The 273,766-nt window shown below is 57.0% G+C and overlaps 10 protein-coding genes and 1 long non-coding RNA gene across 15 annotated transcripts in view; 5 read left to right on the top strand and 6 right to left on the bottom strand.

Moving 5' to 3' along the window:
- RNF19B (ring finger protein 19B) overlaps positions 1-3,171 on the bottom strand; it is a 12,507-nt gene extending 9,336 nt beyond the window's left edge. The window contains exon 1 of the mRNA XM_082494137.1: positions 2,515-3,171. Coding sequence (XP_082350263.1) covers positions 2,515-3,104 — 590 coding nt within the window. The 5' untranslated portion in view covers positions 3,105-3,171. The remainder of the gene's footprint in view (positions 1-2,514) is intronic.
- A 16,219-nt stretch (positions 3,172-19,390) lies between these two features.
- AK2 (adenylate kinase 2) lies at positions 19,391-26,842 on the bottom strand. 2 transcript variants are annotated; one of them, XM_082494040.1, is made up of 7 exons: positions 26,711-26,842; positions 26,074-26,199; positions 24,079-24,189; positions 23,876-23,970; positions 23,110-23,182; positions 22,320-22,515; positions 19,391-20,217 (listed from the first exon to the last, which is right to left on the bottom strand). In XM_082494040.1, the coding sequence occupies exons 1-7, from the start codon at positions 26,822-26,824 to the stop codon at positions 20,210-20,212; spliced, it is 723 nt and encodes a 240-aa protein (XP_082350166.1). In that variant the 5' UTR covers positions 26,825-26,842; the 3' UTR covers positions 19,391-20,209. The 2 variants fall into 2 exon arrangements, with proteins under 2 accessions (XP_082350166.1, XP_082350165.1); XM_082494039.1 differs by lacking the exon at positions 19,391-20,217 and having other exon boundaries at positions 22,129-22,515.
- A 387-nt stretch (positions 26,843-27,229) lies between these two features.
- On the top strand, positions 27,230-29,340 carry LOC309680616. The gene is made up of 3 exons (XR_014269963.1): positions 27,230-27,309; positions 28,590-28,705; positions 29,318-29,340. It is a non-coding gene; the product is annotated as an uncharacterized lncRNA (long non-coding RNA).
- Positions 29,341-29,936: 596 nt separating this feature from the next.
- AZIN2 (antizyme inhibitor 2) lies at positions 29,937-33,994 on the top strand (the record flags this gene model as incomplete). The annotated part of the gene is made up of 9 exons (XM_082494274.1): positions 29,937-30,035; positions 30,133-30,306; positions 31,090-31,262; positions 31,377-31,508; positions 31,862-32,027; positions 32,148-32,310; positions 32,399-32,511; positions 32,999-33,213; positions 33,562-33,994. The coding sequence occupies 9 exons, from the start codon at positions 29,937-29,939 to the stop codon at positions 33,701-33,703; spliced, it is 1,377 nt and encodes a 458-aa protein (XP_082350400.1). The 3' UTR covers positions 33,704-33,994.
- Positions 33,995-34,612: 618 nt separating this feature from the next.
- On the top strand, positions 34,613-36,002 carry NDUFS5 (NADH:ubiquinone oxidoreductase subunit S5). The gene is made up of 2 exons (XM_082494214.1): positions 34,613-34,957; positions 35,708-36,002. Exons 1-2 carry the CDS (start codon positions 34,742-34,744, stop codon positions 35,810-35,812), a joined length of 321 nt encoding a protein of 106 aa, XP_082350340.1. The 5' UTR covers positions 34,613-34,741; the 3' UTR covers positions 35,813-36,002.
- A 13,813-nt stretch (positions 36,003-49,815) lies between these two features.
- MACF1 (microtubule actin crosslinking factor 1) lies at positions 49,816-196,692 on the top strand. Its single transcript, XM_082494162.1, has 98 exons — positions 49,816-49,952; positions 80,715-80,776; positions 81,949-82,038; positions 84,719-84,796; positions 86,577-86,669; positions 92,847-93,013; positions 94,750-94,862; positions 94,955-95,061; positions 95,450-95,569; positions 95,675-95,770; positions 96,028-96,155; positions 96,265-96,358; positions 97,151-97,305; positions 97,449-97,725; positions 98,166-98,294; positions 98,574-98,651; positions 98,801-98,962; positions 99,583-99,687; positions 100,291-100,386; positions 100,748-100,873; positions 103,084-103,236; positions 103,706-103,860; positions 104,272-104,398; positions 105,475-105,658; positions 106,280-106,449; positions 106,730-106,908; positions 107,109-107,247; positions 108,118-108,311; positions 108,489-108,651; positions 108,960-109,043; positions 109,147-109,254; positions 109,916-110,014; positions 110,195-110,347; positions 110,446-110,534; positions 110,986-111,121; positions 114,253-119,547; positions 120,906-121,055; positions 121,478-121,693; positions 121,798-121,947; positions 122,797-123,030; positions 124,471-124,620; positions 124,710-124,943; positions 125,303-125,530; positions 125,977-126,498; positions 126,855-127,031; positions 127,522-127,645; positions 128,153-128,361; positions 128,736-129,053; positions 129,848-130,014; positions 131,156-131,312; positions 132,163-132,280; positions 133,745-133,807; positions 134,613-134,854; positions 135,316-135,445; positions 136,265-136,464; positions 137,178-137,673; positions 138,275-139,746; positions 160,214-160,375; positions 160,522-160,692; positions 161,644-161,810; positions 162,983-163,142; positions 163,605-163,931; positions 164,763-164,847; positions 165,812-166,053; positions 166,186-166,392; positions 167,960-168,079; positions 169,347-169,454; positions 169,804-170,022; positions 170,640-170,843; positions 171,650-171,658; positions 172,767-172,998; positions 173,742-173,968; positions 174,956-175,078; positions 175,188-175,289; positions 175,739-175,840; positions 175,947-176,120; positions 176,228-176,383; positions 176,542-176,739; positions 177,108-177,236; positions 177,555-177,728; positions 178,565-178,720; positions 178,859-179,065; positions 179,202-179,321; positions 179,548-179,717; positions 179,922-180,081; positions 180,828-181,022; positions 181,865-181,993; positions 182,074-182,217; positions 182,349-182,537; positions 182,791-182,908; positions 183,446-183,609; positions 184,798-184,960; positions 185,118-185,272; positions 185,532-185,606; positions 188,556-188,673; positions 191,262-191,473; positions 194,152-194,275; positions 195,070-196,692. Exons 1-98 carry the CDS (start codon positions 49,859-49,861, stop codon positions 195,324-195,326), a joined length of 22,209 nt encoding a protein of 7,402 aa, XP_082350288.1. The 5' UTR covers positions 49,816-49,858; the 3' UTR covers positions 195,327-196,692.
- A 1,667-nt stretch (positions 196,693-198,359) lies between these two features.
- Positions 198,360-211,751, top strand: BMP8A (bone morphogenetic protein 8a; the record flags this gene model as incomplete). Its single annotated transcript, XM_082494213.1, has 7 exons — positions 198,360-198,789; positions 206,222-206,414; positions 207,237-207,385; positions 208,662-208,856; positions 209,576-209,655; positions 210,052-210,162; positions 211,555-211,751. 7 exons carry the CDS (start codon positions 198,360-198,362, stop codon positions 211,702-211,704), a joined length of 1,308 nt encoding a protein of 435 aa, XP_082350339.1. The 3' UTR covers positions 211,705-211,751.
- Positions 211,752-214,043: 2,292 nt separating this feature from the next.
- Positions 214,044-218,717, bottom strand: PPIE (peptidylprolyl isomerase E). 2 transcript variants are annotated; one of them, XM_082494116.1, is made up of 10 exons: positions 218,664-218,717; positions 218,479-218,577; positions 218,296-218,339; positions 216,740-216,766; positions 216,463-216,544; positions 215,758-215,858; positions 215,505-215,628; positions 215,236-215,421; positions 214,500-214,642; positions 214,044-214,407 (listed from the first exon to the last, which is right to left on the bottom strand). In XM_082494116.1, exons 1-10 carry the CDS (start codon positions 218,692-218,694, stop codon positions 214,339-214,341), a joined length of 906 nt encoding a protein of 301 aa, XP_082350242.1. In that variant the 5' UTR covers positions 218,695-218,717; the 3' UTR covers positions 214,044-214,338. The 2 variants fall into 2 exon arrangements, with proteins under 2 accessions (XP_082350242.1, XP_082350243.1); XM_082494117.1 differs by lacking the exon at positions 218,479-218,577 and having other exon boundaries at positions 218,664-218,709.
- A 1,989-nt stretch (positions 218,718-220,706) lies between these two features.
- PABPC4 (poly(A) binding protein cytoplasmic 4) lies at positions 220,707-235,250 on the bottom strand. 3 transcript variants are annotated; one of them, XM_082494309.1, is made up of 16 exons: positions 235,219-235,250; positions 234,279-234,501; positions 228,065-228,258; positions 227,661-227,776; positions 227,052-227,191; positions 226,690-226,784; positions 225,945-226,082; positions 225,271-225,366; positions 224,499-224,771; positions 224,145-224,232; positions 223,881-224,000; positions 223,193-223,320; positions 222,456-222,549; positions 222,191-222,321; positions 222,043-222,102; positions 220,707-221,053 (listed from the first exon to the last, which is right to left on the bottom strand). In XM_082494309.1, the coding sequence occupies exons 2-16, from the start codon at positions 234,469-234,471 to the stop codon at positions 220,952-220,954; spliced, it is 1,968 nt and encodes a 655-aa protein (XP_082350435.1). In that variant the 5' UTR covers positions 234,472-234,501; positions 235,219-235,250; the 3' UTR covers positions 220,707-220,951. The 3 variants fall into 3 exon arrangements, with proteins under 3 accessions (XP_082350435.1, XP_082350436.1, XP_082350437.1); XM_082494310.1 differs by lacking the exon at positions 235,219-235,250 and having other exon boundaries at positions 222,002-222,102; positions 234,279-235,200; XM_082494311.1 differs by lacking the exons at positions 223,881-224,000; positions 235,219-235,250 and having other exon boundaries at positions 234,279-235,200.
- Positions 235,251-242,201: 6,951 nt separating this feature from the next.
- Positions 242,202-249,319, bottom strand: HEYL (hes related family bHLH transcription factor with YRPW motif like; the record flags this gene model as incomplete). Its single annotated transcript, XM_082494337.1, has 5 exons — positions 249,182-249,319; positions 245,422-245,488; positions 244,875-244,958; positions 244,318-244,399; positions 242,202-242,869 (listed from the first exon to the last, which is right to left on the bottom strand). Exons 1-5 carry the CDS (start codon positions 249,259-249,261, stop codon positions 242,202-242,204), a joined length of 981 nt encoding a protein of 326 aa, XP_082350463.1. The 5' UTR covers positions 249,262-249,319.
- A 15,153-nt stretch (positions 249,320-264,472) lies between these two features.
- Positions 264,473-273,766, bottom strand: part of NT5C1A (5'-nucleotidase, cytosolic IA) — a 9,526-nt gene continuing 232 nt past the window's right edge. Inside the window, exons 2-6 of the mRNA XM_082494273.1 lie at positions 267,517-267,684; positions 266,544-266,673; positions 266,104-266,226; positions 265,512-265,696; positions 264,473-265,220 (exon numbers count right to left, since the gene is read on the bottom strand). Of these exons, the coding sequence (XP_082350399.1) occupies positions 264,855-265,220; positions 265,512-265,696; positions 266,104-266,226; positions 266,544-266,673; positions 267,517-267,684 (972 nt within the window). The 3' untranslated portion in view covers positions 264,473-264,854. The remainder of the gene's footprint in view (positions 265,221-265,511; positions 265,697-266,103; positions 266,227-266,543; positions 266,674-267,516; positions 267,685-273,766) is intronic.

The following is a 273,766-nucleotide window of genomic DNA, read 5'->3' as shown; positions in this document are numbered from 1 at the left end:
CCTCCTCCTGCCGCCCCGCGGGGGTCGGAGCCTCACCAGTTGCCTCCAGCCTCATTCACTGAGCTCAGCCTACACAGCTCCATTTCTTTAAAGGTTGTTATTCTCCTGAGCTTCTAGGAGAGATGCAGTGTGACAAACACTAGACAGCGATGCCACCTGATTGTAGCGGGGGGGAAGGCTGCAAACATAGAAAATTATTTGTATTGCGATTGATGGCGCATCAATTGACCGGTGTTTCCATGGAAACACACACCGGTGTTGTGTTGGTCCTCCTCCTACTCCTCCCCGGCAGCACAGCCAAGCTCTTTCATTTACGAAAGACTGCGGTACGCGTGGAAGGCACAGGATGCTGCGTGCCACACGCCCAGCGTTTTGTCCGCCATCACCCAGCAGCCCCTCGCTGCCGTCACTTCGGCGGTGGGTGACACCCAGTGCCGAGCATCGCCGTGCCCCCAGCCCTACGCTCCCACTCCGGCTCAGCACACCGGCACTACTACGGTGGGAAAGCCCACTGTAAATAATTCATACCCTGACTTTACATAAGCACAGCGACGCGAGCTCACTGGCAGGAATGAATAGGGTGATTAATTCCTCTCCCTGACAGAGGGCTCGTTCCAACAGCCTTTGTTCGGGCGCTACAGACACACCAGCAGTGCTGGTCTGCGAGAGCTGCCTGGTCTCCTACAGCCCCAGGGTCGCTTCTGGCTTCTGCTGGCAGCCCAGAGGAGGGTGCCCGTCACCCGTCTCCCGTCTCCCGTCTCCCCGTGCTAGCAGGTTAAGCAGGGAGGAGGCTGTTGCTCGCACAAAGAGCTGCGTGTGACACCAGTCTGCCCAAACCCTCCCAAAGCACGGTCCGGATCAGACTCAGGCTGGGTTACTGTCCCAGAGACAACACCCTCCAGGCCGTGCTGGGGCCGGCTCCTTCCATCCAGACAGCCTGGGTGACGTAGGTCGCGTTTACACCTCATCCTGAACGCAGATAAATATCACAGCAGCCCAAGAGCTGAGATTCGGTAAGCAGGAACCGGATTTTCTCTAGCCGGTTAACAGCAGGGGCATTCCCTCTGGTGTCTCTCTCCGGGCAGCGTAACCTGCTCCAACCTCCTGATCACATCCCCAAGATCTAGCGCTCATTTTGCTTCAGAAAATTCTGCTTCAGAAAGGAGCAGAACTGTTGTTCGCTATTAACTTTGCCCTCTGAAGGAAGAAACAAGCCCTTACACAGAGACGCTTCGAGGCTGTGAAACGGGTAACCTGAGCCAGGTTGAGCGATTTGCATAGGACGGCTATTGCAACGCTCTGATTAAATCTTCACAACCCTCCCACCACGCTTTCCATTCTGACTAGGTCAAACTTTCCTCTCATGTTCTTGCTACCCAGAACTGCAATCCAAGCTGAGCTGTAGCTAAACTTCGCAGCGCTTCTCTAAGTTTCCCGAACAAAGCCCTTTTCCAGGCAGCTCTGGCTTACGCTCAAACAGAAACCTAACAGAGTTCGTTTGAAGGAAAAGAGAAGAGAAAATGAAAGCAACAGCAGATAACTATAAAGTCATCGAGCTTGGCTGGGCTGACTTCTGGACAGACAGATGTTTCCTCGCTTAGCCAATGAATAATGAGTCAACATCACTCCTCTGTGCCACGAATTCACATCCCCACTGGGAAAAAGTGACCGTTGACAGTTCCTTCTTCCCCACCGTGGAAGCTGCAGGGTGTCCCCATGCACCGTCCCCACGGCTCGCAGCAATACACGCGGCTGGGGAAACTCCACGCTTCCCATTTGTGCAGAAAAGAAAAAAAAAAAAAAGCCTTCTTTTAAATTAGGGAAACGATGGCTCAGCTAAAACCCCCTTCAAGTCCTATTCACTCGTACCCAATTTGTCAGTATTTCCACAATCCCCAAGGTCAAATCCCAGTGCCCTAGTGAGGCAGCAGGGATAGATGGAGTGTCATTTTGGTACCCAAGGTGCGTCAACTGCCCTGATGAGCCTGCTGACAAGCAAGCAAAGAACCCGGGCAATGAGGGCTCTTCACGGGACTCAGTAGGACCCGGAATGAGTATCTGCAGCAGCACCCCACTGGGGGTGAGCCACCCTTCCCTGCGCTGTCCTGGGACCCAGGTGGGGACGGGCAGCACCCCAGCAGGACAGTGGGTGCAATGCGACCCCCAGGACCTGGCAGGGGGACAAGCAGCATCCCACTGGGACAGCGGGTCCAGGACCATCCCAGCTGGGATGCCATCACCAGGACCTGCTGGGGACAGGCAGCACCCCACCAGGGTGGGGGTCTCCCTTCCCTGAGCCACGCCAGGACAGATAGATGGGGAAGAACCCTATGGGGACAGCAGGTCCCCCCTCCCCAGCCTGTCCCAGCACAGAGGGAGCAGCACACCATGGGGGCAATAGGTCCCCCCTCCCCGGGCTGTCCCAGGAGAGAGGGGGCAGCACCCGATCGGGACAGCGGGTCCCCCTTCCCCAGCCTGTCCCAGGACGGAGGGGCAGCACCCCCGGGGACTCACCCGCAGTCGGGGGCCGGGCACCAGCGGCAGTCGGGGTCGGCGGCGAGGCAGCGGCGCAGCATGAACTCCTCGTACTTGGCGACGAGGTGCGGGGAGTCGCGGAGGAGGCGGCGGATGTCGGCGGGGTTGAGGCGTTCGCTGCACTCGGGGCAGCAGATGTTGACGCGGGACTCGGTGATCTCGATGCGGAGGTACTGCCGCAGACATGCCCCGCACGACCGGTGCGGGCACGACAGCAGCCGCGGGGCGTTCTCCGCCGGCTGCCGCACCAGGCACAGCGGGCACTCCAGCTCCTCTTCGCCGCCACCCTCCGGGACCACCGGAGCTTCCTCGGAGGGGGGCGGCGGAGGCGGCGGCGGCGGCGGAGGCGGAGGCGGTGGCGGGGCCGGCGGGGCGGCGGGAGGCGGCGGTGGGGCGGCGGGAGGCGGTTCGGCCTTAGCGCGGCGGCGGCCGCCGGCAGCGGAGGCGGCGGCGGCGGAGAAGACGCTCTGGAAGGAGAGGCGGCGGCGGCGACCGGGCTTCGGGCACTTGGCGGCGGCCGAGTGGATGGAGGAGGAGCGCGGCGACTCGGAGTCCCGCTCGGAGCCCATGGCTACCGCCACCGGTGGTTGCCTAATCGACGGTGTCCGCCCGCGGCGGGGATCGTTGCAAAGACGAGGAGGGCACCGGAGCACCGCGTCCCGCCGGGCTGCAACGACAGCGGCCCCGCCGCCCGGTGAGTGCGGCCCCGCCCCGCCCCGCCCCGCCGACTGCGCAGGCGCCGCGCCCCGCCCCGCCCCGTCAGCGGGCGCGGCCGCCGGCGCCGCCATTTTTGTTGAGGGCAGCGCCGCCGGGCAGGACTGAAGCCTTTGGTGAGGTGCTGGTTGTTCCCGTCCCTATCCCCGTCTCCGTCCCCGGGTTCCCCCTCGGCATCCCGCCCTTGGCACTGCCAGGGGTTGGCCGGAGCATGGCTGGCTGCCTCGGGCTGGGCCATGGCGGTCTGCTGGCCTCACCCAGCCCTGAGGCTTCTCCCAGGCCTGGCGCTAACCGTGGGTTGGAAAGGGGCCTTGTGCTAATGGTGGGATGGGAAGGGGCCCAGCGCTCTCCTGGGGGGTGGGTGGAGGGCTGTGCTCCAAAGGAAGTTTATTTTTTAACATGTCTCTCGTTGGAGAGTGGGGTCTGTAACTGCAGGAGGCTCTTCTGAATTTATACATCCCGCTGGGGCGTCTTGGCCCCGGCTGCGTGGCCCTCCTCCATTGTAATATTTGTGAAGAGTCGTGTGGAGATTTACTCACCCAGGAATGTTTCCCCCGGCACAGGGTTTAGCCTCTTTCATAGGGAGTCACTGAAACTACAACCCACACTCTTACTGCAGTCATGCAGAAATTTAAGAGCCTCCGTTTCCTTCCAGGGTTCCCCCATGCCCACAGGGGTCTGCCAGCCTCGTCTGCCGTTCAAAGGCAGATAAGCTGAAGGGAAGGGCGCAGCCTCTTATTATGCAGGGGAGGCGAAGCAGAAAGAGCTGCTGTGTCTATGAAGTGCATGTTAAATCGGCACAGAAGGGGCTGCTTTCCCTGTAGACTGTCAGCTTCTGACTGGACAGACTGTAGTTATTCATGTGACAAGACAAGTGTGGCTTCATCACTGTCTTCCAGCTATCGCCATTCCTGAAATCATTTCTCTCAGCAAAGCCTATTTGCATAGTTATTACCAGGCTCCTTCCCGGCTGTGAAGGGCCCCGTTCAGCGCCTCTGGGGTGGAGAACAAGGTTTAGCAAACCAAACCCAGGCTGACAGCCGAAAGCACCTGGGTTTCGGTGCTCGCACTGCCTGACTTGCTGTAGGCAAAGACCCCGTGCCTGTCTGTACAGCAGAGATAATGATGACGCTTCCCCGTTTGATGGACGGGTGAATGAAGGCACAGAGGGAGTAAATCACCTGCATAAGAGCACACAAATGAAGTCGCCTCCTCTTCTAATACCCTTCAGCTCTCCTGTTACCTTCCCTGCGCTTTTCTTCATTAATTCTGTGCCTGCCATACACACTCACTTAGTGCTTATCCCAAGGTGCCTGCCGCACCCAAGTCCTTCCCTAGAGCTTATGTTCCCTGGACATTTGTCAGCTCTCCCTCACCTCTACTGCGTGCCAGCATTCCTGCCACAGTGCACATGGCTTTAGCCCAGCTGGAAGTTATGGACCACGCTTAGGATTGGCCTCAGAGTGTTAAATTCCTGCCCGGGATCAAGAACCCTGTTATTAGGGAGCTAATTTTGCAAGAGAGCCAAACAGTTCTGCTCCAAGAGAGGCAGGGATGCTGCAGGGGTGTCTGTGGAGCATGTTGCCCCTGAGCAGCGTGATGCTGAGCTCCGATCCCTGGCAGGTCATGGGCAGGCATGAAGATACTTAGAATTTCTCTGACACTTCTGATGGTGGAGCTCCTGGAGCACATTGACAAGGATCCTCTCTTCATTTCACTAGCAGGAAAGGAAGGCCAGAGAAAGAAAGGAGAGATGTTGTACTACTGTAAAACAAGATTATATTGAAATTAGGTATTCCTGCCTGAGATGGGCCAGGTATGGGGTGTCTTTAAATGGCTGTCGCTTCCCATCTGTAGCAGAGACTGTCTTGGTTTGATGATTTCACTAGAAAAATCACACTCCTGACTGAAATAGAGAAACCTGAGCAGGGCTTGTGTGTGGGATGGATCTCCCAGACAGCGCTCTGACAGCTCAGCCCTACGTCCTTTGCAGCGCAAGAGCACAGACTGTAACTAATTGTGGGAAGGTTTCATCTCAAAAGCTAATGTGAGACAGTCCTGAATTACCAGTAGTGCAGACACAAATGGAGAGACAGAGAGCAAAACCATCTGGAGTCACTGGGAAAGGTATCAGCTCACAACGTGCTGATGGGGCAGAAATGACTCTTCATTCCCTCATATGAGGAATCATGATGCAAACAGGGCTGGGGGAGGGCAGAGTAAATCCGAGGGGCTCACGCTGACTTGAGAGCCATCTTCCCTGCTCCTGAGCTGCGCAGACCTCTTGCCTGTCTTTATATGTTTGAGGGAATTCAGTGCTTTTATGGAGCTCAGAGGTACCGACTTCTTTCTGTCCCATGACCCCACCGTGGTCCAGACATACCATCTACTTGAAAACAAGTTCTCCACGGCCGAAGTGTTTCTCCGTGGCGAGTTTCCGTAACCCTTGCCAAGAAGCAGAGGCTCCTGCTCAGCACGTTCCTGAATAGGGAGCAGTTTGAACCTGGTACTTTGTTATGATTCAAACTGGGGGAAAAAAAAAAAAACAAAACCAAACAAAACCAGCCAGGACGTGGGGCTGGGAAGGAGAGGGCACAGAAACGGGCTGCCAGGGAGGGGAGGAAAAAGGCTGACTGGAAAGTCACCGGATTGGGAGTGAGATCAGCTCAGCTCCTCCCTGAGGCTGCAGGGAAACCGTCAGCAGTCTGACCGTTAAACTGAGGGATATTTGAAAAGATAAACAAAAAAAAAAAAGGGAGGAGGGAGAATTCAAATGCTTCAGTGAACCGCTCCACAAATCCCAGCTCCGATAGGCAAATTTGCTCTTGCTTACGCTGGCAGAAAGCTGGCAGACTGCTGACTTCCGACCCTGCTGCTTAAATCAGAGCAGGATTTGGCACAGGCGACTTTTAAAGCTGGCTGAAAATGCCGTATCTCCCAGGATGGCTTCCAGCAGCAGTGCAGGGCATGCTTTGTCCAGCCACCAGTTAGAGCCAACCTGTGCTGCCCAGTGCCATTCCCAGCCTGGATGGAGCAGCCGGGGAGGCTGGGCTGGGCTGGACCCAGCTTGGGGAGCTACAGGGCTACTTTCCAGAGAAATACCCCGGCCACCCACACCCCAAAAAACCCCACAAAGCAGAGTGACAGCTCTGTCACTGGCTTCAAGGAGGAACAGCCTCTGGTGATGTAATGAAAACTCCCCTTCGTAATTCAGAGAGTGAAAGCAGAGGCTGGTTGCTGGGAAGCGATTGCGAAACTCGGCTCATACTGGGAGTATTTGCATGGAGGGACTGGGGTGTGCCGTGGCCAGGAATATTGCTGTGGTGGGACGCTGGCAGGCAGTCGCGCCAGCTTTGGTTTGCAGCCGATAAAACAGAAATTCCAGCTCCTACCACGGCCCCTTTGGCGGCCCCCCCTTTCCTGGTTACCCAGATAGCACAGGTATGGTAAATAACCGCCTGTTGCTCTCCTCCCTGGCCCACAGGACACAGGGGGGTGTTGAAACAGCTATTTCAGGACACACAAAGATTCAGTCTGCCTGAAACCTCCAGGTCATTCTGGCACTGAGGTGTGAACCACTCCCTGGAACAGACTGTTTTCTCTAGAAGTACATGGGTCTTCCTGGGGTTTCTCCCTCTTTACCCGGACAGGGATGGGCGGTTATTCATGGGTCGCAGGCTGTGTTGCAGAGCAGATGGAGTTTAGAGAAAATCCAGCTCGTGTTGCTGCTTTCTGAAATAGCCACAGACAGGATGAAATGGGGGAAGGAGGGGAACAGCTTTACACCAGGAATTCTTCCTTGTTGCCGGACAGGGGCACTCTGGAATGACTCAGCTCTGGTGTGGCTGGGCAGGTTGAGACCTTTGGCCCTGCTCAGATGGGACAGCCTGGGCTGTTAAAGGGATCCAGGTGCATCAGGATTCACCAGTGCCAAAATGCAGATGACAGTTTCAAGGGTCTCTCTCCTGAGGACCCACCACGGGGCACAGCCAAGTATGTGCTGTGACACCTTGCAGACAAACCTGAGAGGTTGCTGTAGTCACAGCATCTCGATGAAGGTGAGAGGGTCAGACAGACCCAAGTAGCACAAAGGTAGTTTTAAACCTCTCAGAGGTGCAGCGTGGGGGTCTCGTCCCAACTCCCTGCCCCAAAGAGTCACGCCAGGAGCATGTGGACTTCCCTTATTCCTCCTGTCGGGGCCCCCGCTCCCCTGTGTGCAGAGCAGGGAGGGCAGTCTTGGTTTGTCAGAGAGGTTCAACCAAGCTTAACCCTGAGAGCTTTGAGATCTGTGGTGAGGGGTGCTTTGCATTCACGAGGTAGCAGCTGTGTAGTCAAGAACTGAAGCTCGTTGGGGTCATTTTCTGCTGGGGCCCTGGGGAAACACTGGTTTGTAATGACATGCACTCTGATCAGTTTTCAGATGGAGATGTCATTAGCAGCTGTTTATGTCTCTCCAGGGAAGACACCAGTGGCTCAGGAGGGCTCTCCCCAGTGTGCAAATCTGCACACACTTTCTGGGTTGATCTAGTTAGTTCATGTTCTGTTTGCCTCTCGTGGTCCCCTGAGACGTGTGCAGGGAAGGAAGAGATGACTCTTCTTGACTCCCTTTTTCTCTGCTGGACTTAACAAGGATTGACATTCTTTTAAATGAAGAGGAAAAGGCAGGAGATGGGAGCCTTGGGATCAGAAATTTAAGGCTCTTCCAAGAGGATTGTTCTGGTTTACTTTGCGGTTACACCTCCTCTCCCCTCCATCTCCCCATCCCACTCTGCTCCCTCCTAACACCCACACGCACAGCAATCTTCCACTCCCTGCTGTGACTTTCTGCGGAAGATGCTGTCATGTGAAATCCTGGGAGAGAGTTACCACATGGAGCTCCCTGAAAGCATCGCGCATCCCTTGCAGAACAGGACTGCAGACGGAGGAAAGCTGCGCTCCCCCTCCTCAAAATCCTGAACGCGCTCATGGATGGAGGTGGGGGGAGCGGGGAATCATCTTGTAAGCTTGGGAGCCACCTACACACATGGCACGTCTTGTCAGCAGCTGATAAAAAGAGGTGGGAGGTGGGGAGATTTTGAGGGGGAAGAACTTGGAGGCTCGTGTGCCCACGTAGCTCACCATCCTGTCTCCGCCAGGGCTCAGCCAGCCAGGAAGGCCATGGACTTGGCCCGTCGCTGATCCATGTGCATTGAAAGGAGACCCTGAACAGGGACTGAGATAACTACCATCTACTTCAGCAATGACGTAAAGGTAGGGAGCGTTAAGCAGTTACTTATAATAGTAATCTGACATGCTTTTGCCCTCTACAAAAGACGCGTTTCCTTTTGTAATAAAAGCACAGGCTGTTCTGATTTCTTGATACACCTGCTGTCCTGCACACTCACTGTACAGCTTTGGGGATAGAAGTAACAATGATCCCCGCTCTCGATTCACTCTTACTGGTGACCTGCTGTCCTTAATGACAGGGGATTTATACCTGAGAAGGTTTAGCACAATGGGTGCTGCCATCAGGAAAGTGCTGGTCTGATCCCTATAGTACGAGGAAGCAGCCAGACTCCCTCCTCACCCGAGTTGTTAAACAGACAATTATGTGTTTGGCGTTGGCATAAACATAGGCAAATTAGTCACTGGAGAAAACCCCAGTGCCTGTGACAGCTGGTTGTGGCTAGAAGAAGGTGGGGGTGATGAACACCTCTGACAGCAGCAGGCAGCTGCCAGGCCTGGGCACACTGTGCCCAGGTGGTGGTGGCCAAGCGCTCAGTGGGGAGAGCCAGGTGCCACCAGCAAGAGGCACGGAGGTGGCATGACAGGGCAGGAACCTAGCACTGGCTCTGCAGGCTCTCCTCTCTCCCTGAAGGCATCTGTTTTTTGGGGTGCTCAGCGTCATGCAGGATGTGAGCAAACCTGGCCGCAGCAGGGGCAGCAAGGACCAAGGTGAAATCTTCAGGAGGACCATTTGCGGAGGACTGAGGAAGGGTTTGTTCTGCCCTCAGAGAGCAGATGCAGAGAAGCTAGAGCGCTGGCACAGGGCTTGGTTTCTGCAAGGAGAACAGAGTGAGGCACTGGCCTGGTTTCCAGGAAAGGAGAACAGTGTGTCACAGAGAAGGCATTGAAAAGACCTGAGGCTTCTGCATCAGCTTTCTGTCTCACTCCTGCAGACACGTGGGTGCTTGGGAGTTCAAAAGGCTGAACTGGAGGTTGTCCTGCAGCTGGCGCAGGACAGGAAGCTGTGGGTTTCTCCTGCAGAGCCGTTGGTGCATAGACCACAAACGGTGTCCCTGTCTCTGCTGGGGATCCCTGCACGGCTCAGCATCTTTCTCCCTACAGCACTGACCTTTGCAGGGGGAGTGTGGGAACCAGAGCTGGATGGGAAGGCTCAGTACAAGGCAGTGGCTCTAGTGCCCAGAACTTCAAAGAGACACTGGCAGCCCTTCAGCAGCATCTCAAAACCTCACAGCATCTCTGACATCCTTTCCAGCTGGTGTATCCTACAAACACAGGTAGGGCTGGGCACACCACACATTTCCTCCACCCGACCCACCCACTTCCTATTTTTTGCAGACATGACAACTAGTGAGTTAATCCTGCAGGCTATAAACTAAGCTGTATTAGCAGACACCATCTGTCCTTTTTCATTTGCTGATGCACGACCTATTTTGCTGTGTAGTGGAGCAGGCGCTGCAGTTTCGGGGCTTGCATGTTGCAGTGTCCCTGTTGCCAGGGTATAATCCGCTGCTCGCAGTGACCTGCTAATGGGAGAAGGCTCCAGTGAGCACCAGGGGGACCTGCTGTCATGGGCAGGTGGTGGCTGAAGCCTGTCCCTATGGCTCCTTGGCTTCAAAGGAGGTTTGAGCCCCAATGCCACAAAGCACCAGTTTACACCTGGGAAGAGAAAGGTCTCAGCAGAACTTCCAAGGACAAGAGCACGACTGCCCTCAGCAGGGCCTCTCCTTACCCAAAGCCCCTTCAGCACTGGGAAAGTCACTGTGAAATAACACCCTCTTAGAGCCACCACCCAACCTTCACAGCCCTGCATTGGGGCTGGGGATAGTAAAAGCAAAATAAGAAAAATGAAAGGGACTGTTTTCATCTTGGCAGGGGAAGAGAAACATCTACACCTGAACCTCTCAGGTCTCTTCAGGACCATCTGGGAAAATATTACCATGGGGCTTAAACCCCACGTCTGCTCCTGAGGACACAGATGTGGTACTTCTTTCCCCTGAGTAACACTCTGTCTTGGAAGCAAAGTTTCTGAAACACCACCTCGACACCTCCAGAAGTGCCATAACACAGAGATCATTCTCATACCAAAGTGGGGTTCAAGGGAATAGACAATGTGGTGTGCTCAGCACTCCAGCCATGCTGCTCTGGCCTAGGGTAATTCCTGTGCTTTACAGAAACCAAGTAATGGCAATCATAACAGGACAGGGAAAGACAGGAAGAGAATTCTTTCCTGATCTCTCTAAGGGAATCTGGTCATGTCTTGGAGCAGTCTGGTGACCCTTGTCTGGGTACAGAAGTACAGACATTGTTAAAGGTCATAAAACCATCAGGATATTTCCAAGCCAGTTATCATATTTAACTTAACCAACTCTTAAAGCAATTCCAAAGGTTAGCGCCTTGCTGCGTGAAGCCGCATTTCCTCCTGAATTTACCAACTTTTTATTTAACTCAGCTCTGGTGGCAGAAATTTTCCCTGAGCTTTGAAATAAAGAGCAAGGAAATTCTGTTGTCGTGTGCCGTTAGGAGTCAGGGAGGGAACTGAGCGCAGGGGGCTCGGTGCTAACACATTCATCTGTTACTCAGAACCAGGGCAGTTGCTGACCTCTGCCTGAGGTCCCAAAATCGGCCAGGGACTTTTCAGCTTCCTGCCTCACCGCACAAACGTGGAAGGGAGAGTGGAAGGACTTAATTCAAACTGACCTTGGCATTAGCCAGACAACTGCTTTCTGAATTAGCTCAGTTGCACCATTTGGCCTTTCTGAGGAACTCTCAACCTGCGGGGTAGGATGTGGCCTGAATCCACCCACTTCTGTGCTGTCATTGTGCTCTGAGTAGCCAATGCTGGCTGCTGCAAGGACGGTGCAAGTGGGCTTATGTGGAGTAATTTCCCTTTCCTGCTAGTTCTGCTCTTTTCTCTTAGAAACTGGCTCAAGTTCTGAACCCCAGGGTTTCCTACCCTGCTGCAACCGTAATCAGTGGGGACTTTGCACAGTCTTGTTTCCGACAGAGACTTGACCCCTCCGCAAATCTTGCTAAGCTTTGGACACCCGCAGCTTCCAGTAGCAATAAGCCTTGCTGCCTCCTTCCTATCTTTGCTAAGCTTTGCCCAGTGTTCCCTTGTGTATGCTGTGGACACTCACTTTGCCTCTGCATCAGATGTGACAAGAAATAATGGCTTTCCTGCAAGATGTTGACATCCCTACTGCTCTCCTGCAAAGTGTGATCTCCATTCTGCACTTTGGGGAGAGAGGACGGTAGCTGGTGTCAGGATCTCTGTGCTAGGAACAAGGTTTACTTGCAGACTGACAGCTCTGGGGTGTAAATTCCCACCGCAGGAGTGGTCCCAGTGTTTCTTATTTCTTTCTTTGTGCTTTGGGAAAAGAATTGACTCGCAAATTTTATTGATCTGAGGCCAAGGAACGAACATCCCCCTTCACAGGCCAGAGCCACAGGCTTCTCCTGTGTGCTGTGTGAGGAAGAAGAGCAGGGACTTCGCCAAGACTAGAACGTACCCAAATCTGTGACTACTGTCAGGAGGTGGGAAGAGGAAGAAACAGCCCATGCGGTCAGCCCTGGAAAGGGCAGTTCCTGCCGAGAACTGGCTGGGGAACATTCCCATTTTCATAACCAGCAACAGCTGTCAGAAGAGGAAAGAAGAGTGATTCTGGACCCTGCCAGCAGCACCTCCCGTCTGCAGGCAGGACGGGAAAGCAGCAGAGTGCTCCCAGCACGGCCCTCTGGCCCTGCAGCAAGGAAAACGTGTGTTATTTTCCAGAGGACTGAGCCAGCACTAACCAGGTGGGAAATATACGAGTGTCTCACTCTGAAAATCAGCTTGATCAGGGTTCCCTTGTCTCATATGAGATCTTTCCCCAGCCTGACCCTCGGTTGCCAAGCCCCTGCCCTCAGCCTGGGTCAATCCAGGGCTGCTCCCCCAGTGCTCTGTTCTCTCTGCGGAAGAACAAGGTGGGCAAAGGGAGAGGGGAGTTGTAGTTTGGTGCGTCCTTCATTCCTAGGCCAGCATGGAAAGGTAAATGGGGTTTGTTCTGCCAGGGTTTGCCACTCACCCACCCCTCCTCCCCCCTGCCTGATGCCATGACCACAAGCCCATTCTCTTGAACTTCTCTTCAAGCAGAGCTCACCTTTACTGCAGCCATGAAATTCCTCTTCTCCCTCACCCCTCCATCACCATGAAAAACCCTTTTCCCTCTCGGGGGCTGATCTCATCTGTGGGTTGCCTGAGCCACTGTTTAAGCAAACTAGCCCCTGTGCTTTCTGAGGAGGTTGGACTGTGCACAGCAGAAAATTGAGTAGGAGGTTTCTGGGGCGATCGGTGCACACTGAGACCTCAAATGCTTCTCTGAAATCAGGCCCTGCTGTTGCTCCATAGCATCCTTCTAACAGGGAGGCAGCAGCTATGACTGTCTCTCATCTGCCCAGCCCTGCCCTCCCTGATCCAGGCTGCCATCCCAGTTCCCCTGAGCACCAGGAAAAGTCCAGTGCCCGCCCCTGAAACAGCAGTAGCTGCCAAGTGCCTCCCAGCTGTCTCGGAGTTACAGGATCCCTCCCCAGCGTAAGCCCTGCAGTCTCTCAGGGGACAACTGTTGGCAATAACAGCCCTATTTGAACAAAACAGAGACAGCCTGACTTTACGTGGCCTCCCTTTGCCTTTCCCTGCCCCCCTACCATCATACATATTTGGGGAAAAGCCTCTCAAGGCGGCGCTGACTCCTGCGCTTCCCACTGTTACGTGCAGCTCAGCCACAGCAACATGCTGGGGTTCACGTAGCTCTGGGTCCTGCTCCAGCTATTCCCACCCACTTTCCGTGAATCTCCCGCAGGATTCACAGCTCAGCACCCAGGGGTGCTGCCCATCCCCAGACACGTAAGAACACTGCTCTCGGCATGGGATGAGCACCAAAACTGCAGCTGGAGAACCTGGCAGTGGATGTGGAGCAGAGCCCGGTCCCCAGGCTGAGGACCAGGAATGCCTCTTTCCCATCCGGCAAGCCAAGGCTTTGAGCCCTGCCAAACCCCAGTGTTTGTTCCTGCATTTGGCAAGCGAGAGATGGCAACAAAAGCATGTGCGAGGCAGAAAGAGGAGTTCCAGTGAAGGAGGGAAGTGGGTTTCTCTTGGGTCTCTGTGACCTTTTCTGGTTTGGAAATAACAGAGATGTGCAGAGACACTAGCAATGCACAGCAAGGGTGTTTCAACTACCCCAGCACCAGAAGAAACCCTGTGACCTCCTTCAGTCAGAGGAAACTGGAGCCCAGAGCCACAGCCCAGCCTTTGGCTGTCTGGGATGGAACCAGTGGAAATCCAGCTCCAGGGAGTCAGTGCCTTCGCCTGTTTGCAAAGAAAATTTATTTGCAGCCATGGAGCCTTACTATGGGCACCTTGTCTTCCAGCCCTGGTTCTCTGGGATACAGGTCCTGCTGTGTGATGGAAACAGTTTTTCTTCTACTGGCAGCGGCTGAGCCAAGTTCTCCCAGAGCCCATGGACTGGGACTTATATCAGCAATGCTCTTGGCCGTGAGGATCCCATTGACTCCATCCTCATCACTCTCCTTAGAGAAGCAAGCACAGAGAATGAGCTGTTGGGGCAGAGCCAAGAGAGAGGCTGAGACCGAAGAGAGTCAAACGGCTCCAGCAATTTCTCCATGTGCTTCCAGCCTTTCTTGCTTAACCTCAGAGAGAAAAAGCGACGCTGGCAGGAGGAAAGAAAAGGACCAGGGTTCTGTGCAGGTAGGTTGGGAATACACCCAGATCCCCCCAGAGCTGAGAGTCAAGGCTAGGTTTAGAACAAAGACAGAAATGCTGATTTGGCCAAAGGGCTAATATTTCCGTTGGAAAACCGAGAACTATTGATTACTCAAGTAACCTCAGCTATTAAACAAACAGCTACCTCAGCAGAAGGAAATTTCAGCCTGGGTTTAGGGAGAGGCTAGAGGGGACTCCAGGGTGGCCCAGGCAGTAGTGGGAACACACCAACCTGCTCTCCTTGACACAGCTGCTGTGCTGCCTGCTCTCAATGGTACCAGATAAGGAGTGAAAACAAACATGAGGTAGACGCCTGCGAGTGCCTGTGTGCATTGCTGCCAAAGGAACTGGAAAGCATTCACTGCAGTGGAGTCATGGCTAAGATAGACTGTGGAATAGGAAGGATTAAACCATCTCACAGGACCTGGCTCAGCTCCCAGGGCCCTCTCTGGACACTGGTACAAGGGCAGCTCCTCCCGATGCCCCAGGCCTCTGCAGAGGCTCTCAGGTCCACAGCCCTCGGTTCCCAGAAGGGCTTGTGTTGCAGGCTGGGTATCAACACCCAGCAGAGCACAAGTTCCCATGTATTCTATTTATATATTGTTGTATATCTAGCAGTTACAGCCCATGGTAGGGACCAAACGCACAGGTAATACAGCACAACTGTGGAACAGGATGACATGAAGGCACCAGGAGCATGTCAGAGACTCAGCTGCTTCAGCTGATGTGCAGATGTCAGGCTGTGTAATATTCACATGATCATCCCTTTTACAGTGTAGGCAAGTGTAAGGGGAACAGCAAGGAGAGCCAGCTGAGCAGCGGAGAAGGTCAAGGACTAGGAGAGTTGATTTGGCCTCTCTGCTTGTAGGAGGGCCTGGTGCCATCCCCCTACTAAATTTTGAATAACCTTGAAAAAAATCAAGTTGAAACGTGACTTAGAAGCAGTCCTAGCTGTGTTAGCTGCTGGCCATGCAGAACTGCAACCTCAGGGACTGAAGCTGCAGAAAAGCAGCATCGACTCCTCCCTGCGCCCTTCCCAAACTGCCCCCAGGAGCCTGGTTCAGGCACTGCCTGGGCCCATCCAGAGCTGGCTCTGTCCCACCACAGCTGCCCTGTGCAGCACTGAGAGCTGCTAGCAGGTCCTCTCCTCCCCTGCCACCCATGGCAGAGGCATGAAACACAGCTGGCTACACAGCCACCTGGGTGACAACACCACAGCCTGCTCCTAAAAGCCTCCAAGCATGGGGCCTCTGACACGTTGCTTCCAAAGAAGTCCCACACAGCAGCACAAGCTGTTGCTTTTTGCAGAGTTATCATAAAATAAGCAGCAGTACGGCCACCTCGGGCCACTCCCAGATGTTCCCTATAGACCCAGCATCTGTGCCTTTTGTAGGGGAGGATCATGCATCCCGCAGCAATAGCCTTCCCTAATAAAAGCATATTTATGCTCCTTATTGCAATTCTCCTCTCATGTACACTCAAGCTTTCCTGGCCGCGTTTCTCCATGGCCCCGCTGCTGCCCCCAGCCCTTTAAATGACACGTGAAACATAGGAAATGTGTGAAAGTTATTTCAACAAAATGGTTGTGACAGGAGCATTGGCCTTTCCCTGTTCTTGGTTTTCAAACAAGATTTCTTCAGCCCTACTGAGTTTCTGCTTTGTGCCTCTTCCATCTCCACCCTAGTACTGGTTTCTGACACCCACTGGGGTTACCAGCAGTGGGCTTCTGACCCCAGATGTACTTTCCTCAGTCAGAAACATGTTGAGGATCCTGATGGGCAAAAGGCAGGTTAGCACAGATTGAGAGGGTGCTAACGAACTCGCTTTCTAGTGTGCTAATGTACTGCAGGGCACTGCTGCCCAGCCTGCGTGTAGGTGTAGAGTCCATACACCCCCCTGCTGTGGAATCAGAGCTGTAAACCCAGCTTTTTCAAATGTTAAAGAATGAGCCTAGCTTTTGGATTAGGAAGAGAGATGAAAATCACCCCAGCACCATGGGCCAGCGCAGCGCATAGGTACCGCTGGGATGCTGCAGGGCACAGAGGTGACCGTCACCCCTTGTTCTCTCTGCTAGCAGATTGGATCCCGTTATGCAACCGTTACGCTAAAAGGCAATACGACATCCAGAGCAGTTTCAAGGACTTTGTTATTTTGCCTTCCAGGTTTGCAGATCCCCAGGATCCACATCCAGAGAGCTCCCAGCAATAATTGTGCACCTGGCTGCCTTCCCCAGAACTATTGCTTCCTGCACAGGCAGGGTAAGTACTGAGGTTGCTGGAGATGTGTAGTTTAGGATTCCCACCCCAAATGCACACTGCTGGGCTCAATTCCAGTGCACCAGCTCTGCTTACAGCCTCTTATTACTAAATGCCGTTCAGGGGAACCAGGTCTCCAAACTTCCGATTCATTTCATCAACGATTCGTGCTCTAATCCCAAGAGGACACTCTAGTCCCCTTCTCCAGAGAGGGACCACAGCTGCTCCCCAGTCCCTTTAACTCATCCTGGAATTTCAGGTACTCCTGGCTCTTCCCAGCACAGTGTCAGTGACACACACTGGTATCCTGGGGGGGTACGACACACACACGCATTTGCAGTTTCTGCACCAGCCAGTCAGGCTCTGACCTGGTCTCACTGTCCAAGAACCAAGCCCTGCTGTGCCAAGCTGTTAGGGCACTGTGTAACGTTGCTGCTGCCCAAGAGCCATCCCACAGCAGCAAGGAAGATGCCGAGGCAGGCTCTGATCCCGCAGTTGCCTGTGGAGCCCACCCTGACCCGTTGCTCCCAGAGCATCTCTTACCTCTCCCTGGAGCCCACTCCCGATGCAGCTCTCTTGCCTCCGCAGTCTCCCCGGCTCTCCCTTTCCCACTCCCCTTCCCTCTGCGCCACCTCCCCGGCGTGATGTCAGCACAGCCCTGCCTCCGCAGCTTCCCCATCACACCCCTCCACAGCCACGCCGCCCATCGCACCCCACTGCTGCTTCCCTTCCCAACAGTTGCCACAGCGACAGGAGGGGGAATCCCATCCTCTGGTCCTCCACCTCCCAGAGCCTTACTTGGTATCACCCACCGCAGCTCTTCCTAAAGAGCCTGGAGACCATGGGAAGGACAAGGTGACAACGGGGAGCAGAGGCCTCTGATGGCCTTGGGGGAAGCCATGGCTCAACTTACCTGGAAGGGAGAGCAGAGGCAGGCTCAGACAAAACAGGCACTCACCTTCTCCGCAGCAGTTGCCACCCGTGTCCCCAGTTCTTCCCGCCTTGCCATCCCCTCCATTCATCGCTCTCAGCCAGTTCTTTGTTCCTCAGCCCCACGTGCTCTTTCTGCTTCAGGGCTGTGCACACATGTACTGTGATTGTACCAACTCTCTACAGACAAAGGATTTGCGACTTGCCCACAGCAGGCACTCTGTAGTGACTTCTCGCTCCCAGGTCAATGTCAGGGATCAGGTATTGATCAGAAACTTAAGACCAGCTCCAAGCCAGACCATCAGGAGTCGGTGGACTTATTATTACTAACCGAAAATCCACAGTGAAAGGCTTTTCTGCAATCTCTTTTTTGCAGATGGTTTCATCAGGAAAGGAGAAGGGCAGATACTATATTTTTAGGACTGCAGCACATTTTAATGGAAAGCGATGGCCCAGGGCTTTTCATCCCTCCCCCCAATCCATGATGCTGTTTCTTTTCAGCAGAAATACTGCTGCATTAGAGAACAGGTCACTTCCTCTATCAGTGAGAATTCAGTGTCCTATTTGATGCTGGTCCTTGCGCTATAAATAGGAATTTTCCCCTTTTATAGTTGCTGAATAATTGTGTATGAAATATGAACACAGTTTTCAAAAGAGTGCCTGATAAGCAGCTTGCTGGAGTGAAATCATTGAACAGAAGGAATTTACAGCACCTGCAGAGCATCATGTGCTGTGGAAAACATTCAAGGTCAACGTCACAGAGACAGGTCACAGAACAGATCCAACTACAGAAGACGTAGGCTTGAGCTAAACAGCCTCCCCGCAGCAACCTTTCCCCACAACACCCCGATGGTCCATTTCACGCTCCACACTTAGGTAAGGATCAAACAGAAGCAGCCCAGCTCAGAGGAGCCAAGACTTCTCCATCCCATGTACTAGAAAGCCAGGAGGAACAGGCAGAACAGGTTTTTAAAACAACAGCAGGCAAGTAGTAGAGGACACAATCCCAAACAACGAGGAAGAACATAGTTTAACATCCATCATCAAAAGAAACAAGGGAAGAACACCACAAACACCAGAGAGGCACAAGCTTGCCTTCAAAAGAGAGAGAATGCTAATCGGAGGTACAGAGAGGTAATAAAAACGCCAGAGCACAGAGAGACTGAATGGCGGAGGAATGAGAGTGCCCAATTATGCTGAAGAAACCAGTCACTTCTGGAGGAAACGGGTGACCCTTTCTGGTGCCTGTCCACAGTGCCTGAACCAAAGCCCGGAACACAAGCAGGGCTGCAAGGGGGGTAACCAAGGGCATTGCAGAAAAACCAATGACCCTCTATCAGCACATCAAGAACAGCCCTCTTCTGTGAAACCTCAGAGAGCCAGGGTCGGGGTCCCTGTGGAGGCAGGATGAAGGGAGGCCAGGAAATGCTCTCGTTTCTCGCATTAGAGATTTTGCCCTGCATAGCTAGAGAGGCACCAGCGGAGGGAAAGGGAGGGATGCCAACAAGGTATGAAAGGCAGAAAGCAAATGAGCAGAAACAGAAGACACAACACGTGGCTTCCAGTTACTGCAGAACAAGAGAAGGAAATAACATCAGTTCCTCCAGACAATGGCGATGCAAAGGTGGGGAAGCTAGGAATTACATCAGTTAAAAATACCTGAAAGGAGCTCTGACCAGGAAGGGTCGGGATACACAGGGGCTCTGCTTTCAGCATCACACAGGAACAAGCAGGAGAGAGAAAAGCAGCGAAAGACACCATTGCTATGGTGATATGAAGTATTGGAACACACTCAGCAAGGAAAAGAGATAAAAGGAATTACAAGCCACATTTTAACTGCACAGAACAACATCCTTGAGATAGGATCAGGCCCGAGGATCCACCCAGCTCAATTGTTAGTCGGCTATGCCGTCATCTGCCTCCCCTCATCTTCCATGCTGTCTGCAGGTCAAAGAGGACACAGCAACAGATACAAAATGTAAAGGGGTTATTTTATTATTGATTCAGAGGTTAGACAAGGCACCATTTGATCTAAAAAGAAATGCAAAAAAACCCAATTAAGTGTTATTTTTGCAGTCAATTAAGAAAGTCTCTTTTGCATTTCTTCAGAATTGTGTGAATTCCAGCTTGGTCAAGATCACAGAAAAGCCATCCCATTGCCAAGTAAGGCAGGCTTGGACTAGAGCCGCAGCCCCTCTGTTCAGCAGCAGAGAAACCTTGAGAAGTCTCTATGCCCGGGTTTGGGAATGCAGCAGAACAAGAACAACAAAACTTCCAGGAAAAGACCATGGCATCTTTTTTTTTTTCCTTTCAATTTCAGAAAGGACGAGTCATTTGTTGGTTTTGGTCCTCGCTGACAGGAAGCAACTTTAGAAAAATCACAGCAAACCTTGCAGTGGCCTCAGAGTAGTGAGAGCCCATGAGACAAGCCCCGAAAGTCCTGGAGAAGCCTAGAACAGCATCTAGCCCTACCCTCATAACAGGTCAAGGACCTGCATCTGATCACTAGTGGAGATGTTTCACTCTGTACAATTGTTTCACCTCCCCAAACTGTGATTTCTAAGGAGAAGGCCATCTCCTCTTCACAATGATTCTGCTGAACAAGAAATCCAAACAAAACCCAACCAAATCAGCCCCCAAGCCCCTTGTCTACCACCTCCTTATTCCCCTCCCATCAATCGTACCCCCCTCCCAGCTGCCCTCCCTGCCTCCCCTGCACCCAGGGGAGGGCTGCAATGGGTGATGTAGCAGAGTGTGCAGCGTTTGGTGGTCTCTCATCTGGTTCACGGAGTCACTCAGCTGGAATAAATGGGAACAAAAAAAAAATATATTTAGGGGAAAAAAACCAAAATTAATCATGGTTTATGGCAGAAAAAGGTTGATGAGCTGGACGCAAAGTGAGCACAAAGGGGAAAAGGAACGGAAAGTGGAAGAACATGTTGTTCTTTCTGTGGTAAAGTGAAAACCTTGACCAAATCCAGGAATACCAACTGGCCTGGAAACCTTCCTGCCATTACAGCAGCATGTATGGGGCTGCAGCTCTCCTCTTTGACTCTTTTAAGATGCCAACATAAAAGCTGCTTCCACTCAGAATTTCTTTGCAGTCACCGAAATGCCAGGGCAGCTCTAGCACACTTTGCTATCCGCTTCCCTGGAGCACGGCTGTCCTATGCTAAACACTACCCCGACCTCCCAGCACGCCTACGCCACGTGCCAGGGCTGCCTTTTCACAGGAAATCCAGAGACCATCGACAAGGCAACGGCCATCTGGGGTATCTCAGGGGACTGCAGGCTGCTGATGAAAGCAGCACCGTTTACTTTCAAACCCTCTCTCCCCGCAGTCACGTGCTTTCAAGAGCAACAAGTCAACTGCTTTCAGTTTCTGGTGTTATTTCCAGTTTGCTTGAAGGGAAAGAGCTATTTCCCTGGAAAGGATGTACAAGGACAAAGTGTGATTTTTAGATAAAAGAGAAATTGTCAAGAAAAAGAGCAAGGGATTCCTGAGGATTAGGTATCTGCTACAGGACATACAACCCACAGCAGCTCAGGGGACAGGAGGGAGACAGGCCAGCTCCTCGAAAGAGGAGGGTACTCAATAACGCTAAATCAGTAAACATACATGGGAAGCCAAAAGACAAAGTTTCATCTGGGCCAATCTGCATTTACAGCAGGGTCCTCTAGGAAGAGCTGGAATCCCGCATGGGCAAAGGTTATCACCAGCTTTGCAGGGTCACCATATAGCAGCATAATGGCCCTGCGAAGCCAGGGCACTAACCACACCATGTGCTCAAATGGACAGCCTGACGGGGCTGTTTGATTTGCTCAAGAAATGAGTACATTTCCATGATCTCATAACGAAGGTCGTTGGCTCAAGGGCACATGAAGCCAGTGGTTAATAATGCTGTCTCTCAGGCCTTGAAAAATAATTTGTTTTGCAATAAGGCTTTATTTAGACTTTGGGATCAGGAGAAGCTCAACAGATCTTCATCTGCTTGGCCAAAGCCAAGGCAAGACTGAAGAGATAAAAGCCAAGCCCTCAGGAGATCCCAACTTGCCACACACAGTGACTGTCAGACTCTGACCAGAGACTTCATGTTGTTAAAAAAAAAAAAGCAAAAGCATCTCACTAATATTTGCTATATTATGGCCCACAAATGAGGAAAGGCTGAAAACATCAGGTCTCACCCACCCTCTTTCTGCCCCACAAGTCTCACCGAAATGGGAGGAAGACAGGCTGTGCTCTCAGGTAACCTGTCATCCCACAGAGAATAAAACACATAACGAGAACGAGTTCTCACCTAGCCCCGAGGAGCTGCAGCAGGCTGCATTCACACACACAGCAAAGCTGTCCCTCCCACGGCTGCTTCCCCCGCCGACACACACGCAGCCCTTCACATGCAACCCCGTGTTTCATTTCCTGCAGCCGACAGAGAACATCACCTATCCAGCACTGAAGGTCCTTCCCCCCAGTGCTCAATCCTGATCTCCAACCTTCTGCTAGTCCCCTGTGAAGCAGCCAGGAGGAGCTGAAAATACAGCCCCTTCCATGGAGCTACAGCTCTCGAATTAAACAAAAGCCTTTTGACCCAGAGGAGTGGAAAGTGGAAAACCCATTTCTGGCAGCAGGCAACTGGTGCTCGGGCTCGCTGCGACCTCTAGGGGCCAAATCTCCGGCATCCGCAGACAGACTGACATTCACATATACTGAGATAGAGACCGTTAACAGCTTGTTTAATAGAGAATTAGCACAGCCCTGCATCATCTTGTCCCCTCCTCTTCTACTCTGCTTAGCTCCTCACCCTCCCTGGCCCCAGAGAGACAGAGACAGAGAAACAGAGAGAGAGAAAAGGGAGAGCTCCATCCTGGGACAGAGCCCTAAATGAACATAACCAGGTCTTTACATGTTGCTCTCGAGAAGGCTGCCAGGATGCTAGCAAACACCACATCGGGAGACTGGGAGGCATCCACCGATGTATGGATCCCTCTCTTGCTGTAGTAGGTGACCAGGGGAGAGGTCTGCGTGTGATAGGCCTTCAGGCGGGTTTTCAAGGCTGTTTCGTTATCATCCGAACGGCGTATCAGGGGCTCTCCAGTGACCTGGGAGAAGCAAGGGGACAGTCTCCAGCTAGCTGCAGCCTGGCACGCTTCCCCCTTCTCTCTGCAGCTATGACAACCCCTGCTCCCCTCCTCCAAGACAGGCTACAATGTGGAGCTGCAGAGGCGATCCCCAGGTCCACAGGGAGAGCGGGGCAAACCCAGGGCAGCCGAAACAAGTCCCAGAGCAGTCACCGAAGAGAGAAGGATTCAGCATTGTGGTCTTTCCCACACACACCACTCTGCTTGCTAACAGAAACCCAGGGAGCCTCAAGAGCAGACACCAGCTACAGTTGCTCCACAAGAGGGAAACCAGTCACAACCCACCGCAACTTCAGCTATGGACAGAGTCCAACAAGTTCTGAGGCTGGCAGAGCCTGGGCTGGCTCTGCAGAACGGCCATGCCCTTCACTCATCTCTCCAGGCCTCGCTCCCCACAGCACCGTCGGCTCAGGCTGCCCAGGCAGTTCCCCACGCTCCCCAGAAAGCCAGAACAGAAGGTACAAGAGAAGGAAAGAAATGAGTTTTTCCAGGGATGCTGCAAAGCATCAGCTAAACCCAAAGCAGCGCAAGCTGCAGCCTTGGGAGCTCACATACATCGTCCTTCATGTGCTCTTTCGGGGGTCTGAACTCCTCGTGATAAGAGCGGCCGCTCGCTGGGTGAATCAGCCTAAGACAGAAAGGAAGTGTCAGCAAAGTAGCCTGGTGCCAGGACAAGGTCTCCTGAACCTGCCACTCATCAGCACGGAAACATCTGCAATAGCAACCCAATTAGCCTCTATCACAAAAAATCTCTTCTAGCTATTTCTGTACCAAGGGCCTCTTCAGATGTTTGAAAAAAGCAGCTGCGCTAGGAGATGGAGAAGGGATTTTTACTTTATGCTTTACTGGGAAAGTGGGCTAAGTCCTGGAGGTGTGAGGGTGACACAGTGCTACAGCAAACAGTGCGAGACATCTGTGTGCCTGCACGACAACTGACCCTGGACAGGGTGTTCAGCAGCACCCAAACAAGTATGCCATGTCCTGCAAAAGGGAGCAGTGATAGCTCCAGAGAAGTAAGAACGTAAAGACACTAACTGTCACACACCAGGCTTAAAGGCTGAGCTGGGTCACCAGGGTCGCCAGTTCATATTGGCAACCCCTATTTATAGGGCAACGAAGGGGCTGTGTCCAAGGCTGGCCCAGGCACGGGAGAGCAGGCAAGGGATCGGGGCAGGAAGGCTCAAACAGGGCAGAAATCTAACCAGCACTGCAGCTAGCCCTAAACACTGCGAGAATGACACGAGGATCCAAAATTAGGATGCTCTCCCCTAAACTAGGAAAGCCCACCCTGTGCAGCAAGTGTTTGGGAGAGAAGAATTACCGTCCTGTGATTCTCCGGATGAGCAAGGAGTCGGGGATGCTGAACTCAATGACAGAATCCAGCTTCTCTCTCCTCTTCTCCAGGAGCTCATCCAGCTGCAACAAAAAACACTCAGCTCAGAGGGGCAGAGGCACAGCCAAGGGACCCCTGTCTCCAGGGAAGGAGAAGATGTCGGGGCAGTCCCTGAGCTGGAGCTCAAATACCATTTCGGCCTGCTTCACCGTGCGTGGGAAGCCGTCCAGGAGGAAGCCGTTCTTGCAGGGAGGGGAGTCGAGGTTGTTCTCAATCAGCTCCACCACCATCTCATCACTCACCTGCAGAGAGAGGAGAGACGGGCACATGGTCAGAAAGGACATCCCAGTTTTACAGACAGCTGTCTCCAGAGCTGCTGTACCCATGTCAGTGCCCAGCCTGCATCACAGCCTTTTTACAGCCGTTCCTGGTGTCAGAGGCAGCAGCCACAGCACAGGGCACTGCTGTAACAGGGCGAAATCTGCGTGTTCAGACCTGCCCGCGTCAGGGAAGCACTCCCTGCCATGGGTGTCCAACACTAAGATGTGACTATTGAGACATTTCACGCCAGGGACACTCCAGCCTGTGCAGGGACTTAGACCAGTGCTGTAACCTCACCATTACAAAGGTTGCTGTATTTCAAGGGAGACCGTCAGCTTGAAGACAAACTCCCTAGACTTTTTTTTTTTTTAAATCCATTCACTATACAGACTATCAACATAACCTTTATTTCCTGTTACTTTGTACCTTCACCCACACATTCCCCTCAGTAGGCAGGCCTGGCCAGGAAGGGCAAAGCAGGCAAGTTCCTCATTGACTCTCATAAACCATGTGTGAAGGTAAATGCCCAATGGCTGCTGACAAGCTCTGGCCTTGCTGGATAGTTTTTCCCACATCACAATCTCGGCATACTGCTGGGATTAGCGCCTTTTCTACACTTGGAAAGTACTAACAGATGCTGCAGCCCCAACAATATCTGTTTATTCCAGAGTAGCTCTCCTCAGCCAGCACTGTTTTCTCCAGCACACGCAGCAGGGACCCAGCAGGACTGGGGACCAGACCGTCACGGCACACAAACAAGAGCCCTGGAGCAGGAAGCATACAAGCAGGAGGTAGTTTGGGTGAAACACCAAGTCACTTCTGTACTTTCCTGATTACCCCTTTCAGAGAAAGGGGTCCTGCTTCATCATGGAGCATAAAAACACACCCCCAACGCTGCCGGGCTGCCAGCTGAGTTATCGCAGAGCCAGAGTACGCTGCTGGGATATACCTGCGGAGCAGCACGGTGCCGGCTGCCACACACACACGTGGCAGATACCACCAGCCTTGCCAGATAACGTCCCTATCTTTCATAACCAGCTGGAATATTGCAGGCTCGGTGTTGCAATGCAAGGTTTGAGCGAAAGCTGGAGATAAGCCACGTTGCTCTTGTCTTGGGGGCCTGCAGATTCTCCCTGGGGTGTTTACGAGCTCATGACAGCCAACAACGATGCCCAAGATCTGCCCCACACTGCTTTGCTTGGGGGCAAGTTGCTGCAATTTGCTGTCCTTCAAGTTTCCCAGATATTTCTGTCATTTTGGCAAGATAATTAGATCCTCAGAAAATGAACGTGTCAGAGATCCTAACTCTTGTCTCTTGGGGATCCGAAGTGTCTCTTTCACACAGCATTACACAGCATCCACTGTAACTACTCCGGCAATACCCCTAAGTCTATTTTTACCTTACAATTATGAGCAAAGGGCATTTATGCAAGAGCTGGGACATAGATGAACCCTCGGAACAAACTCTTCCACCCCACAGGGGTCCAGGCATGATGTGAAGGGACATGGGAGAGCATGGCTGTAACATCCTGCAGCTCCAAGGATAAACCTTCACATCGAACAGTGTTGAGGAGCCACAACCCAGACCTGCACCCTGTGAGCATAAAAGCACCACAGTGAAAAGAAACAACCCAGGGACAGAGAGGCTGCTGGGTGAGCAAGGAGCAATCTTGAAAACGAAGGCTGTTTTTATAGGGTGTTTCTGCTGTGGGATAATAATAAGAACCCACACCCCTGCCTTCACCCTACAATCTGCCCTTCCTCCACTAATTGAGTTTTGTCAGTGAGGCTTCTAATTAAGAGGTGGATTTCGACTGTTCTCATTCCAGGTGCCACCAAGACCACCTCCCCTCCCAGCTACCCACCAGCTTCCCCGCGTCCATCGTCTCTTTGAGCCGCTTGCCCAGCTCGGACCCCGAGGCCACCATGGCCCGCAGCATGTCCCCGGTTGCCAGGTGGCAGACGCAGTAGGTCTCGGCCAGCTTCGGAGCCTGCGGGAGAGGACGGACATGGGGTGAGCTCGCCGTGAGGCTTTCGGGTGCCGAGATCCAGCCGGGGTTTGGACCCCCCACCCCGGTGGGGCCTCATCTCCCAGAGAGACGGCCTGCAACCGCCCAGCACGTGGCAGGGCCCGGCACACCGCCCTGAGAGCCGGCTGCTCCGGGATCGGGGCACCGGAGGGGGGGAACCAGAGCACCGGAGGGCGGGGGGGGGACGGGACAGGACAAAGGGCGCCCTCCGGCCGCTCGGGTCTCTAGGGGCGGCAGGTCCGCATCGCCGAGACCCCAGGGGAGGGAAGGCCCGGCACCTCCGGACCGTGGGTAGGCCGCACGCCCCAGACTCTCGGTGGGGGAAGCGAGGCCGGACACCCGCGTCCCTCCAGGCGGGAGGTCAGACGCTGGGCCCAGGGGTGAGGGGGGCCGGGCGGCCCGGTCCCGCCGGTCGTTCCCGGGAGGCGGCCCGGGGACCTCCGCGCGCCCCTTCACCCCGGTGGCCCCTCACCTGCGTGCCCTTGCCGGCGCCAGGCGGGCCCAGCAGGACGGCGCGGATCCCCCGCCGGAGCCCCGGGCCCGGGGCCTGCCCGCGGCCGCCCCCCGCCTGCGCGCTCGGAGCCATGGCCGCCGCCGCCGCCGCCAACTGAGCGCCCGCCCCACCCCGCTCCGCAGCCAATGGGCGGTGACGCCGGGGCCGCGCACCTCGTGGGCGGGGTTTCGCAGCTAGAGGGCGGGGTTTTACGGCTCGGGGCGGGGTTTCGCGTGAAGTGGGCTGGGTTTTGCATTGACTGGGCGGGGTTAATCAGGAAGTGGGCGGGGTTATGCCGATGAGCGCGCGTCCTGCCCGCACCGAGCCATAGAATCCCAGAATGGTTTGGGTTGGAAGGGACCTTAAAGACCATCGAGTTCCACCCCCCTGCCATGGGCAGGGACAAGTCTCACTAGACCAGGTTGCTCAAAGCCCTGTCCAACCTGGCCTTGAACACCTCCAGGGATGGGGCAGTGCTTGTCCTGGCGCTGTGTGGGCTGCCGGCCTCTGCGTGGGAAGGGTTCCCCACGCTGCACTGCGTGGGCTGTGCATCACGGCACTGCAGGGGACACCCAGAGGTGAGTGGGCACTGCGGTGCTCTGCACCACACTGCTGAGACCCGGTACCTCTCTGCCCTCCTCCCAATGCAGTGTTCTCTGCATGGCTCTCCCCGTTCAGGGCTGCATGCTGGGCCAGATTACTGGGAAAACAGGCCAGGATCTCAGAGGAGACAAGTGCTTCCTTGGCCCCGGTTGCCAGGAGAGTCCATGGCAAAGCCAAGACCACAGAGTTAAATATCAGAACCCAGGATAAGTCAATTCCTCTCAGCTCCTCAGTGGGGGCAGCGACCCCTCCGTGCACAGAACATTATCTCCTCAGTGACACCAGAGAGGGAATTGCAAATTAATAATAATAAGAAAAACATCCCCTGCTCGGCCTGTGGTGTTTGTGGGATGGAGCAGTGGAACCATTTCCAAGTGCACAAATGAAGGCAAAGACAGGACTGATTGACCAGACGGGGCATCTGCATGTATGGCAGAGCTGGATCTGCTGCTGGGGAACCTAGCAAAACTGGCAGCAGCACAACAAGGGCAGAATCAGTCCCTGACGTCTTCCCAACTCCCTCCCCCGGCTGGTGTCCCAGCCAAACAGGCGCTGCTCAGCCTTTAATCTGCAGGAACCCTTGTTTCCCTGGCAGCAGTATTTTGGAGGTATTTTTGGCTCTCTCCCCCCCCCCCCCCCCCCCCCGAGGGTCCCTGCGCACACGATGAACACACAGTCACGAGCGCCCTTGCACCAGGGCCAGGCTGCAGGCAGGGTCTCGGTACTCCAGCATCGTCAGGCTGGGGATGAGCTGCCGGTGCGGCGGGGACTCGGTGAGAAATGGGGGTGTTTGCTGGGGGCAGCCCCAGCCCTGGGAGGGGTTGGGCGAGGGGCGGGAGCATTCCCCAAAAGGGATGAAGGATGCTCGGAGGCAGCTCAGCCAATGGGGTGGCTGGGTTTGGTTGCCATGGCCACAGTTGTAAGGCAGAGCAGGGAGAGGGGTGCTGGGCTACAAGGGGTGCAGAGCCCCCCCAGCCTCTGCAGGAGTAGCTGGTCCAGGGGCTGGGGCAGGCAGGGAACTGTGGCAGGACGAACAGCCACCACTGGGGCCAGTTCATTCTCTTGGAAGACCCATGGGCATAATCTGTTTAAATGATTTCTAAGGTAATGGGGCGGGGGGGGACTGCGCGGGGCTGCTGGGCACAGTGAGGATGGGGGATGCCTGTAGATACTGAGTTTTGGGAATGGTGGGTGGAGGGCATCCTGCCATCATTGCCCCTCTCCCTCGCTAACCCCTTGCACTGCCTCTCCCCAGAGACCTCGGACCCCTGGCAACAGCTACACTTCGGGGTGCTGCGGGAGCTTGGCATTCCTCGGGGGCCCCCCCCTGACAGCACGCCTCGTCACCCAGGAGGGAGGCGTTGGACCTTGGTAAGGAGGGGATGCCCAGGGCTGGCAGGAATGACCCACTTAATTTCTCATCCTTTCTGTGCCCAACCAGGGTGGGCTGCGTGCTGATCAGTGATGTTGTTGGGGAGGGACGGGTAAGCCTGGAGGACTTGCTCTCTTTTCCTGAGTATGAAGCTCTAAGAGCTTCAAAGCCCAGTTTTTCTCCTCATTCCCCATCTCTGGAGCTTGTTGTTGGTGCTTGCTCAATGCATTACAACACCGCGCTGCTCTGGGGTCAGCGTGGTCTTTCTCCTAGTGCCCATCTGAAATGTTGTAAGTAGGTCTCCGCAGAGGAGGAGCTGGTGTGCAGCTCTGAGAAATGAAACCTCTGTCTCCCGCTCGCTTCAGATGAGAAGGGACCATGTTCCTGTAAGAACCCTGGAGTTAGACCTGGATTATTGGAGTGGAAATGTTTCCTGCAAGCTTGTGCTAGGTTTTTGGCTCCGTATGTTACAGTATGCGCTGGAACTGGGGGAGGAGATTGTTAAAGCTAAGTGTGCAAGCTTAAAGCTAAAACTCTGCTAAGTGTGCAAGCTGGGACACACTGTGCAGCTTAGATTGTCACCTGGTTTCTCACCCTGTGTCATGGGACAGATGTGAAACTGGAACCACAGCACGGATCCAGACCATCCCCAGGTCGGCCGGTGACAGCAAGTGACCCGTGCTGTGCTCTTTAAAGATGTCTCCCTTTTCATGGTGCTTGCATGCCTGGGAAGGTGGGTCTGTGAGACTTCAGCTATTTGAAAACCACAAGAAAACTTCACCTCGTGCAGCAGACAGCAGATCTAGCTGCATGCCAGAGCATGAAGGGACATGTTCTGGCATATATAGGCCATCTGCTTTGCAGTGAAGTTGGTTTTGTTAACTGTGTGGGTGCCTGAACTGCTGCTGAAGAAGACAGGGCTGCTGTCTGCCAAAACAAAGCTCTGAGCTGCAGAGAAATGTGTCTCCTCCCCCTGGAGAAGATGCTTTAACCCACAGTAGGGTTCTCAGCTGAGGCGCTGATTTGGAGAAGAGCTGCAGAGAGCTCTACCCAGGGCAGTACTGCCATGGGAGGGACAGGGAGCACCGTGGGCTGCTTGCTGGGTGACATACACCAGTGGAGCTTCTGGGCCCTGCCTGTAATATTCCCTTTCTTTTTCCAGCGTGTTGCATACTTGGAGGCTTTACGCTACTTGAGGAGGCTTTAAATTAGCTTTATCACACCTTGACCATGAATGGGTACTTGGATGAATCCAACTTCATGATGGTGGAGGAGGGCTTCACCACCAGAGACCTCCTGGAGAACCTCCTCGTGGAGCTGTGCCAGGCGGTAAGGGCTGGTGGCTCTGCTGCTCCCCAGCAGCCAGCGCTCCCCGGCAGAGGCTGTCATGGGGAGGCAACTGCTGCTCACTCTAGCTTTCTCCTAGAGCGACCAGCAAGCCTTCTTCGTGGCAGACCTTGGGGACATTGTGAAGAAACACCTGTGTTTCCTGAAGGCCTTGCCCCGTGTGAAACCCTACTTCCCGGTTAAGTGCAACGGCAGTGAAGGAGTGATACGGCTGCTGGCTGAGCTGGGAGCAGGCTTTGCCTGTACCAGCAAGGTAGGGTCATGGGAGGACAACTCAGGATGAGCATCCTTTGGCCATTTGTGGGACAGTGTGGGAGCTCACGCTCCTTTCCTAAGTTTCCACTCACTAGATGACATTTGCAGGGGTAGGAGTCTCCCTCTGCTGTCAAAACACTTCCGGCACTGCCCAGAAATCCCCATCCTCTGTCTGGTGACTCAAGCTTGTTCACTTTGACTGACATTCCTGTCCCTGGAACTGGTGTCCTGGCTGGCAGGCTTGGCTGGTGGCAAGGCACGTCCCTGGGGTGCCACCACCGCAGCCATCCAACTCTCGGTGGCTTTCAGGCTGAGCCTAAAGCTCCCTGGCCCCTCCTGCTTCCCGTTTTCTCATAGCCAGATTCCCAGGGAGGATCCAAAGTTAAGCCACTTAACTTGTACGTAATTAAACAGGACGTGTTACCAGGAGGAGAAAGTGCAAAGAGTCGTGACAGCTCAGACCAGCGCTGCAGCCGTCACTCTCACTGCAGCTTGCAGGAGACACGTGCACCAAACCCACACCCGCTAAACCCACTTGTTTTCTCTCCTCCTGGTCTCGTGCCGCTTGTAAACTTCTCGCTGCAACCTGCCCCTGCCAGGACAAAGTCCACTGTGATCTCTTTGAGCTCTTGCGGATTTTCCCTGGAAAAGCCCAGGCTGCAATGCTGGCGGTTTGCCCTTCACAATGCTGCAAGCTGGCCGATGCCCAGGGCTGGTTGTGGCCAGGCATGGGCACCGCCGGTCCTGGGGACCTGCCTACACGCGTGCTGTTTCTCTGCAGGCAGAGATTGCACAGGTTCAAAGCATCCGAGTCCCGGCTGATAAGATCTTCTACAGCAGCCCCTGCAAGCAGGTTGCCCACATCAAATACGCAGCCAGCCACGGCGTGCAGCTGATGACTTTTGACAATGAGGTGGAGCTAAGCAAGGTGGCCAGGAGCCACCCTCAGGCCAGGTGGGTGTCTAGCAGCATCGCTGGAATGAGAGGCTGGAGCAGGAGCTGAGGAGATGGCGGTGAGGTGACAGAGGGCCCAAAGACACCTCAACACAGTGTGGCTTTGCTCTGCAGGATGTTGTTGGGTGTTGCTGCTGACTCCAGCTCTCCTGCTCATCCGGGCATGACATTTGGAACCACACTCAAGTCCTGCCGGCACCTGCTAGAGACAGCGAAGGAGCAGGCTGTGGAGGTTGTTGGCATCAGGTACAGCACATGGTTCTTTTTCTACAGAAGTGCTAAGCCCACGTTGGAGGGGACTGTGGGGAGCTCTGGCCTGCTGGAACAATGCAGGGGTCCACAGAGTCACTTGCTGCTCTGGCTGGGAGTGAAGTGGAGGCTGGATTTGGGGAGGTTGACCCTTGTTATGACAAATTTGGGGCCAATTTGGCACTCAGAGAAGGTGTGAGGACCTCTGCGGGGCTGGTCAGGCAGTCTGGCTTGGGATGGTGTGTGGGAAGTGCAGAGCTGCCTCCAGCGAGTGACAATCCCAGTGCTGTGTCCCCTTGCTGCTCTCTGGGGATGGGCAAGCCTTGCTGAAACACGGACTGTGTCCTCAGCTTTCACCTTGGGAGCCGTGGTCTGGAGCCCCAGACCTTCGCTCAGGCTGTGGCTGTAGCACAGCTGGCCTTTGAGATGGGCACAGAGCTGGGCTACCAGATGCACCTCCTGGACATCGGAGGGGGATTCCCTGGCACTGAGGACACTAGAGCCCGGTTTGAAGAGGTATGCAACTCCCAATGCCTGCACTCAGCTGGCGGAGAGCGAGGCTGGAGGCTCTTCCTGGGTCTGGCTCCCTGCAGAGGGACTGAGGTAACTGAGGGGGAACATCTTCTTCCCATCCAGATCGCTGCCATGATAAACTCTGCCTTGGACTTGTATTTCCCAGACGGCTGCGGTGTGGAGGTCATTGCGAGACCCGGGCGATACTATGTCACCTCCGCCTTCACCTTCGCTGCCAGCATCACTGCCATGGATGAGGTTCCTGCAGAGCAACCTGGCTCTGACGGTAGGGGGGATGGTGGGATGGTGGGATGGTGGGATGGGCCCACCCATGCGCTCAAGCCCCCCTGAGCCCTCTCCCTGCTCCCCTCCAGAGGAAGAATATGGCAGTAAGAGGAGCCTCGTGTATCACCTCAGCGATGGCATCTACGGCGCCTTCAGCTGCCTCCTGTTTGACAGCCCCTGCCCCAGACCTCAGCTGCACAAGGTGAGGGTCTGGCTCGGCTTGAGGAAACCCCAGCGGGTCCCTCGCGTTGTGTCCCATTGTCTCATCCAACTCTGCTCTCCCTTGCCTCATGGCTGCCCCAGGCTCCGTGCCGGAGGAGAGCAGAGGCTGTGAGGAAGAGGCTATAGTGGTGTACCAGGAGGGCTGTAGACAGACTCCATGAGCTCCTGGGCTCAGGCTTCAGGGTTGGACTGAGGGTGGTGAGCCCCTGGCGCAGGTTGCCCCGAGAAGCTGTGGCTTCCCCATCCCTGGAGGTGTTCAAGGCCAGGTTGGACGGGGCTTGGAGCAACCTGGGCTGGGGGGAGGTGTCCCTGACCATGGCAGGGGGGTGGAATGAGATGATCTTCAAGGTCCCTTCCAGCCCAAACTGTTCTGTGGTTCTATGATTCAGGGTGGATGGAGATGAAGCAGGTCCCTGTGGCACTGCTGCATCCTCATCCCCTGTGGCTGCTCCGTCTTTCCCCCGCAGAGACCCTGCCCAGACCACCCCTCACACAGCAGCAGCCTCCGGGGACCCCCAGGACACGGGGAGGACCGCATTGCCGACGGCCTGGAGCTGCCCGAGCTGCAGGTTGGGGACTGGCTGATTTTCGAGGACATGGGTGCCTACACCATCGCAACCTCCCCCCCGCTTGGGGAGTGTCCCCAGCCACAGATCACCTATGCCATGTCCCGCATGGCCTGGTAAGAGACGGTCCTGTGTGTGCAGGGCAAGGGGGCAGGGCTGGATCCCGTGGGAGATGTTGGGGTTCCTTCCAACGGGGCTCTTTGCCCAAGGGAGAGGATCAAATCTGAGTCCCAGAACCTGGAGACTCAGGGTGAAAAACTGTCCTCAGAGGCAAAACTTGTATTTTTTTAAACATTGACAGACTTGAGCCAGTTTTTCACTGGGGAAGCCACGGGCAGCTCGGCTCTGGCTGTTGCTCTGAGGGATGTGACATCCCCTGAGCTCCCCCTTCCCCATGCCCATCCTGTGGCATTTCGGGGGGGGCTGCTCCCCCTTGCTCCCCCTCGGGTGTCTCCTGCTTGCAGGAAAGCCGTCCAGCTCTTCCAGGGAAAGCCGCCGCAAACAGAAGACGACCGCGAGAGCGTCTGCGCCCCGCTGTCCTGCGGCTGGGAGATGGCAGAGACGCTCTGCGTCACCCCGGTCTTCGCTCCGGCCAGCATCATCTGAGCAGCACCGGTACCCGGGCGGGTGAAGGTCCCGGTGCCACCAGTGTCACCCCACTCTGCTCTCCCAGGGGACCCGCGGCGAGGACTTGGGAGTGTGCGCCATAAACCCAGTTCCTCCTGCTTGTGTGGTGAAGTGTGCCCGCTAACGGGGGGTGGGTGGCGCCAAGCAGGTTTGGGTTATTTTTTTTTTTTTAAGAGTTATGGTAATAAAGGGTCGTCCATCGCGGCTCGGGGTCTCGTGGGAGGAAGCCCCCGGCGCCCCCTCCCCGCCCTGTGCCGGAGGATCGGTCTGTGATAAGCAGCTGCATAACGAGGCTTTGCTCATTAGGGAAGGTGGGGATGCTCATCCAAAGCTTGGACACTGTTCAGGCATCTGGAGGGACCACTGGGATTTTGGAGGGGATATGGAAATAGTGCAGTGGGCTCTGGGGTGTGGGTATTACTGGGGTGACTGGTCCCCAAGCTCTCGTCAGCCCTAACGAAGCGCCCTGCCCCTGGGATGTGTGCGGAGGTCCCACACAGGTACAGCGCTGCAGTGGGGGGAGACGGGGACCTGGAGGCCATGAATCTGAAGAAAGGGGACACTGTGAGAGCCTGAAAGCCGGGAACTGGGGGAACTGGGGGGCACTGGGAGCGCCCTGAGGCATCAGAGTGGGGTGCGCTTGGAGCAAGGGGACACTGGGGGGAGATTGAGGGACACTGGGGCATTGGGGTGGGGACACTGGGAGCGACCCGGACGCTGCCGCAGCGGCCGGCAGGGGGCGCTGGGGCGCGGCGGGTGGCCTCCCCTCCTCCCCGCCAGGGGGCGCTGCAGCGGGGAAGGGCGCTCGTGCCCCGCGTCTCGCTGGCTCCGCCGGAGCCGCCCAGCCGTAAAGCGCGACGCGGGTGTCGCGGCTGAGGTTGCGCTTGACGGTGGGCGGTGTCGTGAAAGGCCCGTGAAGGACGGTGGTGGTTGCAGATCCGTGAGGCGCGGCGGGAGGGGCCAGCCCCGGGGGTGTCAGTGTCGTGACAGCGTCCGTGTCGTGACAAGCGCGGAGTCATGCCGTTTTGGGAGCTGCAGCGGCAGCTGGGCATCGATGTGGACCGGTGGCTGCTGCGGCAGAGCACGGCTCAGCCCTACGGCAAGGCCGCGGCCTGTCACGCCTTCGAGCGGGAGTGGGTGGAGTGCGGGCATGGCCTGGGCCAGACCCGCGCCCGCCGCGAGTGCCAGCCCGAGTACGAGGACTTCATGGAGTGCATGCACCGTACCAAGCTGGTGAGCGCCGCCGGAGGGGGGGGGGGGGGGGAGGGGGTGCGGGGTGTGCAGGCAGCGGGGACGCCGGGCCGAGGGGTGCAGGGGGCTCTGGGCGGTCTGGACCAAGCTGGGGGGGACACACGACACACTCTGGCACCAGGGCTCGGCTAGGGACACCGGAGGTGCTAGGCCAAGCTGGAGAGAGGGTGCTGAAAGTCCAGGCCAAGCTCTTGAGGAGGTTTGGGGGCTCTGGCCCAGGCTGAGGAGGGGGACTGGGGTGGGGAGTGTAGCCAGGGGTGTTCCTGTTCATCGGGCATCTAGCTTTGATGGTGCCTGGAGCCATCAGGCACCACCTCCGGGCAGGCAGCATGCCCTCCCCAAGGAGGGCTGTGGTAGCAGCAGGGCTCTGTCCTCTGCAGTCCCTCCCTGCCTTTGTGGCCGCCCTCCTCCTCAGCTACAGGAGCTACAATCAATTCTCAGCTGTAGCAATGATGGGAGAAAATACTGCCTGGTTGGTTGTGGGCTGAAAACCCAATTATCATTACTATTAAAGTGTGTTGCAACAGTCTGAAAGCCCCAAAGTCTTTGGCAGAAGGTGCAAACCCACATGTTAGGTGTGTGAGGAACCCCGAGGGCATGGTTACTGTGGGTGCCACATTAATGTGGCTTCTTGGGGACTGCCAGGACCTGTGCTAGAGACTACATAAGCGCTCCCCTGACTGCTGCCACCCTGTTTTGTGTCTGCCCCGACTCTTGTGTGTGCTTTGCCAGGCTATGCGTCTGAGAACCATCCTCGAGCAGAGGGATAAGATGATCAAGGAAGGGAAGTACACGCCGCCTGACTACCACAAGGGCAAAGAGGAGCCGCGGCCTTGATTCATGGGGGATGTGGCCATCAGTCACCTGTAGAGTTGTTGATGTGGAGCTCCTCTGGGAAGAAAACCTGTGGCACAACTAGGTTATGTTGCAGCAGTGGGGTGGGGTCTGCATGGTGCCCTGCCTTTGCTGAAGGGGAATGACATCACATCGAGCATCACTTGGGCTAGTAAATGTCTCCTTTGGAACAGCGTTTGGCTCTGTCTTGTCGTCTTTTTTTTTTGAGCGTTGTGGTTTAACCTCAGCCAGCAACTAGGACTGTGCAGCTGCTTGCTCACTCCCCCAGTTGGGATGGGGAACAGAATCAGAAGAGTAAAAGTGAGAAAACTCGTGGGTTGAGATAAAGACAGTTTAATAAGTAAAGCAAAAGCCACACACACAAGCAAAGCAAAACAAGGAATTCATTCACCACTTCCCATTGCAGGCAGGCGTTTAGCCATCCCCAGGAAAGCCGGGCTCCAGCATGTGTGATGATGACTTGGGAAGATAAACGCCATCACTCTGAATGTTCTCCGCTTCCTCCATCTTCCCCCAGCTCTATATCTTGGGCATGATGTCACGTAGTGTGGAATATCCCTTTGGGCCGTCGGGATCAGCTGTCTTGGCTCTGTCCCCTCCCAACTCCTTGTGACACACCACCCCCCCAGGCCTGCTCACTGGTGGGTAAGGAGCAGAAAAGGCCTTGAGCGCTTAGCACACTGGTGGTTTTAGTTGTTGCTATCAACACTGTTTTCATCCTGAATCCAAAACATGGCCCCGCACCAGCTGTTAGCACGAAAGTCAACTCCATCCCAGCTGGAGCCATGACTCTGAGTAAAGCCCGGCTTGAGGGTCTCCCTCTGTAACAGTGCTGCCAGGGCAACTTTGAGACACCCTCGAACACAGCAGTGGTGGGGATGTGCTTTTGGGGGAGGTCAAATGTTGCTGGTGCTGGGGGTTGTTGTGGGTTCTCCCTTTGTGCTCGCAGCCCGTCCCACCAGCAAGCCTGCCAGGTGGCAATTGCTGCTGGAAACGAGAGGAATAACCTGAAAAAGTGAAAAAAAAACCAAATTATCCAAGTTTCTCTTGCAAAACTTCATCTTGATTCACAGCCAGCCCACAGGACTGGTGTGTGCTGGGCTGTTTGTTCCCAGTCACTTCAGCTGGTGGTAGTGGTATATGAAGGTGAAAACCTGGTTAAAATATCTCTCTGCTGCCCGGATTCAGAGCGGTAGTGGATGGATTCGGTTTCTCTCCAGCCCCTTCAGCATGTTGGAGGCAGATCTCCTCGCTGGGGGCTCTGCTTCCAGATCCTGCCTGTCAGTGGGATCCATTGAGCGCTGCGGCAGCACTGGGACCTGCTGATGGCAGCTGGCGGGTGGACCTGTCACACCAGGACGGTTTGTCCCTCCGCACTGTGCCCTGGCAGCAGTACCCGCCTGCGCAGCCGGTGTTCCTCCCTTCCCAGGGGGAGTATTTCCTGCTGTTCCTTCCAAATCCGGCAGTTTTGTAACGGTATTAAAGCAGGTGAGTACCTGGAAGTAGAGAGGGGACAACTCTGTGCTTTAATCCCTGTTTTTAATACCGGTGATTGTGGGTTTAATGCTTAATCTTTGGTGCAGGTGGAGCCTACGAGTTGCCTGATCCTCACAAATCCCCACGCTGGGATGATAAACACGGTGTAACCTCCGGCAGGCGGAGATGGCCAGTGCTGAGGGGCTGCGCGGGGCTGTCGCAGAATCTCTGACCTGTGCCCCACTGATGCCTTTGTCCGTGGGTCAGCAGTACTTCAGACATGCAGCTCTGCATTCGGCTCCCGCTGAGAAGAGCTGTCCTCTCTCGAGGGCCAAAGGTGGCCGTGGCAGACCTCTTCTTTCCCCAAACACTGGGTGAATGATTAACCGGGTGGGGGAGAACAGCTGGTTTGATGAGCAAGCTGGGTTTTGATAGTGCGCCCCTGAAATTTGGAGGCTTAAAATTAAAGTATCACCTAACGTGGACTGTGACAGGAACGAAAACCCAAACTATCCCGGCTGGGACCCGTCACCTGCCTGCAGAGAGGGAGCTGCTGCCGCCACTTTGAGCTCCGGGGTCCCGGACCCCCGTGGTGGGCACCCGGATCCCTCCTGGGGGCGGGAAGAGGCTCGCAGAGCCCCAGAAGAGCTGTGCCCTGGGATACGAGGGGCCACAGCTGGGTGCTGTGGTTTTGGGGCTCTCTGCCCTGCCCCTGTGCTGTCCCAGCGTGCCCGGGGCACTGGAAGAAACACTTCCCTGGGTTTCACCCCGGTTCCACACTGGCCGTGGCAGCGATGGTCTCAAAGGCACCATCCCAGCAGAGTTTTGGCCTTTTCAGGATTTCTGCTGCTCCTCATTGAGGTCCTCTCCCGCAGCTCCCTCTGTACCGGCCTTTCCGACTGCTGATGGGAGGTTTCTCCCTTCCCCCAGGCCCAGATGGATTGAGCACTGCGGCCCAGATGGGTTCCCTCCGCTTGGGCTGATTCATGGCTGCAGTCATCCCGGCGTGTGGGAGGGACGGAGCCACCTTTCTCCCTGGCAGGGGCAGGCGCTGGGGGGGGAAGGCATCAGAGCGTCCTGAAATCGGGGTCCAGATCCGATGAGGTCCCAGGCCGCCGGAGACGGGGAGCTGCCATCCCTGCATGTAACAGACTGATAACCCGCGGGGATTTTGTTTGGCGCTTTCAAATGTGAAAACTGGTGGTGATTAGTTTCAGCAGAGGAAAACTTACGTAATGCTGGCGACACTCAGGTGGATTTCCAGCGTTCCGGCTATAAAAGAGGGTGAGGGAGAGCTCCCCAGGCAGCGGTGGAGGGAAACACCAGAAAGATGCGAGAGCAGCGTGAAGAAATGGGCAGAAACGTGAATGGTTTCAGGTGAAAACACCCCGGGAGGCTCCTGGCACGAGGGCTGTGGGCTCCGGGGCTGCCGGAGCTGCCAACCAGCAGCTGTCAGAACTAATAAAACGACGAATGGAGAGGGAAAACCGCGGCTGGGGACAGAAATCGAACTGTGCCGCATGAACCATTGGCCACAGAGTATTTATCCGCAGCCAAGAGCCGTCCGTGGGGGGCTTTGGGTAGAAGCAGAGGGCGGAGGAGCCAGGGCTGCCTGGATGGGGGACACGGGGACCACCATCGCAGCTCGGGAAAGCGCCGAGCAGGGCTGAGCGCGGTGGGAATTCCCTGTGCCCCGAGGGCTGGTGTGCCGGGAGCCGTCTCCCCACCGAGCCGCACTACGGTTCCCCTGGTATCACCCCCAGGGGTTTCAACCAAGGATGGAAATTTGGGCAGCGGGGTCTGGGAGGTGAAATCTAGGGCAACCCCCTGTCAAGCCTGCACCCCTTCCATTGCAATCGCTCGTTACGGATGATGATTTATCAACCTCCCCTTTCCCAGAGAGGTGTTACGCACTGCAGAGGGGGCTTTGGGGAGGCAGCAGGGTCCCAGCAGTCGGCCCCGCATACGACTCTTCTGGTGGTGGTTTGACTGCGACGGTCGTTAACGCGGTGGCGACGATGCAAAGCCCTCGCAAGCAGGGGGCAAAGGCCGGCAGCACCCGGAGCCGCACGGCAGCACCGGTTCCCTCCCGGGAACTGCTAGTTTGCAAAAAAACAAAGCTGTGAAAGGGAAGAGCTGCTCTTCCAGGGGGAGGGCAGAAAAAAAATAAAAGGGGCTCAGCAAAAAACCCGGTAACTTGCTGGTGTCGAGAGTGACTCATCTCATCGAGCTGTCCAGGCGTCGGAGGAAATATTGAACTGTATCTAAACGCTGCTGCCTCCCGAGCGGCTCTTTAAATCCAGCCAAAATCTAATTGTTCTGGCGATAGATGTTAACACAGCCAAGGGCAAGCGGCAAATAGCGGGGGCTGGGAAGAGCGGATCTATTTGTTGTAGTTAAAAGCTCTGTTAGAAATTTCAGCCAATAAAGAAAATAAGCAAAGACCTGATGAAAACAATCAAATTCACCGAGAGATTAAAAGAAACCACCTCCCAGCTCTGGCGGGAGGAGACCACGGCCGAGGCTGTGGCCGAGCAGCAGCGATCAAAAAATGGGTCCGATCATCCCGACCGAGTTCCCCCGGGCAAAAAGGATTTGGAGCATCCTCAGCTGGTGAATGTAGTTCACCATGGAGCCCCGAACAAGGTTCATTTCCAGCGTGTAGTAGATCCAAATTTATATATCACTGTTTGCTTTTCTTTGTCGTTTTTTTGGCGCAGGGTGAAGCCATATCCCGTCTGGATGGGAGACTCCGGGGCTGCGATGGGGCGGGAGGTCTCTACCGGGCAGGAGCCGATGAAGGCAGCACCCGCGTTGCTCCCCAGCAGCTTTCCCAATGGCTTCCCTCCCCCCAGCTCCCCCATCCCTATTTTCCTATAAGCCTCAGCCGCCTGGAAGTAGGAGTTGGGGTCCAGGGAGTGGGTGACCCCCACCTCCTGCAGCTCCCGCAGCCCCGGATTTGCCAGGAGCCTCCAGCAGCATCTGCAGCTCCTCTCCGCCTCAGAGAGGGGGAATAAACAACTCTTGGGAGATGAATAATTTATCAAAAGTCAAGGGAAAAGGCAGGTTTCATCTGCGGGCTTGGACGAAGGTTTTAATGAGGGAGAGGGGACAAATCCTGGGGCAGAGCCGCATGTCGGCTCATTTACACCGCCGCAGCCGCAGCCTGGGAAACGTCTCCCTGTGCCCCCGCCAATGCTGAGCGGGACCCCGAGATCTCGGCACCCTCCTTGGGCATCCCCAGGGCCCTGGCAGGGGGCGGTCCCCACGGTCCTGCTGTACAGCGTGGGGATGGGGAGATGAAATGATTTAGGGAGGACCCCCCGCCAACCCCCCTTCTTCCTGAAATATCGCTTCCCCGTCCCCACGTAGGCAAAACAACGCACGATCTTAACCCAGATTCGTAGCACAAATAATCCAGCGCCGCCGGGCGCCGTCAGGGATTTCTGGAAAGGTGTTTCGGGTGTGAAATTCGCGCAGGCTGGAACAGGCACCGTCTCCCGGCCACCCTCGCTCCTCCAGGCTTCGACACAGCTCAAATCGACTGGGTTTGCTCCCAGGGCACCGGGAGGGAGGAGGCTGGAGCCTGGTCGGTGGCACCAAGCACGGGGTGACAAAAGGACACGTCACCCTAAAGCCAGCGCCGCAGCCGGCCGCACGGTTGAGCCGCCCAACCTGTCCGGGAACTTTGGGAACGGCACGAGCCGCGTCTGGCTCTTCGGGCGCATTCCTCCTCCCAGTGCGTCTGAGGCCGCTCCGGTGGGATGAGCCCTCCCCGCTCCCCGGCTCTCGTGGAATCTGGGGTCCCTCGTGATATTGGGACCCACAGCCCCTGCTCGAGCACATTTATCCATCAGTGTCCAGTATGGACCTGATCACCCTCTCAAGAGGTGCAAGACCTGCACAGGCGGAGCGAAGAGAAAGCAGTGCCGGGGCGGCAGGGCTGGTGCCGGCCCACCAGAACACCATTTTCCAGTATAGCTTTTATTCTGCCCACAGTGCCCCGGCACCAGTCCGGCCCGGCCGCAGTGTTATTGGGGCTCTTGGGTATAGAGGAGCTCACGCCCTCGTTACCAGCCGGTGTTCATGTCTGCGTGGCCTCAGCCACCGCATCTGTGGGCTCGATCCGTCCCACCCGTGCATGCACACCGGGGCAGGTTTTGGCCAGTGCTTCCTCCCGCACTGCCCTCCCCATCCCTGGATCCGACCCGGCAGGGCTGCAGGGCAACACGTGCTCTTTCACAGCCACATCCCAAATGTCCGAGAGCAGAGTGTCACCACACCCCACGCCGTGTCCTCCACTGCGTCCCACCTCCTCTCTGGAGGTACTCGAGGAAACAGCCGCTGGGAAGCAGAGGGACCTGTTGGGATGAGATCTGAGAACTGCTGCGGGAGAGATGCCCATGGGGCACCTGGCTGCACCGAGACCCTGCGGGGACTGGGGCGACGAGCTTGGCCCGGTCGCATGCGACGCCGTGGGAGCAGCCGCGCTGGCCCGGGGCCGTGGCATGGCACTGCTGCTCGCTGGGTCCCGCCGTCGGTGCGGAGCGGCTGGATCTGCCATCAACCGGAGCGGTTTATCCTGCTTCACTCCTGCCGAGCGGCTGGGGCTGTCCTGCAGCTCAGCCACCCCTTCGGGCTGCTGCTGGTGACCCTGCCCGCGCCACGGCTGCTGCTGGGACTGACTCGGCTGGGACTGGGATGCCTGGCTGCCCCGCAGGTGAGGAGGCCCTGGGCAGCACCCGGCTTTCCCAGCGCAGCCCTTCAGCCCTTTCCATGCCTGTCCCTGCTCACGTCCCCCCCTCCATCCCCGTGTCCTGCTCGTGTCACCCCCCTTGTACTCCCGCCAGGGCTGCTGGTCCCAATCGATGGGTGCTCTAATTACCCTGGGCCTGGGGGGACGCAGGGAACGGAGCAGAGGGGGTTGCCTGGGAGAAGGGGGATGCCCGGGGGGGTGGTGTGGGGGGCTGATGGGTGGTTTGGGGGGGTCCCCCTGTGCAGTGGGGGTGCAGAGTGGGGTCGGGGGGAGCCCCGGGCGGTGGCAGCACCGGGGTGCCCTGGGGAGCTCGGGCAGGTTGGGGGGGGCGCAAGGTGGGTCTGGGGGAGCCCTTTTTTGGGAGGGGGGTGGGGGGGGTGATGTGCCCGGGGCCGGCCCAGGGGTGTCCGGAGCGGAGGGTACCGGGTTGGGCCGGGGCAGGGGGGGCGCCGGGGCCGGTCCCCGGAGCTGCGCGGGGCGGGAGGCGGCCGGGACCCCCCCGCCGCTCCGTGCCGCCCCGGTGGGCCGGGCCGGGGGAGGCGCCGCGGCGGCGGGAGCGGCGGGAGCGCACGGCGGGGCCGGGAGCGGCCGTACCGGGAAGGCACGGCGGGGCGGGCGGCCGCGGGGCCGGGAGCGCACGGCGGCAGCGGCACCGGGAGCGCCGCGTCCTGCCCGCGCCGAACCGCCGGGACCGGGACCGGGGCCGGAGCGCCGCCGGGGGGTGAGCGGGGCCGGGGCAGCGCGGGGGGACCGGGGAAGGGCGGCGGATGGAGCGGGGATGGGCCGGGGATGGAGCGGGAACGGCAGGAGATGGGGATGGCGCGGGGATGGCGCGGCGATGGAACGGGGATGGAACGGGGATGGAGCGGGGATGGAACGGGGAACGGCGGCGGATGGGGATGGACCGGGAAAGGGGGGCAGCAGCCGCCGGGGCCGCGGGCACCGGAGGATGCCGGCGGGGAGGGGGGGGAGGGCGGCAGCCCCCGGCGGGTTGGGGGGGTCCAGGCCGGCCCCGTGTGCCCCCCCCAGCCGTGCCCGCACCCCGCTGCCTCCCGCACCTGCTGCGCCCCCCGCCCGCACCGCAAACCCGGGCTCCCCGCAGCCCCCGCAGCCCCCGCAGCCCCCGCAGCCCCCGGCCCTGCCTCTCCCTGGGCACCGACACCCCCCGCCCCCCCCCCCCCCCCCCCAGCCCCACACCCGTGGGTCCCCCAAACCCCCGGCGAGGGCTGAGCCCTTCGGTGCAGGCGTCGGGGCTGCGGGGGGAGAGGCGGGTTTTGGGCCGCGGTTCCTTTTTTTTTGCAGCTTTTCAATGGGGGGTGAATGACTCATGGAATCCTTTCTCCCATTCTTCCAATGATTTTTTGGGTCTCTTTGTTCCTGTTTTGCTGATTAAATGATGGTAATAAGGAAAGGCTCCGCGCGATGGAGGCGGCTCCTCTGCCGCGGCACATCGGTTGTAGGAGTCTCAGTCATTTCATGTGCATTTTTCCTGGTCGAGCTAGAGGACACAATGAGAATTATTTTAAATATGTCTCATGCAAGGTGCTTATTTGCCCAGTGTGTGTACACGGCACAGCTCGCTCCCTGCCTGCTCCAGAAAGCCCTACCATTTTCCCCTACCACGATTAATAGGATTTTTAAAGCCGTTCCCACTCTGAGAGGGGAAAAAACCGCAGGTACAAAGGCAGTGCCGATCTGATGGCTTCTGCTTGTACTGAGCACAAAGAAATCGAACCTAAAAGGTTGGACTTTGCTTTGTGGGAGCGAGCCGGTGCCGGGGATGCCAGCATGAGCTTTGCTGGTGGAGGGGTGGTCGTGCCAGTGTCCCCATCCCCGGGAGCCCTGGCTGTCAGACCAGCAAGGGGGAAACTGAGGCAGCCTTTAGGAGCTCTGGAAGGGCTGATTCACCTGCCCAAGAGGGTGCTTGGGCGCAGGTGAGAGGGCTGAGACATCCATGGTGGGACGGTCCCTTCTCCATCACCCCCAGCACCCGTGGCGGGGAGGGAGTTACGGCCGGTGGCCCGGTGTCACGCGCTGTTTGCTCCTTCTGCAGGCTGCTGCCCGCGGGGACGTCCTGCCCGCCCTCCTGCCTGCGCCGTGGGCCATGTCGTCCTCCGACGAGGAGACCCTCAGCGAGCGGTCCTGCCGGAGCGAGCGGTCATGCCGGAGTGAGCGCTCCTACCGCAGCGAGCGCTCGGGCAGCCTCTCCCCCTGTCCCCCTGGGGACACCTTGCCCTGGAATTTACCCCTCCATGAGCAGAGGAAGCGGAAGAGCCAGGACTCGGTGCTGGATCCAGCCGAGAGGGCTGTCGTCAGGGTCGCAGGTAAGGCAGCGCCCTGTTGTGCGGTGGGTTCCTCCAGGGATGGGGATATGGGGGTCCCCGGGCTCCCCCCGCGGTGGCTGAGGTGGTCTCAGGGCTGTCCCTGTCCCCCGCTGCTCCCCAGGCAGCCTGGGGAGGGATGGGATGGGGAGGGGGGGGGATGGATGTGGCCTTTGGTGGCCGAGGGCCAGGGTGGCGGTTCGGCTCTGTGATGGCTTTGTCCTGTCCGGGCAGGGCTCGCCGCGGGTTGGTTCATACCCTCAGCACACTGGGGTTAAGGGATGACTGGGCACCTCCGACGCTCGGGTTGGGTGACATTAAGATGTCTAATTAAGGACTAAATGGCTCCTTGGTGGAACAATGCCCTTGGCCAGGCTCCGGGGAGGAATTTGCCCTCCGAGGTTTGTGATTCCTGCCTGGCTGATGGAGTCGGGGCTGTGGCTTTGCCGTGGTGGTGCCCATCAGCAGCCCCACTGCTGTGGTCATTGGGGTGCTCGGGGGTCCCTGCGCTGCTGCGTCGTGGAGGGGACACTGCCCCGTGCGTCCCCTCGCCTGCACCACCACCGCGGTGCCCGACGACTGCTGTCACACCCTGGGGGAAGAGAAAGGGATGAGAAGGAGAAACAAAGATGGGGTTGGACACACTGTGGCTGATGGCTCCTTCTCCAAGCGCCAGTTGATGGGACTGGTGGGGACCTCACTCCGAGGCCACTGGGGAGGGAGGATGGAGGGAGGATGGAGGAGCTTCGCTTGAGGTGGCGACCCCGGACACTGGAGCTGGGATTGCTTCTTCACCGGGGACAAATGGCCATCGGGGGCTTTGATCTGTGGCTGTTGGGGTCTGGCCCCTTCTCCCCACACCCTGGAGGCCTTTGATCTGCTCCCGCTGGAGCAAACGGGGATTTGGGGCCATGCCAAGGGGTCCCTTGCCGAGCCCTGGCCGGGCTGTTCCCAGCCGCTGCCCCAAGGGAACCCCGGGGCTCAGCTTTCGTCTCGCTGGCGGAGACGTGCATGAGGGCCACCAGCTCCCGAGGTGCCTGTGCTGCCCCGCCAGCCCCCGCCAGCCCCCGCTGGCCCCCACCGGCCCCCGGCCGATGAGCAAAACAGCCACGGTGCTGGGCTCTGTGCCCAAAGGTCCCCGAGCGTGGTGAGGACTCAGACTGGGAGCACTGGGAGCGGGGGGACCTTGGCAGATCCCACCTGGGCAGGAGTGGCAGCGGGATGCTGGCTGCCTGCCCCGCGTGGGCACGGTGGGCTGCGCGGGGCTCTGGCCGTGCCGTCGGTGCCGCTCGGGCGGGTTGTGCCGTCCTGGCTCGCGGGCGTCTCCGGGCAGGAAGAACCAGTTGATTCAAATGATGGTTCTTGAAAACGCGCTGTCTGGGGCTGGGGGAAGCAAATGCGCAGGGTGCGGCCGGCCCTGCCCCAAAACGCCAGCACCGCCGAGGCTGCGGCGTGGTGGGGCTGCCGCGGCCCCACCGTACCCATCACCGCTCGTGGACCGGCTCTGCCCCAAAAGCCCCATCCTTGCTGGGTGCTGAGCACCCTGCAACGCCCAAAGGCTGCACAACTGTTTCCCCCGCTGCGTTTCTCCCCGCCTGCCCGGGATGCCGAGTGCTTGTCGTCACGCTAGCTGGATCCAGCCCGTGATTAAAGGCAGGGGGATGTCACAAAAATCTGGTCTCATGCAGATTCCCCATTAAAAATAACTCGCGAGGTGCAGCCAGACAGTGCTGAGCTGGGAAGAAAGAGTTCGGAGACAGTTTTGTGTCACCGGGTTTGAAAATGAGCTGAAATATTGATTTTGATCCTTGCATTATTCAGCGGGACTGTCTGCAGCGCGCCGGCCGTCCCGGTGCCTGTCCCTGCCGCGGGGCTTGGGGACCGGGCTGGGGACTGGGGATGGTGATGAGACGTGCCTCAGGGGAGCTGGCACCTCTCGGTGGGAAGGGACCGGGGCTCAGCTCTCTGTGACCCCTGAGAAGGGGCACCAGGGACCCATCGCAGCGGTGGGGATGGAGCCCGGACATCGTGTGGGGCTGGAGACCCCCATCCGGCACCCAGCTGTGGACCTTGCAGGGGTGGCACAGGAGCATTAGCACCTCAGTGGTTTTGGGGGGACACACAGATCCAGAGTGCTCCTCCTCCTCGCTGTCCATGGGGTCTGATGGTCTCTGCATCCCTTCTGGCCATCAGAGCCAAGGGAAGGAGGACGCGGCCATGCCCGGGGAGGGGACACGCCAGCGAGGACCTCGTGGGAGATGCCGGTGCTGCGGCGCAGGGGGCTGGGACACGCTGCCCACCCCCCTCAACCTCCCGGGCTCCCTCTCCCTGCACGTCCGGTGCTGGGCAGGGTCCCCAGGCAGCCTCTGGAGCCGTTCCCTGCTTTGCTGGCATCTCCCTGGAAGGCGGGGGGGGGGGGGAGGCAGAGGGGGAGCGGGATGAGGGGAGTCAGTCCGTCCCTTGGCCCTGCGTCGCTCTGTCTCGCTCCAGCGCTTGGCAGAGGGTGAGGGTGGTGGCGGGGGGGGGGGGGAGCTGCTTTTGGAAGAAAAGGCTCTTTCATCCTAAAATTATTTGTACTCGATCCCGCCAGGGGTCACGGGGTGCTGGTGGGGTGCTGGGGTGGGCGCTGGGGCAGGAGGGGATGGGGGGACATACACAAGGGTGCGAGGGGTGAGCGGGCAGGGGGGGCAGCGGGTGATGGGAGAGGCGTCGCGGGGGCTTTCCGAGGGCTGTGCTTGGTCTGCTTTGAAAAGGCTCCTGGGAGTCCTTTGTCACTCGGGAGCGTCACCCGAGGCACTGGCAGAGGCAGCCCGGGCTGAGCGGAGGGAGATGTGCCCGGGCAGCATCCGCGGGGACGTGGGAACAAACCTCCTCATTCTCCGCTGCCTCGGGAGCCGCGAAGGCGCCCGCTCGTAGGGCCGGGGCGGGTGTCGAGCAGCTCTCCCGATGCCCAAGGAGGAATTAATCAGTGCCAGCTGGCCGGCGCAGATTTCCCCTTTTCCCTGGGAAGGCGTTTTTGGGTCAGATGGATGTTGGGAGCGCAGGCAGCTCCGCAGGGCTCCGCAGAGCCGGAGGAGCCGCGTCCCGGCAGGATGCTCACCCGCCCGAGGATGGCTGCCATGCCTCTGCACCGCCGGGCACAAAGGCGGCCCCGCCACGAGGCCGCCGCGCCGGCGCGCTCGCCCGGATTTAAACCCTCCTCCCCACGGAGGCACTGCCGGGGATGCAGCCGGGCACCAGCGCTCGGTGTGACATTAATTACTTTTCCTAATTAAAGCACCACGGTGAAGGGGAGATGCCTCCGAAGCCGGGGTGAGGGGGATGATTTGTGTCACACCCCCCCATGCCGGGGGCTGCAGGAGGAGGATGATGATGATGATGATGATGGTGGCCCCCGGTGGTCCCTCACCATCCCCTGGAGGGATGTGGGGTGGAGCCCCCCCAGCACCCCAGGGTGCCACCGGGAGGTTTAGGGCCCCCCCGGGTGACAGTGGGGAGACACACGACGTCTGGGCTGAGCGGGATGGGGCTTTTCTCGTTGCCATGGTTACCCAGCTGGTGGAGCCTGGCCTTACGGTTGCCATGGGAACGGCGCAGCCAGGGTGAAAAAGCAACATCTTGCAGTGGCCAAAAAAGGCCGGGATTTGCCCCGGCAAGAGGGGGGGGGGGGGGGGCAGGGCTGCCCGGGGGGGTGGATGCGGCCGGGGGGTCACGGTGAGGGGGTACCCTGTGGGCTGAGCGGTGGGGGACACACACGAATGTTGGGGGACCTGGAGGGTCCCCAAGCCAGGGCACAGCCACCCTCGTGTCCCCAGAATGGCCATTTCTGTGGGAGGTGTTGCTCTGCCACGTCCAGAACCGCCAGGGGGGGACGGTTTGGGGGAGTTCTGGTGGCTATGGGGGTGTCAGGCAGGTTCGGCTCTGCGCCCCATCCCCATTTCCCCATGGGCACTGCCCCTGACCCTGCTGTGCCCCTTAATGGGGTCCCCCTCTGTCCCCCAAAGCCCCCCGGGTGATGCCACAGCTCTCCCTGTCCCCCGACACCCCCCTCCCAAAGCGATGCCGGGGGGGCCTGGCTCTCTCCGTGCGCCTCGAGCTGTGGCACACGGTGGCAGCGGGGACAGACCCTGACCCAGGAGCCCCCAGAGGCGGGAGCCTGAGCCCCCCCATCCCGCACTGGGAACACCGTGGGGGGTGGGGTGGGAAATCCCTGCCAAACTCAGCCGGAAATACAAGTAGGTTTTGCGAAGCGGGAGTGGGGGTCCCTCCCGCGCACCCCGTCCCCAACAGTGTCGGACCCGTCCCGGCCATCGCCCGCGCGAGGTGCTGCCTCAAAGACCCCGTGGGGCTGTTTCCGTGGGGGGGTTACAGCGGCCGGCACCCACGGGTGAAACGTGGGGCTGGGGCAATGCGGAGCTACCCTTCTTCCCAGTATCTGCCCAGCTCCAGCCAGGGTGACTGCCCGGGGGACCCCCGCAGAGCCGATGGTGGCCCCTCCCAGCTGCAGCGGGGCAGGCGTGGGGCGCGGAGCCCTGGGATTTGGCATCGGTGCTGGAAGCAGCCGCCAGCCCGGCCGGCCTCGGGCACGGGGCGGGAATGGGGGCCTCTGGTCCCGGTGGGCAGTGGGGCCGGGGGCAGCTGAGGTGCTCCCCTGCTTGCGTGCACTGGGGAGCACTGGGATGCACAGGGATGCAGTGTTCTGGGCTCACTGGGACACAGTGCTCTGGGTGTACTGGGATGCATTGGGCTGCCGTGCTCTGCTCTCAGTGGGCTGCAGCACTCCGTGTGCACTGGAATACACTGGGATGCACGGGGAAGCAGCGCTCTGGGCACACTGGGATGCTCTGGGCAGCAGCACTCTGGGTGCACTGGGATGCTCTGGGATGCAGTGCTTTGGTTGTACTGGGTGCACTGGAAGATGCTGGGATGCACAGAGCTGCAGTATTCTAGGCTCACTAGGATGCACTGGGATGCAGCATTCTGGTCTCACTGGGATGCGCTGGGCAGCAGTGCTCTGGGTGCACTGGGATGCACTGGCTGCAGCGCCCTGGGTGGACTGGGAGAGGCTGGAGGCCACTGGTTGCCACTGGGGAGCTCTGGAGGCAGCGTGGCAGCAGTGATGGCGCTGGGCGGCCGCGCCGTCACGGGTGGCCCCGCCCGGGTGATGTCACCCCTCAATGTCACCTCCCGGTGGCCCCGGTGGCCCGTGCCCCTCCCTCCCGGGGCTGCCGTGCGCCGCCGCCAGGGGTCGCGGCGGGGCCGGGGCGGGTGTAAGGGGGCGTGACCAACCTATAAGGGGCGTGGCCATTAACATGGGGCGGAGCATCCCCGAGGGGCGTGGCTTTGTGGGCGTGCCCGCCGGTGGTGGGCGGGGCCGGCGGTCGGGCGGCGGCGCGGGCGGAAGCGGTGCGGGCGCAGACCGGCCCTGGCCGCCGCGCCGGCAGCAGCACCGGGACCGCCGGCACAAAGGCCGCCATGGCCGGGTACGTGCCGGGGCTGCTCCCGGCCAACCGCAGTCAGGAGAAGGAGTTCGTTCAGGCCTACGAGGACGTGCTGGAGCGCTACAAAGGTACCGCGGCCGGCGGCGGGGCCCGGTGTGGGGCCTGGAGCGAGGCGGGACCGCCCCGCGGGGGATGAACGGGCGCCGGGGCGCTCGGGGCTCCGCTGTCCTCGCTGGGGGCGGCCCTGTGTGCCCGGCTTGGGCGGGGTGGTTGGGGTGAGCATCCCCTGGGGGGCTCGGTGTCCCCTGCGTGGGGGTGGCCGAGTGTCCCCGGTGTCCCCTGCGTGGGGGTGGCCGAGGGGTGAGTGCCTCTTGTGTCCCCTGTATGGGGTGCCCGGGGTCCGAGTGTCCCCGCATCTGAACTGCGTGGGGTGCCCACGGGATGGGTGGCCCTGGTGTCCCCTGTGGGTGGGATGGCGGTGTCCCTGCGTCCCCTGCGTGGGCTGCCTGGGGGCTTAGTGTCTCTGCGTGGGTGTCCTGGGGTCCCTGAGCCCCTGGCATGGGGTATCTGAGGGCTCAGCGTCCCTGCTCGGGGGTCCTGCGATGCTGGGGTCCCTGTGTCCCCTGCATGGGGTTTATAGGGGCTCAGTGTCCCTGTGTGGGTGCCCTGGGGTACCTGTGTCCCCTGTGTGGGGTGTTTAGGGTCCCTGGTGTCACCGCATGGGGTGCCCGACATCCCAGCACTCCACCTCACCGCTCGGAGCATCCGTCATCCCGGTGCCTTTCCCCTGGGGTGGTGTAAGGTACGTGGGGACCCGCCATCCTCCATCCCCGCTCCGACTGCCCCAGTGTCCCCATAGCCCCCGCAGTGCCGGGCTCCCTCTCCCCGAGCCGTAGCTGGGCAGGGACAAAGGACCGACGTGCTCCCCAGGCCAGCTGTGCCGGTGCCGGTACCGGCAGTGAGTGTGCAGTTTTGATGTCGGTGGCTCGTCTCTGGGACTTGCGTGCGTTTCCATTATTATTATTATTATTTTTCCCCTCCTTGCTGCAGAGATAGACTTGTCTTGGAGCCCAGATTTCAGCCCCACAGGGCTCCTCGCGCTCTGTTTTGTAAGTTTAGCAGCCAAGTCTCTTTAAAATGCGGATGGCTGAGCCGAGAGGAGCCAGGCGCTCGCGGCGCCCGTTTCCTTTTCCTTTCTGCCTGTAGAGAAAGGGGAATAATGGATTCCCCCGCTCCCCGATTCAGGGGGTGCCACTCAAACCTCCCGGAGGTGGGAGAAACGCGCAGCCTCGCTCCGCTTTCACAGGGAGCGGGGAATAAAAGCCTCTTCGGGTGCCTTGGACGAGCCCGAGTCACGTTATCCAGCGCCTTTCCAAGTACTTGACAAACTTTTTATTAATAAAAAGCCTCTTTGATGTAGTTGGGTTGAGCGTGGAGACGCGGAGGAAACGGTGTGGCGGGTGCCAGCGGCTGGCGTGCAAAGAGCTGTCGTTTGCATCGGTTTTGCTTTGTTCCAAAAAAAAAAAAAAAAAGAAAAAAAAAAAAAAAAAAAAGAAATTACAGTGCCTGTCCATGCCACCGGCCGGCGGTGCCGGGCTGGCTCAGCCCCGTGCTTCAGCTCTCGGCACCTTCGTTGAGCAGCTGGGTTCTTCCAGGAAGAAGGACTTTTTAGGCAATGCCTAATTTTTACACGGGGTTATGGCAAAAAGCTTGGAAGTACCCTGCTGGGTGGTGGTTGATCTTGTTTGTGGTGCCTGTTTGGGGTAGGGCAGATCAGTGTTTATAAAAGCTTTCCTTTGCCTTCCACCCCTTCCCAGCTCCCAGTCCCACTGGGGACGTCCCACCTGCGCTGTGAGGGCTGTGTGGGACCCCACAGTTGGGGTCGTTGGGCTCCGGCGTGTTGCCTCTTCCCAGCTTTTCCCCCATCGCAGCTCCTGTAAACGCTTTGGTTTTTCCTGTCCGGAACAAGTTTTCCACCGGTTTGTCCCCTCCCCCTCTTAATCCTGCAGAAATGGAGAGTTTTCATCGAAATGTGAGTGTTGGGGGCTGAGCTGCGTGGGGAGACCCATGGGGCCGGTGTCCGGCTCATGGTGGCCAGCCCGGACCCACGCGGGCTTGTGCCATCCGAGGGCAAGGAGGACGCTTGGCGCTGCTGATGCCAGGAGCCACGGGGAGAGCGCCAATGGCTTCCTGCGTTTATATTCGACAACTCCGCTCTATTTCTAACAGAAAGCAGCCTAAACCCCCCAATCTGAACAGCGGGGCCTCTGCCGTCGAGCAAGCCGGGGCAGGTTTGGAGGCAGGGAGGGTGGCGGCATGGGAAGGGTCGCGGAGCCGGTGCGGTGAGCTGCAAATCCTGCCTTTCCCTGGCGAGCAGGGGTTAACCAGCTGGCACATCCCCGTGATTTCTTTCTTTATAGGGAAAAAAAAAAAAACAACCAAACAAAAACCCACAACCCACCCACCTTAGGCAGAGGAGAGCTGCCTGCGTGGGGATGGGGTGCCGGGTAGGTGTGCTGCATCGCTGCGGCGCCGGTGCTTGCCGGGGCGCTCCCGCTCCCGGGCGTGCTGGGGAAGGAGGTTTAGCATCAGCGGCGTGGGCGCTGCGGGGGCACCCGTCCCTGCTGCGGGGGCACCCATCCCTGCTGCCGGCAGACCCGGTACTGGGCGCTGCGTGATGCTGCGCCCCGGTCCCGAGGGGGCTGGTGGAGCCAAGGAGGGGTGGGAGTGGGGCTCAAGCTGGGGGGGATTTGGGGGTGGTGAAGGCTCCGGTGCCACCTCGCAGTGCTTGGAGCGTGGCAGAGCTGCGTGGCTGCCTTCGGCTGCTGGCATCCTCGGGGAGCACGGCACCCTCCAGTTGTGCTGTCCTGAAAAACACCTGGCACCTGCAGTCTGAAGGTCTTCAGTGCCAAGACCTTCACCAGTCTGGCCCAGTTGGAAGCTGGTGGGCCAGTTGCCCAGGGCTGCGCTGGGGAGGCACAGTGGCTTCCAGCCCCTCTTGCCTCATTGCTGGATCACGGTGCCGCAGCACATGCCGGGACGTGCAGCGCCGCTGCCGCGGGTGAGAATGATGGCGGCAGCGCAGGGGGGTGACGACACAGCTTTTGGGGGCCCCTCTGGATGCCGCCACTGTGGCAGAGCCACCGGTCAGAGGCTTTGGGATAGAAGGGAAGCCCTGATCTGTGCTCCCACGGGCACATGGCATGCTGATTGGGGTCGGCATCCCAGGGCTGCTCTCCGTTCCCGTGGTGCATACCTCCCGTCACGTTTTGGGGGATGCTGAGCCCCACTGTTGGGAATACAGGAGTTGGCACGTGGCTCCGTGCTGCAGCAGCCCCTGGGACACCAGGCGGTGCAAGGGTGCAGGCAGCGCTGCCGGGCTCCGGGTCACGCTTTCCCTGTTCAGAGCACTGTAAACATTAACTAATCAATCTTGGTGAAATCCTTTCTCTTCGGTAATTAACCCTTTTCATGATCGGGGCTAGAAACCTGGAGCTGGAGTGCCAGAGAAGCCCTCTCCCATCGCTGGTGCCGTCTCTGCCCGCTCCGTGGTGCCCAGCACGTGGCCCGGCTTGTTTGAACTGGAACAGCATGGGGTGGCTTGTCACCTTGTACGCCTAACCTGACTCCAATTAGGGAGGGGACAACCTTCACAGGGACTGGAGGAGAGCCCTGGGCGGGCAGAAGAGGTGTGGGACCCTTGTATAAACGAACCAGGGCGCGTTGGACCCCCTTCTGTGGCACTGGAGCCATCCTGGTGGTGGGCAGCAGTCCTGGCCATGCTCTGTGAAGAAACTCCTTTGGGTTTTTTTTTTGCGCTTGTTTTGTCTTCTGCTATGAGAAATACACCTAGAGGTGGACAGACCCTTGTGCTTGAAGACCCCTTGCCGTCGGAGCCGGGTTGCGGCAGCACCGGGGCTGCTGCCGTCGGGATTTCATCCCGCAAGGATAAGCGTCGTTCCTGAGTGGGCTGCACGAGGCTTCTGCGGTCTGCGAGAGCGCTGATGGGACTGGCGGCATGGCGGTGACTCCTCGCTGCGGGGAGGAAGCCCTTCTTCCTCTTCATCGCCCAGGAAGGAGGAGGGGTGGCCGAGTGCTGCCGTCGGAGCGGAGAGTCCCTGACTCGAGCGAGCGTGGGGGAAGCTGGGCTGGAAGCCATCGGGCTTTCCACCATGGGGCCGGATAACACTGGTTTTGTTTGGGATGCACGTGGGAATCGCTGGCTTCCCTGCTGTGGGGGGACACCAGAGATCGAGGCGGGCTCAAGAAGGTGGCAGGAGCCTTGGGCTGCCCCCAGGGATGGCCGGACCCGGGTGTCCGAGGTGGAGCCTGAGCGCGCGGCAGAAGGTGCTGTTTTGCTCGTGTTTGTTTTGGCCAACAGGAAAATGAAGTTGGTGGTTTTTCAGGTGAGAGGATCCGCCCCGCCTCGCCCCGCCGGCTTTCTGCTGCCTTCGCGGTGGAGTCATCGCCATCCCAAGCGCCTGACGGTGCCTCCCGGGCAGGGCTCGCCTCGCCGAGAGGCTCGTGCCTCCCTGTCCCTCGCCACCGTCCCACCGGCATCCCCGCTCACAAAATTGGCGGAAGCGATTGCAATTGCTCATCGTCATCCTGGCGCCCCGTTAATGAACGAGGACCGCAGCTGAGCCCTGCTCGCAGGTCCTGGGGCTGTTAGATGCTTCTCCTCATTTCCATGCGCTTCTGGTCCAGAGAGAAAAACCCCCGGGGAGGTGGGGACAGTGGGTGTCCGTGCAAGGTGGCCGCATCCGCGGTACCTCCCTGGCACGGGCGCCAGGACGCAGCGTGAGTCCCACCGGTGTAGGTTGCCGTGCCGGCAGCCAGTGTCGCAAAGCTTTGATCTCGTTTCGGCGGCCGGCTTGCCTCCGAGCCCAGCGTTCGGAAAGGATTCGCGCTGTTCTCTCGCTCCCCTTCTCAGCACTGCTCGCACGCATTCCCGTCGGAGCCTTTTCCTTCCCGGCTCACGCTTCGGGGCGAGACCGGAGTCTTTGACCTCCGTCTGCTGGTTTCTGGCCAACCTCCTTTCCAGGCTCGTCTCGCTTGTGTCAGCTAAGTTTAGACTGCTCTGGACATACTGTGGCTGATGCCAGCGGCACGAAACCTCCCAGAGGGAAGTAGAAAAAGAGGTTTTATTTAAATTTGAAGTGTCTTCGCATCGTTGTTTGAATACCAGGGTGATAAGTCCCTTTGTATGCACTTAAAATGGATAAATCCAGGCTGTGGAAGCTGCAAGGGACTTTAGTTTCCAGTTTCTCCTGTCTCGCTGTGGGGAAAAGCTGTGCCGGAGCTCAGGGTGGGTGTGAAGCAGCTCCTCCGTGCCGGTGCTGCCGGCGTCCCCGGACAGGGCGAGGACAAGCAGCGGGAGCAGGAGGAGGGAAGACCCCGATAAAGTCATTTTTTGCCCCATGTCTCCTGCGTGGAGGGTCCAGCAGCCCTTCTCGGGGCCGTGGGCTCAGCGCGGCTGCTGCAGCTGAGCCGGTTCCTGCCTGGGGCGGGAGGGACGCACTGGGCAGTGCTGGGAAGCCGTGGAAGGAAGGCTTTTTTGGGGTGACCCAATCCCACCCGAGGATGAGCCGAAGGCAGCTGTGCTGGGTGGGTGCTGGGGAGCAGAGCCGGCACACAGGGTGAGATTTGCGACCGTTCAGCCTTCGGCATTGCGGTGGTTCCGGTTTGAGGGCAGGTGACTGGGGGCGGTGTCGGCCTGAATCCATCGCTTCTCTGGGAAGGAGCACAAATGAGTGCTCATTAATATTCCCAAGGGATGGTTTCCATGAGCAGCCTCTGATGTGTGCCGGTGACGGGAGCGTGGGCAGGGCTGGCTGGTGCCTGGTGCAGGCTCTGCTCACCCCGGGGGGGGACACAGGGACCGCGGGGGACAGCAGGGTTTCCTCAGGGTTGTCCCCATCCAGGTGGGACCGCACTCCCTGAGCTCGAATCCAGCCCTTCCCCGCTGCTCCCTGCGGCTCGGCCGTACCCAGGGCGTCGCTGCCGCGGGAAGCTCTGCGCCCCGGATGGATCCTGGCAACGCCGGCTGAGTTTTCCAGGGCAGATGAGGCAATCGCTGCCCGCGGGGTGAGGCGGCGCGGCGGTGGGTGTGATGGCACACCTGGGACGGGGACGGCAGCCCGCCATGAGTGGGGCCACAGTGGGAGTCACAGAATCCCAGAGGGGCAGGGGTTGGAAGGGACCTGTGGGGTTCATCCAGTCCCACCCTCTGCCAGAGCGGGGTCACCCAGAGCGGGGTCACCCAGAGCGGGGTCACCCAGAGCAGGTCGCACAGGACGGCGTCCAGGCGGGTTTGAGTATCTCCAGAGGAGACTCCACAGCCTCCCTGGGCAGCCTCTTCCAGTGCTCTGCCCCCCTCACAGTGAAGAAGTTCCTCCTCGTGTTCAGATGGAACTTCCCGCGTTCCAGTTTGTGCCCGTTGCCCCTCGTCCTGTCGCTGGGCACCACTGGAAACATCTGGCCCCATCCTCTTGCCGCCTGCCCTTGAGATATGGGTCGGCATCGCTGAGATCCCCTCTCAGCCCTCTCTCCCCCGGGCTGAACAGCCCCCGGGCTCTCAGCCTCTGCTCAGCAGAGAGATGCTCCCGTCCCCTGAGCATCTCTGTAGCCTCTGCTGGACCCTCTCCAGCAGTTCCCTGTCTGGCTTGAACTGGGGAGCCCCGAACTGAACCCAGTGCTCCATCTGTGGCCTCCCCGGGGCAGGGCAGAGGGGGAGGATGACCTCCCTCGACCTGCTGGCCATTAAAAAAATGCACTCCAGGATACCATTGGCCTTCTTGGCCACCAGGGCACATTGCTGGCTCGTGGGCAACTTGTTGTCCACCAGGACTCCCAAGTCCATCTCCACAGAGCTGCTCTCCAGCAGGTCCCAATTTCTGAGGCTGGTGGTGGCCGTCATCCACGACGTGCCTCCCTGCCTGGCATGGTGGTGCCGAGCCAGCCTTGGCGGGTCCGTGGGCAGGACCCACAAACCGGCTCCTCTCCGCACCCCAACTGGTTGCTCGCGCCTCTCCCATCCCGTTGGAGGCTGCGGGTGGGGTGGGAACCAGTGGAGCTGCTGCTGGGTGGCAGTGGGAGTGCGAAGGGTGGAGGCATAGTGCCGTGCTCCCCGGCACAGGGAGGAGAGCACCTTCCCGGCAGCTTTTCCCGGCTGTCCTGCCGGCAGCGTGGTCCCCTGCCTGGGTGGCCGCTGTCCCGCATCCCGAGCGGCCGAGCTTGCAGCATCCCTGCTGGATGCTGACTTCACACTCCCCATTCTCCTTCCAGACACCCTTTCTTGAAGCTTGCTGGAAAATCCAGATTTAACATCTCGCCCCCTTGGCCGGGGGGAGGCTGGGCCGGCCGCTGGGGTTTGGGGGTGTTCAAACAGTCTCCAGCTCGCGGCGGGGAAACCGCCCAGGAGGTCCCTTGCACGGCAGCGGTTGCACAGCACGGAGGACGCTTGTGTTAATAAGGCGGGAGGTTTTGTTTCCAAGCTCACGTTGTGGGTTTTCGAGCGTCTGGATTGATCCCACCTGGCTTGGGGGACGGGGAGGGGGATCCTCCGGCGTTGGCTTCCCAAGGCGGAGGAGATGCTGGGCGATCAGATTTGATGTATGTCTGGCCACGGACACGGTAAAACGAGTCCTCAGATGTGATCTGAGCTGCCTCTGGGTCAGATAAGCCCAGCGATTCCTAGAAGGGGGGAAGCAGGGAGGGCTGTTGGGCAAGATGGTGTGGGAGATTTGGGGGGAGAAGCGGGATGCTGATCCCGGCAGGAGGGCTGGCAGGATGGGCCGGGTGCTCTATTTTGCTCCGACGGTGCCGATGGGAGCCTGGATCCATCGGTACCGGCAGTGGTGAGACAAGTCGGTCTGCAATGTGTCTTGTGTTCGTGCCTGGTCCTTGCCACCGCAGCGCCGGGAGTGCCCCTCTGTCGCCCCCCCATTTATCAGCGATCCGGACCAGTGAGTTCAGGGTGACTGGCGCTGCCGGAGCATAATCACTTTTTCTTCTTCTTTTTTTTTTTTTGTTTTGTTGTTTCTCTGTGCGTGACATGCTGCATTTCCATTTTTCATTTCCTGTTTGACCCCGTTTCCCTCCGGTGAGCCCAGGCCTGCCGGCGCTGCGCCCGTGTGCTTGCAGCGGCCGCCCGCCCGCCCTCCTCTGCTGGCACCCGCCGTTTTTCACCCACGCCGGCGAAGCTGCGCCCGCCTCCCATGGGTGACGGGGGCTGTGTTTTGCACCTCTACACCACCTGCGTGGGTCTTCTCCTCTCCCAGCCTCTGCTCTTGCTCACCTTGAGCTCTGCTGGGACCCCGCTGTCCCCTTCCTGGAGCTCTGCCGGGACCCCTGCCCGGCTCGATGGCGCAGTCGTGGCACGGTCACGGCCGGAGCCAGCTCTGCCCCATCCTGCTCCCATCCTGCTCCCGAGCCCTTGCTGCCTCCCAGCCGGCTGCCCCGCTCCGGCGCAGCCGTGGAGCCGTGCCTCGGTCCCGGTGGGATGTTTGTGCTGACTTCTGGTTGTGTCAAATAAGGGTGTAACTTCTGTCTTGGTTTTTATTAATCGCTTTTCAGGTCTGTGGTGGCCTTTCAGAAGCGCTTTTGCCAGCAGCTTATTTTTCCCTGTGGGAAACTGTATACAAGGGCTCCCGCGGCAGTGAGATTCGCGTTGACCTTGGGTGATTTTGCTACAAGAGCCGTCCTGGTAAAACTATCCAGCGGGAGCGACTCCTTTCCGTGCGGAGCAAGGCCAGACCGTCTCCCCAGCCCCGCCGTCCCGCACTGCGCATGCTGCCAGCAGCTGCCCCGCCAGTTAATTAGCCGGAATTAGCAGCCCTTGCACCACCTCCCCGGTTCGAGCGCCGTTCGGTTGATAGGAGGGTGGCTGCGAGTGATGCTGGGGACAGCTGGTGTGGCCGTGGCCATCGCCGTGTCCCTGCTGGGGGCTGGCTGGAGCGGTGACGGTGCAGCCGTGCCGGTGAGGGTCTCCTAAAATAAACTCATCCCGCGCCCCAGGTTTGCTCCCGCTGCTGCTGGCTCTGCCAGCGTCCTGGGCACAGTGTAAACGGTGTCTGCCCCACTGCTGGTGATGGTGGGGAAGGGCAGCGTGGTACCCCACCATCCCCCCCCCCCGACTCGTGTGTGTCGGGGAGCAAAACCCCCCTGTGGGGCACTGCCCCGGGGCGAGGGCGACAGCGCCGGCCATGGCGCAGGAGATTTAATTGCAGGCGGCTCCAGACGCTGCGCGTGGAGATATTTCATCCTCGCCGGCTGTTTGGGATGCTTCTCGTTCCTGCTGCGGAGGGCAGTTGCCAGGCTGGGAGATGCTGGGATTCCTCGGCCGGTGGGGTGTGTGGTGGCCACTCCGGGAGCTGGGGGCTGCACCATCGAGTCAGCTGGAGCGATCCTCCCTGTGCCGGGAATTCCTGGCATTCCCAGTGGGGAGAGGGAGCCGGGATGCTTGTGGATGGGGTCTGGGGGAGTCAGACCCGCTTCCCCGTAACCCCCTGGGGATGGGAGGAAGGAAGCACCCTTCTCCCCATCGCCACAGGGTTTGGGGGGGGGTCCGGCAGGGGTCTGGCTGCCTTCCACACCACTTTGGTGTCAGATGGCGCGTTAGGGAGCGGGGCAGGAGGGAGGCACCGAACCCCCTGCGAGTGTGGGGTTACCCATCACCCTGGAGGTACAAAGCCGTGGTGGGTGCTGGGGGGAGAGCTGGGGTGCAGGGGGGGGCAGGGCTTGCCCAGGGCAGCCGCGTCTCCCTCCTGCCGTTGTAATTTCAGAGCAGTTGCCTGCTTCCCGTGTCCGGTGGCCATCCCGGTGGTACCTGGTCTCTCCTCTTTGCTGGGAAGGGGAGGATGGAGATAAATAAACCGGGGACGCTGGCAGCGCTGCCCACTCCCCCACGCTGGGCTCCGCTCTCCGTGATGGAGGGGACAGAGATGGTGTCCCCTGCGCCCCCTCCACGGGGCTGTTCCTGGCTGCCTTCTCGCAGCCCCTTTGTCAGCAAGAAGCAGGGTTGGCTTTTTTTTTTTTCCTTTTTTATTTTTTTCCTTTTTTTTTTTTTCTTCTTTAGAGGAAAATTCCATTGTGCTATTTTTAGTGGTGACAACTTGGCTTCTCGCAACAACTTTATTCTGCTCCCGGCTCTGCCGGCAAGCACGGGGGGATGTCTGCGGGAACGGCCCCGCGATGCCGGGGTGGCAGCTGGGCTGTGGCGTGCTGGCCGGCGAAGGCTGCGGTTCCACGGGGCCACTTGCCCGCGATTGGATCGGCCACCTCTCACCGGGATGAAGGGGTGCCTGCCTCGGCTGCTGCGGACCCGCATGTCCCTTGGGGCTGGGGCAGCTCCCTTCCACGGCAGCGGGTCCTCGGGGGGACACCTCCATCCCACCCCAGCCCGGCGGTGGGTGCAGAGGGTCCGGGTGTAATTGGAGTGTGGAGGGGCTGTGGGGGGTGTGTGTGTGTGTGTCACCTTGCCACCTGCCCCCCGGCTTCGCCCTTGGAGCTGCTGGAGGGGTTTTGGCTCCCTGGTTTCCAGGCAGACAGCTGTCGGGGGCACAAGCGGCAACTGGCCCGCAGGGTTTGCTCGGAGCGGAGCGAAGGAAAGCGATACCCCTGGTGCGAGTCCGTCCCCGGAGAGGTGTCCGTCTGTCTGCGGAGCAGCGGGGCCATGTGCTCCTCGCCTTCCGGTGTAAAACTGGTTTTATTAACATTTTTGTGGAGCACGGCCATGGGATGCTGCTTGCTTTGGGAATGGGCCGATCCGCTCCTCCGGCACGCGGTGAAGGAGAATTCCCACGCCGAAGCCCAAGCGGGCAGATCCTGTCCCGTGCGGTGGGTCTTGCTCAATCCGCTGGGATCTTTCCGCAGAGGCAGTGGGGTGACACAGGGAGAACAGGGTCTGGGACTTTGACGAGCGTGTTACAACACTGATGCTGATACTATTATAATTATTATTTATTATTTGATTTGACAGAAGTCCTGGGACATGGCCGGTGGGCACCATTCACCAGCGATGAGCCAGGTGGGCGCTCAGATCCCCTCGGATCATGCTGGGTTGGTTCCTGCTGCTAAAAATTCCTTTAAAATGAGTAAATCTCCTTTTCAGCTTTGTAAGTGCCTCGCTGCCGGTGCGGGGTGAGCTGTGGGGACAAAGGCAGGAGGGACCTGGACCCCACCTGCTCCCGAGTCTCGCCTGGCCCTTTTTTTCCCAATGCTTTATGGCACTTTTCTGGTGGCTTCTCCCAAGCTGGTGACTTGGTGTCACTGGGGTGGCTTTTCCCAGGACGGAGACCCTTCACTCTGCCCCACCGACTGCGTTTTCCCCGTCCTCTGCCTGCAAATCTTAAAGCCTGTTGGGTTTTTTTTTCCCTTCCCCTCCCAATTCCCTCGAACGTGCTCCTTGCTGGAAATATCCCCAGGGACATACAATCCCTGAAACCTCCAGCGTGGAGGAGGGGAGGAGGGGGGATAAGGGATGCCGGGAGCCCTGATGGCGTGGGGCTCTCGCTGGTAGCGCTGGGCTCATTTGCAAAAAGGGGGGTGGCCTTGGCCGGTTTTAATGCCCTTCATCAAATAAGGAAACACGAGGGCTGTGCCGCAGCCGGGCTCACGGGTGGTCAAAGGGCAACAGCGGCAAAGCCAGCGGCGCTGCCGAGCCGGTGACGGTGGTTGGGGCTCGTGGGTGCCCCGATGCCGCCCAGCTGAGGAGTGGAAGATGAATTTGGAGAAGTACAAGAAGTTCCTGGATGGACTTGGCACCCTGAAAGGTATTTCTGACCCTCCGCGGTGTGGCTGTGCAGCACAGAGCCGCTCCGGCGTTGCCTTCTGCGAGGGCTCCAGCGGAGCCCGACCATCTGCCATCGATCGCCGATCGAGGCAAATCGAGTCCGTCCCCTCCCCGGGACGCCGAGGAGCTGCCGGCTTCCCATGGAGGCGACTGGGAGGGGTGGTGCTTTCCATGGCTCCGCTTGACTTCCCTCTTTTGTCTTCTGTTTGGATTTCAAGCAGGGAGTCTGGGCACAAAGCGAGCGCTGGGGCAGCGGCTGAGCCAGCCCGAGAGTCAGGCGGGGAGGCAGGAGAAGCTGCTTTGCAAATAACCGCTGGAAAAGAAATTAAGCTCAAAATCCTGCTAAAGGGAGAGGAGCCGGCTGCTGCTCTCATGCGTTGGGGGCTGATCCGGCTCCGGTGCGGGTGTCTTTGCGTGGTGGTACCTGGGTGCGGATCGGTGGTTTCCACCCCCCCGACCCTCTTCTTTCCAAATCTCTTTCCCGATGCTCTGCCATCTCCCAGGGCTGTCCCTGGAGAGTCGGCTGCGACACCCGATCGTGCTGTGCCGGCCCCTGGCAGGTGGCCGGAGGCCGGTGGCCGTTGTCCCTGCTGCAGCAGGCAGCGAGCCCGGGCTGCGGGCGCAGGGGCAGCGGGAGAGCAGCTCGGTTTACCTGGCGCTCCGGCTACAACAGGGGGGGATGCTTCCCTCGTTTCCCCCCCGACTCCTTCCTTCATTTCCCCCCCCCCCTCCTTCATTTCCCCCCCTCTCGCCCCTTCCTGCTGTCAGAGGAGCTTTTTGCTCCGGCACTGCCAGCCAGCCTCATCCTGCGGCAGACGGCGGTTGGGATTCGCCTGCTAAGAAGGAAGGCAGAGAGGAAAGCAGAAGGCAGCCGGGATGCCATCGCCTGTCATCTAATAACACTCCTATTCACTCGCCCTTTTTTTTTACGGCGCTGCCTTGCGCGGCTGCGCTTCACCAGCTGATCCCGCCGTATAACAAAGGTGAATCAGTTCCATGTTTAATTTAGCAGGGAGCCAAGGGAGTTGTCACCCGGCGGGCTGGCAGCCTCCCCACCCTCCTCTGCCGCTGCCGGGGCTGACGCGAAGGGTTAATCCCGCAGCTCTGTGGCTGACAGCTGCCCTGAGTTATCGCGTCCGGGAGTAATATAATTCACTTTCTTATGCTGGCGTGTTGTCCATCATAAATTTTTCCTGAGCCTCGCTGCAGCTGGCACTGGGAATCAATGTAAAAGGAGCCCCCAGTCGCTGTGTGCTGTGCCGGCGGTGGTGGCCGGCTCTGTCCCACAGCCATACTTGTCCCCCCTAAATTTGCCGCCCCAGCCGGAGAATGGATGGGTGCTGGGCTTGGGTACCAGTGACCCCCCCCCCCCCCCTCTGCATTTTGAGGCTGCTGCTCAAGCGCCCGTGCTCCTGCTGGGGGTTTCGGCCCCGTCTCCAGCTGCAGCTCAGCAAATTCCCCTCCTCCCTGCGCGAACGAGGTGTCGAGGAGCTGAGATGACATTATTAATAGCGTTTACAAGGTGACTGGTTGCAGGAGCTGATCTGGCAGCCTTCCCCTCTCCAGGTGCTGCCCAGAGCCCTGCCGGCAGCGCTGGCTGCCTGCGCTGGCTCCCGCATCCCGCCGCTCACCGCGCTTTCTCTCTCCGCTCTTGCGAGCCTGTAACGGGAACGCAAAAGCACGGGCGGGCAAGTCCCCAGGAAGCCAAATCTGCAGTTTTTGGTCCGTTTTGCTGCCTCTAGCCTGAGCACTGCCGACTTGCCGGCTGTCACCAGCTGTGTTTACTGCAGCCCTTTGCGGTTTTAATTCAGAAAGCGGTGCAGGCAGCAAGCGTGGGCAGGGGAGGCAGGGAAGGGGCAGGGGATGCTCAGGAGAGGCGGGACGGTTCTCTGAGCGGGCACAGCCGCCCCTTTCACACCATTGGGATGCTTCACCATGGCATTGGAGCGCAGAAAGGGTTGCCAACCTTTGCAGGCAGTTATGGTGTAGTTCTGCTGTGCCCGCCGGCGTGGGGACGGCTGTGCCATGCGTCTCGCTGTTGTGGTTTGGCATTTGCCATGTAGCTAAGGGCGTTCTGCCGCGCTGAAAGCAGCCCCGGTCAGGCTGTGGGGCTGGACAAAGCTGGAGGAAAGGAAGGGTTTATTGCTGGAGAGGTTTCTCTTCCCCCTCCCCATCTCCCCATCTCTATTCATCTCCCCAGGGAGGTGGAGGCAGCAGATATTGGAGCTGGGAGCATTTCATATGTAAATGCCTGTGTGTCTAAGTCCAGGCCCCTGACCCCCGGCGCGGTGCCAGCATCCATCGCTGTCAGCCCTGCCGGGTCCGGGCGAAGGGCTTGGAGAGCATCCCGGTCCCCTGGGCTCGGCTGGGGCCGGGAGGTCCGGCCGGATCCCCCTCCCTCTGCGCTGGGGATGAAGGATGCTGCTCCAGGAGGGACCCTGCCCCAACAGCTGCTGACCGCTGGGTTTGGGGTCACCCGGCCTTTCCGCACAGTCTCCATCTCGGGTTTCCCAGGACAGCGGCTGTCACGGCCCCGAGGTGATGAGAGCCTCGGTGCTCGGCTCAGGAAACCCATTTGATTACAAATTTATTGCCAGGTTAATTTTACCCGTGGCACGAGGATGGCTGGTTTCACTTTCTGAGAAGTTTGTTGTTTACTTGGCAGCCGGATAAAATCCAGCATCTTCTCGGCCTTCTCCCGTGCACGCCGGCTAATCTGGCTTCATCTGACCTCGTTGCTGCCGTGTGCTTTCCCCAGGGGAACCGGGCTCAGATTTTCCCCATGGCCGGGCAACCACAAGTGGATCCGTGCTTGTTCCTACCACCTCCGTGTCACGCGTGTGCCCGGCTCCGCTGGGTTTCTGCTGTTAGAGAGGTTTTTTAGATGCCGGCCCCACTGCCAGAGGGATGCAGCATCCTGCCCTGGCGGCTGCCACTGGGCTGGTGCCAGAACGAGTGCCACAGCTTGTCCCCATGCGCCACCATCGCCGTTTGCTTTCGACCCGTCATGTGATGGCTTCCCCGAGGAGCAGCCGGGGCAACCCAAGGTGGCCGGGTGCGATAAGAGATCTGAGGCCGCCATCTGCCCTGGCCACTGCGGGCGGAGGCCCTGGTGGGTTTGGGTTCCTCCGGCGCGTGGCTCTCTTGTCCCCGTCTCACCATGCCTGGGGAGGAGGACGTGGTCGGTTGCTCCTGGGGAAGGGTGGGTGCTTCTCCGGCACAGCCACCCTGTGAGGTGTCCCCCGGGGAGCACGGCCGGCCGGGGGGAATTATGGGCTGTGCCTTAACCGCAGCTCCCCAGTGATTTACGGCTCTCCCACCACAGCCTCGCAGCGCCAGAGATGGTTTTTGCTCCAGAAAGGTCCAGCTGAACCCTCCTAAGAGCATCTGATGGGCTTGGGCCAGGCTGGTGGGATCCGGTGCTTGAACCGAGCCGGCAAAGCAACGTTAGCAACTGGATTATTTCATTTGTTTTTTAATGGGGATTAAGTTTCTCTGTGGGAGAGCGGGTCTCTAGGGAACAGAGGTTTCAAGCTCCTGCCTTCCCCTGTTTGGTTTGTTGTGTGTGGGTTTTTTTTTTTTCTTTAATCCCAAATTCCTCTCTGCTGCTCCACGCCAAGGCCGGCCCGGCCAGGAGCCGGTGACAGCCGCTGGGATGTAGCATCCCTTCAGAGCGGCGCAGCCATGAGTAAAGCCCCAGCTGAGCCCACGGCCGTGATCCCTGGGAGCGTCCGTGCTCCGGGCACACACGTGTGGAAGGACCAGGGATGCACCCGTGCACAGGGGAGGGAGCTCTGGGTGCCCTGCTCCCCCCGGCCCTGCCTTCCTCGGGGTGCCGGCACCCCCGGCTCTCCGTTCGAAGGGTGCTGGGGCCGGCTGGCGAAGCAGCCTGCCACCCCTTCGCCCGCCTCCCGCACGGCACTAATCAGGTTTCACAGTGCTTAGTTTGGGACATCTAATGAGATCAGGGCTGAGGGTTGCCTGCCCGCCTTCCGTTGGCGGGGGGAAAAGAAGAGAATCGGTCGCTTCCTTCTCTTCAGCCACCATTTCTAAGACGGGGCTTTGCACGTCCCCTTGTCCCGAGCGGGGCTGTGGGTCCCCAAGCTGTCCTCGTGTTTGCAGCGTGGGGAGGGCGGTCAGACCCTGGGCAGCCTTGTGGGACACAGTGGGGGGGGGGTTGAAGGCAGCAAAAGTGGCGACCATGGCTTCCTACCAGCAGCTTGGGCCGCACTCTTGGGCTGTGAGCTCCCTTTGCCTTTTCTCTTGCTCTTTTACATCGCTATGCGCAGGGAGCGGGACGAGGGGGTGCGGAGATGGCGGGGGGAGGCTGTCGGCCGTGCCTGGGCAGCCTGGTCGAGGAGGGGGGAGCCCGTCCCTGACACTGCCCCCCCCCCCCCCCCAGCGCGCATGGTGGGCCGTGGCGTGGAGCCTGTGCAAACATGGCGCCCAAGCGCGCCCCAAACAAAGCGCAGCCAGTTCCCTCTAGCCTAACGTTTTCCTATTTCTCCCGCTGCCAAGCAGCCTTCGGTTGGCGTTGGAATAACAAGGCTCTTTGCGGAGACACCGGGCCTTTTGTTAGCCGGTAGAAAAGGAGTTTTGATGCCGGCGATCCCTCTGACTTACCCCCCCCCCCCCCCCCGCCCCCCCCCTGGCTTTCCTGCTCCCTAAGCCGCTGCGGTGGGAAGCGCAAAGCTTGGTCTTGAGCAGCCGACGAGGATGCCACCGCCGCGGCTCCCAGCCCGCTCCCCGCCGTCCTTCCCGGGGCTCGGCTGTGCTGGGGCGCAGCTCCATACCCCATCCATCCATCCCGCTCTGGGGTCCGGCCCCTCTGAGAGGCTCTGGGACTTCGTTTGGGGGGGTTTCTCAGGATTTAGGGAGGGTATTCTGCCCCTCTGCTCCGCTCTGGGGAGACCCCACTGCAGTGCTGCCTCCAGCTTTAGAGTCCTGAGCACAAGAAGGCCATGGATCTGCCAGAGCAGGGCTGGAGGAGGCCATGGAGATGCTCTGTGCTGCTCTTGCTGGGAGGACAGACGGGGAGAGTTGGGGGGGTTCAGCCTGGAGAGGAGAAGGCTCCGGGGAGGCCTCAGAGCCCCTTCCAGTGCCTAAAGGGGCTCCAGGAGAGCTGGAGAGGGACTCTGGATCAAGGAAGGGAGTGATGGGACAAGAGGGAACAGTTTTAAACAGAAAGAGGGGAGATTGAGATGATATATTAAGAAGAAATGTTCCCCCGTGAGGGCGGTGAGCCCCCGGCGCAGGGTGCCCCGAGGAGCTGTGGCTGCCCCATCCCTGGAGGGGTTCAAGGCCGGGTTGGACGGGGCTGGGAGCAACCTGGGCTGGGGGGAGGTGGCCCTGCCCAGGGCAGGGGGGTTGGAATGAGATGATCTTCAAGGTCCCTTCCAACCCAAACCATTCTGGGATTTGGGACATTTACCAGTGCTCAGCCCCTGTACAGGCAGCAAAAGTGGACGCAGGATGCGGCCAGGGCTTGGGCTGCTCTCCGGCACAGGGCTCTGCTGCTCACCTCCGCTACGGCTTCTGACAAATCTTGTGGGGGGATTTTTTGGGTTGGTTTGTTCTTGTTTTGTTTTTCCACCACTTTCTCTCTGCTGAGGTGCCGGCGGGGCGTGCTGGGAATTACGGAGCGGGTGTTTACCCAGCCACAGCGATGGTGGCTCTGTGGAGGTGTGCGGTGTTGTCCCCATGGCCGGAGGGGCAGGGAGGGACCCAGAGATGGCATCGCCTTCCTCCTCCTCCCCCGGCCTGGGAAAGGTGCCACCTCACCGTGTCAGCACAGGCCCCTGGGAAAGCGTGCAGACGTGTGTGTCCTCTGGCACGTGGGCGTGCGAGCAAGCCGTCCTCCGCGCCCAGAGCTGGGACGGTCCTGCTCACTCCCAAAAAACAGAAGTGCTTTCTGCCAGAAGACCTTTGCTGTTCCTCCCCCTGTGCATCCCCATCCTCCTTGCCTCCGGCACCGGCTTTGCCTCCTCCCTCTCACCCGGCAGCTCCGGGATCCACATCGAGAGCTGCCCTCACTACTTGGCTGTCTGCTTCCCAACGTGCAATCTGTGCCTTGGTACCTGGCCGCTGCCTGTCCCTGTCCCCGTCTCCTGCTCCCGTCCCATGCCCTCTCCTTGCAGGATGATGCCACCGAGTCGATGCTCAGTGGGGCTCAGCGCTTTCCCGGAGCTCGGGATGCGTGGCCATGAGTTTCAATGGCATCATTTAATGAGCAAGCGTGGTACGGCTCCCTGCCAGCGTCCTCGGAGGGGTGACAAACCAGGGGAAGCTTCCGAGAAGTGGGAAGCGATGAAATAATGCCTGAACTGCTGTGTCAGCAAAAAAACCCACAGCTTCGGCAGTCATCTGGGGAGGCTGCCGGGCCGGTGGATTGATGGAGGTTTTTAACACTGGGAGAGAAGCGGTGAGATCACCCTCGCCACCTCTTCAGCGTGACGCGCTTGCTTTCGGGCTGAGAGGGAGGGTTGAAAAGCCCGGGCAGTGTTGGAGAATGAGATGTGTCTAAGACGGCATTGCGTGCACGTGGCTTGGCAAAGCCAAGGGGCTGCTGGCGTCAAGTTGTGGGACAAGGAGGGGGGGGGTCTCGGGTCGCTTTGGGGAACACGTGGAGGGGTAGGCACCCTGCCTGCACCGGGGGCAGCGGGGCTGGCAGTGCCGGTGGCTACGGCCACCCCTGGGAAAGGTGCTGAATCTGGGGTGCCAAAAAGTGACCCCCACTAAGGAACGGAGGCTGGAGCTCCGTGCTGGTGCCCTGGGGACCAGGAGCTGTGGGGGGGCGGGTGAGCCCACCTCCCTGCTGGTGCTGCGAAGGAAAATGATCTCCTTTTGGGTTATTTTGGAGGTTCTTGAGGCCCTGGGTCCTCCTGTTGGCTCCGTCCATCCCCACCTGAGTCGGTCCCCTTGGACGGCCCCAGTTGGGATGTCACATTCCCATAGAGCCCCTAAGTGGTGGTGTGCTGGGGGATTTCCACCCCTCCTGCCCGGGAGCAGGAGTTAACGCTGAGCCGTGGGGCTGGGGAATGATTAAGCCGTGAGCAGGTGGCAGTCCAGCTCGGCTGTTTGCTTTGCAGAAAGAAAACCGGCAGGAATGATGTTTGCTTCCAGCCTTCCCGCGAACTGGCTTGTCTCTGCCCTCCGCCTCCATCTGGGAGATGGTGGTCCTCACGGTCCTGTCCCATGTTCCCCCCCCCGCTGCCCCGAAGCAGCACCGGCTGTAGGGCAGCAGCTCTGCTATGGGAAGGGAAGTCTGTCTTTTTTTTTTTTTTTCTTTTTTAAGATATAATTCTTATTTTGGTGCCCAGACGTCTGCTGGAAAGGGGAACATCTCCGCTCTTATCATCAGTGCTTCCTTTTGCTGGTTCCTCAGAGCTCAGATTTTACCGCTGATGGTGGCGGGGGGGGTCCGAGGCTCCCCCGGTGCAGCCCCCTTCCCTCTCCCCTTTGTTTCGCCGTGTCCAGCTGACCTTTGGCAGCGTGGGCAGCTCCTCTGCCCAGAGATTTGCGGTTAAATATTCACTTGTGCTGCCCTCTCGGTGCAGATGCTGGTCTGGGGTGGGAGGTGTTGGTGCAGAACAGCCCCCAGACCCCAGTCTGGCCGGGGCTGCCCCGGTCGTTACGGGTAAGCCCCCGGCCCGAGTTCCCTGTGGAAGCACAGGGGGTGATGATGGGGTGCTCAGAGCCTCAGCTCTGGTGCAGACGCTTCTCCTGGGCTAAAACCCCTATTTGCACCAAAACCAGTGCTGGGGAGGTTGGTTTTTCCAGCGCCACGAGGAGCGTTGCTGCCCAGGAGGTTTCATAGTCCCAATTTTTCCAGACCTTTCGCAGCCCTGGTGTTCGGTGGTGATGCCGAGGGGCCGGCGCGGGACCCTGCCGACTCGTCCCTGTTCTCCCCCTGGCAGGACCGCGGCAGCTCTGAGGATGATGAAAGCCAGAAGGAAATGTTTTAACGCGGGGAATGCGCCCGCTCTGCCAGGAGCCGGAGGCACACGGGCAGGGCCCGGCGTCGGGGCCCGCCGGATGGCGAGGGGATCGGCGGCTCTGCCCGCACACGCACGGGCGGGTGATTCACCGGCGGGAGAGGTTTTTTTTCGTCGAAGCGGAGGAGCTCGTCCCGCGGGGATGCGCTGGGCAGCGCCGGGAGCCGCGACCTGCCTCGTTCCACCTTGTTTTTTAATAGCCCAGATCACAAGAAACGTCATCTTTGTTCTTGCTTTCCTTTCCCATGGCTCCTGGCGCCGCGGGCAGGGTGGAGCGAGCCCCCGCGCCCCGGCAGGGCCCTGCCTGTGCTTGCCGGCAGAAGGAGGTGCACCGGCACGTGCGGATGCGCTCAGCAGCCAGGGATGCGTCTTGCCAAGCTGCCTGTCTGTCTGTCCGCCGCAGCGTTTGCCATTCTTTACAAGGAGAGCGTGATGCCGCGGGTTTGGCCAAGCTCTGGGTTTTGCAGGGGGAAAAGCTGTGGTGCAGTGTGGGGCACGTGCTCGGTCCCCTGGCTCGGGGTTAGCGGGGCAGTAGCTTTGCTTGAGCGCTGTGCCCCCCACGCAGCCCCCGCAGAGGCCAGAGCCAAGCTGGGCTCCTCGTCCCACTCCGGAGCGGGATCTGTCCCCGTGGAGCTGCAGGTGATGCGTGTCTGCCATTTACCGGTGCATCCCTGATCCAACACCCCGGAGTCTCCTTCCCCTCCTCGGCATTTCTCAGCCCCTGCCGTACGTGACCAAGGTTTGACCTTAAAGCTCCCAGAAAGGAGGAAAAAACAACAGAGAGGGGAAAGCATGGCAGAGGAAGCGCGGCAGGAAGCCCAGGCCCTGTACTGCAGTCACGAGTTTGTGTGTGCTCAGCACCACTGCCGGATGGGACCTTTTCCCTGCTGCAGGGAGCGGGGCATCCTGTGCCCGGTGTGGGGTAACCCCACTGCCCGTTGGGTGCCGAGAAGCCGCTCTATAAAACCCCTGATGTGCTCACAGCGGCTTCCACATCCTGCAGTTCCTGCTGCGGATGATGCTGAGGACTTTGGTGGGCTTGGCTGGGGGCAGGGCCCCCCCCTCACCCCCCCCCTCCGGGCACCGGCAGAGCCTGGAGAGATGCTTCACCCAGGTACGGTGCTGCCAGTTGCCAGCTTTGGCCTTGGCCGCCATCCCCAGCGCCATCCGGTGCCGCCAGCTTCGGCGTTTCCACAGTGCCACCTGGCTGCCACCTCCCGGGGCTGGGACACGGGGCTCTGGCCGGAGCCTGTGGGACCTCAGTCGCCTCCGGGGAGGCCACAGCACCCAGGGGATGGAGGAGCATCCCCGTGGCATCGCCCACCCCGATGCCGGGGTGCCTCCATCCCCGAGCGGTGCCGGGGCTGCGTGGGCTGTGCCGGCTCCCGGGTGCCGCTGCCCGGCAGCTTCCCCAGTCATATAAGGAGATGCCGGAGCCGGCAGCCGTGTCGGAGGCCGTGTCGGCTGAGCATTACTCACCGGGGAGGCGCATGGCGGGGGGGGGGGGATCGGCCCCATGAAGCCAGAGGTGACTCAGCTCCGGGTGAGAGGCACAGCCGGAGTGACGGGGGGGGGGCCAGGACAGCCCGTGTCCCAAAGCCATCCCATGGGGTACCCTAAAACCCAGGGAGGGTGCTGGGAGGGGAGATGGGGGGCAGCAATAGGGGTGACACTATTGTGGATGTTGCTGGGTGACATTATTTTGGATGGGCTGGAACGTGCTGCGTGGGGTGCCCTGCAAGGTGGGGACCCTCCCCATAGGGGGGGCACGGCCTCTCTGCTTGCTCCCCAAATTCCTGCACGGGTGGGAGATGTGTGTCCTCTCCCCACCCCTTTCCTTTCGGGGCCGAGGCGATGGTCGAAGCTGAAAAAGCCGCCTTGCAAGGAACTAAAATGAGCTGTTTGTGTTTTGGGATGGTTTCCATGGCAGGGGGGGTGTGCAGCCTCATGCTGTGGGTGAGCTGGGGGGGGTGACGGCTGCATCCGGGGCTGGGTGGTCCCCTGAGTCCCAGGAGGTCACCCCAAAACCCACTGGTGGCTCCCTGCACCCCAGATTGGCCACCGCTGGCCGTTATCGGCTTCCTGCAGCGGTGAGAGGCGGATGGGGCTGGTGTGTTCCGAGTGTGCGCCGGCAAGGGGAGTGCGGAAGGGAAGGGGGGGGGGGGACGGTGTTACACTGAGTGGGATGAAGTGGGGGACCACCACTGTCCCCGGGGTGTCCTGGTGCAGGGGGAGGGATGTATTTTTATATATAAATATACATTATTTATAGATATGATTATGTATATACAATATATATATTTTTCTATATGGTTATATATATTTCTGTATGATTATATATATTTAAAGAGTTTCTTTTGCCCGTAGGCTTGTCCGGCTGGAGCGGCCGGCAGCGCTCGGTGCGTTTTACCGGCCCCTCTGTGCGCACAGCACCCGGGAAGCGCAGGAGCGGCTCACCCCCCGTGGATGCAGCCGCGGCGAAGGGATGGGGAAAACAACCTCCTGTTTCCCGGAGCCTTTTCCGCCGGCACATCCCAGCCGCCACAGGCCACTAACTGCCCCTCTCGGGGCCGCACCGCGGGGCCATTTATGGTGGCCTCGTGCCTGCCGGCAGGTCATTACTCCGGCAGCGCTTCCCCTTGCCTTAACAGAAAGCAGATTGCTTTAGATGAAAACTATGCCGGGATATTTTTCATCCGGGCAGGGCTGAAGCTCTGGAAAACATATTGCAACAGCGCCGAGCCCTGGGGTAATTCTCTTGTGTTTTCTATCGCCCGTCTCGTTAGCCTGAACGGCGTTAGGGGGTCGCGGGTGGTGCGGGTCCCCCGTGGAACGGTGCCGTGTTTGGGTCTATTGAGTTCTGCTCGATAACGGTTTTCTTGGTGGGCCCGGCCAGCTTCTGGCCGTTGGGTTTGGAGAGCTGCTCAGGGGTGGTAAATACAATTTAAATCTCCGCTTGCATCTGGGTGACACCCTGGACCTCGTGTGGTTTCACCCATCCCGTGCTGCGGAGCCGGCCGCGCCTGGGCTCCCGCCTCTCCCCGTCGGCAAAGCCTGAGGTTTCGTGGGTCCCCGGGGCTGCACCGCGCTCTCCCCACCTTAACGCTCTCCCCTTGGCTGCCGAGCGCCGGCGGCAGAACGCCCCTCTCCCGTCTGAGCCCTTCCGCCAAGGGAAAGGCTCAAAAGGAACATTTCGGTCTGTACCACTTTCTTGGAGCACGTTTCTTCCCCCAGGAGCTGGCGGGGGGGACCCGGCACGCGACGGGCTCTGAGAGCAAAACAGGCTTTGTAAAGGAGCCTCTCCGCCCGCTTGGCTTGTGGTTACGACGGCAAACGGGCCGGGGGACGTAACGGCCGTGCCGCGCAGGGCTTGCCGCTCTCGGTTTCCCCTCCGTGCCGTTTCTCTGCCTCCGCTGCCGGAAACGGTTCCGAAAAAGAAGCGAAACTGCCGCAGTTAACGCCCAGCATGGTGCTAACCGTTAATAAACGGGCTCGGGCTGCAAAGTCTCACCGTGCCGGGGGCGAGCGGGGCAACGGCTGTGCAGGAAGGGCCGGGAGGAGGCGGAACCTTTGTTTTTCGTGTTAGAGCATCTTTTGTGGGTATTTCCCCATGAGCTCTGAGGGTGTCTTGGGAATTCACACATTTATCTCTGAGCATCCAGGGAGGGCGAGGGAAAAGTGCTCGGGGTACCCGACTCCCAGAAGCCCAAATTTGGTCGCCTTGGCAAGGGTTTGAGACCAGCAGGGGCCAGCTCGAACGCTACCGAAGTGCCGCCCGCACCTCCCAGCCGCTTCCCCCTCCATCCCGCCTGCCCTCGGCGTGTCGGCATCGCCGGGCTGGGGGACACCGGGCTGTCGCCCACCGGTGGGGAGGGGGGGGGCAGAGGTTTTTTGCCACTTCCGTGCCCCCTGTGAGGAGCGGGGTGTTGCGGTGACGCCGGCGCAGCAGCTGCTCCCGCCGATCCCCGCTCGCCGCGGCTGCCGGAGCCGCAGCCGATCATCCAGCTGGGAATGGAAAATGAGGAGATGACGTCTTTCCTTGGCGTTCACGCGGCCAAACTTCGTCCTGTCCCCGTCGTCCCCCCCCCCCGCCCCCCTTGGCCAAGGAAGGGGGGGGAACAAAGTTTGGCCGCGTGAACACCGAGGAAAGATGTTTGAGCCGCCCTGACGCTTGCGTTCTCCCTTTACCCGCCCCCCCCTCCCCCGAGCTCCCAAATCTCCCTGGCCCCGTCCCGGCGACGGTGGCTGTCCCCAAGCCCTGCCAGCTCTGGGGACGCAGCCAGCTGGAGGCAGAGGTGCAGGCAGAAAGTTTCGGAAGTTTCTGCAGGCAGCGGCTCTTGGCTCTCCCCCCCCCGCCTCCCACCCCACCGTCTCCTCACCCTCCCGGCGATGCCGAGCTCCGGCAGCTTCGGGAGAAAGAAATTCAGAGCCAGGCTCGGAATAGCGGGACGGGAATAGGGGACGATGCCTCTTTCGGAGAGCTCTTATCTGCCACCCGCCGCCTTTGTCCTCAGCCACGTCCTGGGCATCGCCGGCGTGTTGTACTGGAGGAGCCGGAGCAGAGAAGGTAGGGGTGGCCCCCGGGGAGGAGGGGGAGAGAGGCATTAAGATGGCCGGCGTGCCGCCGGCAAGGGTCACGGCTTGTTTTCCCTCCCCGGGAGCCGTGGCGGCGGCGCGGGGAGGGACAGACGTGGCTGGCGGGGAGGAGGGATGAGGATGCGACGATGGGGATCCTCCCGGTGGCCCTGGTCCCCATACTGGGGGGGGGGGTGGGGTGGTGTCAGAAGTTTCGGTGCCTAAATTTGGTCTTACCACCCGTTCCCAGTGCACGTGGGGGTGGGAATGGCTGGAATGGGGGGTTGTCTCACTGGGGAGGAGGCTGTTTTTTGTCTTGGCACAAGCCCACGACACGTGGCTGGTGTTCTGCTTGCCGGGCTCCTGCCCCGGCACAGGCGGGTGTCCCTCCTGCCCCTCGCCGGGACAGCAGCCTCCCGGTGAGCCACCGATGCCGGGAACTCCTCCCGGCGCTGGCACGGGCTCGCCGGGCAGCTGGGGCTGCCCCTGCCTCAGTTTCCCAAAATAGGGCTTGCGCATGACCGCTGCCCGAGGAGGGTGAGGATTCGTTACAGGGATGTGCCATAGCTCCGGGCCCCAGACAGGGACTCAGGACCTCCTTCTCTGTCCTGACCTCTTCCTCCTGGGATTTGTTTGTTTTGATTCCTCCCTTTTTTCTTTTTTTTTTTTTTTTTTTTTTTAGCAGGGCTTGTTCTCCCCTGTGCCTCCGCACGGGGTCTTTTCCTCGTGACCGTGACTGATTCCCCCTTTTCTTTCTCTTTTTCCATGCGAAGGAGTGGGACCGTGGAGCCTGAGTGTCGTGCAGGGACTTTTCCCCAAATATTGCTTTGGGATACACTTCCTCCTTCCTCCCCAAAAACTACTGGGAGAGAGATATTGAGACCGAGTTGCACAAACGCGCTGAAATATGCCCTGTTACCCACTAAACGCAGCCTTGCGGCAATTCCTCCTGGTCACCCGCTGTCTCCCCTCCACTTAATTAATCTCAGGGGTAATTAACCCCGTACTGCGCCGACCCGCTGCTTCGCCCTACAGAAATCCATCCCTTTCGGGAAAAAATCCTGGTGCAGGTGTTGCAAGCAGCGAGTATATCCAATACCGGTTTTCCTTCATCACTGCTTCCCAGTAAAGGTCAGGTGATACCCACCCTGCGGGCGCAGCGCTCTGGAAGAGGAGGGTCATCGTGCAGCAGGTTTTGTTGCCTCGCGATGCTCACCCAGCTCTGCCGAGCATCCGCCCGGGTCTCCTTTGCATCACCGCTTCTCAGGTGTCTCCCTTATTAAATATCCGGGTGCTGGAGAGTTTTCCACCCCAGGTTTCTCTTGTGCATTCTTCCAGGCTGAATCAGGCACCGTTTCCTCTCCCTGTTTCGAAAGGTTCTGTAAATCCTGCCCGGTCGGCTGTGTTATCGTGATGGATTATGTCAGCCAGCGAGTTGGCAGCCAACACATTTGAAATACCTCGCGTTCCTGAGCCAGCCAGGTTTTTTTTTTTTTTTTGCATAACCCCCATCTTAAAAGTACCACGTTAAAAAACGTGGTACTTTTAAGTGGTTTCAACACTTTCAAAATTTGGTTTTAGGCGTTTAGACCTAACAATACCCTCCTTCAGCCCAAGGCTGGCTCTCGTCGTTTCATGCACAGAGCCGTTTTCACGCGGAGTGTGGGCTCGGGGATGTCCTCAAGATCTCTGCGAGGTCGTCCAGCGCCTTACCCCATCTGATGTCTTCTGTGTTCCTTCGCCTTTAGCAGGAATTAGTGAGCAGAAAACTTGCGAGCCGCTTCCAGGCTTTATTCCAGCAGGAGAGGCTGAAGGAGCCGTGGGGGGGGACACCAAAACCCACCGGGCTCCCTCTCGGTGGTGGCAAAGGGCTGTCCCAGGGGAGCAGCAGAGAGCCCAGTCCCAGCCCCTGTCCAGGCACCCTCCATCCCGCCGGCGCCCTGAGCTGGGACGGGGCTCTCGCAGGAGGAGGTGAACGGTGATGGAGTCTGAGAGCGAGCCAGGGCAGCGACGGTGGAGGAGAGATCCTGGGGGGCAGCGACAGCTCCTAACTGGGCGTGCTGGGAGCTGCTGGGGACAGGCAGGCTGCCAGGACGGAGGCTGCTGCGGGCAAACTGGGGTGGGGGGAAATGTCTGTGCAGCGTGTTGGGGTGGTGGTGGGAGGGTCTGCGGCAGCCGGTGCCTGCGGGAGCCCTCCCAGGGACGGCGGCAAGTGCCTGGGGACCCTGAGGTCCGGCGGGATGGGGAGTGGGAGTTCTTTTTCCCCTGCTCAGCTGATGTCTCCAATTTTGGGGTGCTGGAAACCAGCTATGGGGCAGGACGGTTTTCCTCATTCCCCCTCACCAGCTGGGTTGGCTCGGGGGGCTGACAGCGGTGGGAAAACCTCAAAACCCACTTTCCCCCAGAGGGTCACTCTCCGCTCCTGGGTCCTTGCTGCTCCTGGCCCCTCTGGGGGGTGTCGTGCCGCCCGGGGGGGGGGGAGAGCAGACAGTGCCCCCGTGCCTTTGGGATCCCCATTTCTGGGGATGGGGTGGACTGCGCTCTGGTGTGCAATGATGGGGAAAGGAGAGGAGGTGGGGGGGGAATTGAACAGCATGTGTGGTCCTGCAGAGGTTTGGGCCTGGGGTGCAGGCAGGTGGGGTGCAGGCAGGTGGGATGCAGGCAGGTGGGATGCAGGCAGCTGAACCCTGCTCCTTGCTTGCACCAGGGAGCAGGCAGGGCAGGTCTGGGAGCACTCCCGGGCTGTCCCGCAGTAGTCCCTGCGTCCCGGAGCCGGGCTCTGCCTTGAGCAGGGATGGGGACAGGGATGGTGCGGCTGCGGCTCAGCTGGGCTCGGGCTGGGTTGCTGCCTGGCTCGTCGGGGTTTTCCTCTCTGCGAATCTGACCTCTCTTGGGAAAGCGGCAACACGGAAGCGCTTCCCAGCTGGAAGCATCCGTGCTGCTCCGATAGCATCGGCGGTGCTGGAAACCGTCGCGTGGTCGTGTGGCACACGGGCACGTTCAGTTAAGGAGCGCGGTTTTCACTGGTGCTGCTGGCAGCGGGGTCTCTGTTCGCCGGCGACGTTCCCTGCGTCACTGCCACCGTCCCTTGCTCCGTGCCCTGTGTGCGGGGGCACCCGAGGCTCCGCAGCCTCCTGCCCTCGCCCGCCGCTTGGCTTGTCCTTGGGGCGCTGCAGGTTTCCTTTGGTCGCTGTAACCTTCCCTCCGGCCGTGCCCTGCCTGCTGCCCGGGCCACCGCCTCTGCTCGCTGTCCCTGGCTGGTGACAGGGTGGTTCTCGGTGGCTGGGGCCAGCGAACCCCTGCTAGACAGGGGGGAGGACGAGCATGGGGGGGGGTTGCAACAAGTTGCTTATCAGGGTGACTCTGGAAAAGATTAGCCAGGGAGAGATAAGCTTGCAATGCCTTAATATCGTTAGTAAGCAGTAACCGGGCATTATTATTAGCTCAGACGATAGCGCGGGGTGCGGAGTGGGGAGGTGAGCCCAGGAACCACCCAAAGGTGGTGAGCCGGGGCGAAAAAAAAGGAAGAAAAACTTCAAATTCCTGCAGGAGATGGGAAGAGGGAGCGCCCCGAGGAGCCGCCGACCTGTGGGCATCCCCCGGATCCGGCGCCAGCGGTGCCTCGCTGCAGACTTTCCGTGGGGGACTCGGTGACGTGCCGGTGTCCCCGCGTGCTCCCTGCGATGCTCGGGGACACGCTCCCGCCTTCCCCAGGCTCCTCGCGCCCTCCCGGCCGGGGCAGTGGGGCTCCTGCCGGCAAAAGGTCTGCGGAGGGATTATATTTAGAAGAAAAGGAAGAGAGGCGGTGATAAGGAGGCCCCCGTTATCTCCCTGCGTGCCGAGCGGGGCTGGGGACGGGTCCTGGCTCCGGCGCTTCGGACCCGGGAAATGATTTGGGAAGAAGCTGCGAGCGGGCAGGCGGGAGCGGGGAGAACAGCCCGGCATTGTCCCTCCCGTCCCTGGTGCAATTAACTGGAAAACAAGACGAGGGAAAACAAGCCAAGAGCCTGCCAGCGGGGCAGTGCCCGGCTCCGCGGGGCGAGCCGGCGCCCGCACCCCCAGCCCCGCCGGCGTTCCGCACCGCGCTCTGCACCGCCTCTCGCCCGCTCGCAGGCGGGAGCAGCTCTGCCCTTCCTCGCTGGGAGCTTTCCGAGCAGCTTTGCCGGCCATCGGGACCGCGGGACGGGAAGGATTTTGCTGGCACAGAGCTGCCGCCGCTGGTGGTACCCTCAGCCGGGAGCAGCCGGAGCGGTGCGAGGAGCGGGGGAAGCGCGGGCGAAGCAGCCGTTGGCATCGCGGCGGGCTTTGCGGCAATGCCCCGGAGGAGGAACGACCGGTGCCCGCGCCGGGGGCAGCGGGTGTAGGAAGTAGTGCGGTGGGAGGAGCTGCGGCCGGAGAAGTCACCCACCCGCACCCAAGGTCGGCCAGCGGTTGGGGCTACCAAAAGACCCCTCCCCGGGAGCCGGGAGGCAGCCGCCGCTTTGCCGGGCGACCCAGCGCTCCCCATCCCGGGCTCGGGCGATGGAGAGGCGGCATCTCTCCGGGGAGGAGAGGCGGCTCAGCGCCTGCCTGGTGTGCCGGATGTGCTGCATCGGTTAGTACAACCGCCCGCTCCTTCCCAACCTGCCGGTGGCCCCCACCGTGCCGCCGGCACTGCGCTGTGCCCAGGGGACGGCTCAAGCTTCATCCACCCCGAATTAACGCCGGGGTTGGGAAGGGACCTGGCACCGCGGCTCGTGGCGGTAGGGGGTGGTCGGGTGAAGGAAAGGTCCCTAAAAACACGTGGGGGTGACGCGGCTTCCTATTGCAGGCGGCGGCCGGCGGTGCCAGGCTCGGCACGGTGGCTCGGCCCCATCGTCCCGGGAAGCCGTGGCGAGGCCGGAGCCTGGCGGAGGGGGGAAGCGAGGGTGGCCCTGGTCCAACCGGCGGGTAGTTTTTGGCACCTGGTTACGTGCCTTGGCCGGGGAATGGAGCGGGACGTGGGGGGACGCGCGGAAGGCTTCGTGCCGCGTGTTTGACGGCTTTCGGGGGGGGGGGGAAGCTGTGGGGTAGGTGAGGATGAGGAGGGATGTTTGATAGTGCTTTCAAATCTGTACCGGTTGAGGCGTGGGGAGGTTTTCCCGATCCCAGGAGGGTTCTGGGGGCCACGGCTGCCCAGCCGGCACGGGGACCCCCCACCCTGGGCAGGGGGACGTGGGGCCATCCGGGCAGGACACGCAGCACGACTGGGGAGCCCCAGCTCAGAGATGCTTTTTTTTTTTTCCCTTTTCTTGATTTTTTGGCTTAAAACCAAAACAAAGGGTGCTTCTACCTGGTGGACCATGGCATCGAAGGGATGCCTTGGGGCAGCGGGTTTTCTCCTTTCCCACTCTGTCCCACGGATCCCCTGGGCTGGATGGGGCGGCGCTCGGGAGCTTGGGGTCGCGGTGCCGTGGATGGGCACCGAGGCACTCTCTTTCCTCCCGAGATGATGTTGTTAAAACCTGGTGAACCCATTCGGCACGGGGCCAGCTGCCGGGGTTGCCCTGAGCCCTCCTCGCTGCCCAGGCGTGGGGAGGTGGAGGCTGCCGGACCCCCCCTGTGCCCCCCGGGACCTTCCAGCGGTGTGGCCCCATCTCATACCCTCTCCTTTCGCCTTGTTTGCCTTTGTTTTCCACGTGCACTGAGAACAGGCAGGGCAAAGCCTGCCGGCAGCCCCCGCTCCCACGTTGCTGCTTGGCATCACTGCGAATCTCCCGTCCTGTCCCGTCCCCTGGGGGGGGGCGGGGGTCTGGTGGCCACCCCCGCTGCTCCCCGGGGGACTGGGACCCTCTGGGGACAGGACCCACATTGTCACCCAGTCCTGCTGGCGTTTGGAGCTCCCCGCCTCCGGCCAGGGCGCCCTCGGCTGAGCCGCGGGATGGAAATAAACCTTAAATCCTGACAATCCAATGAACCAAAAATACAGCGACAGAATAAGCTGCTAATTGCGCGCGGTGCTGGTGCCCGGCAGAGGCCGGTTATGGGACATCTGTGGGGTTTATATAAGGCATTAAACCTCCCGGGAGCGGGCAGGGGTGGGGGATGCCATCCTAAAGCCGGGGGGGGGGGGCTTGGGCAAAGCCCCCCCTCCCTCCCTGCGCTGCCTCCCCGGGGGGATGAGGAAGAGTCATGGGGGTCCCGGCCAGGGGGACACATTTTGGGGGTTCATTTGCCGCTGCCAGCTGCAGCTATACCCATCCCAACCATCCGCGCTGCTTTTATTTGAATGACACTGTTTTTCCTCCTCCAAAAAAGCAGCGTATTTTGGTCCAGCTGTGGGGATGCTCCTCCATCCCTGCCCGGGCGAGACGTCGGAGCCACGTGAACGGCCCCGTCTCGCACTATCCCGTGAATAAGCAGCCTCTGCTCCCCTGCGCGGGCGCAGGACCCGTCCGGCGGTCCTGGCACCGGCGGCGATTCCTCTGTCTCTTCCCCTCATTTCAAAGTCATTTGAGTTTCTGCATGAGAAACACTGACCGAGAGCCGCTTTTGTCTTCTTTTGACAGATGAACGGGACAGAGTCCAAAAGAAAACCTTCACTAAATGGGTCAATAAACACTTGATGAAGGTAAGAGTTGTGCGTTTTATTATAAGACCGGTTAAATGACCGTCTGTCTGTCCGTTCTGCCTCAAGACTGGCAGATAAATGCCTTTTTAAAAATTTTATTTATTTTTTTTTTTGCCTAGGAATTTTTGTGTTGGATTTGAGTGTTCATTCATGTGTGTACTCAGAGCAGAGATGGTTGCAGTGAAAATGTGCCAATGCCTTTGGAGGGCACTGTAACATCACCACGCAGCCCTTGTTATTACATTTGCCACCGGTCCTTCCATCCTCCCGCGTGGGGTCACGGGCAGCCGGGGCGAGGGGGGGATCCCGGCGTGGGGCTGCTCCCCCCCTTCGCATCCCCCTGGCCGAGGCAGAGGGGCTTTTTTTTAATTTCGAAGGATGCTCCTGCCTGGAGAGGAGCCCCAGAGGGCGCGAAGGGAGATGCTTGCAGCTGTAGGCAGCTAAGCAGGATTAACACCGCACTGCAATGTGCCTCCTGCTTTTCTTGGTTAATGCCAGGTGGTTTTTAATTAATTCTCCATTTGCCAAAAAAAAAAAAAAAGAACTCACCCCAAAAAAAAGGAAGAAGAAGAAGTCATTTGGGCATTAGGTGTCACAGCTGTATTTTCCTGCCAGCTTTGCAAACCTCTGCGTCAAGCTTTTGGCTACTTTCTAAAATCTTTCAAAGGAGGGAAAAAAGGAAAATCTTGAGGCCGCCTGCTTGAGGCTGCTGTGGGAAAACATCGGGGGGATTCCCGACGGAGTAAAATCCCGGGGCAAGGTCTGGGTGTCGGGAGGGAGGCTGCGTGCTGTCAACCCGCTCCCGCAGCCGCGCCGCCCCGCAGAAACCTCCTCTGCTCTCTCTGCCGAGTTTTGGGAGACGCTGTAAGGTCGTGGGAGCAATTAAACCGCTGCTGTCGGGACTGAGCTGCCCTTTCTGCGGAGGGCCACCCGCAGTCTTACCGGATTGCCCGGAGTACGGGTGGTTTAACAGTTTGATTTTGTGCGTAGAATTGGCGGCAGCTTCTGCCAGGTCATTTGGGAGGCTGCTTTCCTTGGCGATAATTCTGGAATAACCATTTTAAGAGGACCCGGCTGGGAGGGAGACGTCTGCTTGCAGCCGCCGCTGCCTTCCTCCCGCGCTCTTGCGAACAGCGAGGGGGAGCGAACCTCGTGCCTTTTCCTCTCCGCAGGTGCGTAAGCACATCAACGACCTCTACGAAGACTTGCGAGATGGCCACAACCTCATCTCCCTCCTGGAGGTGCTGTCGGGAGTGAAGCTGGTGAGTCCCCGGGGCTGGGCAAGCGATGCTGCCGGGTGCCCCCCGAGCCCCACTCCCTCCTCCCCCCTGCTCCCCTCCACTCCCAGCCGTCAGCTGTCCTTTCTTATGCCATAGTTTTGTTTTCAAATGTCTGTTGTTGTTCCATTATTATTATTATTATTATTTTAATTTATTTTCACTCAAACCCACGTTCCCCAGGCTGATCTCTTGGATACCACCAAACCGTAGGATTAAAGCCACTTAAAGCTTACGGTGCCCTGGGTAGAGCCCTTTCTTTTTTTTTTTTTTTCTGGTGAAGGCTTACACGCCTTCATCTTCTACATTTGGCTCCATATTTAAAATAACGGATAACAGCGTCTTTGGCTCAAAGCGTTCCAGTGACAGCGTGCCCAGCAGTTTAGCTCGGATTTGGCACTCCTGCCCCCTGCTCGCCCCCTGCCCAAGCTGCGTGTGGAGCAGTCGGTGGCGTGCAAACATCTTCCTGTGTCTGGAGCATCGCAGCGCCCCTCTCCTTCCTCTTCCTCCTCCTCCTCCTTCTCAGACTGACACGTTCTCTCAGCTCTGGGAAGATCCCGATGGCTGCAGCAGTGTAGCACAGCAGGAATTATTTTAGTTTTCCCCTAAAATAGGATCTGGGCGAAGCTCTCCTCACTCCCTCCCTTACCCTCCAGAGACGCCAAATCAGTTTTTGTGGGGGCTGAAAAATTGGATTGAGCTACTTGTGATCCAGACAGTTTCCTTCCCTTCCCTTCCATTCACTTCGGATTTCGAAGCCGGGGTGAAATTTCCGTGTTCGAGCCCGGGGTGTGCCGGAGATCCAGCCGCCTTCGTCCCCACTCTTTTGTGTCTCCTTTTACCTGGGTGTTGCATTTTGGTTTCCATTCTGTCTCCCTGTTGTGTCACCCTCCCGTCGCCGCCGTCCCTCCCCTCCTCGTTAGCAAGTAGAGCCGCCAGCTCAGAGGAGCCTTCGCCTGGTGAGAGCGCCGGCCTGGTGCCGTGCAAGCAGCGAAGAGCGTGAGGAGGAAGATGATGATGATGAAGAAGTAGGTTGAGTCTGCCCCGGCCGCAGCGCATCCTTGGCGGACACTGGAGTGCCGTCAGATAGTCCAGCACAGCCCGGCGTCGCTGGGGGCTCCGACCGTCCCCTCGCGTCGTTTTTTGCCGGGGTTTTTGGTAAAACCCACCCAGCTCGGGCAGCGTGGTCGCACCGAGCGAGGGGCAGCTGTAGGAGCGGAGAGGCACCCGATGCCGCCGTCTTCGTTACCGGGCTGTGTTCACGTTAACTGGATTATCTGCGCGCGCATTGCAGTGTCGGCCCGCAGTCAGGGCACGCCACCCACCTGGTGTGACAGCATGTGTCCCCCCCACGGGGCGGGAGGGGACAGGGACGGGTCCTGCACGCTGCTGCCGGCCGGGTCCCCTTGGGGGACCGCGGTGAGGGCTGCTCACCTCGCACTGCATGGACAGGCTCCGGGCACGGGCACCTTCTCGTGGCGCTGGTGCCACCGCGGGGACCGGGGTGCGAGCGGCGACCCCGTGCATGTGAGTGGAGGTGGGGGCGAGCACAGCCCGGCCCCAGCCCAGGGTTACCCCGAAGGGGCCGAACCCCAAAACCTTGCTCAGGTGCAAGAGAAGGGGGGTTTTCCGGCCCCCTTCCTCTGGGTGACGATTCTCTTGTGGACGGTGTCACCTCCCTCCTGGAGCAGCACAGGAGGAGCTGGGGCTGTAGCACCAACCTGGAGATGTTCCCCCCGCAGGGACGGCTCTTCCCCTTCGGGCCGGGGAAGGAAGGTGACTCGGAGGACTTGGGGTGTCCTCGCGGGTCAGAGCATCCTCGTGATGCCTCGCGGTGAGGCTGGGATCGGGATCTGGGCACGGATCCTCTGCCTTCTGCTGATTCAGAGCAGACCCGGCATCCCGTACCCTTCCCGGAGCCACGGCTCAGCCACCGGGTACCTCGGAAAATCCCCCGCCTGCAGCAGCGGCGACGAGCACAGGTCGGGGCGTCTCGTTTCCCCCCTCCCGGGGGTTCAGAGACGGTACCTGGAGCAGCAGCCCCTGCTCGCGCCCAGGAGGAGCCGAGCCAGCTCTGCAGGGGCTGATGCCGGGGTCGGGGCTTCTCTGCTGTCACTGGGGACCCGTGGCCGGTCCCTGGCCGGGTCCCCACCTCCTGCTGCGGAGCAGACCTGCTCTGCTTCCACCTGGCTGTGTCATATTCCGTACCTGCTCAGGCAAATCTCTCTTTGCTGAGCCCTTTTCCCGGCTTGGCTGGCTGACCGTGGGATGGGTGAGATCCTGCCCTGGCACCTAGAAGCTGTGCCAATCCTGCCGGCAGCCGTGCAGTGCCCGGCTCAGCGCCGCGCCGCGTCCCCTTGGGGTCTCGTGGCACTCAGAGGAGGTCACGATCTCAGGGTCTTCCCACCTCCGTGCCCCACCGTGGCATTATTCCCCTCTTTCAGCAGGATCGCGCGTAGCAATGACTTTATTTGCCTCCAGAGCGAGAAGACAGAGCGGGGGGTGGAGTGCACGGGGGGTCACGCCGGCACGCTGAGCGCGGGGGGGGCTGTCCGGCGGCTCCCGGGGCATGCCGGGGAGGGGGGGGCGGCTGTGCATGTAGGGGGGCTGCCGGCCCGACCCCGCGAGCCTCACCTCAACCTGCCGCCTTCTCTCTCTCTTGCAGCCGCGCGAGAAGGGGCGGATGCGTTTCCACCGGCTGCAGAACGTGCAGATCGCCCTGGATTTCCTGAAGCAGCGACAGGTAAGGGCTGATTTAGGCTCCCCCAGAAGCGGGGCTGGGGGATTTGTGGTTCGTTCTTCTCGGGGGGGTCTCGGGAGAGGGTGTCAAGAAGCAGCATCAGCCTGTGCCGGGATGTGCCCATCCCCGCGGCGCCGGTTGAGGACGGCTCTCAGGGGACTTTCCCCCTCCGTAGGCGTTGTGCACTCTCAGAACCACCCATGCGGCGCAAAAACAAGTATCAAAATGAGAGACCGGACTCCGGTTCTGAGAAGGGGTTTACGCGGCCACTTCTGCGCCCCGAAAGCTTCACCGGGGGGTTCCCCGGCAGATCCCGGCTGTGGGGATGTGTGGCTGCGGCACATCCGTACCTTCCCATCAGCTTTGTGGGGAGAGGGGGCAGCTGGCTCCTGCCCAGCCCCGCGTCGCCGTGGCCTCGGCGCTGGCACAGCCGGGTGCCTCGGTGCACGGTGTCACCCCTCTAGACGGCAGCAGGGACGCGTTGTCCTCCCGCACTGCAGCGTCGCCCTTTGGCTTTCGGAGGACAGGCTCCCTGTGCCGAGCTCTCTGGAGGTGCTGGATCCACAGCGCCGGTGCAGCTGGTAGGGACCAGGCATCCTCCGCACCCCCCGGAGCAGATCCCGCCCGGAGCAGTGGGATGCATCCCCAGACTTGTTGGCTCTGCAGGTGAAACCCCCGCAGCCCCCAGGGCCGGCTGTCCCGTTCCGCCTGTTGGGTCAGGTCTCCCCGCCGCGATGCTCCCCAGATACGCCGAGAGACGATGATAAATTGTACCAGTTTGTGCTGAAGCAGAGATTTTTTTCTCTCTCTGCTGGCCTGAGGGCACTGAATAAATTCGAGCGCACGCCCCGCTCCAGAGAGGGTGAGCCGCTTCCAGCCCCCCCCTCCTCCCCAGCCCCTCCATGGAGACATTTTGCCGGCGGCTTTTGGGAGCTTGTTTCTCTACTTGGGTGAAACAGCTTTTTCCTTTGAAGCGTGATGGCCCGGTGGCAGCGGTGTTGCTGGGACATCTTACCCCAGATGCTCCTGCTAGAGATTGTGGGGTGCCATTGAGCGCTGGGGGGAGCGGGGACACCCCCGTGGGGACCCCAAAGCGCGTGGCAGCTCCCGGGTGGGCGGCTGCGAGGAGGGCAGGAGCAGTGGCCGGGCGGCACCGCTCCGGTTTGCAGCTGCTGGAAGCGCGGAGGCTGGTGGTGCCGGTGCCGCAGGCATCTCCGTGGGCTTCAGGGGGACCGCACATGCGTTTAAACCACCCCGGGAGCAGAGCAGCCGGGAGGGAGCAGCTCCGGGAGCGCCTGGGGATGGAGTCTGCCGGGACGGGGGGTTTCGGTGGGCGCTGGGGAAGGTCCCTGCGGGAGGGCGGCGCTGGCGTTTCTGCCTTTGTTAGGGCCGATTGCTCAGCAGGTTGGTTGTGAACCCAGGAGGGAGTTAATAAAGCGCGGCCATCCTCTTTTAACCACGCTCTGTGCTCTGTAGCTATTAAATTATGCACTAGTGCTCGGGGCTTCGGGGATGAGGCACCGCTCCGTGCGAGCTGAAATAAAGCCTTTAAGTGCTGGGAAAGCACTTCTGGATGGAGAGCGTTAGAGATGTGAAAAATCCTTCCTCCCCCGTTTCCCCAGCCGGGGCACGGGGTGGCCTCGCTGCCTCTTCGGGAAGTGCCAGGGTCTTGCGTGTCCACTCGCCTGTGGAGTGTTTGGGGTGGCCCTGGGGACGGCGCGGCTGGGGACACGTCCCCCTGTTCTCCGTGGGTGAGGCTTTGACCCTGTTGCTTCTCTTCCAGGTGAAACTGGTGAACATTCGCAACGATGACATTACGGACGGCAACCCCAAGCTCACCCTGGGGCTCATATGGACGATCATCCTCCACTTCCAGGTAGGTCATGAGTTTCTTCTTGAAGGACCGCGGGGCGGACGGCGGGGGCGCGTGGTCTCTCCACGTGTTTCGTGGTGATGCCGGAGCGCAGGTCAGTCCGGAGGATCGGCACCCGTCGCAGTGTCATGGAGACCGGTGTCAGAGAACAGCAATGCCCTTTTCTCATCGTTTACATAATGAAGTCGTTAATGACGGGTTGTGTGCGGTGGCCTCCCGCTTGGCACCGGGGTTGTTGGTGGGAGCTGTTTGCTCAGCTGAGTCTCTGGAGGAGAAGAGCAAATTCGGAGGGGGCCGCAGGGGGGACAGGCTGAGCTCATGCCTGCGTGGGGCTGTTATCCCGAGGCGCTCCCGGCCTTTTGGGTGGTTGGTGGCATCTTTCATTGGGATGGAAGATGTCAGCTGCGTGACAGCGGTTCAGGTCAGGGATGGGAGAAGCTTTCTGACCCAGCTGGGGTGTGGGGACCGCACTTAGGACCGTCTCCAGCAATCCTGTGCTATAGATGCTCTCGTCAAACAGGGTCTTTAATAGCCTCAAATTATCCGGTTGTAGCTTTGATGCCCTCAGGGGGACGATGCGTGGCCCCTAATGCCACCGATGCGTTGGCACGCGGGGCTTGCTCAGCGCTGCTGCTGTCAGCAGCTCGTTAGCCGTGTGGCATTAGCTCTGGGGCTGTCCCCGCCGCAGGACTGAGTCCCTGGGAGCTGCTGTGTCCCGGCTCCCAGCCGTATCCCTCTGGCACCTTCCGGAGGAGACCAGCGCCGGCTTTGAGACCTCGTAAGGAAGATTGTCATTTTTGGAGGACGAGTGGGCAGCGCGCCAGGGAGAGGCTTTTTGGGGGGAGCACAGGGATAAATTGGGTGGAAGGCTGCTGCTGAGGTGCTCTGCCGGTGTTTTGGCCCCGGGAAGCGGCCGGGGTTGAGCAGGGTCTGGATGCTGATGAGTCACTGTCATCTCCGGTGGGGCCTTGGCCGGTGGCATCCTGTCCCCGCTGTCCCCGGGGTGGCCCTGCCCTGGTGCATCCTCTGCTGCCGGAGACCAGGGAGGGATGATTAAGAGGTCCTGGACCCCACTCCACGCTCAGCTGGGGAGGGGACGCTGCCACCCTGCCATGGGGGACAGGGTGGGTGACGAGGGGGCCCGAGGGGAGCTGGGCTGGTGCCGGCGAGCCTGCGCGTCCTCTCCCTGCTGCGCTAACGGGATTTTTTCTGGGGTTGTAGCTCCATTGTGAACCTCTTAATCTCCCGTGTCCCAGTGCCGCTGCCCGGGGGCAGGCGGCTGGGAGAGCCCCAGGGAGAGGTTTGGGGTGGGCTGGTGTCCCCTGCTCCCTGTTTTCTGTCTCGTCCCTGCTTTTGGCATCTCTTACCCTGCTCTGGTCCCTCCGAGCTGGCGAGGGGAGTCGGGATGCTGCACGCTCCTCAAACGCCTGCCCTCGGCGGCGGTCGGGGCAGGAGCTGGGCTGGGACGGGAGCATCCCGACGGTGCTGCCGTCGCCTGTCGGGACCCCGCGACATGAAGCGATGCTGGCTCCCCAGGGCGCCTCGGGCTGCCCCTCCGTGTCCCGCGCCGGGTGAGCCTGGCAGGAGGGTGGGCACGTGAGCCGGTCTCTTGGGGGTCTCCGCATTAAGAATTAAGGAGCAAACCTCCCGAATTGGAGAGAAACACCCCTGCGGGAGCCGGCGCAGCAGCTCCGCGTCCCCATCGGCGTGTGTGCAGAGCCGCTCTGACTCCTCCCTGCTTCCCCCCCCTCTATTTCTCTCCCACCCCTTTCCTTTATTCTACCTTTGCCAACCTTCCCCGGGTTTTGTGTTGGTTTTTTTTTTTACCACCCTTCCCCCCCCACCCCCAGCCTCTCCCGCTCCCCCTCCCTGCTCCGCTGCCTGATTCCTGCTCCCTGTTTGTGTTGGCGAGGGCCGTGCTCCAATTACCTCATATTTGGAGAGAAGGACGCCGCAGCCAATCCCCGCTCCCTCTGCTTTTAGGTCAAGTGATTTCTGAACTGCAGTGAGATGCTTTGAATTTGTCTTCTCGCAGCGCCCAGGCTGTAAGATGGCTGTCTGGAGCGGCGGCGGCGGCGGTAGGGCTGGCGGGAGGGAGCGGCGGCAAGGGGCGGTCGGCGGCACGGTGGACGGCGTGCGTTTGATCCGATGAAGCCCCGCTCGGGATTTATTCGGGAGCCGGCGACTCGCTTAGCTGCCTTACTGCCGGCACCGAGGAAGAGGAGGAGGAGATGGGGAATTCTCTGGGCTGCGTTAAAGAGCCGAAGGAAAAAGCTATGGGAAAGGCACCCCTGTCTCCCAAAAAAAGGGTCCGCTTTAAACGGAGGCGGAGGGGGAAGAGGAGAGCGATGCCGGAGGCGGCCCCGCAGGAGGAGCCCCCGGCCCCGGAGGTGGCTGAGGATGAGGAGGTACCGAAGTCGAAGGCAGCCCCGCGGCGGGAGGGAGGAGAGGAGCCGGCCGGGAGGTGGCACGGCCAGGGGGACCCCAACCCTGCGTCCCTGCACCCCGGGCTCATCGTGCAGGTGAAGGAGCGGTTTCAGGGAGAGGTGCAGAAAGCTCGCCTGGTGCTGGAGCCGCGGCAGCCGGGTGCGGCGGGAGCTTCCCTGGAGGAAGGCACCACCGTCATCGCCCGCTTGCTGGAGAACCCGGCCGAGAAGGACTGTGAGAAGGCGGTGAGCCGGCTGGTCGAGCTGCAGAGGAGCGGTGCCGGCAGCCGCCGGGCCGTGCTGCTGCCCCTGCGCGGGGGGACCGATGGCCGCACGGAGGGGCTCCTGTCCCCGGCGAGCGCCGTGTCCGGCGAGGAGCCAGCGAAGAGCCGGGAGCCGCGGGCCGGCAGCGCCTGGGGGAGAGGAGGCAGCAATGACCCCAGCTCCAGCGCCGCGTGGACCTGCTCCTCCACGGCAGAGCCGGGCACCGTTTCGGAGCTGTCTACGCCATCCCCCATGGTGGATCAGCTGGAAAACCCCAGCCTGGGGAGAACCTCAGGGTTGCCATCCTCTCGGGCCGGGGAGGGAGATGGGCATGGACTGCCGCTCTCCTGCAGCCCGTCCTCCTTCAGCGGGCGCAGCGGCGGCGCGGCACGGAGCTCCTCGGGGTACGGCAGCGATCCGGCACGCCGGCCGGCCAGGGGTGCTGGAGCCAGTGTGACCACGGTGTCTCCTTCTGAAGGTGGCTGCAGGCTCGCTGCGGAGGGCTGGGCTCCGAGAGGGAGCTCGGGGACGACCAGAGGAACGGTCAGTGTCTGTGTGTACCCTCGCCCCCTTTTTGGAGCGGGGTAGGGGGACCTGGTTCAATGGACCCCAGATCCTGGTGGCCCCTGGGGATGGTCATCTTGGCGAGGTGCAACCTTGTGCAGGATGACTCAGGTGCAGAAAGCTCCTGATGCTGTGTCCCCTCCGAGCATCTCTGCTGGGGAAGCATCCCTGGGGACCAACCGTCCTGTCCTCTTCTCCGGCAGGGCTGGTGGGGGTGGCTCTTGCCGGAGCCGGTGGCTGTGGCCGGCAGTCACAGGGGCTCTCGGTGCCATTGCGTTTGCCATCAGCAGCGTGCCTGCTGTGACCGGCGGCACCCATGGCCATGCGAGTTTGGGATGTCTCTTTCCTGTGGGCGGCAGCGGGTGGACGCGGAGGTGTGGGGGCTCTGCCTGCTCCGAGGGAGCTCCGAGGGGAAGAGGAGAGGATGGTGCTGCGTTTGCTTTTGGAGCCCGTTGTTGCTGTTTGGAGACGGCTCTTTGAGGGTGGCAGCGTGGGCTGAAGGCACTTTTGGGTTTGGCCGAGCTCTGCGCGCCCCGGGGACAAGCGTGTGGTTGGACGGGCAGGAAAAGAGCTGTGACCCCCTCCCGATACCTTTGCTGGGTTGGGACTGGTGTCACAGCCACCATCCCGCCTTCGGCATGCTGCCACCAGTTGCTTGATGCGCGAGACTGATGTCGGAAGGGTTTGGAAGGGGTTGGCCCCAGGTCCCGTGAGTTTTTGCTCTCTCTTCTCGCTGGTGCCTCCCTAAATCTTTGTCCTGACACAGCTGTGTGAAGAAAGGAGGGTGGAGCTGGTGCCGCATCCTGCACCTCCGTAAAGCGCAGCTCTAGGAAGGTCTCCTGCAAGGATGCCCTTGGGGAGGGGCCCAGCAGTCGGAGAACCCCAGTGCTGTGTGAATGATTAAATAGAAAGGATTTATCCGAGCTGGGTGTCGCGAGGAGCTCCTCGATGGGCAGCGGCGCTGCAGAGCCCAGGTGGGGCACAGCCCGTGGGTAGGTTCGCGGAAGGTTTCATTCGGCTCTTAATTAAAAGCTGCTGGGTAATCAATAAGGAGGTGCTGTGCAGGCAGAGGTTTGTGGGTTCCTCCCTGCTCTCTGCAGGCACGGAGGGTCCCATCCTGCTGCTCGCCCAGCGCATCGCCCTGTCCATCCTGGTTCTGGTGCCGGGTCTCAGCATCCCTAAGGAAACCTGGGGCTGGAGGAGTTAAAGGCAGCGCCGGTGGTGTGGCAGCGGCTGACAAAGAGCAGTTTTGTGTGTGATGAGCGTATCAGGCTCGGGAGAGGGAGGTGAGCTGCGGCATACCAATTACACCGCCGCTCGCCGTGCTGTGCCGTGCCTCGGCAGCATCCTCCCCACCGGCGGGAGAGGCGGCTTAATCCTGCGGGTCCCTGCCGCCTGCCTGCAAAGGGATGCTGGCAGCTGGGATCCGTGCAGTGCCAGCACCCAACCAGCTGTATTTCTGTATTTTTGGGGGGGGGAATAAAGCAACTGGGTGTTTTCCAGGCAGAGTGGGCTCGGAGGGGCAGCGGGTAGGGCTGGGTCCTGGCACACCTTCTCCCTGGAGTGCCGGGAGGAGGATTCCGGTGAGCAACCAGCCCACGTTGCCTTTCCACAGGCGCCCCGGAAAATACGTGAGGCTTACATCCTCCCCTTTGTCTGCCCCTTGATTAAGGGGAGGTAATTGTACTAATTGGGGAGCTGGGGGTGGGTGGGGGTGGGGACGGGCGAGGAGGAAGCCGTGCCAATCAGAAATACGCTGGCATGCGGAGACACGTGCGTTTTGTCACGTGCGAGTCTGGGATTTGCAGCCAGTCCTGGGCGTCTGCCTCAGAGGGGTCTGTGGTTGTCGGTCTCTTTTGTTGGGGAAGTGGGTCACAGCACCCCTGCCACCAGCACCCCCTGCACCTCCATCTCCCGGCGCGGCGAGGCAGAGGGGGGGGAAGCGACAGCCTTCCCCCCATCCTTCCCTTCTTCCCTGGGATGGAGCTGGTAGCTCCGCTCCGAGCAGCTCCGCTGGCTGGAGGTCGGGGAGAGACCTCTGCCCCACACATCTTCTCAAATAGTACCTCCAAGCGCTGTTTCCCACTTTTTAAGTTTTTCTTTTTTGTTGGTTTTTTTTTTTTTTTTTAAACAACATGATGCTCCAGGCGGAGCATCCCCCATCACGCCGGCAGCCCCGGTGAGGGATGGCTTCGGCGGTCCCCTCTTGGGTGCTCCCTCGCTGCCCAGCCGTGGGGGCTGCTGAATGGGTCCTGCGTGAGCCTCGGGTGTCCGAGGGTGCTGGGGCTCCTTGCGGTGGGTGCTGAGCAGGACCGGGCGGCGGAGCGGGTTCGTACAGGAGGGCACACAAGCATTGCTGTCGGCACAGCGTGTTCGGGGCGGGAAGAGACCCGCCTGGGTGCCCGTCTCGCCAGGGTGTTGCATCCCCGGCGAGGTGTGCCCCGAGCCGTGGCTGGGGGGGACGGTGCCGGCGTAACACGCCGGGGTGTGCCATGGGCTGCCGGAGCACGTGTGGCAGCCGCCGTTTCCCAGAGCGGAGCCTGAGCGGAGGAGCGGCTGCGGTGAGCTCGGTGGCGGGAGGGAGCCGGGGTCCGGCGGGGGCAGCTCCTGTGCCGGCAGGGCCACAACGGCCAAGCAACACCTCGTGCCCCTGTGAGATGGGGTTGGCAAACGGCTGTGCCTCCCTCGCCTGCCTGCGGCTCCAGTCTGCCCAAACCATGCCACCTCTCGGCACCCCGGTGCTCTCCTGCAGGTCCGGTGGTCCGTTCCCATGTCTGTTGGCTGGGGGGTTCCCATATGGTGACTTGGAGGTTCCTCCTGGCTTTTCCAGCCGCTGCCAGGTCTCAGGCAAGTTCATAGACACTGGACATGCCTGGTGGTCATTCCTCCTCCCGCATCACCCCGTGGCTGTGCCGCTTCCTTACAGATCTCCGACATCTACATCAGCGGGGAGTCGGGGGATATGTCAGCCAAGGAGAAGCTGCTTCTGTGGACACAGAAGGTGACGGCGGGTTACATCGGCGTGAAGTGCACCAACTTCTCATCGTGCTGGAGCGATGGAAAGATGTTCAATGCGCTCATCCACAGATACAGGTAGGCAGGAAAGAGCAGCCGAGAGCATCGTCCGGGTGGGAGGAAGGGCTGGGGACCTCCCAGGGGGTCCCTGCCCACCCCTGCGGTTGGTGATGGTCTGGGTTGCCTGGAGATGTAGGTGAGGCTTGCAGGGAGCAATGTCTCTTCTACCTGCAAATCATCTCTTCTGCCAGGTAGCTGGGGGGTGGATGCTTGGAAACAGCAACAAAGACATCAGGTTGCAAGAAAAGACATCTTAAACGAGGCTGGGGAGAGAGAGGCAAAAAAAAAAAAAAAAAGGCAAAGCTTTTAAGCTCTCGAGTACGGGAGCGCTGCAGTGCTTTACATGTTAGTGCTGCCCATTCTGCTCTCCGTGAAGAGCAGCACTTCTCTGCGCTTCCGTCCAAAGGTCTGGGCGCTCTCCCCGGCAGCAATTAAGCATCTCACGGTTCCTCGAGAGACAGCGCAACCCCACACACCTTCTGCCACTCAGCGCAGACAGTGGGTCAGAGCCGGGGCTGGCTTCTGCCCCGGCTGCTTGGTCAGGGGGCCTCGGCACGGCGCTGAGAGCCTGCAGGAGAACAGCGAAGACCCTGTGAGGAAACATCTCCTGGGAGTCAAAAATTGCTCTGCCGTCCTGTGCTGCTCTGCGCTCGCTCGTGGCCGGGCAGAGCGGGCAGGATTTGGCAGGGAAGGGCAGACGAGGCTGCCGCAGGCAGGAGATGGGGTGCGTGGTGGGCAGCAGACGCGTGGGGCGCGGAGGTTGGGCTTTTCCTGGCTCCGCTGCACTCGTTTGCAGTCCGTTAGCGCTATGGTTTGCTGGTGGTGTTCTGTTCTGGTGCTTCCTCCCGGCGCAGGGCTGGCAGCATCCGTGCCTGCTGCCGTCCCCCCCGCCCTGCCCACGTCATCCCGAGAGGTGCATCTCCTTCCAGGGAGGGCTCCCAGTCCCAGCCCGGCACTCTGGGTACAGAGCGGGTGCCGGAAAGGGCAGGTCCCAAAGGAGCGCGAGAGGTTTTCCCTCATAGCCTGAACATCCCCTTCCCAAAGGGGACAAGCTGGGGAGGTGCTGCAGCCCACGTTCCCTTGGAGAGCCACCAGCCTGGCACTGGAGGCTGTGGCGTCTGTCCGGGATGCTCTGCCCTCAACACCTTGAGCTGTTTCACAGAATCACTGAATGGTAGGGGCTGGAAGGGACCGTCAGACATCATCTAGTGCCAGAGCGGGGTCACCCAGAGCGGGGGCACCCAGAGCAGGTCACACAGGATGGCGTCCAGGCGGGTTTGAGTATCTCCAGAGGAGACTCCACAGCCTCCCTGGGCAGCCTCTTCCAGTGCTCTGCCCCCCTCACAGTGAAGAAGTTCCTCCTCATGTTGAGATGGAACTTCCCGTGTTCCAGTTTGTGCCCGTTGCCCCTCGCCCTGTCGCTGGGTGCCACTGGAAAGATCTGGCCTCATCCTCTTGCCGCCCGCCCTTGAGATGTGGGTCGGCATCGCTGAGATCCCCTCTCAGCCCTCTCTCCCCCGGGCTGAAGAGCCCCCGGGGGCTCAGCCTCTGCTCAGCAGAGAGATGCTCCCGTCCCCTGAGCATCTCTGGTAGCCTCCGCTGGACCCTCTCCAGCAGTTCCCTGTCTGGCTTGAACTGGGGAGCCCCGAACTGGACCCAGTGCTCCATCTGTGGCCTCCCCAGGGCAGGGCAGAGGGGGAGGATGACCTCCCTCGAGCTTTGCCAATGTCGTGACTCTGGCGCGTGTCTTGCAGGCCGGATCTGGTGGACATGGAGAGGGTGCAGATCCAGAGTAACCGGGAGAACCTGGAGCAGGCCTTCGAGATCGCCGAGCGGCTGGGGGTGACGCGGCTGCTGGATGCCGAAGGTGGGCAGCCGGGGGAAGCGGCTGGTGCGGGGAGATGCCCACCTCTCTGCCCGCTCCTGTTCCTCACTGCCTTTCTGCTTCCCTCTTGCCAGACGTGGACGTCCCCTCTCCGGATGAGAAATCCGTGATAACTTACGTGTCTTCAATCTACGATGCCTTTCCCAAGGTCCCTGAGGGAGGAGAAGGGATCAGCGCTATTGTAAGCATCGCTGCGGGTCGGGAGGCTGGGACGGCGGTTTGGGAAGCAGGTGGTTGTTGCGGGAAGGGTTTGGAGGTTCCCCATCCACTGTAGGAGATGACTGATGGGTGGAAGAGGCTCAGGGAGAGGAAGGAGCTTCCCCATTAATGTGTCTGCCCCGAGAACTGCTGGTGTGCCTGTAGGGCCGCGATGTTCTCTTATGCCGCTGGTTTTGAGCTCACGGCAAAGCTGAGCTGGCTTCCAGGGAGCACCTTGCAGGGAGGATCCTCTTCCTCCTCCTCATTCCTGTGCCCGTGGCACCTCGGTTCCCTCCGTGCTCTGCTCGGCAGTGCCGGGCTCTGCCTCTCCCCCGCCGGCAGCGCTCTGCAAGGCCGCTCTCGCCCCGCAGGAGGTGGATTCGAGGTGGCTGGAGTACCAGAGCCGCGTGGAGTCCCTCATCTCATGGATCAAGCAGCACACGATACTCATGTCAGATAAATCCTTCCCCCAGAACCCTGTAGAGCTAAAGGTAGGTCCTGGACGACGTCCATCAGCGGTATCCCGTGTGCTCGGCGTCAAGAGCTGGGTGGTGGCATTCCCCAGGGTGGTTTCTGATGAGCCTTTCTCATCCCAGGCACTTTATAACCAGTACATACACTTCAAGGAAACTGAAATCCCAGCGAAAGAGCAGGAGAAAGGAAGGATAGAGGAGCTCTACAAACTGTTAGAGGTAAGTCTCATCGTGGCTACCCAGCGGCTTGTAGGTGGGAGTGTTGCACTTTTAGCGAGACTAAAGCGTGCTCAGTTCAGGTTTATTTTGGAAAGGAGAAGTGGAAATAACCCTGAGGGTACATGATGTAGCGAGCGGCATGCTGCAGGAGCGGAGGCAGAGCCGTTGCCTTCCAGCCCCTCTTTCCCTGCTGTAATTTCTCTCTAGCCACCTGGAGGACGGGGTAGAAAATGCCATTCTGTTGCTGTTTTCCCCAGGTATGGATTGAATTTGGACGCATCAAGTTGCCCCAGGGCTACCACCCCAACGACGTGGAGGAGGAGTGGGGCAAGCTCATCATAGAGATGCTGGAGCGCGAGAAGCTCCTGCGGCCGGCGGTGGAGAGGTCGGTGCTCTGCCCGCGGCAGGCACAGTCCTCTGCGGGGACGTCCCCTGCTCCCCTGGCTGGAGGGACGTCCCAAAGCTTCTCTCTCACTCTCTCTCTGCCATCGCAGGCTGGAATTGCTGCTACAAATCGCGAACAAAATCCAGAATGGTGCTCTGAGCTGTGAAGAAAAACTCACTCTTGCGAAGAACACGCTGCAGGCTGTGAGTGGGGGGGGGGGGGTGTTTTCCCCCTTCGTAATTCTTTTTTTTTTGTTTTGTTTTCCTGCTTCATCTTTTATGCCCGTCTCCACCCCTTTCTTCTGCCCGGGGTGGTGGGTCCCCCTGGACAGTTTTCCTTTCTCTTCTGACATTGAGCCCATCCCAGAGGGGCTGTAGGGGCGGTGGTGGATACCTGGTGATCTACGGCACAGGGACCTTGGGGACAGGGGGACAGGGGAGCAGCCTTGCCGTGCAGCAGGCTGCCTCTGGGGATGTAGCGAGCGAGGCTGGACGTCCGCAGAGGTGCTGGCTTGGAGGAGAACTGAAGTTCTGGGGAAGCTCATTGTATAATGAGGCTTAAAAACCCCCAAATCGGTTTTATTTGTCTAAAAGACTGGCAGAAAGGACTCGGTTGCAGACCGTGGCTACCCGGGTAGGGAGTAGACTTCTGAAGAGGGGTGTTTTCTTCTGGGAGAAAGAGATGTAAGGGTTGGGAGCTAAAAATGGTTAAACCCAAGCAAGAAATGAGATGTACATTTATGTGACCGTCCATGGGATTAACCACGGGAGCCCATCTATCACTAGAAGCTTTCAGTTCATCTGCAGGAGCTTTTCAAAAGGGGACGTCCTGGGTGTGGTGTGAGGGATGAACTCACATTCTTCTGCTCAAGTCAAGCTTGTGGATCAAAAAGTCCTTTCGGTCTTTAAGTTGATGCTGGGCTGCTGTGCTGTTCTCTCTGCCCACCTGCCCGGGCTGAGGCGACCCAGCGCTCCGTCTCCTCTCTCTCGGTGCAGGACGCTGCTCACCTGGAGTCGGGCCAACCGGTGCAGTACGAATCCGATGTGGTGGTCTACCTGCAGGAGTGTGAAGGGCTCATCCGCCAGCTACAGGTGGATGTGCAGATCCTTCGGGATGAGAATTACTACCAGCTGGAGGAGCTGGTGTTCAGGTGAGAGGGGGCCATGTCCCAGATGGTGTGTGGATGGAGAAACCGCGGTCCGGGGCTGATGCACGGGGCTCCTCTGCTCTGTCGTGGGGAAGGAGGGAGTGCGTGTGCATCTTCTTACCCCCGTACCTTGTTTGCTGCTCCAGGATCATGCGGCTGCAAGACGAGCTGGTGACGCTGAGGCTGGAATGCACTAACCTGTACAGGAAAGGCCACTTCTCCACCCTGGAGCTGGTGCCCACTTCCACGCTCAGCACAATGCACTTGAAGGGCGAGTCCCTGACAAAAGGGCTGCACACCTCCTCTGCCTCCTGGTTCCGGAAGCCCATGACCAGGACAGAGCTGGTGGCCATCTCCTCTTCCGAAGATGAAGGCAGCCTCCGGTTTGTGTACGAGCTGCTGGCCTGGGTGGAGGAAATGCAGGTGAGTGCTGCCTCTTTGGGCCAAATTACCTGCCTCCGCTCACACAGATGCAGGAAGGTAGGAGGCTGCTCTGGGCTTGTTTCTGCCTTTGTCTGTGAATAATTGCTTTGGTGGTTCAAGGTTTCTGGAGAGCACCGATGCTTTTGTCTTGAGTTGGGTTGGGTTGTGATCCTGCTGATCAGTGGGCATCAGAAGATCCTTTCAAAGCTGGAAGCAAATCCGTACTGATGCAGTCAGTCCTTTGGTCTTATGTGGGTGTGAAGCTTGTGTAGGCTCTCCCAGAAATCAGTGTTGGAGCACTGGCTTAGCACCTTCTGCCAGGGCTGACGCGGTGTTTGTTCCTCCTTGAGTGACCTAGGAGGTTTCCTTGCCCTCGTGTCCTTTGGAGATATGCTCCTGCAGATGAGGAGTGCTGACTTGGACCTCTTGGCCTGTTTCAGATGAGACTGGAGCGGGCAGAGTGGGGGACTGACCTGCCGAGCGTGGAAACCCAGCTGGAGACCCAGCGGCACATCCATACCAGTGTGGAGGACCTGGGCTCCAGCGTAAAGGAGGCCAGGATGTACGAGGTATGGTGGCACGGGCTGGGTGACACAGCGCGTGGCACAACGTGTGTGCGAAGGTTGAGGGCATTGGGATCGGCTCTTGTAGGTACAGGTGCCTGGGGCAGAGGTACTTTTAAGGCCGGAGCTTCTGAACTGACGCTGGGCTGGTGCAAGAGGCTGCTGCCCTGAGCCATCCTCTGCACCTCCTCTTGCTCACACAGAGCTGGGGAGAAAGATTTGGAGATGGGGTTTCAAGTGACGCCATCCCGTGTCGGGTTAACGGGAGCATTTTTCCTCCTTCAGGGTAAAATGTCTCAGAATTTCCGCGCTAGCTACACGGAGACGCTTGGCAAACTGGAGACGCAGTACTGCAAACTGATGGTGAGTGGGCTTCGAGTGGGCTTACAGCGCTGCCCGGGGTCCGTCCCTGCCGCCCGGCTCCTGAGCATCCCTGCTCCGAGGCTGGGGAGGGGGGAAGAAATCGGTCACCTTCGGAGCGGGGAAGAGGAATCACGCTTCGTTGTGTTCAGGAAACCTCGAGCTTCCGGCTGAGGCACCTCCAGAGCTTGCACGGGTTTGTGTCTCGGGCCACTGCTGAGCTGATTTGGCTGAATGAAAAGGAGGAGGAGGAACTGGCCTACGACTGGAGCGACAACAACCCTAACATCGCAGCCAAGAGAAACTACTTCTCGGTGAGCGACCCCCGGGGCCGGGCTGGTGGGATGGGACCTCTCTTGGTTGCGCTGCTGCTGCTTTTGATCCACTGTGGGACCTTCAGGTACCGACGGACCTGAAGCCCTCAGGGGTTGGATGGTCCCTCCCAAGGCGCTGAGCTTGTAGCTCATCATGAGGAACGGGCTCTCCCTAGAGCACAAAGTGCAAAAAAGTGTTTGTTCAATTGAGTTTCAATCGAAAAGGCATCAAAAGATGTCTTTTTTACACTATTCGGAACTAAAGGCGTCTTTAACAAGCAGGGGAAAAAAAAGAGTCTGAGCTAAAGAGGGAAATTGGTTCCTCTTTAAAGCAGTATAAATAAATTGCTGTCTTTCCACAAACACACCGTCTGGAACTCAGGAGGTCCCCGGGCAGGTTTCCAGTAGCCGTGCTACATCTGCCCCGTGTGTTTGGTGTACAGGAGACATCCTGATGGGAATCGGCTGGGGTGCTCCCATAAGCCGTGCTGGTTTCCCGGCGATCCGCTGGGCGTTACTGCAGCGCTCCCGTACTGCACGTTGTGTTAGTTGGCCACGTGGTCTGAGCGAGGCTGCTCCCCGACGCTGAGATTTGGACTTTGCTTGTGTCCTTCATGCAGGAGCTGACGATGGAGCTGGAAGAGAAGCAGGACATCTTCCGCTCCCTCCAAGACACAGCCGAACTGCTGTCCCTGGAGAACCACCCGGCCAAGCAAACCGTAGAGGTGAGCGGGCACACGGAGGAGCCGGGAGGAGCTCTGGGAATCGGCTGGCAGCAAATCTTCTCACCTGGGATTGGGCAACATGCTGTCCCACCCTGGGGTGCCCTTACGGGCAGCCAGGGCTGATTAAGCAGTTTTTTGATGGCAGAAGAACAGCAGTGTAGCGATAGAGCTGTTTTATTCTGGGGAGTGCAATAAGAAGCTTAAGGCCATTCCCAAATAATCCCCACCTCAAATTAAGACGCAGATATGTTCGTACAGAGCATGAGCCCTTCCTGCAGCGAGGTGGTGCGGGGAACGGCCTCGGCTCCTTTGCCGTTATCCAGGCTTGCAGGAAAACCGTGGTGGTGAAGCAAAGGGCCGCGGGGACACGTTTCTCCCTGGTGTTTCTCTCTGGGGTGGGAGAAAGCAAACCTGTGCGTGCCGCGGCCCCCGGCATCGCTGCTCCAGGGTCTGCCGTCTCTTCGTCCCCGCGTCTGGCTCCCGCTTGCAGCCAGATCTTGCCCGTTTATGCACATCCCGGCGGCTGTAGCCGTGTCCTTCCTGTGACCCTCCTGGCTGGTAAATGCTCGTTATTCATCGCCGTTTGGTGCGTGTGTTTCTCAGGCCTACAGTGCCGCCGTGCAGACGCAGTGGCAGTGGATTAAGCAGCTCTGCCTGTGCGTGGAACAGCACGTGAAGGAGAACGCCGCCTATTTCCAGGTACTTGGGAGGGGCAGCCCAAATTTCCCTGGTCGCCCTCCGCTGCGTCCCGCTGCACGAGCTTCGTACGCTGCTGCTCCCTTTGGGGGAGAGGGAAGGAGGGCTGGCTGGTGCTCCTGGGGGCTGCTTTCTCCTGAATCATCTCTTTCTCCGTAGCTGCTCTCTGGGGATGTCTCGCTAGGGGTCATCTTCCATGTAATTCCGGCCATCCGTGTGGGATGCTGGCTGCCCTTGCAGCCCTAAGGCCAGAACAGCGGTGGGAGCTGCTGGTTGAGATGTTGGGGTGGTCCCTCGCCTGCAGCGTGCTGCTGACTGCTCGGCGGACTGGTGCAGGTTTCTGTGACCCTCTTTGCCTTTGCAGTTCTTCAGCGATGCCCGGGAGTCAGAGACCTACCTGCGCAACCTGCAGGACTCCATCAAAAGGAAGTATTCTTGCGACCATAACACGAGCCTGACGCGGCTGGAGGACCTGCTGCAGGACTCCATGGTGGGTTCTCCGACATCCCCGCCACCCCGGGCGGGCGATGGGTGACCTTCTTGCTCTGGTCCAGCAGCGTTGCTTGGGGCACCTCTTGCTTCCCTGGGAAAACTGGGCTCATTTTATTCCTGCGACAGCGCGGTTTTGTGTAACGTGGTTTGTTTCCCCATCTCGGTCAGTGTTCTGCTTTCCGTTGGAGCTGCTGCATGCGTTTGTACGTGGCCACGGGGTGCAGGCTGCGTGGATGCGACGCTGCGGTCGTTACAGGGTCGCTCTTGCTTAGAGGCACTGGCCTCGGGGCGAGGAGCAGGCGGCGTGTGCTGTCTGCGCAAGCACATCGCTTGAGATGGGGAAAAGTCAAATATCCGAGCTGGTCCTTCCCCGTCGGTGCCCATCCTGGTCAGCGTGGAGCCGGCCGTGTTCTGCTGATGGAGGTGTCGCGCAGAGCCCGTAGGATGCTCCTGTTTCTGCTCTTGAGCTGGTGCTCGCTAGGAGAAATGCGGAGAAACGCCTGCGCTTTACCCAGACCAAATCCCGTGTTAATCCATCGCGCCGTGCCGGTGCGGGGAGAGCCAGGGCAGCCCAGCTGCAGCGGGGACGGGGGCTCGGGGGCTCGGCACCGCTGATCTCCGAACACGTGGCCTGGCTTAGCCGCGGCGTAGCAGAGAGCAGGCGGCAGACAATTGCGCCGTGATCTCATTGTCCAAATTGGCCTGAAAAAAAAAAAAAAAAAGCCAACCTAAAAGCAAAACGCGAGGAGCAAAGCATGAAGCTTTGAAGGTGTTTGAAACCGGGGACGGGGGGAGGATTGGGGCTGTGGGTTAACCGCCGAGCCGCTGGTGGAAGTGCCAGGAGGTGACACTTGAGCGTGTGGAGGCAGGCGGCTGCTTTGGCTTTGCTCTTAGTGCACACCACTGATCTCCAGCGTGTCCCCAGGGACGCTGGGACGCTGTTACTGGTGTTGGCGATGGGGGCATCAGCTGGGCTAGGGCTCACTGTCTTCTCTCCCGGGGGGTGCCGTCCTCTCTGTCTTGGTCTCGGGGTCGTTCTGGTCTGTCCTCCAGCGCTACCAGGACAGGGAGCAGCCAGCCTGGCTCCCGGGGGCTGTGTTTGCGAGCGTTGTGACACCAGGAGTGTGGCAGATGCCGTCTGGGGTGGGAGAGGATTGTCCGGGCAGGCGGAGAGCGGCCACGATCTCAGGACTGGGGCAGCTGCCCTGAGCTCAGCTATATTACTCTTTCTTACCTAATAAGTTAAAGTTGTATTTCTTCCAATCATGCTCCCTGGGACAGGCACAGGTAGTTTATTTAATCATTTATACTTTTCTTTTTCTTTTTTTTTTTTTTTTAACCATTGAATTATCCTCCACTGTTGTTAGCGCACTAACTGACCCCGAGAGTACCAAGCATGAGGGAGAAATTTTGTGGGGGATCCTTTCTAAACTTTTGCAGCCAGAATGGGCTGAGCTGCCACTAATCACACGAGCTGCCAGTGTCGTGATCCGCACACGTCTCCACCAGTGCCAGAGGCTGTTCCAGGGGACCTTTGCCACCAGTCCCCCGGGTTGTCCCATCACCGAACCCAGCAGGGACTTGTCGGAATCAATTGTGCTGCATCTTCCTCCAACCGGCAAATTTCTACCCAAGCCCAGAGACCTGTGCGATCACTCCACCATTAGCCCCTTCTCCTGAGATGTTTTATCCGCATAATTCATCGTATCCCCATTCCAGCCATTGGTTTAAACATGCCTTCATCCTTTGCTTTAGGAAAGGGAGCATGCTTCTGTGGTCTCTCCTCCAGACAGCTAAACGTCCCCGGTTTTGGGCTGGAGCTTGTCCTGCTCTTGGCCCCTTACACCTCCTGGGACTTTCATTTTGGTGTATGCTGTGTTCTTCTTTTTTTCCCTTTTGAGAGAAAACGTTTTCTTGTCCTAGCAGCAATAGAGCCAGAGGCGTGCATGCGGCTTTGCAGGGCACTGGGAGTAGTAGTGGAGAGGTCCCACCCCTGACTTGACATCGGCTTTTCCTTCCATCCCATCTCTCCTGACCCTTCTTCCCACCCTGTTAGGGCAGCAGGATCCTCCTGAAGTGTTTGTTCCGCCCTTGAGATCCCAGCGTAGCTCTCGCAGACCAGTGTTGGGGTGGGGGTGCCGAGATGCCCGGGAGAGACCTCCTCTCCCCTTCCTCCGCCAACCCGTCCTTCATCCTTCTTTCTGCCAGGACGAGAAGGAGCAGCTCATTCAGTCGAAGAGCTCCGTCGCCAGCCTGGTGGGACGGTCCAAAACCATCGTTCAGCTCCGGCCCAGGAACCCGGAGTATCTCGTGAAGAGCACGATCCCCATCAAGGCTGTTTGTGACTATCGGCAGATCGAGGTGAGGGCTGGAAGGATGTGTCTTCGAAAGGGAAGGCAGGGACGAGGCAGGGGAGCGACGCCCGCGGTGTCTGTCAATGGAAAGCAGGAACGGAGTGGGAAGACAGGAGGGAGGGAAATAGCGCGGCTGTTTTTCCTGGAGCAGATTTCCACGTCTCAGATTTATTCTGGGCAGGAGCTAAAATCCTTTTCCCCGAGGAGGACGGGTTTCAGCAGCCTCAGCCAAATAAGCACGGGGGTGGTAGCCAGCTCTGTTTAACTTCCTCGTCCCTTCCTCTCCAGACATGAGCGTGCTGCGCTGCTTGGCACGATACCAGGCTTTTGCTTGATTAAAATATATCCCGAGATATATATATATATATGCTTCTGGAAGCTGGCTCGCCCCCAGGAGCGGGGCTGGCGGCACGGGCAGGCGTGTGCGGCCCCGCTGCTGCTTTCTGACGGGTCGGGTGGTGTTGGTGCCGCTGCAGATCACCATCTGCAGGAACGACGAGTGCGTCCTGGAGGACAATTCCCAAAGGACCAAGTGGAAGGTGATCAGCCCCACGGGGAACGAGGCCATGGTGCCCTCTGTCTGCTTCCTCATCCCCCCACCCAACAAAGAGGCCATCGAGATGGCCAACAGGTAACTCGCGGGTCTCTGCTGCGGCGGAGGCGCAGAGGTGCAATGGGAGGGAGATGGGGAGGGGGCTGGTGGCACGGGAGGGGACAGATCTGGGGTGGGAATGGGAGAGGGGCTGGGGTGGAGGTACGGGAGTGGGTGGCACGGCTGATTCGGGACGAGGGAAGGAATCCCTTGTGGTTGTACAGCTGCAAACTCCATCGCAGCAACTGCTGTAGTAGATTGCAGAAGAGAAAACGATGATTTGGGAGGAGGAATGCTTTGAGGGACCTCTGGCAGTGGACGGCAGGAGCGTCGCTCGCTGCGGGCTGCCGGGCTGGGCTCGCCGCCGTGGTGGGCTGGTGGATTAGCGGGGGCAGGGCTGAGCGTGCCGGGGAGGTCTGGGGCTGATAAATCTGCTCCTTCCCCTCGCAGGGTAGAACAGTTGTACCAGAAAGTGATGGCTCTCTGGCACCAGCTCCACATGAACACAAAGAGTCTCATCTCCTGGAACTACCTGCGGAAGGATATAGCCCTGGTGCAAAGCTTCAGCATGGAAAAGGTACGGCAGGAACTTCTCTGCCCGGCTCCGGGGCTGCGTCGCCCACTCTCCGGGCTGCTTCGGGTGGCTGAGGAGGAAGGGGAGTGTTAGAGGGAAGACCAGAGACTGCAAGGTTGGGGAATCCCAGACTGGTGAGGGTTGGGAGGGCCCCCTGGAGCTCCCCCAGTGCCACCCCCCGCCAGAGCAGGGGCACCTCCAGCAGTGGCACAGGACACCTCCAGGCGGGTTTGGAGAGATGGCGGGTGGGAGACTCCCCCCCCCTCTGGGCAGCTGTGCCAGTGCTCTGCTGCCCGCACAGGAGAGACGTCCCTCCTCGGGGTGAGATGGGACTGCCCATGGTCACGTTTGTGCCCGTTCCCTCCTGTCCTGTCACGGGGCACCGCCGAACACAGACTGTCCCCACCCCCCGGCACCCGCCCTTTGGGGACTGATAAGCGTTGATGAGATCCCCCTCAGCCCTCTCTTCTCCAGACTGAACAGCCCCACGGCCCTCAGCCCCTCCTCAGCACAGAGATGCTCCAGTCCCCTCATCACCTCCGCAGCCCTTTGCTGGAGCCTCTCCAGCAGCTCCCTATCTGGCTTGAACTGGGGAGCCCCGAACTGGACACAGCGCTCCAGATGTGGCCTCCCCGGGGCAGAGCAGAGGGGGGGGATGACCTCCCTCGCCCTGCTGGCCACGCTCTGCTTGATGCCCCCCAGGGTGCCATTGGCCTTCTTGGCCACCAGGGCACATTGCTGGCTCGTGGGCATCCATGAAGTCAAGGGTCTTTGCACCCTGAACAGTGGGAAAACCCGAGCTTGGGGTCTCTGTGCAAAACGATGGCAGTTTTTCCCAATAAAAAGAGCATCAGCAGTTTGCTGCTGATGTGTAATAAGAGATTGTGGACTTAGCGTTTCGTTAAGGAGTGAGCAAGGCTGGAGGGAGGTGGGAGGCTGATCCAGGGCAGCTTGTCTTCTCCTCTAAAGAGGAAATGCTCACTTGGCAACCGAAGGTGATTAAGCCGGGGAAGGTGGCTTCAGGTGGCGTTGTAGGAAGTTGTTCCCGGTGGTGAGATGTGCGGCTTTTCCCCTCGCAGCTCAGATCCTTAGCGCAAGGGGAGTGCCAGCAAGCCATGAAGAGCCTCCAGGCGCACTACGAGGACTTCCTGCAGGACAGCCGGGACTCGGAGCTCTTCTCAGTGTCGGACCGGCTGCGCCTGGAGGAGGAAGTGGAGTCTTCCAAGGAACACATCCGGCAGCTGCTGGAGTCCATGGAAAACGGTGCGCTTCAAAGGGCTGATGGATTAACCAGGAGCTGTGGGGACTCATAAACAAAGGATTTATGGGATGGATTAATTTTCTTCTTTTTTTTTTTTTCTCCTGAGCTAGCTAGTTGATGGTGTGAGCAGCTGCTCTCCTTATTTCTCCATCCATTCAAGTGTTGGGCCTTTGTCCAGCGATGTTCCTGCAGAGAGGGCTCCGCTTTGCAGCTTAACTGCTGAGTCCTCTTACCCTAACGTTGCTGGAGATGGGTTTAGTCATTAGGATGCATTCTGAGCAAGGAGTTTTTCTTGCATTTAATCTTTAAGAAAATATACGTAGCGGTCACAGTCCCGCTGTTCAGAGCAGCGGATGGTTCCCGGTGTGACACAGCAGGACGGAGTCCCACCAAGGCCGGGGACTCCGGCTTCGCCACGCGAGGTGCCCTGTGGCTGGGCTCATTCTCAGCTGCGTTTGAATGAGATGATTTGATTAACTTGTTTTCCGTTTGAGCAGAGACCCCGGTGCCTCGGTGTCAGCGCGATGCTGCGCTCGGCTCCGGAGCTGCCGGCAGGTCCCGTCTGGGGCAGGTACCGGCCGGGGTTGTCTGAGCTGCTGTTTTGGTTTGTCTGTGACTCGCAGAAGACAAGGATGAGACCGTTGCCAGGACGTATCTCTCCGAGCTGAAGAATATCCGTCTGCGCCTGGAGGAGTGTGAGCAGAGGCTAGTGAGCCGAATGCAGTCCCCGAGCAGCGCCCGAGCAGATGGCGATACCATGCAGGAAAACACCATCCGCATTGCAGAGCAGGAGGTCAGTGCTGCTGCCGGGAGGTGTGGAAGGGAGGGAGGTGATGGCTGCTGCGTTTTAGCATGTGCCAAAAATAGCTTTTAACTTCTCCAGGGCGAATGTGTGGGTGATGGGTGCGTGACTGTGTGGGGTTGGAGGGGATCTTGCTGCACAGAAGGTAGCAAGAAACCTCTCCAGGTGGGCTCCCTGCTTCATTTCATACCATCTCCTTTGCCAAGGGCAATCCTGCTCTTTCTCCGCCTGCTTGGGCTCTCCTTTCATGTTCTTTCCCTTCCTCCCGTAGCGCATGCAGGAGGATCTGCAGCGGCTGCAATCGGACCTGCGGTTTGTCTCTGAGACGTGCTACAGCTTCCTCGACAAGGCGCCCGCGGGCTCCAGCACGCCCCACTTGCGTTCTGAACTTGATTTGGTGGTGAACAAGATGGACCAGATGTATGGGCTGTCTTCCATCTACTTGGACAAGTGAGTCAGGATGTGCCTGTGTTCCCAAATACCTTTTTTTTGTGTCTGCCCGATTCTGCTAAAGACCTTTCTTCTGGCCCTCTAACACCCCTCGCCCTGAGCTCCATCCCTCTGCGGCGCACGGTGCAAACAGCCTCGCGCTCAAGAGGATCTCTGCCAAATTTTGGATGTCATCGTGCTGCCTCTGTTTGATTCGCCAGGTTGAAGACGGTTGATGTTATTATTCGTAACACCCAAGGAGCAGAGTCTCTGGTTAAAGGGTACGAGGTTAAGCTGAGCCAAGAGGAGGCAGTCCCCGCCGACCTGGCAGCCATTCACTCTCACAGAGCGGCGTTGCAGGTTGGTGCTGGTCACTTCCCCAGGTGGGCAGGCAGAAACCGGCCGACGCTTTGGTGTTTGTCATAGAATCACAGAATGGTTTGAGTTGGAGGGAACTTGAAGACCATCCAGTGCCACCCCCTGCCCTGGGCAGGGCCACCTCCCCCCAGCCCAAGTTGCTCCCAGCCCCGTCCAACCCGGCCTTGAACCCCTCCAGGGATGGGGCAGCCACAGCTTCTCGGGGCACCCTGCGCCAGGGGCTCACCGCCCGCACAGGGAAACATTTCTTCTGAATATCTCATCTAAATCTGCCCTCTTCCAGTTCAAAGCCATTCCCCCTCGTCCCATCACTCCATGCCCTTGTACAAAGTCCCTTCCCAGCTCTCCTGGAGCCCCTTTAGGCACTGGAAGGCCACAATAAAGTCTCCCCGGAGCCTTCTTTTCTCCAGGCTGAACACCCCCAACTCTCGTCAAGCAGGGTCCTGCCCTTTCTCTGCTGAATTTGCATTGTATGCCATTTTTCTTGCCTCAGTGTAGCTGCCAGGAGGACTTTGTGCTGCTTATGTGATCCCTTATTGCTTTGTAAAGGTAAAGGAGCTGCTGCGGCTTGTGCCGGCTCTTGTAGGGCACGTGCTGGCACACGGGAGCATCTTGGCAGCTGTGTGTCCTGTTGCTGTAGGACAGGGGCTGAACCAATCTGCCTTGCTCCGAGCTGGGAACGTGATCCCCTCCGTTTTGCACCTCCTGTAATCAGCGAGTTCTTTGCAGGTTGAGAGGGAAGATAAACCCCTTCTCAGGCTTGTCAGCTCCGGGCAGGAGAGCATCTCTGACTTGACGTGCCTTTTGCTTTCCGTGGCGTTGAACCGGTGCTGTCTCTTGCTGGTTTTGCAGCAATGGCTCGGGGAAGTGAAGGACAAGAGTTCCGTCTTCTCCACCTTGGAGGAGGAGATGGCAAAGGCGAAGGCGGTGGGAGAGCAGCTGTACCGGCTGAGGCAAGAGCGCAGCATCGACCTCGAGCGCTACCAGGAGAAGGGAAGCCAGCTGTGGGATCGCTGGCAGCGAGTCTGCGCCCAGATTGAGACCCGGTGAGAAACCTCCTGCCTCCTTTCGCACGTTTACTTTCACGCTCCAGCTGAGAGCTTGGGTCAGGCTTGTTAGCGGCGATATTTTTTCCAGATGGGGTTCCCGCTGGTGGCCGGGATATCCCTATAGCCTACGGTGGCATTTCGCCCTCCTCTTATTTGTCTCCGTTCTTCTCTCAGCCACGCGGAGCTGGAGAGCATCCAGGAGGTGCTGAGTGATTACCGGCAGTGCCACAGTGCCCTAATCCAGTGGATCGAGGAGATCACGGTCCAGCAGGAGCTGATGAAGCCGGGGCAGGCGGAGGACAGCCGGGTGCTGTCGGAGCAGCTCAGCCAGCAAACGGTAAGGCAGGAGCTCGTGATGCCTCCATGGCGTGGCCGCTGCAGTGACCGTCTCCTTTCTTTTCTTTTAATAAAACCTTGAAAAGCTTGAAAATATGAAACACAGTGGGGAAGAGGCTGCCGGCCTGAGCTGGGTGTCTGGGAAGTGGAGAAATTCTGCTTGGTTTGATGTGGAGATGGGGCCTTGCATGAAAAAATTGAAGAGTATAAAGACTTTACCCAAAAAGCGAGGGGCGGGGACTGAAATTCAGCCCACTTCACCTGCGGCAGCCATCCTGACGAGAGTTTTTGCTTTGAATTTCATTGAAGGCTTTGGCTGCAGAAATCGAGAAAAATCAAGCCAAACTGGACCAGTGTCAGAAATTCTCCCAGCAATACTCAGCTGCCGTCAAGGTACGGGTCCCCTCCTGCGCCTGGGTGAGGCAGGGCAGAAACGGCCCCAGCACCGGTTGCGTCTCGCATGCTCACGTCTCTCCTCCCCCGGTTACGTTTTCAGGACTATGAGTTGCAGCTCATGACGTACAGGGCGTTTGTCGAGTCGCAGCAGAAGTCTCCCATGAAACGCCGGCGCATGCTCTCGTCCTCGGATGCCATCACGCAGGAGGTAGGAGCGCGGCCGCCCGCCCGCCCGCCCGCCCTCGCGAGGGAGGGAAGAAATTGGTGCGGTGGGGGGATTCTTCGACGCCGAGCAAACCGCCGAGCAGCCTCTGTGAAATGAGCTCCTTTCTGCTGAACTCTCTCGTACAAATAAAGTTTCCACCCTCGCTGTTTTTTCCAATAGCCAGAGAGGATGGCTTAGTGCTCTAAGCACCAGGTATGAAATACCTAGACTCCTGGGAACCCCTGGGTCAAATCCAGCGGGGTCGGCTCAGCCCTTCAGCCTTGCGAGGTAAATAACCGGAGCGCCATGCAGCGTTACTGTGTGTGGATCTTTGGGATGAGACCTTTAGGGACCCGAGGTCCTGTCTGCTCCGTGTGGATATGAAAGATCCCAGTAGCCCTCTTTGTAAGAGTTGAGCATCCACCCCAGTGTCCGTGACCGGAGTCTCCCCTTCGCTCCAGTGTTGTGCAGCATGCCGTGTGTGGCCACAACCCCCCCCATCAGACTTGCTGCATTTCATTGATGCCGTAGCGGGGCTGCGAGGTGCCTGGGGGGCTTCCCAAGCGAGAGGTGGTGCATCCCTGTCATGTACGGTAAAGTACGTCGCTCCGGATGCGCCGGTTGTGACTGATGAGCTCCATTTGCCCCCTCTCTCCCTTCGCAGTTCATGGATTTGCGGACTCGCTATACAGCTCTGGTGACGTTGACCACGCAGCACGTGAAGTACATCAGCGATGCTCTCCGGCGGCTGGAGGAGGAGGAGGTGAGGGTGTTGCATGGAGCTGAACTCTATTCAAAACGTGCAGGCTCGTTTCCTAACAGCCCCACGGGTGCTGCTCCGCGTTGGGGTTACACCTCGGGGGCTGCTCCCGAGAGCCTCTCCGCCTTCGGAAATCTGGGCCCCCCTTTGACGTGGTTATCTTCCTCCCTCCTCTCTTTGCAGAAAGTAGTGGAGGAGGAGAAGCAGGAGCACGTGGACAAGGTGAAGGAACTCCTGGGCTGGGCCCTGGGCGTGAAGCAGAGCGTGCGAGGCAGGGCGGCTGCTGCTGGGAGCAGAGAGCTGGGCGACATCGAGAAATCCATCTCGGAGCAGCAGGTAAAGCGGGGGCGACCCTCAGGCAGTTTGTTTAACTTCTGCCCTTTTTCCACAGCTGAATTAAGGGGTTTTTTTCTTTCTTTTTTTTTCCCCGACAGGCCCTGAACGAGGAGCTGGCTGCGAAGAAGGAGCAGGTCTCTGAGGCCATCAAAACTTCACAAATCTTCCTGGCAAGACACAGCCACAAGTGAGTGTGGCCCGAGGAGGGGACAGGCAGGGGGAGCGCTGGGGGGACCTGGGTTACCTTAGAGCCAATGCCGGTGGCATCCCTGGGGACCAGTGACTCCCGTTGAAAACAGTGACGAGCTGCACATGAAAGTTGTCTTTTTTTCTCATCTGCAACAAGAGCTATGAATTACGCAACCCGCTTATGCTGTTGGGGCACTATTAATCCTCTTTAGTAGTGATCCGGCCCCGTATATTTGGGGATTTGAGCGTTACAACGCAGGTCAGCCTTTGCGGAGCACAGTTACCCTTCCTGGTTTTAGCCGAGCCGGGTAAGGATTAGGGCAGTGGGAAGAAGGGACTCGTGGTGGGTTTGGCCTTTTTTTTTGGCCAGAAATGTGGGGTGATTCTGCGCGGGGAGTTGGGAGCCGCTTTCTGCAGTTTCCCCGAGAGATTTCCCCTTCCCCTTGCAGGCTTTCCCATCCGGAGAAGGAACAGATCTCCGCTCAGATCGGTGCTCTGAAGGAGACCTACCAGGCGCTCTGCAGCGACTCCACGGAGCAGCTCCAGCAGCTCCGGAGCCAGCTGGCTCAGGAGACAGAGCACAAGGTACAGGTCCCCGCTCGGTCCCGTGCCTGCGCGGACACAGGGCACTCCTCAGGGTGTCAAAAAGGTTTTCCTTGGTTGCGTGTCTCATGGCTGCCAGCCGCTCACAGCCTGTCGACTTTCTTACTCGCACGTGGTCACCTTCCCTTCTCTTCCATCCGTGCGCCCAGGCTGGGGTGGTCCCTGCAGGCCAGGCAGGAGCCGTTTGCCTGCTGCCTTCCAGCTCAGCAGGAGAGTTTTCCTTTGCAATGGTTTTCGTGGGAGCTCTGCCCTGGGCAGGAGGGTTGGCTGGTTCGCGTGGTGGGCGAGGACGCAGGTGGACCTCTGTCTTGGAAAGGGTCCCCTTAGCAAAGCTGTGGCCTCCGAGGAACGCCCTCTCACCGCTTTAACCGCAGAGGGCTCCATCTCACGGGCTGCCCGCCTGCGGGGGCCGCGCGGCGGTGGGTTTCTGCAGAAGGGCGTTTGCCCGGGCGGTCTGGTAGATCTCGGGGTCTGGCGAGAGGTTTGGCTCAGCTGTGGGTGGATGAAGTTGCTGTCCCCAGTGGAAGGCGACCGCATCGCCCAGGCCCTCAGCTGACCTGGGGGACCTTCACAGCCCATAGCTGCACCCGTTCCCTCTTCGCATCCACCAGCGCTCCCGCCAGCCCCCATCCTCCTTCCGCTGGGTAGGGAGGGCTGAAAGCGCATCCTTATTGCCTCTGTTATGAGCTGTCTTCGGTCATTCACAGATATACGTGTACGTGTTATATAAATGTATATACATGTGTCGATGGATATATTTGTGTGTTTGCTTGCTGGCTCCCTGTACTCTGAAGCAACGGCCCGCTCAGATCTGGACGCGTGACGCAGGTTTTGGCCGTTGGGTCCGTGAGTGAAGCCCTGTTCGAGCCGCTCACGAGGAGAGGGCGACGGGGCTGCTTGTTTGAAATCTGCTTGCCCGGCTTTCACCTAAACGTATCGTGCTTCTCTCCAAATTGGAGTTCAGAGCCCATTTCAGGTGTCTCAGTGCAGTAATCGCTTTCTCTTGCAAGCCCTTTAGCCCTCGCGCTGGCAGCAGAAAGCTTACGGTGGGCAAACCTACTCGTTAGTCACCGCTAAGCCATCACGGCTTTGCTGCTGCTTCCGCTGCTGCCAGGAGAGCAGCTGAGAGCGGCCTGCCCGTGGAAAGGATGCTTTTTCCTTTCCCTTTTCCTCCCTCCCGGGAAGGAAAATGACTTTAGAGCAACAGCCCTCTCCAGGGCTTGCCGGGCTGTTTCCACGCGGCGTGAGCGCGCTTCGGGGCTCGGGCTAGAGCAGTTTTCACTCACGCTCTCGATGAAGGCCAGGAAACAAAACGAGAGGCGGCGGTGGGGCTGCGCCGTAGATCCCTGTCTGCGAGACGATCCCTGCGGCTCTTGTGCGGTGCAGTTGCTTCACTGTAGAGGGAGCATGAGGAACTCTTAACATTTGCTTGCTGGAAACATCCAACTGTCAGAGAGGAGTTATAAAAGACAAAAATGCAAAGCAGAACGCGCTAAATTGAGCATGATGTGTCCCTGTACAGTTTGTGTTTCATGTCAACTGTTTTTAAGATTAACTGACATCCTTGCTTACAAGTTTAACTAACCCTCCGGGATTTAAACAAACAAAACACACAAAGCGAAAGAGGACGACCTGTGTGGGGGGTTCTTTTTGCAAACAAAACAGTCGCATGCTGGACGCTAACACCAAGCTTTACACTGTGTGTGATACGGCTGAACTGCTCCATAAGGCTCTGTCTTTAACTGCTCAAGGCACACCCTGCAACTCGGGTAAGTAAAAGCCTTTTACCCCCCTTCCCTCCCATCTCCTTTTTTATCTTCCTCTTCCCCCCCTCCCTTCCTCTTCTCTGTCTTTCCACGGCTTGTTCATCTCCGAACGTGCATGCCTGAGGCTGGTGATGGTGGTGGAAGGCTTAGGGTTTCCCAGCGGGTTTGCCCGGGCTCCGCAGCAGAGCAGGGGGGGATCTGCAGAGCGGTGTGGTGGGGGATGTGTCCTCCGCTGTGCTGGACCCGAGCTGTGCCGCGGCTACAGCCACCCCCAGCTGCCGGTGCTGTTAGACTCACCCATCAAAAAAATAATAAACTGACGGTCTTGGGGATGCAAAAGGAATTAATTCCACAATGCAGATTCCTTCCTCCCTATCCCCACAAAATTATTTTAGGGCTTGGGCCAACTTTATACCCAACCAGTGGGACCAGTTTGGACAAATGTCCAAAGCGCCGTTACTCTTTATCATCTTAATTATGACCCTCCCTGTGGGGATACCCACAAGAAGAGAACAGCCCCTCCAGAAACACCAGAGTAGATGGTCTCTTCCCAGTCTCTCACCATTTCCGTGCTGGGACCTCCAACTTCTTCTATTTCTCCCCTTGCCCTGTCTGAAGAGCGTGGCTACTGCGAGGCGCTGGAGCGGGGCAGAACGGGTGCCGGTGGCCGTGCTCGGGGAGCTGCCCTGCATGCAGCGCTCCTGCCCTAACGCATGGCCGGGCTGTGTGGCTGGGGAGCTGCTCCGCAGCAGAGGGCTCTGCGGTGTTCTCCAGCTGTCCCGGCACGTGAGGTCTGCTTGGGGAAGTGCGGGATTTAAAGCATGGCAGGAGTGAGGGTGGAAACTGCGCTGGGAGAGGTTCCTAGATACCCTGAAGTGGACACCTTTGGGGTTTTTTTCTGCTCCAAGTACACAGCGGGATTTGTATTGTCTGTACTTCTTAAAACTGGAGTTGCTGAACGGCTTTGGTGTGCTTGTTGGTCTCCTTCCCTCTGTTTCTCCATGGAGCATTAGAAGCACTTCTGGGTTTTGCTGCTTGCGGCTTTGCTGCATTACTGTTGGTGGATGTTGGGAGCATCCCCGTGCTGCCCTGGGTGGTGGACTAGATGAGCATTAAAACTTGCTGGCAATGCGCAAGCTGGCAAATGCACCAATTTGCGTGCTGTGATGCCTTTGGAGTTGCATTCCAAACACTTTGGGACTCGCTTTCTAGCCTGTTTTAGGGTTTTTAAACTTTTTTTTTTTTTTTTTTTTTTTTTGAAACTGGGACCTCCCTGGACCTCGCACCATCTGAGTGCTGGCAATGCTCAATTTTGATTTAATTCTTTTCCTTCTCTTTCTGTTCTAGGGCAGCGAAGCAGTGTCAGGAGTGATCGATCTTGGCACGGTAGAGATATTTCCTGTCTTTGGTGCCATGCAGAGAGGTCTTATAGATCAGGACACTGGCCTCGTCCTCTTGGAGGCTCAGGTTATCACATCTGACTTAGTTGTTCCAGAGACCAATGAGAAACTCTCCTTGGAGAAAGGTCTGGCAAGAAACATCATCGATCTCAGGACATTCCGGGTGCTGCAGGAATTGAAGGACGCTCTCCACCGGGTGGAAGAAGTCAGCCGTGAAGGGAGGCAGCTCCTACCTGTCGTTGCTGCGGTAGAAGAGGGGAGGATCAGTGAGAGCATTGGGCTAAAGATTCTTGAAGCTGAGCTTGTCACCGGGGGCTTTAAAGCCCATCAGGGCAGAATCAGCATGGAGACAGCGGTGCAAGAAAGGCTCCTTACCCCCCAGCTTTATTCCAGACTTCTGTCTCACCTGGAGAGTGGCAAAGATTTGATTGACCCCAACACTGCTGAGAAAATCAGTCTGCCTGAGCTCATGCACCGATGCATCATCCACCAAGAGACTGGGCTGAGGCTGCTCCCAGTCAAGCAGCTGGCGGGTGGGATGGTGAGCTTGAAATCAGGCAGAAAAGTCAGCATCTTCCGTGCCGTCCAGGAAGGGCTGATAGACAGGCAGGTAACGGTCAGGTTGCTGGAAGCCCACCTCGTCGCCGGTGGCATTGTTGACCCCAGAACAGGGCACAGGCTGACTGTGGACGAAGCTGTGAGGCATAATTTAATTGACCAGGATTTGGCATGCACACTTCTTATCCGGCAACTTCAGACAGGTGGCATCATCGATACCGTCACGGGAGAGAGACTGACAATTGATGAAGCTGTAAGGAAAGAGTTGGTAGCACCAAGGATTGCGTTGGTGGTTCTGGAATCCCTCTGGTCCTTCATGGGGCTCCTGTGGCCAGAGACGGGGGAGATCGTCCCGGTTGCAGATGCTTTAGAGCAAGGAATCCTGTCTACAGAGTTGATTTACAAGATTCTCAGCAAGAGGCAACTCATTAAGGCTGTCTTTATACCAGAAACCACTGAGGTGTTGTCCTGGAAGAAAGCAGTTGAACATGGCATCTTGGAGAGAGGTGTGGCGAAGAAGCTGAAATCAACAGTCATACCTGATGTCATGGCTGGCGTGCAGCTTGCTGGCTCTCCAAGCAGAAGCAGGCATGGCCAGAGCTCTTCTGGAAGGAGTCCCACAAGTCACAAAGAGCAAAGTGACCCTCTGCTAAGGAGTGACGACGAAAAGCTGATGTTCCACTTGATGACCCACAGCTACATCAACATCCATGATGGCCAGAAGCTGCTCTTAGTAGATGGGGAGTTGAACAATCTCACTAAAGCCCTCATCCAAACCCAAGAAAATGGATCCTGTGCTGCACGTGTGTTGGAAGAGGGTGGAGGGTTTGAGGAGACAAAGACAGATGCAGCTCTTGAAAGGGAGCCTTGCAATGGCTTGGCCGTGCAGGAGCTTGAGTTTCAATTTGCTCCTTCAAAAGAACAAAGCGAAAAGGTCCTACCACTCAGAACTGCTTTGGAGAATGGGGAAGTGGTGATGGGATCTGAAAGCCTCCTGTTAGAGGATGCAGAAGATATCCTGCTTGTGGAGGAGCAAAAGCAGATTCATACCGAACAGGCTTCCATCAAGAGTGAAGATGATGCTGAATTTGGAAGACAGCAAGTAGCTTCTACAAGCAAGGACAAACATCAGGTACAATTACCGATGCCAGGACATCCCGGTGACCTTGGTATTGGATTCAGAGAAACAGAGGAAGTGATGATTGAGGCAGAAGAAGAGTCCAAGCCTACTACAGTAGATGGAGTGGAAAGTATCAAAGATCAGAAGAGGGCACCACAAAGTGGGATGGTTTTTGTGAAAAGCGAAATCTGCGTATCAATGGATGTTTCAGAAAGCAGAGAGAGACTGGAAATCATGGCAGAGAGGTCTCAGGGTGTGGAGGAACCTGAACTAGAGGCAGAAGATGTTAGAGAGATTTATTTGCTAAACGAGGAAACAATTGAGAATGGCGTGTTGGGAGGAGAGGAGGTGGTGCTCCCTAAAACTGGAGAGGTGGAGCAAGCAGCGAGGCAAAGTGAAAACATTGAAAGTGTGTTGGAAGTGCAAGAAGGAGAAGGAGAAGAAGTATTAGGTGATGAGAGTGTTGATGAAACATCCCTGCCAGCCCCTGCGGAGCAGGAAGCGGAGGAGACTTTGGAAATGCTCTTGACACAGCTCCAAAGTGGTGGCATAATCCATAAGCAGACGGGGAAGACTCTTCTTCTAAATGAAGCAGTAGCCCATGGAGTGGTGCCCAGTCACACAGCTGTGAAACTAATGGAGAAAATGAAGATGTTCAGTGGCTTCTTTGACTCGCATACATGTGAATCATTAACCACCGAGGACGTCATTGAAGAAGGTCTGATGGATGAGAACCTTCTCCAGAAGGTACTCACATCTGACAAAGCGATAAGCGGGGTTCTTGACCCAGGCAATAACTTCGTCTACTCTATCAAGGATGCGGCTGCAGTTGGCCTTCTGGACAAGGAAACGGCAATGAGGATCTTGGAAGGGCAGGTGGTTACTGGAGGGATCGTTGACTTGAAACGTGGCAAGAAAGTATCGGTCACTTTGGCTTCAAATCTGGGTCTCATAGAGCCAACAAGTCAGAAAGAGCTGGTCAAGCTGGAGAAGGCTTCCAAAGGGAAAGGCAGGGATGAGGTGACCAGACAGAAGCTCATTAGCTTACAGGCTGAGACCAGTGGAATTGTGGATCCTAAAACCAAACAGCCTTTGACTGTTGCGCAGTCTGTTGAAAAAGGGCTCCTGAAAAAGGAAAAAGCTTTTCAGCTCTTGACCAAGCAGATTGCAGATGGAGGAATCATCCATCACGTGTCTGGAATGAGGCTTTCGGTAAACAACGCAATGAAACATGGTTTGATCGATCAAGATTTATGCAACGAACTCACGAAAGCTGAAAGCGTGTGCCTGCAGGACTATGTTCATCCAGTTACAAAGGAGAAACTGCCCTTGCCCCAGGCAGTATCGTTAGGGCTCGTTAGTCCGGATTTCCAGAGGAAAGTGCAAGAAATCCAGGCTGGGAGTGGAAGCATTCTTGATCCGGCTTCTGGCCAGAGACTGGCACTCTGTCAAGCGGTAAAGGAGGGCTTGCTGCCCGAGCAGGTTATGGAGAAAGTCCTGTCATCTTCAGAAATGAAAGAAGGAATTGTAGATCCCGAGGCCTGCGTGATCGTTCCCTACTCGGAGTTCATAAAGAAATGTAAAATTGACATTGAGTCTGGCCAGAGGTATCTGGAGGTCCATCCCTTCAGAGGCGTCAAGGATGAGGTGACGGGGAACAAGCTCACGTGCGCCGAGGCGGTGAGGGTGGGGAAGGTGGACCCTCTGCCCGCCCTGCGGTTGCTGCAGGCTCAGGCAGACGGTGGGGGGATCGTGGAGGGCACTGTCAGCAAGAGGCTCTCCCTGAGGGCTGCGGTGGAGCGAGGGCTGCTGGATGAGCAGATGGCCAAACTCATCGCTGCCAACCAGATGAGGGCTGGGGGGATCGTTGATGTTGGTAGTGGGAAAAGATTGACTTTAAAGGAAGCTGTCGAAAAAGAGCTGGTTAGCCAAAAACTGGCTGCAAGTCTTCAGGAGGCCCAAATATCCGAAGACAAATATGGTTCTGAGGTCTGCAAAGCAGATAGACCCCACCTTTTCCAGGAAAAAATGGGAAAAAAATCTCCAAAAGAGGAAGATGATGTCATCTCTACCAGTGCTGCTAAGAAGTCCGACGGTGCTGAGCGCAAAGCTGGATCTGAAGCTGTGAGCTACGATGCGGTGGGAGGTGCGACCACCACCACTGAGAGATCTCCAGTGACACTGACAGAAGGGAAATCAAAACCTCAAGAAACTTCAGAGGACGGTGTAACACATCATCCCCAAGAAAAGGTTGAACTGACTCCGGAATACCCCTCGGGATTAGGTACGGCATCTCTCCCTGAAGAGACGGTGGTAGTACGGGCTGTGGAAAAAGGAATTGCAAAAAGCAGCTTCCAGGTGAGAGCAGCTTGGGGGAAGGAATCGAGGAGAGAAGTAGGTCGAGGGACAGAGAAGGTGGAGGGATTGGAATTGGAGGAAGAGCAGTTGTTCTTGGACACAGAGACGCTTCAGAGAGCGGAGGACAGCGAGGAGAGGACGGGGAGGAGAGGGTTTGTAAGTGCAGAGGGAGCTGTGGCAGGTGAAGAAGGTTCAGTGGTGGCTCCTGAGCAAGGAGAGCGAGCGGGCAGCCTGGGTGGGGTAACACCGGCAGCCCCGAGGGGACCTGTTACTGGGGGTGAAGGGAAGGGAGAGATGGGTCCTACAGAGCCTGGAGAAGCCCCGGAGATTGGCGTCCCTGTGAAGCCTGCAGGAGACAAGCTCACAGGTGAAAAAACTATCAAGCACGTCGGAGGAGAAACCCCGAGACTGGGTGCAGAAGGTGCAGCTGATGAAGAAAAACCAAGTGAAACTGAGCTAAAACCTACCCAAAAACAGAAAAGCAAGAAAAAGAAAACAAAGCAGACAGATATCCCAGGAGACAGCGCTCAGCCTGAGAAACCTTCTGTGGAAAAGCAGTCCCTTCCTCATCTGATTTCCATAGAAATTCCAGGGAAGAAGGAGGAGGGGGACTTTGTCTCAAGCATGTCAGAACCAAAACATGACACCACCACCACGATTACTGCTGGGTTGGCAAGGGACGTAGCCCAGCACATGGGGAGCAGCAGGGATGGAAAAGAAAAGAAAACAACTTCTGAGAAGGATAAGGAAAACCTGACTGGAGGTCAGCTGTTCCCTGTTCCCCCAGGACAAGGGGAAGCTCAAGAGGTGATGGAAGGTGGGATCAGAAATGGTGACAGTTCCTCGGTGGCACTTAGCCTGGAAGAGAGGATGACCCAGAAAAACACCACGGTGGAAACCACCAGTGATGTGTCCAGTGCAGCCCCTGCCGCAGGCGAACCGCCCGATGAATTAATTATTAGAGAGGAACCCAGAGAAGTTCAGGAAACCTCTGCAGTCCTTGAGCTTGGAGAAGAGACACGGCAAGAGCAAATGGCGGAGATCAGCACAGGCCAAGGAGGTGCCCCTGTTCCCCCCAAATCCCAAGGAGAAACACCCCAGGAGAGGAGCAGGCAGCCGGGTCCCGGCGATCGGGGCTTACTCTTACCTGTCATAGTGGAGGGAGAGCTGCTGGAAACCTCGAGGGAATCCACGAGACCAGCCCAGGTAAATTGATGCTTTTTGCTATTTTGACATTTTTTTATGAGCTATTTGGGTATAGAATCATAGAATGGTTTAGGTTGGAAAGGACCTTGAAAATCATCCAGTTCCAACCCCCCTGCTATGGGCAGGGACACCTCCCGCTAGAACACCTCCAGGGATGGGGCCTCAACAACCTCTCTGGGCAACCTGGGCCAGTGCCGCACCACCCTCACAGGGAAAAACTTCTTCCTAATGTTCAATCTGAACCTGCCCTCTTCCGGTTTAAAGCCATTCCCCCTCGTCCTATCGCTACATGCCCCAGTAAAAAGTCCCTCCCCAGCTCTCTTGTAGGCCCCCTTTAGGGACTGGAAGGCCGCAATAAGGTCTCCCCGGAGCCTTCTCTTCTCCAGGCTGAACAGCCCCAACTCTTTCAGCCTCTCCTCATAGGAGAGGTGCTCCAGCCCTCGGATCATCTTCGTGGCTCTCCTCTGGACACGCTCCAGCAGGTCCATGTCCTTCTGTTGGGGACTCCCGAGCTGGATGCAGCACTCCAGGTGGCGTCTCACAAGAGTGGAGTAGAGGGGCAGAATCCCCTCCTTTGACCTGCTGGCCACACTCCTGATGCAGCCCAGGATACGGTCGGCCTTCTGGGCTGCAATCACACATGGCCAGCTCATGTTGAGCTTCTCGTCACTCAGCACCTCCAGGGCCTTCTCCCCAGGGCTGCTCTCCAGCCATTCCCCACCCAGCCTGGAGTTGTGCTTGGGATTGCCCCGACCCAGATGTAAGACCCTGCACTTGGCCTGGTTGAACTGCATGAGGTTGGCACGGTGACCTCTCCAGGCTGTCCAGGTCCCTCTGGATGGCATCCCTCCCCTCCAGCGTGACTACCTTGCCAAACAGCTTGGTGTCATCGGCAAACTTGCTGAGGATGCACTCATGTTTGATGTTAAATCTGCCCAATGTCCTCAGCACAGAGGACAACCAGAACAAGAGGAGTGGACGTTTGAGCTCGATGTTGCAGTATCAGCTGCAGTGGATTTGGCAAAGGACCCAGTGATGTAGGACTGAAAACACTCAAGGCTTCATTGTGGCTTCTCTTTGCGAGAGCATTACTTATAAATGACTAATAAGTCGGACTCTTTTTTGGCACTTTTACTGCAACACCAGCGATCTCTTGCCATTTATAAGCTTATGTTGGAAAAAGAGCCGTGTGTTTTATTTTTCCTGTAGTAAATCTTGTAGATAAGGCTAGCGAGTGGAAAGTCCCTGAAATGGAATGTTATTAACAGATTTCTTCTTTGAAAAAAAGAACAGTATATAATCCTTTGTTGTCTTTTCTGTCTAAATCTGAGGTTTTGTTTTACTGTTTGGTTCTGTAGATCATGTTCAGCAAGAAGATGTGTCTGGAGCACGATGAGAAGCTGATATCGTACCTCTCCATGCTCCGCGACATCGAGATGCGGATCAAACGGGTGCAGCCGGCGGAGCAGAATTTGGCGGCGCTGCACGACCTGCTGCAGCAGGCGGAGGTGAGCGAGGCTGGGCCGGGCTTAGGCAGGGCGTCAGGCAGGACCGAGCTCGTCTCTCCTCTCCCCGGCTTCACGCGCAGCCCCTGCGCCTCCTCCCTGCTGCTGGGAGCCAGCCGGGGAGGTCAGACTCAGGTTTAACGGGCTTTTATACGCGAACCCTGTCCCTCCCCGCGCTGGCACTGCCTCTGGCTCACCTTCTCCTCCCTGCTTAGACAATAACCTAAGGGCGGCCGAAATTAATTTTACAGCCTGGAGAGAGACAGGCGAGTGCTGGCAGCTGAGCGGGGCTGGAGGAGGGGGATGAATCTTTCTAGGAGATAGACACAGCGTTCGGAGCTGGGTCTCCGAAACCTTTCCTCGGTTTTGGCAGTGGGAAGATGAAGTCACCGTATCTTAGACATAACGCTGCTGTCTTGCCTCAGGCACTGGGCGCTGAGCTGCAGGAGCTGAGCTTCCCGGTGAATCAGGAGTTGGACGCCGTGCAGCGGATTGTGGCCAACCCCCCTGAAGAAGTCCCTGAGCAATTACTGAAGGCTTTGGAGAAGGATGCCAAGAACCTCCAGAAGTCTTTGAGCTCCGCGAGCGATGTCCTGGAGTCCCGGCTGCAAAACCTTCGCGGGGCAGCAGAAAGCGAAAAGGTAGAGCTGTCCCCACTGCTGCTGCCCCCCACCCCTGAGCATCCCAACGCTCCTTCCCTGGAGCGCTCTGCTCCTTCTTTCAATGATGCGTTTCTGATTTGCAGGCTAAAATCCTGGCACATCACGAGACTCTCCAGGGCAAACTCCAGGAGCTGCTGAGCTGGGTCTCTGGCACCGCAGAGTCGCTGGATGGCAGCGATTACCCCCACGCCACTGATGCCAACAGCTTGAGTCGCTGCCTCCAGCACTACAAGGTAACCATGGCAATGTCCCTAATCCTTCTGGCTGATGAAGTTGCTGTTCTCTGCGCAGAGAAGCTTTTAATCCCACTTCCCTCCTGGAGCCTACCAAGGGTTTGCCCTTATCCTGTGTTGCAGGAGGAGCAACAATATTGTATTTGCTCAAAAGTCATTTGTTTCTACAATGCACAAACCGTCTGCGTTGGCCGTGTGGGGAACGTGCTCCAACGCAGGTGTGTGGTGGGGCTGAGCGACCAGGAGGGATTCCCGTCAGGCTCTGCGATGTTGAGGAGAGAGTTGTGTCCTCCATGGGGGCTCTGGGAGCCCCCTCCATCACACCCGCCCCGGTCTCCATCGACTGTACGAGGAGCCCGGGCTCCCCTCCACGTTTATTCACCTTTTAGTTATAGCTCTCAAGATCTGGTCAGTTCAGCATGTGCTGTTTGCTGGTAGCGCCCTGGTGGTGAAGTTGGGGGATCAAAGGCTTTGAGAGCTGATGGTGGCGTGTGGGGTCACCATGGACTGGACGGGGCTTCTGGCGGCTCCGGGTCTGGGTCATCTTCAGGGTCGTCTTCAGACCCCGGGGCAGCCTGGCACGCAGGGTCCAAGCAACGCCTTGGCGAGGTGCTGGCGGCGAGGTGCTGGCAGCCCGGTGCAGAGGAGCGTTGGAAAACTGCTGGCACCTCCGTGCCGAGTGTGCTTTTGGGACCCTGTGGGATTTCTGGAATATATTGTTCTGGTGACAAACTGCTTTTTATGGGTGCGCGCTGCTGCCTGTCTGCGTGTCCCGGGTGAAGCTGGCGGGGCAGGAAAGCGCTGGCTGAGGAGTCGTTTTGCCTGACGGGTCTTTTCTCTCCCGTTCAGGAGCTGAAAGAGCCCCTCGCAGACACCAAGTCTCAGCTGGACGCCACTGCCTTCGACATCCAGTTCCTTATCTCGGAGCACGCCCAGGACTTGACCCCTCAGCAGAGCAGGCAGCTGCTGAGGCTGCTCAATGAGCTGCAGAAGGCTTTCCGGGACCTGTCGGAGCGGGTGACGGCTCGGGTGGAGGTCCTGCAGGTCTGTCTCCAGCAAGCGGAGCAGACGGATCAGGTGAAGGTTGTGAGACATCTGCTTCCTGGCTGCCGTTTGCTCGCTGAAGCGCTTCCCGGCCACAAGAACGTGCGCTGAGACACCTCATATTTGGGATTTCGCGTGCATGCCGCTCGCGGTTTGACTTTTCATTGCACATCATGAGCTTCCTCTAAAGTCTGTCTTCTTCCTACCACGTAACTCCCAGGCGGAAAGTCGCTTTCCTCCCAAAAGATAGAGCCCTGCCTGGGTAGCAGAGCCGGGCAGTCCTCCGCTAGACATCGCGGTGCTTTGGGCTGGGTGGAATAAACCCTGGTCTCTGTAACCCCACCAGAAAATCCCGGTGCAGAGGGGCCACCGCAGGCACCCGGTGCTTTTAATGTCTTATTTCCACCGCACGAGTCAGGTATTGCTGTCCCAGCGAAACAGCTGACGGGGCGTCGAGGCAGCAGGGGGCTGCAAAAGCGAGTCCTCAGGTCTCTGCTGCGTTGCTGCAGCAGCCGTCACTGCATGGATCCTCTTGTTCAAGACAGGATTAATGTGGTTTTTATTAACAATTGCTCTCTGTAACTCTTGCCTGTCCTCTCTGGAGTGTGTGTGTATATTAACCAGTTTGCTTTGCTTTTTCAGATTGAGTGTGCGCCCATCCTAACCCAGGAAGAACTCGCTTTGCAGCTGAAGAGCTCTTAAGAAGGCTCTTTCAATTTGCTTCTGTTGTTTATCTTATGACTGGGAGAAACAAGCACAGTGTTTTGCAAAAGTTTGTACATCACCTTGCTGAAATGCCCAGGGAAACTCAAAAGCCTTTATCTCCCCTGGGAAAGGGGAACGGGAACGTTGCAGGGACTCTCGGGTCACATCATGCTCAATTGCTCAAACAGGCGCTTCTGTATTGTGCTCTGGCAGCAGACCGGAGGAGCTGGATCAGCTGCAGAACCGCTTTCTCTCTCCCGGGCTCCCTCTCCATCCCCAGCATCAAAAAACCAGCCTGCTTAGGTTGTTCGGGGCTCCACAGTGGTGCTGCCTGACCGCAGGTTGTCGTTACCTCTCCTTAGACGAGTTTCTGCTGCAGTTTTAACGTTTGTGAAGCGGAATGGAAAAAAGCACAGAAACTTCTGGCTGAGCTCTGCCAGGAGGGGAGCGTGTGACCTGGAGCGGAGCTCCACGGCGCAGCTCGCCTGGCTTCTCAAAGAGCGGATTGAGGGAAACCTGCCGGAACGGTGGCAACCGTGCGGCGAGCGGCTCCTGCTCGGCAGGGACTCCGCACCTCAGCCCCGTTCCCGCGGCGCGTGAGCCGGAGAGGGAGAGGGAGCACGCGGAGAGCTGCAAAAGCCGGTTTCTGCGCTGCATCCTCGTCTTCAGGAGATGCTCCAGCTGTAACCTCTCGCCTTGCCTTTCAGCGACGTGCGTGAGCGGAGGTGCAGCCCAGGTACTAACTGTCCCCTCTCCCCTTCCCTCTGCCCGCAGACGCTGCAGGAGCAGCAGGCAGCCCGGGCGCAGAGCCTGGCCGAGCTGAGCCGCTGGCTGGGCCAGGCAGAGGACACGCTGGCGGAGCAGCAGAGAGCGGCCGGCGAAGGGGACCTGTCGGCCTTGCAGCAGAGGCAAAGCGATGTTAAGGTCAGTGCTTTAAAAAAGGGGGGTGAGAAGGCGGAGAGGCTCGGCGCTGCCTCGGGGGCGCGCGGAGCCTTACGGCGGCGTCTGCTTAGGAGCTGCAGAGGAACATGCACACCCGAGCCGCCTCCTTCGCCGGCGTCCTGAAAAGCACAGAGGAGTTTTTGGAGGAGAACAAGGCGAAGATGGAGCCCGGGGAGCTGGCAGCACTGCAAGAGAAGCTCCAGCGTGCCAAGGAGCAGTACCAGTCCCTGCAGGAGAGGACAGAGACGGCCCAGAAGGAGCTGGAGAGCGCTGTGACTGCTGCAGTGCAGCAGGAGACCGAAAAGGTAACGTGCAAAGAGCTGCAGCCCCCGGGTTCTGCTCGAGGAGGGCAGTGAGGTCCAGTCGGTGCAGTCAGATTCGTTCGAGGTCCTGGCGTTCGTCTGGGTGATGCGGGATAAAGGAATTCACTGCTCCTCTCTGGGCCTTGGGCGAGGTGGGGCACTGATGCTGTGTCCCCTCGTGAAACGCCTCGAGAGCTGTGGGCACAGACGAGCTGGTTGTGGAGGAAACTGGGGGGGATAAAAGGCGCCTCGCTCTGCCTTTGGGCCAACCTTTAACGGGAGCGGGAGCATCGGGCACCTCCACGCGCGTTATGAACATGCATAAAATGGGCCACTCTTATCTGGAGCCTTTGTGCTTTCAGGTGAAAGCTGCCAAAGAGCTGGAGGAAAACAGCAATAAGATTGATTCCCTTTTGAACTGGGTGGCATCGCTGGAGCAGAAGGGAGGGCTCCCGGAGTACAGACCGCACCCCATCGAGCGAGCGCCAGGGGTGCGAGCGGGGACGGGCACTCGGGACGTCCCAGACGGCCACGTCGTGGGAGCAGACAGCGCTGCCGAGAGCCTGGATGAGCAGTACGAGAGGCTGAAGGTCAGCATGGACACCTCGTCCCTCTCAAAGCTTTCTGCCTGACGCGCTGACCCTGCCTCCAGCTGCCGACGCAGCTGGGAGCGGGACGGGGCGTTGGATGGGTCTGGCTTCCGAAACATGTGTCCAGGGTGATTTTCCATATGGGAAACTTGGGAAAGTCCCTGCCTGGTTTTCTGGGGGACGTGCGCTCTGCGTCGGTGGGTGGGTGGGTGCCACGGTGCAATCAGGGTAACGAGAGATGGTGCCCGTCGCACTCAGAGAAGGGGTTACTCTCCGGTGGGCAGAGCTCCTGCCTCTCTCCCCACCTTGGGCTGTTCCCCCACCTTGCGAGAGCCGTGGGAGGCTGCCGAGGCTCAGTCCCGCGCGTGGCCTCGCCGCACCCACGGGGCGCTGTGGCCAGAGACCCTCGGTCGCGAGCATCACCTTTGCCCGACGGCATCTTTCAGGCCCAGCACCAGGAGCTGCTGTCCCAGCAGCAGGACGTCATCCTGGCCACGCAGTCGGCGCAGGCTTTCCTGGACAAGCACGGCCACAGCCTGGCTGGGGAGGAGCGGGACCGGCTCCAGGGCCGACTGGCGGAGCTGAAGGACCAGTACACGGCTTCCCTCTCGCAGTCGGAAACGCGGCTGAAGCAAGTGCAAGTCCTGCGGGATGAGCTGCAGAAGTTCTTGCGGGATCACGGGGAGTTCGAGGCTTGGCTGAAGCAAGCGGAGCGAGATCTGGAGGGGATGTACAAGGGGGACAGCCACCCCGCCGCCCTCCGGCAGCTGCTCCTGCGGCAGGGGAGCTTCTCAGAAGACGTGATCTCCCACAAAGGCGACCTGCGGTTTGTCACCATGTCGGGGCAGAAGGTGCTGGATGTGGAGGGAGCTGCTGGGGACGCGGGGTCCCGGCCGCCGATGTCCGGGAGCGTGGTCAAGAGCAAGCTGGAGGATGCGACGCAGCGATACACCACGCTACACTCCAAGGTACGGGAAGGGCTTTGCAGGGCTGGGAGTTGAACTCTGCGTGCTGTTTTCCTCCTGTGCGTGTGGAACGAGCAGGAGTGGCAGAGGGACGTTTCTCTTGAGTGTCTGGCGGGACTTCTAGCACGTATGTAGGTTGTAGGACAAGGATTGACCTCTTCAGGGCTTGGGCAGGAGTAACACCCTCTGTCTTGGTGTCGGTCTGCGTATTGCCTCCTGTAATTCCTTTAACACATATGGCAAGATTGGTTTTTTAATTGTTTTTTCTTTCATGATGATTTCTGTGCATTTTCCACCGGTGCCGAGGTTGCTCGGTGCTTATGTGCATCCTCCCGTAATGTCTTGTTGCTCCGTTGCAGTGCACCAAGCTTGGCTCCCACCTGAACACCCTGCTGGATCACTACCAGCAGTTCCAGGAGGTGGCAGAATCTCTCAGGACGTGGCTGCAGGAGAGCGAAACTGCCATTGGGAAACTGCTCTCCGAGACGGTTTCTTCAGATCCGGCTGTTCTGCAAAAGCAGCTCGCCAGCGCGAAGGTACGGGGTCCTTGGGTGATCTCCTGGAGCCTGTATGGGAATTTGGCGGCTGCTCTGAGCAGTGGGCAGCGGGAAAGAGACTCGACCCCTTTGATTTTATTGCTGGTTGAGTGCAAAGATGCACCTGGAGGCTCAGCAGGTCCCGGCGCTGCAGGTCAGGTGGAGTCAGACTCTTCTGAGAGGTGCTCAGAGGGAGGACCAGGGGTTGCAGTCACGGACTGCCACAGGGGACATCCCAGCGGGACGTGGTGGGGACATTCCTCCCCCATGAGGGTGGCGGGGTGCTGGGACAGCCCAGACCTTCTGATCCAGCTCTGCCTGCAGCGTGGGGTTGGACCTTCCAACCTACGTTATTATTGTTCTTAGTGATTTTGTGATGAAGTGAACAGGATCCCTCAGCAGGGCTTAAACGGAGCCCTGGGCTCCCCGCGGGCGCGGATCTCTTGCCTGTGACCCACCGCTGATTTTGCCTTGTCTCGTGTCAAAGCAGCAGCTGCAGGGAGACCTCGCTGAGCATCAGGTGCCGGTGGAGAAGCTCCAGAAAGCAGCTCGGTCCCTGCTGGAGGTCCAGGGGGAGCCGGCCCCGGACCACGGGCACATTCAGGAAACAACAGGTAAAGAGCGAAGCAGCCGCCTGCGTGGGCAGGGACGGGTGGGGAGAGTGTGAAACCAAACCAGGGAGGGAGGAAAGATGAAGTCTTCCACCTTTGGAGGGAGGTGGGGCAAAGCTGCACAGCAGTGCGTCTTCGGGGCTTGCGTTTGCACGTGGGGAGGGCTGTGGTCCGGGTTGGCTGTTTGTGTTGGGTCCCCTCTCCTGCTGCTGAGTTTGGAGATGGGGATTCGTCATCAGTGCGAGTTTAGCAGGAGCCAAAGGTGACCCTTCACGCTCTCTGAGCGCCACAGAGTCCCAAATGGTCAGGGTTGGGAGGGCCCTCTGGAGCTCCCCCAGTGCCACCCCCCGCCAGAGCGGCGGCACCTCCAGCAGTGGCACAGGACACGTCCAGGCGGGTTTGGAATGGCTCCAGAAGGGGAGACTCCCCCCCTCTCTGGGCAGCTGTGCCAGTGCTAGAGAAGACGAGGAGGTCTTTGCCGCTGACCCTCCTTTGCACTGAACTCTGCAGATGCCATCGTGAGCCGCTTCCAGAGCCTCTCCCAGCAGATGGCCGAGCGCTCGGACCTGCTGCAGAAATCCGTTGCCCAGTCCCAGAGCGTCCAGGAGAGCCTGGAGAGCCTCGTCCAGTCGGTGGCTGAGATCGAGAAGAGCCTGAAGGGAGAGCAGCCGGCCGCGCTCTCCTCCGCCTCCATCCAGGACTCGCTTGCCACGAGCGCGGTAAGGCTGGTCCCTGGGCTCCCCCGCCACAAACACGCCTGTCTGCAGGACCTCAACCCTGCAGGCAGTTCCTGGGGGTTAGCTACAGTGTTCAGAAAACACAAAAAAAACCTAAAAAGGGATATGAGTAGAACCTTTACTTAATTTCTTTAAGCCAGGACGCAGCTCTGTCGAAAGTCTCTCCCTGCTCACAAGCAGGGCTTAGCTGTCAAGCCCCGGGGAAAAGCAGAGCAGGCTGGAAAGGAGAACTGGGATAGAAAACTGTTCTTGCTCGACTATTCTTTCCCAAGGGCGGCTCAGCCTCTTCATGCCAGTTCAGTTTCGCTCAAGAGCCTTCCTAAAATGGCATCCTTTCTTGTGTGTGCTCACCGCAGAAGCTGAAGCAGGACATCGCCAGGCAGAAGAGCTGCCTGGAAGCCACCCGGGAGATGGTGACACGATTCATGGAGGCGGCAGACAGCCCCACGGCCTCTGCCCTGCAGGACAAGCTGGCAGAGGTGACGGAGCATTTCGGCAGGCTGTGCCAGCAGCAGCGGGAGAGGGAGGATGCGCTGAAGGGTCTCCTGCCGAAGGTCGAGCAGTACGAGCAGCTCTCGGAGAAGTTGCAGCAGTTCACGGAGAGCAGAGCGCGGATGTTGGCATCCGGGAACCAGCCGGACCGGGACATCGCTCGCTTCTCCCAGCACATCCAGGTGAGATGCAGGGGGAGAGAAGACTCCATCTGCCTCGGGTTTCTGGGACAGGGCCCTTCTGCGGTGATTTCTTCCCGGGCAAACAGCCCCTGGTTCCCTCTCAGGCTGGCGGGATCCGCAGGACCTGTGCTGGCTCTTTGCCTGGGGAAGGCAGCACGGCCGGAGCGGGGCGGCTGAGGCTGTTTCCAGCAGTGAGAGAGGGGAATGGCATTTCCCTGGAGCCAGGCTAGTTTTCCGAAGGGATCTCTAGCCAGGCTCTTAGGGGCCAGACCAAATATAGCAAGGTTTTACCAATTAAAGACTCCACGGGGTTAATACAGCAAAATGCCTGAGTGCGGGCCGGAAGTGCAGCGTGGGATGTGACAAAGCCCTTGGAGAAGCCGTGGATCCTGGTGGATCCATGGTGGCCATGGCTGCGCAGGATTCTTCCCTTGGGCTTCCTACAAGTGCTCTGCTATGGAGAGTGGTTTGGTGACAGCCTCAGAAATGCTCTAAGTTGGCGTAAAACTGGACACTTGTGCTGGGGGGGGTTGATTTAGCTTGGTCTAGGGCCCCCCATCCCATTCCACCAGCACCGGGGAAGGTGGGACTTGCTCCTGCAGCTGCTTGAAGTATTTGCTGAGCCGGAGCCGGCAGAGCAGTTGGGACCGAGCCGTGCCCCCCGCTTCAGCACTGGTGGAATTCATGGCGCTACCCACAGGGAGTCTCTCCGGGATGCGGGGCTGTGCGGTTCATCCCCTCTGCCCGAGTCTGCTGGCGAGGGCACGCTCGGCATCGCCCTTTGCTCTTGGCAGGAGCTGAATTCGGAGATGAGGCAGCAGCAGGAGGACCTGGCCACCCTGGAGCACCTGGCAGCCGAGCTGGGCTCCTGCGGCTTCGCCCCCGGCGCCTCCCAGCAGCAGGAGAAGCTGCAGAGCCTGAAGAAAGACTTCCTGCAGCTGCAGAAGTTGGCAAAAGAGAGGTGAGTCCCAGCGCCACGGCCGCATCCCGGGGAGCTGAGTCTGGGGGTGACTTCGTGGTCAGAGCGAGACCCCACGGAGATCTCTTTTCCACGGAGAGGGGCACGAGCGAACTCTTCCTGCCTCCCTCCTCCCACACCGGGAGACGTAAGGCAGCTCGCTCCAGCTGACGCTTTAAAAAAAGCCTTGGCTGGGGGCGTTGTGAAAAATTCCTGGTGCTGCAGGAGCCGGCGTTCGTGCGTTTCCCGGCGTGTGGGCTGCCGCAGCTCCATCCCGGAGCATCTTGCCGGAGGGGAGCGAGAGGGGTGCTGGCGGGGGATCGGGAGCCTGCTCCAGGCGTGCTCTCCGGGAGGTGACACAGCAGAGCAGCCTGTCCCCAGAGTCCCCTTAAGGTTGAGGGTAAAGGGGAGCTTTAGCAGCAGCCTGAGCTCGAATCAGCCGTGACAGCGTGTGCAGGGTCAGAGGGACATCTCGCCTGTGTCCCCGGGGAGGGTTACACCTCCCAGGCTGTATCTCCAAACTCCCTGGGGAAAACAGGGAAAGTGATGGGGGAAAAGCAGATGAATCTGATAACAATCCCCCGTAATTCAGCGCCGCGCAGAGCGCTGCCTCCGGCCGGCCCCGTGCAGGCTGCTCGCAGCTGCGGTGGGTGAGGGCGAGCCGGAGGGGCCCGTGGCTCCCGTCCGTCCGGGGGCTGGCCTTGTTCCTCCGGGATGGGCTGAATAGATGAGAGCCGTGGCCGGGGAGGAGGGGAGGCGCATCCCGGCGTCCCCCGGGCTGCAGCTGGCCGGGGTGAGACCGTATGAATGAGCCCTGTCTTCCCCAACGCTTCGGCCAAAGAGCCCGGTGCGGAGCCAGCGCAGGTTGACGGCGGTGGTCCCATGGCTGTTGGCTACCGCGGTGGTGCTGGAGTGGCCCCAGAAGCGCCAGCGGCCGTGGCTTTGGGGGGGTCCAGCAGCAGCGAGGGGAGGCTGCGGCGTGCACCCCGCTTTTGGCTGGCGCTGCGTTGCGCTGTTCCTAAGCAACATCTGATAATAATACTAAAAAGAAAGGCTCCCAGAGACACAACTGTGCTACATTCAAGCAGGGGTAATTGCAAGGCGAAGCACGAGCTCTGACTCTCCGAAACCTTTTCACTCTCAGAGAAAAGGATGCGTCGTCCTGCCAGGAGCAACTGGATGAATTTCGGAAGCTGGTGGGGGCCATGAGGAAGTGGCTGAAGGAGAGCGAAGGCAAAATGCCGCCCGCCGAGACCTCCCTGGGCACCCAGGAGCTGCACAAGTGCAGGCAGCAGATCCAGGTGGGCAGCGGGAGCCGGAACCGGCCTGGGAAAGTTGACGGCTGGTGTGGAAATGCTGGAAGGTGGAATAAATCTCAGGAAGCAGAGTCCTGGGAGGTGGTTTACAGTCTCAGGAATCTTGGGGCTCCCCTGCGTGTGTGTGCATGCAGTGGTCCCTGCCGTGCGGAGAGGGGAGCAGCGGGAAGGTCCTCCTGGGCGCTGCCCGGTTTCCCTTCCCTCCCCGTGCCAGCTCGGGGGGGGGACTGGGGAGCGGGAGACCCCACTACGCTCATTTTCGCTGGGTACTTCCCCTTGCTAGACATGGAAGGCGGCCTCCCGTCATCCGAGCCCCCGCTCCTCTCCAGCACCGTGATGCTTTAAATGAGGATGTGCCGAGGGTTTGACTCAGAGGCAGAGCAGCGTCTGCTGAGCCGCCCACAGCCCTCGCACCCCACGGCCCTCGCACCCCACGGCCCTCGCACCCCACGGCCCTCGCACCCCACGGCACGCCGCCGGGCTCCGGCACGCCGCCGGGCTCTGCCGAACGCTGTGGGGACTGGCCTCAGGCGAGGCTGGGTTGTGTCGAGAGGAGGAGGAGGAGGGAGGTCCCCGAAACAGTAGGAGGCATAAGAAGCGACACAGCTGCTAGTTGGGGAAGAGCTTTTCGCTCTTCAGTTCCCCCCGATGAAAATAAACGTAAAGGCACCCGCTTTCCCGGTGCCGTCTGCTCGCGCTGTGCCGCTGCGCCCCTCGCCAGTTCCCTGGGCGCTGTGTCCCAGTGCCACCGGGTCACCGCAGAGGTGACGGGCGAGGAGGGAGGGCTGCGGTGGGGCAAGCGCAGCCTCCGATCCCGGCCTTTGCTTTCGACCAGGATCTCCTGGAGGAGTGGAAGGGGAAGGGGGCCCAGGTGGAGGAGATCGGCCGCAGAGGGACCCTCCTGGAGAACTTGATCGTGGAGATCACGGCCCCCGACACCCCGTCCAAGGCAGGTGAGTCGCAGCCCGGCTCTCCCGAGGATGCCTCCTCCTTCCTCGGCACTCTGCTCTCGCTGCTGCATCTTCTCTGAGCCCGCCTCAAGCGAAAAACGGGGTTGTTTCCCCCTTTTTACAAACTTCAGAGGGCCCGTGGTGGTCCACGTATTGTGGGGCTCAGCCCCGTGGTCAAGTCGCTGCCGCTTGTTGCATTAATGCATCAATTGAGCGCTCGGAGCCCACCAGTTTGGCTTCATTTGCAGTGGGCTAACGAGCGCTGAATTACCCTGCGTTTGCCGTGGGCCCCGGTGCGGGGAGACGTGTCCCTGCTCGGATGGAGCGTGGGAGCTTCGGGCCGCCCCAACGCAGGGGTCGGGGCTCTCGGCCCTCTCGTGGCGGCGGCTCCTGCTTTGTCTTGGTGATGTGCTCCAGCCTCCGCAGGGCCGGAGTGTTTTACTCCAACTCCGGTATTTGGGTTTCGTATCTGGATGAAATTTAAGACTGCGATACTCGGCCGTGATTTACTAGTCTCCTTTTTGGCTTCAAGTCTGCGAAGCAATGAGATTATGTCTGGTTCGTTTGGAAACCAACTAGAAGATGTCTTCCAGCTTGTGAGAATAGGTCCCTGGGCTCTCGTCACTGATGGGCCTTTATGGGAATTGTTTGTTGGGGTCAATTTGATGAGCAGTTCAGTGGGAAACCTCCAAGAGAAGTGGGGAGAGGCCTGTTGGGGGTGACCCACATGGTCACGCATGTGGGGTGACCAAAGCTGCAGCCCCTTACATCCATGAAAGCTTTAAATTGTGTGGTTAGAGAGAGAGAGGTTTTCCCCGGTAATGTTTTCGATGAACCCCCCTTTGGTTGTGAACGTAGCGGCGGTATCTGGTGTCTGAGGAGGGGACACCGGTGCGTCCTGCCTGGAGGCTCCTGGCAAAGAGAGTGTGTCTGTGCACCGAGGTGGGTTTCGATAGCTTCATCCCAGAAGAAAAGGAGAATAGGGGGGAGTTAATCTCTTTGGGGGGGGTCAATCTCTTCAGGGGAGACATTGAGCAGTCTCACTTGGTGGTGTAATTCACAAAATCATGCGCAGGGGAGCAGCTTTCCGGGCATGGAGAGATGGTCAGTGGTATCACGGTCCACGCGGGAGCCGCGTCCGTGGGCGATGATGGGCGAGGTGCCCGGCTCCCGGCAGCTGCGGCTCTTCTGCTGCTGGTCCAGCGAGGCAGGAGCAGCTCCAGGAGAGGGAGGGCCGCGGGTGCGTTGGGAGGAGGAGAAGTAAATGGGCTCCAAATCTAATGCCGATCGCTCGGCGCCGAGCCGCTGGGTTCATCAGCGCCAGGCGGGTGGGAGAGTGGAGAGGCCGTGTCTGTGCTTGGTGGCCGGTGTGGTCCGTGTCGTGGAGGGGCCCGTTCATCGCTTGCCGTCTGCATTCCTAACGCGTCTTGTCTTGTCCCTCTGTCTGTCCCCGTCCCCTCTGCTCAGGTGCCGCGCTGCCCGCTCCGGGAGGGTCGGTAGGCAGCGTGAACGGATACCACACGTGCAAAGGTGAGCTCGCTGTCACCGCTGTGCCGGCACGCGCGTGCCGAGGCCGCCTCGCCGTCTCCCTGTCCGTTTCTGTCTGTGCATTTCCATCCGTGAGAATATAAACCACAATGTGACGCCCTCAGCATCCCGGCGCGAGTGCAATGAGCCTGCAAATAGGCTTGGAACGCTCCGCCGTGCTGCGAAGTCTCGGCCGGAGCCGCGGGACGGGCAGGGGGTGATGGAGGATGTAGGTCAGGTTGAAGGACGGAGAGGGGCGGCTTCGGGGAGTGACAGCACCCTGACACCCCGTCAGGTGGTGTTGAAAGCTGATAAATGGGAGATCGTTTTAAGGCCTGCAATTAAATTTATTGGTTCTAAGGGATTATAACGCCATCCGACCCTTCAGTTTGAAGAGCAATTTTAATTATTGCCCGTTATCTGCTGTTAGTTCACCGGTTCAACGAGATAATAGGTGCATAAAACTGGCTTTATATTTTGGTGTCAAATTATTTAACACTGTATTAGCAGTGACATTGCGGAAGGGGGTGGGGGGGCTCAGCTCGCATCGGTCGCGCACACGTGAAGGCATTCGCCTTGTTTGCCAACTGTCAACACGCATTCGTGGTGCGACTGGAAGGGCCCCTCTGGCGTGAGAGGTGAGGGTAATCCGACGTCGCTCTGCCGGCAGACGGACGGCAGCGTGGCCTCTTGCTCCTCCTGCTTGGCCGGCTGCGGTTGCCCGGGGCTAGATTAGTACCCGATAGTCCAACTTAAGATGGGCCACGCGGGCGACGCTCCTGATCTCAGCCTGCTTTTTTGGAAACAGATCTGACCGAGATCCAGTGCGATGTGTCGGACGTGAGCCAGCAGTACCAGGGCCTCGGCGCGGCGCTGCGGGAACGGCAGCAGCAGCTCTCGGCTATGCTGGAGAAGATGCAAGAAGTGCAGGAGGAGGCCAGCTCGATGCTCAAGTGGCTGGAGTCGAAGGAACGGACGCTGTCGGAGCTGGACGCCTCCTCCTCGCCCACCAAGACGGAGACGATGAGAGCCCAGGCTGAGCACAACAAGGTAACTTCTCTTCCAGAGTGAAAAACGGGGATCTGAGCATCTCCTCCCAAAGGATGTCGGCGATGTGCTTTCATGCAGCAGGACCAGAAGGATTAGCAACGAGGATGTGCCCTGGGTTAAAGAAGGGCTCGCCCCAGAAGGGATCACAGGAGGGTTCGTGGAGCAGGAGCCCACGTGCCGTGCTCGACCTGTTGCGTTCAGGCATTTGGCTCAGGAGAAATGAGCTTATCTATAGTCCTTGTGGCTGGGTCACTCCAAGTTCTCCTGGAAAGCAATTCCCAGCCTTTCCCTGCTCTGGCAGCCAAGTTAGCTCATGGTAGTGCTAATAAAATGAAGTGGTTTCATGAAAGAGCAAAGAACAGAAATGGTCTGACTCCAGCTTGCAGCTGCTGAGTCCTTCCTGCTCGGTGATTTCATCCTTTTGCCCTGTCTCTGAAGAAGTCCAAATGATTATTTTCCAGGCATTTCTGGCTGAATTGGAACAGAATTCGGGGAAGATCCAGAAGGTAAAGGAAGCACTTTCTGGCTTGCTGGAGAAATATCCAGATTCTCCAGAAGCAGCAAACTGGAAGAAGATGCAGGAGGACCTGAGTAAGTGCCCGAAGCACTTAGGGAGGCTTCTGTCTTGACACATCACGTTAGAAGCGGTTCAGGATTGTAGGGCGATTCCAAAGTCACGGCAGAGCAGAGTCACTTCTCATTAGAATTCAGTAAATAGCGAACTTGCCTCCAAGCTGTCTGGTGTACAAGGTGTTCCCGAGATGAGCACTGTCGTGATTAATGAAATCTCTGTGATGGATGTATGTTTTAAAGACTCGCCTCCTTAAATTACTTCTTTTTTTTTTTTTAAAAAAAAAAAAGGGGGGGCAAAAAAAAGCATTAGCGACATGGGTTGATTATTTTGATTAAAAGCTTCACTGCTTGATATAAAATTCTAGTCATTAGTAAGGCTATCCTAGGTAATTAAATGTTGACTAAACAAGACTGTGTATTTAAAAAGAAGCCCAGAGATTCTCTTCTTTGAAATAGCAGGAACGCGTTTATGGAGTTCTCCGTCCAGGAGATCTGATTGCGCTGGGTGAGGACTGATACACATGAGAGTATCCTCATTTATCGAGCCAGGGATGTGAGATGGCTCGGCCAAGGTCAGAGCAGCTCGTGGCAGTAGTGACTAGCGCGCAGAAATCCTGCTTGCAAGGCTTTATTTTCTACGAGCTTCAAGACCACGTAGCCATTAGAAATGGGTAACGGCTTATTAGATGGAGAGTCAATAGAGCCACGGTAGCTTTATCGAAAAGCCGAGGAGGTTTCCCACCGAGGAAACCCCGGGGAGGGTGGAAAAACCTTCTCGACGGAGGGGGTGGGGTTGGCCGGGAGCGCGACCACCACCAACGCCGCCGGGTGCTTCAGATTGCAGGTGGGAAAGAGCCAGCCAGGCGACGGCCGAGCGGCAGCAGAAGCTGGAGGAGTCGGCGAACCAGCTGGCCAGCTTCCAGGCTGCCCAGGCCCAGCTGCGCCCTTGGCTCCTGGAGAAGGAGCTGATGATGAGCGTGCTGGGACCCCTCTCCATCGACCCCAACATGCTGAACGCGCAGAAGCAGCAGGTCCAGGTGAGGCGGGAGCTGCGTCCGTATCTCCCCGGTGGGTTTCGGGACAAGGAGGGAGGGTGTCTCGTCCAGTACGTGGGCTGGAAGATAGCGCTTGGAGTTATTTGTCTTGCGAGCCGTTGCAGCGAGTGTTGGGAGACCTCACGGCTCCTCTCCCAAATCCTCCGAACCCCACCGAGCACAAAGTACTGGGAATAACTTGAAACGGGTGCAGCGCTCCAGCTCCCTTCCCCGCACTGGATTGACTCATCGGTGAATCATTTGGCCCCTCTCGGAGAGCGAAATTGCTTTAAACAAGACCTGCGCTGATGCTCTGCAGGACGTGCTGATGCTGCCCCTCCGCTGGCAGCCTGCCCTTTCCCTGCCTCCTGCTTCCAAATCCTAACGTGGCTGTAACCGGCCACGTCGGAAAATAAAACGCCCCGGTTATCGGAATTACATTTCCTTCTCACCTAACTGGTTTATGTTACGTTACACGGCGGTAGGAGAAATGAGAGAGGGAGCAAAGCACTGGAGCCGCGGACCCCTCCCGGCGTTTTAAGTTGGGAGGTCACAGCGAATCCCGGTCTGCGGAGCCCAATTGCTGTCCCACCCCAGGGCTTGTTCCTACCGATTCCGTGGGCTGGATGAAGCCCCTGGAGGTCTGGTTTGTTTTGACTGTGTGTACACGGAGCTGTCAGTTTTATGCAAACATTTTTATGTTATTTCTGTTCCAGTTTATGCTGAAGGAATTTGAAGCGCGCAGACAACAGCACGAGCAGCTCAACCGGGCAGCTCAGGGCATCTTGACTGGCCCTGGAGATGTTTCTCCATCCGCTAACCAGGTGCGGGAGGAACTCCAAGGGGTTAATCAGAAATGGGCCGAGCTAACGGAACGCCTCAATTCCCGCTCCAGCCAAATTGACCAAGCCATAGTGAAGAGCACCCAGTACCAGGAGCTCCTCCAGGGCCTCTCGGAGAAGGTGAAGGCGGTCGGGCAGCGCCTGAGCAGCCAGTCTGCCGTCAGCACCCAGCCCGATGCCGTGAAACAGCAGCTGGAGGAAACCAGTGAGATCCGCTCAGACCTGGAGCAGCTGGAAGAGGAGATCGCAGAGGCTCAGACCCTCTGCGACGACCTCTCTGTCCTGATTGGGGAGCAGTATCTCAAAGATGAGTTAAGGAAACGTCTGGAGACGGTGGCGCTGCCTCTCAAAGGGCTGGAAGACCTGGCAGGTGAGACAGCGCGGTGAAGTAGCTTAAGAGATGTTGGGATGTCAAACCCCATCCCTGCTTCTTGCCTAAGGGCTCTCCCATCACTGGGTTTCTAGGAATAATAGGGGAAGCACCGTTTATCCTTTTTGAGGGTGTTTCACGGGTGGTCTATGTGGCATTGGGCACAGAAGAATTCACACTCCAGACATACCTGAGCCTGGAGAGGGAGCGGAGATGCTCCGTCCCACTCACGTGGCTCTTCAAGAAGGCTGCCTGGCGTGCGGCAGCGTGGCAGGTGCTGTGCTTGGGGGGAAAAAAAACGGTTCCTAAATTCAGAATGGGGCATGGAGAAGACCCATTGGCCACCCTTGGGATGTCTCTTCTGGTTTCTAAGAGGTTGCATTTCGAGACTAGTCAGGAGAACTGAGACTACTGCGTTATCGTTACCCGTTACTACTTAAGAAATTTATGAATCGGCGACCAAAAAGGCTCGTGATGCAATGGAAAACTCCTTCCTGTTAATCAAAACACAGTTGGTGCATCTGAGATGATTTTAAATAATTGCACTTTGCTTATTTGATTTCAGCTTAATTGTGGCGTTCTAATCTTATTTCCATTTCAGCCGACCGGATGAACCGACTGCAGACTGCGCTTGCGAGTTCCCAGCAGTTCCAGCATATGTTTGATGAACTCAGGACCTGGCTCGATGACAAACTGTGCCAGCAAGCTCAGAGCCAACCTATTTCTGCTAAACTGGAGAGGCTACAGAGCCAAATTCAGGAACAAGAAGAGTTCCAGAAGAGCCTCAACCAACACAGTGGCTCCTACGAGATGATTGTAGCCGAGGGAGAATCTTTGCTGCTTTCTGTCCAGCCTGGGGAGGAGAAGACCACTCTGCAAAACCAGTTGGTCAGCCTCAAAACACACTGGGAAGAGCTCAGCAGACAGGCTGCTGATAGACACTCTAAGCTCAAGGACTGTCTGCAGAAAGCTCAGAAGTATCAACGGCACACGGAGGACCTCCTCCCTTGGGTGGAGGACTGCAAGGCAAAGATGTCAGAGCTGGAAGTGACTCTGGATCCAGTGCAGCTGGAGGCGACTCTTCTGAGATCAAAGGCTCTGCTGAGTGACGTGGAGAAGCGCCGGTCCTTGCTGGAGATGCTGAACAGCGCTGCCGACATCCTGATTGACGCTTCTCAAACCGATGAGGATGACGTTCGGGATGAGAAGGCTGGGATCAATCAAAAGATGGATGCCATCACAGAAGAGCTGCAAGCCAAGACAGGCTCCATCGAAGAAATGTCACAGAGGCTCAAGGAGTTTCAAGAGAGCTTCAAGAACATTGAGAAGAAGCTGGAAGGGGCCAAGCACCAGCTGGAGATCTATGACGCACTAGGGCCGCAAGCCTGCAGCAACAAGAATTTGGAGAAGCTCAGGGCACAGCAGGAGGTGCTGCAGGCCCTGGAACCACAAGTGGATTACCTGAAAAACTTCACTCAAGGTCTAGTAGAAGATGCCCCAGACGGGTCCGACTGCTCCCAGCTCTTAAGCCAAGCTGAGGTGGCTCAGCAGGACTTCAAAGCTGTGAAGCAGAAAGTAAACGACTGCTGTACGCTCATGGAAAACAAGCTGGAAGGCATCGGCCAGTTCAATAATCGGGTAAGGGAGATGTTCTCTCAACTGGCGGATCTCGATGATGAGCTAGACAGCATGGGCCCCATCGGGAGAGACTCTGACAGCCTTCAGTCCCAAGCAGAAGATGTTCGCACGTTCCTGGGCAAACTCCACAGGCTGAAGTCTGACATTGAAGCTTCTGAAAGTGAATGTAAGAAGATGCTGGAGGAGGAAGGGAGCCCTGATTTATTAGGACTGAAACGTGAGTTGGAGACGCTGAATAAACAGTGCAGCAAACTGACGGAGAGAGGCAAGAACCGTCAGGAGCAGGTAGAAACGACGCTGTCTCGCGTCGAGGACTTTTACAGCAGGCTGAAGGAGCTGACCCACATGACGACCGCGGCGGAGGAGAACGAGGCGTTGCAGTGGGTGGTGGGAACTGAGGTGGACACCATCAACCAGCAGTTGGCAGACTTCAAGGTAAGTCTTTATGCTGTCACGTTTCTTAGGTGGTGTTTGAAGGTCTGTCTACTGTTGTGGTCTTTTGTGTAGGACCTCTAGTCTTCAGGCTATCGCGGCTTTGTTGTTCGTTGCTGTAACATCAGCGGTTTTGGTGTAGTAAAATAGCCGTGCGCTGGAGAATATAAGCGCAGCTGCTGGAGTTGGTAGTCTGCGGTGCAGAGATGCAGAAAGATTTTGTGATTGGGAGGAAAAAACCTTTTCCCTGTTCTCCTTGTGATGTGTAATGTTGGCGTGCCAGTACCTCGTGGGCTTGTAGAGGTGGTTGGTGTTTGGGTTTTGGGGGAGGGAGGGATGTTTTTGAGCCCACCTTTAACTATAAGTTGGCTTCATCTGAAAGCCTCGTCCAGATCAGATCAGATCAGCCAGCAGGTCCTTCCACGTGGTCTGCCGTTCCTGCTTGTTGTTCGCTTCCTCTGGGACATATATAAGTCCATTTTTGGGGTCCTTGAGTACAAATAAAGCCACAGATAAACTGCGGGACGAGGGACACACACAGGGAATGAAACCAAGGCAAAGTTTTGCCGGGGGCTGTTCATGTTTCCAGCGAAGAGCTGCTAGAGACCACCGAGGCTTGCCTGAAACGCTGGGAGAGGGAAGAGTTGGAGCGTGTTTGGTATTTTTATATACAGTATTACGGTGTTGGGTCATGCTGTTACACTACATTAATTATATTAATACTGCTTAGAAATTCTCTTGCTGTGAAACTTCTATTACTGATGCGCTCGGTAGCTGATGATTGGGCTGATTTACATCTGGCTGCTCGTTTCCTGGTGGTAATGGGGGCTGGGAGGGGGAGGCGTTTTTACAGCCATTTACTTTTCATCTCATGGCTAATTGATCCCGTTCCACCACTTAATAGCTCTGTGAAACCTTCACCAGGACAAGGTATTTCTGGTTTAGGGGTTGCCTATCCAAAAAAAAAAAAAAAAAAAAAAAGAGTTTGGAAGTGTTACGGACGGGGTGAACTCAACCTCGTCCGATCGCGTTGCTGTTAACTCTTGTGTTGGGCGCTCTTTCGCATTGAGCTTATATCGATGGGAAGGATTTAACTTCATCATTAAACACCACACAGTCGCTTGGAACAGATACATCCAAAAAGGAGTTTCTAGTCCTTAAAACCAGTGAAACTTCCCTGCAGAGCCAGGGATTATTCCCGGCTGAGCGGGTCTCATTAGCGGCGATGACGAAACGCCGCATTGGTGAAGATCGCTCGGGCGGGCGGGCGCCCAGCGGGGTTGGCAGGCGCAGCTTAACCCGTCGTAGCGCTTGCACGTGGTCTCTATCTCAGTGACCTTGAGGATGACTCTTTAAGACAACGGTGACCTGAGCTGCACGAGCCAAGGGTGCTTTGGGGCAGGGGGGGGACGGTGACGGTGACGTGCCCTTACCAGGAGTCAGTCGTTGGCCATCGAGGCCACACGGTGCAGTTGGGGTCTTTGTTGACGGGAAGCTGAGCGGGGAAAATGAAAGTTGCAGCAGTGGTGGTAGAGTTCTGCCGTGCGATGGCTGAGAATAAAACGGGGGAGAAGGAAGAAGGGGGGATGGAGCACTCGTGGTTACGCAGCGGCATTCCTCCCGTGCGCGGTTCATCCAGGGAGCAGGCGTTTTTGCACGAACCAGAAACGTTGCAGAGCAGATCTTTGCAAAGCCTCATCTTACGGTTGTCTCTAAGGGGAAACGCAATCCCAGATACCGATCTGCACGTGGATGGGCGTCGCGGCATACGAGCAGGGACCGTCTGTGCTCCATACGTGCCGGAGGGAGAGCGGTGGAGAAGCCTGGCTTGGGCTCTGGGGGAGGCGGGGAGCGCGGGGGGCTTTTTTTTGGTTGCACCAAGCTTTGATTTCTCAGCTCCTAAGACGATATCACGAACGTCTCCCTTCTTGGATTGCAAACAAGACGTACGCGGAGTGTGGCGGGGGGGACCGGAGGCAGCTCCTCAGAGGGCAGCGCTCCCCGGGGCGGCGTGGGGCCGACGCAGCTGAGCGTGGGGAGGAGGACGGGGTGGTTGGGGCTCTCCGGGAGCCGTCGCGGTCCGTCTGTCCAGAAAGCTCGAATGAGGGCAGATATTATGTCTTAAGGCATTAATTTTAATGAACATCTGTGTAAATGAGATGCAAATTAGGCATGGCCCCAGGGCTCCAGGCACGTTGCCAATGCCGCCCTGACAAAGGTGGGCACTTCTGGACTCATTGTGTCCAGATTTTAATAAAGAAGATATATTGAGGGCTCTGACGGGGGCCGTGAACAGATGAGTTACGAAGCTGCTTATACGTGAAGCTTCCCATATATTTTTCTTTTCCCGCCTGCAAACGCCCCTCAAACTTGCCCCGAAAGGCCACAACCTACAACAAACCCGTAACTTTTGGAGAACTGCCACTCGTACGTTTCTCCGCTCCAGCCCCTTTCCCAGGTCCCAGAGGCACTACTCCTGGCTACGGGAGGGATGAGCCCTCTCCTGCTGGAAGTGCTGCTCCTGGCCGGGTTTCTCGGAGGCGGGAGGTTGGGAAGCAGCTGTGGGATCTCGCTGGGGGAAGGGGGGAAGCTTTGTTTGCAGGAGGTGTTTCGGTTGAGCGAGCGGGTGCGAGGGTGGGGATGGATTTGCCCAGGGGGGGCTGAGCCCACACCGGTTCCCGCGACCACGGGGATAGACCTGACCTTGGGGAGGTGGGGGAAGACTGCGTAGGGACTGGGTCGGAGCACCATGTATGTTCGAGGATTGCAAGAAACCCATCTGGAAGAGACTTTTAGGGGTCGTCTAGTTTCGCCCCTGGTTTTATGGTGAGATCAAGTGCGGCTGAAAGGCATTTCTGTGGTTTGGAGCCTGTGCTTATATGGACATCCTGATGGATCGCTTCAGATGCAGCTCCACTGCAGAAGAGTAACATGGGTTTAGCTTATGTTAAGCTGTCAGAGCAAAGGAACCTCATCTTTAACTCCCGATCTTCAGCATGAGTTTAACCCAAGCGACTCTCTGTCCGTTGCTGCTCTGTCCGTCCTTTTTCCTGTAAAAGAGTACTAAAAGTTGGAAGAATCTCTCTGTGCTGCATCTCCACGAGCATCACGCGGCCCAGTGGGGCTCTTTGGCGCGAGGGACAAGCGACGGCCACCAGCGAGAGCTCCTCGGAGGAGCTTTCAGGCTGGGGCATTTCTTCCCCCTCCGCTCTCCCTGCTGTCAGCTCAGGTTTCTCAAAGCTTATGCTAATATTAAATTTTAATGACGGGAATCAAATGAGCAACAGTTGAAATGTTACTAAACATAACAGCGAGGTTGATTCAGTTTAGCAAACAGCAGGAATTCCCCAGGGAAGCGGTTCCCCAGGTACGGGTGAGAGATGAAGGGTCACGCGAAGGCGTAGGGGTTTTCTCCAGCGTCAGCAGCCCCCGAGCTGGAAGACCCCGACTTACAACCCTTCCTCCCCCAAACTGGGAAACTAATGCCATACTTTGAATAAATCTTGTGCCGTTCAGTGCGAGGGGCTGATGTCCCTTTACACGCCCAAGAAGCAGAGGTGAGGTTTGCCGGTTGGGAGCGGTGCTGCCAAAAAGCCCCAGGCGCGGGCTCGTCCCGTCTGACCAGAGAGCATCCATCAGCCGGGGCCGCGGAGAGCTGATGGAATCAAAATCTTTGGTGGTTTTGGGGGGAAGGCATCTGTGCCGGGGTAGCCTGGCCTCCTGGCTAAGCGGGCTCAAGCCTGAGTTTGTTGACTTTTATCTTTTACACAAGCGGATTTTGAACTTGGGTTTCAAAGCCTGGCTTGTACTTCGCGTTGGCAATTCTGAGCCGAGACCCTTTTTGGTTCACCGTGTTGTTCTTGGACGGACTCGAAACGTTGCCCTATTTCTCCTACAAAGCAGAGCGGAACGCTCTGGGTCGAAGGCGCGAGCAGAGGTTTTTAGGCTCGCTGCAGTCCAGAGCGGTGCTCGGGAGTGGAGGGACGCCGTCGCCTCCCCAGTTGTATCATGCCAGAGTGGTTTTGCTTTGCTGGGGACGCTTTCCTGCCCGTGACGAAGATGAGAGCGGGACCGGGGCAGCCTGCCTTCCTTCTGAGTTGCCCAGAAGGGATTTCTGCAAGAATCTGGAGAACTCGACCCAAAATGAAACCCAAGGAAAAACGCCAAACTTGACGTAACCAAACGGTCACCGTCGTGTTCGAATAGGTGCAGACGCAGTTGGCGGAAGGAGAAGACGTGTGGCGATGCCTCCGCGCGTGGCTGGACCTCCACCGCCTTGCCGCCCCCTCCCGATGCCGAACCGGCGGTGGCCCCCGCCGTCACCGCAGCTGCGCTTGGCCCCACGTCTGCTGGCGGCGTTGGGGCACGGCGGAGGAATGCCGGCGAGCCGGGACCTGCCGCAGCTGGCACACGCCGCCCCGCTTATCCAGGATCTCGCCTCCCAGTGTTAATTAAACCCCACCCTTGCCCCAACCGGAGAGGAGGGGGGGGCTGGAGGGGGGGAACAAGGGACCACCGCATCCCACCCTCGCAGGCGACGGCTTTGCCAGGGCAGGTCGTGGGGAGCGGAGGGAGGAGATGGGATTTCGGGCTCCCGCCTCTCCTCCCTGCCGCAGATTTTTGGGGAGGTTATTTGAAACCGGGAGTTGCTCAACGCGGTGAGCTCGGGCACGGCGCCTTCACGCCAATAAAGGGTTCGGGCTGGAGGATGGAGAGGGGGAGGGAGAATCCCTAGACAGGGATAACTGATAAAAAACCTCGCGTTTTATTTTAGAGCGGGTCAGGTCGTCCGGGGCTCGCGGAGCCCTCGTGCCTCCAACACCCTCTTTGTCTGCTTAAATAAATAAAAAAAAAAAAAAAAAAAAGATCGGGGAAGAAATCCCAGGAGGGTGCTGCAGTGCGTGAGTAAAGCCCTGAACGGCATTAGTCATCTCGCCATTGAGATGCCGCTCTGTCTAATCCTGCTCCGGGTCCTCCCCGCTTCACCCTAAGTAAAAGGCAGCAATTAGCCGGCGCTCGTTGCGAGCCCATGCGCTCCCGCGCCCGCCCTGCCGCTTGCCCCCCTTCGCGGTGGCTTTCTTCGGCGCTCTATTTATGACTCTCTTAATTCCCCCAACCTTTCGGGGGAGGGGGCTGACCCAACGGCGCTATCAGAAGCGCCGCTGTTGCTAATACCCGTTTGCCTGGTGTCCCTGGGCTTCTCCCAGTTCTTTCTGCCGCTTTTGGGGTGAGGGGGCTGCCGGTGGCACGTGGCCTCGGGGTTACACGGGAGCTGACGGGCATCGCACCCCCCGCGTGAGCCGTTGTCGTTGCGGTGGTGGCAAAGGAGATGGGGGACGGGGACTTGGCTGCCCAGCTCCGTGCGGGGTTTCACGGTGGTTATTTTGCAGAAGGATTGAAATCATAGAATCCCAGAACAGTTTGGGTTGGAAGGGACCTTGGAGATCATCCCGTTCCACCCCCCTGCCCTGGGCAGGGCCACCTCCCCCCAGCCCAGGTTGCTCCCAGCCCCGTCCAACCCGGCCTTGAACCCCTCCAGGGATGGAGATTCTACAGCTTCTGTGGACATTGGGTGGTTTCTTCCCAGAAGTTGTGTTTGCGGAGCGCGCTCCTCAGCGGGCTGGGGACGAGCGCGGTCCCCGATTGCACAAGTGGCGTTTTGGGCTCTTCCTGTGTAGGACAGACGTATGATGACCTTAAGGGTCTTTTCCAACCTAAATGATGCAGTGGTTCTACGATTCTATCTCCGGGACCGGTGGCTCTGCTCCTGCCGCTGCGGAGCCGCTCCGGAGGACAGGCAGAGAAAAACCGTCATCCCGTCTCGGGGTCGCGGGGCTGAACCGGAGAGCGGGAACAAATCCGTGTGCTGACGAGGCGAGGTATTTACACCAAAGCATTTACGCTCAAAGCCTTAATTTCTCGAGGCAGCGCGTTAGCTGCGGCTAGCAGGCACGTGTCCCCGCAGGCGATGCCCCAGCACCCAGCCCGGGACTCCGGGGAGGCTTTTTCGGTAACTCCGCACCCACTTACATAGCCGAAAACCCCAGAGGTGGGGGGGCGCATCACCAGTGGGGGCTTCAGGGGTGGGTGGGAGAGGGGAGGTGGGTTTCTGGGATGGGATGGGGCAGGGAAGGGACAACTCTGCCGCTTGCTGTGCCCCAGCTCGGCCGAGGGTATTTTTAACCCTTCTGTGCCCCCGGAGGAATGCGCGCGGCTCCCGACAGTCGTCCAGTTGGGAGCAGCTGGGTGGGACTGGGCTGGGAGCGGGGACAGGCTGCACCACGGTGTCTTCTCGTTGAACGCTTTCCAGCCCTACTTAAAGTATCTCTGGCTAGTATTTTCAGCATCAGCAACACACGCAAAAATGCCTCTTCTCTGACAGCTGTTAAGCTGCCTTAAAGGCACCATCTCCCCCGGCTGGAGAAGAGGATGATAAATGGGGGGTGATAAGCACGGGCTGTGCCGGGGGACGGGGCAGTCGCCGATGCCGGCGGGGGCGAGTGGCCGGAGCAGAGCCGCAAAGCCTCAGTGGTCTTTGCTGCGCTTCGAACCCGGTAAAGTTGGGGGTGTTGTAAATAAACGCGTTTGCACCGGCACGAGCGGCCCCTCGCAGCTTCCTCGTTCCTTGGAAATAAATAAAGAAGGGAAGAGCGAACGCGGCCCCCGGAGCTGGGCGGCCCCCAGGGGAGCCTGGCCGGTGTGCTCCTTCATCAGCGAGCCACGGGCGGGCTTTGACCTTGGCTCGTCAGCGGGCAGCAGAGGCACCGGCGCTTCCCTCGCCCCCAGCGAGCCGAGAACAAGAGCGAATTAAGCCGAGAGTTGCTGAGACCGACCAAATCAGAGCGAGGCTTTTGCTTTTTCTTTTTTCTTTTCTTTTCTTGACCGTAAAACAATTAGGCTGCGATCAAACAGTCCCTTTCAGGAGCCGGCTTGGGTCAGTGCTCCAGAGCCACCCACTTGCAGATGCTTTGGTGACCCTGCCAGGTCTCCGCCGGGGGAGGTGGCCGCAGGAATGTCCTCTCGCAGGAGCGCTCGTTAGCTGGTGGTGGTGACACTTCGCAGCGTTTCCAGGAGATACTAAAAATACCGGCTTTGCATAAGACCGGGAGAGCTGAGGATCCGCGCGCGGGAGGAGGAGATGGGAAGCTTTTTGTCTGCAAAGGCTGAGCAGAGGAGGGAGAGGAGCCCGGTCCTGGCGGGACATGGCTGTGGAGGGGGCGATCCGTAGGGAAGCGCACGGCGGAGCGAACAGGGGACTTTCCCGTCACCCCGCAGCGTCCGAGCGAGTCACCGTTGGCCACCATAGAAGGGAGTGATGGTGGCCGGTGGGTCTGGAGCAGACGGGGGCTTCTTTGGGGAAGGGCTCGGGCTTGGATTAGTCACCGTGGCGTTTCAAGAACAATTGCCAATTCTTCTGCCGAAGGAGTGGTTTAAAATGTCTCCCATCCAGAGGATTCTCTGGATGATAACGCACTTACCTCACTTCCTAAAGAGCCTCCAGAGCAGTTAGTTAATCACCCCCCATCCCTCGGCTCTCCCCGGTTCCTCCGACCCCGGGCGAGGAGCAGCTTCCGCAGTTCCCCAAACCCCGGGGTGGGCAGCGGGGTGGCAGCACCGTGCCCCGTGGCAGCACCGTGCCCCGTGGCAGCGGGGAGCGGGATGGCCGGAGAGCCCGGGGTGCTTCGTCCACCCTCGCGCAGCAGCAGAGCGAAGCCTGGCAGCCACGGGGGGCAATTTGCAGGAAAACTGGGCAGCCGAGGACAAAAATTGGCATTTTGGTGGGTTGCACCTCCCGTGCCCAGCTAAGCCCCCGGTCACACGGACCCACCGCCCCGGCACGGGGCTCTACCCGTCGCTCGCAGTCCCGGACTGGGTTACTCCCGGGCGGTTTTGGGGTGCTCTGTGTACACAGACGGGGTGCCAGGCTCCGTGCCGAATGCCACGGTGTGGGGCTGTGCCTAAGCGCTGCCGTAACACGTGGGCTCCGGGCTTTTATTCAGGAGAATTATTTATACCGCCGTCTATATTAGCTGCCTTGCGGGGAAAGCGCTACAGTGCAGCTCCTCCAGCCATGGAAAAAATAAAATAAATCCAAAAAACGCAGCGCTCCCCGCATCTCTACATCCAAGCTGCGCAACAATTCGCTGCGATTTTGATTTTTAAACTCTTTCTAAAACTTTTCCAGTGGAGGTGCTGACCCCCGGGGAGCCGAGCGAGGTTTCCTCCCACAGCCCTACGGAGACAAGTCCCGAATTAATGGGCTACAGGTTGCGAATGGCTGTTGGAAGGGCGCGATGGCTCCCCGCGTCACCAACAGCATCTGAAGGGAGGGTGGCAGAGACCTGACGTGAAATGGCTTTGAGGTCAGCGGTAAGGCAAGGGGGTAAGGGGGCACCCAGCCCGGCACGGTGGGGTGGGATTAGCCCGGGTGCTGTTGGCTGGAAGAGGCTGGGGGCTCGGGGCTCGGGGCTCGGGGCTCGGGGCTCGCCCACGCAGCGCCGAAAGGCCAATGGCAAAGATTTGGCAAAAGCAGCGACTTTAGGAGAGCGGCAGCACTGAAAGGGAGATAAAGAAATCCCTCAGACCTTCCGACGAATGCAGCAAAGGATTTAAAAAACGTGAATCCTCCAGTAGAAATCCCAGCGAAGCCTAAAAATCTGTTTCTAAGGCAGATTTTGGACGTGCGTGATTTGGCTTTGTGCTTTTATCGCGGTGTCTGAGGGAGGCTGAAACCCACCCCGGGTCCCTCCGCCGGGCTGGAGGCACTCGGGGTTTATCTCCTCTGCCATGCTTGGATGTGGCACCGTGTCCCAACCCAGCAGTCCCTCCTGCCGCCACCGGCTCGGAGACCCTCATGGAGTCAGACATGGGGCACACGAAGACCCTCACAGAGTCGGGCATGGAGGACACGAAGACCCTCACAGAGTCAGGCATGGAGGACACGAAGACCCTCACGGAGTCGGGCATGGGGGACACGAAGACCCTCATGGAGTCAGACATGGGGCACACGAAGACCCTCACAGAGTCGGGCATGGAGGACACGAAGACCCTCACAGAGTCGGGCATGGGGGACACGAAGACCCTCACGGAGTCGGGCATGGAGGACACGAAGACCCTCACGGAGTCGGGCATGGGGGACACGGTGACCCTCATGGAGTCAGACATGGGGCACACGAAGACCCTCACAGAGTCGGGCATGGAGGACACGAAGACCCTCACAGAGTCGGGCATGGGGGACACGAAGACCCTCACGGAGTCGGGCATGGAGGACACGAAGACCCTCACGGAGTCGGGCATGGGGGACACGGTGACCCTCACGGAGTCAGACATGGGGGACAAGACCTGTAGGGACAAAGCTCGCGGTGCAAAGGCGGGAGCTCTCCCGCCTCGGCCGGGCTGGGCGAGCGGGTGCTGCACTGCGCAGGGCAGGAGGGCACCGAGGTGAAGATTAAAGGAGCTTTGAGGATGAAGGCGGCCCTTGGTTGTACCTTGGGCTCATTAGCGCCGTGTCCATCAGAGATCTTGAGCTGTCTCTGGGCTCTCTTGCTCGTCACATAACACAGGTCCCTCATTTCCAGCTGCTGAGATGCATTAAAAGAAAGCTAAAAATATATTGGTTTCCAAATACCGCTTTCCCATGTAAACAGTGGCGGCAGCGGCGGGCAGGATGTAACGCAGTCGTAAACAGGGTGACATCACCCCATGACGGGGAGGGCACGCGTCCCTGCGCCCTGGGGCCGGTGGCCATATGAGGAAAGCACGAAACCTACGGGTCTGGGAGACAAATGGGGATGCTCCTGCTTGGAGAAAACCTGGAAAAACCTCCGGCTGGGTTTTAGCTGAGGGTCTTTACCTGCGGGATGCGGCCGTCAGATGGTCTGGGGTGGCTCCAGGGCAGGAGGGGGTCTGAGCTGGGTGACAGTTGGGTGACAGCCTTCAGTAGAGCTGTTTGGTCCTCTCCCCCCGGCGAGCTGGCTGCCGGAGCGCGGGCATCCCAGCGCCCGAGCCATGGACCCCAACTCGGGTTTGGCCAAAACCTGCTGGTAACGGGGCAGGTGAGGGGGAGGAGGAGGTTCGGCGACTGAACAAAAGCCACATGAGGGGTCCTGGTGGTCCATTCTGACCACCGCCACCGCGCCGCAGGTCCGGCCGGCTGCCAAGTGAGCTGCGGCTCTGGAGCTCTCGCAGCCCTTTATTTCGGTCCCGGCGCTCGCTGCTGGCGGAGCTCCGCGTGCCGGCGCCGCTCGGAGACACCCGAAAGGATAAAAATTCAGCCGGGACCTTCACGTCCTGCCCTGTCCTTCCCTCACACCAACGCAAAGCTCAGTACAAACCCTGAAGTTGCAATTCCCACCAGCCTTCGGCTTCTGTCCCCGTCACCGGGGTGGCACTCAGTGGCTTAAAGCCGTGATTTGGGGAAACCTGCGAGACCTCCGGCTGGGATCTTCAGGCCAGGCACAGCAGGTTTTTAATTGGCTTTAGTGCTTGCCGAATATTTCCCTAATGGTTTTGGGGGGGGGGGGAATGTGTCGGAGGAAGACTTGGCTTGCTTCTGGCACGTGACTCGGTGAGGAAATGGGAAAAGAATTTCTGGCTGTGAAACGGCAGCTCCACGTCGAGAGATCGTTCCTTCTTCGAAGTGGAACAAAAAGCCTCTCCGCGCCCCAGCCCGGATGCCTGGGATTCCTTGCGGAGGGGCCCCGGAGCGGTAACGGTCCTGCTCCTGCTCCTGCTCCTGCTCCGCCAGCTCCCGGCCAAGGTGGTAGCGGGGGAGCCGGGGGCGGCTTTGCCGGAGCGCTGGCACGGCGCGGCCCTCCGTCTCTTGTTGTTTCAGCTGCGCCGGATTAATAACCTGGACCGAGAGCCGGTGTGTCCCCCGCCAAGGATAAAAATCCGGGCTTGGGACGTTCTTGCGGTGCTGGCAGCCGGGAACGGAGGAGGCTGTGGGGCCAGCCCTGACCGTCTGTCTGTCCAGGAGGGCGAGGGGGAACGTGGAGGGGACACGGATGGGCAAAGGGGCTCCCAGGCACTGCGGGGAGGGTGGCTGCTCGTACACCCCTCCCAAGTCCCCTCTTTTCCTCCTCCCACCCTATTTCTTGGTCATATTTAATGATGGAAATAAGAAAAGAGGTTTCCAAAGATTTCCTGGTGTGTGACCAGCCCCGCCGAGCGCTTCGGGCCGTTTCACGGGTGTTCCTCCTCCGTGGCCCCCAACCCTCCCCTTCTACAAAACACCCGTTCCCATGTCTCCGAAGGGAAAAGTCCCTTGGGGAACGCGGTGCTGGAGCTGCTGTGTGTGCAGCCGGTGCCGGGGCACTCGGGGATCCTGAGGACTTGGGGACGGGGAAGCCGGGCTCCCACTGCCGCCATGCCGTGACCTTGACCAAGCCCCGGTGTTTTCAGAGACGGCGGGCAGGCACCTGCAGCGCATCCAAAAAAAATCAGGCTTTCCATCTCTTTTGGCTTCAATCTCTGGGCTGTAACATGGCCACGGCGGGGCAGGGAGGCTTTTGGGGTGCAGCTGGTGGTGGTCACCATCTCCCGGCGTTGGCACTATCGGGGTGCGCAGTGCACCTGCCTCTCATATTTTTATCCCGACGCTCTAATTCCTCCCCGAAGTAGCATGGCAGGGTGGGCTGGTGGGGCGGGTTGTTGCCTGGAGATGCGTGGAGGCTGTTTCGAGCCCTCCTGTTTTCTCTCCCGAGTCTGCGACTTCCCTCGGCATCACTTGGCAGCGGTGATTCACGCGCCCCGGCTGCCTCCCGGCCCCACGGCAGCCGCTTTAAACGTGTCCCCAATCCCTAAAACCCTCCGAGATGGGGGGGGGTAAATAGAGGGTGATGGAGGGGGGAGAAGGATGCTGACCCAAGGTTGCGGCTGTAATAATTAGGGTTTGAGGTGGTTTTATTTTAGGGAAAGGAGCCGGCGAGCTGTGCGGTGGGAAGTTGCGGGTGGGTTTTTGGCGGGGCGGTTGGGAGCGCTGGCGGAGCGAGGTGGCTTCGGGGAAGGCAAAAAAAAAATGGTACTTTGGGGATTTTGGGGGTGGGTTTTTTTTTTGTTTGTTTGTTTGTTGTTTTTTTTTTCTCGGTGATTTAATAACTCGGTTCTTTGAGGGGGGGGGAGGGCGAGGGGAAGGGGGATGGAGGGGGCGACCAGGCCCCCTCCCAGCGCGGCGAACCGCCTTTAGACACCGTATGGGGGAAAACCCGGGGCCGGGGGCGGACAAAGGGCCGGGGCGGGGGGGGGGGGGGGTAGCGGGGCCGGTGGCCGGGGGGAGCCGCCGCCGCCGCCACTACCGAGCACAGGGCGTTGCTGCTCTTTGTCGGGGGCTGCCGCCTCCCCCCGGAGGAGGGGCCAGCCCCGACGGGGCGGGGAAGGGGCCAGCCCGGGGCTGCCGCCGGCAACGGAGCCCCCCCCCCTTCCCCATCCTCGCCCCCCCCTCCCCCGGTATCCCCGGTGATGGGGGAGGGGGGGCTCGGGGAGGGGGTGGAAGGGATGGAGTCGCCCCGGGGGAGGAGGCGGCCCCGCTGCTCCCGCCCCGCTCCGCCCCGCGGTGCCGCCCCCCGTCCCCCCGCCCTCCGCCGGGGCTGGCAGCGCCGCGGGAGCCCGGGGCTGGCGGCGAGCGGCGGCGGCGGCAGCGGGGCCGGGGCGGGCGGCGGCGGCGGCGGCCTGTGCGGTTCGGCCTTTTGTTCCGCCGGCGGGAAGGAGCGCGGGCGGCGGCGGCGGAGGAGGAGGAGGAGGAGGAGGAGAAAGAGGAGGAGGAGGAGGAGGAAGGCGGCAGCGGCGGCCCGGGCGCGCCATGCATCCCGCCGCGCCGGCCGGGGGCTGCCCGCGGGGGCGACGCGGACCCCCCCGCCCCCGGCCCGGCCGCTGAGCCGAGCACAAAAGGGGGACGAGGAGAGCGGCGGGGGGTTGGGGGGGGTGGGGGGGGAGAAGGAGGGCGGCCCCGGTGTCGGTGTGTGTCTGTCTGTGTGTCTGTCTGTCTGTGTCCCCTCGCCGCGGGGACCGGCCCTCCCCCGGTTCCCCCCCCCCCCCCCCCTTACGCCATGGCCGGGCCGCCCGGAGGTGCGGAGCCGCCGCAGCCCGTCACCGGCCGCCGGGAAAGTTAGTGCGAGAGGGGCCGGGAGGGGGAGGAGGAGGAGGAGGAGGAGGAGGAGGAAGCAGCAGCAGCCTCCAGCCGCGGCTGCTCGCCCCCCCCCTCCGTCGGCTCCCGGCAACTTGGGGGATTTCGTGCCGCTCCGTCCCTTTGCCATTTTTGGATGCGTTTTATAGCCAATTTATTTTTTTTTTCCTGGGGAGAAAGAGGGAGGAAAAAAAAAAAAAAAAAGGCAAGCCAAGACCCAGCAGCAACCTTCCACCACAACCTTCCACCATCGGCGGCGCAGTCCCGACCGCCGGCGCGGCAACCGGTTGGATTTTAGGGGTTCGGCGGCCCCAAGCGCGTCGCGGCGGGGTGAACGGGAACAACAATGCCATCATGTTTTTGAGACAGGAAACCTCGGAGTTTGCCCTGAATGAAGAACTTCCTGTGTTTAAACTTGCACGAATATCCGCTGACAAGCTCCGTTCAAATGAAAACACGAGAGTCGGGGGGAGAGGCTAATTCAGACCAGCTGGACTTCCACGGGACGCGGAGCTGGGCGGAAAATGCGAGGAGCCGCTCGCCGCTCGGGCTGCCGTACGTGAGCAGCCGGGACAAGCAGTGCCTTTGTTAGTAAAGAAGGACAGACGGGATAATTTAAGAGCTTCAAACTCTTCTGCCGTTTCTATCGCAAAGCGGCGATTTGGAATATTTTATCGAAGCTGTCGGATTTGGATGTTTTTTGCTGATGGATGGGGGTTTTTTTTAGGGGGATTCGGGGGGGGGGTGTGAGATGGATTGTTGCGCCGCTCAGGACCGCCGGTCAGGCTGCTGAGCCGGCGTGGTGCTGCCGGCGCACCCTCCCGTCCCCGTAGCATCGCTGCTTTGGGATTAAAGCCTGCCACGGCGGGTTTGGGACCTGCTGGCCGTGTGATGCTTCCTGCGGTGGCGGGCGAAAGGTTGCCGGGGCGGTTTCGTCATCCGTAAGGACGAGAGCATGGGCAAACCACTGAGCCGGCCAGACTGTTTACGGCAGAACCGCACTTGCCTGGGGAAGGGTGAGGAGGAGGATGGTTATATAGAGGATTGCTACGTGCCCCAGAGGTCGATATACGACACGATGAGAATTAATGAGCAAATTGATCAGGGATCAAAGCTCAACCAGCTTTCCAAGAGCACCCTCGGCAAGGGGGACGGCAGCACCATATCCAGCAACGGGACCCTGGGAGCTGCCAACGTCTTTGAGTCCAGGGCGCCAGAAACGAAGAAGTTGGACGAGCGAGTCATCTTCGACGCGCTAAAGCTCAGCAGCGACGTCTCCAAACCGGCACCGGCTCCGCCAAGGAGACGACCAAACCCCGAGAGGAAGGAGAACGTCAACCGGCGGTCATGGAAATCCTTCATGCCGCCGAACTTCACCGAATTTGCCGAAAGGATGGGGGCTTCACTGAGCGAGGTGTCGGAAGCGGGTGCCTCCAACCCTTCCCTGCGGGATAAGCGGGAGTCGAGTGCCATGCTTACCGAGTGCCCGGGCCAGCCCGACCATGGCGAGCCCATGTCCGAGTCTCTCACCTTGGAGCACGTATCCAAGTCATCCGGCACGACGGAGGCTCTGACGGCCAAGCAGTTTGGCGCAGATGGCTACGGCGGACCCCGGGATGAGCGCCAGAGCCTGCTGAACGCCAGTGACGGTCGCGGTCGTGTTGGGGACCTAGCCAGGGCTCGCCGGCTCCCTAGTGCCACCTGGCCCCGAGCCAGGAAGAATTTCATCAAGGGAAGCCTCAGCGATGGGCACCAGGAGACCCTGGAGGCCTCCGAGTCGGACTGTACGGTGGAGAACGTCAACCTCTCTCCGTGCCTTAGCGAAGAGCTGCTGGATGCGGGACTGGATATTCTCATCACCTCCAATCTCAGGGAGAAAACGGAGTCTGAGCTGAGGTTTGAGGAGGACGAGCGCTGGGTGATGATGGAGGAGTGGGAGGAGGCGACGCTGTCAGAGAGAGGAAAGGCTGTTCTGGTGGCAGAGGAGAAGAAGAGCTGTTGCTTGGCAGACATTTCTGAAGAAAGGGAACAATTTGCTGCTCCGGCAGACTGCTCTGCCCCCAGCCCGGGAACCTCTCGGTCCTGCGCGTCCCCGGGGGGTGCCAGCAGCCCCCTCGCTGGCAGCGCGTGCTGTACTGAGGACACGGCGGTGCAGTGCGAGGCTGAGGACTTTGCTCCGAGTTTGGAGCGCTCGGCCAGCCCCGCCGGCCCTGCGTTGTCCGACACGGACTCGGTGCAGATGTTCCTGGAGCTGGAAGAGCAGTGCCTGAACGAGGACGAGGGTGATGGGGCCATCCCTGACTGCCTGGAGGTTCAGGTCTCCCCGATGGATTCGGAGGGGCTGGACCCAGATTCGGCCAAACTGGCCGGGGCAGCAGTGGAAGCGTGTCAGCGTAGGGCCCCTTTGGACATCAGTGCTTCGGACTCTGCCGTGGTGTCGGATCTGGAGGACTTTGATGTCACCTGCAGTTCGCAGGTGCTGAGCACACTGGAGCCGGCGACAGAGCCCTTCTCAGAAAGGGACACCTCGGCCGTCACTCCGACGGACTCGGACGGAGGGGTCTCACCCAGCCCTGTGGCCACGGCAGGGCCGGGCTCCCTCCGGCAGTGCTCTCCGGCACCAGCGGAGGAGGGTGAACCTGACCCGCTGGTGGACCTGGAGCTCATGGGCAGTTGTGCTGTGGCGGTGCTGGTGGCTGGTGGGATGCCATCTCCTGAGACAGGCGCGTGTCCGGCTTCTGGCTTTGAAGAAGCTGGTTTCCTCAGTGCTCCGGTGGGGTGGGGTGAAGATAATCAAGACTTGCTGGTCCCCGATGGGGAAGTATCGCAGCTTCCTGAGGAGACCAGTGCTGGCCAAGTGTCCCCGGCTGGGCTGTCCCCCTGCCAGCCCCCAGCTCCTGACCCAGTGGCAGAGGAGCTGGGGTCTCCCATGCAGCACAATGAGGCCGGCGTTGAGGGGATGGGTCCATTTGGGACACATCACCTCCTGCCTGGAAGGACTGAGCTTGCCAACTGGGATGTCCCAGAATTGGTTTCTGAGGATGAAGCCACAGATTTGGGATCAGAGAGTGATGGAGCTGAGGGCCAGAGTCATCTGGCAGAAAGTGGGGATGCTCACTGTGGTTCTCTGCTACCTTTCCACACCGGCTCTGCATCAGAGCCGGGCTCTGAGCCTCAGACGATGTCCCCTGCGACAGTTGAGGACCTCCCATGGGAAGCAGTTCCCATGGGCCAAGGCCTGGCTCTGGAAGGGGCTGCCCATGCCGAGGGGTCCCCCGTGGAGGTGGCTGTCACACACGGGGAGGCACCGGCAGCCATCCTCCAGCCAGGAGACCTGGACTTGCTATTTGCCTGTGGTTGGGAGGACCAGCTGGCGGCACGGTGCCGTGCCATGGTGCTGGGTGAGGGGGTCCCACATGATGCCAGCCCAACCACCCCAGAAGACCTTCCCAGCACGTTGCCCATTGTGGGGCAGCCTGCTCCCGATGCCATCCCATGGGATGTTGGGGGGCTTTGTGCTCCAGTTGACACACCAGCACCAGGCGATGTGGCTGTCCCAGAGCCCCAGGCTCAGGAGATGCTACCAGCCACTGGGGATCCTACCATGGATGCTGAGGAACCATGTACTGAGCACCCATCTCCAGATGCCACCACCACTGCCGTGCCCTTGGCAGTGGAAGAGCTTCTGGATGCTCCACCGCCGTTTGCTGATGTGCCTGTTGCCACTGTGCCACCACAAGTGGCCGACCCACTCATCTCCGACATCAGGGATCTTGGTGGTGGCCCTGCACCCCTGGCAGCAGTGGGGCCAGTAGTGGCCTTGGGGGATACAGATGACTTTGCCAACATGGTTGTGCCGCCCATCCTGGATTACCTGTCCACCGAAGCACCGGCTTTGGAGGGTGACCCCACTGCGAGAGCACCCGCAGCAGAGGTGGCAGCTTGGGACAGTGCCTCCATACCGCCGGGCATGGAGGGTCCCCCCTCTGCCTTCCCACCCCCCTGGGAGGGTCCCACCACCCCAGAGCTGCCGGGAGCACCCTCCGCCGCAGCACCCACCGCACAAACCCTCCCGGGGGCTGTGCCGGGGGACACCCTCCGTCCCCCCGACCCCGGGGGTGCCCCGTCCCCAGCGCCCGGCGAGGGAGAGGTGCCTACGGGCACGGAGGGACCTCCCGCCACCGCTCTCGTCGCAGAAGGGCCTCCTGCTCTACCAGACGGATTCGTTCCAGATAACGAGGTATTTGTTGCTCAGGCGCAGAAATGGCTTTATTTTGCACTTGCGGGGTGGGTGGGAGGCGGGAGCCCACTCGGCCACGCACGGCCACGGTCTGCGGGTTCGGGCTCTGAAAGGGCCTTCTCCCTCCTGAGTTCGGCTTGAATTTGGCAGGCAAAAAAATTCAGGGGGGGGAATTGTCTGTTTTTATAAGTAGGAGAGACAAAAGACTATTGCTGCTTGATGACCTAAACTATTGTCTTAAACTTTTTTGGCTTATTAAAGTACATTATGGTCACTCAGATGTAAATCACAGACTTTGGAAAAACCTTCTGGCCAGATCCCGGCGGGGTGGTTCCCATCTTTGAAGCAGAAAATATATCGGGAAGAGAGAATCCTGTAAAACAAATTAAGTGCAAATCATTCCTGTCCTGTGCAGTCACCGTTTTCCGTAGCTTTTTAAGCGAGCAATAAGGTGCTGAGGCTCTGAACGCGCGCGGGAAGGGGCTCCAGTTCTCTCTGGCATTTGGGGATTTGCTTTACTGTGCCGTGCTAGCGGCTTTCGCCTGGAGAGACCTCGGCGGTAGAGTTCCCACAGCCGAGCGCTGATTTACTGCCATCTGGATGAGGAGAAATATCACTAAGGAGACATCAGAAGTTAGTCAGCGCCCAAAATCCCGATTCGGTAGCAATTACTCATCCTTTGGGCTGTGCCGCCCGTTCGAGCGCTGCACGTGGAGGGGCTTGGCGAGACGCGTTCGCTTGGGGGGGTCCATGTGAGCACGGGCTGGGGCACCCGCTGAGGACGTTAGCGTGGAGAAAAAGCCATCGGGTTCTTGCCCTTGTACGTCTGTTGTCTGAAATTCACTGCTTTTGTCCGAAATTCACCGCTTTGGTGTCAGCGTGTCCGCGTTGGTGAAACTCTTGCTTTACGTGCGGCGTCCCTGCTGGTTAACCCCATAAATCTTCCCCTTGCTCCAACGTCCTCAGAGGTGTTGGTGGCTCCGGGGCCGCCCTGGGGCGATGCCGGTTCTTCTCTTCCCAGCGCAGGGCCGGGCTCCCAGCGCAGGGCCGGGCTCCGCGTTCGGCAGCGGTGGGGTTGAGGAGGGAGACGAGGGAAGCAGAAAGCGGGGGGATGCTTTGGGAAGCGTTTCTGGAGGAGGAGGAGGAAGAGAAGGAGGAGGAGATGTGGTGGAGCAGATGTCCTCCTGCTCACCAAGATGTCTGTCCAGCCGCTCCGCCCGGGCAGGACCCCGCGCTCTCCTCGCTCTGCGCCTTTCCCTGCCCCGGCAAAGGGTGTACCTTAAATATTTGTTTCAAAGCTGAGTCACGGTCGGGTTAATGAACTAAATCGCTGGAATCCTTCACGAGCAGAGAAAAACAAGCGTGTTCGGCGTGTTCGCTCCTCGGGCCATTAGCGTGATTATCTTTGTATAATAAGCGCGGTGGCGCGTTCTCGGGCTGCACCGATTCCGGTGTTGCCGGTACGGGGGTCTGGCAGCCGGGATTTCTGCGGGGGTTCCCTCCCTGCCCGCCCGCTTCGAAGCCCCGGAGTTTGTTTCCGCGGCGTGCGGAGGGCCGGGACGCAGCCCGGCGTGCCAGACGTATCAGCCCGGGCCTTCTGTGGGTTTGGCGGCTCTGACAGCCAACTCCATATATAAACAGTAACAGGAGGAGCAGTCGGAGAGTCGGTGATTTCACGTCACCGTGTAATTCTTATAACCGTGGCATAATTCCTCCTGAGCAAACAGCTCTGGATAATGTCTGCCAGCGCTGCCTTCGCTCCCCGTCCCGGAGTGATGCCTCCCTGCCCTCGGGGAGCTGAGCTCCGGCGAGAAGGAACGGCTTTTTCTTTGGAAATGGGGCAAAGGAAGTCGAGGCAGCTCCTCTTGCTCAGGCTGGGAACTTTTTTGCTGTGCGTTTGGGGTTTTCGGTGTGTTTGGGTTGGTTTTTTTGCCTGCCTCGTGTTCCTTCGGAGGTAAAAGCAATTGTTGGGTCCGGAGAGCTGTGCCATCCATCCGGGAGCCGCTGCTCTGCTGGGAGAGATCTGGCACCCGAGCAGGAATTTTTCGATGCTGTCGGTGTCCGTATATTCTCAGGCACGTGAGGAGGAGGAGGAGGAGGAGGAGGAGGAGGAGGAGGAGGAGGCACGCTTGAGAAAGCAGGCGGCTGGCTGCCGTCCCCACCGCTTTCCAAAGAGAAAACGTTGCGACAGGGCCAAAGGCTCTCATCCTGCCCGGCGCTGGCTGCGGGGTGACCTGTGCTCTGCATGGGCTCGTGGTCCAAGCAACCAGGGGACGCCATGAAGGACTCCAGTCCCTTTTTTTGGGGTGGGGAGCTTGGGCTATTGGCGATGGGGATTGCCTCGTCCCTCGGGACCGGGCAGTGCGGCCGCCGCAGCAGTGCCGGAGAGGGACCCTGCACGGGTGGTTACAGCAGATCCACAGCTCTGATAAAGAGCACTTATCTCCTCTGCGGAAACAGGATTTTCCCTGCTGCCTCTCTTTACAATGGGGAGCTTCATTCGCTCTCCTCCCCCTTCCCTATCAAATGGGGTTTGGTTTAAAAAGCTTTTCCCCACAGGATTCCCAGGCAGGACCATGCCAAATATGCGGTGCGGTAAACGACTAGCACATTAATTGCCTATTGCCTTTGTCTTTCGAAATACAGCTAGCTTCTCCGTGTCTGTAATTTCGTGGTTAACACCACTCATGTGATGTCAGGTCTCCGTTCGCAATAGCATCGCTGTGAGAATTGCTTTGGGTTTTTCCCCAGGAGCATTATTTCCCAAGCTGACGGCTGACCGGAGCCTATGTTCTCATTTCTTCCCCAGTTTGCTCTCTCCGCCTCCCTCTGGTGCTTGGAAAGAGGGGATTTACCCATTTAAAAGCAGAGGTTGATGCGTATAAATCCTGAGCTGTGCTCCACACCAGTAAACGCCTGCGATGTGTTACCGGGTCCGGGCGAGGGAGTTCAGCCAAACTTGCACAACTCTAATAAAATCAGTGCAAGTAACTGCCGCATCTTCTCTGGAGAAGAAAGGGTGTCGTTATCTGCTGAACGCTGGAGGGGCTGTAAGAGCAGCTCACGGGTTATAAATACCTTTTCTCTCCCACCCTTCCCATCCCCAGCTGTTCCAGAAGGAGCAAGTGGATCCTCTCCAGCTAAAACTACAGCAAGTCAATGGAGTTGGTCAAGGACTCATCCAAAGCGCCGGGAAAAACTGTGACGTCCAAGGGCTGGAGCATGACATGGAAGAAATCAACACCCGTTGGAACACCCTCAACAAGAAGGTGAGAGCGTGGGGAGAGGCTGTAAGTGGCTTTTCTTGGCCCCATTGGGGTCTGGGGGAAGAAGGGGGTCGTCAACAGGGAGCTGAGCCTCCAACGTTGATGCGTCACCAGCCTGACCGTGCCATGGGGTTGTGTTTGGGGTGCAGGTGGCCCAAAGAGTTGCTCAGCTGCAAGAGGCCCTGTTGCACTGCGGGAAGTTTCAGGACGCCCTGGAGCCGTTGCTGAGCTGGCTGACGGACACCGAGGAGCTCATCTCCAACCAGAAACCTCCTTCCGCAGAGTACAAGGTGGTGAAAGCCCAGATCCAGGAGCAGAAGGTGAGCGAGCACAGGGTAAGTGTTGGCTTGATGGGAAGGGGAGCTCTGGACAGCCAGACAACGTTTTGGAGGTCCGGCTGTAACAGGTCAGGCGTAGCTGGGACGTACACAAGCCTGCTTCTTTCGTGGTGGCTCTTCTACTGGTTCCCCACATCCTAATGTAATAAACAGGCAGCTCCTTTGCCCACACTCGCTACCGCCGTCGTCTAAATCGCCAGCGTTACTTTATTGTCCCACCGCCTCTTGAAGTTTGCTGCTGGTTTTGCTGGTCGGCCGTGTTTTTCCAGCCTGAAGTTTTGTTTGTGCTGGTAATTCTGCTGCGTCAGGAGCAAGCTGGTGTTGGAGGTACCGGTTTGGGTATTTGGACAAAACGAATGTACAAATAGTGAGAAGCGACCCGAGGCGTGCCGGTGTTTGCAGAGATAACAGCCTGGGTCGGCGCCTGCCCTGCTGAGCAGGCGGATGAAAGTTCAAGCGTGGTCGTGGTAAACCGTTTCAGAAATGGGTTCTTACCGAGGCTTGGTCCGAGGTATCGAGACTTTGAAGAGCAAATTTATTTAAAGCGCAAATTTAAAAACTTGATCTTGATAAGTTTCGGGAGGGGGTGATGGGGAAGTCTCTGAAAACCTCTCTGGCACAGAAGTGCTTTGAATCTCTTTTAGAATAGAATAGAATATTTCGGTTGGAATGGACCTACAATAATCATCTCGTCCAACTGCCTGGCCACTTCAGGGCTGACCAAAAGTTAAAGCATATTATTATATTATTATTATTTTTTTTTTTAACTGGTTTTGATGGCAGAGGCTGTCCCGCTGGGCTGGCTTTGGCCTCAGCCCCGTGCCACAATTTTCAGCCACAATTAGAGATTTGATCTCTCCGAGGGCCAGAAGAGGTTCTGCCGATCCAATCTGGTAACTTTTATCCTCCTTTCTTTCGCTGCTGATGCTAAAGCTGCTCCAGCGTCTCCTGGACGATCGCAAAGCCACCGTCGAGATGATCCAAGCGGAGGGCGGCAGGATTGCGCAGTCGGCCGAGCCGGCGGATCGGGAGAAGATCGTGGGGCAGCTGGAGAGCCTGGAGCGCCGCTGGGCAGGGCTGCTGGGCAGAGCGGCCGGCAGGTGAGAGGGGCTGGTCTGCCGGCCAAAAACCAGGGGGCCAGCTCGTCCCGCCATTCACGGTGGCCCGGAGCTTGGGGTTACCACACGTGGGGAGCTGGCGGCGATTTCTGTGCAGCTACATCCTGGAAACGCGGAAACAGCTGGAAAACATGAGAAATCAAAGCCTGTTTGGGAGCTGAAGTTGATAGCAGTGGTTTACAATGGCAGGGAAGAGCTCAGATTAAATAAATTCCCTGCAGGGGATGGATGTTATTTTTATTCCTTTAAGCGTTAGCATTTAGCTTTAGCGGCAACATCCTGTTGACACCTTTCTGCTGCCTGAATCTCATTTATGAGTCGCTTGTTGCTACTTAAGCTGATATTTGAGGTTATAAAGTCACTTCGGAGGGTCAGATTTGACCCTCCCAGTGGTTTAAATCACTGCCAACTAGATGGACTGTCCATCTAGGACTCGTACCGCCGCTGGGCTGTCTTTGAACAGAAGTTTAGCAGCTCTGAAACACCGAGAGCCCGGGCATGAGCTGAGCACATCGGAGGAGCTCCGAGATAGCGATAGGAATGGAAGAGAAGCAGCACAAAGGGGCAGCCTCTCCACCGCCTTCCCCGGGGGGCAAACTGGCCCCTAAAGGCGCAGCTGCAGGATGAAGCTTATTTTGCAGTTTCCCCACGTTGCTTTTTGTGTTTGCCTTTGCAGCTTGCCTGCCACGGTGTCTCACCTTGCTCAGAACAGGGCTGCTTTCATAGAATCATAGAATCGCTGAGGTTGGAAGGGACCTTTAAGATCATCAAGTCCAACCATTAACCCACCCTGACACAACCACTTCTAAACCGTGTCCCCAAGTACCACACCAACCCTTTTTTTAAACACCTCCAGGGATGGTGAATCCACCCCCTCCCTGCGCAGCCTTTTCTAATGTTTGATAACCCTTTCGGTGAAAAAATTTTTCCTAATATCCAATCTAAACCTCCCCTGGCATAACTTGAACCCGTTTCCTCCCGTCCTATCACTTGTCACCGGGGAGAAGACGTCAGCCCCCACTCCTCTACACCCTCCTGTCAGGTAGTTGTAGAGAGTGATAAGACTTTGGTTCCCCCTTCCTAATACTCGAAGCTGTTTCCCATGCCTGGCTCCAAGGGGGAGCTGCTCCTTAGTGGTTTATTCCTTACTATAGGCAGAAGCAGCTGGAGGACATCCTGGTCCTGGCGAAACAGTTCCACGAAACCACGGAGCCCGTGTCAGACTGGCTGTCGGTGACGGAGAAGAAACTGGCCAACTCGGAGCCCATCGGTACCCAGACTGCCAAAATCCAGCAGCAGATCAGTCGGCACAAGGTAGGACCCGTGCGCGACCGGGAGCTGCTGGCGGAGGTGGTTGGGGGCGGGTCCCACTCAGGTGGGTGGTTGTGCCACGGCGAGGGGGGGTTGGCACCAGCAGGTGTTGGAGGAGTCGTCCGGGCTGCTTTATGGCCGGAGGAGGCTGCGAACCCCAACCCACCGGTGTGGGGAAGCATTAAACTGTCTTTGCACTTCGCAGCGGATGTGTCTGGCTCCGGATAGAAGAACCATTCCTGTTCTTGTGTTTCTTTTAAACCTTTCTTATTTTTGATGCAGTTTGCCCGTTCGCGGGTGGGTTTCGTGCCTCCTTCATCCCTTCAGTTGCATTCATTGTTTCCGTTTTCCCTTTTATGTTGTGTTTCTTTGGTTTCGTTTTGGTTTGTTTGGTTTTTTTTTTTTTAAATCCATTTTTTCACTCATTTTCCTTTCTGTTGTCCATTTTATCCTCCCGGCATTCAGGCTCTAGAGGAAGAGATAGAAAGCCACGCGGCCGACGTGTCTCGGGCGGTCGGTGTCGGGCAGTCCCTCTCCTCCCTGAGCTGTGCCGCCGAGCGGAGGCTGCTGGCAGAGAAGCTAGACTCTCTGCAGACCCGCTACGGCGAGGTCCACGACCGGTGCTGCCGGAAGGCAGCGCTGCTGGATCAGGCGCTGTCTAACGCCAGGCTCTTTGGGGAGGAGGAGGTGGAAGTGCTCAACTGGCTGGCTGAGGTCGAGGACAAGCTCGGCTCGGTATCCGTAAAGGATTACAAACGGGACGTCCTGCAGAAGCAGCACGCCGACCAGCTGGTATTTTCCATTTTCTTCCATGTTTATGTTGTTTATTTTGTTGCGTTTATCTGGTTTTATTTTTGTTTCTGGTCTGACTTTAATTTTGCAAAGCTCATTCCACGGCTGGTTCCCTTCTAAGCTCGGAGAAGTGTAAAGAGGTTTCATGTGTTGAAAACAATAATTGTGGCCCCAAAAATGGGTTTCCCGGGGGGGGGGGGAGAAACTTCAAATGATTCGTTTGAACAATGTCTGAGCAAGCTTGGCCACCCCGTGCCTTTAGAAGGCTGGATGCTGTTTCTGAGAATGAAAGCTTGAAAAGCCCGGTGGGTTTCCCGAGCCGGACCGGCCACCGAGGAAGCCGTCTGCTTCCTCTCCCTGGGGGCCGGGCGAGCTCTTTGCAAGAGTGAGGTTACGTCTAATACAAGGGCAAGTTCTTTGGTAGCACATAGCGTAGCATCACAGAATGGTTTAGGTTGGAAGGGACCTTGAAGACGATGTAGTCCCACCCCCCTGCCCTGGGCAGGGCCACCTCCCCCCAGCCCAGGTTGCTCCAAGCCCCATCCAACCCGGCCTTGAACACCTCCAGGGATGGGGCAGCCACAGCTCCTCGGGGCAATTTGTTCCATATCCAACGGGACGGGATGGGTTTGCTCGAAGATTTGAGCTTTTGGGTCCCGGAAGTCCCACTAAGTCCCGTAGCAGGAGAAGGATGGCTGGACAAGTATCGGATCTGTTGGCCACCCTTCCCGTGCTCGGTAGGAGCAGCTCGTGCTCTCCGTAGCATCTCTGGCCGGCAGGACGCGGGGATCCGCCTGCAGGAGGGTAACCACGGTCTGCCTTTCTCTCCAGGCTTTGAACGAGGAAATCGTGAACAGGAAGAAGAACGTGGACCAAGCCATTAGAAACGGGCAAGCTCTCCTGAAGCAAACCACAGGTAACACCAAGATCTGGGCACGCTCTGGCCCATGACGGGGGGTGGTCTGGGAAGCCCCCCGTCCTCCACACGGCCTCCCCTGGGTAGTCCATGCTCTGCAGTGATGCGTTGTTTGGGGGAGGCTCTTCTCCCTCGGCTCTAATTTCCTTTCGGATACTCCCAAAGTAGCTGTGTTGCATCCAGACCTGGATGCCGAGCCGCAAGCGCTCCAGCTTAATACGCGGTGGGACTTGGTTGGTCCCAAATACCAAAAATACCAACCCCGCAGCTTCGTGAGCGGGTGATTCCCACCGCCGGCGCGGTGATGCTGAGCGCTGAGCAGCCCTGCGACGCGAGGGAGGGTTTTCTCATTGCATCCAGCTGCTAAATCACATGGAAAGAGGTTAAAAATACACCCAAGCCCTTTCCTAATATTGCTTTCCCATACTGAGCAGTTGTTGCTGTTGCCACGTGGGTGTGAGTTTGTGTTTATGAGTGGGAAGAGGGGTCGGGGCGATGCATTTCCTTCAGATGTGGTCTGCTCGGAGCAGATGTAGAGACCTCTGTCCTTGTGGGAGCCGTGTAGCAGGAAGAGTGATTACAAAGAATTTGGCTTGCAGTTTCTCGTCCTCTCGGAAATAGCAGTAAAGAGGGAACTGGACCTTTTTTTTTTTTTCTTGGAGCCGTGACTTGTTAGTTGAGAACTGAGTCGTGGCGGCTTCGGGGCTTGTGGCAGCGCCGGGCTTCGCAGCACGCTCCCATCCGGTGCCGGGGAGGAGGTGGCCATTACTCTGGCTGGTAGAAGACATCAGCTACTCTGAGAGCAGCTTCTTGGCTGTAAAACTAGTGCTGAGTTGCACCGATGTGAAGAAAAGGGAGACTGAAATCAGCTATTTAAAACGGGGGGGAGGAGGGCAGGTGGCTGCTTAAACCTTCCTGCAGCCCCCCACGCCAGCATCATTTGCCCCTCGCTGCTGTCTTGCAGGGGAGGAGGTGTTGCTGATCCAGGAGAAGCTGGATGGAATTAAGACGCGTTATTCGGACATCACCGCCGCCAGCTCCAAGGCGCTGCGTACGCTGGAGCAGGCTCGGCAGCTGGCCACCAAGTTCCAGTCCACGCACGAGGAGCTCACCAGCTGGATGAGCAAAGTGGAAGACGAGTTGGCTTCCAGCGGGGGACAGTCCCCCGCCGGCGAGCAGATACCCCAGTTCCAGCAGAGGCAAAAGGTGGGGGCTGGCGGAGCAGCACCGGGGGGACGGGGACGTCAGGATGGGAGTTTTGAGAGGTTGGGGAGGAGCTGGAGAGGGATGTCATCTGCAGAGCTGCTGAGGACACGTGTCCGTGGGTGCCTTCCACAGGAGCTGAAGAAGGAGGTGATGGAGCACAGGCTCATCCTGGACACGGTGAACGAGGTGAGCCGAGCTCTCCTGGAGCTGGTTCCCTGGCGAGCCCGCGAAGGGCTGGATAAACTCGTGTCGGACACCAACGAGCGCTACAAGCTGGTGAGCGACACCATCAAGCAGAGGGTGGAGGAAATCGATGCTGCTATTCAGAGGTCTCAACAGGTAATTTAATCACCCCGCCGGAGGCTGATGGGTTTTCTTGGGAGAGCGGGAGCAAGCGGCTCGGCACCGCTCCAGCCTGCGCAGCGCGATGGCGGTGGGAGGGAGGCAAGCACAGCCCGGCAGGAGGGCCAAATCCCATCAGGAATGCCAAGAAACGCGCGGGCCCCACCGGCGGCGTGTGGCAGCGGGGCTGGTTCCTGACCCGTCCCGTTGCGTGTGGTTTGGAGAGGATATCTCCAGGGCAGCGCCGTGTTATCCAGCTTTCGCTTGCCTGGGTGATGTAGATGGTGCAAAACCGATGACAGGTGACTTTCAGACCTGGAAAAATGTCATCCCCTGTTGTGATAGCTCGGGGATTTGTTCCAAGCGAGCAGTCCTCTCAGAAACGGCTTGTTCTGCACGGACTGGAGGCTCGGGGCACTGTGGATAACTGCCCTCGCTGGCTCTGAGCGCTGACTCCACGGGGCTGAATGCGCGAGCAAAATGATGGTGTGAAAGAGGTGTCCCTTTCCCTGTGGGCAGGGAGGGTGTGGAGGAAGGTGGCTGCTGCGCCGTGCCCCGCTGTGCTGAGCATCTGCGGTGCGGTGATGCTCTGTGCCCCAAAACCACCTGCAGGAGCTGTGGGATGGCGGCGGCCGCTCCTCTCGGAGGGGAGCGTCAGTCAGAAACCTGTGTCCACCCCAGTGTCCCTTCTTAGAATCATAGCGTAGTTTGGGGTGGAAGGGACCTTTAAAGGCCTTCTACTCCACCCCCCCTGCCCTGGGCAGGGACATCTGCAACTAGACCAGGCTGCTCAGAGCCCCGTCCAACCTGACCTGGAATGGTTCCAGGGATGGGGCAGACACCACCTCTCTGGGCAACCTGGGCCAGGGGCTCAGCACCTTTATTGTAAAAAAATTCTTCCTTATATCTAGTCTAAATTTTCCCTCTTTGAATTTAAAACTCTCATCCTATAGCTCCACTCCCTGACCCAGAGTCCCCCCCCAGCTCTCCTGGAGCCCCTTTAGGCACTGGAAGGGGCTCTGAGGTCTCCCCGGAGCCTTCTCTTCTCCAGGCTGACCCCCCCACCTCTCCCAGCCTGTCCTCCCAGCAGAGGGGCTCCAGCCCTCCCAGCATCTCCGGGGCCTCCTCTGGCCCCACTCCAACAGCTCCGTGTCCTTCTGCTGTGGGGACCCCCCGAGCTGGAGGCAGCACTGAGGGGGGTCTCCCCAGAGCGGAGCAGAGGGGCAGAATCCCCCCCCTCGCCCTGCTGGCCACGCTGCGGGGGATGCAGCCCGGGGTGTGGGGGCTTTCTGGGCTGTGAGCACACATTGCCGGCTCATGACCGCCTTTTCATCCACCAGTAGCCCCAGGTCCTTCTCAGCAGAGCTGCTCTCCATCCCTTCATCCCCCAGCCCGTATGGATACCGTGGTTGCCCCATCCCAGCCTTCTCCTCCCTGCCTCCGCACACCCAGGCGAGGTGTTCATCCCCCGCATCCCATGTCTCCCACCATCCCCAACTTGCCGTGTGCTCCATCCCGGCTGCCCATCGCTAACCTGCTCCTCCTGTCCTCTCCCGTGTGCCAGTACGAGCAGGCGGCCGACGCCGAGCTGGCCTGGGTGGCCGAGACCAAGCGGAAGCTGATGGCTCTGGGTCCCATCCGCCTGGAGCAGGACCAGACGACGGCTCAGCTGCAGGTGCAGAAGGTACGTGCGCGCTCGCTGCCGGGGGCTGGGGCGGGCAGCGAGGAGGGATGTGGTTTGGGTGAGGGGCTGGCGTTTGGGAGGGGGAAAGGAAGCTTGACCCTGGGGTGTCACAGAATGGTGGGGGTTGGAAGGGCCCTCTGGAGCTCCCCCAGTCCCACCAGAGCGGGGGCACCTCCAGCAGCGGCACAGGACACGTCCAGGTGGGTCTGGAATGGCTCCAGAGTGGGAGACTCCCCCCCCCTCTCTGTAAGAGGTTTGCGGTGCTGAGCCCAGAGCACCAGGAGAGACGCAACGTAAAAGGGAAAAAAAATGAGGGAGAAAGAGGATTTAGAGAAATGAAGCGTTGGGCTTCTAAAGGAAAAAGCCTCCTGTCCGTTTGCAGGGGCCGAAAGCTTTGCAGCGGCCGTTGAGGGCTGGATGGGTGCTCCTCCGCGGACTGCCCCCGAGAGAGCCGCTCCTTCCGAAGGCTCTCCCCGTGGCCGCCGGAGCGAGCTCTGCCCGGTCCTGCAGCGGGAAGGGTTTAGAGAAACGTGTATATTGATTGATGAGGGCGCTTTTACATTTTGCTTTTTGCTCATTGTTCCTTGCGGTGGGGGACTCCTTGTTTCCCTCCCGGCAGCCCGACGTGGAACAAAGAGACGCTGGGATGGGTTTTGGTTGGTTTTTTTTTTTTTTTATATATATCTTTGAGATGAGCTCATTCCTGAAAGAACGTGCGCTTTAAATAAATGGCCCTTTTCTTCTCTTACCAGCCTTGGCAATCAGAGCTGCGTACAGGCTTATTGGATTTTTTTTTAAAAAAAAAAGAAAAGAAAAATAAGACTTTGTTATAAGGGAGGGGGACTGAAACATCGAGCATTAAGTGAAATTGAGCTCGGCTTGGCTTCCTGCTGTTAATTGTGTGGACTTTGGGAATGGGAAAGTTATTGGTTAATGTGTTCGCGAAGGAATGGATGGTGGAGCTCTTCCTCCGGTGAGGACCCCGGGTGTGGAAGTTGACTGATACCTCCTTTTAAGAGCCCTTTTTTAGACCTTTGAAAGCGAGGGCTTGACGTAGATGAGTCATGAGCGAAACATGCAGTAATCTGCGTTTTCAGCCAGGTTTTCAGGCTGCTCCGGGACACTTGTGCTGAGTTTTGCGCGGTCTCTGCGGCGCTGAGCCCCGCTGCAGCTGGGGCGGGCAGGAGGGTCCCGCGGGTGGGCTGGGGGGAGAGGTTGGGCTCAGCTCTGATTTCTTTTCCTTTCTTTGGCCGTTTCCTTTCGGCAGGCTTTTTCCATCGACATTATCCGGCACAAAGACTCTATGGATGAACTGTTCAGCCAACGCAATGAGATCTTTGGGACGTGCGGGGAGGAACAAAAAGCTGTTCTCCAGGTGAGCCTCCCGCTGCTATTTGCTACGACGGGGGAGACGGAGAGGGGCGAGGGGCGAGCGCTCGGCTCTTGCGCGGGCTGAAGTAGCGTAAAATTACTCCGTCTTTAGTAATTCCCACCAGTGTTAGCAGAAATCTCTTTACATTTATTACTCTCCTTTAGTGCGTATTTTTATTGCGGTGTTTGGGGATAGCGGAGGTTTCTGAGGCTGCTTTAATTGGAATTAGAGCTCGCGCATGTGGAAGGGCCGCCAAAGGCATCTCCCGCTCTTCCAGCTCGCGGCGTGCAGCTGGCGCTTCTCCTGGGCCCCTTCCCATCCCTCGCTACGGCCCTCCTCCCTCTCTTTTTAGGAGAAAACCGAGTCCCTGGTGCAGCAGTACGAAGCCGTGAGCCAGCTCAACTCGGAGCGCTACGCTCGCTTGGAGCGCGCCCAGGTCCTGGTCAACCAGTTTTGGGAGACCTACGAGGAGCTGAACCCGTGGATCGAGGAGACGCAAGCTCTCATCTCCCAGCTGCCCCCGCCGGCCATCGATCACGAGCAGCTCAAGCAGCAGCAGGAGGACATGAGGGTAAGAGGACGCGGCGTTTGCACCTCCTGCACCATCGGTTCCTCTACCTTAAACGGAGCCGCAGCGCTCACAGGGGCGTTTTTTTTAAGAATTTTTCTGATTTATTTTTTTTTTTCCCCCCATTCTCTTCTTTTTGGGGATCCTGCCTGTGTAATACAAGCGTGCCGTGAGCGTACCATGTGAAAATCGCTACTTGGAGCACTTCTTGCTAAAATACAGATTGCACCCAAGGGAGCCTGGCTGCCTTCGGATCTCCTGCCTGGTTGCGGCAGGGAAAACTGCTTTGTGCTTTTAGGGTAGAGAGCTGCAAAGGGGGTTTTCTCAGCGGTGTCCCCCCCGGGTGGGGCTGTGCGGAGGGTCAGGAGCCAGCCGTGCCGGGGAAGGACCCGTGCCGGGCGATGTGCCGGGTGATGTGCTGGCACGTGCCGAGCCGTGGCCATGTTAGGAAGAGCCGAGTGCCATGTGCTTGGCAGATGTTGGGTTAAGAAATCGGCGGTGGGAGTTCGCTACCAGATACGATCGCTGCTCTTGGAGTGTTGCGTGAAATAAATAGGCAGCGGCTTTCAATAGATTTCTAAACAAGTATCTGTTTTTTTTTCCCCCCTCCTATTCCCTAGCAACTGAGAGAGTCCATCGCCGAACATAAGCCTCATATCGACAAGCTGCTGAAAATCGGACCGCAGCTCAAGGACCTCAACCCCGAGGAAGGGGAGATGGTGCAGAAAAAATACTCGACGGCTGAGGCCATGTATGCCAAAATCAAGGAGGAGGTGTGCCAGCGAGCTCTCGCCCTGGACGAAGCCGTCTCGCAGTCCACCCAGGTACGCTGGGGTGCGAAGGAGCCGAGTCGTCTTCTCGCAGTCCCCTGGGGAAGCCACGTGCTTTGAAACGTGGTTTTATTCCGAGCGTTACAACTGTAAAACCCTTTATAAAAGGCGCAGCGTGGTCAGACACCTCCAGGGCAGTTTCCTGCCGCTCGGCGCTGGCTGCGAAAGGAGGGGCGAAAGCGGTTGAATCTTGACATAGCAAATAGGGTAATAAATTTTTACAGCCTCAGTAATGATGTTCATTCAAAGGGGCTGTTTTGGCATCCGCCCAAGGTTGGAAGGGCCCGGAGAGCCTCTTTGAAGAGCTCGGAGAGATAAGTTTCGTTTCTGATAAGCTGTGTGTGCAGCAAACCTGCACAGGGGATCCTTTGTGTGGGAGAGGTAACGGGCACCTCCAGGGTCTGGGCTTCTCCATGGAAGGTCGGTGACTGCAGGAGCAGAGATACGCAAGGAGGGGCAGAGGCTGTAGGTGCCAAAGGCCAGAAAGGGGGTGAAGAGTTTTCTGCTGCTGAGGGTTTATGACCCCTAGTTACGTTTCGTTTCACCCCGTGTTACCGTAGCACAGTTGGTTTTTGTCATGTCTGGGTGTTTTATTTTTTTTTTTATTCCTGTATTGTGTAGTCACTTCTCTTGGTTTGCACTTGTATTAACTCCGAGTTTTTCCCCCCCCCCACATCCCCCTCCCGTCTCATCTCTCACTCCCATTGTGGAATGTGTTATCTGTGTGTGTTGCTGCCTGTGCCCGTCCTCCCCACATGGTCCCATTTCATTCTTGTGTTGACTGCGTCCCACCATTGCAGATTACGGAGGTAAGCCCCGCCGCCACACATCTTCATTTACGCTCTTCCTTTGGGCTGTTCCTACTTTACACCCAGACTTTTCTTTCTGGTCCACGCACAGCTCAGCAGAACGTGCTTAAAAATTAACTCTTGGGGGCCTTGAAATCACGTTTCTGAGATGGCTTTCGTTGCGTTGCTGCCTGGTCTCAGCCGTGGCCGGCTTCCGCTGGGAATGCTTCCTGCAAAGCAGAGGTTTTGCTTTCGGAGCGGTTTACACCGATGCACAGAGCTTTCTGCTCCCGCTGGACTTGCCGGTTTGCTCCTGCTATGTTGGCTGAGCCAACGCGTCTCCGATCAACTTTGCACCGGGCGCCCCTCTCCTCTCTGCTCTCAGCGCCCGCGACTCGGCCGGTGCCGGTGTCCCGCAGAGAGGGACCTGAGCTGGCAGCCGGAGCGCGGAGCTGGCCTTCTCACCAGCAGAGATGGTTTGGGATCCTTAAGGCCAAAGTTGACTTTTCTTTTCGAAAACGAATAGCAACAAACCCTGCTAGACCCCCTCCCTCTCTCCCTCTTGGCTTTCTGGTTCTGCTTTTGGTGAAGCCCCGGCTCCGCGGCACCTCGCTCCTCCCCGCGTGCATGCAGCCTTCCACCGTCTCCCGCTGGCCCTGCCGGGGTGGTTTTCCTGCCGGCGTCGCGCCCTGCGGAGATTTCCGTCAGCACCAAACACGGGCGCTTTTCCAGCAGCGTCTTTGCGCTGATGCTCAAAGAACCGGGGTGGGGTTTTCTCACCCCGCTGCCCCTCCGCGAGAAGCGGGGCGGCGGTCAAAAAAAAGAAAAGAACCCAAAAAACCCCATGAATTTTGTAGGGTTGAATCCGGTGACAGGTCGCTGCCCTGTTTGGTTCGCGGTTGGTTGCTCGGCGGGGCTGTGTGGCTGACGTGTGGGTCGAGCTGGTGCGGCGCAGGGAGGCAGAGGCAGGCGTGGGCGGGAGGCTGCCGGGCTAACGGCTCTTGCAGGCGACGTTTGTCCTCTCCGCGAGGCCGCCGGGTGCTGCGCTGAGGGCTCTTGCGCACGCAGGGAGCGACGCCGCGGTGCTTAATCTCCTCTCGCCCGCCCTAACGGACTTGCTCTTCTCCAGTTCCACGATAAGATCGAGCCCATGCTGGAGACGCTGGAGAGCCTCTCCTCCCGCCTGCGCGTGCCGCCCCTCATCCCCGCCGAGGTCGACAAGATCCGGGAGTGCATCAGCGAGAACAAAACCGCCACGGTGGAGCTGGAGAAGCTGCAGCCCTCCTTCGAGGCTCTGAAACGCCGCGGGGAAGAGCTGATCGGGCGATCGCAGGGAACGGACAAGGACCTGGCAGCAAAAGGTATCTCTGGGTGGATCTCACAGGAGGCGCTTGCTGGACTGGTGGCACTGCCCAGCTTCTCCTAACCCAAACCACGGCTCCGTCACCAGGGGGGAGACTTTAGTGTCCATGGGGTGTATTTCAGAGGGTCTCCTGACCTTAGGAGTAAGGATGCGTCCTCTGCCCGCAGATATCTGGTGCCTTCGTCCATCCGGAGCAGACCGGGTGGTATCAGCCAGAGCAGAAAGACGCGTTTGTGGCTGCTCAGGCAGAAGGTTGAGCTCAGCCGAGCTGAGCCGTCACCCTGAGCTGGTCTCTTGTGGCAACCGTTGGTGGCCCCTGTGAAATGATTTGTTGGTGTCGATTCAGCGTCTAATGGAGGGAAGGAACATCCCCAGCACAAAAAGACCTGTCACCGCGATTGGCACTAATTGGCACCTTTCTTGGCAGCTCAACAGCCAGCTCATGGACTGAATGAGCGTAGGCTTCACGCTAGAGGTGGCCAGAACAGAGGTTCGTTGGAGGAGACCGTGTGGGCAAATTTGCCCCGAGCTTGCCTGCGCATAAATAAAGGCTTTATTTCTGCAAGCTGGAGTTCCTCATGTCCCTCAGTACCTCTGAGTTAATGCTCTGATGGTCCTGGTCATCTTTAATTCCCATTTGACTATTCTGTTGGCTGTTTCTAAGCGGGAAGTGTTTGCAGACTGCTTTCGAGTTGCGGAAGGGTTTCCTTCTTCACTGAATGTTTTCCTTTCCTTCCTCAGTAATCCAGGATAAGTTGGATCAGATGGTCTTCTTCTGGGAAGACATCAAAGCTCGAGCGGAGGAACGTGAAATGAAGTTCCTTGATGTCCTGGAACTTGCGGAGAAGTTCTGGTACGACATGGCAGCCCTGCTGACTACCATCAAAGACACGCAGGACATCGTTCACGACCTGGAGAGCCCAGGCATTGACCCCTCCATCATCAAGCAGCAGGTGGAAGCGGCAGAGGTGAGGACCGTGGGGCTGTACCCCGGTATGGAACTTGGCTGCACCCAGCTTGTAAGCTAAACTGGGGTAGATCTTGGATAGGAGCGTGGCCAGGAGTGGCTGTAAAACAGTTTTGTAGGCGGTCGGATTACGAAATGGTATTTCCGTCGCGATTTGGAACTACAAGGGAAAAACCAAAAGTGTATTTCCCATATCCCTCCCCGCCGCCACCGCCCCCTGTTCCCGACGAGGAAATGATGCTTAAAGCGCTTTATCTGCTACTGTTTTGGGAAGCTTATCAAGCGTGTGGTCAGAGTTGTGTGCCCACTTGTTCTGAGCGATGTGGAAGTTTGCACGGTTCGGCTCCCAGGCTGAGTGGAAGGCATCTGAGTGCCGTCTAGCGTGGGAAGTGTAGAGTTAGATTTTGGTTAGACCGGAGATAAGCGTGAAGCTGGATGGGCTCGGATTTGTGTGGTGGAGTTTGGTTGTTTCAAATAAGCGGTGAAATCCGCTTCAGGTGGGTTTGACTTGACTTGGACCTTGGGGAGCAGGGAGGTTTCTTCATGCTTTGCTAAGTTTGTCCTTCTTATTTCCTATTTATAACCCTTCTGACTTCGGTTTGCAACTTTTGAGTCTCAAAAACTACATCCTATATTGACAAAAACGCTCCTCGTAAACAGTGCGTCTCCTGTGAACATCTCCTTCAGCCCGGCAGCTCAGGCACACGTCGAGCTAAATAGAGATGTTCTTATTTTAGTTCCCCCAAACAGCGGCATTGCCACAGTGGCCAGAAGTGGGAGCAGGCCAGGTTGGCGGTGGCCGTGCTGGTGGGTGGGACGGCCACCTCCTCGCGGCGTAACCTGGTCCTGGGGTCTGGCGTCAGGCTGTCGGCCGGGCTGAGGACACCAGAGCTTTAGCCCTCCTGTTGATGGGGCAATTTTGGAAGAGCAGTTTGGAAGAGCATTTATTAATAACCATTTTTTTTTTTTGTCACTGTGTTACATGCAGACTATTAAAGAGGAGACGGACGGCTTGCACGAGGAGCTGGAGTTCATCCGACTCCTTGGAACTGATTTAATTTTTGCCTGTGGCGAAACTGAGAAACCAGAAGTGAAGAAGAGCATTGATGAGGTAGGAAAAGCAGCCGCCTCTCCCTCCTTCAGATAAAATCAGGCAGGAGCGAGTGGGAGCTCTGGTAGAAGAGCCTAACGGATTTTGTGGGCAATCTTGTGTTCCGCAGATGAACAACGCCTGGGAAAATCTGAACAAAACGTGGAAGGAGAGGCTGGAAAAGCTCGAAGAAGCCATGCAGTCGGCTGTGCAGTACCAAGATACGCTTCAAGTAAGAGGCAGGGCTGTTTGTGTGGGGCGGGTGGGCCTTGGGAACACCTCTGCGAGTCCTCTCCCTGGAGCTGTACTGGGATTTGCTCTAACGCGAAGCGGAAGAAGTCTCCTGGGCGAGCGTTTGCAGCCTCTGTTGGAGCTGGAGCTCAACAACCAGCTCCAAGGAAAGGCAGATATGGGACTGCGTTTGTCTTCCCCAAATCTCTCTTAACTTCTGCACGACGCAGCAGGGCGAGCCCGGCTGCTGTCAGGTCCTTATCTTGGAAGGAGGGGAAGGGGAGGAAGGAGCTTGCGAAGGCGCGTGCTGCCAAGTGGGCATCTCTGCCCCGGAAGACCAAGTTTCGTGGTTGCGGGGTGATGGAGGCACCAGCCCCGTTTCCCCACCAGCTGCGGGGGGGGGGCACGCTTTGCCGTTCCCTCTGCTCACGGTGTCTGCTCTCCCTCCAGGCCATGTTTGACTGGCTGGATAACGCCGTCATCAAACTCTGCAACATGTCTCCTGTCGGCACTGACCTCAACACGGTTAAGGAGCAAATGAACGAGATGAAGGTACGCGGGCGGAGCGGGACCGGTTCTCCCGTGCTTGCTTTTCATCGCAGAGCTCACGCTCCAACGATTCATTTTGTTCTGGTTTTTGTCCCACTTGTTTTGGCAGGAGTTTAAAATGGAGGTTTACCAGCAGCAGATCGAGATGGAAAAGCTTAATCACCAAGGTGAACTGATGCTAAAAAAAGCTACGGATGAGACAGACAGAGACATCATAAAGGAACCACTGACAGAGCTGAAACATCTCTGGGAGAATTTGGGCGAGAAAATTGCTCACAGACAGGTAGAGAGAAGATCTGGGCTCTCGCAAGTGCGGGGTTGAAACTCGCTGGGATGCTCCACCTGCTTCCTGACTTAAACTTCCCTTTTTCCATCCCTGTCCTTGCCCAGCATAAGTTGGAAGCTGCTCTCCTGGCGCTCGGCCAGTTCCAGCACGCGTTGGCGGAGCTGATGGCCTGGCTGACCCACACCGAGGAGCTGCTCGACGCGCAAAAACCCATCAATGGAGACCCAAAAGTCATCGAGGTTGAACTTGCGAAGCACCATGTGAGTACTCCCACTCCAGGGCCATTTTTAGTCTCTTCCCGTGGTGGGATTTTATTTCTCATGAAGGGGTTGAGGTAGTTCGAGTCCATGAGAGCGTGCAGGAATTAACGGGGGGTTTTAGAGCGGCGTCCAACGTTTGCCCAACGCGTCTCCTGTAGGTGCTGAAGAACGATGTCCTGGCCCACCAAGCGACTGTGGAGACGGTGAACAAAGCAGGCAACGAGCTGCTGGAGTCGAGCGCGGGGGACGACGCCAGCAGCCTGCGGAACCGCCTGGAGAAGCTGAACTCGTGCTGGGAGTCGGTGCTGCAGAAGACGGAGGAGAGGGAGCAGCAGCTCCAGTCCACGCTCCAGCAGGTCGGGGAGACACGTCCGGGGTACTCTCCCCGTGCAGTGGATTGCTGCTGGGGGTCCGCTTCCCCCTTCGCTTTTGGGGGGGAAAATGAAGGGGGAAAGAGTTAGAGAGACACTGGGATTTTTTTTTAATGCAAGTTTTTCACGTAACTCTTAGTGCCGGAGTGGTTCGGTGCCTGCCCGGAAGCACGGCAGGGACCGGGCCCACCCGCGCGGTTAAGGATATATCACGTAAAACCCTCCGTAACGCGCTGGTGCATCCAGCTCTGCCTCTTTATCCCGTTCTGAAGCAAACACAGCGTTAACCCTGGCGCATGATCAATGGTGGCTGATGTCATCTCATCCGCGGCCGATTATATGTTCCCGAACAGGCCCAGGGTTTCCATGGTGAGATTGAAGACTTCCTCCTGTGGCTAACGAGGATGGAGAGCCAATTGTCGGCATCGAAACCCACAGGAGGTCTGCCAGAAACTGCCCGGGAACAACTCAATGCCCACATGGTAATTTCTTAGGAGAGATTTTTAGTGCTTTTAATGCAGCAAGCGCCTGTCTGTCAAATACCGGCATCCGAACGTCTCCCTTCCGTGTCTGATGGGAAGAAGAGTGCTTCTCTGCTCTCTTCTGACCGATAATTTTGCGCTTGATGCCTGGGACAAGCGTCACGACGCTTTAACCGCCTTTCTCTGCTCAGTGACACACTGCTGCCACTTTGCTGCCCGCCCTGAACCTAATTTCCTCGTCACCCCGAGTCGCGTCGAGCCGTTGCCCCTCTCTCGGCTCTTCCTTCCTCTAACGTTCGGGTGGTGCCTCCCGTGCAGGAGCTGTACAGCCAGCTGAAAGCCAAGGAGGACGTCTACAGCCAGCTGCTGGCCAAGGGGCGACTGATGCTGCTGAACCGCGATGACTCTGGCTCCGGCTCAAAGACGGAGCAGAGCGTAGCGCTGCTGGAGCAGAAGTGGTGCCTGGTCAGCACCAAGATGGAGGAGAGAAAGGTAGTGATGATGGAGAGATGCCGTCCGCCCTTGCCCCGTGAGCTGCTCTGACTGCACTCGCTCCCGGGAAACGGGAGCAGCAAAGCAGGGAGGGATGGAGCGGGTCGGGGTGGAGAAGAGGGCTGGGGGGGGGTTGTTTTGGTTTTTTTCAGACAAGCTCTCTCTTGGTTGCACAAGTCGAGTTTGTCTTTCAGATGGTGCTGTCTGAGCATCAAGCTGCTTTCTTTTTTTTTTCTTCTAAATAGTCACCAGAGTTGGTGAAATCGCACCAAAAAATGAGAGTAGGATTGTGTTTTGGGTTAATTTAGAGGAGAGGTGGGAAGAAAGCTCCCGCGGCTCTGAAAGGCAGGCTTTGTTGGTCCTCTGCGAGACAGCGGGCCAAATCCTCCTCCGAGCTGCCCCCATCCGAGGCTTTTGGCTGGTGATGAGATAAAACAAGGGACGCGGTGGCCTCAGCCCAGAATAAATTTGCGGTGCTGCAGCTGTTACCGTCGAAATATCATCCACCTCATTTACGGAGCCGCTCTCCCCGTGGCGATCCCTTTCTCGGGAAGCTGAGGGTGACGCAGCTGCTCGTGTGTCGATGAAGGTCTCCCCTTTCAGCAGCAATTCCTGTTTTGAAAGAAAGCGGTGGCTTTCACTGAACCCCCTTCCCCTTGGTAAACAAGTCGCGTTCCCGGGCTGAGGCGGTGAGGTTCCTGCGAAGAGGGACGTTTCGGCAGGGACACAAAGGGCACCTCTGTCTGCGAAACCGCAGAGCGTGAGCTCTCACCATCCGTGTTGTGTTTTGTTGGGTTTTTTTCCCCTCCTCCCTTTCTCCCTCCCCGCTGCTGCAGGCGAAGCTGGAGGAAGCGCTGGCCCTGGCCACGGACTTCCAGAACTCTCTCCAGGACTTCATCAACTGGCTCACGTTGGCCGAGCAGAGCCTGAACGTCGCGCCCCCGGCCAGCCTTATCCTCAACGCCGTGCTGGCCCAGATCGACGAGCACAAGGTACCGGCGCCGCGAGCCCCCAACGGCTCCCCGGGATGGAGGGAGCAAGGGTGGCACCTCGTCTCCCCTGCACCCACAGGCTGCTCACAGGCACGTCCAGCTCCCTTGCAGATAAAAGGACATCTTTGATGTTCACAGGTATTCGCCAACGAGGTGAACGCTCATCGGGATCGGATCATCGAGCTGGATCAAACCGGGAACCAGCTGAAGTTTCTCAGTCAAAAGCAGGACGTGGTGTTGATCAAGAACCTGCTGGTGAGCGTCCAGTCCCGCTGGGAGAAGGTCGTCCAGCGCTCGGTGGAGCGGGGCCGGGCTCTTGATGATGCCAGGAAGCGAGCCAAGCAGGTGAGAGACGTGGGAAGGGTGCGACAGACCCTGGGGTACAGCCAGCCTTGGGGGCTGGAGGTCCCAAGACCAGAAGGGGACTGGGAACAAACACCACCAGTGTTAAGTTTCAGACTTGCTCCTGTTTTCTTTGCAGTTCCATGAAGCTTGGAAGAAACTGGTGGACTGGCTGGAGGACGCAGAGAATCACCTGGACTCGGAACTGGAGATTTCCAATGATCCAGACAAAATCAAGCTCCAGCTCTCCAAACACAAGGTAGAGCTTTGCCAAAGCAGGACTGGTGCTGGGCACTGGTTGGAAGGATGCTTTGTTGGGAGGGGGAGCAGGGCAACATCTCTGCCATTAAGACAGGGGAAAGGCATGTCCATGTCTACTGCTGCCATGGAAAGCGTTCAGCTGGGGATCTTCACAAGCACCGTGAATCTTCAGAGAGCCAAGGCCAGGCTTTCTGAAGCAGTTTTGTTTCCTCTCTGGTTCTCAGGAGTTCCAGAAGACGCTTGGGGGGAAGCAGCCTGTCTACGACACCACCATCAGGACGGGCAGAGCCCTCAAAGAAAAAGCCTTGCTTCCAGATGACACTCAAAAACTGGACAATTTATTGGGAGAAGTCCGGGATAAGTGGGACACAGTGTGTGGCAAATCTGTGGAAAGGTAAGTCCAGCCCCAACGTTGCCCCAGCAGCGCTCCTGTGCTGAGGACTCTTGTCCAAGTGGAGAGCAGAGGAGGGGAGGCTGTGTGGGAGGCTGGGCCTGCACCACGAGGCAGTTCCACGTGGTGGTTGGAGGAGGTCACCGGGACGTGACGAAAGGAGGTGAGTTTGTTCACGGAAGTTCACGGAGATGTTTTGTTTTTCAGGCAGCACAAGCTGGAAGAAGCCCTCTTGTTCTCTGGCCAGTTCATGGATGCGCTGCAGGCCCTGGTGGACTGGCTCTACAAGGTGGAACCCCAGCTGGCTGAAGACCAGCCTGTCCACGGTGACCTGGATCTGGTCATGAACCTGATGGATGCTCACAAGGTGAGAGCACCTTTTCCAGCTCTTTTCTAGGACATGAGTTGGGACCTGTCTCCCCCAAGAGCCAAAGAACGGAGGAGCCCGAGCTGTTGCCTTGCTGCAGAGCTGCGTGTCTCGCTGCTTTGCTTGGCTGTGGTGGACAAAGAGAGCAAAACTGGGGCAAAAATCGGGGAGAAACATTTACATTACTGGGAAGGTTACAGGAGCTGGAGCTCTGTTCTTCTGAGACACCATCAGACAGATCTGTTGAGGGTTTAGGTTAGAAAAGGTGGCTGAATTTATAGTCTATAAACTTTGGTCTTGGCAGTTCTCTCCAGCGTGTCTTGGAGACTGGCGCTCCTGGGTTTGGATTAGGTCATACGTTGAAATCTCCGGATAGGGCTTGGGCATCCGTTCAAGGCAGCTGCTGCGTTGCAGCCGGAGCTCCTGGGCTGGAGCTCCTGGGCTAGAGCTCGCCTGCGCCGGGCGAGGACCACTTCTGCCAGGCTGGAAAGTTGGGGTACACATTGCCCATGTGCACCTACACCGAAACACACTCAGGAGCTGCCTGCGCTCTCTTAGCTCCCTCCCTGCCTACCCTCCCATCGCACCGGGTCCTGGCGGATCCCTGATGTGGGTGCAAAACCCATGTTCCAAACTATTTCAGATGTGCCCCCCTGGTTTCCCCCTCCCCCCATGTGAAAAAAAAAAAAAAAAACAACCACTGGGACTGACTGGCCCCACTCAGCTTCTGCCCTTTCTCCATCCAGGTCTTCCAGAAGGAGCTGGGAAAGCGCACGGGGACGGTCCAAGTGCTCAAGCGCTCCGGCCGGGAGCTCATCGAGAACAGCCGGGATGACACAACCTGGGTGAAGGTGCAGCTGCAGGAGTTGAGCAACCGGTGGGACACGGTGTGCAAGCTGTCTGTTTCCAAGCAAACCCGCCTGGAACAGGCCTTGAAGCAGGTGAGCAGAAGGCTACGGGTGGAAATGGTCCCGGAGAGCTTTGCCTGGGCTGCAGGTTTGTGCCAGGAGGTCAGCGGAAACCTCGGAGCAGAGGTGTTGCCCAGTGAGTGACCTCCCGGCCGGGCAGGACACCCCAGCCCCGCAGCAGTTACCAGTGAGAACTGCAAAGCAGTGGGTTGGTGGGCGTTATTTACTTAGTCTTTTCTCCAAAGAAGAGCCGATAAAGGCTGATTTGAAAAGGGAGGGTGAAAAGATCTCAGCCATGTGCACGGCGGGAACAGAGCGGTGATCAGAGACTGTCCAGGCTGGTGTGTGCTAATGCCCGGTGCAAGAGAAAGACGTAGGTCGAAGTTAAAAAAGGTCAAAGGCTCTCAAGTAGTTTTTATGTCAAGTAGGCGATTTACAGAATAAACTGCCCCGGTGCCAAACTGGTCAGAACCCAGGTAGTTGTGCTGTTTTTAAAAACGTTCAGTTCTTCGGTGCAGCTGATGCCGAGGGGAGGGAAGTGCCCGGCCGCTGCGGGACCCGTCTGCTGGTGCTGCGCAAGTCCAGCCTGACAGACAGGGCGCTTTTCACAGAACCATAGAAGATTTGGGGTTGGAAGGGACCTTAAAGACCTCCCAGTCCCACCCCCTGCCCTGGGCAGGGCCACCTCCCCCCAGCCCAGGTTGCTCCAAGCCCGGTCCAACCTGGCCTTGAACACCTCCAGGGATGGGACATCCCCTTTTTTTATTTGTTTTTAAAGTCCTTTTCAGTCTTTTGTCTCTCCAGCTCTCGGCAGCGAATGGAGCGGCCCGTTTCGGGAGGAGGAGGGTTTAACGCCTGTGCTTTTGTCGCTGCAGGCAGAGGAGTTCAGGACGGCCGTGCACATGCTGCTGGAGTGGCTCTCGGAGGCAGAGCAGTCCCTGCGCTTTCGAGGAGCGCTTCCCGACGACGCCGAGGCGTTGCAGTCCCTCATTGACGCCCACAAGGTAGTGGGGAGCTCTGAAACGCAGTCCGAGCAAAATTCATGGGGGAGGACATTGCAAAATAATTCACTTGGGCCTTTCAGGAGTTCATGAAGAAAGTGGAGGAGAAGAGAGTGGATGTGAACGCGGCGGTGGGCATGGGGGAGGTCATCCTGGCCGCCTGCCATCCCGACTGCATCACCACGATCAAACACTGGATCACCATCATCCGAGCCAGGTTCGAGGAGGTGAGTCCACCGGGCTTTGTTCCAGGCTGGTGGTGGACACCACTACCAAGGATGGCCATCATGGTGTTGGTGTTGGTTCCTGCCCCTGGTTTCCCACCCTGGGCTGATGGTCGTCTCGGCATTTCCAACAGGTTCTCACGTGGGCAAAGCAGCACCAGCAGAGACTGGAGTCTGCGCTTTCCGAGCTGGTGGCCAATGCAGAGCTGCTGGAAGAGCTCCTGGCTTGGATCCAGTGGGCTGAGACAACCCTGATCCAGCGGGACCAGGAGCCCATGCCCCAAAACATTGATCAGGTCAAAGCCCTCATCTCCGAACACCAGGTGAGCCCAGTGCCCAACACGGCAGCACTCAGGAGAGGGGCAGAGGGGGGTTTTCCTGCCCCTCCATGGAGGAGGCATTGACTTCTCTTGGAAGATCCAAGCCAGTCTTTGGACCGCACATCCCCAGCGCTGGTGCTTCACGCTCCCATCTTCCCTATGGGCATGGCATGTCCCAGCGAGGATCTGGAGCAACGGGAGACCAAAACCATCTCGGAACTGCAAAGGTTTTCTTGTCCCTTCTATATTTTGACAGTCCTTTATGGAGGAGATGACGCGGAAACAGCCAGATGTGGACCGGGTCACAAAGACGTACAAGAGGAAAGCCACCGAGACCCCCCACGGGCCTTTCAGCGAGAAGTCCCGCAGCAACAGTATGTCTCCGCTCGATACGCAGCTTTCACTGAAACACGCTACAGTGGGAGGAAATGAAACGCATAGGAAACTAATTACCTTTGATTATCAATTAATAAGGCATCCTGCATTGACAGCCACCAGGAAGGCGGTTGAAACTTGTCGGGAGGGGAAAATCCAGGTGGCGTTTGCCCAAACGCCTGTGCCGGGGTGTGCTGCGCCGGGGGAAGCTCCTGCTGTCGCTGCTCTTCTCTTTCTCTCTGCAGTTGCTTTGGGATGGGGTTTTGGCGTCTTTTTTTACGTTTTTTAATGGCAGAGTCCAATGTGAATTCCCCAGTGCAAAGGGAGCGCCGGGGGTGGTTGGGTGTCGAGCTGTCCGTCACCCCGTCCTCCTGCCTGGGGCCACTGCGTCCCTCCGGAGAGCAGCCAGCGAGGCCGTGGGAGGTTTTCTATTTGAAAAATAAAATATATTTCATCACTGCTCTTCCCTGGACGGCTCAGACGTGCTGAACCCCCTCAACACCACCTCAAACAATTCCTTTTCTCCCTTTTTCCAGGAAAATCCTTGAGTCAGGCTGCCCCTCCCAGCATGCCCATTATCTCCCAGTCGGAAACAAAGAACCCCCGGATTAACCAGCTCTCGGCTCGCTGGCAGCAGGTCTGGCTGCTGGCGCTGGAGCGGCAGCGGAAGCTCAACGATGCCCTGGACAGACTGGAGGAGGTAACGGCCACCGGCTGCTCTGGGCCGGAGGGGGGAGCGGTGCCGGGGGTCGCTCACCGGAGAGGGGCAAGGAGCGCTTTTAAATTAGCGTCCCCTCTTGAATTGCCCAACTCTTGCGGGCAGTTACTGCTGCCCTTTTGAAAACGCCAACAGAAACAAAGAAAAAAATACCCCCTGAAATTTTAAGGCTGAAAACTACCTTCTGTAATTAACTGCACGTTAATGAACTGCTTTGCGCCTCTGCAGCGGGTATCTGTAGAGGCAATGACAGCCAGGCCTGCTTTACTCCTAGTAATTAGTTTAACAATTACTGTCTATATCTTTTTCCAAACATCTAATGCCATTTTTGTTTTTATTTATGCTTAACAAAGCAGCTATGCCCAGAAGTGAGTGTTTTTGTTTTTCGTTGCTTTTGCTGTAGGTCAGTTCAGTTTATACGTATTAATGTTTTTTCTTTGTTGCTCAAGAACGTTTAGCGGAAAAAAAAAAAAAAAAAAAAAAAAGAAAAAAAGGCTAAAAATCGTTGCGTTACCATGCTGAGAGCTGCTTGAGCTGGCGGGGTCGTGAGGGTCCTTTCCGGGGAGGGGGATAAAAAGGCTGTTAGTTTAAATCGGAGGGCGAGTGGCTCAGCAGAGGCTGGTGGCAGGGTTTGCCCAGCGGGGCTGTGCCCCAGCCGCTGTCTGACCTGCAAGATGAGCAAGAAACCCCTTCTCAACTGCTTAGAGGGAAAAAGGAGAGGGAAGATGCGTGCCCAAAATGATGCCGGCGATGTGTATTCCTCCCGGGCAGAGCCTGGCGAGTCGTTAGGTGAAATCCTGGGTGAGGAATCATCCCCAAATATCCGAGCAGAGACGTGCGTGTGTGTCTGTGTGCGAGTAGCTGATATCTCTGCGTATGTGTACGTATCCCACCCTGGGGGATGCTGCATCCCGTGGCCATGGTTCCGTGATGCGCGGTCCACCTGGTGGCTGTCGGCTACGCTGTGTGTCCTTCTGTTCCTGAAAGTCGATTTAAGCGGTCCCCTCGTTAACGGGGGTCGTCTGGATAAACCCAGATTAACCTCCCCGGGAGGGCGGGTGGTGAGCGTTAGCGCCGGGAGCTCGGGGACGGGCTCACCTGAAGGCTGATGTTTTAGGGTGCCGCTCCTTCGGGGGTTTCCCCTGCTGACTCTCGGGGGTTTCCTTCCAGTTGAAGGAGTTTGCAAACTTCGACTTCGATGTCTGGCGGAAGAAGTATATGCGCTGGATGAACCACAAGAAATCCCGCGTCATGGACTTCTTCCGGCGCATCGACAAAGACCAAGACGGGAAGATCACCCGGCAGGAGTTCATCGACGGCATCCTGGCCTCTAGTGAGTCCCTGCCTGCCTGAAACGAGCTCGGAAAACCGCCACCTCGGGGCGACGAGGTTGTCTTTGCCCAAGGAGCGGGATGCAGACGGTGCTCTGACATCTCCAGCTCTCCTGAGTGAGGTCGCTGCATCGGTTGCTCATTCCTCTCTCCTTCCAGAATTCCCCACCACGAAGCTGGAGATGACCGCGGTGGCCGACATCTTTGACCGTGACGGCGACGGCTACATCGATTACTACGAGTTTGTGGCTGCTCTCCATCCCAACAAGGATGCCTACCGCCCCACCACTGATGCCGACAAGATTGAAGATGAGGTAAAGCACCAAAAGAGACGGGCGCTCGGGGGTGGGGGGTGGGGGGAGGTTCCGGCTGCAGGTCGGCAGTGAGGAAGACATAAAGGAGTTTAAAAAAAAAGAAAAAGGATTGCGGTGGTGCTGAGCTAAAATAATTGACCGGTACTGACAGTACCGAGTGTGTTTTTGAAGGAGAGGCTGCTTAGGGCTGTGTGTTATCCTTGTATTGGGGGTGACTCCCAAAATCCTGGTCCCTTACCTCTCTTCTCGGTGATGGCAGGTCACCAGGCAAGTGGCCCAGTGCAAGTGTGCCAAGAGATTTCAAGTGGAGCAGATCGGCGAGAACAAATACCGGGTAAGGCAGAGGGGGGCCAAACGCTGCCCCGACGGCACAAATCCTGTTCCGCCTTCCCACCCCGGGAGGGGGCATCACCGACGGGGTGCCCAGCCTGGCGGGGAGGGGGGGACTCCCGGGGGCGAGACGGAGACCTCGTCCCTCCGGCCGAGGTGGCTGAGCCGTGTTTGCCCAGCGCCGTCCTCGGCCCCCAGGGCGTTCCCCGAATCGGGAGAGCATAAAAGTGGCCCTGTTCTGGGGCAGCCGGCCCGCCGGCCCCGTCAAATGCCGCATTCACTCCGCCGGCAGCCGCCCTTGAAGTTTTCCTCGTGGACGAGTGTACCTTTCCGCCTGTGTTTTTCTTAGCTCGCTCCCGAAGAAGGGAGAATAATTTCCTTAAAGAATCTCTTTGTAACGAGCTCGCTGTTTATGTTTCAAAGCGTTCACCGAGGTGAACCGGTGAAAGGAGCCGGCAGCGGAGCTGCCCGCTTTCCTGCCCGCTGGTTTTGGGGCCGATGCTCCGGCCGGGAGGAGCCGAGCCGCAGCGCTCCCCCTCTTCCCCGGCTGCACCGGCCCCAGACTCCCCGAGCTTCTACCTTACACCCAAATAGCATAAACCCCACAGATTTCTAACTACCTGCAGTTAACGGTTTTCATGATTATTGCACTGTTAATCCCATAAATGTTTTTCTTGTTTTTCTTTCCCCTCCTCTTCCTTTCGCCTTTCCTTCCCTGCCCCCCCCCCCCCCCCATCCCTTCTCCCTCCGCACCTCCTCTCCCTCCGTAGTTCTTCCTCGGCAATCAGGTACAGTTTGCCTTGCGATGCTGTCTCTCACCTCTTTTGTTTGTTTGTTTGTTTTTTAACAAACGTGGCTTTGTGTGTCCGTGATGCTGCCCTCTCCTTTGTTGCTGTGGGAGGATGTCATCTGTGAGCGCTGCTCAGCAGAGCCTGGTACAGAGGGGTGCCTGAGCTGGGGGGGGGGCACGTGGAAAAAACACCGCATTGGAAAAAAAAAAAAAAAGGGAAAAATTCGATGGAAAAATCCAAATTGGCCAAAAATGGCGAGATTTTTCTCTCTGTGGCTTCTTTCTTGCATACGTGGGGGATGTTGGTGGTAACCAGTGGCAAACGGCGGTGCCCTGCGGCAGGGAGCGGCGAGATACTGATGGGCTCCTGCCCGGGGACTGTCCTCCCTCGGGGACCGGCCAGCCCGGCTGAAATCACAGGGGTGCGCTTACCTGCCAGGAGGGCTGTACCAGGCTCTGGGTGGGTTTGGATCGCAATCGCCATGGAATGAGAATGCCGAGTCCACCCCTTTAATCCCGTAGGTAGCGATAACTAAACCCTCATCCCCACTGCACCCACTGAGTAACTCCTAACCGGAGCCGGGCTCACAAAACCCACGTGTGTCCCCGTTCCTGTCGTGACCCGGGACGAGTGGTGCAGCGTACGTGAGTGCCGGCTGGTTCGGGGACCAGAGCTCTTATTTTGTTTTAACGGCACTGGAGCATCGTGTGTCGTTACGATGCGCTCGCTGCCCCCGCTCAAACAGAAAAGCATATTTTTTTCACGTGAAGTGATGGCGGCCCACCAAAAACGTGCCCCAAAAAGAAACAAGCTTGGATGTCCAAAGTGAACGGATCCAAGAGAGCTCTGGCTTAATTTAGGCAGCGATCATAGAAACGCTTTCGACGGTAACTAAAAAAATCAGGTAAACGTGGCAGTGGAATTGAGAATTGCCTTGTCCCTGGTTTTCCCTGGCGCAGAAGTAGCTCTTGAAGGACACCTTACATAGAGCCCGGAGAGAGGGAAGGCAGCTCCCCTGCCCTCCGCCGTGCCGAGCTCTTTCGCCGCCGCGCTGGGGCGAGCACGTTTAGGTAGGAGCCCCGAGCAGGGAGACGCACCGGCGCACGGTCCAGGGGGCCGCGTCCCCGCGGGAAGGAGGGTCGGAGATGCTGCTACCTCCGCCGTGACCCATCTCAGTGTGGCTTCGCACTCTCTGTTTTCATTTCATCTCTTGGGTTTTGCGTTCTTATCCACCCAGGGAAAATGTAGCTGCCTTTTTTTTTTTTTTTTTTCTCTTTTTTTGATCATTCTGAAGATGGTCGCGCTTTCAAAGGCTGCTTCCCTTATCTTCTCACCACAGCAGGTACTCGGTAGACCTGGGTGCGGCGCTGCTACATCCGATCCAGGCTCCCGGTGTCCCGCACCGGCTCTGCCGAATTCCCGGTGCCTGGGGCTTAGCTTTCCAGGAGATTTGGGGAACTTTGAAAACCAGACACATGCTTCTGATTCAGGGGGCGCTCGTTTGATATTGTGGGCGTTTAAAATCACTAATGAACATTGCAATCACTAATCAACATTGCTGCGGGATTCCTGCCCGGATTCCCATCACTCTGCACTCACCGAAACATCCTCACTGGGCGATCTCTGCGGCGGGGGCTTTCTGGCTGGTGGGGTCAAGGCTGAGGCTCGGTGACGATCCCTGGACTTCAGACTTGATGATGAGAGGTTTCTCGCTCGGCGGTGACGCGGCACTGCTTGCCTCGCTGGTTCGCCGGCACTCGGTGATCTGAATCAGCCGGCTCTTTCCCACGGGGGCTGCACCAGGAGGGTCGTTGCGTTGCCAGCCTCCATTTCCTTCACCATCAAAGGAAAAAGGACAATTTTGGCTGAGAAAACCCATCCAAAGACCAAATTGCAAAAATCTCATTTGCTGCTCTAATAAATTCTCCCTTTCCAGCTTTAGAACTAAAGGATTTGAATGGTTGCATCATCTTAAAACCACGCAGCAGAAAAACTCCTGTAAATTGGTACCAGCCTGAAATTATTCCAGAAGAACCTACCTGGAGAAACCTTAAAAAGTATTCAATAGCTCAAGAAAAGCATTTGGTGCAGCCCGTTGCGGGAAGGAGCCGAGTGTCCCCTTCTTGCGTCCCCCTTGTCTGAACTCTTTCTTGCCTCCGCAGTTCGGCGATTCCCAGCAGCTGCGGCTGGTCCGTATCCTGCGGAGCACGGTCATGGTCCGCGTCGGCGGAGGATGGATGGCCCTGGATGAATTTTTAGTGAAGAATGATCCTTGCAGAGGTAAGGCAATTCCTGAGTTTTGTACAACGGGGTTCTTCTCGCCCAGTGAGGGGGGGTTGAGAACTTGTCCGCTCTCACTGTGAATGACCAGATGGAATGGGAGTGGGTCTGGGTTATCCAAATAACAGGCGGGAGCTGGAGAAAACGGATCCAAAGCAAACCGCAGAACTTAAAGTCACGAGATTCGGTGATACTGCAGCAAATCTCGCAGCGTTCAGCCGGGCATCTTGGGAGGAGAAGAGGGAAGAGTTGTGTTTCTTGGTTTTAAGACCGCAGCGAGTGGAGCTGCATCGCCGCGCTGGGGCGCTCGGCTTCCCGTTGAAGTGGTTGGTGCGTACGCGTGGCTCTGTGGGTGATGGAGCAAACTTCGGAAAGGTGACCTCAAAGAATTCAAAAGGTTCAAAGCCAGAAGGTGGTAAAATCCTGGTCTGAGACATTCTGGGGAGAAGATGCTCCGGCCCAGGATCTGTGAACTGCCCCTCTGGGCTGTGGCCCCGGGGCAGTGACGGTCCGGGCTGGTCCTAGGGAACGCGGGGACATTTCTCCTGGGACTTTGAACTATTTGATTTCTCTGATGCATTTCTAATACGAGTTTCCCCAGTTCATTTGCTGTCTTTAGAGCAGCAGCGTAAGGAACTAGTTTGGGAACGCCGAGCTGTGCAGGACCGTGCACCTTAAATACCTCTTTGCAGCGAGAGCTGCAGACGGTGCCGGGTCTTCCTCTAGTGCCTTAAAATTACCTTTCTTCCCCCAGCTCTGCCCGTGAGAGTGGAAACGTGACCCTCATTTTTTTCTTTCTGGATTGCCACGTGCCAGATCTGAGTTGTAAAAGGGCTGCATTTAGGCATCGTTGTCCGTGAGCTGTTCAGGGCCGGGCTGGATTTCGTTGGGGGATTTTGAACACTGCATCCTGCCCTAAGCGTGTCGATAAGTGTCACCTGGCACAAGCGTGTCCCAGGGATTGAGCAGCCCGGCGGTGAAGCCAAAAAGTTGTTTCAGTTCAGCATTAATGCAGGAAAACTCAAGTGCAAGAAGCTCCCAGGTGAACTGAGCTTAAGAAATCACAGCAGCACATTAGAATGGAAAAAAAACCTAAATCTTGGGGGTTTAGGGCTTGAGCAGTGTTTGCTGGAGCTGGTTTGGTGGGACAGGTTTGGAAGGGACAGTTGGGATGACACAGACCAGGGTCACTTACCGTGGGCACGGAGACCCAGGATCGCCTCCTTTCCGAAACCTCCAGTCTTGAGGTTTTATCACGCTGAGAGCTTTTGGGATGGAAGCGATGCTCTGCTGCGGCCGGCCGAGAGCCGTGACCAGGGGACAGAGTAGGATTAGCAAGGGGGATGGCCAGGAGTGAGGGGCATCAGGGGGCAAGAAGGCAGGCGTCTGGCATGTTCTCCCATCAGAAACGCCGATCTTTGCTTCACGCAGCCGGGAGCCCTCCCAGGAGCATCCATCCCCCGGTGCGGTTGGCGGGGGGACAGTGGGATGGGCGGCTCTGCTCTGGCAAAGAGGAGAGCAGGCACCCACGAGTGGGGACCAGAGCCCTTCTTTCTGCCCCGTTGGTTGCTCCAGCAGGAAAGGAGCATTAAATGTGCAGCCCACTGCGTATTTTGGAGAGCTTAGGTCTGTACTCCATATGTCCCCGTCTCACTGGGGTCTCCGAGATGTTAATTGCTTCGGATATGTCTTCTTCAAGCTGCTGCCTAACCGTTCCTCGCTCCGGCTGTCTAACGGCGGTTGCTGAAAGCAGCGTGATTTACAGCGCGTGCCGCTTGCTTTGGGCAACCTTCGGGGTTTTCCAGCTCCTCCGGCCTCCCCCGGTCGTGCTTTGCGGCAGCGGTTTTACAGCGCTGACATGGAGCTTATTTCCATCCCTTGGTTATCTCGGCGTGGCGCTTCCCTTCTGCAGTTGCTTTCATTGGCTTTCTGGTCCGTCATGCGTCGCCTCTAAAGTCGCTCCCGTGTCCGTAGGGCTCGGCGCGTGCCCTTGCTCTCTGTTCGGACGCTGTGAGTATGAAATATGTTGGAGCTGAAGGCCACAGACCGTGTCCCTGCTGGCTTGCCCAAGGGAGACCCTCCAGCTCTTTGGGGCATCAGGATGAGAATTTTAAAGCTCACTTTTAATGGGTGGTGGTCATTTCTCTCTCGCCTCTCCCCCAAAATTGGTGAAGAGCTGCCCAGAGCTGTGAGAGGGGAGAATCGCAACCCATCAAAGCTGCTTTTACTATTTTTAAGCTACGTTAAAGATGACATTGGCCACTGTTGTAACACGCCGTATTTAAAGGCCGTCGGCATTGCTTTCCCTGAGACACTGGCGAACAGTAGAGCATCCAGCATGAATTCGTGGGCCTCGGGCAGCTTTTAACCAGCCAGTTTCTCAAAGAGCCGATCCGTGGCAGGAGGTGGTTGGTGGTTAGGGCAGAGCAAGAGAGCCGGGACGTCTCTCTGCGCCCGCTCGCCCTCGGAGGTGGGCTTGGGGAGACACCACAAGGACACGTCCTCCAACCACTGGAGCCTCCTGAGCCGCGGTGTCCGTGGTGGCTTCACGCAAACCTCACGTCTCCTCTCCTTATGTCCCCTTCCAGCGCGAGGACGGACCAACCTTGAACTCCGAGAGAAATTCATCTTGCCGGAGGGGGCCTCCCAGGGCATGACACCCTTCCGATCGCGAGGCCGAAGATCAAAACCGTCCTCCCGGGCGGCCTCCCCGACGCGATCCAGTTCCAGCGCCAGCCAGAGCAACCACAGCTGCGCCTCCATGCCATCCTCTCCCGCGACTCCGGCCAGCGGAGCCAAGGTGGGGTTCGCGCGTGAAGCCTTCCTCTTTCTTCTTCTTTAGAACCTGGTGGCCTCCAACCCCGTCCCGGTGAGATGAGGAGCTGCAGGAGGTGTATGGAGGAGGAGGAGGAAGGTTGGGGAGCAGGGGCTTGATGGTTACTGTCATCTCTAGAAGGCGCTCACGGTGTCTGGAGGGAGAACCCCGCTGTCCAGGCGGGATGGGGGGGAGGGACGGGGCAGGACAGGCTTTCAGCCCGAGCTGAGCACTCGTGGCCGGAGGGTCGCCGGCTCTCGCCGTGCAGCCGAAGGCTCCTGGTCCCCGGCTCAGGGCTGTGCCGCAGCCGTGGTGTCCGGCTGGCGCGCAGGAAGAAGCCATCGCCCATCGTCTCCCCTTTCCCACCACATCGTCTGCCCGTGCATGTTTTATTTCATCGTCTGTTTGGGTTTTTCCCCTTTATTTTAATGTAAATATTCCCTGTTTGGTTCTCGTTTCATTTTAGTGCCATTTTCCCCCATTCCAGATACTTTTCCGTTTTTTTTTTTTGTTGGGTTTTTTTTTTCACTCACTTCCACCTCTTCCTCCCCCCTCCCCTCCCCCTTCCTTGGATTTTCCATTTCACAGACTCCACACCACTTCTCTCGATGTTATGACAAACCCTGGTTGATAAACAGTAAAGCGGGCACCCCCCTGAGGGGATTCGATTATTCCGACTTCCAGCTCTCGAGCGCCGAGGTAGAGTATGGTCTCGCAGCCCCGAGGACCCGCTGACAGGCCGGAGTGCCGCTGGCACGGAGAAGTCCTGCTCCTTTGCCTGTTTTAACGCTTTCCTTGTGGTAGAGCAGCGCTTGTTAGCACCGCTAACGCTCGGACTGTCAGCGTTTTTCATGGGTTTCTCACTCGGATTAAAAAAAACGTCCACTTTAGAATAAAGCGCAACGGCTTGCGGTTGGCTTTTACCCGCTTTCGAACCAAGAGAGGGACCTTTGTCCTCTTGTGCTTGAAAAAGCAAAAAATTGTCAAGCTTTCATAGCTTTTAAGCCTTGAAAAGCAGCCGTGTTTGGCTTTCGAAAATTGAAATCCAGCAGCCGAGTGGAGACTTGAAAATCAGCTACAGCGCATGCACAGTAACCACATCGCCTTCATTTTTATGAAGCGCTTGTATTTATCACCGTGTTGAAGCACGTACGGTACGGTGTGTCCGGCGCTGTCACCGCCTTGATGCTCCCAGGAGGATAAATTCGGGCTGAGGCTTTGATCTCCCTAAAGCTTCAGCCTCTTCGTGGACTTTCCTGACCCTGTGAATCAGTGCTGGGAAATAATACCTGGCGCATCGCGGTGATTCACTGAGTGGTGGTGTGCGCTGGCGAGATAACTGCGTCTCGCTCGGCGGTGCTTTCGCGCAGAACAGGAATTATTTTTAAATCCTCAGAAGGTCAGGAGCACTTCCCCAAATTGCCCTAAATTGCCTGCTTGCTGCTGTTAACTCCTTTATGAAATAGGCTCGAGGACGAGAATCGAAATCTCTGATGATGAGAACGGTACCTTCGCAATCACGTGTTAACGGATTTTAATTCCCCCCGGCGCCCCACGGGGAGCCCGCTGCTCAGCTGCCCCTCTCCCACCGCCCCCTCCCCCGCTGCAGCTCCAGTTTCGTGACATTGCAAGATTTCTAAGTTTCCCCAAAATCACCAAATTGCAGGGGACGGAGGGGAAACCTCTCCAGCCGTTGCTTTAAAGCTCATTAGGAAAATGCCCTGCGGTATCAACGGACGTCTGTCCGGGGATGCAGCGGGGCTGGAGCCATCCCTGCAGCGCGGTGTGTCCCTGGGGGACAGGGGACACGGCCGGCAGTCGTTTTCCTGCAGCGCTGCCCTGAACCCAGAGCTTTGGTTGGCGTTTAGAAACTGGAGCTGCCCTTTCCAGCTGGATCCAGGTGCCCTCTCCCGCCCGGCACCTTCCCCTTCGCTTCCTTCCGCGGCGGCGGGAGCAGAGCTGCCTGTTGTGCTGCTTCCCGCCGTCCCCACCGCCTCCATCTGCCTTTGCAGCATCTTAAAGGTCAGGAAAAGCACCGTTTCAGGACACGACTAAGGCTGATTCGCTGTGGTTTGTGTCCCCGTTTGGTGGCTGGTGCCACCTCTTGGAATTCCTCTTGGAATTTGTCTGCCCTGGGGGTGGGGGGTGCGTGGACCTGCCCGCGGCACCGGCGCCGGGGCGACGTCCCTCCAGCTCGCAGAATGACGCTGCCCCGCTGCCTCCCCAACACGGGATGCGTTTCTCAAGACACTGCGTTGTATTTGACCTTCCAAAATGGTCCTGAGCTGCTTAGATGCCAAAACACCTGTTTTTGCAAGATTTCACGTTCCCTTTGTGGAGCTTTCGAGCCCCGATGATGCTGTTCTCCTCCGGACGGACGGCAGCTTTGCTTTTATTCTTTTTCCAACAAATAGCTGTGCGTCAGCCTGCAGCGCGCAAACTGCCGTTGCCCTCCAAATTATCAGGATCCGGGCGGTTTTCTTTTTTATTAACCGCTGCTGAAACGACGGCTTGTCTTCTCCTTGACCATTAAGATGGGCGTCCCTTAAATATCAAAATCTTTTTGCCGAGGTAGTGAGCTCGGATGCGATCTTGGCCCATTCTGGCCCAGGTGACAGCTAAAAGATGCTCTGTGTGTGTTTCTCCCCCTCCCCCCCCCCAAGGTGACCCCCTCCGCGGGCAGCAAGCTGAAGCGACCCACCTTCCACTCCAGCCGAACCTCCCTGGCTGGGGACACCAGTAACAGCTCCTCACCAGTCTCTACAGGTGCCAAAACCAGTCGGGCAGGTAAGTTAGGTGCAACGACCAAAAAACCTCCTCCGACCGCTGCTGTTCCTACGCGGTTGCTTAAATTGGCAGAGAAAATATTAAATATCTAAGGAGTGAGGGAGGGAGGCTGATGCCCACCGCTGTGTCCCAGCCTGGGAGAGGGGACGCTGCAGCGGTTTTAGAACCATAGAATGGTTTGGGTTGGAAAGGACCTTAAAGCCCACCCAGTGCCACCCCCCTGCCCTGGGCAGGGCCACCTCCCCCCAGCCCAGGTTGCCCCCAGCCCCGTCCAACCCGGCCTTGAACCCCTCCAGGGATGGGGCAGCCACAGCTCCTCGGGGCACCCTGCGCCAGGGGCTCAGCGCCCCCACAGGGAGATATTTCCTCCTGATACCGCATCTCAATCTCCCCTCTTTCCATTTAAAACCATTCCCCTCATCCCATCACTCCCCTCCCTGATCCAGAGTCCCTCCCCAGCTCTCCTGGAGCCCCTTTAGGCACTGGAAGGGGCTCTGAGGTCTCCCCGGAGCCTTCTCCTCTCCAGGCTGAACCCCCCCACCTCTCCCAGCCTCTCCTCCCAGCAGAGGGGCTCCAGCCCTCCCAGCAGCTCCGGGGTGCTTTTGCGGAGTGAGGGTTTGCTGCTGCTTCATTAAAAGCTCGGGAACGAAGCGGTCCTGATGCTGAACCCGCCGTTTCAGGGGTGCTGGGCGGGTGGTTGAAAGTGGCCGGTCGGTCTGGGGACGGGGAGGAATCTTCCTCCTCCTCTTCTTCCTCCTCCGCCTGCTCACGGACTCTCTGGGCTCCCCTCGCAGATCCTAAAAAAACAGCCAGTCGTCCCACCAGCCGCGCCGGGAGCCGCACGGGCAGCCGGGCCAGCAGCCGGCGGGGGAGCGACGCCTCCGATTTCGACCTGCTGGAAACGCAGTCGGCGTGCTCGGACACTTCGGAGAGCAGCGTGGCCGGCGGGCAGGGCGGCTCGCGCCGGGGCATGGCCAAACCCTCCAAAATCCCAACCATGTCCAAGAAAACAACCACTGCCACCCCAAAAACTCCAGGCCCTAAAAGATAATACTGTACCCACGCCCTCCTGAAAGAAAGAAAGAAAGAAAACCCAACCTGTGTCCGATTTTTAACCCTTCTACGTACATTGGATGTATATTTATTCTAAATGGGAGAAACTATATTGTTAAAAGTGTAAAAGAAAGTTGTGTTATGAAGCTGCCTTATTTGGGTTTTGTTTTTTTTTTCCTCCTTTTTTGTAAGTTACTATTTTCATGTGAATATTTATGTAGATAAAAATTGCCTCTCGGCGCCCCCTGTTCAGAGAGGGGCCTGGAAAACTGAAATGTGGGAGAGAAAGTTAAAAAAGAAAAAAAAAAAAAAAAGAAAAAGAAAAAAAAAAAAAGGAAGCAAAAAAAGGTCAAGATGTGAAAGTGTAAAGAAAAACTAAAATATAAATAGGATTTCTGCGCGGTGCAGGGTGCGAACCTGCTTTATCTTTTAGGATTGTTTCCTAAATGCATCTTTATAAACTTAACTTGCTGTCTCAGCAAGGTAAATTATATTTAAAAACAAAGACCTGAATCCTACAGTGTTCAAGGAACTCTCTTTTTTTGTAAATCACAGATACCTCAACCAGAGAAACATGAGGTGAGGGGACTTGGGGCTTATGTTTCCATTATTATTTTTTTTTTTTTTAAAGCTATGTGGTTTTACCTGAAGAAAGCGGAGTTTGACTTAATAAAATTTGCACACACTACAGCGAAGGTCATGACAATTTGCTGTCTCGAAAATACTGTCCCGGCAACTTCGTTTTTAAAGAACAAACAAATGGTGGTGGGTTTGGGGAGGGGGTTCACGCCGAAGCCGGCCGGAGGAGAGCACGCTGGTAAGATTGCAGGTCGGGATCACGCGGATACGTCCCTTAGCGGTGGTGGGTCCTACAGATTAAGAGGCTTCTTCTGGATCGATGGCCTAAGAGACCGACCCAAGATGTTCCTTACAGAATCGCTATTTATCTGCATCTCTTTTTTTCCTATTTATTATTTAACTGGTCATTCCACTTCCAACCAGGCTGAGATTGATGTGACCTCTGCTCCTAGAAGAAATCTGGACTTACACGCACAGTCGCTTGTCCTTGAAACGAGTCTCACCAGCACACTTGCTACAAGTCCTGTCTCGCTTTTGTACGCTATTTTTTCTTTGTAATAAAATCAAACTGACCAAGTGACCAGGAGACGGGCCGGGGGAGAGGGCTCTCCAGAGCTCCTGTATTTATTAAATATTGTTCCTCTCCGGTTCTGACCGTGTTGCTGTGTGATTCTCTCAATTGGTTGAAATTGAGGCAAAACTGAAGCTCTACCAATGAATTGTTTAAAAACCAGACACATTTTTGTATTAAAATTGCTTGCGGTAATAAACAATCTTGCCTCCTACTTTATTCCGCAGTGTTAGCTTTGTGAGTACGGGAGCCGGAGCTCTTCATCCCGTGCGGGGAGACGATGGCTGTGCCGGACACGGGGTGTCCCCGCGGGTTTCCTTGCAGAGAGGACCAGGGCACCACCAGCCCCAAAATTAAAAGACTCGGGGGGGTGTGTGAGTGGGTGCTGGTGAGGGTGTGCGGTGGTGTGGGTACCCACTGGTGAAGTGGGTGCCCACCAGTGAGGATGCCAACGAGCGAGGGTACCTGTTGGAGTGCGTTTGCCAGCGAGAGCGCCTGGTGAGGTGCATGTTTGGTGGAGGTGGGTGTTGGGGAGGTGTTCATGAGGGTGGGTGTCCATGGGGGTGGGTGTACAGTGTGAGGACCCCCTGGGGGGGGAGGGGTGACCATGGGAATGGGTGCTGCTGAAGTGGGTGTCTGTGAGGGTGGGTGCACAGGTCGGGTGCCCGTGGGTTTGGGTGCCCATGGGGGTGGATGCCCATGGGTTTGAGTGCCCACAGGGGTGAGCATCCATAGGGGTGGGTGTCCATGGATTTGGGTGTCAACAGGAGTGGGTGCCCATGGGTTTGGCTGTCCACGAGGGTGAGCATCTGTAGAGGTGGGTGCCCATGAGGGTGACCATCCATAGGGGGGGTGCCCGTGGGTTTGGGTGTTAATGGGAGTGGATGCCCATGAGTTGGAGTGCCCATGGTGGTGAGTATCCATAGGGGTGGATGCCCATGGGTTTGGGTGTCAATGAGGGTGGGTGTCTATGGATTTAGGCGCCCACAAGGGTTAGCATCTGTAGGAGTGGGTGCCCATAACAGTGAGCATCCCTAGGGATGGGTGCCCATGGAGGGTGGGTGCCCCTGGGTTTGGTTGCCCACGAAGGTGAGCATCCATAAGGGTGGGTGCCCATGGAGGGTGTGTGCCCATGGGTTTAGGCACCCACGAGGGAGACCATCTGTAGGGGTGAGTGCCCATGGGTTAAGCATCCATGGGTGTGAGCGTTCATGGATTTGAGCGCCCATGGGTTTGGTTGCCAACAAGGGTGAGCATCCCTAGGGATGGCTGCCCGTGGGTTTAGGTGCCCATGAGGGTGAGAGTCTGTAGGGGTGGATGTTCATGGAGGGTGGGTGCCCGTGCCAGCGAGCATCCCTAGGGATGGATGCCCATGGGTTCGGGTGCCCACAAGGGTGAGCATCTGTAGGGGCTGGGTGCCCATGAGGGTGAGCATCCCTAGGGATGGGTGCCCATGGGTTTGGGTGCCCACGGGTTTGGGTGCCCACGAGGGCGAGCATCCCTAGGGATGGGTGCCCATGGGTTTGGGTGCCCACGGGTTTGGGTGCCCACGAGGGCGAGCATCCCTAGGGATGGGTGCCCATGGGTTTGGGTGCCCACGGGTTTGGGTGCCCACGAGGGCGAGCATCCCTAGGGACGGCTGCCCACGGCTTCGCTCACCCAGCGATGCGCCCCGTGCCCGCCGGGCGGGGAGTGCCGGGGCGTCCCGGAGCCGGGGCCGGGGCGGCGCCGCCGGCGGGACCGTCCCTTTCCCTCGCCCCGCCGGGGCGGGCCGGGACCGTGCCCGTGCCCGGGGCCGTGCCGCACCGCAGCGGGCGGGCGGCGGCGGGGGTAAGGAGGGGGCCGGGGGGGGGGGTCCCGGGCGGTGCCGGTGCCGGTGCCATGGGGCCGGGGCTCGGGGCGGCGGCGGGCCGGGGTCCGCTGGGGGCTCTGGCGCTGCTCTGGGCGGCGGCGGTGCTGTGCCAGTTGGGCAACGGCAGCGTCCTCCGCCGCCGCCTCCACGCCGCCGGTTTCCTGCAGCGGCGGCTGAGCGGCGGCGAGCGGCGGGACGTCCAACGGGAGATCCTGGCCGTGCTGGGGCTGCCCGGGCGGCCGCGGCCCCGGACCCCCGCCGCCGCCCGCCCCCCCGCCGCCGCCGCGCCGCTCTTCATGCTGGACCTGTACCACGCCGTGGCCGGCGAGGAGGAGGCGGAGGAGGAGGAGGAGGAGGCGGCGGTGTCGCGGCCGGTGCTTACCGGGCTCAGCACCCAGAGCCCCCCGCCCGGCAGCGTCGTCAGCCGCGCCGACACCGTCGTCAGCCTCGTTAACATGGGTGAGCGCCGCACCGGGGGGCACCGGGAGGACCGGAGCCTGCGGGGACACCAGGGGGACCGGAGCGCACCGGGACGACCGGAGCCGGGGGAGTGGGGGGGGGCACTTAGGCGGCTTTATCAGGAGGGACTGCAGCAGACCGGGGTGCACCGGAGGGACCGGAGCCTACGGGGGAATCGGGGGGTACGAGCAGGATCCAGATGGCTTGGGCAGGACCGGGACCGAGGGGACCAGGGCAGACCGGGAGGACCGGGGCAGACCGGGGTACACGGGCAGGATCAGGGCGCACGGGGGGGACCGGGGCAGACCGAGGCGCACGGACGGGACCGGGGCAGAGCGGAGGACACGGGCAGGACCGGGAGCGGAGGCGGCGGGCTGAGCCCCGCACAGCGCAGCGCATCTCCCCGGGGCGCTCGGGGTTGCCGCCCGCAGCTCCCGGGAGGCACCGAAGGAGGAGGGGGGGGATACCGGGGAGCCGCGCACGGCGGGACGGGGCGGCGGCGGCCGCACTTGCCGGGGGTGGGCATCTCCCGGAGCCCCGCTGCCAGCCCGGCCCGGGCTACCGGACTGCCCCCCGGCCAAACCCCGCCGAGCGAACCTCCTCCCTGACTGCCGGTGGGGGACCGTAACCGCTGTACCGACGGCTCCGGGCACCCCTCGGTCCCGGGGGGGCTCCTTCGGTGCTCAGAAAAGCACAGAGCTGAGCTTAATAACGGGAGGAGAGCGGCTGTGAGGGGGACACGGCGGCCGTGGGGCTGCACTCCCGGTGCTGGGAGGGAGCCGCTGCGGTCCCCGGCCGGCTGCGCACAGCCTCGGCCCGAAACCCGTCTCCGCTGGGGAAAGGGGATCTGGAGAGGGGGAAAGTGGAGCTGGAGAGGGGGAAAGGGGAGCCGGAGAGGGGGACAGTCGCGCAGCGAGGGTGGGCTGAAGGTCAGCGGGCTGCGACCACACCGGGTCAACTTGGTGAGCTTGTCCCCAAGTTGCAAGCAACTGGGCTGCTTTCCCCCAAACGCTATCTCCATCGTAACGCGGCGGAGGGAGAGTGGAATCCACCACGGGGTGAGACAAGCTCGTCCTGCTCCAGAGAGCCCCGTTGCCCACCCCGCATTCCCCGTTTCAGTGGGCACACAGGAACTGGCCGCGGAGCGAGTGGGGCACCAGGCAGGGCAGCAGCTCTCGTGGCAGCAGCAGGGTGGACCGAATTACCCGCGGTGGGACACTGAATCGCGGTTCAAAATAAAATCCTCAAGGTGGCTAATTATTGCTAGAATCCCGTCCAGCTGGTTGCTGAGCAATGCCGGGCTCCAGCCACTGTCCCATTTGCAGCCGGTTGCGTGAGCGGCAGTGAAAGCAGAGCTATTTCCAGCCAGCATCAGTGGGGCCATGAGCATTTGGGGTGCAAGGGGTTCCCCCACCAGGGCAGGCACTGGGGCGGTCTGAAGCCAGCAGGATGAGCAGACCAGGCGTTCGGATACGGCGCTTTCCTCTGCCTCTGCTCGTTGCTTGAAGGGGTGTTTGGGTGTCCCCGTCCAGGCCAAGCGCGAGGCTTTTGGGGAGCATCTGTGCAAATGTTGGGGGACGAGGTGTGGGGCAGGGGATGTTAGTAGGCACCGAGCCGCGTCCTGGCCCACGAGCTGCAGACATGGCTGGTGTCCCGGGCTCGGGGATGCCTCCGCGGAGCAAGGCGGGATTCGGCTGCTGCACCATGGCGTGCCAAAGGGTATGTGATGGGATGGTGTCTCACCATGGCACTGCCGAGGACCGGCCAGGGCCCCTTTCCTCCCCTGCACCCCTCCAGGCCCTACATGGGGTCCCCCACAACCTCCTCTGAGCATCGGAGGAAACCCTCCCCGGGGAGCCTGAGCAGGGAGGGGACCCGCACCCTCGGGAGGAGGTATGGGTGAGGGAGGGCTGTGGAGGCGTCTCTCAAGTCCTCTCACAACCCCTGGACCACAGGTGGATGTAAAGAGGGCAGGGACCCCCAGGGACAGACCCTGCTGCACCGGGCGGTGGTCCGGAGGCACCCGCGGGAGCAGGCGCCCAGCACCCCGCTCCCATCCGGAGGCTTTGGGGCTGCGGGGGCTCAGCATCCCCAGGAAGCCAGGACCGAGGGAGGCGATGCTGGGGCCACCAAATCCCAGCGGCTTCAACACTTAAGGCCACGCAGCCAGGCCGGGATGTTCGGGGGGAGGCTGGGGAGCCGTGCAGGAGGTGTCGGTGCTGGCGCCGCTCCCCTTCCCGGTGCTCCCAGAGCGGGCGGGAGAGTTGGGGAACACAGTTCCAGCCTTCAATTTGAATGGCTTTGATTTCTGAGGCTTCGTCAGCCCCTTCATGTTAATTAAATAAATTTTTGTGGGTGAAGGCTAGCTTTCATTTGCATGCATAATTGGCTGCACAATTACCCTGATGGGACATGCAAATGGGGTAAGTCGGTGCACCATTGGGCACTTGGACCTCTTTGCTCCCAGCCACCTCGCGGAGCCCTGTGTGAGCCGGGCCGGAGCGCGGCTCCCAACGGCACACCTTTTTCCTGGGAAGGGGAAATGACAAACCACCCGGTTTGGGTGGGCAGAGCGCCCTGCTGGCCTGGGCGGGCAGCGGGACTCGGGGGGGGGGGGGGGGGCGGGGAGGGGAGCAGCGAGGGCCCTCAGGCGATGGGTGGCCACCGGGCACCTTCGGTTGGGTCTGGTGATGCTGGAGCCACCCATCCCATCCTGCTCGCTGCCTCTCGGCGTGGAGATAAAACTCTTCATATAAGCCTGAGCCGTGCTATTTCCGTGCGCTAACTGAAGCGGTCAGGTGGGCTGTATTTTTAAGCCTGGGGTAAGGACGGGCTTTGAGGTGTCTTCTTGGCCGGGGCTGAGCCACCAGCCGTGAGTCACGGTTACGCGCAGGGTATAATCAGGGAGCAGAGAGGTTTGTAACGGGAAGGCGAGGAGGAGGCTTGGAAGGCTGCAGTGTGACCGAGCCCCCCCCCCCCCCCCCCCCCCGACCGCCCGTCGGCACCACAACACACACATCCTCCTTTTCCCTCCCCGGCGTCCACCGCTGCCCCGGGATGTGGCCGTGTTTCCCCCGCGGCTGTTTCGGCTGAAGCAAAGAGGCAGCTCTACCCGCGGCCGGACATCTTTCTGGCAAACCCCGACTTTGCCGGATTTGCCTCTTGGGGAGCACCGGGGGAGGAAGGCAGGGCAGCGCTCGCTGCCACCGTCGCAAAAATAGCTGCAGTGCCCTGGGTGCTGCGAGAAGCCGCGAGCGCGGGGTGGGAGCTCACAACCTCTTTAATTTAAGGGAGTTGGGGTGTGCTGCTGCGCTCCCCGCGCTGGCCGAGCATCGCCCACCTCCAGCCTCGGTGCCCAGGCGGGCGCTCGCCTTCGCCCCCGCGCAGTTACCACTCAAATCCAACCACTGGCAGCAGCAGGGGCAGGATTTTCCCACTCCTGACTTCATTTCGCAGCCGTCTGTGCCTCCTCTGGGCAGCGGCAGTGTTTTCCGGCAGCGCGGGAGGAGCCCACGCGGAGGTGTTGGTGCTCTGGTCGCATCCGCCGTGCGCGTTTTAAATGGGCAAAGCTTTGCAAATACAGTCCCCTGAGGTCCACCTGCGACACTGTGCTCTCGGTGGGCTGTTTGCAGGGCTGGGGGAGCCGGGGGAGGATGCAAGGGGTGGGGGACACGGCTGCCTGGGGGTGCCTGGTGCTGAGCCCTGTGTCCTCCAGCTCCCGATGTTCACGTTGGGAGGATGGAGAAAGCGCTCGTGAGATGAAGCAGGAGCCTGGCAGAGACTCAATGGCATTTCTCAGAGTTTGGGATAAGTCTTGGATCTCTCCCTGCCTCGGAAAACCTCCGGAGCTTACTTTTTTCCTGCTTGCAAATGAAGGACAGCATCTTCCTTGCATCTCCTTTAAACCTATTTTAGGAGTCAGAGCACTTGATGTGGTTGAATATCCTGGCATTTCCTTTTAATTTAGTGTCTGAAATGATCGTGGGGACCATTGGGAGCAGCCAGGACCAGTAATTACAACTGATGCGCAGTTTATAGAAACAGAGAAAGTTTACGATGAAAAAGCGCGGCTAAAAATAAGGAAAGGCAGGCAGCCCCGTCGCCCCATCTCTGGGAAGAGCGCGGGACCACGCAGGGGCTGGGAGAGAGTGGGGGGTCAGCCCAGACGGAGCTGGACACCCCCTGCCCGGGCTTCCATGGCCCCAACAGCCATTTATATACGTATATAATTTGTTTTAATTTTTTTTTTTGGGGGGGGGGGGGGGGGTGGGAGCACCCGGCATAGTCGTGGCATTCAGTTTTGGGGAAAGACGCAGCAGCTCTTCGGGGCGAGACGGTGAATGCCAAAGGAGGGGGCAAGGAGAGCGAAGAGCTTGGGTTGGGTTTTTTTAGTGCGTCTCATCCGCAATCCGGATAATCCGCCCACAGCTAATTGAGGGTTGGCGGTGCGGCTGACTCAACCCGCCTCGAATCAATAGCAGGTTCCCAGGCGCGCCGAGGTCCCGGCCGGCCGGGGGGGGGGGCCCATCACCCACACCCCCCCCAGCACCAGCCGCATTTTAGCACCCGCTTTTCTGCCTGGGCGAAGGGCGCTGGGTGCTGGTGGGATGCGACACGCGCTTCCCCCGCTGCCAGGTTGTAATTTTGCAGTCATTGATAATTTTGCCAGAAAACACGGTGATATTAAACGTCCCCCCAACCTGCTCTTTGCTGTTTGCCAAACGCCGGTCCCATCCCCATCGCCCTCCTCTGCGGCACCGACCCCGCTGGCACAGGAGGGGATGCTTCGCCCTTGGTCCGGCCCTTCCGAGGGGGGTTTCACCCTTCTGCTCCACAAAATGGGGGAGAAAGCGGCGATTCCTCCCCGTCTCTCATCCCCAGTACTAGGCAGCTTGCTATTAAGTTCTGCTCATTTGGTTCATCAAGGTGTACAGCTAATTGTGGTCCCCTTCAGCATTTCTCACCCCTGCCCAGGGCTTCCCTCCCCGCCAGCTCACCCCCTCTCTGCCTTCATCCCCGCTCTCCTCCATCACCTCCGCAGCGTGCGGATGCGAAGAGTTCATAACAAAAACTGCTGCTTTAGCAGAGGTTTTCACCTTTCTCTGGGGCTGAAAATCACCCCGGGGGCTTTTTCTGTGTCACTGGGTCCCTGTGACCTCCGTGGTTCTGCCACAAAACTCCCCCCGCCCGTCCCTGCACCAACGTCCACCCAAATGGTACTGCAGCATCGCTTGGCCAAAGACACTCGGCAAAGTTCACGGTGGTGTCTGAGCCGGTGTTTAATCTCGTTGGGTCTCACCTGATGCAAAGGGGTGACCCATGAAATACCCGGGTGACAGGCTGGGGAGCTGGGGGGGTTCAGCCTGGAGAAGGGAAGGCTCCGGGGAGAACTTATTGAGATCTTCCAGTGCCTAAAGGGGCTCCAGGAGAGTTGGGGAGGGACTTTGTACAAGTGATAGGACGAGGGGGAATGGCTTTGAACTGGAAGAGGGGAGATTTAGATGAGATATTAAGAAGAAATTTTTCCCTGTGAGGGTGGTGAGTCCCTGGCGCAGGGTGCCCCGAGGAGCTGTGGCTGCCCCATCCCTGGAGGGGTTCAAGGCCGGGTTGGACGGGGCTGGGAGCAACCTGGGCTGGGGGGAGGTGGCCCTGTCCAGGGCAGGGGGGTGGCACTGGATGATCTTCAAGGTCCCTTCCAACCCAAACCGTTCTGGGATTATAGGAAAATACCTGAGGGGACACCACTTTGTACCTGGGTGTCCCCTGGGCCGCCTGCAGGACCTCCCACCGGGGGTTTATCGGTTGGGGGAAAAACGAAAAAATAAAAAAAAAAAAGAAGGGGATTCCTCTGGTTGTGTTTTGAGGGGATTTAAGGATTTTCCAAGAGCCATGAGGCCTCAGCGGCTTCAGCAGCATCTTTAATGGCCCAGGAGCATGAAACCATCAGCGAAAGAGATGAAAAAGTGCAAAAGGGCCGAGGAGCCCCCCGAGGGGCTGCAGTGGGGTTGGGGGGTCGTTGTCCATCCCCCCGAGGGGGTGCGCGGGCCGGATCCGGCTCCCCGCAGCATCCTCCCGCCCGCCCGCAGCTGGCCGCCGGCCGGGGGGCAGGAAGCACTCGCCGCATCCGCCCCTGCCCGCCTGGCCCCGGGCTTTTTTTATAACATAACTTGTGGTGAGCCCAGTAGCTGGAGGGAATGTGGGTTGTTTTTTTTCTTTATAAAAAGAAAAAAAAAAAAAGGAAAAAAAAAAAAAGAATTAAAAAAAACCCCAACCCATGGACGCATAAATTGAAATCTCAGTGTTCGGGGTGGGAGAGATGCTCCACGCTGGTTCCCCTGTAGAAACGGGGGCGGCAGCTTTATGGTGTATTAAATTTTGAATGTTCTTTCCCCCCGGCATCGGTTAAAAATTGCATTTAAAAACACGCGTTTTTATTTCGTGAATTATTTGTTTGTTTTACTTTTAGAAGTAAGCGCCGGGTCAGATTTGTTACCTTGCTTTCGTGCCTGAAGCGGGAGGAGCTTTAATCACTTCAGTTATATTCAGTCATGGCAGCCGGGAATATTTTTAAAGAACAATTTGAAGAAAATAATTACATATTAGAGAAACTGTGTGGGGCTGCAAACTCGTAAAGAAAGAAGGTGTTTTTTTCTTTATGGACTTAATTAAAAAAAAAAAAAAACCACCAGATTTTTCCTTTCCCAACATGCACTACATATTGCTGCAGAAAGTAGGTATTTTCAGTAAAAAGCGAGGTTTTATTTTTACAGAGCAGTGACCTGACAACCCCCCTCCCCACCAGTCTCCCGTTGGCTGAAAATCTTCACCTTTCAGCAGCCCAAAGCCTGTGGGGGAGAGGGGACCTGTGACACCCGGCGACGGCCCCGGTGAGCCCCAGGCTGTCCAGATTTTGTCCCCTGAGCACCTGCAGCAAGAAAAACTTCCAAAACCCCCAATACCTGCTCGCACCAATCCCACCAACCCCCAAAACTTTGGGCTTTGGGTGGGTTTTTCACCCTTTGGAGGAGCACAAAGGGCTGCAGCCGCTGAACTGCGGCACGAGGGGCAGCTTCTCTGTGCGCCCACCAGCGCCCACCCTTCATGCTTTATATTTTATTATTTTTTTTTAATGAATAATAAAGAAAGAGGGCCGGGAGGCCGGTGGGTTTGCAGCAAAATAAAGTCGGGGGCGGGGGGAGTCACATCAAGTTCTCAGGAGAGGAGAGATGGGAATTTGCGGCAGCAGCAGCCCAGAGCTCAGCGGGGCGAGGGGCCCGGAGTCAGCGGGGTTTGTCCCCAAACTGGGGGCAAATTGGGTCGGTGGGACTCGGCCGGGGGGCTGCAGGCTTTGATCAGCCCATCGGGGTGGGGGGTGGCGCAGCAAGCGCCACCGCAGCCCGGCACAGCCCTCCCTGACCCCTTTGCTCGGCAGTCGAGCAGGACCGGGACATCTTCTCCCCGAAGCCATACTGGAAGGAGTTCAGATTCGACCTGACCCAGGTGCCCACGGGCGAGTCGGTGACGGCCGCCGAGTTTCGCATCTACAAGGCGCGGGGTGTCACCCGCCACGCCAACAACACCCTCCACGTCAGCATCTACGAGATCGCTGCTGAGCACTCCAACAGGTGATGGGGACGGGGTGGGGGTGAGGATGGAGGCAGGGAGGAGGATGAGGATGGAGGCAGGAGTGAAGATGGTGGGGATGAAGATGGTGGGGATGGGAATGAAGATGGTGGGGATAAAGATGGTGGGGATGAAGATGGTGGGGATGAAGACGGTGGGGACGGGAATGAAGATGGTGGGGATGAAGACGGTGGGGATGAAGATGGTGAGGATGGGAATGAGGATGGGGATGGGGATGAAGATGGTGGGGATGAAGATGGTGGGGATTAAGATGGTGGGGATGGGAATGAGGATGGGGATGAAGATGGTGGGGATGAAAACAGTGGAGATGGAGATGGTGGGGATGGAGATGGTGGGGATGGGAATGAAGATGGGGATGGGGATTAAGATGGTGGGGATGGAAATGAGGATGGGAATGAAGGTGGTGGAGATGGGGTTGAAGATGGTGGGGGTGGGGGTGAAGATGGTGGGGATGGGGATGGAACCCCCCACAGGCACCAGCCCCAGCACTTTGCCTTCCCACCAGCATGCAAATGCCGAGGGAAACAGCGCTGCCGCAGCCGGCTGTTCCCACGCTTTTCCACTGGGCAATGCCACACCCCGACTTTTCGGTCAGGACTGGGAGGATGCTTTTCCCAGCACAGCTGCCAGGGTGCCACCATCATGTGCGGCACAGCCGGAGGCACTGGGAGCTGCTGTCCTAACCCTGGTGCACCAGGACCTGTACGGACACAGGCACCGGGAAGTCATTTCTGTGAATTATCACCCTTTGGGTACTATTACTCACCTACTCGTTTTTTTTTTTTTTTTTCCCATTTCCACAGGGAGTCTGACCTGTTCCTGCTGGATGTCCAGGACCTGCGTGCCGGGACCGAGGGCTGGCTGGTGTTTGACGTCACGGCCGCCAGCAACCACTGGTTAGTGGATCGCAAATACAACCTGGGGCTGCGACTCTACGTGGAGACGGATGACGGTAAGCCTGCCCAGCCTACCTACAGTGTCTGGGGCCAAATCCCCAGGAACTGGAGCCCTCTCGTCTCCCCTCTTGGTGCCAGGATGGGCAGCAGGGGTGGGGGGTTAGGGCTGCCGTCTTGCTGCGATTTTAAATTTCCAGCTGTGATGGAGAACAGCAGATGCCAGAAGTCGGCAGAGCTGGGTTTGCAGGCAAGCTGGGATGGCAAAGCCTCCCAAAGGCATTAATGCTAATGGGGTTCCTGGTGTGGGCTGTAATAACCCCATTAGCGCTTAATGAACTCCTTACCTGGAGGGATCCTCCTGTACCTGGCGGAGCATTAACCCTCTTCTCGCCAAGGAATCAAATCTGCTCCAAAGGGGCCATTTGCAGAGGGACATAAAGAGCATCTCCGCTCCCACGGGGGCAGAAATCGCAGCCGTTAATGCCCCGTCCATCCCCTTCTCTCCCAGCACACCCAGCTCTCCTCCCCGGTGGCGAAGGGGAAAATCGGTCTCATTTGGTTTTAATCCTTGAATTGCTCTGTGTGACCATCGCGTGGTGGTGACCATGCAGGACGAGGCTGTACCACCTCTGTGAGCTCCCCATCACGCACCCACCGGGGGCCGGAGTGGGGGGGCAAGAGCGGAACGGGAACCGCTCGGGATGCCAAAGCCACAGGTCTCAGCTGAGACCCCACCTTGATTACTGCCTCCAGCTCTGGAGCCCCCAGCATAGGAAAGACATGGACCCGTTGGAGCAGGTCCAGAGGAGGTCCCGGAGATGCTGGGAGGGCTGGAGCCCCTCTGCTGGGAGGACAGGCTGGGAGAGGTGGGGGGGTTCAGTCTGGAGAGGAGAAGGCTCCAGAGAGACCCCAGAGCCCCTTCCAGTGCCTAAAGGGCCTCCAGGAGAGTTGGGGAGGGACTTTTTACAAGGGCATGGAGTGATAGGATGAGGGGGAATGGCTTTGAACTGGAAGAGGGGAGATTTAGATGAGATATCAGGAGGAAATTCTCTCCTGTGAGGGTGGTGAGCCCCTGGCGCAGGGTGCCCCGAGAAGCTGTGGCTGCCCCATCCCTGGAGGGGTTCAAGGCCGGGTTGGACGGGGCTGGGAGCAACCTGGGCTGGGGGGAGGTGTCCCTGCCCAGGGCAGGGGGGTGGAATGAGATGATCTTCAAGGTTCCTTCCAACCCAAACCATTCTATGATTCTATGAAATTTCCTGTATTTTTTTCTCCTTGCTTTAACTGAATGAGTTCATTCTGAGAGCAAACCGGCGCGTGGTCCCGTCCCTGCAGGGCACAGTGTCGACCCGGGCTCGGCAGGGCTGCTGGGGCGCCGGGGACCCCGCTCCAAGCAGCCCTTCATGGTGACATTTTTCCGGGCGAGCCCCAGTCCCGCGCGCGTTACACGGGCAGCCAAGTCCCCGAGGAGGCGGCAGCCCAAGAAGACGAACGACCTCCCACATCCCAACAAGCTGCCGGGAATTTTTGGTAAGAGCTTTGCGGGGTGAGAAGCGGTCCCTATGGAAAAGACAGGGATCTGCCGCTGCCGTGATCAGGAGACCTTCTGCTAGTACCTTCTCTTGCAAGGAATCCCAATTTTGGCCCAGAAATGCATCCCCCCCCAGGGGAAGCGGAGCTGAGAGCGCTGGGTTTGTAGGGTTGGGGTCAGTTGCAATTTGGGAAGTGCAGCAGGTCTGAGGTGGGGGTGCCCTCCAGGTGATGGGGTTTCGTGGGGATTTCAGGATACCTGAATATTGGACTTTTTGCATCGTTGCCCTTGGCTTTGAAGCCACCCTTGGAGGGCATCACCCGGGAGTGTGTCACAGCCCCGGGAGTGTGTCACAGCCCCGGGAGGGTGTCATGGCCTTGGGAGGGTGTCATGGCCTTGGGAAGCTGCTCAGGCAGGAGGAGAGAGAGAAGCCCCAGCTCTCCATAGCCCATTTATCTTGGGAAACCCTCAAAGCCAACTCCACCTGGGATTTAGCCCTTCCCAGACGGAATCCCCTCCTCCCAACATTGGAACAGTGAATTTCAGGCCAGTTTGAACCTTCTTATCCCTTTGTGCAACCACAGCCGTCATTCTCCTGGCCTAACCCCAACCACGCGGGCTGTTCAATCCCACCCTTGAGTGGGGGTGGCCGTGGTGGGAGGGGTGGTCAGGATGCCGCCACCGCGGGATTGACCCTACCTGTCCCCTTCTCCCGCAGATGACGTCCACGCCGGGGATGGGCGGCAGGTCTGCCGGCGCCACGAGCTCTACGTCAGCTTTCAGGACCTCGGTTGGCTGGTACTTGTCTACTGGGAGAAATAAATGCACAAAAAACCCCATCGCCCCCCCTCGGGCTCCCTCCCAGCCCGGTTTCTCTTGCCCATGAAGCGATCTGCGGTGTGTGAGCAGTGCGGGGCAGCCGGGAGCTGCCGCAGCTCCATGCTGGGAGCTGGGAAGGCAAACATGAACTGCCACAACCCCAAACCCCACCGGTGACCCCGAACAACTCATGGCTCAGGCCAAAAAAATCCAAATAAACCCTTGCTGCTGGCACAGCTGCCCGGGGAGGAGCCGGCGGGGTTGTTTTTGCAGATGGGGAATGGAGGAAGGGGTGCAGAAAGGGTGAAACCAATGGTGTAAACCCCCCCTTTCTTTTTTTTTTTTTTTTTTTTTTTTTTTTTTTCCTTTTTGCAGGACTGGGTGATCGCCCCGCAGGGGTACTCAGCCTACTACTGCGAGGGGGAGTGCGCCTTCCCCCTGGACTCCTGCATGAACGCCACCAACCACGCCATCCTGCAGTCCCTGGTCAGTGCAACCCGCAGCGGCAGCCCCGGGAGGGGGACACTGGTGGCCCTGGGGGAGCAGTCAGAGCCCAGAGGGTCCTGATGGAGCTGGATTTGGGGCTGAGTGTTTAGGTCGGAGGGTGCAGTTTAGGTCCATCTCCCACCGTCGGTGGGTGTGTGCACATCTGGATGGGGGCTCCCCTTAGAGCCGGGGGGAAGGGCATCGTGTCGCCCGAGCATCCTCCCTCACCAGCCCTGCGCGAGGGTTTGGTCCGAGGCCCCATGAAGCACCGCCGGGACTCAGCGCCCAAACGTTGGGCTCAGCATTTTCCAGGCAGGAAAGCTTTAATGTCTTTTTTTTTTTTTTTTTTTTTTTTTTTCTCCCCCAAACCCACCCCGCATCCCAGCCGGTGCTTTAATTTCTGGAATTTCCTGCCCTGTGAGTGTTTGATTTCCCAATGGCAGAGTCACACCGGCTCCGGTGTTCGCGGTTAATTACAGGGAGCGCCGAGTCCTCGGCCGAGCCTTTGAAGGTGTCGCCTGGTGGGGTTTTAATTTTGCATTAACGATGCTGCCAGAGGCCCCGTCCGGGGCTGGGCACGATCCTGGCAGTGGCGGGGAGGGGTCCCCTTCCCCCCTACACCCGCCCATCACCCCTAAACCCAACGCTTTTCCCAAAACGGAGCCCTTTTGGGCAGGATGTGAATCACCTGGCGCCCGGATCCGTCCCTTCTGGGAAGCGCCAGGGCAAACGCGGCCGGGGAGCCGTGCCAGCCCGGGCCGGTGCTGCAAATAGCAGGGTTTGACAGCAAAAACACCGGACTTCCGAACTGGGAGAGCTGGGCTGCCCCTGCAATAAATTAATCGCACATGTCGGATAAAGCCGGCGAGGGCTGCGTGCGTCCAGCAGCCCGGGAGCCTCCCAGCTTATGCTGTACGGTGAATTACTGGGATAATGCGTGTCCTGAGCAGGGGATGAACGAGCCGAAGGAGAGTTGCGTTGAGAAAGGTGTTGTGTACTTAAGGCTTTAGTGCAATCTGTTAAATTTGGGGCGGCGCTGAAGCCCTGAAGGAAAATATTGCAACAGCATCCAGCACCCCCCGCCCATGCCGGCAGGAGACCCGCGCTGCCCTCATTTGTTTTTTTTAGCTCTTTGCCTATTTACAGCGAGAAAAGGGCCCAGAAATCCCAAATTAATGAAGGGGCTGCCCGGCCCGCGCAGTGCCACCCCGATCCAATATAAACTGCAGCAAGGACTGCCCAGAGTTTAGAATAAATATTTTCGCAAAAAAGCTGGAAATAATCTCCCCATTCACCCGGGCTTTTTGCAGTTAGGAGCTTTTTTGATGCTTTTTCTTCTGCCCGGAGCCACGTTCACCAGCACTCATGGGCTCCATCCATCCATCCCCCCAGGTCCACCTGATGAAGCCCGAGGCCGTGCCCAAGGCATGCTGTGCCCCCACGAAGCTCAGCGCCACCTCCGTCCTCTACTACGACAGCAACAACAACGTCATCCTCAAGAAGCACCGCAACATGGTGGTGAAATCCTGCGGCTGCCACTGACCACCGGGTCCCGGTCCCATCCCTGAATGTCCCATCCCCATCGGGGAAATGTGACGCTGGGCTTCTGCTGCGTGTGGGGAAGGGGAGTTTCACAGGCTGCACCGCAGCAAAGCCCGTTAATAATAAATAATAAAAGTAAATCCCCCCCCCCCCCTTCCTAGAAGCGGATGTAAATAATATAAAACTTTTATTCTCTTACTACACTTAATGAGACACAGTCATATCTATACATACATACATATATATATATATATATAGGAAAGAGAGGATTTGGGGCTGGTTCCGTCTCTGTGTTGTTGGGGCTGATGTGTTTTCCCCTGGGGCACAGGCTGCTGCAGGCTCTGGTGTTCGCAGAGGCAGTTTGGGCTGAAGGGTAATAAGGACAGGGGAGGCGGCAGGCGAGTTGCTCTGGGATTGAGAGCCCTTTTTAGCCATGTATGTCTAACTAACCCACCTCTACCCAGCGCTTTTAATTCCCTTAATGAAAACACCATCAGCCAATTAAGTAGCTGGCTGACTAACCCGTTCCTGTTTACTTAAAGTTCACGAAACTCAGCCAGTCGGAAAAAAAAATTGAAATATCCATATTGAGCTATGGCACTGTTATAAAATAAATGCCGAGTTTGGAAAGTAAACACGTAGTTTCTCTTGCTGTTTGTTTTTTAATAAATGTCACGGCACAGCGGCGCTCTGTTGGGCAGACGGGATTTCGCAACTAAAAAAAAAAAACCCAAAAAAACTTGGGATCGGCTAAAATTGTACCTATTTGCTTGAAAACGGGCCCAGCCAAAGTGTCGCGATGTGAGTTTTAGGTCAGGCTGTGCCTCCCCGGGCGGGAGAGCGGCTGCGCTCACCGGTGGATCCTTCCCATGGGCTCACAACAGGACCGCGACCGCACCGGCCCCGGGCAGCTCCCCTGTGCTATTTGCACAATTAAGTTATTTATTTGCTATGATTTTAAAAGGAAAGGGCCTGGGCTGTTTCTCAGCTCGGGTACCCCGGGAACCTTGCGTCACTAAACAAATAACGAACCTGGTGTAGCCAAATGCGAAGGAAAAAAAAAAAAAAAAAATCCCAATAAACCCACCAAAGTAAGAAAAGATCTGCTCCCTGCCGATGCCTGGCTTACCAAGAAAAAGTCTCACTTCTTTGGAAAGATTTTTATCTGCCAACTAATTCCACATGAAATCCAGCTCAGGATGCCATCGTGGCCCCGTGCGACGTGCTGCCTTCCGCAGAAAGCCCAGGGCTTCCGTCCACTCCCCCGTCGAGCGAGCGCTCTCCCTGGTGTCCGCAAGGAATGCCTCCACAAATTTGAGATTTAAACAACCAAAAGGAGGGAGCGAGGAAGGGAACCGCCAGGCCGGTTTGTCTGTTTGTCAGGTGTCACGTCCAAGCGCCCGTTGTCTCACCTTGGCCCAGTCGTAGGGCAACGCACAACCCCCAAACAGCGTGGAGAACCAGCAAGGGAGTAAGAGCAAACCAGTGTTTATTGTGGAAAAGCAGCACCTCTGATCTGTGAGCAGCTGGGCTGGCGAAACCGAAAATCCCCTGTTTCACAAGCCCCAAAAAACATCCCCTAAACCCCAACCCCGCACACCCGACCCTCCTCTCTGCCCTGCCAGCGCCATCCCCCTGCCAGCGCCTGCCCAAGCTCAACACCACACGTCCCTTCCTCCCCCCGAACACACGCTCCCAGATGTACCCAGCACCGAGATGTCACAGGAAAACCCCAAATCAATCACTTTCCAACGACGTGGCTACCTTCACGCTGCACAGCCAGAGCGACCCACTGGCGGAAACCAGAAATGTACATGACCTTCCCGCTCTGCAAACCAGAGGTTGGAAATTATACCCCTTCCTACAGCCTCGTCGCTTTTTGGGTTGGGGTGCTTTGTGGTTTTTTTTTGTTTTGTTTTGTTTTGTTTTTCTCCTTCTTCTTCTATCACTCAAAGGGCTTCTTCATTTCCTGGCGCTTCTTATCCAGACCTCATTCTCCCACTTACACGTCCCTCTGGGATGCAGATGGAGGTGGCCCGGGCTGGCTTCCCAGCAGGACGGCCGCCAGCCAGGGACCGGCCTCCCTCTGCTGATGGGAAAGGACACTACAGAGCCGGCGACAGGCCAAAAACGCCTCCACCAGATCCCGCTGCTGGAAAAGCACCGGGAGATTTGGCTCTCCTTGCTCCAGCACGGGTACCTTCCCCTGGTACCAGGCACGGGATTTGGGACGATAAGGGCAAATTCAAAAAACCCCACATCTTTGTTCAAAAGCAAAGACCATCCTCACACGGTGAGAATTCAACAGCCAGGGGTACGCCCTCAGTATCTTTAAAACTAAGTTTTATTTTTACCAAATATAAAGTCTTTCCTGAATGCAGCAGCAGAACAGGCCCGGCCCCCTCGGGGCAGCGCAGGCCTGCGCAGGCCGAGGAACCACTTATCCTCAGGTGGGTCGGAGCATCGCAGCGCCATCCCCGGGCGCATTCACGCCAAGCTTCGCCAGAAAATTTCGACAGAAGCCAGGGGCAGCCGGGCACTGCCGGGGGTGCCGTGGGGCCGTCCCACCCCAGTCGCCTCCCTGGCCCCCCCCCGGCCAGGCTCACCCCATCCAGCCCCCTGCCAGAGCCGAGCTCACGGGCACTCCCCGCAGTCCGAAATAATCACCTTCTGCTTCGGTTTCCCGTCTTTGGTGCCCTGAGCCTTTGAGAAGAGAGCAGCAAGAATTAAAAGCACAAAATCTAAGGGCAGGAAGGAGGGAAGGAGGTGGGCTCTGCCCCCCCACCAGTGCCTACCTCGATCTGCCGCACCACGTCCATGCCCTCCGTCACCTCACCAAACACCACGTGCTTCCCGTCCAGCCAGTCTGTTTTGTCGCAGGTGATGAAGAACTGGGAGCCATTGGTGTTCGGGCCGGAGTTCGCCATCGATAACAGCCCTGTGATCAAAAAGCGTTGCGTTATGGCTGGGGAGGAAGTGAGGAGCTCCAGCACGTGAGCTGCTACCTCAACCCAAACCCATTCCTGTGCTGTGCAAAACGCTGCCCGTTTCAGGTGAGCCTCTGAATACTAAACTTCATAGAAACTGGTGGAAACCAATTACACTGACAGAGAAACGCTCGCAAGCATGAAAGATGGAAAGTGGGGGAGGTTGCTCATCTATTTTTAGTTGCAGTAATAGAAGAGATGTTTGTACGGCAAGAAACCTGCTTGTTGCTGCTTTTCATAGCTGCACTGTGACTTTCCTCCTTTAAAATCAAACAGGAAAGCAGCTTTGAAACGCTTTCTCCATTCCGTCATACTGGAAATTAACAGCGCATGGATGGAGAGAGAACGGTGCATTTCTGCTCGCTGAATACCGGTGACACACGACAGTCTGACCGTGGAAGATTACACCGCAGCAGAAGCATTTGGCCAACGTAGATTACAATTCAGGGCTGCCAATATCACCACGGTCTGGGTCAATAGCATGGGCCCTAGATGACGCTGAGCCGTTTTGCTCTCCAGCCCCTGCCCGGGGAGATGGCTCTACCTGGTCCTGTGTGTTTGAGAATGAAGTTTTCATCGTCAAATTTCTTCCCGTAAATGGATTTGCCTCCGGTGCCGTTGTGGTTGGTGAAGTCGCCGGCCTGGCACATGAACTGGGGGATGATGCGGTGGAAGCTGCTCCCTTTGAAGCCGAAGCCTTTCTCGTGGGTGCAGAGGCAGCGGAAATTCTCTGTTCAGGGGTAAGGGGAAAAGAAGTGAGAGCTGAGCCACAGCTGGAAGCCAACGCGCTGTCAGGGGAAGCGATCTCCTCACCTACGGTCATGGGCACCACATCTGAGCGCAGGAGGATCTGCAGCCGCCCCGCAGGTTTGTTTCCGATCTTGATGTCCATGTAAACTTGAGGGTTGACTCGGGATTTCTTGGCGGGAGGCTCACCCTGGGCAGCAAAAGAAAAAACAAGCAGGTTGAGATAACGTTCCTCTGCTCTGCCTCCAGACATGGTCGGCCTCACGCCCTCAGCCTTCGGGACAGCAGGGATACAGATGGCTCCGGTTGTTTCTCCTACCTCCTGCGCCTCTGGTTTAGGGGCCTCTGCTCCTGCCTCCTCTGTGTTCTCCTCCAGAGTCTTCCCCGAAAACTTCTTTAGCCAGTCATCGTCCGACCAGACTGCGATGGCAAAAGGAAGGGTCAGAGCACAGGAACAAAACCACCACTCGTGAGCACACACGCAGCTGCACAGGCCAGGGCGCAGCACAGTGCTGGCAGCAGGATGGCACCCAAAACGTGGGAGCAGTGTGCCCCCAAGGGACACAGTGTGCAGGAAAATAAGGGACAAAGTCATCTCTTTGGCCTCCCAGAGGTGCCACACACCACTGGGCAGGGCAAAGCTCACAGCCCGTTCGCTGCAACCGCCCCCACGCAGGGCGGTTGCTCAGCATCACCTCCACCCCATCTGCTCTTACAGATGTGGCCAGATGTGTGGGTAATTTTGCCTGGCATGTGTGTGCGCACGCGTGCTGTGCCCTCTGTCAGAGGGCATGAAGGCAATTAAAAGTGCAGCCAAGAGTGTTTCCACCCAAGGACTTGGGGAGTATTTTTGTTTATTTGGCTACTAACTTCTTTGACTATGAGGTTGCCACTCAGATCCCCAAGACCCCAAACAGGAGGCAGAGCAGAGGTCTCTTCCTTGGGGTCCGGGAAAGCTGAAGGGCTGACACATGAAGCTCTGAACACCCACGGGAATGCTCTCCCCTCCCAGGCACTAACTCACCCGGCCTGGACGATCCTTCTTTAATTCGCATTGGTTTGGCCAAGTTCACACGGATTGTCCTGCCGAAGAGCTCGGACTCATTCTGCAGAAGGAAAAAGCACAACAAAGCCCACCAAAAGGTGAAACATCACCGTGCCCCCCAAATCCCAGCAGAGGTCAGAGGAAAACAGTGCTTGCTTTCTCCACGTGGCCCATGCCACATAGCGCGTCACTCCGTGCTACTGGGAAGACAGCAAAGCCCTGTGCCTCCATGGGCCAGTGGGAACTGGGTCCATACCATGTTGTCAATGGCTGCCGCCGCATCCTGCCAAAAAGCAAGAGAAAAATCATTACTCTAATATCTTCTCTCTCTGCCTTTAAAAGCGAGGCTCAGCCTGCGCATGCCCCAGCATTTTGTTGCAAAAGAGATTGCCGAAGGACTGTTTTCCTAAACCTCATCTACCCCATGGCTGTAAAAACCAATGGATCTTGCAAGAGCCGTATCCAAACCAGTATCTGGGGTTTATCTTCCCACAGCCAATCCCGTAAACTCATTTTATGTACGATGCTTTATCGCTTATGGAAAATATCTGGGAGGAGAGACCTCGTGTAGGAAGCCCAGGGCAGGTTATAATGCAGCAAATATATGACAGTCTGTGCTGCCCATGAAGTCAAGAAACCCCCTGCTACTGCTGAGCCCCAGGGACAGCAGGGGGGGCAGTTTGGGCCAGTAGGAAAATGGGAAAAAGCGGGAACTTGGGAAGGCAGAACTGGAGAGTGACCCGAGGCTGTGGCAGGTAACCCCCCGCCTGCTTCCATCAACACTGCTGTCTCCAGCGGGAAGAGGACCCAGCCCCAGGGGAGGCAGAGGAGGGCCCAAAGCAGCTCAAGTATTTGCCCCTTTTCTGAGGGTCAGTACAGGGTCAGGTCTTGTTGAACACCTTCATCAACAACCTGGATGAGGGGACAGAGTGCACCCTCAGCAAGTTTGCTGGTGACACAACACTGAGAGGGGCAGCTGGCACCCCACAAGGCTGTGCCTCCGTCCAGCAAGAGCTGGACAGGCTGGAGAGTTGGGCAGAGGCAAACCTAATAAAGTTCACCAAGAGCAAGTATAGGGTCCTGCACCTACAGGGGAATAACCCCATGCACCAGTAGAGGTTAGGGGTTGACCTGCTGGAGAGCAGCCCTGTGGAGATAGGTCTGGGAGTCCTGGTGGACAACAAGCTGCCCACGAGCCAGCAACATGCCCTGGTGGCCAAGGCGGACAATGAGGTGCATTAAAAAGAGTGGCCAGCAGGTCAAGGGAGGTCATCCTCCCCCTCTGCCCTGCCCTGGGGAGGCCACAGATGGAGCACTGTGTCCAGTTTGGGGCTCCCCAGTTCAAGCCAGACAGGGAACTGCTGGAGAGGGTCCAGTGGAGGCTACCAGAGATGCTCAGGGGACGGGAGCATCTCTCTGCTGAGCAGAGGCTGAGCCCCCGGGGGCTCTTCAGCCCGGGGAAGAGAGGGCTGAGAGGGGATCTCAGCGATGCCGACCCATATCTCAAGGGCGGGCGGCAAGAGGATGAGGCCAGATCTTTCCAGTGGTGCCCAGTGACAGGACGAGGGGCAACGGGCACAAACTGGAACATGGGAAGTTCCATCTCAACATGAGGAATTTCTTCACTGTGAGGGTGGCAGAGCACTGGCACAGTCTGCCCAGAGAGGTGGGGGAGTCTCCCACTCTGGAGATACTCAAACCCGCCTGGACGCCATCCTGTGCGACCTGCTCTGGGTGACCCCGCTCTGGCGGGGGTTGGACCGGATGATCCCCAGCGGTCCCCGCCATCCCCTGCCTGCCAGGGACTCTCACCTCTGCCAGCTCAAACTCAACGAAGGCGAATCCCCGGTGTTTTTCTAGAAGAGACAGAAGGCAGTGAGCGGTCACGGCCAGCAAAGACACACCGGGCCCACGGCCACCCAGCAGCGGTCGGTTCCCGTGTCCCCCCCTCCCCGGGGGCGGCTCGCTCCCCCCTCCCCCCCCCGGGCCACCCACCCGTCTCGTAGTCCAGCGGGATCTGGATGTCGGTGATGTCTCCGAAGGGGATGAAGGCGGCGTGCAGCACCTTCTCGTCCACCTCCTCCGCCAGCCCGCCTGCGGGGCGGACAGCCCTCAGCGCCTGCGGACATCCCCCCCCCTCCCCGACCCCCAAAACACCCCCCCCCGGCCCCGCCACTCACCCACGTACAACACCCGCTTGGTGGCCGCCATCTTCCCCCGCCCCGGAACGGCGCGGCCGCTCCGCCCTCCCGCGGGGGCGGCACCGGCAGCAGGGGAGGGACCTCCGGCGGGGACGGGGACACGGTCAGCGGTGTAATTATGGATTTGCGCTGTTTTTAGTCGCGTTAAGAAAGCGGTTGTAGAGCGAGAGGCTGTACTAACCCGTGGAACTCGTTAAGATAGGGGGCTAACCATTAATTATAATTAAATAAGGGTATTTCTGTGTTCTGAACCATAACGGTATTTCGAGTGTGGGTTTGTGGAGCCATTCCTGCAGAAATGCTGTAAATCAGTCCCTCTGCTCTGTGTGCATGTTGGGGTAAAGGACCCTGCTTTGGGCCAAGGGGGATTCGGGCTCATTTTACTGGGAAAAGGGGTAAAGCGGCACTTACACCCTGAGAGCGCGGGAGCCCTTCCTGGGACACACCATCCAGCAGCTCCTTGGGTTTGCCGAGCACAAACGGGGCCACAGTTCCACCACGGAGCTGGCATGTTGTTACAGTCTGAAGAACACAACTATTTATTGTTATTTAGGCAATTATTCTATCACCCAGTGACCCCTCCCCACCCAGGAAGGGGAAATCGGGAAAAACAAGGAAACCCAAGGGTTGAAATACAAACAGATTTCATAGATTCAGACTAAATAATTAACATTAACAGCACTAAAAAAACAATATTGATCCCAATACTAATATAAAATATACAGGGATAACCCTCAGCCCATTCTCTCCATAGGAAGCTGTGCACTCCCAGCAGGGGATAGCAAGTGTGGGACACTACGAGTGCTGCGGATTCGGGAGGAAGGGAAGAGCTCAGAGCTCTGGCTCCGAGGCGAGAAGTTCTCAGGACTGCAGCCATCATAGAACATGAGGAAACTCCTCAGCAAACCTAATTTATATTGACTGTGACATTCATGGTATGAAACAACCCTGTTGGCCAGCTTGGGTCAAGCTCCCAGGTCTCACTCCTCCTCATCCCTCCACCTGGCGAGCTCGAAGATACCAAGACCTTGAAACCCACACACCACAGCTGGCTAAAGTTAAGTATTTTCATCAATTCAGACACGAGAGCCTTCCAAATATGCACTTTTCCCAAGCATTAGAAGAGACCTTACTGAAAAGTAAAATTGTAAAAAAAAAAAAAAAAAAAAAACCCAAAAAAAACACCACTGAAATAAATTAATCCTGTGTCGCTCAAACCAGGACACATGTTCACCTCCAGCACAAACAAGGTGTTTCAGCTCACCACCTTCCTCCTAGCAGAAGGATCTGCAACAAAGCCAACTGCTTGCTTTCAGAAGTACTGCATGCTATAGACTTACTTGAATAACATTTTATCCCAAAGGATCACCCAAAATAGTTCACAAATCATTACATTCATCTCTCTTTAGAGTATAAAATACCAACTGTCCTATAATGACAGAACCATTAAAGAAAACATCCAGCTGAAAACATAGAAATCACAGAATCACAAAATGGTTTAGGCTGGAAGAGACCTTAAAGCTCATCCAGTCCCATCTCCTGCCCTGGGCAGGGCCACCTCCCACCCTGGGCAGGTTGCTCCAAGCCTCGTCCAACCTGGCCTTGAACACCTCCAGGGATGGGGCAGCCACAGCTTCTCTGGGCAACCCAGGACAGTGTCTCACCACTTATATGTGCAATACACGCAGAGAACAGCAAAGCTTCTGCTCTCCTGCGGAGGACGCCAAGGGAGCCAGACCCCCCTCAACCCTTCTCTTGAAAAAGGCCTCCCAAACCCTTCCATTAGATCACTGCTTAGTTACAGTCATCTCCCATTCTGACACTAACCAAACCCAACATGATCAGCCTGTGGCATAATTTTACACAGCCGCTTCAAAAAGCGCTTGTCCAAAGTTAACAAGCAGAATAACTCAAATCACAATTTTAATATATCAGTCCTATAACAACTGCCTGCCAGATTAATTTTACTAAGCCATGTCACACTTACCAAATCTAGAGAAAAAAGATGACACAGTGAAAGTTTTTATTCCTTTATTGATAAACGCTTTCCAGACTTTCCAAACTGGATTTTTCAGTTAAAACCAAAACCACAGAATACTTTCAACCTAAAATCCTCAATGTCCTGCTTAGAAGACACAAAGGGTAGTAGCTCTGTACTGACCACAAAGGAAAAGCTTGCAAGCCCAGTTCAGGTTTTGGAAACCTAGAGCTTCAGAGCTGGCTTTTTAAATAAGATCTTAAAGATTAATTTACAAAATACAATATAACTATGTGATATTATGCATGGCATTGAGATCTGCAGGACAGTGAAGAATCTTCAAACACCTTGAGCTGATGTCCACGAAGGGGCTATTTGGCTTCTTTGCATCCTAGAGGAAAAGAGGAAGACAAGTTACCTACACACAGCACACCTCGCTCCGGGCTAGTGAGCTTCCCAGCATTACAAACCGTAGGGACCCCAATATATTTTGCAAGGTACAGAGAAGTTGTTAACAGCTGTGGATAATATCCATTTCTGATCATCTGACAAGAAACTCAAACTCTTTAGCAGAGAAGCCAGTGACTGAAGCCACTGAGAAATACATGGATGATAACAGAAGAACCCTTCATCATTCTTCACTGTTTTGAGTTGTGACATCTGACCACATCATCTTCACGAAAGTACTGAAGATGGGAATTCCAGACAACCCACAGAAAAATGGATCATCAAAAGGGAGAAGCGACATTCCAAGAACCAAAAACCTTATTCAGAAGCTAAACAAGAGCCAGCTCCAAACACAGGAGGCAGCATTTGCTTGGACAGACCTATGCACCAAAATTACATTCCTAACAGCAGCACTTTAATAGACGCTGTAGGCAGGTGAGCAGGGTCAGGGATGGGCATCAACAGCTTATTTAGCCTCAAAGTCACTAGAACATCTTGTGTGTCCCATTTTATTTCCCAGATTAGCAGTTTCACAAGACTCCTCTCAGTACATTATTCCTTCCTTGACATGTCAGCTGCGAGGAACACTTCAGGGCCTTATGCAACATTTTTCTGATACTTCATTAAAGTAAGATCTCTGAAGAATATTTCTAAAGCTTCTACAATAAGGATTATGTTGAGGAAAACTGCATTAGGATTGTGGTTTTTTTTTTTTTGGGTTTGTTTTTTTTTTTGTTTTTTTTTTTTTTTTAAAAAGAGTGGACTAAAATCAGTCAAGTGCTGCACCCAGACCTACACGAGGCCTCCAGGCTGGCTGCGTTCACTAACAATTATTCTACCTTTGCTCTGATTCTGGGAGTTCTTAACTGAAGCTAAGGGCTGAGACACTCACCAGTCTTCCTGGGTTTAAGAGGTAGCAGCAACCACACCCACCTTCTGGGCAGCTTCTTTCTTGGCTTGGTGAGCCTGCAACACTGCAACAGCCTCCTCCACCTCAGGGAGACAAGTTACCCAGTGAGACCTGCTCTCTTGACCAAAGCCTCCCACAGTCCAGCCCCTCTAAAGGAACAGGCCAGTTTACCTTTGATCGGAGGGACTCTGGAGACTCTAGCATGTGCAGCAGCTCTGAGTTGTCAATCTCTAGCAGCATTCCTGTGATCTTCCCCGCAAGGCTGGGGTGCATAGCTTGAATGAGAGGGAACAAACGTTCTCCTGGGAGGGGGGAGAAGAAAAAAAAAAAAAAAAAAAGAGTTCAGACAGCTGAATTTCAATTAAAAAGTCATCTTTGAAACCTGAGGGGATTTCCCAGGTAAAATACAAACTGTAAGAACTGGAGTTTCACTTACCCAGCATCTGTTTCTGCTCCTGGGGAGGGGCAGCAGCCAGCATGGAGGCCGTCAGCGGTTCCTGTCCCTGCACATGTACTGCAGGCTGAGGTGCCTATAGAAGGGCAGACACGAGGGTTCTGAAATACATACTAGGCTGATTGCTTCTTATTTAGAGACAATAGATATTACCTCCTCCTAAAACACAACCTTTGCCAAGCCTACAGCAGACTTAAGTTTCAGAAAAGGACAGATAAGGTGCTCTTGGTTCACAAATGTGCTCCATCTAAGTCCTGAACTCAAAACCCCCTTAATGTCACACACGGGTACTCTAAGTATCTTGCAAAAACTGGATCAAACATTGTGAGACAAATGCTCTTTCTCAGTTTTGGTAACATCCATGCCTGCTTTTTTACAGCACAGAGGTTTGTAAGAGAAGCAAACTGTTCTTTCAATGACACTCTAGTGAGGATCAGGCAAAGAGGTGACAGAATGAATGGCTGCAAAATGGGAAAGCAAAGAACCAAGAAAAATATCCTTACAGCAAAGCTGGGTAAAAAAGGGCTTGCAAGTACAAGACAGATAAACCAACTAGCTTGCCCCTGGCAAAGGTACAACTGCCAGGTTTTTAAATTCCAAATTATGATACCTGTCTGAGTTATAAAAGCTTGAAGTTTCTGTGAAAACGCTTGAGTTGCATGTAAAGCCTGTTGGACTGCAGTAACTGCAGGGACTTCAGAGCCCAGCCCCTTTGTTACCTGCAAAGGCTGTACAGCTGGGTGCGGGCTGCGGACACTCGAGGCGTATTTGTAAGGAGGAACCGCTCTAGGAGCAGGGGCAGCTACAGGTGGACGAGGAGCTAAGTTCTGTGCTGCAGTGCCAACACCTGCAAAAAACAATTCAAACACCTGTAGCAACACGCAAGCAAGTTGGGATGTCCGATATTGACTGCTGAATTCAGACTATGCCCTGCACAGTAATACTTCTTTAGAAATTGGTGTCTCCAAAATGCAGCTGGCTATTTTAGGAAGGGGCTATTCTCCCTAAACTAGACCATGCATTCCACATCCTGCATTTAAAATATTTTCTAGTTATTCACTGGAATAAAATTAATTTGGATGCTGTACTCTGAAAACAAATATCCATAACCTATAGAGACTTTTTTTTTTTTTGAGTGGTAAATGTTGCAGAGGTGTAGAGATGAGTTCCAAACCAGTGGAAAACAACCTATCTGGATTTCTACTGCTGTGCTGTAGCACTGACTGTCTCCAGACCTGCACTGCACAGCAAGGAATAGGAAAGATTCAGGTGCTGTCTCTGCCCCTTGCTCCAGGTGGCCTTTAGTCATCCATATTTGACAACCATCTTTGGAAGCAGAAGTCAAGTCTCAATAGCATCCTCCTCCCTCACAGACAAGGGGAAGAGCCTGGGAGGCAGACACCTTACCAACTCGCTGGGCAGCAGCAGGGAGGCCACGAGAGGCCGGAGCATTGCCGGCAGGGGCCAGATGGCGCAGTGCTGGCCGTGGTCCAGACTGGCGCATGGCATTTGGCATTCCCTGGAAGCCTAATGGAAGAAATGAGGGGAAATCCTCAAAACAGAACTGACTGGCAAGTCAAGACAGTCAGCTACAGGATGCATGCATTGTTCTTGTTGGAAAGTATAGCCAAGAGGGTCATACAACCAAAGTACTGTCTCTAGCGTACTCACCTTGAGGTCTTCCTCCTTGCTGCCAGCGTGGGTTGGGTCTCATCTGCGTCATTTGATTGGGTGCATAGTAAGTGGGTCTGCTCTGAGCCTGAAGAAAGATAGAAGTTGCCTTTGAGCTTGTCTAAGTGAATAACAAACATTGTTTACAACATGTTTTGGCAGTTGTTGCCAGGACTCGACACTCAATTCGCATTAAGAGAAGAGGCAGCTGGGAAGTCACAGAATTAACACCACTGACTGCACCCTTCATTAGAAGATATTTGCTTATAGGCATAAGAAAGGCTCAGTGAGATTACTGCAGCTGAACCATCAAAGCTCCAAGAGAGGTTAAAAAGCCACACCAGCTCAGCTCACCTGGGGCACAGCAGGCATGAAATATCCCCCAGCAGCAGGCTGGAACTGATTAATGATTGTGTTGGCAGGCAAGGCTCTCATCCCAGCAATGCGTTGCATGTACTGATTAGTTAGATGGGCCTTTCGCTCTTCTTTCCTTTGTGCAAGTGCAACATACAATGGCTTTGAGCCCACAATTCGCCCATTCATCTCTGTCACAGCTTTCGTAGCTTCCTCTGGAGAGGAAAAGCAGACAAAGCCAAACCCTTTGCTCCGTCCATCTTCCAGCATCACCTGCAGTAAAGATCAATTGCTAGTGGAGTACCATTACAAAAACTTAGCCTAAGAATCCATATTTAAATGTCAGCTTTCAGACAGGTAGGACATAACTGTTGCAGAGGTGTAGAGACAGGTACTCACTGAATGAAGTTACCTGTCTGGATTTACTCTGCTTTTCTGTAAGCACCATGTGTCCCCAGGCCCACACTGCGCAGTAAGGAATGGGAAAGATTTGGTGCAGTCTCTAAACACACATAGGGAAATGCCATTACATGCTTAATGGGAGTCACCTCAAACAAGCATGTTTGCCACTTCCTGTCTCCTCTTTTGATCAGGGAATGAAGCAAGTTTTCAGTAAAATCCCACCAAGACCCAAATAAATCTGTCTTTACTAGTTCAGATGTTCTCAGGACCACAATGACCAGAGGATATAAGAACTGCCCTTCGATTCCATGTCAATAACAGTTCCTTCTTCAGGCTTTAAAATCCAAATAACCCCCACACCCCACAGTACCTTGGCACTCGTTATTGACCCAAAAGGTGAGAACTCCTTCCTCAGTTTTTCATCATCTATAGTGTCATCTAGGTTTTTAATGTATAGGTTAACACCCTAGAAGGGAGAGAACAGCAAGACATTCATAACAAAGAAAATCTAAATGACTGTTAGCATCCATCTGCCAGAGCTGTAATTTATCTGAAAACTGTTAGTTTAGCATAATGTTCCTTTCGTACCACCCAAAGCTGAAGGCAGTAAGTGTTGCAAAGGTGTAGAGACAAGTCCCACTGTGGTGAAAGGGAGCTTGTCTGGATTTCCTCTGCTTTCCTGTTGCATCATGAGTCCCCAGTCCAGCACACTATCGCCAGAAGTGGGAAAGATTCAGATGCGATCTCTGACATGGCCCAGTTTTGCCATGATAACACAGATAACACTATAGGGTTACGCTGCCTCTTTCCATCCTTCTTGGTATCCCCATTTTAAAGGGGACTGCATGACTCTCGTCTCACATCCTCCTAAACATTTCATTGCCAAGACTACGCCCTGAAGCCTCCTTTGCCCCAAATACCGTAGTCACCTTTACATTTTAACTCCTGGGATATCTCATAGGACAATGACTATATAAATTCGTTTCCAGTCTGCCAATAGATTAAAAGTGGAGCTTAAATTCAGAAAAGGAACAGACTATTCACCTGGTACCGGCTGAGTCTCTCTTGTTTTAGCTGTTCAAACTTCCGTTTCAGCTCTGCCTGGCGCTCGACCTTCTTCTGTGCTCGGCCTACAAATACCATTTTCCCATTGATATCCTTTCCATTCATTTCTTCTACTGCCTGGATAGAGGGTCCAAGAGGAAACTGTCAACTGCTGAAGCAAGGCAGCACCTGACCCTGTTAAGAACACGACTGTCCAAAGCTCACATTGTATCCCCGCCTGTTAGCCAATAAACCAAGGTTGCCACATTACCTTTGCACTGCTTCTGTGGAACGGGCTAATTAAAGACAAACTGAAGTTATCAGGAGAGACCGTGCTGACAACACCACTGTAAGTGCTAGACTAACAGCAACTTGTGAATTTATCCCCACCCTTTCTTACAATTAAGGCCAAATTTTAACAAGCATACTGCTTAGAGAATACCATTTCTAAGCAACATTCTCACTCTAGACACCTTCCTCCTCCTGAAGCCCTGCATTGTAGCATTTCTTCAGCAATTAACGTTCTTGAGTATACCACTACATTCTGTGTGAATCTAGTAATCTGAAGAAATGCCAAGGTACTCTTGAATGTCAAGCTAGTAAGGTGTAAAAGGTTAAGTCCCCACATATGAAGAGGTTATGCCTGAAGCACAGTTTTCTCCCATTCTAGTAACAGGCTCCTATGATAAACCAGGTAAGTTTGTCTTCTCTGAAGATACCCAAGCAACATAAAATATGGTCATACCTTGTTAGCATCTTCATGCTTTTCAAAGCTTACAAAGCCAAAGCCTTTGGATTTTCCAGTGGGGTCTGTCATCACTTTAACACTCAGAGTTTTACCTGTTACCAAGGGATAGGGTTAGTAATATATCATAAAACTATTTCAAGACTATTAAACTCCATGTAACAGCACCAGCCTTCTCTCTCGTCTGCTGGTCAGCCATTGCCTCCTGTCCAGCATTTGGCACAACTACTACCCACACCTCAATGCTTTTTATTCCTCAGCGTCAAAGTGACCCACAGAGAGCTACATAGCTAGTAGCAGCACTGTTAAACTACCCTGGGTCATGAAATTCATAGCCTCATTAAAAGCATTTCTGTATTTACCATATTTACTGAAGAGCTCCTTTAGTCTTTCATCATCCATGTCATCCCCAAAGTTCTTAATATAAACATTGGTGAATTCCTTTGCTTTGGCTCCCAACTCAGCCTCCCGCTCTTTACGAGACTTGAATCTCCCAACAAATCTGTAAGAAAGAATGAAAATCCCAATAAGCAGATTGTTTTCAAGAGTGGAAAAACCAATATGTGATTTGCAGTGAGGCAAAAAATGAGTGTGTAGTAGGAGCTGGGAATGGGGGCAAGAAAGGGTAACAGGAGAAGGACAAACAGGCCACAGACCAACCAGAAAAATCACCTGTCCTATGGCAGAGAGAGTCGGACAAGGATGCCCACCCAGCTCTGCAGTGGCCACAGAAACCCACCCCAGCCCACTAGCAGAGAGGCAGCAAATCAAGGCTTGGTTAGGGAAACCCACCAGCCCTGTAATGGAGGGGTAGCAGGCCATGGCTTGGGCAGGGTCACTCACCAGCCCTGTAGTGGAGAGGTAGCAGGCCAAGGCTTGGGCCAGGAGAACCAGTGCCTTGTGTGTCCCTGTTAATACCGAGATGCATCACGGTTCATGCGATCGTTGCTGCTTCTGGCTGTGACACTCACACTTTGCGGTCGTTTAGCAGCATGCCGTTCATCTTCTCGATGGCTCTATCTGCAGCATCCTGGGTCTCAAAGTGCACAAATGCGTAGCCCTTAGAGCCATTCTCATCACACACCACCTAGATACGTGGAAGGAAAACAAAATGTCAGCTCTCTGAACATGTTTTCTCCTCTGTCACACTCAGACACAAGGCCAGCACACAAAAAGAAGTTACAGCCAAGGGTGAACACTAAGAAGGTATCATCTGTGCTTCAGACCTGCACACTTTCCCTGACCTTTTGGTCAACTCTGCCTTTTAGAGACTCCACTCCTCACTTGCTGAAAAGTGTCCCTTTCGCTTCCTACACTGGACATGTCTGATCATGTCACTGCTATAACAGAATTGGACAAAGTAACCACATCTCACCTTGCAGGACAAAATATTCCCAAACGCTGAGAATGTGTCATAAAGTGCCTTGTTATCAATGGATTTGTCCAGGTTCTTAATGAAGACATTCCCAACCCCTGACTTCCTCAAGGAGGGGTCCCTCTGAGACCACATGATGCGAATGGGTTTTCCTTTGATCACATCAAAATTCATGGTATCTAGAGCACGCTCAGCTGCAAGAGAAGTCAAGAACAGATTTCTGTGGTTTGTTAAAGAATAAAGGTTTCGATCATGTGGGTGATCGTTTTCTCTGAATTTTACTTAGCTCATGGAGACATTCAGGGCAATATCGCGGGCAATCAATTCCAATAACTTTTTAACTTAATGTTTCAAGGGAGGTCTTTGCAGCACAGTCACTAGACATGTTTGAGTATCTAATAGGTTTAATAGGCTATTTTAAATTTAAATAATAGTAATGTTTTAACAACCACAGCAAAATGAAGGTAAAAATCCCTGGGGTTTATTAGTTATATTCTTAATTATTATAAAGGTAAATTGCTGCACCCAAAGAAAAAAAGGAAATACAGGAAACTGGGGGGGGGGGGGGGGGGAAGAAGTAACAAAAATGACTGTTTGGGTTGTTTGCTTTTCATGAAGCTCACATCTACCCATACTAATTTCTATTAAGAGAAAAGGATCATCTCCCTGTGAGGTCAGGGAAAACATGCACGAACACGTGGCTGGCTGGGAAGAAGACATGAGTCAGCCTCTATAACTTACGTGGCCAAAAAATGATTCCCAAGTTGCTCAATCTAAAGATGACAGCAAAACAGACCAAACTCTAGGAAAAAGTCCATATACCCAATCTGATTAACAGGGAAGTGTTTATCTAAACTCTAAAACCCCAGCGCTGTCATTCTAACCTACACTGCAACCCCCTCCATGATTCTATTTCTGCTACCTACTGATATATTAAAAGGATCATTACGTACACACATTAGGATCTTGTTCATAAAACTGAGATGCTTGGGACTCCTCTGTGCCAGAACACACTCCCAGCATGGAGTACGCAGAGAAAAAGAAAAACTGTTAATTCCCAGCATGAAGCAGGGAAAGGAGGGATAGACAGGCATTAAAATCAGGGAATATTAACAGGGCAGAACACAAGTTTTCCAAATTTGTTTGCCTCAATTCCTCCAGGCCACCTTCACCCAATGATTCTTGCTGATTAGATTTCAGGAGCAGCAAATTCAAGGAAAATGCCAATTTGAACATCTTCTCCTTGCCTGTGACTGCTAGTGCAACCAGAGTAACTACCCAGCATTTCACAGAACTACCTCTAGGAACTCCAGTGAGATATTGCCTACAACAGTCTCCTGCACTCCCAAACCCTAAAGTCAGTTTCAACTACTTCATGGAAGTTTCTTGGATTTTTTCATGTGCTTTGAAAATGTTTTTTGTTCTTGCTTTTTAAATTGAAATGGTGTTGTCACTATTTTCCCCAGTCCTCCACACATACCCCCAGCTAGAAAACAAGCTCTGATGGACTTCATTCCTGAAGTAGTCAGGCTTGCAAAAAAAAAAAAAAGAAAAGAATTTAAGGAGGAAAATTATACTTGCTACAACTCCGCTAGTTCTGTTTAGTCAAAGGTGTTAAACAATTGTCTGCCATGCTAATATGATTTCTCAGCTGCTACTGTGAATCAAAGCAACTGAGGTTCTTCCTGCAGTCTGCTCCTAGTAGGCACTTCAGCAGGCGACTTGGTCCAGCTCGTCAAATTTGGCAGTGTTTATTTATAGCAGGGAGAGGTCCTCCAGAAGTATGTGTTGGCAAGGACACAAACTAGTTGTATATACCATTTGCAGCAGAAACAGGGCTCCTGCTGAAAGGTGACAGGCAGATGAAGCAGTGGCATGCAACCAGAGGGAACTGTGAAACACTCTGCAGCAGCTACTGAGATACAGACTAGTTACAAACTTACCCCCAGTTCTTTCAAGCTTCCAAAGCATATACTATTGCACTGCTCCTTCAACAGCCTGCTAGTATTCCGCTCTATTATTATACTCTGCTTGAAATTCACTCAGACACTTCTTGAGAGCAGTAGTATAAGAAAGCCCTAGATGGATTCCCTGATTTGAGGAAGGTCCACCATACCCACAGGTGGAAACGCAATCACATTACACCAATACCTAAGAAAACCTGTAAAGGATCAGTACAAGTTATGTGAATGACTCAGACAAAGCACATCTGATTCATTTCCTTAATCTGAGCAAACACCTTCTCATTTTCTTCTATTTAAGCCACAAAGCTTCAGCCATTTCAGTTCCTGTTTCTCTCCCACTGGTTCCTGTCATACTTCCAGCAGACTCAACTGCAACTCATATATAACGTTATACATACTCTTAACCCCTTTCAGGCTTCCTTTTTATTCCTCTTCCATAGCCTTCTGGATAGGGAAAGCATATGAACACTCCTTGCAGCTCGCCTTAGGCCTCAAAGTAAGTAATCTTCCTTACAGGCTCCCTGATGTAGAGCTAACACAATGCTGGAATTAGCAACTGTGGTTGAGCAGCATAAGGACAGATAACCACACGCACACACTAAGATTCACCCACAAGAAACTCTGCACAAGGAGTTTTATTTTGCAAAGATGGCTGCACTGCAAACCTCTGGGCTCTTGCTTATATCACTAAGCAAAAAAAACCCTGACAACAAAAGCACATAGCACAAATTTAACCACTTTTTAAAAAAAAAGGAGAGGATGCATACAGAACAGACTTAAATCCCTCAATTGCTGAAGTTAGAACAAAATTATGTTGGCAGTGAAGCACATATAAGTAATCACTCTTCCTTTTTAACTTCACACCTGCATTTACATTACACAGGTCTTCTCTTACATTATCTTCTCTTTTTTAAGGAAGAGACAAAAAGGTTATCTGTATTCTTCTACACTTTTCTTCAGAGACACTTATCTAATTCCTAGCTCTGTGTTCTTTCTTGGCTTGGGAAATGTTCTGTTTTCTCTGTCCTTCCAGAACAGCTTATCTCTATAGCCATATTAAAGTTTCTCTGCTTCATTATCTGAGTTGTCATTGACTGTTGTCAATGTTATGAATCCCTGGAATGCAATTAAATTGCATGAGGAACACATGAAAAAGGAAATTCAGCTTTTCTTTCAAATGAAATTAGTTTGTTTTCTTTCCCTTCTTCATAGTCAAAAAGAATAAATATTAACAACCACAGCTGAGCCTGAACTAGCCAGAACTTTGAAGCGTTTCCTTAATCTGCCTATCACAGTATGACAGATTCAGTGTTCACTGGTTACTATGCCGAAGAACTGCAATCAAAAACAGCAGAGCTTATTTTCCACTAAAAATAACCTCTTGCAGCAGACTACCAGTTAGACAATGCATGTCCAAAAAGTAACCCCTTCCAGGGTAAAGCATCACTCCATTAGCTAACAAAAATGTAAAGAAAACTGCAAGCTTTGAACCAATTTGGACACAGGAACTCTGGAAGTACAGAGCACATTCAGGATGGGATGGTGTGATCTCCTGGTGGCCCCAATGTAATGGGGAAGAGTTCAGGCTACTTGACTTGCTCTACAATCTTTCTCTAGTCGGATGGACAGACTCTTATTTCCCACAAAAAGAAGTTAAAACATTGTTTTCTTCAGATTTACAAAGCATTCATCCTTCCACAGCACGTGCCAGGGAAATATGAACTATCATATATCAACTTCTTTAATACCTACTACCACTTCAAGCATACTAACAATGTGTCCACAAGAACTTCCCTTTTAGAGCACAAAGCTTCCTGATTACTTTTACATGGTATTTTGTAGCATCTACTATCACCCATAAATCAAAACAGATCCCTGCAGTGCTACCAAACACCCCCCATCTTTTCACAGATGTAGCAAAATGAAGTCCAAATGCATTTCTGATTATGCATTCCCATAAGAAAATACAGATGCCTCCTCCTTTCAGAAAGCCCTCATGCAGGCAGTACTGAGTACTGCCACCTTGAAAACAAAAGTCAAATTCCTACATTTGACTGTAAGAATTACATTCTTCATATTCAGGTCTTTGTTTCAGAAAGACCACAATACACCACCAACAGGCTCACCTTTCCAAAATTATCTGTTTCTGTTCTGCTGGATTACATTTAGTACAGCAGCTGGGTTTTTTATTACTTATGCAAAGTAACACATACTGCAGTTTACCAGGCAGAAGAAATTAGTAGTGTTTCAGAAGAAATCTCTTCATGAAGGCAGGAGGAGTTTGAATATTCCTCCTTCCTGATATTAACTCAATGATTAGGTTTAAATCACTTGACCTTCTAAGACCTATCAGTAACAAGACACCACTTACTTTGTATCACTTGAAGTACTAGGACTTCCTAAAATGTCTGCTGCCTCTCCAGGAGCCCAGAATGATGCAACCTCCCTCTAAATTCCTGCCTATTTATTACCATAAAAGATTGCCTTAAAATATATTGGAAGGCCACCTGTCTTCCTATTTGTATGAGGTACAGAACTTCTTTCTGCTAAAGCAAGAACATGTGACTAACCACTCTTCCCTTTTGATATCATAGCTGTACATTATACAGGTCATCTCTACTTTAACAGAATTTTATTTTCCACCCCATCTTCCCAGTGTTTATCTAATACAAGCTCCGTGTTCCTTCTTGGCTTTATTTCTGCTGCTTGTTTTTATTTCTCTTATCCTAAAAAATGACATAGCCTAGACAAAAGCAGGTGAGCCTGGATAACTGTATCTTTGCTTGCACATGAACGTACCAAGGGGATTTTGTAAGAGGGAGTCAGAGCAGACAGGTTCATCAGAGCAGGAGAGCGCCACATATACAGGCTCTCAGGGTCTTTCCTTCTCACTGATAAGTTTAAAAACACTTAGCCTGCATATAAAGCACTTCTGAGAGTTCCATGAATGAGTAATTATGCACTGGGGTGCAAGCCAGCTTTTTAACAGCCTAGCAAGAGAAAGGATCAGAAGTGCTCGATCAGATCAGTCAGCATCTCAAGAAAAGGGCATGCAGAAGGTACTTTGACCTGAGAGAGGATAGAAGCTAGGATGGCACATACTCACAACAGACTACATAAAAATCCAAACATTCCAGCCAAGAGCTCAACCCCAGAGCCTTTGCTAGCTTGCAGGAATACAATTTTGTAATAAAGTTTCTGTTTACCACATGAGAAATACTTTGATCCAAAGCCAATAGATTACCCTGTGCAACAAACCGATCACTCTGGTGCCTGTGAAAATGTAAAGCAGGTAACTAACTACGGGCTAAAGGAAAGTTTACTTGCTGCTGAAGTCTGTGCTGTTGTGAATTGATTCTGAATTCAAGGGAAAAGTTTGCTCTCATCTATCCTTTGGATGTCTCTATCGCATATAAATACTGCTCAACCACAGCACAGAGAAATAAACTTGCCCCAGTCAACAAGCAAAGGCTCTGAAAACTAGGGCAGAAAACGCTGACCCATTTTTCTTCCGGAGAAGACACATTCCAAAATGACCTCTTTTGTCCCATCTTTCACATGCTACTGCTGCTTCAGCTCTGGAATACCTACTTGAGCAGGAGCCAAATTAAAGTATGAAAAAGAGAGTCTGGCAAGAGCAAATCAACCTGGCTTCTGCATGAGAGACAACCTGGTTTCCCACACATGGAACAACGCATCTTCTTTCATTAACACAAGTATACCACTTCCCAGACTGCGAGACCCATCCGGCTGCTGGCACAAACCCAGCAACCTGCAGTCCACCAGATCCCCCAAATATTAAATTGGAGCGAGTGGGCAGCTAGAGGCTCAGCCAGCCCAACCGAGCATTCAACCAGGATTGACTACTCTGAACAACTTCTGCCAGGACTGACAGCCTAAAGACCCACACAAATGGCCCAAACCTACGAAAGAACAAAGGGGAACACAATGGAGGTTATTCTCTTATGTGAGGAACAAACCCAAGTCTCCAAAGTTTAATACCAGTAAGAGAGAAATAGGTCTGTCTATCAGAGATGTTACCAAGATGTGCATTTGCAATGTTTTGGAGACACCATGTTGTTAACAATATCCCAGCTTCACAACAGTCACCAGCAAGTGATTACTTACCCTGTAACACTTTGTAAGCAGCTACACAGCAGTACACACCAACAGCAGTGTGGATTAGTGGGGAAAAAAGCAAATAAAAGCAAAGAAAAAAAGCCATAGATGTGGTTGTATATGTCACTTACCATCTGCTGGCTGCTGGAAGTTGACGTAGGCATACCCGAGGGACCGGCGGGTGATCATATCCCTGCAGACCCGAATGGAGAGAACGGGCCCAGCGGGGCTGAACTTCTCGTAGAGCATGGCCTCGGTGACATCGGGGTGCAGGTCACCCACGTACAGCGATGCCATCGGGTAACTGCTGGCAGCCGCGTTCATCTTCCACCCAGCACGCGCTCCCACCGGCAACTAAGAGGGTTTTATTCTTGGGGTTTCTTTAAGTCAAGCCTTTCGTAAATATTTAAACTGGAGTAAAACTCAAAATCTTATTTAAAGCCTCACTAAGCCGGGGGGCTGGCGGGAGGTCGGTGACCGGAGGGGGGTAAAGTGGGGGGGGGACAGAGAGGACGAGGAGTGAGGAGAGGCCTGGAAATCAGCAAAAAAAAAAAAAAGAAAGTTCAGCCTCCAGGAGAGCGGGGTTCGGCTACGAAGCCAAAATTCATACGCTGTCTCCTGAGCGCTTCTGCCGCCGGCTCTGAAGCAAAAACCCTCCTCGACCTCCCTAAAACCGCGTCCCTTAGTTTGCTTTAAGAGCCTAATTTAGTCCCAATTCCCCCCAGAGCGGAGGCCGTTTGACTTTTTCCTGAGGTAAAAAAAATACACATATATTAGGAAAAATAATCCTCTCTGGCATATATATTTATACGAGCCCTTCTTTTAAAATTAAATCTTCTCTGCTAGGTTTATATTTTTTATATAGAGATATAGATATAAAAAACAGACCGGCTCCAGCGGGGCAGTAATTAACACGCGGCGGCGGCTGAGCGCGGAGAGGGGCGGCCGCGCTGACAGGAGGGGACGGGCCGGAGCGGCGCTGGCCCGGGCTGCCCCCCCCGCGCGCTTCCCCGTGCCCTCCCTGCCCCGCGGTCCCGGCCCGGGGCGGCGCTGGGCCCGTCACCCACTCACGCGCTGCGGCCCGGCGAACGGAGAGGAGGAGGAGGAGGAGGAGGCAGCGGCGGAGGCCCCCCCCGCTTTATAGCCGCCGCGGCGGCGTGAGCGGGGCCGCCGTGCCGCGGAGAGGAGGCGGCCAGGCCCGGCGGGGAGCGACCCCCGCCGCCCGACGCGCCGCCGTCGCCCGCTGCAGCGACCCCAGCGGGGGGAGGACCGCCCAGCCGGCCCGGGCTGAGGGGGCTGGCGGCTCCCGCGGCGGCGCCCCCCCACCCACCCCGCCGTCCGCCATTTTGGGGTCGGCGGGCGGCGACCCTCAGCGGGGACATGGCGGCCCGCGGCCCCTCAGGCTTGGCCCGTGTCCTGGTTTGAGCGACGCAGGGCTAATTTCTCTTCTAATGCTTGGGAAAGCTGCACTTTTAGAAGGCTCTAGTATCTGAATTTGTGAAAATATTTACTTTATAGCCAGCTGCGGGATGTGGGTGTCAAGGTCTCGCTGTTTTTGAGCTCAGCAGGTGCAGGGATGAGGAGGAGTGAGACACAGGCACTTGACCCAAGCTGGTCGACAGGATTGTTTAGAATCATGGAATCATCTACATTGGAAGGGACCTTTAAGATCATCAAGGCCAACCTTTAACCCAGCGCTGCTGAGTCCACCACTAAACCATGTTCCTCAGCACCACATCTACATGTCTTTTAAATACCTCCAGGGATGGCGACTCCACCACTTTCCTGGGCAGCCAGTTCCAATGTTTGATAACCCTTTCTGTGAAGAATTTTTTTCCTAATATCCAATATAAACCTCCCCTGGTGTAACTTAAGGACATTTCCTCTTGTCTTTTCACACCATGAATGTCACTTTCGATATAAATTAGAAAGTTTGCTGAGGAGTCCTCTCTCTCCCTTGATGGCAGCGATCTTGAGAACTTCTCACCCCGGGTCCGGACCCCTGAGCCCTTCCTCCTGAAGCCACAGCGCTCACAGTGTCCGACATTTGCTGTCAATATTGGTTCTTTAGTGCTATTAATGTTAATTATTTAGTCTTATTCTATTAAATCTGTTTATATTTCAACCCTCGTGTTTCTTCGTTTTTCCCCGATTCCCCTTTGCGGGTGGGGAGGGGTCACCAGGTGAGAGAATAATTGTCTAAATTGTCTAAACAACAATAAATTGTTGTGGGTTTCTCAAACCATAACACCCTGCCATTGCCCTGGCTCCGGCCTCTTCACACGCCCCAGGACAAGCTGGGCCTCCATTTCTCTCCAAACAGCCCCCAGCGCCAGGAATCCCAAATCCCCCCGGGGTGGTTCTGGCCCCTCACGATGAACGTGCTCCAGGAGGGACGGGTGCCACATTGCCAGGCGCTCCCCTTCACACCCAGCTCCTCAGCAAAACCTGGTTTTCCTCAGGCTGCCCAAGAACATTCACCTCTCAGGGATGTCCACCTCACCCAAGACAGCAAACCCACCCAATAAATAAGCACAAAAGCTTCCTAACTCTACCAATCTATGTGATTGCCATGCAAAATGGTGCCCAGGAGGCTTCTGGAGAAGAGCCATGCAGTTTCGCAGCTCAGTCCACACTGATCCCACAGCAGCTTGAGCAACACCAAAGTCTTGTCCCCTGGATGGCAGGCCAGATTTAGGGTGAAATGATCCTCTGCAGGCAGCTGGCAGGGACACATACCCACAGCAACACCCTCTAGAAGGATGTTTTGGGGGTTGTTTCCCATCCCAGCCCATCCCAGCCCATCCTTCTCTGCAGGTGGATGTGTCGTGGGGCAGCTCAATCCTTCCACAAAATACAAAGAGGCCCAGGGGAGCCTCCTGGAGAGAGTGGGGCCACGGGGCTGGGACCAGGGCAATGATCAAGACAAGAGAAGGAATTCACTGGCAGAGCAAATGATTCCTCTGGGATAATTCTCCTCGCTGCTCCAAGCTGTGGTTTTGGAGGTGTCGCTGTCGGTGAGATGAGGAGCAGCCATAGCTGGAGCCGTTCCCACAGCAGTCTGCCTCCCCCTCATCAGAGCATAATTTTTCCTCGAATAAGAGTGAGTTCCCGTGGCAGCCCCAGCACTGCGCCAGCTCACATCACTGGCCCCCTGGAGCGGGACCAAGGGTCCTCGATGTCTCCCCGTGGAAGCGAGCCGTCAGTCCCTTTTCCCAGGGTGAGGGTTGAACAACTCCGAATGCAGAAGAAAGCCACGGGAACAAGCGAGGGATTCACCCGCCTCTGCCATCCCACAGCTTCACGCCCACGAGATTCAGCTCTGGGGAGACCCGTAATTATCTATTTCCAGCATCTTCAGCAGAGCGTGAGGACACAGCAAGCGCAGGATTCAGTGATTCATCAGTGACCTTCAGGCACCATGGATGTCCTGTTAAGGGGGACTAAGATAGTCTACAGAGGCTGGTAGCTGGTCTGCTGTGACTTTTCAATTCTATGTTACATTGCCTTTAATTTGCTTTAAAAGTGGGATATGATTATCATTAAAGGGAGATACCTATGATACCTATCCCTTCATTACAGTGCAATAATCGAGAGTAGCAGAATAAAAGGTAACAATAGCAAAGTAAATTGCAATATTTTGCAATATTTTCAGCCCGGGTTATTTTCTAAAGACACAAATCATCCTCCTCCTGAGCTCATCATCTTCCTTCTAACAGTGGGCAGTGCTGAGAGGCAGCACTGGTATGCACCGGTGGGATTGCATCTGGAGCCTGCCGCTGTTTCATGTCTCAGTCCTCTACAGCCCGGCATCTCCTCAGCTGGGAAACCATGGGCTGAGATGGGTGTCTTGCTGTGGAAAGAGTTCAGAATGGCTCCTGCTCTGACAGCTAAAGTCAAAACACAGCAGAGCTCGAAGAACATGTTTCCACATAAAACACCCGTGGCTGCAAGCAGCCACTGTGGCTACGCTGAGAATGGCTTTTATTTGAAGCATATTTATTGACATTTGCATCCCCTCCCTGGGGACACCATGCAGACAGCTAGAGTCCTGTGTCCTCGTCAGTCCTTTTCACTCCCGACATGAACTGACGGGCTGGGGGTACCCTCTCTGCCAACAAGGGCCCAAAACTGCCTCAGGGACCCCACTGCTCTTGGTACCCTCAACACACGAAGGCAGCTACTCATGGTGACCAACAGTGCCCGAGATCCTCCCAGTTTGCCCTCTTAAGACCTTCAGCAGTGCCTGAAGCAGAAGTTACACCTTTTAATGTCTTCATCTCACCAGTCCATCGCCATCGATGACGCTGTTGTGAGACCCATCACCTAGAGGTCTCCCAGGCCGCTCTGCTACTGCCTATCTGTGTGGTATCTCAGTCGCTGATAGTCATCATGAAAGATCATCCATTTTTCAACACGGATGGCAAGTTTTCAACCAAATGCCGAGTGGTTTAGGATTTCTTCTACTTAGCTTTGGGATTTTACCAGCAGAGGGCAGGCCGGGATTGCACCACAAGCAGAAAATTGCAGCCACGCAGTTGGGAGAACATTTCACCCAGGGCAGGCAATAGCAGAACTGAGATATGCAACATTTTTCACGCAGGGGAATTGGGCAGAGCAGGACTCGCTCGCTGCTAGGGCTTGGGAGAGCTTGGGGAGAGCGTCCTGCTCTCGCTGCGCAGCAAATCTCCCACAGCCTGGAAGTGGCCTTGTCCCCTCCAAGTAGCAGGCGAAGGCTCGTTCATCAGGACCCTGTTTTGTTCCAGCCTCGCCACTGTCGCAGCTGGAGGCATGTTTAACACCGCTGCATGCCACCGAGCAACCCCAGCCGGACTGCGCCGAACTCAGCCCACGCGTTCCCATAGGCCTCTTCATTATGTTTTTTTGCCTGAAGAAGGAGGATGAAGAGAGTGCGTGGAGAGTTCGGGGATTTCCCCTACAGGGTAGATCAAAAGTTGACAGGATGCGTTAGAGAAGACATTTAGGCTAAAGAAAACCCTGGGGAAAGAAATGAAGCTTCACTCCCGGGCTGCTGCTCTAATCACCATGTTGCTGTGGGGAGAAAACCCCACGGGCCTGAACCGATGCCCTCCCACCGGCTCTGGCTCCCGTTTGATCAGCAGAGATCAGGAAGTGGTTGGTTTTTTTTTTCACTGTCTGTTTTGTTTTACCACTGTAGCCCGCGGGGCTGGTTTGTATGCCTGCCTCCCACGGAGGGTAATTTGGTTCCTCTCTCTGGCCCAGGCCACACCAGAGCACTCAGCTCCCACCGCTGCCTCCAGCCGGGTCGGGGCAGCCCAGGCACCAGCGGGACGACCCGTCATCAATAGCCCTATTATTGCTCTTGAAGTTTCTCTCCGCTTCCAGACGGATGCTGCGTTACTCCATCACAGCTGCAGTTGCTCCCTTCCAGCAATTCCCAACACAGCACTTAAGGCAGGGATTTATGGGCGGTTTTGAAAGGCATTTTGGAGCGAGAAGGAGTTATGGGAAAGGAAGTCGAATTCCCACCATTCCCCAGAAAATTCTCCCAGCATCTTTCACAAGAAGGATCATTTACTGGTCCTTTCCTCAGAACAGAGACAAGCTCTCAGCTGTGGCTCTTTGTTTAGCCCAAAGCATTTCCCGACAGCAAGAAGCAGCAGGGGTTATTCTGGTCCTGCTTCCAAAGGGTCAGGAGACCGAGGCGAGCCCTCGGCGTCTGGCTGCAAGGCTCTGCTGGACCAGAGTTGTTCCCTGACATTTTTGTGGATGCTGGTAGCTAAATGAAATTATTTGTTCTCAAGACACGGATCATTGCCAACCTCAGGGCAAGCGTTGCTGACTGTCCATCTGATTTTGACTCACGGAGTGGTTTGCAAAGTAAAAGGCCATGGGACCGGAGTTACCAAGAGCCGCAGCTATCAAACGACCAGCAGGGATGTTACCTTACAAGCTACAGCTTACCTTTTTTGAAGCTTTTCAGGAACAAAAGCTCACCTGCTGCAGAACTAGCAGTCATCCAAGCAGGCTGGATTAGCAGAAGACATTCACATCAACACTATGTTTCACAACCAGGACAGGGATTTGAAAGACTTTATTTGACACCTTTGCTGGATGTCACAGCTCGTGAATCTAACAGCTCTGCACAGTGTAAAGTGAGGCCAGGCTACCTGCTGTGAGCTCTAGCGTGCCAACCAGCCGCAGGAACAACTGGGGTTCACGAGGACTCTCCTCTGGCTTTATTAAAAGGGAATATATTGTTCCTGGCCGATTCTGGCACTTCAGGTCAAGGGTGAGGAGAAGTAGCGGAGGCATTTCTGTGTGTTAAGTGCGATGACTTTCATCAAAACAACTGGGAGGGACTCACTTTCAAAACAATAGCAGATACATACATTGACATGCACATGGCAGATACAATCTGTAGGAACGCAAACACCAGCTCATCCACACAGTCTAACCGGCTGTGCGTTTGACCTGAGGCGTGGGGAGAGCCTCTCCCATTCAAGAGAGATCTTCTCCCTCTTTTTTACCTTTCTTTGCACTGACCTTTCTACACTTTTCTCTCCTTTCGTGTCACAGTGCTGTAGAGGTGGGCGAGACTCCTTGGGGTGGGCATGCAACTGGGCACAGGCTATTCTGCAGGTGTATCCCAGCAAGTCAAGGCACAGATGCAGGGAGCAGGGGCTGTTCAGATGAGGGGGAGCACTGGGAGACCCTGCCCTGTCCCCTGTGGGAGTTAGGGGCATGGTACAGGAGCAGGGTGGCTCGAGAGCTTCAAGTTTCTGTTCCTTTGTGCCCAAAGAAGAGAGGAGGGGAGGACAACTGGAAGAGCAGCGGTGTATCTGCTGTGTCAGTTATCTAGGAGCTCGCAGGCCAAGGCAGAAAAAGCTCTTGGGGAATCAGGGCAAGTGCAGACCCAGAGCTTGCCGAGGTCTACAGTGAAACCTCAGTTGGTTTTGGTCCCAGCCCGGGGAGAGGGATGAGCAACGTGAGACCAAAACATGGCGCTGAAGAAAGAAAACAGAGACATTGTGGAAGGAGAGGGTGAGGGATGCAGGGCTAAGAGAGAATGCAGGAGGCACTTCACATCCAGGCTGGGCTGACCCATTCCCCCCCCTTTGCAGTCCCGGCTGTTCAGCAGGGGATGGAGGAGAGACGGCTCCAGCGGGGACACTGGCAGAGGGAAAGGCCTTTTCTTCTCATTTTGGCCATCAGAGCTTTCCCCTCCGTCACAGACGTCCCTTTGAAATCCTTTGTCTCGTCTCGTCTCGCCTCTTCACACCTCGGTGTGGAGCAAGGGCTGCAGAAGCCTCCCTCTGCCCAGGCAGCCTGGCCGGCTACTCCTACACGGTTTGTGCAGGGACCCAGCACAGGCCCTGCAGACACGGCGGTATTTCAGCTCAGCTGTGGGAACAAGCTCTGTTAAGCTGTTGCCTCACTCCACCTTAAGGGCACATAAGTGGGAAAAGCTGGTAATGCAGCGAGGAAAGCATGGGGATTAGCAGGCAGCCAGTTCACTAAGGGAACTGGGGGGGTCTAGCCTGCCTTGCGGGGTGCCAGCAGCACTGGGGAGGGGGGAAGAACTGCATCCATCCCGTCACACCAAAATTAGGTGCTGCAGCTGAAGGACGCATCGCAGGGAATCAGCGTGAGCAAGTCTCTGTCTGCCAGCTCTGAGTCCCCAAGGAAGTATGACAGTATTTCAAGGCTGGCTGTTTTCCAAAGGAGAGCAATGCCGGGCTCCGTAGAGGGATTTGCTGGAGGAGGGACAGGGTTGGGATCTGCGTGTGCCCCCTCCCTCGTAGCCAGAAGGGTCTGGAGTACAGCTGCGTGCAGATAAGTGCATCGAATTGGATGTGATTTATGTTTGCAGGCATCACGAGGGAGAGGACGTGTGATGGTGAGGCAAGGAAGGCAGTGCAAGGAGGGAGGGAAGAGTACAGAGAATTTTCTTTATGGATCCTTGGCTTCTGCAAAGCAGGAAAGACGCCTTTTCAGCTGAGTTTGTTCTTAGGTCTGTGGGCAATGAGTGCTGAAGAATTCCTGTCTCCGAAGGGAAAGGGAGGGGAGGGTCAGAAAGCCCCGATTTCAGTCGCCCAGGAGCGGCAGATCCTGGATGTCCCAACCCTGATCCCGGGTCCCTGTGCGGCAGCGCCCAAGGCGGGAGGCGCCGTGTAAGCCGGTGGAACGGGGATGCCGGTGGAGGCTGGTGAGAAGAGGAACGTTGCGATTTGGCTGCTCTTGGACGAGCCCTCTCTCAATACGCCCGCTGGCGACGGCATCCTGGGCACAGCTGCTACAGCTGCAGACGAGCCCACACCTCGGGCCCTCCGGCTGGAAGAGGCCATCCTGCTGGCCAGGAAGCTTCGGCGGGATGGCAGCATGTCACTGGGGACACGGCGAAGTGGGGCTGGCCTCACAGCGGGGCTCGGGTAAGCCAGGGAAGATGCAGTCAAAACAACCGGAGCAGGAGCAGCCTCCCTCCTGGGAATTTGCACAGGGCCAGCAGCGCTGTGGAGGAAGGACCACGGCCACGTCTGGATGGGCAGGAGGGAAGTGGCCACAGGTGAAGGCTCCATTTCGGCTACATAATTATTCAGGTGGGAGAGGAGTCGCAGCCGGATGGGATCAGCGGCATTTTGGCCCTCGAGAATGCCCAGGTACCTGACAACTTCAGTGAGACATTCACGGAAGCCGATACTCCTGTAATCAACGGCCAGAGCTCGAGCATCTAAGAAGCCTGTAGGGAGAGGACACGGGTGACATTAAGTCCATGCAGAGCTCAGGAATGTGCTTTGATTTCACTACCCTCTCTAATGCACTGTGTATTTCACTTGAGGCACTTTGCTGCCGTGTGATATTACTGAAGCAGATAGCCAAGTGGGTGTCCGAAAGGACTGGACGTTTGCGTGCATGAGAATAGCATCTGCAGTTATCTCATCGGGATAAAACTGCCAGGGTCATGAAGCCTCTTACTCCAGCATGTGAGATGAGCAAGAGGTTTCATTAACTGCTCGGGAAGGAAGAATTTTTCCCTATTGGGCTCTATCAGTTATTGCTGCTGGAGACATGACTGTTGTCTAGATGGACACTGCATCCCTCTTTGCAAATGGACCATCCCCGGTCTTGCTGTGTCTCCTCGATGCACAGCTTAGCACCATTTTCCTCTGCCCGGGTCCCAAACTTTATACTTCATTTAAATCAATGTATGGCTGAAGGACACAGGACTGTAGCAGAACCACGACTGCTGGGCCGAGAAAGCTCAAAGCCAACAAAATCAACAAGATAAAATGCAATCGACGGCTGATTTTTAGGCTTCTACTCCCTACTTGCAGCTTCGTGAGACGATAAGCAATAAAGCAGAGAATGTCACAGCACAGTGAAGCGCTGGACCACTTTGCTTGATGGGGTCTCTCGTGACAATACAGCCCTTTGTTGCAGTGCAGTCAAACTGAATATCTAAACAAATGTTCCAGACCAAGTTACAGCTCTGAACTGAAGCCTGGATGCCAGCTATGTCCCCAGCAAGCCAAAAATGGGTGGTAAGCAAGCCAGAGGCTTCTTTACTGGAGCTGTGATCTCCATCCTGTTAACTGGAACAGGACAGAGGGTCTGTACTGAGGTCTCAGTACAAATAAGACCTTTGTTGAATTTTGCACAGGGCTCCCTCTCTCTTCTTATAACAACCAAGAGACAGAAAAAAAAAGAACAGAAAAGGAAAAAAAGCCTTGTTTATTTGCAGAGTTCAGCCTCTGCAGGAAATGTATCCTAGGGAGAAGGTAAAGAGTTTAATATCGTTTTTCTGGAAGCAGGCTCCATTTCTGAGCAGGATTAAGCACGTCTCTGGCTAGGCAGCTTTTAGCAGGGTGCGTGACAACAGCAGTGGTGCTGTCCCTGTGGGTCTTTGGGACCTGCTGTCCCACATACCCCAGTCTGCCAAATGTATGCACGGGATGCTGACCCATATGTTAGACATAAGAAAAACAACAGGGCAGGAAACATCCATCTGCCCTCCTTCAAAAAGTATTTCCCTTGGGAAGCAGGCAGGGCAGCATTCGTTTTGGTGCTGGCTGGTGTCAGCAAGGCACACCAGCACTAAGGTACTGCTTGCTGCTGAGGCTGCTGGAGAATTTTCCTTCTATGTTTTCACCTTCACTTCACCCGTATGCTTATAAGAGCAGTTCTTACCTGTTCCTCCAGTGGCGTGAAGCATTTTTAAGTGATCTACTGTCATTTGTAGAATTTCTGCCTTCTCCAGCTTGGAAGACCCCTGTGCGTTGGGAGTGGGAAAGAAAAAGCAATTCATCATTTTAAGGTCTAGGGTTTTGTGCCTCTCAGGAAATGGGTTTTTCCCGATGACCTCCCTGAAGCCTTCCTGAAGCCCGGGAGCGCTCAGATTGGAGCAGGGCACCCATTCAGGGCACTGGCTCTAGTTTTAACATCAAGTGAGTAGAAAAAGGAGCTGCTTCCCAAGATCCCCCGATGCAAATTGAAAATCCCCATTTTTGTGCATCTTCATATCTGCAAAACACTTTCTGGATTACATTTATCCTCCCTAGGGCTCCTGAATATTTGTTAATATTGTTTTACCACCCAGTTTCACCACCTACTTACTCCCTGAAGTGATGATGATAAGAAAGACACCACATTGCTCCAGACTTTCTCATTCTGAGGGCTCTACCCTTAACACTGCTGAAACGCAGCCCGCACGGGAGGATGGGTGGAAATCACGGACACACACGCACCTGCTTCTCAAAGGCGGTGGGCACCAGGCGCCGCAGTTCGGAGAGGCTGCTGTTGATACGGTCACGGCGCCGCTTCTCAATGATCTGCAGGAGATTTCCAAGTGGAGAGGAGAAACCACGGTCATTTGTGGCTACAGCTCATGGGTTTAAAGCCCTCATTAACAGCTATGGCAGGTTGAGAGAGGCACTTTGAACAGGGCCATATAAGTGTTTTGAGTGCAAAAGCTGAGCAAAGAAACATTAACTGACTGGCGTGACAACCCCAGGTAAAACTGCTCTCCTCCACCCCTATCCCCACCCTTTTCTACCAGATTTGAGGCCAAACCTCTGCAAAAAATCTCCAGTTGGCTGTGGGGAGAGTTCTGCGGGAGATGGAGCAGGGAATGGTGTAAAGTCGACTTTGCACTGTGTCCTCACAGGGAGAACGTGCCAACAGCACCCCACTGCACACAGGGGGTGTCACGGGGAACTGGCACACAGCTGGGAGCAGCCTGTCCCCCAAGGGAGACCCAGCACAGCCACCCTGGTCAACGCAAACGAGACTCACCCCTCTCCTCTTCTTCCTGGCTTGTATCTGAGATGTCGTAGTGGGAGACACAGACCTGGAAACATGGCTGGAAAGGAAGAAGCAGGAATCATTTCTTGCACTAGCTGGAGAGAAACCTCCATTGCACATGTGCTTTACACACGTTTGTCATCTGCAATTTCCCCCCTGCAAATAATGTCTTCTGTGGTTCCCATCTCATTTTACCCACAACACAGAGCTCAGAAATTGGGGACAGGGAGCCAAGCAGAGACTCGAATCCCACTCTCTTTGCTCCGAGATTACCCCACAAGCCTGGCACACATTTCTGCACCAAACTGTCCATCCAGTACCAGACACACACCTCCTTCAATCTCAGTCCATGCTGGCATCTCCATGAGGCTGGAAAAGCAGCGATACGAGCTCTGGAGTGTGGCCTTTTCTTTTCCTCCATGCGTGAAGCTCCCGGCTCTCGTGTCTGAGCCTGCCCTGTCTGCAGGGCTTTGCATCTCGGAGCTGCGATAGCGCGAGCGTGGATGTGAGCTCCCACCCAGGGCGGCAGCAAAGGGCTGGTCGCTCCTCAGGGTGAGGCTAATGGCAGCGTTGATGTGGTTTCTGAGGGCTTCCTGGAGAGTCGCTTCACAAACCACAATTTTTGGGGTGGGCCACAATATTCTGAACGCACGGACACCCCTGAACCAGACACAGCGGGGCCAGGAGCCGGGCACAGGGAACACCCAGCAGGAGGTGATGGAGCAGTGACCCTGCCTGCTGGCCGACAGCCCAAGGGACCAGCTCTGGCTCAAGGGACAAGGGACACAGGGCGGGAACAGGCTAAAGAGAGGGGTCCCACAAACCATCTGTGCCTGGTGGGCACGAGTGAGGCTCAAGACACCAAAGGTCAGCACTAGACATGCACGGGGAGGCAAAGTTCAATTCTTAGGTCCCCACGGAGGTGAAGTCTCCATAATGATGGATAACCAGCGTGGGAAACTCCTTGGAGCAACCCCCCTCTGCTCGGGGGGAGGCCGGCTGGGCCACCTTCCACCTCCCCCAGGCAAGGTTTCTCCCTCCGGAAAGCGGGACTGGCTCGGGGCTTTTTCTGCGCCTTACGAAACTCGGCACAGGGATGTTAACACACAGGCGAGACAGCAGTCTGCAACCTGGGCCAGCACAGCGCTCCGGAGGGACTCAGAGACTGCGTAAGCCATACAAATCTGGAAAGGAACATTTGGGTTCACCCCGTCAAATCAAAATATTTTTGACGAAGCATTTTAATAGCAGTCTATTAAAGATGTTTCTGCAGAGACAGTGCTGTCTGCGCAGCAAGCCAAAAACTAGACCAAACTCAGCCCATTAAAATTACATTTCGTTAGGCCCAAGTGAGGTGCTTTCAGAAGTGGTTTTACACAATCAGACGAAATAACACGTTCTTCTACTGACTGCTCCGCTCATCTCCATACAGGTACCCTATTTGAATGTCTGCTGGGTGGGCTTTCTCTGGGCATAGGTGCTGGCTGGCTTCACAAGTACAAACATGCGTTGCCAGTATACGTAAATGCACATACGATGAGCACGTATGATGTGGAAACAGGCTCTGCGTGGAGGCTGGGGTGTTATACGTGCTGGGGGTAGGTACTGAGTTCGCCTGGCAGTGCAGGAATGCCAAGTACGCACTCGAGGAGGCTGTAACAGTGAATTTTGAAACTCTCTTTGCAGAGCCGTCCGGACGCGTTGGTCTTTGTGAGCTACAGTTCCAGATGTGGATACAAAGACCTAGTTCACTGCAAAATGTATTTTAAAAATATGCTTGACAGATTTGAACCACATAAAAGATACCGTGACTATATTCTCTGATGATTAAAATTTCTGCATTGCTCTTTGCTCTATTTTTTAATTTACAGCATAACTTTGGCTGTTTATTCAAAACAAAAAAGCAAAACAACAACCCCCAAACCAAGCAGTATCTCGCTCTTCTGCAGTGACCCCAGAGTCTCAGCTTGCTCCACGCACTGAACCAAGCCTCACACCCGGCGTGACTCATCCCCGCTCTGCAGGGGAACTGGTTTGCCCAAACCACTGGACCGATGGGTAATGGGCTGGGAACCCCAAGCAGACAGCCCGACTGCCTCCCTCTGCCCTAATCGCTCCACCTCACTCCCCACCTGGAAGTGTTTCCTTTCACCCGATCCGCCAGCGTCCCATGCAGGACCGCATTACTTGGGGTGTAAAACTTCTCAGGGTGGGAACAGCTCTTTTGGCCATGTGTTTGCATGACATGAACAACGACATAAATGCACGACAATGACAAATAGCACCAGATGACAGCACTGCCCAGTTCTACCACTGGCTTGAGAAGACAAACATATTAGCAGCACCAGAGAGAGATCAAAAATTCATCATTAGTGTTCAGTGAAATAAAATATTATGACAATTCCTCTATTTCATCCATCGGGGTACTACAGACTCAGAGTGCTGCGCTGATGCAAAGAGCTGGGATAGAATTCACGTGCAGCAGGAAGGCAGGTTAAACATTGATGCACTTGGAAACTGCATAAGGGGTCAGTGAATTTGCGTGGGACATTACGCATCGGCCATGCCCGACTCTGCTGCGACCGTATCAGTGAGAAGCGGGCTCATGAATTTCGTCCCATGAGAACCTGAGCTTGGCACTGGGCAGGGTGACTTCTCCGCTCAGGATATCAAGCAGCAAAAGGGAATGCATTCATCTGGGACCTCGCTGGATGCAGAGGGAGCAAGGGGAGGACACCTGGCTACTGAAATAAGAGTTCAAACGCAGCTGATTTTTGGACGAGAACAAATAACGGGGCCCTTCCTTCATCCCCAGCACCGTCTGCACTCTCAGAGCACGCCAGCGAAGGCTGACACAGCATGGGAACCGGAGCCTGGGGATGATGCCCTTTGCTAGCAGAGCCCAGGGGAGCGCGGTGAAGCCTGAGGACATCACCTGGGGAATCCCGCAGAGGTCCTGTCCTCTCTATTTCCTCACTGTTTCCCCAAGCAGCAAAGCCCCTGAGCCGAAACAGCAGCTCAGCAGCGATGGGATGGAGCGGACAAACTGCACTACTGGAAGCGCATGCTAAAAAGTGGGTACCCCTGGCCAGCCAGGCTGCGCGGGGTCCCCCCTTTATTACAGATCAAAGCCGCAGCTGGTGCACTGCAAACCCATCGGCAGAGCAGAAGCGTTTCTCATGCAAAACCTCCTCGTTCCTTCCACGTTCCCAGGGAGCCCTCGGATCCGGACAGCTGACGGGCGCCTGTGCCGGGGGGGTGTAGGGGATGCCTCATCTCGGGGGGCAGAGCTGCGAACAACCGGGCTCCCGCTAACCGAGATCAGAGCTGCCCTTCTCCCCACCGGGCGGGAGAAGCCAATTACGCTTTAATGAGGCATTTTCTTGAACGCAACCAGGTCGTAAAGCAGCTTTAATCCTTGTATTACGACTTGGCTTTCCTGGCCGGGTCAGTCCTACCACCGGCAGCAGCCCAGGCAGGAGCGACCCCCCCCGGGGGCAGGACCGGCTCAGCCCGAAGAGGTGCCCGGCGACTCCCGGCGGGGCCGTGGCGGAGCCCGCGGACACCCCCCCCCGCGCCGTGCCCCGGTAAACCCCGCGGAGCTCCGGGACCTGCTGCGAGCGCCGTGCCCGGGACCCCGCTCCAGCCCGGGCTCCCCGCAGGACACCGAGCTGCCCCCGCAGCAGGGGACCCCAAAACCCGTCTCCCTGTCCCCCGGTGGAGGGATCCACCGCCGGTGGCGCGTCCTCACCTGTACTCCTCCTCCCGACCCACGTCGATGGTGCCGTCCGACTCCGTATCGGAGGAGCTCTCCTCGCACAGCCGCTTCATCCTGCCGGGCGACAGCGGGCGAGCGGTGGGCTCGGCGAGGCTGTCCCCCCCCGCGCCTGTCCCCAGCGGCCCCCGCCGTCCTTCCTTCCCCGCCGTCCTCGGGGAAGTGCCGTCCCCGCTCGGAGGAGCCGGTCCCAGCGCCTGCCTGCCTCGCACGGCTCCTCCCCTGCCCGCACTCTGCCTTTCACACCCCCGGCTTCTCCCTCGCCCTCCTCCCAGCACGTCCCCAACCTCCCCGGTTAATGGGTTAATGAGACATCTCCCGGGAGTGACGGATTACGCGGCCGCGCCGGCGCTCCCAGGTTCCCAGGCTCCCCCTCCATCCATCCATCCATCCATCCCCCCCCCCCCCCCCCCCCCCCGCCTCCTCCCGCTCGCTGGTCGAAATCCCAAGTCTTCCTGTAAAAGGAACAGTCTGTGTGAACCGTCTCATGTCCCCCCCCCTCCTTCTGCCCACGGCCCCCCTTCTCCCCACGGCCCCCCTTCCACCCGCTGCACATTGGCCTCAGCCCCAGTTTAAAGGGACCAGTGACCTCACTGGCAACAGAAAACCGTGGGAAAGAGATGGGACTGATAAAGCCTTGAGTTGTTTCAGGGAAAAATCAACATCCAGCCCCACACGCACACACATGTCTGCCTGGCTCTGCGCGGCACAGGCACTTTTGGAGACTTTATGATTCAGATGGAAACCAGCTTATTCGAAGTGTGGTGCTGTTTGAGGACGCTGCTCAAAGGGCCCTCGCCTGGGATTAATCAGTGGCCGCGGCCGAGGGCTGGGATGGCAGTGGTGGCACTGCACTCGGAGGCGTCAGGATGGGTTCCCTGCGGTGGTCCCGTCAGGAGCTCGGCCCCCTGCCACGCTCCCACAGCCTCGGAGCGTCTTCAAGTGCCAGCTCATGGCACTGCCAGGGCATTTGAGACCTACCCTGTAAAACAAACCAACCAAAGCCCAACTTTAGGTTTTATGACACTAGGATGAATTGCTGTTTTCTTGTCTCATTCCATAATGCTGGAAACTTTGACCCGCAGCCCGGCATCTAGAGAGCATCTCGCTTTCCCTGAGCTTGCGGGAAGGAGGTAGGAGTCTGTTTTTCAGAGCTCTGCACTGCTAAAATCCCCCAAGGCAGAAATAAACCGTGTGCATGTGGGGGAGGAAGAGGGGGGGGGGGAGGGAAGAGAGCTGAAGTGGAGGTTCACAGTACAAAAATAATGCCTTTTATTTTGAAAAAAATAATCGGCGCTGAGATCTGGCAACACGTGGGTTTCCCAAAGCCTTTTGCAAAGACCGTGGCGGCGATAACAGCCCGTCGCCGCTCGGGCCAGCCAAGCCACCCGCCTCCCAGCCGCACGGTCGAGTGCTCCCTATCTGCCTCAGCCATCTCCGCCAGCTCACCCCACACTGCACCCGCCAACCCCAAGACCTCTGCAATCCCCCAGCACCTCACAAGCAGCTCCCGGAGAAGCCAAATACCAGCTACCGCCTGCCCTTCACCCACGCCTGCCCCGGCCCAGTACACAGGGGCTGAGCAAGGCACACCCCCCCCCCCCCGCCATGACCAGTTTTTGAGGCTGAACCACACCATCCTCCCTCCCAAAGTGAAACAACAGAGACCCGAACGCAGCCATCCTGCATTGGAGTGGAAAATTGGAGTCTCAGAAGTGTTTGTAATCCCCCCGAAAAATTAGAATAAAACATTTGCTTTAGGTTATAGCACTTTGTTTCTATAATTTCAATGTTTTGTTTTAATTTTCGCTATAAAAACTGGTCAAGAAACCAAGCTGTTATTAGCTTACATTTCAGAATGAAAAGTTACTTTGAACCAGAAGAATTAGAAATGTGTTGTTTTAGTAATTTTGAGACCCACTCCTCCTCCCTTTCCAAAGTGATTTCAGTTAAAAATACATACATCTCCAAACTAAACTTCCCATAAACATATGTTTTTGAGAGATTAATACTCTTTTCACTGATAAAACCATTTAAATGGGATCCAGAGATCGGTTATTTCAGGCTCTTGCTCATATCACAATGAGCCTGAACCAAGCGGAGCCCAGACCTGCCACGGAGGAGCACTTTTCTTCTCCATTAGAAAGGAATTCACTGTCCAGACTCCGTCTTTTCTGGGCCTTGTCTAAGCATCATTATCTGGGTTCAATTGAAGTGTAATTGGCAACATGTTTTTCTAGGATTACACTTCATTATGAACAGAGCGGGGGCCCCAAAACCCACTTCTCCTGTAATCGGATCCGTTTTCCAGCCTGTGCTCCTGGAGAGTCATTTATAATCGCCCCCGGCGAGCCCTGGGGGACTGTGAGGGCCATCTCAACCACCCCAGGATTAGCTGCGCCCAAAGCAGAGATGGGGCTGAGACCCCTCGCAGGTCGATTCAATGGACACCACAGGGACGGATTAAACAGGCTCGGCTGCGTGTGAGGGAAGTCAGGTTTCAGCGAGCATCGCCCACGATTCATGGGAGAGAGCAGGCAGACCCACCCCGCTGCGGACAAGGGGTGCCACCAGGAAAGGGGAGATGGGGTCTAAGTGCAGAAATGGCGTTTCTGCCACCTGCTTGTCTCCCACCCAGCAGCCGTGCAAGCTATTGCCATGCTATGCCTTCTCACAGTGGCAAAGCCTGGCCCCAAGCGCAGAGCCACAAACGGTGGGTGACCAACCTCTGCCCAGAGCAGATCTGCTCTTCCCCAAAGAGCTACAGGCTTTGCTGCAGCCAAGCCAGGGAATTATTAGAGGAAATCTCTCTCCAAGCCCTGAATTATCGCCCCTGGCCCAGTGTTCAGGGCTGTTTCCCCTTCGGCACGGTCTCTGGGAACTCAGCAAGCATTGCTGCAGTGTCTGTCCCCATCCCCAGGACCCCTGTGACACCCTCTGGGACTCTGGCGGCTGGCGAGAGCCGTCTCCCGCTACGGCTGGCTGTGCCTCTACGTGGTGGGAGCTGTTTCCAGAGGATGGGTGTCACGAGGACGGGGCTAAGCCATCCATCACACACAGCACTAATTGGCTACCCTGCTTCGGAGGCCAAGGAATAAGTGAGCTGCAAAGATTGATGTCCCTTCTCTGCAACAGGAAAAACTCTCCGGGCCAGGGCTGAGGGTGGATCCCTGCCAGGGACTCGGGATTGCCCAGGTCTGCCGGTGCCAGCCCGCTCCTGGGGGTGAAAGGCTCCAGCCCGAGGTTCCCTGGGGGGGATGTGACAGTCAGCCCAGCCACCAACCCCCCCCTCCCTTGCTGGGACCACAGCCTTTCCCTCCCCTCTGTCCTGCTCAGCTCTGGGAAATGTCCCCGGAGAGCGGCCAGCTGTGAAAAGCTGCAGCAGCTGGAATGTGGGAGGGAGGGACACGCTGCTGGAGAAGCCAGAGGCAGCGAAGAGCAGGACGTATCTGTTACCTCCCCGTGAACTGACACCTCTGATTTAACCCCGTGCATGCCTGGAATGCCCTGTCCGCACGTCTTCAGTCAACATCACCTCCTAACCTCAGGTCCCACCACTGGCTGCCAGATCCACAGCTGTAATTTCAAAAGCAGAGGCCTCGCAGGGATGCTGGACGGCATTCCTGGCTGCAGCGCTGCGGATGGGCTGTCTTGTTCTGTGGCTAAGCAGAGGGATTCATCACAGACGGGAGAATCACGCAGGGCTTTCGGGAGGTGATTTGGGATGAAAGCGCGTAGGTATGAATACGATATCACCTCCGTGTTTTGTCAGATCTGGAGCGGGGCCAGGAGAGGATTGTTTGCCGTGGCTCCGCTCCAAGCCAGAGGCACTACAGTTGTTAACTCCCCCCCACTTCCCCGGCCCACGCAATTCAGAGCCGGCCCAGCCGACTGCTAGGGGCAGTCCAGGGGAGGGAAAAACAACATTTTCCCACAAACCCGTAGCCTCACCCTTCCCCGGGCAGGGACAGGGCAGATCCTGTATCTGCTCGGGGCCCGACTGAAACTCGGCGCTACCCTCACCGCCCTGGCACGGCTGGCTGTGTCCTCACGCCTATTGCCCCGCAGCGGGTCTGTGCCCGGCCCTGCCGCCGCGGCCACGAATGTGGCTGGGCTTGGGCAGCCGCACAAACCCCGTGGGATGGAGCCCTGTGAGGCCGCACCTGCCCAGCCCGCGGCCGGGACACCTCGGAGGTGCTGCTGTCTCTGCAAGAGCTTCTGCCCCGTAAGATAGATGGTGCTTGTCCCCCCAGGCCCGTGTTCTGGGCAAGGCTGAGACCTGCAGCTGTGAGTGCCAGGCGTATGGCGGCTCTGTCGCTGTGTTCCCCAGGTCAGCGGGGCTGGAGGACAGCCAGGGACGGGATTGCCTTCCTGCTGCAGAATCGGTAGTGCATCCCGACGCTTAGCATCAGACGCCGCCAGTGTTTTAGTCCTGACTGCCCTTGATATGCCTCAGTTTCCCCACCCATAACGATGCTAATGCGCTGGGCACTCACTTTACAGAGAAGCAGCGATGAGTCGTAATTAATATTGCACCAGCCCTGCTGACAGCCGGGGTTACTGGTTCGTCTGGGAGCCCAAACTGGGGTCAGGGCTCTCCTGTGGCTGCCCAGAGAGGGCCCAGAAACTTACTGTCGGTGGACACAGATCTGCTCCTCTCTCACGTTTGGGACCTGGCGAGGGCAATGCAGACGAGGTGGGCTGCTGTGGTAGAGGATGGTCTGCGTGAACGCTGCAGCCCTCCACGCTGCGGTGGGCTCCTCGGCTGTCACGGGCAGGCTGAGCCGAGGCCGGAGGTGCCAGCCCCACTGCTGTCTGTGGGTGCTGGAAGGACATGGATGCCCCGAAGGCTGCACCCGTGCTAAACCAACAAGAGGAGCTGGGATAGGAAAACCCATGGCTGGTGAAGCGAGGCCCTGGCCTTCCCCCGGGGCCAGTCCCCAGGGCTCGGGGAACACAATGCCTTTGTTTGTGACTTGGCCTGCACAAGGAGCCCTTCCCTCGCTCAGCCCCAAAACACCAACCCTTCAAAAGGCCTGTCCTCCCCCTCCCCTTCCCCCAGCAATGCTAATGTGCCAGGCCGCTTCTCATGAACCCTGGGAGAGATCAGGCTGGTAGACAGTTTCACCACTTGTTAAATGTGTGTTTAGCGATCTTGTGAGTAGACAAGAACAAATACAAACAAGCCGGGCTGGAGAGCCCCTGCCCCTCCGCCCTGCCTGGAACGCACCAGCCCCAAAGCCTTTCTTCTCTAACCACTTCAAACTTTCATTTCTTCTGAAGCCACAACAAGGCACACTTTGTAAAGCAAATGAGTAAACAGCAACTTTCAGCTTAAAAGGAAAACAAGGGGGAGGGACTGTTTTTAATTACTGGATTTTAAAAAGGGCTTTATTCGGTTAATTGCTTTCTGTTGTAAAATGTTCTTCTGCGCGCAGCCCTGGTTCTAGCTGCATTGCTGCTGGCCAGATGGCATTGCGGAGGTAATGACAGCATGTGCGTTCACTGCTTGGGTACACAAGTGCCTTTAACATTCGCAGACATCCCCCCCGAGCCCTCCCAGCCTCATGGAAATGACACCAGGCACCAAGTTTTGCTCAGACATGACCAGTGGTTTGGCATGTCCAACTCACGTCACTTCCAAAGGACCGGAGGAAGAGCAATCGGCACGCACAGAAAAGCCTCTGCAGCATTTCAAGTCGAGTTCCCAAAAGGGCTAATTGCTGTTGATTGTCTTGGCTGCAGTGTGTTACCTTCCTCGTCTGGGGTAATAACCGATGTTCGTGCGAGGTGCTGTGCTCAGCTGGGTCCTACCCGACGGGGCGCCTGTCTTCTTGAACAGGGGAGAGTGACAGTGCTGCAAAGTCTGGCACGGCAGCCGGCGTGCGTGTAGGCATGTGAACATCTACGTGTGCATGTGGCGTGGTGCAGCAATGCGAAACAGGTTCCAACTGTATCCCTGATGATCACAACCAGCTTGGAAGATACCCCGAGTCCCTGTGGAGACAGAAGGATTAAAAATAGAGCGCCAGCTAAGAGGTGCACAAAAGGACCTTTAGCAGAAACGCCACCAGCGCAGAGCTGTGAAGTTGCCGCTGTGCTGGGGACAGATGGCACAGGGAAGGGACAGGGAGAGGAGGCAGCGGGAGACTCTTCGCCAATTAGATTGGCCTCAGGAGGGAAAGAGCGAGGAAAGCAAATGGAGCAGGAATGGCCTCAGGCTCCCGGTGCATGGAGCTGCCAGGGAGCCCCTGAAAGCCCAGTGGCTCCTCACGGCAGCCCGGGCGCTGCAGGCGTTTCCACGAGGCCCTGGTGGAGCGGGTGCCTCGTGGGTGGCTCAGAGTCAGCACAGGGGAAGATGGAGACAGGCTTGTGAACAGACTTGATGCTCACAGGAGTGCGCACTCTCTCCTCCTTTGCCAGCCTAGAAAGTACCATGAAGGAGTGCAAACGTGTGGGGAAATAGGGACAAGGAGGCTGCCAGTCCTCATTCAGTAGGGTCGGGGGATCATCCCCTGCCCCTCCACACACTGGCCGGCATCTGTTGGCTCGGTCAAGACAAGTTTCAAGCACAGAGGAGGGGAAGTGCATGGCCAAAGGGCTTCCAAAGCCGCCAGCCCTCAGCCACAGAGGCCCCGGGGTCAGGGATCGCACAGAGTTCAGGGCAGAAGCTGAACCTGCAGCGATCGGGCTGGCCTGGGGGGAAGCCACTGTGCTGCCGTTCCCTCCAGCACTGCGAACTTGTGGCTTTCCCTCCTGGCGTGGCTTCTGCCCACTTAGCGTGTCCCCCCCAACGCATGCTGCTGCTTTCCATGCGGCTGCTTTGAACGGGCAATCTCCTTTCCGAAAACGAATGCAGGAGAGAATATTGACGGCAGTGCGGGACAGGAGGGGAAGCATCCAGCCTTACCTAGAGGCTCTTTGGTGCAGCGCTAGCAGCCGGGCTGCGCGGGGAGCCGGCCGTGCCTGCGGCAGCAGGCAGCTTTCCTGCCGAGGAGAGCTTTTCCTGCGCCCGCCGCGGCGGGTGGGTCTGTTCCTGCCAGCAGCCAGCAGCTGGTGATGAATGCTCACTTTCTCTAATTGAATAGCAGGAAGTTAAATCTTGTTTCTTTGCCTTTCAGGCTGTCAGCTGGAACAATCGCCCACCTGTGGCACCACCCCGGGGATATAAATAAGGAACAAAACACAATGCTGCCAGAGGAACGGACGGCCGTTCCCAGAAGATCTCCCTGATACTGTATGCCACATTGTGTGCCCGCACAAGAGAGAGGTATCTGTGCTGTGGTGGGCATGCCGGTAGCCCTGCGCGTTTCCAGGCAGCCGTGCAGGCAGGGTGCTGTGGGAACAGGTTGCAGGGCGATGGGAGCAAACACGCAGGGGACATGCCCAGAGCAACCATCACACACGGTGGGGTGTGTGCACGAGCAGGCTGCCACCGCGAAGAGCAGCAAGCGCGTGTGCATGAGCTCGTGCGAGCGTGCACAGCTATGCCAGTACTCTTGGGTGACACATACCATCGCAAGATTAAGTGCCAGGCACTTTGCAGCAGCTGGGGTGGCCGGTGCTCCTGTCCAGCATGCTGGGTCTGTGCTGTGGCTTCCCTGCGTCTCCAGCACCCTGCGCAGGCAGGCGCAGAGGCGAGCGTGCGCTGGTGGCCACCCCGTGTGCACTCGCTTGCCTGCTCGCTTTACCGTTTCGCCAAGCGCTCTGCCAGACAGGCTGCAAAGCCGAGAGCTCCTTCCTGGAGCTGCGCCGTCCCTCCCTGCCACCCAACGTGCTTCCCCGCCACCTCCAAGCATTCGCATCATCAGTTCATAGCCAGGCCCAGTGCTCCCACCGGGATGCTCCCAAGGCAGTGGCCGTCACAGCTGGACCGAGTCTGACAGTTATGCACAGCTGGAAGGAGCCCAGCTGAGGACAAGGACGGAGGAAGTCCGCTGCGAGCGGTGTGGACCCTCTGTGCGCGGCAGGGAGGAGCGGGGGGGAAAACAGGGTTGGAAGGGCAGTGGGAGATACCGACACACATGCACACGCACACACACAGAGGCCAACATTGTTGCCGCGAGAGGAAATTATTAATTTGCTGGGAATAAAGTCGGCAGCGAGTCAAAAACCCATCCTCCTGAAACGCCAGAGAAAAGCCTCCCGCCCTCCCCCTCGCGCCCTCCCTGCGAGCGGCCCTGTCGCCTTTGTACTGAGAGACAGGCCCGACACAAGGGCGTCTGTCTGGGCACCACGTCCCCAGGCCGGGATGAAACGCGGCCTGGGCTTCGCCCAGACGCCGAGAGCCCCCGCTCCCCCCGCAGGACTCGGAGCGCCCTGACCCGGCCCTCCCGCCTCCCCAGCCCCGTGGCAGGGGGGAGGTGGCCGCGGCCCCCTCCCCGACAGCCCTTTGTCAGTCGCTGCGGTAACAGCCACAGCACAAATGCTGCTTCCCTGTTTGTTTTCCCCCTTGCCTCCATGGCGGGGGCGGCCGTGGCCTCCCTCCCTCCGGCTCCCCAGGCGGGAGCTGGGGCATTCAGGGCTCAGCAGCCTGAATGAAGCCAGATCCCCGGACACATTCCTGTGGGTTTTTTTTTTTCTTCTCTTTTTCTCTTTATTCCTCCCCCCCTCCCCTTCTCCCTCGCTTGGCACAAGCTAAAGGATTCAAAAGGAAGCCAGGCTTGGCAGACACAGGGGGAGGAGGGAGTGGGGAGATGAAAGAAGGCCTCTCTCCAGCTTTCTCTTCCAGTTCCCACACTCAGCCCGGCGCGGAGAGCTCCTAATGATTCCCAGCCGCACCTGGAGGAGGCCGCCCGGCCGCCGAGGAAGCGGGGGCCTGTTTATACAGCCAGCAGGAAAGGCTCCCAGTGCCCCAGCCATGCCGTGCCGGGTGGCCCCATGGCCCCCTAGCCTGGTCACCCCGGGTGACAAGGTGCCTGAGGTGGCCACCTTGTCTCAGCGCGTGAGATGGCAGCTTTGCCATGGTGCCCAAGATGGCCACCCTGCTGTGGCACCTGAGATGGTGGCCCCACCTCAAAGCCACAATGCCCAAGTTGGCGGTGCCACCTCAGTGCCACAGTGCCCAAGATGGCGGCCCCACCTCAGTGCCACACTGACACTTATGGACATGGCACCCTCTGCTGGAGCTGGCACTGTGGAAAGCCTCTCCATTTCCAGCTTGGTGTGCTTCAAGCAGCTGCCCTTCCCCATGGAGGACATACCCCATGAGGTGGTGGGTTGGATGGGCTAAGATGGCCACTGGGGCTGCGCTGAGGCAGAGATGCCCACTCATTCACTCCCCAAACACACGCCTGAAGGGGAAGGAGCAACAGGCAGCACTACAGAAGGTGGCGATGCCACTTGGAGCACGTTGGCCCACGGACGCCAGCGAGGGGGACGCCTGCCGCCATCGCAGCCCTTCACGCCCTCTCGTGGCACCCACTCGGCACCACAACCATTCCCGTCCCCATCCCTGTCCCCACGGCTGCGGTAGCAGAAACGGGCCCACCATTCCCGGGGGCAAGCTCATTCCCACCAGGATGGGTGTGAATTTCCAGCACTCGCGACCATTTCCACCCGTGCAAGAATTCCCGACAGATGCAGCCCAAACGCAAGCGCTGCGCAGGGCTGGCAGATCCAGGTTTCCCTCACGGGGCCATAAGAGTAAATTTTCCCCTTATTTTTCCTCCCTCTTGCATAATTCCCCAGACAAAGACTCCTCGCTCTGGGCTTTGCCGCCTCTGGGCAGTGCTTTGAAAGGCAGTGGTGTGGATGTTGTGACTGGAAGTGGTCCCCGTTTTGGGGGGAAAGAGTGTCCACTCTGCTGCCTGCAGATGCCAACATGCACAGCCCCAGACGGGTTTGCTTTATCTTGAAGGGGAAACCACTGCTTGCTGCTGATGGCCCCGGTGACAAGGACACAGCCACAGCACAAGTGTGGGTTAGTTCCAGCTGCATGGGTGCCACTGGCTGGTGCGATGTGAGCTCCCACTGAGTAAAGCTTAAAAATTCAGAGCCAGTCCCGGGCTCTGCATCCCTTTTTTGCCACAGAGAGAAGGGATAACCATGCAATTTGCCCTAAGAGAAATCAAGCAAAAGTGCCATCCTGTGCACAGGACTGCTGGATGCTATCCCTGAGGGTTTTATCTGGTTTTTTTTTTTTTTTTTTTTTTTTTTAAACGCTAATAGCCACCTCCTTTCAAGTCATTCAATCAGAAAATTCGGCAGCAGTCGTGCCAAGCTCTCAGCAGCATGGGGCTGGCTGTCGCTCCCTGGCGGGTGCAGCCATACTTGCCTGGCATCTGTAGCCCTGGAGCTGTGGAGACCCCCTCCTCTCCTCCTCGGTGGGATTATGTGTGCAGTCCTATCCGGCACAGCGCTGCCAGCAAAGCTTTGAAGTGCAGCCCTGGTAACGAAGCTTTCGCTGCAGGAATGGGAAAAGGCCAGGACAGAGAGATCTCCGCCTCCATCGCTCCCCGGCTCAGGCAGAACTGGGAAAAATGTAGCAGCTTTTTAAAAGGCGAATCTCCAGGCGAGGAACGGGGCATATTTGCTCTGCAGTTACAAGTTTCTTGCCTTCTCACATTTTGCTCATGCCCAGTAACCAAAGGGTTATTTCGACCAGTGTGGGCAATGCACAGAGCTATCCCCACACCTGCCTTAAGGACCAACATCAAGCTGTGGAAACCCATGTCTCCCAGACAGAGCTGGACAAGCCCCAGTTCTGGGAGGGGGGGAGGAAGACGCAGGGTGGAAGGTGGGTCTATTTACCCCACTCACTCTTCCTGGCAAGGGGCCAGGCTTCAAACAGAAACCGTCTGGTGCATCTTCCAAGGAGCTGGCCCAGCATGGAGCTGCCTCTTGGCAGAGGGAGACGCCGGCTTCCTCCGTCAGCGGGGCGATGAGCAGCTTCACACACGCTCCGTTGAGTCACTGCTTCGTTGGTGGCCTCCCCAGCGCAGGATGGCTGAGCCCAGCCGCCCCGGGTGCACACGGGGGAACCATTTTAGGCTCCCATGACAGAGGCATCAGCGAACACTGCTATAAATAGCGGTGTCGAAGGAACGAGATGGTCAGGCTGTCCAAATCCTGGCATGGTCCCACTAGCGCTGATAGCAAGTGCCCTTTGCTTGTTCTCTTGCCACCAGGTCCTCTTATCTATTCTTCCAACTCTGGGTGTTTCTGTCACCCTGTCACCAAGTCTCCTGCCCTGACATTTTAGCCTCCTGGGATGGCTGCAGGTCCCTGCTCGCATTTGTTGGCTCCTATTCTGCGCTCCAGAAAGGACATAAAATGAAATGCACTGCAGGGACAAGGTGGAGTCCATGCTAGTGCAGCCTGGGACCCTTCATGGCCAACACCACGGGGTTGTCAGGACAGCCTTGGGTTTGCGTGGCCCCTACACACTGGGCTGCTGGGCATGCAGGCATCACCACAGAGATACGGGGTTTCACTGCACTTAGGAGTACTCCTGGATTTCTGCTTTTCTTCTGCAAGGAGCTGGAGTCATCCTCCAGACCTGATGTCACCTCTGGATCATTCTGATCTCTGCTACGGTGATGGGGAAACTGAGGCAGGGAGGTGTCATGACTTACCGTATGTACACAAGGAGGAGAAAAGCAGAGTCCACACTCTGTCCGACCTCCCTGCCATGCAGCTGGTCATCAGGGGCATCACACCCTCACGAGATGCCCTACAAGTTCTTTGAGTTAAATCCCGGATTCATCATGAAAAGCCGTTCTTGCTATTCAAAGGCCATGATTACCTTGTGAACATCTGCGCTGACAATAGCTGAGTGGCAGCATAATTCTCCATCAGCTCTGCCTCCGCTTTCTCCTCCTCCATGTTCTTTATTTTAAAGCACACTCATTGCAAAGCCCTTCGATGCCTGATGAAGGGAAAAGCTCAGAAAACAGGCAACAGAAACAAAAAAACTCTGGCTTGCAGCAAAACACCAACAAGACACCACAGACCCAACTGCACAAACCTCCCCATCCCTCCCTGCATGGCCTTGGCCCATGTTTCTCCATATCCCATCGGCTCCTTGGCCCCAGTGCTGACGCTGGTCCCCAAGAACGAGTCAAGGGCCTGGGGAGGTTTTCGCATGAACATCAGAGCCAGCTGTTGCCTTTGGCATGGACATCCTGACCTCTCAGGGCTGGGTGGGCCCACCTGGACTTTCACCGGTGGAACATGGGCCTTATCAGTGCTGGAATTTGATTTTTCCTCCAGGCATCCAGTGGAAGAACATGCAGGATTAGGGATGGGCACAGGAAAGACATTCCAGCAAGCAAGGCTGTACAAGAACACTCTCTGCTGAGGGCCATCCAAACACCCATAGCATAGGCGCTGCCCTGGGGCCTATGGACATTCCTTGGCTATATTTGGTGACGGATGGAGAATTTGTTGCTTCCTCTTAACCCATCTGTTCTCCTTATTGGCGGGGAGGAGCTAACACCAGAACTGCAGTGTTGCTATTCGGATAAACCCAGTTCTTCAGCAGCAATAAATCTCCTCTAAAAAGCTTTTGCTGCCTCCCACCTGTTGGCTGGGGGAAGATCAAGTTGACAAAAGTCTGCCAAATCGTATTTTTATCCAGGACTTCATCACGAGTCTAGGTTACAATAAAAGCCTGTTCATGAAGCAGAGGGAGGTGGCTGTATCACAGCACATCTCTCAACTCTGGAATCCCACTTCTCCCAGAGGTCTCCAGTTCCCAGGTAGCTGCTTTTTATTACATTTTCTGAATTTCCTTAAATCCCCAAAGGCTCTTTTCCTTCTCGTCACCCCCACCTCTTCACCATAAAACCTGGGAGGTCCCAAGCCGGGACCCCAGACTCTTGCTGGCTGCATCGGGGAGCCAAAATACCCATTGTGAGAATGGCAATAGAGAGAGCCGGGCTGGGACCAACACAGTTTATTACAGAAAAACACCCGGAGGGATTTCATTAACATGGCAGTCCATTCACAAGAAAAAACCACCGGAGGACAATGAAGTGAAACCCACAGCAACAACACACAGCGGGAAAATCCAGTCATCAGCCAGTGTGGCACAGGAGGGACAACCGCGCTGGCCCATCAGGGTGGGAGATGTGCCCAGCCCACGCAGGCCGTCCTGGGGACCGCATCGCTCCCGCAGCCCGAGGGGATGTCACGGACGGGCACACGAAGAAAGTACACGAGCAGCAAATTCACATCTGCCAGATGTAGTGACGGAGGAGAAAAAAAATGTAGGAAGCCACGTGGGTAAAAGCAAATGCAGCCATTGCAGGAACAGAAAATCCTCTCCCCACAGGAAGGACTCAGGAGATGCAAAGGGAGGTCCACCTCACTTGGGGCTTATTTCCTGAGCCCCATGTCTCCCAGCAAGCTCCTAAGCTGCCCCCACAGGAGGAGGACCCTAAGCAGAATCACTAAAACTCCTGCCTGCACTGTGCCCCCGCACCCCAGCTTGCACCCCGCTGCCTGTGCGTCTCAGGGCCCAGAACGGTGGCAGTGAAAGCTGCTGAGATCCACAACACGTTGCTTCCCTGGATCTGACAGCACCTTCAGACAGGGTATCTCCTCCTGCACAGCCCAGTCCTGCCAACACCCCTCATCCGAAGCGCGCATCCCCCATGGCACCCGGCACAAGCACCCCTCCATCCCCAGTGGCTGTGCTCACAGCCTGTATCCCATCCCAGTAGCACCCTGGCCAGGGGTTCCTAAGGGCTTGTTGACAACCCTGTTCCTCTTGCAATGTCACCTCCTGGGCTGGCGAGAGGCCCCAGTGCAGTCCATTTGCGAGCTGGGCTTGGCTGGGCTTCCACGATGCGATCTTCAGGAAACACCTTGGATATGTTTACTGGGAGGCCAGGCTGTTCTCCCCCTCCCAGCTGCCAAAGACGTCTCCGAGATACAGTTCAGATCCCAATAGCTGGGGTTCACATTAAAAAGATGAGACCTTTTTATAAACCTGGATATTAATAGACATGTTACTGAGATACTAATTTCTTTCAAGACTTTAGTTTGTTTGTTTGGATTTTAGACCGTCCCCTAAGGTGCCCATCACGCAGATGTGACAAATAACAGTCTGTCAAAGTGAAATAATTTAGAGGGGGAAAGTGCAATTTGCTTTTCACTGCTCAAGCAGGATTTAGTGCAATGAGAAAACAGTCTCCCAAGCCACTGAAGGCATCACTAGCTTGTTTATATATTTGTCAAAAGTGCGATAACTCGAGCTCTAACCTCGCTGTCGGGAAGGGCTGAGCTGTTTTAGCCCAAACCTCCCTGCAAAGTCGAGCCAGAGGCAGACACACACCTGGGAAAACCATGGAGTTGGTGTTTGCAAAAAACTACTGTCTGATAGCACTGGGCATCCTTCGTGCCCAACCATGGGATATACTGCCTAAAAAAAAAAAAAAAAAAAACCCAAGAACAAAACCCCACAAGAATGAAGTAATCTGTAATCTTTTCTCCTGAGTGTCCTTTGGGACAGAGCTTTGTGCAGAAATGTCAGTGTGATTTTCACACTGATCTCAGAGCAGCTCTCCAATTGATTTCTCTTCCTGTTTTTTAATCGGAGATTTGGTTCTCTCTCACAGCATCACTAGCAGAGGTGTCTATTTTAGGAAACACCAGAGGTTTTAAGAAGCTGAGGAGAAAAAGATTATCAACTCATATGGGCTCAGCCTAGAAAGGGGAAAAAATCCTTTAATTAAAACCCCCAGGCTGAAATTCTCTGCAGATTTACCTAAACAGACTTCAAATGATGTCCCTAATATATTAGGGCCTGCTTTTAACTTAATTCAAGCCCCAGGCATATGTCTGCGGACCCTGGATGGCTTACACAAGAGCTGGGCTTTGGATGCCTCACTGACATTATTATTTTCAAGTGCTAACTCATGCAACTGTGAAACCCAAATTTCAAAATCTGGGCCAACAATACACTGGCCCAAAGCTCCAAGCAGGAAACAGGATTATATATATATATATATATATATATATATATATATATATATATACACGTGTTTGTTTCTATTTTTCCAAATTTAGTGCATGAAAGGAAAGCTGTTCAGCTGACAAAATCTTGTTGGAAGGACAAAGATGTGAAAGGTTTTCTGGTTGGGGAGCAGGGGCTGGAGCTGTGAAGGAACAATATTATGGTTTAATTTTAGTTAAAAGGGACAACATTTTGTTTCAAAGCTGCAAGAAGGGTTTCTGTGTGCTCCCAACTTTCCAGTTCAACAGTTCAGCCTGAACATTTGCTTTGCAAATCAACGGCTTTGGCAATTACCTGGGGTTTTAGAGAAACGCCAATAGGTTAAACCTGCCTGGCACAAACAGTCCACAAAAAGAGAGATCCCTCCTCGAGGGATTTTGCCTGAAGCAAGTGCAGAGCGCAGGGAAGAGCGGGAACGGCTTGTGGGGCTGCCCAGCGCAAGGGACCCTCCGGCCCCACGAGGAACAGGGACAACGCCACAACATTGCAACGAATACAGAGGCGAAAGGAAGCCTTTCCTCAGCCCCCTCCTCCAGCCGTGCCCCCGACAAGGCTCTCGCTGGGGAATAACCTCACGCTCGCCAGGGCAAATGCTCTCTGCCTTGCAGACCACAAGCCAGGTCAGAGCGTGGTGCGTGGGGTGAAGTTTGCACCACATGCTGGGGGCCGTGGGACAACCCAGCTCCACTACTTGCTGTTTGGGGTCTGCTTCTCCTGCGCCGGCCGCTTGTGCTTCTGGGCAACGCCGTAAGGGACGTGGGCAGCGACGGTGCCCATCTCCTTGGCTCCCTCCACGTGGAACATCTGGTCATCAAAGAAGATGTGAGGACGGATCTTCTTCAGCAGCGGCCCCTTGGGAGCCCCGGCCAGGAACAAAGCCTCATCCGTCTCCAGGCCCCAGCTGCGCAGAGTCTTTAGGGCCCGGGCTCCCGAGCTGGCCGCGCTCCTGGCAGTGACCAGGTAGGTGCGAATGGGACATTCCATCCTCAGCCCCTTGGAATAGAACTTCTTCTGCAGCTTCCCCAGGGCCTCCAGGAAGCCCTTCAGGGGTCCCTGCCAAAGCAAGAAGAAACCATGACTCCCAAGACCCCCATGCTGTCCCCTCCTCCAGGCACCCGGTCCCAGCAGAGCCAGACGTGCCAGCTAACCCCTTCTCCCCGTAAGCCCCCAGAAACAACAGTGAGGGGCCAACGGCAGCCATCCCATGGGCCAAATCCAGCAGCACCAGGCTGCTGACCCACCCCATTTCACACTCCACGTGCCGATCGCTGGCTCCTTCCCAGGAGCAAAAGCTGAGGACTGTCTCTCTCCCTGAGGCCTTTTCTGGCTGCACCCCAGCACTACCTGTGCCAGAGGCTTGTTCTCGTGAGCCTTTTCGTGCTCGAAGAACATGTCCAAGCCGTGAGCCTTCACGATCTGCTCTGACTCATCCGAGAAGAGCACAGCGTCGCCATCAAATGCCACCCGCAGCTGGTTCTCCGACACCTCCAGGTCTTTGCTGGGGCTGAAGATGGTGGCTGCAGCAATCCCTGTGGAGGTAAAGCACAAGGCAAGAGGCGGCAGTTACCCAAGGACCCGGCCTCATGGCTCATCCGTTGAGGAGCAGAGCAAAACAATAGGCTGGAAGCAAACACTGCAAGGAAATGCATGCACCCAATAGTGCCTGCAGCTTGGCCCAAAGACCTTTTACAGTAAAAACAAATCCCCAGATGATAAGTTTCCCTTTGCATACAAGAATTAATGGGGAAAATGAGTGCCTTTGCCTTGGAAGAGCTGTGGAGCTCTTTGGAGCATCAAGGATGCGATGTGGGACAAGGCAGACCCTAGCTGCACATCGACGTAGGGACGTGGACATTGGAGCTATCACTCCTGGCACCAACCCCCTGAGGGCTCCAGGCTCCCCCCTCTGCCCACCCAAACTGGACCCCAGACTCACCCTCTTCAATGGCCTCACTCACTTTCTCAGCATCAGAGGAGAGGTAGAGGTTGGTGTGATACGCCTTGAGGTAACAGATGGGGCTGTTCCCGCCTGTCATGCAGAACCTCTCGATGAACAGATCTGAGGGCAGATGGACCCGGGATGAGCATGCTCACCCCCCAAACAGTCCTCGACACTGCTTCCCCGTGGCCTCCAAAGAGTTGGCAGGATGGGGGCTAATTTTGTTACCGCTGTTAAACAGCATTGCCCGCAGCCACAGTATCCTCACCACCAGCCAACTTCCAGTCAAAGCCCAGTAAATTTGGGAGAAGGGGGCTCAGCTTGTGGTTTGGAGGAAGAGACAGGAGAAAGCGTCTCCTTATCTTGCTGCCAAACAGTAACACCCTGCCCAAAAGCCGGCAGCACCCATGTGAAGGACCACTTCACTCTGAGCTTACCATAGTGGTTGATGCTGTTGATCAAGCGAACCCCGACCTGGGCATGGTTGTTGGTCATGAGGACGATGTCGAAGAGCTCCTCGCTGTTGGGGTAGAGCTCGCGCAGCTGCATGTTCACCGCTTCCAGCGCCTGCAGCACGCCAGGGTAGGGGGGGGGTGGGTGTCAGCAAACCCCAGGCATGGCCCTCACCCCCTTCTCACTGAGCAAAACGCTTCTGTTCACCACAACCAGGGATCTGGCCCGACCCCAACCACACCACGAACCAAGCTGACATCAGCAAGCAGCTTTAGCTGGGAAAAAAAGACTGATTTGGGGGAAAAAAACCACATAGCTACTCTTCTATTTTCAAACACAAACTGTTTCAAGTTTTCATTAGGAGATGAGAATAAATTAGCTCAAAGTTACAGATAAGTGTTTTTCAAGCAATCAGGAGCGGAACAAGTCTCCCCCCACTAGGTGGATTTGTTTAGTCATTGGGAATGGGCAAGAGATTGCTTCAGTGAGGGCCAGCACACAAAATTGCACTAAATCCAGTGGAACTAGGGCAGAAATTGGAAAATATTTTTAAAGTTTGAAGTGCTTCATTTCAACATGTCAAATTTAGAAATTGGCTGACTCTGTAGCAAGGCTAAATTCAGCCAATTCAAAAGAATAAATAAATTGCAATAATAAAAAAAGAAAGATATGAGAATTCCCTAAAGGGAAACTAAATATGATCCAAAGAGATAATTTCTTCAATTCTTGAGCTCAGTTGCCAATTTGGAAAATTCAGCGTTTCCTCAGTCCTGGAAGAAGCACATCACTTGCCGGGAGGTTTGTTTGACCTCTGTTTGCTCTGTGGCTACAACCCTTCTGCCACGCTGCTCATTTCCCATCCCTTCCCCACGCAAGCACCCCACAGCTCTCCCCTCTCCCCAGAGCGTTTGGGTCAGGACCACGGTGCAGATTCGGCTTAGGCGGGTGGACGTTCACCTTGACAAAGGGGAAGGCAGCCCCGGGGAGGAAGGGCTCATTCTCATGGTCCAGCTGGTATTTCACGTAGGCCTCCACCCCTTGCTCATTGTAAATCTTCTGCTCCTCCTCCATGCGGAAAAGCGCTCGCGACGACACCGCGATGGTGATGGCGTTCTCAGGCTTTGGCTGCGGGGAAAGGGAGAAAATGGGGAGGCAGCCCCTGCACCCAGCCCTGCACCCAGCCCTGCTGCCTGAGAAGGCATCTGTTGACTTTCAACATGAAAGGCCATGGGGTGGGGGACACCTCCATAGCGATTTGGAGGATAATGAGGGAGCTGCAACCCTGATCTTCCAGTGCTTCAACTGATGAAGCCCTGATGCACCCTCCCCACACATTTGGGATACCTGAGAGCCTTTTTCTGCTGCTCGCACCATGCGTAAGCCCTCTCACTGCAAACAAGCTCCCAGGACCAATCCAGACCCAATGCGCTACCCCAGGAGAAATGCTGAACCCCATGCAGAAGGAATTTGTGTGGCTTTTCCCCCTCCAGCCAGGAAAAACCACACACCACGGCTCAGCCAGATCCGCACTCCCACACTGCTGTCCAGATGTGACAAACAACCCGTGCCAGCTCAGCTTCTAAAACCACTTGATATAGTTATTGTGGGCGGAAACATGACAAACAGGTGGTGCAAGCAATGATTTATGAGTCATTATTATTAATGTTCGAGGGCTTGATCCAAAATCCACTGAAGTCAACACGGGGCCTCTAGTGGGACTTGGCAGTGCGAGAGGGGACACCAGGAAAGTCAATCTCATCTTGACCCTCACCCGTCCTCCCTCTCCCCTCGGAGGGCAGAAGGGTGTTAATCCCCATCACTCACTTGCAAGCATGAAAGCAAATTCATTACTGATGGCCAACAAAAAAATCCTCGCTCCCAGAACAGCAAATCCTGAGGAGGGACAGCGGCACAGGCAGCCCTGTCCCCAGCAGACTCTGCCTGCAGCGAGTGCGGGGAGCAGGACGGGGCTCGGGGTCTCACACGGGGGATGCTCCCCAGGAGCGCTCTCTGGCTATGCTCAGGGATGCATCTCCACAGGGAGCCTGCAAAATCCAGGCTGTCAGCACTTCGGCAACACCTCACCCTCAGCTCCTCTGTGATTTCCAGGATCCTCATGTTGCCCCATGAGTAATCCTCCGGCAATGCTGTTTGCCCAGGGGCAGGAGGGTGCCTTGACCAGCAGCTCACACACCCAGGTGCTCCAAAGTTCAAGCTCCCACCCTGCCTAGTGCTGAGCTTTACGGAAACAGCAGCCTGGCGAGGACAAGGTACCCCATCCCACATCCGGGATCTTCACTCCGCGCAGGGCTGGGGCAGCCCTGGAGCTCGCTCTGCCCCCAGCCCAGCCCAGCTGGTCCTGCCTGGCATGGAGACGCACCCAAGAATGAGTCAATGGCAGTCCCCATGCCATTCCCAGCACTGCACACTCCCTCCATAAGCAGTGCTCGGGGCCAGCCCTGCAGCGTGGTCGGTCCCAGACACCTCTCCAAGGCCGCATCAGTACCCAAAATCCCCAGCAAGCAGATTAAGTGATGGGCGATTAGGAGTAGAGACAGATTAGCTCAGGCTGAGAACATCACTGTGGCCAGAGGGATCCCTTTCCCACGGCGTTTGCAGAGAAATAAAGTCTCATTTGGAAGTGGCTCTTTTGAGAAAGCAGTTGAACAACCCCCAGGACATGCAGTATCACCCAGGTCCATGCAGAAGCTGATCAGCGACACCGGCATCGCTCCCACAGGTGACCCATAGCCACCAAGTCCCCATCTTACATTTAGCCACCCGGTGGGTGTTAGCTATTAACTTGTCATGGGCCATGTCTTGGCACTCCAACTCATTAATTAATAACTCTGGTGTCATGGGCCATTTATTAGCTGAAAATATTAATAACTATTAAAAGTCTTGGGACATCCGGCCATTAGCCTTCAGCAAGGAGTCCTGCTGCTCCGTGCTGCTCCCCAGTCCCTCCAGCGCCTGGCTATTTATTGGGGTACATAGGAGAGCTGCCGGGCGTTTGCTCCCCACTCCTGGTCCCCGAGGGACCGCAGGGCAGAGCATCCTCCCCACCCAACCTCGCAGGAGGATCTCCAGCACAGAAAGTAGGTCAGCAGCACGCACAGCACGAAGGGATGTTTGGAGGGGGGGCGAGATGCACGTGTGGGGCCATAAACCGAGCCTCGCCGGGTACCCAGCCTGAATTTGCATCTCCATCTCCCCACGGCACACACCTTGCACCCGGCGGGTGCCAAGAGCACAGGCACCTTGTGCAACGCCAACAGGCTGCTCAAGGTCCCTTCCCTGCCATTTAAAGGCACCAGCCTCCAGGAGGTTAATTTAAGAGGTAATAAACACGGCAATAAAAATAACCGTAAGCTTGGGGCCCTAACTCTGCCCCAGCGTGGGCTGCTGCAGCCCCAGCTGCCTGCGGGTGGGAAGCCCAGCCTCCGGGAACGGGACCTGCTGGATCCTGTTTGCTCCTGCCAAGGAAGATTTGCACCTTTGGAGCACCTTCTGTAGGAAAGTCTCACCCCGGTGCTACCGCAGCTCCCAGCTCCAGCTGGGCTGGAACAGCCCTGCTGTTGTCTGGGAAATGATGACATTTAGAAAAAAAATAAGGCAATTCTGCTCTGCGAGGAAGGAGCCGCGTTTTGACATTTCTTTGAAGCAGAGGTTTCATTTGGAAGCGTTCCCTCCTCAAGGTTGTTTGGATGCTTCTCCATCCTCACTAGTACTGCCGCTGATCATTACGACATTCAAAAACGGGCTTTAAAAAGTTGCAGCGCTACAGGAGCCACAGCACCTCAAATCCTCCATCAGAGTGCTGCGATCAGCCCAACAAACCCCACTTTGCCCACTTTTCCCACTTTGTTTTGGGGGAAAATACCCTTCATTTTTAATAGGAAGAACGTGTGCGGGAGGGGGTCCCACTCGCAGTCCTCCCTGGAATGTATTTAGTCCCACGAGCTGTGGCGGAGCCTGCGCAGCACCCCATCCCAACACAGCCTCCTGCTCCGTCTGCCCCAGCCCCGAGGGTTTGGGCACTCGGAATGACAAATCCTGTTTTACTCTCAGAGCAGCATCCAAGGTCGGCCAAGGTCAGTTAAAGCTCATCATCCAACACAAGCCCAGGAAATGGCTGTGGGGCTCCGCTCAGCCAAATCCAACTGAATTTGCTGCCTGGGGATTCATGGTGAGCTTCCTCTCCCTTCCTCCCTTCCCACGGGAAGGTCAGATCCAGCCCCATCCTTAACATCAAGCATGAGATTAACAATGTGTTTAACTTAAGTGCAAGCAGAGCTGCATGGGGGGAAGGTCCCAACCCAACCCCGGGTCCATCCCCAGGCTCAGCCGGACAGGAGGGATGACCAGGGACACGTCCTGACAGCCCAGCCCTCTGAAGAGGAACACCAGACCTTGGAGCAGCTCCAGGTGGTCCATCAGGTCCAAACCCCATCTCAGAAGCACAAGTGACCTTTCCAGCAGGCTCTGGCTTTATGGAAGTGCAAAACCCATCCCAGACCCAAACACCCCAGTTTTTGGGCAAAGATATGTTTCAGTAGTGACTGGAAATGGCACATTTTCCTCTGCAGACCCAACAGCTGGCAGGCCTTTAAATCGCTCTTCTAATCAGATGCAAATCCTACACAGCCCCCCAAGGATTAGAGACAGACATTTGGAAATCCCACACGCTCCCGGGATGTGCAGCGGGGCTGTGCCCTCCCACCCACGAGAGCCACAGGTGCCCATAGTGGCAATCCAACAGCAGTGGCTTCACTGCCACCCCTGGAGGCCATCGCTGGCTGGCGCCAAGGCAGCAGCCATGGTGGGGACCATTCTGCACCCCCTGATGCAAAAGATCCCTTTGCATTGCCTGGGGCTGAATCTGCCAGACCCACCTTGATCCTAAAAGCCTGGAGAAACTTTGGCAGCTCTGGGCACTTCCCTGGATGCTGCAGAAGACCAAATCCTTGTGGCCAAATTCAAAATTGGGAGGTGAACTTTGGTGTGGGATTGAGTCACGGAAAGGGAAGAGGAAGGGCTTGCTCCAGGGTCAAGCATGGTCCCCACCCCAGCTAAAGCATTCCAAAATCGAGCTGCATGGGTCCCCGTGGGTGCAGGGGGCTGGCAGAGAAGGGGCGAGCAGGGTGCCCAGAAGAGTGGAGCTAGCAGGCGGCCAGCTCCCACCGACCCAGCCTCTCCTCCCCACGCGCCGTCACTGGAGAGGCTGGGGGACATTTTCTGCATTGCTGAAAAGTGACAAGTCTCATCGCTGACCTCCCCAGCTGGCAGGAGCGAGGCCGGAGCAGGCGTGGGAGCCGGGGCGTGGGAAGAACAGAGACCCCTGCAATGCGGGAAGCCTGGTGGGCTCCTAACTAACCCCTTCCCCGGCCAGCAATGGGCTCCCCAGAGACGTGCCCCAAAATTGCCCTGCCTTCCGCCATCTTACAGCCCATCTCCAGGACGGGTCGCGCCTCTGCCTGCTGCCCCACCAGTGTCTGCTCCGGCTGGCGGAGACATTCGGCGCAGAGGACGGACAGACCCGGCACCCACAAGGGCGCAGACGGACAACAGCAAACTCCATTTCCCACGTGCAGGAGGGAGCCCTGGGCGGCCGCGAGCCCCTTTGCTCGGGATCAGATTAAAGTTCAGGGCAATGGCTGAGATGTTTTTGAGTTTTCCAAACGCATTATTTATAATGCAGAAAAGCGCTCTGCAGCCATCCGTCACGGGGTGTGACAGCTGCCTGGCAGCGCAGGGCAGCCCAGCCGTGTGCGAGGGCAGCCGAGCTGCCTGGCCATGGGCACGGGGCCCCCAGCCCACCCCGGCTGAGGGACACGGGGCCGGGCAGGCACCACGGGCACCGGCCCCAGCACCACACGGGTGGATGACACAGCCTAACTTCAGGGCCCGAGTGCCTGGATCTCGGCTCTGCCGCGGGTTTGCTATGCGAGCAAACCACGTCGCTGCCCCGTGCCTCAGTTTCCCCAGCTGTACAGCAGAGACGGGTGTGCTGGTCACCAAGCTCGCTGCAAGGAGAGGAAGAGGAGGAGCCTGGGCTGACATCCGTAGGAGGCTGAAAGCATGGCATGAAAGACAACCAGCTGCATCCCGCCACCAGGCCAGGCTGTCCCTCTCCTCTGGGAAGGGTGAAGGCAGCAGCACGATCAGCTGGCAGCAGGTACAGGACTGGGGGCCGCAGACGGGTCCCCAGCGGGGAAAGCATGGGGGCTGCTCCGCATCAGGGTCTGCAGAGCAGGGGCTCAGCCGTCTCCCCTCGTCGGACTCACACGCGGAGCCTCGCTGCGAAAGGCACCAGGTGTCACTGGACATCACTGTGGGCTACACCTCTACCGGAACCCTATGCTTTGGGGGGACCCAGAGCCCCGAGGATGGCTATGGCTGGGGGGGCTCCCAGGCTGCGGGACCAAGGCCAGCCCACCCGGGGGTGCAGCCCCCGGCCCCCAGCCCCGCGCTGCCGCAGCTATTCTGAGATACAGCAGCACTTCCAGGCACTCCCATGTTTAAAGCTGTCGGGCTCAGCCCTGGTTAGATAACACAGGCTTTCCCTCTAATCTCCCGGAGCAGGCGGGAGCCTGGCGGCAGTGGCTACACCCCTGCGACACCTCACTGCTCCAGGCAGGGATTCGCCCCTTGGGCTGTCCCCCTGCTCCGCCACGTCCCTGGCAGGGCCTCCTGCCTTGGCGCAGGGGACAGGCGGCTCGCGGGGCATCGAGCCGCTCTGCAAGGACACCTCAGCCCAGGAGGGACCCGGGAACACCCCAGGGACCTGCAGGAACCCAGGGAGACCCAGAGAGACTGGGGGGATCTGGAGAGATCCCAGGCAACCAAGGTCAAGCCAGGGATGCCACAGAGGAGTGGGGACACCTGGAGATACCCAGAGCTTCCCAAAGGACCTGGAGAGAGATGGGGTCAAAGAAAAAACAGAGTCACCCAGGGGGGCTCCAGAGCACCTGTAGGAGACAGGGCACCCAGAGAGACCCAGTGGGATCCACGGGGGAACCAAGAGAAGATGGGGCACCCAGAAGGACCCCAGAGAGCCTGCGGGAGATGGGGCACCTGGAGAGACCCAGGGGGGTGCAGAGATGGGACACGCAGGGGAGGCACCCAGAGGAGACTGGGCACCCGGGGGCACCCAGAGCGGCTCATTCCTCTCCGGGGTGGGGAGCACTGCCCGGCTAAGGGAAGG

This window comes from Vanellus vanellus (assembly GCF_965231255.1).
Source record: "Vanellus vanellus genome assembly, chromosome: 22".
In the NCBI taxonomy this organism is placed as follows: domain Eukaryota; kingdom Metazoa; phylum Chordata; class Aves; order Charadriiformes; family Charadriidae; genus Vanellus; species Vanellus vanellus.
The sequence above is the reverse complement of the archived record's forward strand: the minus strand, read 5'-3'. Positions and strand labels throughout refer to the sequence as shown.

Bases quoted from the DNA above. Each gene is read 5' to 3' on its own strand.
- MACF1 (XM_082494162.1), top strand. From the start codon at position 49,859: ATGGCCGGGTACGTGCCGGGGCTGCTCCCGGCCAACCGCAGTCAGGAG. The intron at 163,932-164,762 runs GTATTTTCCATT...CTTTCTCTCCAG, and splicing joins AGCAGCACGCCGACCAGCTG to GCTTTGAACGAGGAAATCGT. The intron at 181,023-181,864 runs GTGAGCAGAAGG...TTGTCGCTGCAG, and splicing joins TGGAACAGGCCTTGAAGCAG to GCAGAGGAGTTCAGGACGGC.
- PABPC4 (XM_082494309.1), bottom strand. From the start codon at position 234,471: ATGAACGCGGCTGCCAGCAGTTACCCGATGGCATCGCTGTACGTGGGT. The intron at 227,777-228,064 runs GTGAGATGTGGT...CCACGTATCTAG, and splicing joins GGAATATTTTGTCCTGCAAG to GTGGTGTGTGATGAGAATGG. The intron at 222,322-222,455 runs GTAAGTGAAACT...CCCCCCTCCCAG, and splicing joins GGAGCAGAAACAGATGCTGG to GAGAACGTTTGTTCCCTCTC.
- NDUFS5 (XM_082494214.1), top strand. From the start codon at position 34,742: ATGCCGTTTTGGGAGCTGCAGCGGCAGCTGGGCATCGATGTGGACCGG. The intron at 34,958-35,707 runs GTGAGCGCCGCC...GTGCTTTGCCAG, and splicing joins GCATGCACCGTACCAAGCTG to GCTATGCGTCTGAGAACCAT.
- AK2 (XM_082494039.1), bottom strand. From the start codon at position 26,824: ATGGCTCCGAGCGCGCAGGCGGGGGGCGGCCGCGGGCAGGCCCCGGGC. The intron at 23,971-24,078 runs GTATTTGAGCTC...TTTTTGTTGCAG, and splicing joins CGGTGAAGCAGGCCGAAATG to CTGGATGAGCTCCTGGAGAA. The intron at 23,183-23,875 runs GTAATTCTTCTC...TTTCTGTCTTAG, and splicing joins ATCCGGAGAATCACAGGACG to GCTGATTCACCCAGCGAGCG.
- PPIE (XM_082494116.1), bottom strand. From the start codon at position 218,694: ATGGCGGCCACCAAGCGGGTGTTGTACGTGG. The intron at 215,422-215,504 runs GTGAGGAGATCG...ACCCCTGAACAG, and splicing joins TGTGGTGCCCATGACCGTAG to AGAATTTCCGCTGCCTCTGC. The intron at 214,643-215,235 runs GTAGAGCCATCT...TTTTGATCACAG, and splicing joins TCTCAAACACACAGGACCAG to GGCTGTTATCGATGGCGAAC.